General features: G+C 40.9%; 1 protein-coding gene across 4 annotated transcripts; it reads right to left on the reverse strand.

Moving 5' to 3' along the window:
• Positions 1-5940: 5940 nt before the first annotated feature.
• Positions 5941-233919, reverse strand: FAM107B (family with sequence similarity 107 member B). 4 transcript variants are annotated; one of them, XM_044226484.1, is made up of 5 exons: positions 233506-233919; positions 139064-139124; positions 17899-18082; positions 9700-9850; positions 5941-8715 (listed from the first exon to the last, which is right to left on the reverse strand). In XM_044226484.1, exons 1-5 carry the CDS (start codon positions 233917-233919, stop codon positions 8599-8601), a joined length of 927 nt encoding a protein of 308 aa, XP_044082419.1. In that variant the 3' UTR covers positions 5941-8598. The 4 variants fall into 4 exon arrangements, with proteins under 4 accessions (XP_044082419.1, XP_044082422.1, XP_044082421.1 ...); XM_044226487.1 differs by lacking the exons at positions 139064-139124; positions 233506-233919 and adding an exon at positions 80295-80341; XM_044226486.1 differs by lacking the exons at positions 139064-139124; positions 233506-233919 and adding an exon at positions 46304-46359.
• Between the last annotated feature and the right edge of the window lie 23821 nt (positions 233920-257740).

Genomic DNA, 257740 nt, shown 5'->3' on the forward strand with positions numbered 1-257740 from the left:
TCAATAAACTTCCAGTCCTATTTGTAAGCATTTATATAGCTATATGGCTATATATATGTACTTTTTTATTCTTCTCATGTCAATGACATTATGCTATGTATTGTTCTGTAAGCTTGCTTCTTATATAACAGGTAATATAATAGACTATAATAGCAAATAGGGATGTGTTCTACTTAACCTAGTAAGCTACTATTACGTAGTTGGGTTCTCCTGAGAAATGCTGCAACTGTATCTTTGACCTATGACCTTTGTGCACATGGATATTCCCAAAGGCCAATTTCCTAGACATGTAATGGTGTGTCGCAGGATATGTGTGTGTTAGAAAGCTTTACTGATGTATTACTCACAAACCATAGAAGTTTTAGGTAGGTAGGTATCAGTATATTTTTATTAATATGATTATTAGTATAAAGAAATATGCCACCATCACCATGATTTTAAATAATTTCCATCACCCCCCAAAGACACCTTATGCCCATTTGCAGTTGTTCCCCATTCCCATCCTAACCGCCCCCTGCCCTAGGCAGCCACTACAGTACTTCATCTGTCTGTTCTGGACATTGCATAAAAATGCAACCATACACCTTGTCGTCCTTGGTGTTTGCCTTTTTTCACTTAGCACAATGTTTTTGAGGTTTATCCATGTATCAGTACTGTGTTCCTTTTTCTTGCTCAATAGTATTCCACTGTAGGGATACACCAACCAGTTGCTTATCCACCAACTGACTGATGGACATTTAGATCATTTCCACATTTTGGCCACTGTAAATAATGCTGCTGTAAACATCTGTGTGCAAGACTTTGTTTTTGGGGTGTATATACTTAGAACTGCTGAGTCGGGATAGATCTATGTTTGACATTCTAGGAAATTCCTAGACTTTTCCAAAGTGGCTGCACCATGTTATATTCTCACCAGTATCCTAGTCAACACCTAGCTTTTTGATTATCTTCATTCCAGAGGGTGTGAAGTTACATGTGTCTTAAAGTTGGCTTACCAATTTACGCTCCCACCAAAGCTGTCTACTTAATGGTACCTATTTTCCACATCCTCACCAATAATAGCTATTATCATTCTATTTAAGTTGTGCTCTGTGACTATTTGTGCTAAAATCTCATTTTAATTGCCTTTTGCTGACACTAGTGACACTGAGCATCTCTCCATATGTTAATGAACCATTCATATTTCTTCTATCAACTGCCTGTTACATAGTTGTTCATTTTTTTATTGGATTGACATTTGCAGACATTCTGTATGTAGACATGTAATAGACACGTATGTAATGTGTTATTCATTTGCTGCTGTACATGTAGTATATCTTAGTTACTTGCCTTTTTTTTTTTTTTAAAGATTTTATTTATTTATTTGACAGAGAGAAATCACAAGTAGGCAGAGAGGCAGGCAGAGAGAGAGGGGGAAAGCAGGCTCCCTGCTGAGCAGAGAGCCCGATGCGGGACTCGATCCCAGGACTCTGAGATCATGACCTGAGCCGAAGGCAGCGGCTTAACCCACTGAGCCACCCAGGCGCCCGTTACTTGCCTTTTGATCCTTAAAATTTTTTTTTGTACAAAAATGTTTCATTTTTACTAGCTATATTTGCCAGTCTTGCTTAGATAATGTCTTAAATATCTTGCTTAGGAAAGCCCCTCCTATTCCCAGAATTATAGTTTTATTTTTATGTGAACACTTTAATAACTGGCAGTCAGTCTTAGAAAGACCTAGAAAGAAAGAAAAGACTTAGAAAAGTCTTTCTAAGACTTAGTCTTAGAAAGATATGGTGTTAGAAAGAGGAATACATATTTGTTCGGTTCTAATGGCCCCAAAACTTTTCACTGGATTATCTTTTCCTAACTGATTTGAAATAAGATTCTGCCTTAATCAAAAAGTAAATTTCAAAATGTAAAATTTCTATTCTGTTCTATTGATCTATTTGTCTACCGTGGACCAGTATCCACCCAGTTAAATTACTGCTGCTTAAAAGTGTGTTTTGATATATAGGCAGACAAGTCCTTCCCTTCCATAATTCTTTTTTTAGAAAAGATTTTTCTTTTTTTTTTTTTTAGGTTTATTTATTTAAGAGAGAGAGAGAGCGAGAGCACACGAGCAGGTGGGGGGAAGGGGCAAAGGGCAGATAGAGAAGCTGACTCCCTCTGCACAGAGGGAACATGGAGCCAGACTCGAGGCTCCATCTCAGGACCCTAGCATCATGACCTAAGCCCAAGGCAGATGCTTAACTGACTTAGCCACCCAGGTGCCCCTCAACCCCCTGCTTCATAATTCTTAAAGGAAAATATGTCTGTAAATCTAAGTGTAATGGAAAGGTTTCCGGTTCAGTAAGACTCACCTAAAGGGTTAAAATGGAAAATCCGGGGTGACTTCATGTCCCCTAGATCTATCACTAGTAAAAGTGCAGGAGCACTTTGTCCACTAACAACTCTCCTGTGCACCCCTCATGCCAAACAGTGGTCCCCATTTCCATTCTGCATCAAGAGGAACCAGGACTCCTTGAAAGGCAAGTATATGTCTTATGTCGGGAAAAAAAAATTAGGCTGATCTGAAACATCTTACTGTTGTAACAGAGTAAGGATACTTTGCTGTTAGAAGCAATATTTTATAAAACTCCAAAGATATAGGAATAACCTTCATAGCCAAGTTACAAAATTCTGAGCATCCAAAAAAAAGGGAGATAAAAATTCTAAGAAGCTAAATCTACAAAAGGCCAGATTCATGATACCCAAAAGAGAAAAATGAATTTTAATACAAACTAAGGATGGATATGCTTAAAGAATTGTTTCTATATGAGAGTATTTTTGTTCTAAGAATACATATTTTCATAAAGCATGGGCAAGTGCTTATTTCTAGCTACCCATGCAGGAAGGAATAAATGAAGGAAACTCAAAAAAGTAGTATAACTAGAAAGAAGACTGATCGTCATTAGTGGTCATATGTCACATACAATAACCAAGTAGAAAAGGGGTCACTGATGAGACACAGTAACAAATTTAAATGGACAGAACAGTATGCCCAAGATAATAGCCAGATATCTCAAAGAATTCGCCACGCAGACTTGATGATTCTTTATAGACAAAAATCTCAACATGATCCTACCAATTAACCTCAATATAATCCTACTGATCCTATAGGATATTGATAAGGTATTTCTAATTTTCAATAATGCTAATAGACAAGATCAATGTATCATAAAGTTAGGACGAGTAAGGCAATCCTGGCCACGTAAAATTAAATACTTCATTTCTGGGAAAGACACCAAGTTCCAAAAAATTCCAGATTTAAAAATCCTATGACAAAGCAAGTATGAATGAATTATAAAATGACTTGATCCAAGGCCTGTGGCTCATGGTTCAGTTGGCTTTACACTGTGTGGCCAGGCTCCTTGTCCTTAGCTGGTACTCTCAGTTAGTCTGGAGAATTCCTTTTCTTTAAGGCTTGGTATAAGATTATCATAAGCCCAGGAAATAGAGCGAGATATGACTGAATCCCTAGGACAGTATGAAAATATAGCCATAATAGTAGGAGAGTATTCTTAAAGTAAAAAATTTTAGGGCATTAAGCTCATAAGTTGATTTGTAAATAGGTTTATGTATGTTATTTTTAATACTGTGTTAACACTGTATTCAAGTATGATGGCTAATTTTGTGTCAACCTGCCTGGGCCACAGGGTACCCAGATTAAACATTATTTCTGGGTGTGTCCCTGAGAGTGTTTCCAGAGGAGACTGATGTTTGGATCAGTGGGCCCAGTAGGCAGCCTTCCCCCCAACCAACGCACGGAGGGCCTGTGAGAACAGAACAAAAGGGGATGCAAAGAGGTTTCACTCCCTCTCTCTCCTTTTGCCTGACTTCCCAGCTGCAACAGGGTCACCTGCTCTCAGACTCTGAGTTACACCTTCAGATTCAAGCTTAATTGATCACACCACTGGCTGGCTCTCCTGGTCTCCAGGATGCAGACAGCAGATGGTGGTATTCTCAGCCTCCATAATTGTGTGAGCCCATTCCTCATGAGTCTATCTACCTACCTACCTACCAATCATATCTTTCACTCTTTCTTATTCCTTCTTGGCTCTGTTTCTCTAGGGAACCCAGGTTGACACATCCAGCATGGTTCACATATTGTTCGAGTTTTGAAAGGTACAAAATAGGGACGCCTGGGTGGCGCAGTTGGTTGGACGACTGCCTCCGGCTCAGGGCGTGATCCTGGAGTCCCGGGATCGAGTCCCACATCAGGCTCCCAGCTCCATGGGGAGTCTGCTTCGCTCTCTGACCTTCTCCTCGCTCATTCTCTCTCTCACTGTCTCTCTCTCTCAAATAAATAAAATAAAATCTTTAAAAAAAAAAAAGAAAGGTACAAAATAGGCATACTAAATCTGCAGTTCAAGAGATTTGAGGTAATTTAGTTTAAATTCACAGTCAGTGCTTAAAATGTCCAAAAAAACCCTGTTTGCTTCTTTCCTTCCTTGATAATTCAGCCACAAAGCCTATAGGCAGGGCCGGAGTGGGGACAGGGCTGAGTGAAGGCAGGAGATAGATTAGGTATGGGGTGGGGTGGGGTGTGTGAAAATGAGTAAGTACATGGAGGAGGCGTTCACTGCTAGAGGAAGAAGTTACACATACGGAAAGAGGAAAGCTAGAAGGTAGTACTAGGTTAGATTTGAGAGTATTAATATAAACTCATGATTTTCAATAACTAGAAACATAAAAATAAATATCAGTGCAGATGTGTAACTATATATTCACACTGACACACACAAATAGATTCCCCAACCTCAAGGGGCCTGGGAACAACAACACCCAAGCAGCAATCAGCACACCCTCAATAAATAACCAAGTGTCCTTTGTACTGGACTCTGGTTGGCAATTACCATCTTGCAGGATATCTAGAAACAAGTGGAAAGATGTTGAAAACATCCCTAGTTGATAGTCAGACTGCATCTTCTTAAGAGGAAACAAAAAGGAAGAAATTGTAATTGTGAGGCTACCTCATAAAGATTTTATTTACCCTAGGATCTTAGAAAGAAAACACTCCATTTCTCATTCTACTAGTAAATGTAAGCCTGCCAGTTTTATTCTAATACTTTTTGGCTGCCCTTGGCATTTCAAACGTTATCAAACACTTTAACTGCCCTTTTTTCAAATCTATAACTCTTACTCTAAGAAACAAGCTAGCATAGAGTGGCTCTAGGAAACGGAGTAACAGCCTCAGAACTGCCCCTCTGGGAAACTGCCTGCTTGCATTCCAAGAATGAAGCTATGGCACAAACCACTTTGGAGCCCATCTACTGCACTGGTCTTTAGAGCTCACAGTATACCCTTAGAGGTTGGACAGCTACACTGCTCTGAGCAGATCTGATTTTCAAAATAGAGTCCAAAGACACTAGCAGTTAGGTCATCAAGGTGAGTAATGATTGGGGGCTGGAAAATAAAGGCACAAAGAGGCCAGAATCTCCCAACTATTTTAACTAATAGTACAAAGTCATCAAGTGTAGTGTTTCTCAAAGTAACTTTTTGAGGATAATGTAAATTTAGCTGAAAAAGAATAATTTCATGGTCACATGTCAGCTATGTCATATGTATGAGCTCACAGCATTAAGAAATAGCCCTTACCAACATATACCTCCACAGTCCCACCAAGCCACCTAAAATTCAGAATACTTTGATCCGAAGGGCTGACCGCAGCTACTAACATATGTTTTATACAAAAAGTAGCATGATCCCTTAGCGTGAATTTGTTTGACACAGTGAACTGTCAGCCTGACTGACAAAAGGCTCCAGAGGACATAAGTGATTTGGGGCAGGAGGGAGAGCACTCTCAAGAGGACAGTCACCAAAGAGAGACCTAAAACCCCCTTCTACCCCTTGAGCTGAACGCGGCACCCCCACCCTCAGTGGCAGACATCCATCTCCAACAGAAGAGACAAACACAGCTTCATGGTCCAAGCATGTGGTGATTTTTATTAAGAATAACTTTGGTTCTAAGAATTCCACCCTCAATTCTGTAATACTTTCCATTAAAAACAATTGTACAAGAGCAAATACAAAAAATATTAAATTATGAAAACAAATCCATTAAGGCTCCCTTTATATATATTATATACACTCAAACAAGTCAAGATTTTTCAGAGTAGAAGAATAAAGTCAACTGTTTGTTGTAGCTTAGAAAGCAACACTACTTTACTACCAGGAGACTAGAAAACACTGAACTAGTTTAAGAAAACCATAGAGTGGAAAAATGGAGCCATTTTGGTCAAAAAGTGGCTCAAAGCACAAAACTGCGTGTATGTTCATGAGTCCTAGGAATTTGGACTGTCCAGTATGAATGCGTGGAGGAGAGATGGGCGCGCTCTGAAACTCAGGCTTGTGAGCCTCGCTGATCGGACAACTTCAGAGAGCTTCTCACCTGTACATCCCACCGTTTGGTCATAAGACATCACTTCACACTATTTACAAGTCTTTTGGCCAGACTTTGTACTACTCACCACACGTCACTGTGCAGACTGGTGAGCGAGACTGGGAGGGTCATGTTTTTGCAATTCTTCTTCCCAGTGAGGAATGAATTCTGGGTAAGTTCTAGGAAGAGAATCGGTCCTGCTAACGGGGCCTCTCAGGGCCCTTGAGAATTTTATCAAGTGGCAGAACTGCTTCAAGGGCACAGGACTTAAGATCCAACATCCAGTTAGGTGCAAAGCTATGAGCCAGTCCTGAATCTTCATTTTGCAAATCTCATCATCAGCCCAAATACACAAAGAAAGCACTCCAATCAACGTGTGATCAGAAAGGTACTTTGAAGATGATCATTTAGCATACTTTCTTCTCTCAAAGCTTAGAGGGATGGGAAAAAAACAGTTACTACTCCATCCTCCGAAAGCAAACTATTAGAGAGCAACATTTTATCTTAAGCATCTCACGTTTTTCATTAATACTTGCTGACAAGAAATCACCCACTTCAGGTGTAACCGACATGTCCTCTGACTAGCAGTATATTGTCATCGTGGTTACCTTTATCTTGTTCACAAGAGGGTTGAATATGAACCTGTCAGCTATGAAAACTAAAGCATTCCCACAGAAAGCTAATTTCTACTATGCTTATTAGGATTAAAAGCTTGGGATCCAGTTTTAAAAGAAGTTTAAGATGACTCTTCACTATAGAAATGATTGGCTGGATCATCTCGATGGATGTTACTGAATCCATATAAATTCCTCCAGATCACCCCAAGTAGAATATACCCCTGCCCATACCAGAAGTAATAAAATGCATTTTGCGTCAGGATTTTGCTGCTCGCCTGGGACTTCACTTGGAGTAGCAACCTGGCTAGCATGCGGAAGCTGGGCAGCCTCTCCCCTTACCTCAGTGCTTCCTGAGAGGCAGGACAGTAGTAATCACCGCCAACAGGGCAGTGGAACAATCTTTCTTCACAAGAAAAAAAAAAAAAAAAGGCAAAGCAATATGTGATCTTTAATCTGAAGTTTTCAAAACTTGGATTTAATGATACTCAAAATGTACAAATGCTACCAACCTTCCACCTAGGCCTCCTGGAGACCAACCTACATTTGTTTCACACTAAAATACCCAAAGAACTCCTCCTCGCCCAGCTTCCCGTGGGAGCGCCCCTCACACTGCTCTCAAAGATTTGTACCCTCTACTTTTGACACTGAAGTTGGGCAATATGGACCAGTTTTTCTTCTCCAACGAACTGGGAGACTGTTTCATATACAAGGACTAGCTCAGCAAGAAATTCAAAAGTGAAACAAAACAAAACAAAAAAAAATTCTAACAGTATCAAAGCAATAGGTGGATTTATATGACGTTCCTTCTCCAAACTGGAATGTCATCATGGAACATTCTAGTATCAGAGAATGCAAAGGAATTAAAATAAGATCAAGATGAACATTTATGTGTTTTTCTGTATCTTTTATATGTATTTGTTTCCATATTTTTATGTTTTTTTTCCATATTTTTAACCTTCTCACCCTATTTCTGAATCTGAATGTCAACGAGGGTAAAAGCTGTGCTCAATATTAACACTCTCGGGTCTCAATATAACACAGGTCCAAGTGTAACGAGATGGGACAGCTCTGGAGTCTCAAAAGGGACTTTAGACATGTTGGGTGTAATAGGTCAAATACCGTCCTATCTGATCTAAATTATCTAACAGAAAACTAAAGGAAAAAACAAAACACATTTTCTTTAGGTTTTAGAAGAAAAAAGGCTCTATGCCCCCATTAAACTTGGATTAGAAGGAAAAACCAAGTAGTGCAACTTTCTAGAATTTATTCCAGTGTCCTCTTTCTTTTTTGCTGTTGTGGGGTTTTTGTTTTTGTTTAAGTCTTTGAACACAGGTTCACTTATCCCAACTTAAGTGCTGGTCAACATCCTTCGTTTGGCGAATAGGAATCGCAACGGTCACAGATCATTTATCCACCCAGATTGTAGGAAAACCAAAACCAAATCCTTCTTAAAATAACAGTTCTCTGCTGGCTGGGCTTCTTGCCAGGGGCTTCGGCCCTGAGTAAGTGTTGAGGAGGCGCGTGCTCACAGCTTCCCCGCGTGATGGCCCAGGCGCGCGCCGTCTCCGTCGCTGGGGCCTACGACTCCTGCACTTGGGCCACTTCTTGGCCTGTTCTCCTGAGATTGCCTTTAACCTTCACAAACTCTGGGGCATTTTCTTGTTCTTCTTGTAATTTCTGCTTCTCAAGTTCAAGCTAAATGAAATTCAGAAATAGGAAAATTATTTATATACTAAGAGCCTTTCCAAAACATTCTTTCACTTTCCAAAGTCCCTAACACCTTCTGTTTCCCAGTGGAAGACATTCTCTCCTGGTCTCCATCTTACGTGGATATACGCTCATCTGCACACGGGCCCTGGGCTCATCCTGTGTGGAGCAGCAACCCACTGGTTGGTACCACCAGCAATACCAGAGACGACGAGAACCCGAAATCAAAGCTAAGCAAACAAGCTCCTGAGACCAGGGCACAGTCGGCTCTGCGCACAGTTTCAGTGAAGTTGAATTTCACTCCATTGCTTGTGCTCCCGACACTCTGCTGTGAGTTCAGGGATATTCCCCAGTTTGGGCTTTGCCTCCTGAATCTCTTCTAAGTCCTCAGTAGAATCCTTGTCTTTACTTTGAAAGTATGTTAGCCCATTTGCTGACATTCTGTCTCATATTTTCCTTTTGTGCAATAAACATTTACATCTACTAGGTCTGGCAAATTCCGCTTGTTCCAACAGCCTTATTTCTCAGAACAGAAAAGATAACTTTGGAGGTGAGTCAAACAGAGAAAGACAAATACTGCATGATCTCTCTCATATGTGGAATCTAAAAAAAACCCAAAATTAAAAAAGCAGAGAGTAAAACGGTGGCTCCCCGGGGCGGGGAGGTGGGAGAGATACTGTTTAAGGGTATGTACTTGCAGCCAGTAGATGCGGAAGTCCTGGAGACCCAACACACAGAACAGTGATTACAGTCAACAAGACTACTATGGACATTCAACTTGCTGAGTAACTAGATCTTCACTGCTCCCAGCACCAGGAGAAATGCAGCTCTGTGATGTGACGGAAGTGCTAAACATACCCCCGTAAAAATGTACCAAGTCAACACGCTGTGTGTCTTAAAGTTACACAATACTAAATGTCAGAATTATCTCAATAAAGGAAAAAAACAACTTTTCAACCCCATCACTCTTACCTGCTCCAGCTTCTGTTGCCGTTTTAATAGCTCTATTTCCAAGTCAGATTTCTTCTTTTGTGCTTCTTCTTCTTTCTGCTTTATTACTTGATCTCGTTTTCTCTTTTCCATTACTTTCTGCAATTCTGGCTTGTTTTGAGGGGCAAGACCCCTGCAAAAAAAATAAATAAATAAGAACAAAATTAGAAAGTCTTTTTTTATAACATTTTTTAAAAAGATTTATTTATTTATTTGACAGAAATCACAAGGAGGCAGAGAGGCAGGCAGAGAGAGGGGAGGAAGCAGGCTCCCCACTGAGCAGAGAGCCCAATATGGGGCTCGATCCCAGGACCCTGGGATCATGACCCAAGCCGAAGGCAGAGGCTTTAACCCACTGAGCCACTCAGGTGCCCCAAGTCTTAATCTAAAAAAAAGAAAAGAGAAGAAAACAAAGTTTTAATCCAATGGACACATCCTTCATAAACAGAAATTTAGTTTAAGGTATCAGCCACAGAAAATGAGTCTACTGAATTAGCATTACTGTGATGCCTACTACCAGTTAGTCAACACTGGGGGTACCAGAAATTCATGAGCATGAAAGAAAGGGCAAGAACAACTTCCAAGAGTAAGCATAATCCACTCACTCAATAAAAATGTATTGAGCACCTACTGTGTGCCAGATACCAGCCTATGCAAAGGTTAGTGAGAATGGTTTGGGATGGGGAAGGCTGGAACGGCATGCTCATTCAGTGGGGATTATGATCACTCATGATGATGATGGAGATGGAGAAGATGGCAGAGATGGAGAGGCCAGAGATGGTGGAGATGGTGATGATGGAGATGCCCAGAATATGAAGTGCCTCCACATGAAGTTTTAGGGGAGACTTCCCAAGATGGAGCCCCCAATCCCATGTACTCAAGTAGCCAGAGACAGGCTAGCACAGAAATTTAAATAGCAAAATGGCCCTGGACTCCTCTTCCAAAATTCTCAGATTTGTCAGAGAGCTCTTGAATATATGCAGGTACATCTGAGATGTCGTCAGCTCCCAGGGGCGCACTGCCACGGGGATCTCTGCTCCCAAGACACCCAGTGCTCCTTGCAGTGGGACCACTTTGGATGTGTAGTTTACCACTGATCATGGACGGACATCAGGCTGCAGGGAAGGTCTACATTTCTGACAGAGAAATAAGGCTGCCATCTCTTCAGATGGGCAGAAACAAAACCAAAACTTAGACCATTCACTAGCAACCCTCCACCCAGAATCTCTGGGACAATTCAAGGGCATCTCCTTAGATGGAATGTCTATGTTTAACTGTTAGGCAGGACACTCCTTGTCTCTAGTTTTCTACCCCACTTCCTTAAGACTTCTCCATCCAGGCTTTCAAGGTGCTGGCTTCGCCAGCCTACCTTCTCCTATCTTTCCTTTCTCTGCAGCAAGTCTCCGCTAGCTCTAAGTCATCTCAACTTGATATTAACATTTACTAACAGCCTTTAAAATAAAAATGAAACCACAAAATAGGAAGAACACTGTCAGTTTCCGACAGCACAGGGCTTAAGTGACAGTGTGCGTAGTCACTCTCCTGCATACACGCACGTGCACACTTGACCCAACAGGGACTCAGGCTTTTCTGGGCAGCAAGAGGGGCCCTGATGAATCCACCGTACTGAGATGGGTCCAGGCACTCTCCCATGCACCTTCTGGTCCTGCTGATGGTGACTGCTAGTCTGTAAATCAGGAATGTCTACCTGAATGGTTGTTCTCTAAACTATGTCAATCAACCAATGTGTCTCAGCATCTAGGAGTCATCTGAGTAACCGTAAAATCCAACAATTTCCGAGGTGCATGCTCTCAGCAACACGCTCATCTCAGTGTTCTTTCAAGCTCACACTATCTTATCTGTGAATGAATTCTCAATTTCACACTTCATTTATCTAACTATAATTTTTAGAAATTTGGCATCTCTTCTATCTAAATCACCAGTTTTTCAGAGTTGTGGTTTACAGACTAAAGATCGGTATATTCCATCACTACAGATAAAGGATAGTCAAAATAACATACATGTCTCCACTTTCCCAATTTTCTACAAAAGCAGAACTTTTGATAAAAAAGGAGAAAAATACTAAAATTCATTCCAAAAAAGGAGGCAAAAGACATGTGTAACTTTTATAATTTATTTACAGTTTGCTTTGCAGTTACTAAGATCTTATGATGTCGACAGAAGTATGGACAGACGATTCTGGAAATTAAATATTACGTGCAATAAAAACTGCTTATGGTACTTTGCTCACAATAAATATAGGAAAATTTGTTTGTAAATAATCTGAGTGAAGACCTGCTTAGCTTCATGATTATTAAAATGCCTCAGTATGATACAACAGACAGAATTAAGGGATTTAAATTTGAGGATTAAGAATTTAGCTATCTGCATTCATTGAAATTTCAAACATTTTCCTTTCCCTTTATTTCACTGACAAAATTAACCTCAACGGTTATTAAATTCTCCCGGATTATGCAAAGGCTGCTGAACAAACTTTGATGTATGAACACTAAGCTGACGTTCTGTTGCAGCCTATGAATGGGTTTAAGTAATATTCAGTATTCATTTTCTAGTCAAAGATTTCACACAATGGTGGCAGTAAAATAAAATACTTAGTCACAGAAGGCTCAGGAAAATGGTGCTTATCTGATAAATGCTCTGCACTTACAGCAGTCAAAAAGTCATACAAATTTAGTTAATATTTTATCACAGCAGATCACTTCACTTTCTGTGCTGAATGGAAAAAGTCAAGCACTGCCCATATGATTCTGAGTGAAAAACTGGACCAGATTACAAAGACAGAAACAAGCCTCTCTAAATCTCCTAAAGACTACAGTGTCATTCTGTGCGTGGTTAATAGTTGATTTGCTTTAATTAATTGTGACATATAATTAACAAGTACTTGCAATTCCTTTATGACTGATAGGTACTCAAGTCCTGGTGGCTTTGAACTGCTCAACACCAATAGTTATTTCTGAGTCTGCTTCCTGTGGCTGTGATGTGACAGAAGGCCAAGACTATTTTTTAGAATATATGCCCTAGGGGCACCTGAGTGGTGCAGTAGGTCAAGCATCTGACTCTCAGTTTTGGCTCAGATTGTGATCTCAGGGTTGTGGGATCGAGTCCCATGTCAGGATCCCCACTCAGCATGGAGTCCATTTAAGTTTCTCTTTCCTTCTCCCTTGCCCCTCCCCCATCTCTAAAATAAGTTAATTTAAAAAAATTAATATGTGTTCTTTACAAAATAATGGGTTAGGTAACATACATATGTAAAATAAAAAGTAAAAGCACACCCAAACTCCTCCTGTTAAACAAATCTTGGGAGCACCACTTACCTTGTATTCTGTGTGGTCAGAATTGTACAAGGTAAAGACCCTGGCGCCACGATGCTTCCCATTCCCACACCCAGAGATAACTGAGAGTCTGGTCTGCGCTCTTCCATACTTTCTACAGCCTTGCAGATCACGTCCTCATTCTTCCCAACATCTGCCCAAGACCTCACAGTACAGAGGTCCCCAAATTTTCCCACTCCCCTGACAGACATTTAGGTTGTTTCCCATTGTTCCCTGTTAAAAACAGTGAGGCAATGAACTTCCGTATACATGTACACTTACACTCTTATGTAAATATTTCTGTTGGCCAGATTCACAGACATAGAACCACTGGCTAAGCTTCTACACATTTTATCTTTTGATGGGTATTGCCAAACTGCCCTCCAAAAAAGGCTGCAACAATTTATATTTCCACCATCAGTGATGAAATGTACAGACAACTTTTAAAGTTGTGTTCTATATTTCACATAAACCACTGAGTACATCCAGGGGCCGACTGGAATGGTCTACACTCACTCCACCTCTACCCCAGATGCATAAAGCCCCTAAAGGGGAAATTCCCTCCTCACCTGGAAGCATGTGGAGCCAGAGGCAAGGGCTGACTCAGACCCTAACAGATCAGCTCCCCTACGCACACAGCCAAACATCTCCTGGCCCAATTTTTTATTTAGGATGGAGGGGGAGGGTTGCTTTTGGATTTCAAGCCCTTCACCTTTAATCTTGGAATCCTCTGCTATGGCCTATCTTATCTACATTTTCGCCTTGAGCCATTTCTACCTGCAGGGATTCTAAATGCAAAGACTTCTAACTCAGTTTCCCGTGTTTTTTCCCCACCTGATACAGCAGCAAGTATCTACTTGAGGAACTCTATGTTTAGCAAAGCAGATAAGATGAAGATGGACTAAAAACACAGGGAAGTAGAAACCATTGACTGGAGGATACAAGCCAAAGAACCAATTTTAGGGATGTGTTTAAGTGACTGGGTCTTCTCCAGGTGTGGCCAAAAGTAGAGAAGACGAAATCCCTGTAAGTTATATAGGAATACCCCTATATTTTTAAGACTTCCTGAATGTTCATCTTGAAATAATGCCTCTTGAAATAATGTCACTGGGAACACCTACAGAACCGAAGAACCTGACCAAGGGTCCTCATAATCAGACCTAATGGCAGACTGCAACCAGCTCAAAATGTAAAGACTTTTAATCTAAAACTAACCAGTGACTCTGCTTTTATCTTATGATCTCTAAAATACCACAGGGAGGGAAAACTGAATGGGAAGAAATCAGAGAGGGAGACAAATCATGAGAGACTCTGGAGTCAGGAACCAAACTGAGGGTTACAGAAGGATGGGGCGGGGGGAGTAACGGGGTGGGGGCAGAGCACATGTGGTGATGAGCGCTGGGTGTTATAGGCAACTAACGAATCATTAAACACTACGTCAAAAACTAATGATGTATTATATGTTGGCTAATTGAACATAATTAAAAAAATAATAAAAATAAAATGTAACCTCAAAAGTTCTGTGAAACAACTGCTCTAGGACTTTGAGCCAAATTTGTGTCTGTGAAGAGCAAAGGTACAGGCTCCACAGGACACTCGCGTTGTGGACCTCACTGCTGCCTCCCTTGCTTTTCTCTGCTTTTTTTCTGACCAATATTATTACTCTACTTGACTTATCTGTATGAACTACCTTTAATTTTATGTTTATTCTCTGAGTTTTCTCTTATTTACCATGTCAAATAAGGGTGACCCCAAGATAACACACACTGGGTTACTGGAAAGATCACTGGATAAGATAAAACAGAGAAGGCCCTTTACAAATTGTAGAAAAGCAAGCAGACTTTTGTTACGATACAAACCAGTAATCAAGTACAATTATCCTTTAACCAAACATATTATCCATGTGAAACTTCCTGTCATTTGGCACAAAAATTTAGAAATAAAAACCCCACAGTCCCTAGCAAGTATATTTAATGGAAGACAAATAAAAGAAAAAAACTGTTGGAGAGGTTTCACTTCACAAACCAGGTGTATTTCTAACGACAGGACTGTACCAAATTAAGACCTTATCTTGAAAGACCCGAAAACGTAGGATGAGATATATTCATTTGATTTTTTGAAAACTTCCTTCTTCCTGCCTTTTCCTTCTTTTGCCCTTTAGGGAAAAAGAGGGAAAAGCAATGGGGATTTCCTGACAATGCTCCATGGAAAGTGGAACATGGGACTAATAAGCATTTATTATATACAGCAGTCATTTTAGTAGGTATTCATATATGTTATTATTTAAGTTTTAGAAGAAAGAGTAGTAGGGAATTTGGGTAAATTGGAAGGGGAGGTGAAGTAGTAGGGAATTTGGGTAAATTGGAAGGGGAGGTGAACCATGAGAGACTATGGACTTTGAAAAACAGTCTGAGGGGTTTGAAGTGGCGGGGGGGTGGGAGGTTGGGGTACCAGGTGGTGGGTATTATAGAGGGCACAGCTTGCATGGAGCACTGGGTGTGGTGAAAAAATAATGAATACTGTTTTTCTGAAAATAAATAAATTGGGGAAAAAAAAAGATAGATGAAATATATCTTTATCTTCCACTTTATAGATGAAGACACATATCTCAGGAAGGGGGAACTTGTTCCAGGTCAGAAAGATAGGTCAAGTTAAATGGCAAATGTCGATTTACATGATTTCCTCTAACCTCAAAGGACATCCTCTCTACACTATAATACTCAAGGGAACAGAGCACTCTCCAAAATACTTGAGCTGGGCTAACTAAGGATTCAACTGTGTAATAAATAAAGAAAAGAAATGATGGGCCAGAGAAAATCAGACAGAAGGGGGTCCATTTTCACAGAGAGTGCCTATTCTAGAAAATCTGGCAACAGATTTAATCATACAAACCTGTATGTTTTAGAGAGCTATAACCCGGGGTGCCAAATATATTTTTGTAGCCTGTAATTCAGAGAACAGTTGTTCTCCCAATTTTGGTTTTACCTTCGCTTCTATTCTGACTTGGAGCCTTTTCACAGATATAATAGGAAAACAAACAACAAAATCCAGTCTGAGCTAGAATGTCCTTCAGAGATGTCCCCTACTCCCATTTTACAGATAAGGGAACAGAGGTCCATGAATGAAAAGACAATCAGGAAACTAGTTAGTGGAGACTGCTACTCTTTTGGAGTGTATCAAACTTCTTCTTTTTCTTCTTCTTTTTCTTTTAAAGATCTTGTCTATTTGTCAGAGTGAGAGAGAATGAGCACACAAGCAGGGGGAGTGGCAGGCAGAGGGAGAAGCAGGCTCCCTGCTGAGGAAAGAGCCTGCTGTAGGACTCAATCCCAGGACCCTAGGATCACACCTGAGCCAAAGGCAGATACTTAACTGACTGAGCCACCCAGGCATCCCTATATCAAACTTTTGATCTTCCTACCAAAATGCAGGCATCATTTCCCAGCCAAGACTGCCTCCAAATTCTGTGGCCCTGTTTAGGAATGTACATGTTCCTGTTTTGCTTTGGTCACAATAATACCAAATCTATATATTTCTTTTATGTGACAAAGAGAGTTAGAAGCTAAGCATTTACCCCGAAGGGATCAAATTTGCATTCAATTTAAGCAGCATGAATCCCATGGTATACTAGTGCATGCTGGTAACAAAAAGGGAGGAAGGCACATTCCTAGCCTGGAGGAAGGGTGGAGTCACACTGAATTCCTCAACAGGAGTTATGAGTTCTGGCAGGGGTGCACTGGGGAAGAAGGGCTGCCTCCACATCACCTCTAAAATTAGGCCTTCCCTTGACAAACATGAACCTACTGTTTAACTTGGTCTACATACCCTTCAGTGTAATGAGGGCTAACAAGGTCTTGGTAAGGAGTTGGGTGATGACCAAACTGTGGTCCCACAATTCAGATCAACAGTTTCATTCTGTAGAACTGGGGATAGTTCTAAGGGAAGCTTACTAGGTCTTTAAATAATATAAATAACTTTGTGTCCTAATGACTCAAAGTAGCTTTGTATCCTCAGCTTTCCTGGTCATCTGGCCCTGCCCAAAATCACTTAAAAAGCAGACTACATCAACCCAACATCCAAAAATTTTTATGGTACATATGGAGCTAACAAATAGTTTACAAAGAAGATAAAAAGGTTGGGTGCCTGGGTGGCTTAGCCACTAAGCATCTGCCTTTGGCTTGGGTCATGATTCTAGAGTCCTGGGATTGAGCCCCGCATCAGGCTCCCTGCTCAGCAGGGAGCCTGTTTCTCCCTCTCCCACTCCTTCTGCTGTGTTTCTTCTCGTGCTGTGTCTCTGTCTCTCCCTGTCAAATAAATAAATCAAATCTTAAAAAAAAAAAAAGAAGATAAAAAAGATAAATGTTTTCTCCCCTCCGAAAAAATAATAAAAATGATCATAGTAATAATTTTAAATGTTACTTAAAAAAAAAAAGAGGGCTTTTGTTATTATTATTAAGTTGCAGTAGTGATAGAGACTTCTTCCTGCCACTCACAAATGCAGGCTGTATTTACCTTGGATTTCCACAATTCCCCAAACATAAGAGGAAAATTCAAATTTTTTATAAATTCAAGAAAGAATGTATTTCTTTTCAACTTAAGATACTCTCATTCATCCTTAATCGACGCCCTTCCAACCAAATTCCGTAATTCGTGTCCACGTGAGAAGGGGACAGGCTCTACTGCCCACGGCGTAAGAGCGGTAGTGGGCGCTGCGCCTGCGTGACCGGACTGCATGGAGGGATGCCTGGCTCATACCGGAAGGAATAAGGCAGCCTTAAATACCGTCAAGAAAAGAAAAAATCTCTTAAGTCAAAGTCCCCAAAGGAAAACTTTGCTCAAGAAACCACTGTACCTTTTTTGATTCATGAGAAGTTCTCTGTGAAGATCCTGATGGTTGCGGGACGTTTTGACAGGATTGACCAGTTTCTGAGGCCTAATTAGTTCAGGATTGTCATCTTCTATGTAGTCTGGCTCAGCCATGATGTTTCTTGGAATGAGATATGCGTCCTTAAATTCAGTATCCTCAGTTGGGCCGTCTGAAATGGAAAGGTGAGAACATCTATAGGCTTTTCTGTGGAGACGTCTCGCACAGTTAGGGCGCGCAACGACATGCAATCCTCCTGGGCCCACTTCACTACTTCACTGAAAAGCTTTGTGGGGAGAGTCCGAGAGAGAGAAGAATGGCCTTGTTGTTCTGGGCGGCCCATAACTAAAGCAAAGGGGTCCCATAACCGGACTCTGGTCACTACTCCTCACACCTTGAGCTTCAGGTCACACACGGTGCGGCCCACCAACATGTCTAAAGACCAACTTAAGCCCATTACAAGCATCTCAGGCACCAGACCGAGGTCCTTCACTGCTTCTTCCAGCTCCCTGCCCCCCACAAATGAATACGCACTGGCAGTGTGCGGCGCCCTGACCTCCCTCAGCATCGGGAGGCTTCTGGAGCACACAGCACTGTTCCTCACACAGCCTCTGGCTGGAGTCTCCCTCCCCTTACATGAGCACCCGGCTCACATCTCCCCAGCTCCCTCTCCAAACGTCCGCTCCTCAGAGAGGTCTGACCTCTCACCACCTTGCTTACACCTGCAATCCCACCCCCAGCCCTTCCCTGCTTTATCTTGACTGCTGATGTTGCTTATTTGCTACTGGCTCCGTAAAGCACATGCTCCTGAGGGCAAGACTTTCATCCTACCCTTCTCCAGCTGCCCTGGAACAATGTCAAGAAGGAAGGAAGTTCCAGCGAGGGAAGAAAGAGGGAGGAGGGTGGGGGGAATACCTTGTAACAAGAGCCTAACCGCGCAAGGATTTTAGCAGGGAGGACAGGCAGTCACTGGAGCACAGCAGGAGAAAACGATGCAGTGCCCGAGCAGAGTCCCATAGCCTTTCTGGGCCCAGACTCCAGATCAGTAAAGTGAAACAAACAGATGACAATCTCTATGGTCCCCTCCCCCATGTTCAATTCTAGCTGTTGATTATATAATTCAAGTGCAGGTGTCCTCCCCGCCAAAGATGCACCTGGACAGCAGCGCATCAACCCTGTAACTATCAAGGGGCAGTATGCAGCACAGTGGGCACATCGTGAATATATGTAATATTTAATCAGAAAGAAGAACACACTCAGTGAGGGCCAGAGCTGGGAGGAAGCAGGCAGACTAAGCATTGTGCTGGAAACGCCCGCAGCTCCATCTGGCTGGCACCCAACTGCTGTAGACCCCCTAGGCTCTTTTCTTGCAGATGACCTTCATCCTGTTCCCCTACCCCCAAAACCAATGTGACCAATATTTCAAGATAATTAACATGCCATTTTATGCTTCCCTATCCCTGTATGATGACTATATCCCAAAGCAAAATGAGATGCAGAGCCTGACTGTGGCAGAGTATCTGACACCGAGCTTTCCTCTCAAAGTCCAGAGAACACGCTTACTAATTCTCTGGCCAGTTTTATGTCCCTAAAAAGAACAGTGATCACAGAACAGGGCAAGGGAGGGAGGGAGACCCACGTGTGAGTGGGCTCACCCCCAGCACTGTCCACAAGGGCATCAAGATAATAATCACCACCGTGCCCTCCTAGCCCAGCAGTGGCGTACACGTATTCCTGACGCGAAACACATCCTAACACGGAGTAACCACAGCTTTCTGTCTATTCTCTCCAAGAGCTAGACCTACTACTTTACAGTTTCATATCCCCAAGTCCAGCAAAGTGACTGGCACATGGTAGAAGCTGAATAAATGTTGAACTCAATCAAATCTGGTCTAAACTGAAAATGTAGAGATGTCCTCCAGAAATAAGCTCAATGGAAGACAAGTTCCATCTTTATTTCTGCCCCTGACATCAACGCACTGAGCAAACATCTAAGTAAATGTGTGCATATTTACACATGGGGGCTGGACAGAGGGAGGAGAGAACACACAGTGTGTTTCCATTGACTCTGGGCATGGGGGTGCAGGGTGGACAGTGGAAAGAACAGAGATGTGTTTTCAACCAAAATTTTTAAAACAAACAAAAAATGGGTCCAGTGGCAGTCAGCTACAAGCAGGAGTTTTGCTTTCAAAGCTGTTAAAGATGTTTTCCTGAGCCATAAACGATCCCAAAACACTGGTGTACTCTTCTGTGTCCAACGGGAAATGACACTCGAAGTGGCAGTCAGCAACTATCCAGAGCCAGTACATGACTACATCTCATTCTAGCAACAACCTGATTGCAGAAGAACTAGGATTTTCACTTTGCAGATAATAAAATGGAGAAACAAACATTAAACAACTTCTCTGTTCTAATAATCACCAGTAAGGTAAACCTCAAACTAAAATGAATGTCCTGTTGTCTCAAAACCCATGTTCTGTCTACCAAATCTGTTATTTTTATAGCAAAGTCTTTCGAAGATTAATGTAAAAATAAAGACGTTAAAAACCCAAAGAATAAATAAATCAGCTAAAATAGAAAAACTATAGATGCATTCTTCCTCTATATATTTTAGGTTAAATGGCATAATTGAAGCTCAAAATTATAGAACTTTAAGACATGTATAACAAATGACACCAAATATTCCTTGAACACAACTTGCATTGATCTTTTAAATAAGAATGCCTGCAACCGTCACTGAATGGAGAATGACAAACCTTGCACATGGCGAATCAGTGATCCCATCACAGCCAGCCTGACCTTCACGTGCTGCCCCACACAAAAATGTGCTTCTTGGTGGAAATGTGAAATGCGCCACACACACCTCTGTGCAGTCCCAGTTTTCTTTAAAAGCCAACAGCAGTTTCATTCTCATTAATCAGTAGACAAGGAGGCCTATAGGATTCCATAAAAGGATCTATTTCTCTGCTCTAAACCATGGATAATCTCCATGACACCATATCAAAACAGATTACAGCCTCCTAAGGTCAATATTACAGAGAGGGGGGTAAGCCCTGCGGATACGTGGAAGAAGAGCACTCCAGATGGAGGGAAGAGTTCGTGCAAAGGCCACAAGGCAGGAGCGTGCCTGATGGCTATGAGAAGTAGCAAAGAAACCAGTGTGGCAAGGATCGGTGAAGACAGAGGGGGAACAGCTGAGCAAGCCCGGATACTGTGGCCACAGTGTAGGGGCCATTGTAAGGATATTGGCCTTGACTCTGGAGACAGTAGAAAAGCCATTCATGGTTTGAAGCAGAGAAGTGACAAGATCTGACTCCTATTTTTGGAAGACCACTCTTAGTTACTCAGTTTAGAATAGCAGCAGCAGGCGGGAAAGAACTGGGCAGGGAGCTACTGCTGTGATGCGGGTGACAGATGGTGTAGACCAGGATAGTTGCAGCGCAGGTGGGGGGACAGAAGGGTCAGGATAGATTTTGACTGGAAAGCCTCTGGGATTTCCTGAAGAACTGGGTATGAGTTGGGAAAGGCACGGGAGAACCAAGGCTGACTCCAAGGTTCCTGGCTCGAGCAATGAGAAGGTCAGCACTGTTGGCCAGGCACGGAGGCTATGAGGTGAGCTGCCTGGACAGGAGATGAGACCAGGAGTTCTGCTTGGGACACACAGAGTTTGAGGTACTCGCCAGACAGACATCTAAGTGGTGACAGTAAGAAGGCGAAGGCAGTTAGTGCTCAAAGCCTGGGTGACTCTTTCCTTTTTCTCATGGTCTCCACGGTCTCTCACTTCAGCCACTCCCCTCATCCTCTTCTTTCCTGATTTCTCTTCAGATTTAGTATCTGGGAAGTGCGTCTTCTGCCAGACGACCAGCGCGGTCAGGTGGTAGTGTGTCTCCTGCTGGACTGAGGCAGACACCGGAGCAGGAGGGTGGGGGCAGGAGGAGTTGTGCTGCAGAGGAAGGTGCAAACCCTTCCCTTCAATTCTTTCTCACTGGTTTGCCCTTCTTCACAACTGGGGCTGGGAGAAGGGGCATGGAAGGCCCTCAGCCTGAGTCAAGTGGAACTCTGACGCTTGCCTGTAAACCAGATGAAATGAGTCTATGTAGCTCCTCATGAAGTAGACCATGCTGGAGCCTGGGAAAAGATCACTTAGGATGAAGGGGGTGAACTGGCAAGGAGCAATCTCTGTGGATCTCCAGTACTTGTGGCAGTGGCTGCTGAAGGATCTGGAATCTGTATTCTGGCCATTTCTCAGTGACTTTCCACCCTGGAGCCATGACCAACATAAGGAACCTAAATGACCTTCTTATTCAACTTCCTTCCCTCTGCCAACCATCTTCCTCGTCATTACCAAGGCTGGAAAATGCCATCCTGATCCCAAGGGAACTTTTCCATTTCATAGATCCTATCCTTCAATTAAACTGAAATGAATACTCACTGCTTCCCCAGATTTTCACATTTCCCTGCCTTCCTCGCCAGCATGCCTTTGCCAACACCATTCCCTCTAGCCAAGATGCTTATCTTCTTCCTACCCTATCCCTGGATTGCTACAAAGCTAGATTTCACTCATCCTTTCAGATCCAGAGAAATGTCAAATCTTCCACGCCACCTTTCCTAATTTCCCAGTTGTGACTGAACTCTCTGACTTCTCAACAACAGAAGAATTTTCTGTTCCCTTTTCCTAGTACTCACCTAACCCCACCTTCTGTTCCAGCAATATGTATGTAAATCGTCATATCTTCACTGCAAAGAACTTATCTGTTCTATATTCTCATTCCTCAGACTCCCTGGACTGGGTCAATAATTAGTACTCAAATTAAGAAAAAGAGTCCTGGGTTAGCTACCAGTAGAGGGAGCCCTTGAGCTATCTGAAGTCCTAGCAACAAAGTGTGTGTACCAAGCTGAAAGTGGGAATTGGGAGGTCAGGGTTTCCTGTCTGGGCATCAGGTAATCCAGAAGCCTGACAGAACACCCGAGACAGACTGTCTGACAGGAAAAATTCTTAGCATGTGGGTATTATTATTACTACATGAAACATTCTTCCTGAAATAAACATGAAGACATTTGTGTCCTATTCATTCCCCCAATTAAATAAACTAGTAATTTTTTTTAAGTTTCACGTCGATAAAGGAGAAATAAAACTGGCTTGACATCTCGGATAAAGCTTAAGTTCCCTAACTCCCCATTCTCCCCTCTGTTAAACTGAATGTTAAAAAACTGGTTGAAATGTAGATTTCAGTACTCTCTACAATTTCTGGCATGTCTGTGGGAACTCAATAAATCAAAGCTATTATTAGATGAACTATGTGACCAACACCATTAAAGAGTTTATTTAGAGGTCTGAGAAACCTGACATACAAAAAGTTCGCCTCTCTAAGCCTTGATTTCTTCAAAAACATAGGAGTACAACTAAATGACCTACAGCCCTTCTCACTGATAACATCCAGTGGTTCTAAGACCCATTCAAGCTGCAATTATTAAGAACCTTTTGAAAAGTGTAAAAAGGTCTATCACACCTTTAAGGTGCTACATGGAGTTCTGAATGGCTTAGTCAGAGTGTAGGGGATAGCAAGAAACAGCCAGACAGCAAGGGGACTTTTTTGCTGCTCTGAGGAGGGAACGCATTGAAATAGTTTAAGAATTTGAATAATAACACAGAATTGCATCTTAGACAGATACTAAATACTAAATACATCTTAGTAAAAACTCAATCTTGGGCCAGGAGCAGACAGTGACACAATCTGGTACCAAAGGCATTAGATAAGAGCCCGAAGAACCTTTGAGGCCACAAGCCCAAACAGCATGCACTGAAAAAGATCACCTGATGAGAATTCTGCCTTTAATGTCTGCAAATCAACATAAGTCATCATTAAACTCCACTATCCCAGAGGACAAGAAATTCTAACATCATGGATTTGGAGTCCTTGCTTTTCATTGTTTTCCCTATCAAAGATAGATTCCAGACCTACTCCATGCCTATTCCAGGCAACCTGTGTTGATAGCTTTCCAGAGGTAAATAACTATTCCCACAGAAACATCTCAACAAGACTAATAAAACAAATATTTCTTGCATCATATTGCAGTTTCCTCATCATACTGTTTTGGGCACCAATATTTCATGTACATGTTTCTACATCAGAAAGATAAAATTTAAAACCTAATCCTATGAGATTTAAAAATCAAATTTAGAGATTATGCAGAGTTTAATGTTTGCCTAAAATCCAATTCCACCTAGAAGCACTAATAATTGAAGTTGTTTAAACAATACCTCAAATATGGCAATGTATACATGTGTCCTATAGGTTATGGGTGTACTATAACCAATCAAAGTGAAACAAACTTCTGAAGTGCTACAAATACTTCTGGCAAGTTAAAAGTAATTTCAAAGCACTCTTCTTTTTTATTTTTTTTTTAAAGATTTTATTTATTTATTTGACAGACAGAGATCACAAGTAGACAGAGAGGCAGGCAGAGAGAGAGGAGGAAGCAAGTTCCCTGCTGAGCAGAGAACTTGATGCGGGGCTCGATCCCAGGACCCGGGGATCATGACCCGAGCCGAACGCAGAGGCTTAACCCACTGAGCCACTCAGGTGCCCCTCCAAAGCATTCTTTAGGATCGGTTTTTCCCAGGCTGGCTCCAAGAGATTCTAGCTACCCTCTGACAATACTCTGCAAGAGCCCAATCACTTGAGATTGCCAGCAGCCCAACTCTAGACCTGGGTCAAGCCTGCGCTCGGCAGCCACCATTCCCAGATGGGCAGCAGCCGTGAGGAGAAAGCTGAAAGAGTAGAGTGTGAGTTAAGACAAGAATTGTTCCCCAACAGCCAAGGATTTCACTGACAAACCCCTGAACTGCCTAGCCCTGAGGTGAGCCTACAGATTCATTAGGGCCAGTGACGCCATCCAGTAACCAAAGGCATTAGAGGAGAGCCCAGAGGAGCTCTGTGGCCACAAAGTTAAACTAAGGCTTAGAAATGGCGGCCCCCAGAGCCATCTGCACAAGCACAGAAGCACTGCTTTTTCCGCTCTGCCCGCTCCACTACGGCCGCCGCTTCAGGCTCCCAATAAACTGGCTGCAAACGCGCTGCTGTACAAACGCCAAACGGTGACGCCCTTGGGAAAATACCAAACTCATTTTCTCATCGGTTTCTTCATTCCCTAAAAATGTATTTTTATATAAAAAAAGGCACATATTTTATATTTAGAACATGGGAAAGGAGGCAAGAAACGTCAGGAAGACAGCACAGACTGTTATCAAAGCTAAGCTGGCCTGGCTGAGGCGAGACCAACCAGAAGGTGGCGACAGCCCCACAAACAACTAGGTGCCCATGTTCACAACCACCACCAGAAGAGCAGGGTTGGCTCACCCTGGCCCTCAGCACTGTTAGCAGAAGTACACACTGAAAGCACAGATATGCCACGAAAGAAATCTGTTTTGGAGTCCCTATGTATCTGCCGTCAGATAAATCTCCCCATCATTTAAACCTCGATGAGGCCCTAGGAGGTGGGTGGTTATTTTTCCCTGTGGTCTACAAAGGAGGTTCAGACAGCTTCAAGAACAGGGATTTCAGATCACCTGGACTGGCTCTAAATTCTTTAAGTCTGTCTTTGAGCAAGTTAACACACTAGTTAAAAAAAAAAAAATGGCAGATTATCTCTTAGGTGGTTAGCAAGAGTATATGTGAAATGTATACCAAAGGCAGTGACTAGAAATCATGAACTTTTGGTAGATGTCATCTGTTATTTGCACTGTCACCGGCAATAAATAACAATTAGTAACAATAACACTGTTATTGCTGTATTGGGTCATATAGCTACTAAAGAACAGGACTAGAATTTGAACTTGGGTCTGATTCCAAAGGGATGCTCTTTGAGCACTCCATTCTTCTGGACTGGGATGGGGGGGGAGAGAACTGCATTTCACTTTAACAGGGTGATTTTCTCTGTCTTGAAAAGATTTTAGGAGCTTTCCAACATCAAAGCTTTAGAACACCAAACTAAAAACATCTTGGAGAAGATCACATTAAAGCGAGGATAGAAGGCAGGACAGACACATTTTCCTGAAAACACATAAAGGTTTTTATAAGCTTGTTCACAGCAGTGCTATTCTTAATAGCTCTGTGTTGGAAGTGACCCAAATGTCCATTATCAGAAGGCTGGATAAATACATTGCGGTACACTGACACCGGAATACTGTGCAGAAATGGGAATGAAAGGACAGCAAATGCAAGGCTGAATCTCACAAACACAGTATTGAGCAAAGGAAGCCAGACACAACAGAGTCCATACGGGATGATTCCACATAAACAATGTTCAGAAACAGGTGAAACCAATTTTTGTGTTAGAAGTCAGGATAAAGGGCATCTTGGGAGTGGGTTGGGAGTGGAAGGGGATAAAGGAGACTTTTCAGGTGCTGATAATGTTCTGTTTCCTGATATAGGTTCTGTTTATACAGACTTGTTCACTGAAAGTTCACCAATCAGTACAGTTTTTTGGCTTAATACCTTTCCTTGTATGTACGGTATACTGGGTTAAATATGGTACAGATTAAATAGCTATTAAAATTACTATCTAGAGATCATTTGGTTGCTGCTACATTATTAGACTTCTGTTATTTTATCCACTTTAAACTTTGTTCATTCAGTCCATGAGAAGTAATACAGTATAATGGAAAAGAAGACCAGACTTGAAGACCACCTGTCCTAGATTAGAATCCTGGTTATGTCATTCAGCGGTTATGTGATTTTGTATTAATTACTTAACCTGGGTCTTAATGTCCTCAATTGTGAATCAGAGTTCACATGTCTACATTTGCAGAGTGGTTGGAAGCATAAAAAAAAACTTAGGGAAAACATCCACCATACACTGTACCTGCCCCTGCAGCAGTCACTCAATAAATTAGACAGTTAAATAGTTCCAACAAATGAGTTCATCTATCTACCTCTCCATTAACTAACGTCCTCTCAAAGTGAAAATGGATGGCCATATGCTACAAGTACACTAGTTTAGACGAAGTTTAATGGATAAACCCAGTCATGGTCTCGACTCTGCCCGACTTTACAATTTGGACTTAGGTGACAGAGAGGGACATGGGAGGGGGGAGAAGATGGAGGGGAGCGATGAAAATCCCTGACAGACAAGGCCAAAGCACAGAATGGAGCTTGCAGCATGATAATTTCCCAATCTCTATGCCTCAGTCTTCTTATCTGTAGAATTGGGTCGTCATTTCTCCCTAATTTCTCAGTAATCTGTTGCAAATAACTATTCTGAGCACAGAGCAATTATATAAAAATAAGGGATTTATAAAAACATAACATCTCCTAATTGGCCAATATAAAGAGTTAAACTCTTCAAACATCAAGACAACCTTAGTGACGTTCCCAATTTGCTTAACCTCCAAAAGCCCTTCAGGTAAGACCTGAATTCTGCACATTCCCTCCCTGTACCTCCAGGGCAGATTCTAGAATTCCCTGGTGGCCTGCAGTACTACCCTACTTCAGTGAGCAGTGAATGTTTGGGGGTGGGGAGGGGAATGCTGCTCAGCCCTGGCCAAGAGCAGCATGCACCTGAAAGGAAAGGGACAACCAAATGACTGGCGTCACCACCAAGGGTAGTGACACATAGCACATACCACAGAGCAGGTCAGAGCCAGCTATGTTTCTGGGCTCTGCATGTCCCAGTAACTTAGTCCTACCTGAAGCACAAAAGCACAGAGTGCTTTCTCAACCAAGTAAGTACAAGAAAATGGTTGGGCTCACGTTCTAATCCAGAGATATTTCAACCTGAGAAATTTGCCTCCTTATCGGCTGCTATCCACTGGGCTGACTGTGCCACGGGGCCAATCCGATGTTCTTTCAGGTAAGAGGTCCTGTGCTCTGGCCCTGAGGTCTGTTCATGAGGACGGTGATGTTCATGAGGACGGTGATCTGTGGGGCAGCCAAGGACAAAAAGCCACCACTCACTAACAGATCACAGAAAACAAATTCTGTGCAGTAGACGGCTTCTACTCCTCGGCCTCTCCCTGGAATTCAAAGCCATTGCCCATCTTCTCCTCAGTGTGAGAGCCAGCCCCTTGGACAATACTCTCCTGCTTCTCCCTTACCTGTCTGCCCAGGCATCTTCTTCCCCACCCCCACTCCTTGTTCTCCAGAAACGGGTCCCTAGCCCTATCCTCTTGCCTTTGGTGACCCCCACATGCCCTTTGGCCTTTCTGCTATATGAGCCATTTCCAAGGTGTACATGAAGATTGTTCCTTTCTTCCCAAGCTCCAGGTCAAAAACTCCAAATGCCGACGGAAGAAGCAACGTGTTTGAAGTTGAGCTCAACCTCACTGGTTTGTTCACTGAGTGCCCCCTATGGGCCAGATAAGGATAGAACACTAAAAAGGAGAGAGCAGACCCTTTATATTCTAGTGGAAACCACCACAGGCAAATTTAAGTTGAAATCATTGTTTTTCAATACCAACAGAGGGGACACCACACACACCATTTTTCCACTGTAGAAATAATCCTGTAGCCTTCCCTTAACCTCCTTATTTGCCATCGGCCAGGCAGCTTTCAAACTAATACTATCTCTGCAATGTCCCCGGCCTCAGCCTTGATGCGTAATCGAACAGTCAGCCCTTCTTTCTCATGATAAATGTCCTTGAGACCATCACCCACTGCCACTGCTATAATCCTAGTCCATGCTTTCATTCTTCAGGCTCAGGACTGAGCAGCTGTCTCTTCACTGTCCTCTACTTCTCCCCCTCACTCTTCTCTCTAATCTAGCTGCACCCCAGCCAAATCCTATGCTCCGTCATTAAGCGTCTGCCTTCAGCTCGGGTCATGATCCCAGGGTCCTGGGTTCAAGCCCTGCATTGGGCTCCCTGCTTGGCAGGGAGCCTGCTTTTTCCTCTCTCATTCCCCTTGCTTGTGTTCCCTCTCTTGCTGTGCCCTTTCTCTGTCAAATAAATAAAATATTTAAAAACAAACAAGCAAACCCATATTTGAAGTTTTCTTATTCATCACATTAAGCTCACAAAGGAAAAGCCTGACTCTTACTTATTTCTCATCCCCAGAAACATCTCCATGTGCTTTCCACATGTTGTTTAACTAAAACTGGCCATGTGATACACAGGTCAAGTGAAGTATAGAGCTCAGATTTACAAAAGGGGGCAAACAGGGGAGGTGCAGGTGGGGAGGCCAACCTTTGCTTTGAACACATTCTCCACCTTCATTTGATTTTGAAGGAGCCCAGAATGAGTTCTAGGCAAGTATCTTCTCTTTTTTTTTTTATCTTGCAGGAATAACCACTTTATTTTTTATTTTTTATTTTTTTTTGCTTTTTCAGGTGGTATTTAATAATGCAGAATCCTATTCTAAGAAATAGGGTAAGCTTTTACACTTATATATATATCTCCATCACACTTCTAATAATTTCCTTGAAGTTTAATACATGTGCTTTTTTTTTTTCCCCCAATTTATTTATTTTCAGAAAAACAGTATTCATTATTTTTTCACCACACCCAGTGCTCCATGCAAGCTGTGCCCTCTATAATACCCACCACCTGGTACCCCAACCTTCCACCCCCCCGCCACTTCAAACCCCTCAGACTGTTTTTCAGAGTCCATAGTCTCTCATGGTTCACCTCCCCTTCCAATTTACCCAAATTCCCTACTACTCTAACGCCCCTTGTCCTCCATGCTATTGGTTATGCTCCACAAATGAGTATCTTCTCTTGATACAGATCAGTACAGGGAACCAAATGTCCATTTTTCTAAACCAGCAGATTATGCTCCTTCTTGAACAACATGACCCAATAAAACATTCACTTGACATCCCTAACATTAAACGTTATGTGTAAGCAATGAGTCTTTTGCCACAAAAAGATAACTCAAAATGCTGTCTGGTGAGAAATAAATATTAGTATGTTGGCTTACATTAAAATTCCCATAAGGTAATTAGCATTTCATTAATATGCAGCTCATTAATTTGCATAAACCTCTAAGCAACTGAAATGCTGTCAATTAACAGATTTCTTTAATAATTGATTACTTTAAAGTCAACGGCCTTAAAATTGCCTTAGACAGATAAATCACACTCATCAAATAACATTTGATACAGGACCATTTAAGTGACTCTGAGCTTCTTTATCGTACATAAAGTACCCTGATGAGATCTGAAGTTCAAGGACCCTTGCTTTTCCCAAAGAAGACTGTTCTGTGGTCTAACAGTGTCACCCAGTGGTAGTAGGCATGGCTTGTGTTCAGAGCAGCTGTTGTTTTTAAAAAGAAGCACTTGTCACACATGTTTACTAAAAGGGAAGGAAAAAAATGCTTTTCTGAATTGTACAAAGAAAACCAGTATGTGTCAATTCTGGACTACATGGGGCTGGTACTGGAAGAGAGCTACCCTATAGCCACGGTTACTTTGAAGCCCTTGGGGACCATACAAGAGTGTACAGATCTGAAGAGAGGCACAAGTGATGCTCCTGTGACTTAGGGGTAGCACAGGTTTGACTTTCAATCAGTTCAGTGTCCCATGACTGAGCCACAGGACCAAAGTCGCCCCTGTCATTGGCTTTATTGTCTATCATTTGGTGGCTTCAGTTCGCAAAAGCTTACATCTCCCAGAACAAGGAAAGAATAACCAGCCAATTCTGTTCCAGGGCTGACTATCTGATTTTAAAAACTTATGAGGTGAAGTTTAATTGAAAATAATAAATTATTTAACTTCCTTATCTGTAAAAAGAGAAGGCTGGACCAGATGACCCTTGAGATCCCTTACTAGCGCTAACATTCTGATAATACAGAAGAGTCCAGCTTATCTGCTGCTCCCAACCACAGGGGCTTAGAGCCAAGGGCTGCAGAGCTTGGCTCCATCATTAGAGCCAGATGGACCGGAGAAGGTGTTCCTTTGATATTCCCCACATATCCCCCACCTTGGCCTCCATTCCAACTCACCCCTGTTCCCAAGAACCATGGACTTCTCCAAATGAAATCTATAGTGAGTAGGTTTTCTGGTAGTGATACTGAATACCTCCAGATGCAGCCACCTTCACTCCAAGTCCCCCTAAAAGAATCTCAACTGCTTGGCCCACAGCTAGAGAGATGTACATAGGAATGGAGCATGGACCAGACTTTATTAAACCAAAACTCCAAATCCAGGGCGGGGGGGGGGCTCCTAGATATCATAGTGAAGAAACACACATTACCATATAGGGTAAATAAAAAACTATTTATTCCTCCTTGCATAAAGTTTCCTATATCAAGTATATATCGCACCATAATTGAATAAATTCATCTGAATCCTATAAACCTAAAAACGACCTTAGAATCATGGCACAGTTCACCCTCTTACTCCCCATCTAGTTTCTCTTTATACATCTTTGTCTTCTTTATAAATCCATAGATATTCTTCTAGCTTATTCCCACCAAATCTCAAATACCTAAGAGTTTTATGATGTTAATGACAGTTTTTTCTCCTCATTCCCTTTTATTTAGAAAATCAGTATCTACTCTCATGGGCCACTTGTCAGAAGATAAATTTTTGCTGCATTCTTTCTGAAGAATTTGCTAGCAGTCTGTGGCAAAACATAATAAATTCACTTCTAGGAATTTACTCCAGATGATAATCAGAGATGCAAACAAGAATATATTGTATAAGAACATTTATCTACAACCTATGATGGTGAAAAAAAATGGAAACCACTTAAATATCCAATACTGGGTAACAATGTGGCTTAAACATTATTTTTTAAATAATAAAAAGGGAAATACTCACTATGCACCAAATAGGAGAAAAATACCAGTATCCTATCAAAACAGTATGCCCCCTGTGTTCTAGTATGGGTGTCTGCACGTACAAAAGCTATTCAAAATGCTGTGCAAGGCCCAGCTCCATCAGTACCACCATGGAACTTGCTAAATGTAAATGCCCAGCCTGAGAGCTCCTGAATCAAAACGGCTGGGGGTCAGGCCCAGCAGCCTGTTCTCATGCTCACTGTATGCCACACAGCCTCTGAGATAAGATATTGAAATTCACCCCATTGGAGGGCCAGAGACACTGAGGCCCAGAGAAGGTGGGTAATTCACCTAGGGTCAAAAGGCTAATAAATGGGCAGCATCACCCAGGTAGCTCAAGTCCACACTCTTACCCACTTTGCTCTAGAGCCTTTCCAGATGAACTCATGTTTGGAAGTATGCTCTGTGCTCTTTCCCCTAAATGAACAGTGTGATGCATCCCACCTACTGGTTTGTCTTCTTCATTTGGTTTCAGCACTTCTGTTACAAAGCTACCAGTTGGGACGGGGTGTTTGGGAACTATCACTGGCACCACCATTGACAAACTTCTTGGTGAGCACCTGCCTGACATCTTTGAAGGCTATAGAAAGATCTTTCGATTTAAGTGCACATTAAACACCAGTCCACATTGGCAGAAACTTCAATGCCCACCAGGGACAGACACCATGACCATGACAACTAAACACAAAAGGTCTGTCTTCTGGCAGCTAAAATGCAGCTGTCACGTGGCAGGCCCAGACACACACTTTACAAAACATTGTACATTTACAATGGCTTACCGTTTTTGAAATGATACAACTCTTGATCAATTTCTTTTACTCTTCCAGTTTCTACATTACTTCAAAATCTTCACGTAACACATTTTTATATTACACCATTTCATATTCAACAAAATTCAAGTTCAAAAAAGGATGCTACCAGCTTTTATTCCCAAACTGCCCCTCCTCAAGCATCAGGATGCAAGATAAAATTAAATTTAAAAAAACTACTGGAAAAGTGAAACTCAGTCCTACTGGCAACTAGAGAAGTAAAGACCAACTTTCCTAGCCGTCCCCAATACTGCCACCAGAACATAAAGAATTCTCAGAATGGACACAGACGAGCCCACAATGCCACCAAGATAATGACAAGACATCTCTCTGATCGCACTAAAAGGTGTGACTGCTAACTTTTTACTAAATGACAGCTCTAATGTCATATTCATCTCTTGCCTCCTAGATAAATATTGTTAGTATACCCCATCACTGAACTGTGCCTGCTTCCTGACCACATCCAACCCAGGTCCCCACTCCTCCAATCCCACCTTTGGAACACCCAGCTCAAGCACCATCCTGACTCTGCTTTCCAACAGAAATCTCAACGTTCTTCTGAGCTATGTTTGCCTATGACAGCAAACCAAATGAACCACACTTGGGTCTGACTCCACCTGCTCCTGGTTGTTGCTGGCTGATGGGATTCAACACACTTTTGTCTTAATAAGTTACCAGTAACATCTTGTAGGGTAGCAAGAACCTCAAATAAAAAGCCCACAAACCAACATCACTTTTCTTGGTCTGCTTCCTTACTGATAAAATGACAGCCAGTAATCTTATCATTTTCCTTGCAAATCTGCTCAATTTCAGCCATATTGTGCGTCAAACAGATTTGTTTCTATGAAAGAACGTGCTCTGGCTTCCACTCACTCAACTTACCCTTTCACAGATCCAGTTTGTCCGGAAAATTTCATTTTTCACTCTCAGAAAAAAAAGGAAGGAGAACTTCATGCCAAAAACAATGGTTACAATTATGTGTATTTTCTAAATGGCTAAAATGCTTCATAATTATAAGAATATAAGTTGACTTTTATTTGATTTTTGCTTCCGTGATAAAAATGGCGCTATGTCTCCGTCTGGGTCTTCAGAGGACTGTCTGGCTCTAACTAAACCCCAGAGAGCAGCTATTTACACAGCCCAGGTACTTTTAATTAAAGTCTGTTTTCCCCACTCACTTTTCAGGTTACCTCATGGGCTTTCGGTGAACAATAGCATTAAGCGGGTCTTGTTTTGGAAGACACCAAAACCAAGACGGGAATATTAAGCCCACTGCAGCCAGCAAGACCACAGCCAGGCGTTTTTGCCCGTGGACTTCAACAGTGGCCATGTCCGTCCCTCAGCTTAGGCCCAAAATATCCAGAGAGCCCGGATGTCCGAGCTCACAGCCAGCGGGGGCACAAGTACACATGGTAAATACAATGTGGTATCACGTCTGGAGGGTGAGAAGCACAGGCAAGTCCCAGAGCTGGGTTCCTCTCAAGACTGCCTCCCTCCGACTCCAGGTTCTCCATGTCGACTCCACACATCAGTGAGGACGCTCTGGGACACATATGATGGCACCTGACTAGACGCAGCTGAAACGGCAGGCGCTCGTTTGTAACTCACACAAGAACCTGGCGTCAGATATTCCTGGGCTGCTTCAGAGCTCCGCGGTGTTACCAGGGCCCTTGGCTCTTGCTGTCGTGCCCTGCCTCAGCAGCCCCATACAGCAGCTCCCAGAGGAAAGGCAGCTGGACAGGTCGCCCCCGACTAAGTCGTCTCTCCCTCTGTCTGGGGGAAGTCACTCCCAGAAGCCCCAGGTGATGGGGGGGGCTGCTTGCATCTGATTGGCCAGAACCGTGTCATGTGATCGCCAGAGACACAAAGGAAGCTGGGAAAATGGGAACAGGCGCTCCAGCAACGAGGAGCTGAGAGTAGGGGCTGTCGAAGAGACACTCAATTCTGTCACTTTTGTCACACTCAGACTGTTATGGGCTGACTCTCCCCCCTCCCCATTCATAATGGTAAAGTCCTATCTCCCAGTGTAATGGCACCTTTGTGAGGTAATTACATGAGGTCATAAGGGTGAGACCTCATGGTGAGATTAGTGTCCTTGAAAGACCAAGAGACAACAGAGCTCTCCTTTCCCCCACCATGTAAGGGCAGTAAGAAGGCAGAAAGGCAGGAAGACAGTCCTCACCAGGAACCAAATCAGCCAGCATCCTGATGTTGGACTGCCAGCTACAGGAGAAAAATGTCTACTGTTTAATAGCCACACAATGCTCCCTCCCAACTATGGGGGCACCTGCATGGCTCAGTTGGTTGGGCATCAGATTCTTGATTTTGGCTCAAGTCATGATCTCAGGGTTGTGGGATTGAGCCCCATGCGGAGCTTGCTGGGGGCTCTCTCCCACCTCCCCTTCCTCTCTTTCTGTCCCTCCCCCTGCTCACTGTGCTCTGTCTCAAAAAGGCATCAACTATTCCATTATGTTTTTAGTATTTCATTATGGCAGCCGAGTTAAGACATCCTCAATGCAACTGTCTTCAAAGGCACTCCAAACTCCTGACAAGAGGCTCGCTGGACCCCTCTGGGTGAGGTCATTTAGCTACTTTCTGACCTTGGCTCCAAAGCTGAAAGGGAAACCCCAGCAACAATCATTTCTTGGAAGTGTGTAGCCCTCACAGCATAGGCAGAAGAGCTGCAACAACCAAAGATAGAAACGCTTTTATCCTTAGTTTTTCCATCTACACATAACCACACTTTTCGAACTGTGGGTGGGGGGTGAGGGGGCCAGTTTGGCAGTTCAAATGTAAACATATCTGTAGTGGGTGTGGACCCTGGAACAAGGGAGTCAACTACTCTGACTGGTACCTTTCTCTGCTTGAACTCCGTACATTAAAGCAGATCCCTCCAGATACCTGTCCTTCTAAGACACCAGACCTTGCTATTTCCACAACTGTGGTGTGCGGAGTCACAGGCAAACAAAACATGGTGTCCCCAGCTTCAGGAAGCATCTTACTTCCCACAAGACATTACTTCGGTCACCCATCTCATAGGCACACTCAGCCTCCCGCAGGGCTACACTGAAGCTTTGTCTGTCTCTATGTACAGTAACAGGCCGAGGGAAACTTTCAAAATGAGAATGGGAAAAAACAACAGCCACTCATTTGGCAAACCAGCAACACAGGAAAATGAAAACTTAAAAACAAGTAGCCCACATTTAAAGGAGCAGACCTCAGGTGCCACAATGCCTAAAAAGTGTAAATGCCTTCATTCTTACTGGAATAGGAAGAATACTCACTGTTTTAGAAAATATTCAAGATTTCAAAAATACATGTATTTCTGGAATAGAGGTCTTAGAGAGATATGCACTTAAATTTTAGTAGTGAGGAACAGATAGGCAATTCATAATCCAGATCCTATAGAAGCTGAGAGATTTCATTCCTTCTCATTCAAACAGGATGCTCTCAAGAGCAATTTGTAACTACTCCAATAGCCTCCTATTTACTTTGTAGCTTTCACCCTCAGATAAGTTCTCTCTCAAAGTGAATCACTCCTTCTTCCCTCTATGCAAGAATGCAAACCACCTACCACTTTGTCTATAACCCTCATGGCCTCAGCCACCAGTGGTGAGGACTTGTGCCCCAAATCCCAACATACCCTCCCTCAGGCTAGTCATTCTGGCATTTCAATCCAATCTATTACTATCCAATAATACTACAGTCAAATGATGGTTTCCCCAATCTTGCCACCATCGGGCCACTTAAATTCTATAGCAGCAAAAGTGATTAAGTAAAAGAACAGGGCAGGTCAGTAACAGTAAACACTGAGCCCAACACTAGTTCCATATAAAATGGGAGAACTCTGCTTCTCTCTCCCTGCAGTTACTCAAGTTTTGTTTTTGTTTTTTTTTTGTTTTGTTTTGTTTTAAAGATTTTATTTATTTATTTGACAGAGAGAGATCACAAGTAGGCAGAGAGGCAGGCAGAGAGAGAGAGGAGGAAGCAGGCTCCCTGCCGAGCAGAGAGCCCGATGCGGGACTCGATCCCAGGACTCTGAGATCATGACCTGAGCCGAAGGCAGCGGCTTAACCCACTGAGCCACCCAGGCACCCCTAGTTACTCAAGTTTAAAATGTTTTCATTTCTCTTGTTGCAAGAGGGTTCATTACTCAAGAACTCAACATCCAGAAACTTCCCATCAGCTTTGACTTCTCTCACAGCTCCTGTCAAAAAGTTCAGAACTTTAACAATACCTGTTTTAAAATCCACACAAATAGCAGCTACTGTAATTTAATTAAATGAAAAGGGCAAGGACAAATGACATGTCAACACATTCATAATGAAAAGTTGTCTTTTACTTACAGCTGGTTATAAAGGAAATATTAATTGCTTCCAGAAAAACAATCATAAAGTCATTCCCTAACAAGAAATTACAGATGTACCATGACAGCTAACTACTTCCTTTACGCCTTTAAAAAAAGCTAATCTGAAAAAGCTTAATAAAGGATAGGACAGTTTTACCCACTTAGATTAAGTATTCAAAGTTAAATGTGGCCAAAGGGCTTTGAAAAATGAAATAATTCTTAAAAAAATTTTTTTTCAAGGCAATTCAGGGCCCAAAGAAGAAAATCTAGAAATAAATACTCTTTAGTTTATAATCTTACAAATGTCAAATGGAACAAGATGCCAAGTATTTGAGAGTGAAATTTACCTCAGATTAAAAAATTCAGTTTATAGTACAAAATCTACACACACACAATGGTACATGTGACATAGTAATTAGGAAGGACACTAACAACTTTATTTTCCTAATTTCATCTGTGAATCTTCAGAATTAAAGTTCTAAACCTTCTTTCCACTTTATACAATATAATAGTTCTAGAAAAGATCTGTTACCATCCTTAAATTTCCTTATATCCAGTAATATACAAAAATCAATGTTAAAGATAATTATAAACACTTTCCTTCTATGCACCCTCAGACTTGCTCTAAAGTTGATAAACTTTCTAAAATACCTTGGATCAATGGCTTTCAAACTTCTGTCTGTAATCCTCTTTACACTCAGTGACCCAATAAACACCTGCACTAAAATTAGCTAAAGCAGAAGTTTCCAGAAGAAGCCATCTTTACTATATGCTGTACACTGTGATATTTGCTTTGTTTCTTTCTTTTTTTTTTTTTTTTGTAATGCTGGCTGTGACCCGCTGAATTGATTTCATGACCCACTAATGGATGCAGCCTGAGAAATCCTGCTCTGATTCATTTATTTAAACTTGCCACAATAACTTAGCAGTACTCTGAAGATGGGAAAGCACCTGAAAATTTGCAACAGAAATGTAAATTGGATGATCTGCTCTATACCAACTGTCATCATCCCTTCCAAATAGAAAACACTTAAAATCCATTACCTTTTAAAAAGTGTTATTTGGGCTAGTATTGCTGATACTAAAGTCATCACCTCTCTTCCACCTAATCTTTAAACTATCCTTACTCCAGTCACTGAAGAATAACCTCAAACCTTCTAACTGTGTGTGAATGAGTAAAGGAATACAAATTAAAGATTACCTAGAGAATTCTGTTGCTAGGTCTTTTTCCACACTTATGACAAAATGTGGGGAAAGAGGTGACCTAGGAAGTACTGTATTTTTCCCTTCTTAAAATATTTTTATAGACTTCATTATTTTTTAAAGATTTTATTTATTTGAAAGAGGGAGAACATGAATGGGTGGGGGGGGGCGGGGGGAGAGGGAAGCAGGCTCCCTTAAGCACACAGCCAGACCTGGGGGCTTGATCCCAGGACCCTGAGATCATGACCTAAGCCAAAGGAAGATGCTTAACCAACTGAGCCAACCAGGCACCCCTCCTCTTCTTAAAGTATTTTTTAAAAAGCAGTTTCTGTAATTTCTCTATCCATAAAATTATAGATACAAAACATCAATATTTAAAACCAACTTGAATGGCATTTGCCTATTTTTTTTAAAGAAATGGCAGTGTAACTCAGATAATGTTCTTAATACCAAAATAATCATTCTATTTGCATAATCTTTTAAGAAGCAGAACAAAAATTCCACACAGGGAGCTAAAGTCAACAATGAATAAGAGGAAGGGCTCTAGTCTCAGGTACCTGGAACCAGACAAAGGCCATTTAGCCCCAACACACAGAAAACTGGGCAGAAAAATATATGGGAGAAATTAAAATTGATCTATTTTTCTTCCTGGTCAACAGAGAAAGGGTAACATAAGGGCAGTATGGAACAGTAGTGGGGCTTAAGCTTTATCGTCTGAGAAACTGAAACCCAGCTCCACCACACATTAGCCATCTGACCTTAGTTCAACAATGTAACAGCACTTAAAATAATCATTCAATAAATATTAGCTGTGGGCAGGGCACAGTCCTAAATGTGCACACCCACCAACTCACTGAATTTTCACAACACTCTGAGGTAGGTTCTGAGGGCCAGAGAGAGACTAGGAAGCTTGTCCAATTTCATACAATTAGTCACAGGAAGGCCAGAATTCAAACTCTGCCCAAGGAATCCCAAAACCTTTGCAGGGGTTGCCTTCTGAGCCCTGGTTTCCTTGTCCTTCCCTATAAGGGCTGCTATGTGAATTAAAACCTCTGGCCTGTCAGATAGGGACTCATCACCTCCCAGATCCAGTGACACAGCTGCCACCCCCACAGGGCACACTGTCTCGGGTAAGCCAACTTCACCTGTTCAGAGTCACAAACTTTATCTTTTTTTCTTCTACCCTCTCTCTGCCCCACCCCTTAGACACTCCTCCCACACACATACCTTTCACTGACCCAAGGAAATATGTACTGAAGACGGGGAGAGTAATATAAGCCCTATCATGAGTATATTTACTGAAGGAAGAAAGGGAGGTAGCTCATGTTTGTAAGAGAGGGCGAAGTTGTCAGGCTTAATTAAAAGCCAAGACCATGATAGGCAGAGAGCCACAGAGGCTGGAACTCAGCGCAGCAGGAGCGTGCTGGAATGATCTTGGGGGTTACGCAAGGAAGATCTCTACCAGCAACAGAATGAAGGCAGGAGGGAGCCTCGGCGGGCAGTGCTGGAATGGGACGGACTGGGCCAGTTGTGGCTCCGGGATCTGGCAGAAATTAGAGGGCAGGGCCTCAAATATGCCAGGAATTCTGCTGAGGGCAATAAACCACCTCACAATGCAAAGCTGGATTGCATTAACATCAGTTTTGGAAACAGGAAGTACCAGTACCAAGTATAGCTAATAAGTGTTGACAGAATTTTTCAAAATAGGGTTACATTCTCCTTCTTTCCTGTTCACATTAGCTGGCAAATGCCATCCCCTCCACTTCCTCACACACAAAAAGTGGGTAAACAGAGGCACTGCCGGGCTATTTAATGGACCTAACCAAAACACAGCAATCAAGTTAACTGAACCAAGTTGTTGAAAGACATGCCAATAATACACCAGCACCCAATTACTGAATCAGGCCTTTTTTTTTTTTTTTTTAAACAACCAAGAGTAACAATGTGAGTATATGCTTCTATGGTAGAACAAGTTAGCGACCAGTGTCAGACACAACTGTTAGTTGTTGTAGCAACAGCAGACAACAAGACTTGCTCAGATTGGTGGTTAGCAATTTACCTCTTTGTTTCCCATTATACATCTATCACTACTTATTATAAAAACCACCTTCCAAGTATTAAGATATCATTAGCTTGCCAAACCAAGGAAGAATACAACCAGTTATTCTGACTTGGAAAAAAAAAAGCACTGAGAAGCATGAATACCATAAATTGAACTTATGAATGTTCAGAAAACAAGACATTGTTACTATAAGCTATTTCATAATCTTCAGAGATACAATGTTTATTTTTAGACTGGAAAAAAATTAACTATAGGACTAACTGCCAGATTAAATAATATTATCTAATAAAAGTAGTTTACAAATACATCTACTATTTTAATTAAATGAAGTACCGAATGACACTGTCAGCTTAGAATCATTAATGTCATTCCTACTGGTTATAATTTAATACCTGATTATAAAATAAACACACAAAGTATCCTAGACTTTGTCTTTAATCTAGTTTTTATTTTGCCTTTCATGCTTGTTTTAAAATAAATTTTATTTCCACCTCACTAGTAAAAAACAAATTTTGTTTTCTCTTAAAATGGTTCACTGCAGAGATAGAGAGATTCGACTGTGACTTGGGATTACTGGACATTATTTCCCCATTGCATCTGTTACTGACCCTTTCCTTTACAATTAACTAAACATGCTTTGTCAGAGGGCACAGGCCCAAGCCTTAGAAATGCCAGGTCCTATTCCCTGTCACCTCCCAGGCTCCGTGCATTCAGAAAATGACCATGCCTCTTGGGATGAGTTTCCTCACCTGTGAGCCCCAACCAGGAGATCAGAGGTTCTCACTAGTCAGGACAGTCTGAACTAAACCTGAGACTCCCTGGCATGCACATGCACACACGCGTGCGCACACACACACACACTCACACACACACACACTCTGCACTGGGTAACACAGTCAGACTCCACGACACAGGTCTTTCAAAGCCACACATACTCGCCCATCCCCCCAAAAATGGGAAACAAGAGAAATCGTTTCTTTACCCATCTGCAGCTATAATACAACTAGTAGGGTGACCCCTATTAGAGATATTTTAATATCTCTGACCCACAGGAATGGTTATTAAAGCTTAAGTATGAAATGCAGCCCTTCGTTGCCACCTTGGGGCTTTCAACAGTCAGAGGTGATTAGGCAGCAAGAGAAAGCAAACTGAGGTAACAGACCTTTGCGTGCCTTTCTCAATTCTCAGCGTAAACAAACAACAACAAAACACTATTTGATTAATAACAATGACTTTAAATGGCCTTCCTGAGAGTCCTTGTGTGTCATCAGAACTGACTGATTTGAAAGTGGCTAATTTGATAGAGATCTACAATCAAGGAGTCCCTGATTACTCCTCCCCAAGCACAGATCTCCCAAGTGCTGATCACAGAGTTTCTGCATTGTTCTTGGCTCAACCAGGACGCTGGGACTGAAGAAGGAAACAAACCAGTCAGCGCTCAGCATGCCAGATACCAGCCAGGTCACAACATTCTCCTCTGTCACAGCCCTGACTGGGAGAGCTCTGCTCTTGACACAACAAAGCCATACAGAACCCCCAGCTTAATTAGCAACCTACCGTGAGTCCTTCTCCAAAGGACTCTGTAGGCTGTGTCTGAGCCACAGCCACTGGCCTGGCTGGCCCTGCCACTTTGCAGAATACCCACATACTAACAGTTCCGTGGCTAAAAAAGGCAGTACCAGCATTTTCTTTATTAAGAAGACGAACATCAAAGCAGGACACCAGCACAAAGAATGAACTTCCTTCCCGGGAAATTATCTTAAAATGTAAATTAGGTCAGGTCCCTGGCACAATACCTTCTCTGAACGCCGGGCCAACTCCTCACACACCAGTCTCTCCCCTGCCCTTGCTCCCCACACTCCAGCCACACCAGCCATCCTGGGTGTCTCACCTGGCGGGGCTTCACACCCCAGAGCACTCCCTCCCAAGCCATCCCCAGCCTCTCCCTACAATGGCTCATCCTCGCCCTTTTCATCTCTACCCAGACATCACCATCCCAGAGCACCCCATTGAACCGGGGTCCCTCCACTCTCAGTCTCTGTCCTGAGCTTGTGTCCCACTCTCACAGTCTGGAACTCGTCATTTGTTGCTGGATACACGTTATTCGATGATAATCCCTTCTAGATACGGAGCTGAGGGCCTGGGGCCATTTCTCTTCTATACCACTCTAACTCCAGGGCTTAGAATATACTAAATGCTCAATTATCATTTGTTAAAGTGATTCAATATCTCAATAAATTTTGCATGGAGAAGAGATGTAGCCCATAAACATTTTTATTTGTCCTAAATTGGTCATGGTGCAAAAATAAAACAATTCACTGGGCTAAATTAATTTCTCCCTACTAAACACCCACCCTTGGTCAGGTCTGTGCTCTCCTGCAATCTTCTGATTTAAATGAAAATTAAAAAAGCATTTGAAATCTGTAATAGAAATGGTATTATCAGTGATGGTTGAATCTCAGGTAATCCATAGAAATACTCCTCCTCCTATGAGCTACTGAATAAATGTTCCAGGCACCAGTGAAACACTGTATTTCATCTCGTGTAACCTTCATGGCAGTTCCATGAGAGAGGTCTTCTCATGCCTCCTGACAGAGCAGGAGCTGATGCACAGTGAACTGGTAACTAGATCAAGGTCATATAACAAGAAAAGGTGGGTCAGCTGGGTGGAGTGCTGCCGGAACTTGGCCTCCTCCCTACTGCTCCATCTTCTATCCCTTCTAGAGCAGTCCACCCCCATGGGAAAGGGAGACAAGGTAGAGCTGTCTCTTCTCGTTTTGGAACCAGGCCATTATTTATTCAGTTTTTAAGGGAAAAAAGACAAGTCATCCTTTGACCCACCCGGCATCAGTCCAGCTAATTCTATCCTAATTCCTCCAGCTTGCCTTCCCCATTGCCAGCGCCTCCTACTTCCCTGAACCTCCGCTTTATGCATCTCCATGCTTTGGAATTCATCACACAGTCCATAACTCCTTTCTGCCCCAGCCTGTGCACGCATATGAGTGTTGAGCACACAATCACATGCAAACATGCAAATCCCTTTCCAAACTCCAGTTTGCTCTCTCTAGCTTTTTCAAGTCAGACGGTAAATAAGACACCTAAACTATTTCATCCTGAGGTGTAAGAAGAGGCAAATAACTCCCTTGACCTTCCTAGAGATACTCGAATGCATAGCATAAAAGGTTACTTGCTCACAAAGTACAGTCTGAATTATTACACAGCTTGAAAATGACCAAAATTAGGTGAAAATGTCGACAAGTGTCCAGGATGATAATGAAATCAAGCCGGCCAACCAGCAACCACTCACCTGATGGCAGTTTTCCTACCTATTGTCCTCCGTTTCTGAACTCAGAGTCCAAGCTGCTCACAGCTGTACTTCTGGGGCGAGCACAGGGAGAGCTGGAAAACTGGGCGACAGGAGGGGCACTGAGCAGGGAGATGCTAAATCCAGTGTTTGCAGCTGGAGGCCACCTACACGTTGGTGCTGAATTTTTAAAAACACTTCAACACCTTAATAATATGTTCTGCCAGGTATAACAAAAGTGTGCCCAAGGAGCTTGAATTCTTAAGCTGCTAGGAACTAAATGTGAAAGGAAGCCCAAAGCAGCAGAGGAAGATGAGCGGGGGGAGGGGGAGGAAATCCCTTCAACTACTGAGTTCTATGGCTCCAAGAAAAGAACAGCAAAAGAACACATCCCCCAACAGGCCACGCTGATGCTGGTTATTTACATGAGAACCACTTGGGCTGTGTGAACCTCCATCTTCCTTCAAACGCTCCACAGCTGTGGTTTATGCCCCTGGCTTGCACATCCGAACCACCTGTGGAACTTCAAAACACAACACCAGGGGCGCCTGGGTGGCTCGGTGGGTTTAAGCTTCTGCCTTCGGCTCAGGTCATGATCTCAGGGTCCTGGGACAGAGCCCCGAGTCGGGCTCTCTGCTTGGTGGGGAGCCTGCTTCCACCTCTCTGTATGCCTGCCTCTCTACCTACTTGTGATCTCTCTCTCTCTGTCAAATAAAATAAAAAATCTTAAAAAACAAAACAAAACACCAGCGTATAGCTCCAGTAGAGAACTGAAAGGGGAACCCACCATGGTCAGCGACACCTACAACAGGGTCTGGGCCACAACATAACCACGTAAAGAGGAAATGCTGGTCGGGAGTGCAAGAACCAGCGAGCCCACACGTCTCCTCTCCCTCCCATCTCCAAGAGCAACCACCTGGACCGATCATCCATTTAGCTCTTCTTCCCTGACCACCTCTGGTCCCAGCCCTGAGTGCCAGAGACATAGGGCAGACCACATGGCAGACTGGCCCTCAAGGAGCTTCCATTCTGGTAAAGTCACATGGAAGAGATTTAAGTTACCGTATTAAAAAAAAAGAGGGCGGCTAAAAAAGATTCCCCCAAGCAATTTCCATCAGTCTTCCTGACCTCAAGTCCTTTGAGCCCCCAGCTCCTTGTTCCGTCCTCGGATACATGTCCGTCGCGTCGTGCTGCGCTTCAACGGCAGGCCAGGCCCCACCCCCCACGTGGCTCTGTTCAAAGCCTGGATCCAGACACTCAAACCTGATTTCCTCTGCGCCCTGATGTGCCCCCACATCCTCAGACAGGGTGACCGGAATGGTCTAAGTCAAGCTTCTCCATCAACATCCTAGGTCTCATATTTTCTCTTTTTTTCATTGCCTATCCTACGCTTGGGGGATATAAAAGATCGACAGGAGTCCCCTTAAAAGTGTTTCATCTTTTTTTGTAAAAAATTAGCAAGATACAGAACATATTAATATCACACACTGATTCGGAGCTAAACTGTACAGAAGGAAGGGACGGAGATTAGTCAGTGTGAGCACCTCAGAAGCAAGCCCTGAGCAAAGGGTTTGGCCAGGCAGAGTCAGCAATGACCAAGCAGGATGTCTGAAGGAGCACCAAGGGCCCAGACAGGGGAGAAGTAATGAAGACACCGGCCTGACTGAAACCAGGAGGACTCATCAGGCAAGTGGCAGGAAAGAAGGCGGGAGGAACAGCTCAACACGGGGCTCTGCAACCAGGTGTGGTTTACCCAGGACACTGGAAGACAGGTGTGGCATGACTCTGAGAAGGAGTAAGGCACAGATGCAAACTCTTTCAGGCACACAGAGGAAACCACTGTCATTAACTCTGATTCAGCCTATCATGAATATCTGACACACAGTTATTTTCAACAAGAACCTCATCAAAGTGGTTCCTAATCCTCCCATTCCGACCATTAAAAAAATCAAGTCGGAAAAAAAAAAAAATCAAGTCAAAGTATGCCAGAGTGCAAATATTTACAAATTTGAAGATCAAAAATGCCTCCCACCAACCTCCTGGGCTTTCTCAAGCTCCATCTTCACCATCTGCCGAGCACACTGGTGTGCTGGGAGCCACAGGCAGACAGGAGCATAGACAAACAACTATCTGAACATCCATGTGTCCTTTTGTTCCATAACACGTGACTGTCAACTGTTTGTCAGGCATGGTGTTTGGCAGTTTGAATCAAGGTATAACACAGCAAGCCTTTTGTTCCCTGTCTTTCAAAGGAGCTATGACACCTGGAAAGCAAATACAATCTGTTCATAGCAGCCCCCCAAAGAGAAGCTGGTGAGTTCATTCCTCCGTTAATTCATCAAGTATTTATTTCACATATTAAGCGCCAGACACTATCCCAAACCGTGTGGAAGGAGCAGCAAAGGAAACAAAGCCCCTGCCCTGATGAAGCCTACACGGGGGGTGGAGGGGGCAGGCAATCAGTGGGCAAGCAAACAGGAAGGTATGGATTTATCAGACAGGAAGGAAGTACCATGGTAAACACACACAGGTAAGGAAACAGGCGGTGCCATTTTCGGTGTTTGGGGAAGACTGCAGACTGAGAGCAGACACCTGAGTGGTATTTGAGCAAAGAGCTGAATGAAGTGAGGGAGCCAGCCAGGCTGCTATGTGGGGAAGAGGTCCACTCCAGGTAAAGGCACAGGCAGGGGCAGAAGCTGAGACTAGACAGCCAGGAAGCCTGGGGAGCAACAGAGCTGGGGAGCGGGAGCAGGTGCCAGGTGAGATGGGAAAGCAGTCAGGAACAAGAGTATGGGACATACCACAGGTAGGTGGGGGTAAAGTGCCCCTGCAGGTTACAAAGCTGATGGTTTTGGTAATACAGTGATAATAACAGTCCTCCTTCCTTACTTGGAATCTGCAGATCCTTCCAAGTCTGGTCTATTACACAAAAGATGAGGTCAGATCTGAAAAATAAATTCAGTGGAAAGAGAGGTTTTGATATTAAGGTGAAGAAAACACCCTATATATTTGGAGAGCATTCCCTGCCCTCCAAAATGTTCAACTCCAAAAATCTGATGGAAATCAGAGTATTTCCAAACTTAATGATGGCTTTAACCATTAGGGATGCCCCCAAGTAGAATATTCTTAACCATTTTAGGCAGAGGATAGGATGGTCTTTTAATGTAAAACAGTATTAGAATATGCAATTAAGTAGTTTCCCATCACAGTTTACACTTCAAAGCGAGCTGTGCCTTAGTAAATAGTCTTGGGAGAGAGTGCAAACACTGCACGTCAGAAACATATTAACTAAAGCCACAGAACTGTACGCTCAGCTGGAAATATCAAAGGGATGTTCTCATATTTAAGATGATAAGTGGAGAATGCAAAACTGCTAATTTCCTGCTTTATGGATGTATTGTAGCTTCTGGAGACATCTTAATAATCACTTAATTATATCATAAGAAACATAAAACAAAAAATGCCAACAGGATGAGGTCCTCCATTTTCAGAAAAACAGACCGTCAGCAGATTTGGATTGCTGTCCACAGACTGAGGACAAAAAGCCTTAATGCAGCAATATTTTAGGACAATACAGTGTCAGGGACATAATAGTGAGCAAACATCCTTTCTAAATCCAGGGGCAAGCAGGGAACTAATCCCCAGAGGTGGGCTGCCCTCTATTTCTCTGAAGCCGCTTCAACTTCTAGCCATAAAACCATAAAGACAAAAATGCGACAAACACCAACACTGACAAACTACTCCAAGGCAGTAAATGAGAGGTTAATTACATGCTGATTTCCAGGATATTTCTAAACTGTGAGAGTAGCTCAATCACCTAGGACAAGATCCTTTTGCCATTCTACAAGATAAGAAATAGTGTTCGCCTGAAGTGTAACAGAAATGAGAAAAGGCAAATTATGTCTCTGCTATATAGTTCAACGACCAATACTTTTCTTGAGTAATTCCTGACTAAAGTTTCTCTAATAAACAATTAATTGCCACTGAAATAAAAAGGCAAAGTTCTGAGGCTTAAAACAGCCAAAGAAAGGTTATTTTAGTCTGTTAAATTAACAAAAATTTAAGGGGGAAGAAATGGATCTTGCTACCACTCCAACTGGAAATACTGGGGTTCTTCTTGTAAAAGTTGGCTTTGGGATAAGGGAAATAGTTTAACAGATATATTTATTCTCTCTTAAAAACAACAGCAATAAGAACTTATTTTTCCTTCCAACAACTTATTTTTAGAAGCAATGTGCAGATTGTAGAAAACTTGGAAAATATATAAATGTATAAAGAAAATGAAATATCGGGGCGCCTGGGTGGCTCAGTGGGCTAAAGCCTCTCTCTGCCTTCGGCTCAGGTCATGATCCCAGAGTCCTGGGATCTAACCCCGCATCAGGCTGGCTCTCTGCTCAGCAGGGAACCTGCTGTCTCCTCTCTCTCCCTGCCTGCTTCTCTGCCTACTTGTAATCTCTGTCAAATAAATAAATAAAAAACAGTTAAAAAAAAAAAAAAAAAGAAATGTCATCCATGACATCCATCACTAAACATACCTATATTTTTCTATATTTTCCTTTCAATAAATATACACACCTCTTCATTCTTTAGCAAAATTAGGATCATTAGACAATTTATTACAATGGTAAGCACTTCATCTGTGACAAAACACTGTTTAAATATGGTTGCATAATATTCCACTACACAGATGTGGTAACTGACTTAACCATTCCTCCTCTTCTGTCCTATTGAGAATGCAAGATACATTAATGAATTTTAAAGTAACAGACTCTGTTGAGACCCATGTTATGGCTGCAGAATCTACATTGTGCATAACCTCTAAAAAACTACCACTAGTCATGTTTTAATGTAGTATCAAAGAAGAATACCCACAATTATCCGAAAAGGTTATTTCAATGCTCCTCCCTTTCGCAATGGCACATCTGTGCAAGACTAGAGTTTCTGCACACTTCCACCCAACCTGTCAACACACTGCAGGGCGAAGCAGACAAGAGAACCCAGCTACTTTCTATTAAAGCTGGTTATGAAACAGATCGCAGACGATGGGAAACACTACCACTCTTCTCATTAAATGTTTCTGGGGAGGGGGAGGTGTTGGAAAATAGTTATTTTTCATTAAAAATAATCATTAAAGAGACTTACACAAATGTCAAACAATGTCATTCATGTCACTCCTTTTGTTTCAGAAGTTATTTTCATTACAAATGGTCTTTTTGTTTAATGTAATGGGTTTATTGTTCTTTGTCATTTTTAAGTACTTTTTCATTTTTTTAAGTTTTAAGTTCCAACACAGTAAATATCAAGATACATTACAACAGAAGAAGTTATTTGGGGGTCCTCAAATACTTTTTAACAGTAAAAGGGACCTGAGATTAAAAAAAAGTTGAAGAATTCTGAGCTATAGAATGAAGGATCTCTTTAACAAATAAGCCCATATATTATTGTTTGCTTGTGACGGCTTTCTGCCTTAAATGAGAGATTTCTGACTTAAATGAGAGATTTCTGCCTTAAATGAGAGGGTTCTGAGAGATTCATCGTGTCTGCATTAGGTGGAATCCTTCCTCTTCTGGCCCACACTGAGTCTTTAAATAACTAGGCTCTCAAATACCTAATGTATTTCAGCATTTTATTGCCAAACACTTTCTTAAAGCAGATAGTACAAAGAAAATAGGACCTCAGAAAGCAAAGATGTAGATCTCTAAAGACAATTACCTTCTACTTACTGGTTAAACACACGTAAAACAAAACAAAAAAATTATCAAAATACATCTGGGGTAAGAACAGAGTGATTCAGATGATGGTACCTGATAACACACTGTTATCATCTGTTTTTACTTCCTCTTACCAAAATTACAAAGGCAATTCTGTGACTCCTACAGACCAAACTATACACACATACACCCTTCCAACCAAAAGCGCCCAGAACGCCAGGGAAATAAGAAAACATCCACTTAGTTCCTGTTATATATAATGTTACTTTCTAATCAACAACAATCCAAAGCCCCAAAACTATTACAGCATTACAGACATTCCTAGTACCTTGAGGTACCCTTCTTGAGAACGGTAATACTCAATGCCATTGTCCGGGTCTTCATAGTTTCCACAAAGAAACAAAACAATCACACTTTAAAAAACTGGGTTGAGGTGAGCCTGGGTGGCTCAGTGGGTTAAGCCTCTGCCTTCGGCCCAGGTCATGATCCCAGGGTCCTGGGATAGAGCACCACATTGCGCTCTCTGCTCAGCAGGGAGCCTGCTTCCCCCCCCCCCTTCTGCCTACTGCTCTGCCTATTTGTGATTTCTGTCAAATAAATAAATAAAATCTTAAAAAAAAAAACTGGGTTGAATATAACAAAGTCTTTCATTACACTATATATTTATCGAGGCTGTAGAAGATGCCCATCACACTTCAACACCCAGGATAAACTGGACAAAACGAAGCACCTGTGGTCATGAGGTTACTATGCCAACTAATGAAGCAGCAGCAGTGCAGTCCATTGGGTTTTGAAAGAAGCAGGCCGGGAACCCCCGAGACCAGGTTGCAGACATCCATCGGGACGGTCTTTGGGATGAAACACGGGCCCAGCAACCAGCCCTTGGCGGACATGTGCCAATACAGATCTTGAGCAGAAGTTTTAGATTAATCAGAAAAAGAAAGAAGGGGCTCGAGAGCAGGGTTGTACTGAAATCAAAACTTACCTGGGCAGTGAGACATGAACTATATGGTGGACAGACAAACCTCATCTCCCACCTCTCATCCCTTCTAATAATATCCTGTCTCTGAGTGGGGACAGGACCTGAGACTCACCTCTAACCAACAGAATAGGGCAAAGGTGATGGGGTATCACCCCTATGATTACAACTTCCTGGAGTCTCTCTCTTGCCAGCTGTGAGGGGCTGTCATGAAGTCAGTGGAACCTAATGTAACATGCAAGGGCAAAAGACCTCGGAACAAAGGGCAACTTAAGTCCCACAACTGCAAGGAAATGAATTCTGCCAATAACCTCAGTGAGTTTAGAAGCAATCCCTCCCCACCTGAGCCTCTGATGAGACCACAGCCCTGTGCACACATGGACCACAGCCTGGGAGAGCCTGAAGCATAGAAGCCAGATAAGCTGTGCCTGGATTCCTGACCCACAGAAATGGTGAGATAAGAAATGCATGTCATTTTAAGCCACTAAAACTTATGATAATTTGTTAGGCAACAGTAGATAATTAGTACAAACCAGAAAGGTGAATATCCTCTCAAGAAGTTTCATCAAAGGGAAGGAGAGATAAAGAAGTCGTCAAAAGAGGAGGGCACCAGGGAAAGCATGGGTTTCATGGTGTTTGTTCTTTCTGGTTTTGTTTTGTTTTGAGATTCTAGTTATTTATTTGAGAGAAACAGACAGACAGCTCAAGCGAAGGTAGAGGCAGAGGGAGTGGGAGAAGCAGACTCCCCACGGATCAGGGACCATGACATGGGGGGTCCAACCCCAGGATTCCAGGATCATAACCTGAGGCGAAGGCAGGCACTTAACTGACTGAACCACTCAGGTGCCCCTCTGTTTTGCTTTTAAGATGGAAGAGACTTGAGTATTCACAAATCTTTTTGAGAAAGAGACACCAGAAGGGAGGTTGAAACAGAAGGTGGGAGAGAGTGGTGGTAGAGAAACTGATTTCCAGAAAGTCAGGGAGATATTTCATGCATTATGAACAGGAAAAAAAAAAAAAAAAAAAGGATACAGGACGGAGCAGCTGTGCAGAGGGGCAGAAGGAAGAAGAGAACATGGCCTTCACATGACTATTTTCTTAGAGGTGGGAAGATGATCTGCTGAGAGTGAAGGTCAAGTAGGAGAGATGTGGCTGACTTTAAAGCTGGAGATTTACATGTTGAGAAGGTTGGATATAGTCACTGTGGAGAGTGAGAGCTTAACTTCCTGCCAGTGCTGAGTCTCTGCTGAAGGTGGGGACCAGCATCTTACAGTGGCATCTGTGACCTGTTCTGAAGAATCTGGCAGTCCAGACCCAGTCCAGCAGGCTGCCTGATCCACCAGGGTTGGGATGTGCCAACACAACAGGCAGAAGGGAATCTGGCGTACTGAGAAGTGCACAGTAAAATGCTGGCCACGGAATCAAACAGCAGAGATGCTGCGACAGACTCTCAAGACATAAACGGGGACGAGGAGCTGGAAATAGGCCTGGAAGGTGAATCTCTGATGTTACCTGGGACAGTCTGTCAGATGAACTGGATAGGAAGTCCTGGCCAGGAAATGGAACCTGCGAGTTCCAGAGCAGAAGCAGCTCTCAGTATTATCAGTGACTCTTCGAGGGTGACCCACTTGTTCCAGTTTGAGCACTGAAAGTCCTGCATCTGGAGAAACCGGGATGGTTCTAAAACTGAGTGTCCACTGCAGGAGAACGGCACAGGCCCAAACAAAGCAGGCCTGCTGCTCCCCCACCTTGGCTGCCACTGGGATCACCTGGTGAGCTCTAAGAACTCCTGAAGACTAGAGCGAAGACTGCCACCCAGGTGCCAAAATTTTCCATGGATGAGGATCAGTAACTCGCAAATGATAGCACAGAGAGCAGGAGACCATGACTGTCAGGAGCCTAAAAGGACAAGGAGTCAAAGAGCAAGGATAGGCGGGGAGCCACGAGGAGCAGGGGCCCCATCCTGGGGTGTGCAAGAAGGTGCCATCTCCCAGGAGGCAGCAGCAAACTCAAAGGGCCCAGTTCACTAAGGACCAGGAGGTAAAGACTTCTGGAGGAGAAACTGGCTGATCACCAGGCAAAAGCACAGCATGTGGAAAGTGTAGAATTTGGGTCAGAAGGGGGAGCACAGAGCAGTCCTCCGAGGCAATTCGCTGGAGGCCCAGGGCTGCAGAAGCCCACAGAGCTAACTGCAGGGAGAAAGGGAATGGGGTGGGAGGTGACCCCATGTGGGCTGTGGGCTGGCTGGTGGCATAGTGAATGGCACCCCAAGGTCCCGGCGTCCCAAGCACAGGTATAGTGTAACACAAGGAGGCTGCTATGTTTTGCAAAGATACACATTTCTCCTGAAGAAAAGAGATCAGGAATTTTCGAAGCTTCAGAATGGGTTCCTTTGGTCAGAATGGGTTCCTTTGGTCCTTGTGTGAAAGTCCTTTCCTCTTGGGACTCAATTCTCTGATGTCTGTTTCACAAATAATCATCTTTGTTCGAAATTCAAACCTTCACCCAACCCTGAGAGTCTCCTCACATCTCTCACCCTTCACTAATAACTTCTGTGTTTTACCCGAATCCAGAAAATCGTCACGGATTTAACAGATATAGCTGCCAATAATTCCTACAGAAATAGAGTGAAGAATACATTTCTTGACAATCAAGTGCCAAAGTTATCACCATGGAATGAAGGAGAGGGTATGTGCTGCACTGTGTTGTGTTGTGTCATGGGGAGTTGTGTTTTTCAGTGAGTGTGTGTATGTGTGTGTATGTGCACAGCCATGCACACGTCTGTGTTAAGAGTATACCACCTGGAGATCTAAGTCCTACGGAAGTTTAGAAAGACTCAACAATAAAACACCATTTCAGCGAAAAGGTTTTAGCATTATTTATAAAAAATATATATGCAGGAAAATGTCCTCAACTCAGGAACAGCTCAAGTACTTCTATTCAGTCTAAGCTTGCTCTCAAGTTCTGGGCAAGACAGAGTTCATCCAGGCCTTGGGGGAGGTACTAATCAAACAAAAAAGTACAGTGAGCTCACAGGTGCCAGGAGATAGGATGGTTACTCAATAGGTAGGGCTGGGAAGGAAACCAAGGATCCTTTGCCTCCTCCCTCACACAGCCCACAAACAAGTTCGCTCTCTCTGTTGATTGAAGGCCAGGCTTCAGGAAGGAAAGCAGAACACTACTCTCTTGCCTCACGAGGGTACTTCTACAGTTTCCCAAGACAGCCTCAGCCCAAGCCAAAGCACAAGCCAGAGTTCATCAACAACCAAGGACAGACAATGGAGCAAACCCCCCCCACCAACCAGGTCCATTGCCTACAAATGCGATTACCAGTAAATAAATACTTCTAAATCATTTTGTTTAGCTACAGGATGAGGATTCTTTTATAAATTAAAGCTTTCAATAGTTAAGTCAGTATTGCTTAGGCTGGAATTTGTCTCTGCTTTCAAAATTTAACTTATATATAAATAAATATGAATGTGCCCAGGGCAGATGACAGTCCTATGTTAATTAGGGTAGCCCCTATGTTTTCTCAAATGAAAAGACACTGCAAATGCTCCTGCCCAAGAAAGACAAAAACAAATAGAAAAAACGTGTGTGTGTGTGTTTGAGAGACAGAGAGAGAGAGAGATCTATCTGTGGGTCTATACCAACCTTACATTATCACCAAATGTCTGTGCACACCTATCCCATACACGAGCGCGGCAAAGTAGCAGGTAGCAAGGCAAGTCAAAGCCACTGTGAAAATTACACCACAATGAAGGAGAGCATTTACATCCTTTTTCTTATAATACAGTTTCATAATGGACACCCAAGAAATCATCTTTCCTGATCCCAACCAGGGAATAAGAAGCAAATCAAATTCAGAGCATATCAGCATGTTTTGTTTTCACGCACTTGTGGTTTTTTATATCCACAACTACTAGGGAGAAGGTGAAGGCAATGAGCGAAACAATTTCAAATCAAGTGCTATTTTGCTCAAATGAAATACTTCAAAATGCTTATCAGTTCTGTAATTTTCAATGGATGATCACATTTTTACTAGAAGCGTGTATCTTCAAAGAAACTGCATGGTTTAATCATCGGGATCCCAAATGTAGAAGAGAGGATGGATAAATACATGAAGATAAAACTTACTGGATACAAAAAAGGTATTCTGAAAAGGTAAGCAAAGTACAACTCCACCAGAGTATGAGACAGATGGACATCTGAAGAAATCTTAGGGGGAAAAGTTTATGACTATAAGAGAGACAGCCTCTTACAGAGCTCTCCCCCTGGCAAAGACATGTCCAAAACTACAACAAGACGTCATTTTTTAATTTAACCTTGTATCATACAGGTCTGCTGTTCTGTTAAACCCGCAAGTTCAAGTTCATATAGTTGAAGGACTTAAGATTGTTGAATGGTCCATGGAGAGATCTCAAGGTTTTTTATTACCTCAGATATACATTTTCTTGTTTATGCTTTCCTCATGATCATTCAAAGCTTTGAAAAATCAACCTCTAGTAAGACAAAGTTTGCCCAGGAAATTGCCCCACACTTGTCACCTGATTCAAGGCATAAGCGACAAAAGATTATTGAGAATGAATGCTAACTCTGGATATTTGCAGGCTCTTCACTCAAGGCAACAAATAAAAAAAAAATCTCAGTAAGAAGGCACCTCCCTACAGCAGTAGTGCATTGGAGAGGGGAAGAAAAGCCTCCCAAACAAGACTTTACCACTACCACCCGCTCCCCTACCAAGAAGCTCTCTTTCTGGAACTCAAAAAAGACAAAGTTCAACTTCAAAGACAGATGCTATAGTAAATCCAGAAAGCAGGAAAGTTGGCATATCCATCTCTGTGTGCAAATGAATGACCTCATGAGGCATAGAAACAAGGGCAAACAATGCAAAACAAACTGTTCCAACTCTGGTACCAGTTACTGACCTTCCAGACCAATGGAACATGCTGTCTCTGGCAGCACAAGCAGAATGTGCATAAAACATCAGCTCCTCTGCTCGAAGGCAAATACCCTCTATTCCAGTTCACTGAAATCGAATAACAAAAGCAAACACTTCCACCTACAAATCAGTGTCCTGAGTGCTGTGACAATACACATATATAAACAAGTCCGTGCCTGTGCACCATCCCCAGCACTCACACACCTAAATCATGCTCAAGTCACCTTTCCAAAGGCTTATAAATACCCTCTCCAACTATAAGAGTTTGGGCTCTAATATCAGTAAGATGTCATCGTCATACTTACAGCATAGACGCTTTAGGACAACTAAAACTTGCACTCCTAAAGATCATAGTTCAGGACATTATGATCCACTTATAAAATATGCTGGGAACTTTCTATTTGGGAGGTGTGGGAGGAAGTGTTTCATATAATGGGAAAACCACAACCAGGGGAAGAAGGGTCTTGAGCTCTGGTCCCAATTCTGTCCAACTACCTGCAATAAACTCTGGTCTGGGAAGGGCTCACCTCTCTAAATCAAAGAAGTTTCCTTCTAGGTCTAGATTGTTACTAATTTGTTAGAAAATACCAAATCTAGACATAGCCTGTGCAACTACAATTGCAGAGGCACATGCAGGGCTTATGTAGTGAGCTAACATCAGCACTGGCCCACAGTGCACTTGCTCCCGCACCAAGCTCGACACACAACAGTCAAACAAAAAGAACCCGAGAGGCAGTCCTGAGACAGGCTCCATGGACAACCCTGAAAACTGTTTACAAACCATGCTGCTTGGCTCAGATCTGATTCACTAGAATTCCTTCCAAGTGTATCATTGTGGACCTCATGAGTCAGTTTGCTCTTCCTGCTCCTTCTCTCTATCTGCCCTGCCCATAACACGGGAAACACTGCACACACCTCTGCCCAAATGAAAAGTGCAGTAAGACCTGGTAGACACTTAAAAGTTCAGCTCCAGTCCACCTGTGAAAAACATGGAACTCCAACAAGGTGTAGTATAACACACACACACACACACACACACACTCACACACATTTCACAAAATTGTAAGGATACCTAATATGGCACACATTTTCTATTGTGTTTTATGTTATAAAAGTACTAACTGTCACCCACAGCATAAAACAGAGTTAGATCCATCAAAGGATGGATGTGTATGCAAAATGTGGCATAAACATACAGTGGAGTATTATTCAGCCTATAAAAGGAAGGAAACCCTGACACCTGCTACAACATGGCTGAACCTTGATGACGTCACGCTGAGTGCAATCAGCCAGACATAGAAAGATGAATGCTGTATCATTCCACTTACAGGACGTACCTACAGTACTTGAATTTAGAGAAACAGAGGATAGAATGGGGGCTGCCAGGGCTGGGGGGGTAGGAAAGAATGGGGAATTAAGTGTTTTATGAGGATAGCATTTCCATCCGGGAAGATGAGAAAGTTCTGGAGATGAACGGTGGTGACGGTGGCATGACATTGTGATGTGTTTGATGCCACTGACCTATGCTTAAAAAATGGTTAAAACTGTTGTGTGTCAACTATACTCGCAATGAAAAAAGAATTTTAAAAATGGCAAATTGTTATGTATATTTTACCACAAAAGAAAAAAAAAAACCCAAAACATAAAAAAACACTGGGTTAGGAAGCAGTCCAACTGAGAAACTCCCCTAAAGGATGAAAGCCTTCTCTGCTACGTGGTATTAATGAAAATGGCACAACTGGGAAATTCTACTTCCAGCAGTATTCAGGAGAATTTCGTGTGAGATAATAAAATACAGGTCTCTGCCTCTGGCTCCTGACCCAGCGTTCCTAAAAAGGAACCCTAGGAGCATCTCTCGTTCTCATAGTTGGTCTTTGACCCCATCCTGAACAGGGCTCCCGGAACCCTTGTAAATTCCTAAAGTGGTTAGAGCATTTGGCTTTCGTTCTAATGAGGCGACTATGGGGTGGGCTCCTGGATGAGGGATGGTCACCAGAAAGACCAAGCCATGATTAGAAGCCTAGCAATTTTCAGCCCCACCCCTCACTTCTTAAAAAGTTAATAATTGATCATGCCTCTGTGAGGAAACCTCCATAAAAATCCCCAGCACACAGGGTTCAGAGAGTTTCTGAGCTGGTGAACACATCAGTATATTGGGGTGGGGGGGAGGTGGTGCACCCCAATCCACGGACACAGAAGCTCCTGCACTCAGGACCCTCCCAGACCTTGCCCTATATATTTCTTCATCTGGGTTGTCATCCGCATTCTTCACCATATCCTTCAATCAACTGGCAAAAACTGTTTCCCCAAGTTCTGTGAGTCATTCTAACAAGTGATCAAATCCAAGGATGAGAGGAGGTCAAGGGTACCTCTAGGACAGAAGTTGGGGGCAGCTTGAGAACCTGCTGGTGTCAAAGCAGGGAGCTGGCAGCCCCATGAGACTACATCCATGTAGAGAGTATCAGAATTGAGTTAAATTACAGGGCACCCAGCTGGTGTCACAGAGAAATACTTGGTAGGGACAAACCCCATAGGCCTGGTATCAAAGGTATTGAGCACCAGTAGGGCATCAGAAGAAAGGAGAACCAAAGGAGGAGAGGCTGGGCTCTTTTTCTAAAACAGCTAGAATCCTAACACTTTATTCCACTTACACTATTAAGCCTGAGTTTCTCCTAACTATAAAAGAGGAATAAGGATGTTTACTACTAAATTAAAGAGTCAAGATGCTTAAAAAAAAAAAAATAAAAAGTTTGTTATGAAAAGTTGAGAACAGTAAGAACACTATGAAAATTTAGTTAAGAATAGAAATTATAATATCACTGAATAGAGAAAGGGTACTTTATTAGACTAAATCTTCCCAAAGTATTTTGAGATTAATAGTATGTCACTTCTATTAAAAAGCAGGAAAAAGAATAAACACCGATTTCAAGTTCAAAAGGAGTATAATCATTGCAAGGCTTTTTTTGATCAAAAGATTGTTTCTTTTTAAAAGCTCCTTTTATTTCAAAGACACACTGATTACCATCACAGTGTTTACCCTTGCTTTTTAAGTTGAGAGCTGAGGATTTTAGCTCTCAAAAATGGTAGGAGGCACCTTGTTCTCTTACCCTAATTTCACATCCAGTGTCCTCAAATGCCACACCCTTTATACTCAGATCTATACAACTACCTTTATAACACAACAACACATGTCCACAGAGGGGACTCTGGATAAGTAGCCCCCCTGCTTTTCCACAAATGTAAATAAACATACGTACTTATAATCCACAGTTTTCTATTCACATACGACTCCAAGATTAAAGCCTTTTTTTTCCCTCCAAATAAGCATTTTTGGGTGACTAATATTTGACAGATGCATTGGGCCATGAAATACAATGAGTTAAACAAGTTTTATTAAAGGTACTATCATTAATACTCAAGAATGGTGGCTCCTTTCCTGAGTTCTTCTCAAGTGAACTCGGTCCTGTTTTTACGTTTAAATAAGGCTTCATAGGGCTCTCCATCTTTAGGCCAAGGGCACATACATACAAAGCCCTCTTCTGATCAGGAAAGTTCAATAAGCAAAATGGTACCAAGTTCACTTCCAACAGAAGGAGCAACTACCTTGTATAACATATTTGTTTGTTAACCTTGAGTACAGGCCTTAACTAGATATAAACTCCCCACAGTTAAATATCCTGTGTACTTATCTGTGCCCAGGATACTGGGTCTTCCATTAGGAGTTTAATAAACGTAAGTTAAATTAACACACCTCACAAACAATCCATTTTTACTCATCTCTTCCTATTTTGCCAAATCTAAGTGATTTTTCTCAAGGTTAGAAATATACAGAAGAAAAAAATCTAGAATAAACAAGTTCCTTCACTAAGATGATTACACATTTCCTTTGGAGATTCTGAACAAATACCACCAGTTTATAAATATGACTGGTCTTTACTTGAAGGAAAAAGACTCCACCTCAAACATGACAAGAGAGGGGATCTTGCCAAAATGTTCACTTTTTGGTCCATGCTATAAATAATAGGGTTCTTCATTTCGAATCAATATCCCATTGTCAGGAAGCAAGGAAGGGCCATTGATACGGCAAGAAAACACAAATTGCACCTCAGTCACCAGAACCAAATACTGGAAATTCCCACCGAGCACAAGACAAACATGACCATCTGAGAAGAGGTTCGAATGGGGGAGGGGCAAATTGCCAAATCAGTGAGGATAACTCACATTGACAGAATCACACAATAACTCCAAGAATACAGGAATTTAATTCACCTGTGATTTATCACCATCCTAGGAGCCTCTCCCAGTCACACGCTCCACAAAGGTGAAGATATTTTTCCTCAGATGGTGTTAAAAAGGACCACCTCGTTCACAAATTTTAGGACTTTACCAAAATTATAACAAAGCAAACACAACCATACAAAAAACACATTCACTTTCTATTAATTTCTATTAGGCGTCTCAGAAAAACACTTGTACCAAACACCAGGCAAAAACTCACTCTTTATATTATGCATAAAGCTCAAGTCAGTAAACAAATTGATTTTCTAAGAGGGAAGATATTTCCTTAATTGCTTATGAAATAGTTACCAATTTGATACACCAATTTTGAAAACTAATTTAATAGGATGTACGCTTCTCAAAAGTGGGTTCTGCTATTAAGCATCACTTATAAACAGCCACCGCGACTAGTGTAAATCTTCGAACACACAAGACACAAAGTTACTGAATAACAGGATTCAAGTCCTTTGGAAACAGCAATGCTTAAGAAATCATATTTTAACATTCAGAAGCCAGTTACCTGTTTTCCCTATCACAGTGCATATTCCTTTTAAAGCCTTCCTAACTGCAAAGTAGCCAGGATCTTGCAACTGGAATAAACCAGATAAAACCAGGCAGAAATTCACCTCAAAACCCTACTCTGATTATTTACAAGTTCCTACCTCCCTACCTAGCTGGCCACGGCCCTAAAATTGCTTCCCTGAGCTTATCAGCCAAAGAAATGGAAACCACCTAAGCAAGCACAGAAATTTCGGTCAGCAGCATTGCCCGAGTGAAAATCAGACCCAAGTTGGCTACTCAGTACCTCTCATTAGGAGGTAAGACGTGGGTAAAATTGTTTTGGCATCCCCTAGTTCCTTCCAGAAACATGGGGGTACCTCAAAATAAATCCTCCATGCAACTAAATCCATGGAATTTAAAAGTTAAGGCCACACTACAGAAGAAACAGTAAAGTATGAACCTTGAACAGCAGTGTCAACAATACCCCTCATTCATTTACCCACAAAGAAAAAAAAGAAAGAAAGAAAGAAAAAAGCACATGAAACACATGGCTATTTTCTATTTAAAACAAAACAAAACAAAACAAAAAACACAAGCTGTTAAAGGCCAAAGGCATAGGATTATGCCTGGCCTTTAATTCACTGGCCTTTACTTCATTTTAATTTACCGAGAGGAAATGCTAACGTGATCCTCATACTTGGCCTCCCATGATTCTGACTTCATACCAAGATGAAACTTAAAGTAATGTATTCTGCAGAATTCTCCTCCCAAATATTTCCTTCCTTGCTGAGAAGACAAATGACTTAGTTATACTCAGTGATTAAAACCTGAGGACCTCTTATCCTGTATTGCTTGGACAGTATGAGACGGTCTCAAAGGCCTTGCATCCAGTGGAAGGACACCTGGGGTTACAGCAAACCAAGAACAAAGCAGAGTCTCTGTTGCTGGAAACACTCAAGGTTCACAGACTTTAAGTTCTACTGGTAGTGCAAGGGGAGGGGGAAGATAGGCAAGAAAAAACGAGCCTACAAGGTTATCTGCCAGGTCTGGTGATGTTAGAAAGACAAATAAAGCAGGGTAAGAGGGTGCAGAAGGTCAGGGAGCTGATTTTAAAAGGGGCGACAGAGAGGCCTGTGAATATTTGAGATGAACTTTCCAGAGAGTGGATCTGGAGAGCCCCACAGACCCTGGCCAAGCTTGTGTTTGGATTGTTGAGGAAAAACAGAAAAGAGGCCAGTGTGGCTGGAGCAAGGGAAAGACGAAAGTGGCTGGAAACTAGGTCAGGGAGGTGGCAGGGGCCAGACCAGCTTCGGATTGCACTTGAAGAAATGGCAGATTCAGGCATCAGGGTCCTACGCCACCGAATGCAGTGGAAATCAACTAGCCGAAGCTTAAAGCAATGCCCTGCCCCAGCCTTATAAGGACATAGGGAGAGTTCCAGAGACCATCTCACTGTGGCTTCACCTGTGGGTGTCCACACCAGCGGGAGCACAGTGTCCGGGAGCAGACACAGAGTAGGGCGCTCAGGATTAATGCTGGAGACAGTATAGGCTCCTGGCTTGGGTGGAGAGTTTCAGAGCGGGCATCCTCTCTACACGCTCTACGGGACAGCAGCCAAAACCCCCCCTTATGGGGCATTAGAATAAAACTCAGTCTTTGGTCATAAAGTACATCATCATCCACTTGCCTCCCAAAGAGCTGGGATTTTCTGGGATACTCCCAACCTCAAACACTCTTCCCCGTCACCCCCAGAAAGGCACGCCTTGTCTCAAGACCATCTACTCTGGTTGTGATGAGAGAACAGGCAGTGGCCCTACCTGGAGGACACCAGAATGTTGAGGTGTGCATTATTAACATATCCATGTCTTCTCACATTTGCCTGAGTGCTTACTACATGTAGGCACACAGCTCATGCACTGGTTTTACTTCTGTGCAAATCTGTCAAGTGTATAATATTATTATCCCTACTTTACGATAAAGCTAACAAACTAAAGACACAGAGGGTGGGCCCAAGCAGTCTGATCCCAGAGTGGGGGGGCAAATCTTACACTGCTTCTCTCGAAGAAACTATATCATGAAAAATTACTCATTGGGCGAAAGCTACTCAGGGAGAGAGGGGTGGACGTATCCTTTTCCATTCAGCTAAAAAAGACAGTCCCTATCTTATTTAAGATCCAGAGTTAGGACTCTTTAGGAAGATCTATGCAACCCACAGCTAAACAAACTACAGAGAAACAATCTACTGTTCACTAATGACAAGTAACATGAAATGCAGAACCACAGTACGGACCACAGGCCTCCGAGAGCAGGAAGCACGCTCACCTTCCTGGGCACGCGGCCTCCCACCCACAAGCTTGTTGTTAGCCCTCCGCTTAGTTCTTTTCACAAGGGGTCCCGGAAGTTGGGGCCTGACATATCACCCCACCCCGAATCACAAAGCTAGGGTAAGGGGGGGATGGATGAAGAAGGAAACGCTCGGCCCGGCCAACCAGCACGCTCAGTTACCAACACCAGCTGCCATGAAGGAGGGGGAAGATTCATAATGGAAGCAAGCAACTGAAGCAAAGGGAAGGCAAACACACAGATACCAATCATTCCCTCTTTCGGAGGGTCATCTACCCGTGTTTCCACGTGGTTGAGACCCTCCAGGGTATCCCAAGGCCACTTCTTGAGATCCGGGGCCTGGGGACACAGCCTAAAGAAGGGACAGTGCTTTCCTCTAAAAAGATCTGTGGAGGTATTGGTGTTGGTGGTGCTGTTGGGGTTGTTGGGGGTGTTAGGGGCGGGTTTTAAGGCAAGTCCCTAGAAGAGACGGTTTTAAGCTCTGGAAATAGGGGACTAAAATGATACTAAACTGAATGTAAACAGACGCCTTTGGAAAGGAACTCCTAGCCCTCATGCAGATCTCAGCTGACACACAGTGAGTCTGAAACAGGCTGAACAATGAGGCCGCTCGCTGTCTGTGGGCTTTATGAACGGCAGGACTGAAGCCGGCCCAGCCTCCACACAGTCTGAACCCTGTCCACTGGACAACCTGGAGTGGCAGCAGAACGCAGGAAGAACCGCTCTGGAGGCCAAGACCTCCATCCTCAGAGTTTCAGACAGAAAAATGTAACCCAAGATCAAGAGGCCACAGAGAACCCAAAGGAGGAGAAGCATTTCCCTGCGGGGGAGGACGTGCAGGTGAGTTCTGCTGTCTCATCCCAGGGTGCCCAAGGGCACGGAGCCTTTCACTCCACTTCATCATAAACACAGCTGTCTCCGGACAGGACAGTCGGTTGTGTGAGGCGGGCGTCCCCATCTCCTGGTGATCGTGGGACTTCAAAGAAGAACATCAGCTCTTCTTCTGGGGAATGAAGCTCACACCAGAAGGGAAGCTCCCCACGCCAAAGGGAACAGGACACACACACACACACACACACACACACACACACATACACACACACGGTGCATTACCAACAGCACCAAGATGGCCCGGGGTCCCACTTCTCCCACCCACCCCCAACGCTGCCTCACGCCCCAATTGCCAGGCATTCAAGGCTTCCCAAAGCCCATCTCATCAGGCTGACTAATAAAAGGAGGCCAAGTGTCCTCTTCCTCCTTTCCACCTCTCACTAGTCCTGCCATGGTCTTAGGTGGAGCTTACGCTCTGCAGAGAGCCCCAGGGAAAGCACTGCACCCTAAGGAGGTCCAGGCGAGGGGCCACAAATAGGGGATTGCCAGGTGTGACAGTATTAGAGGGTGCAGAACTAGGGGATCATGGCCAAAACCAAGAGTCTCTGAAAACATACACCCAGAGAGAAAAGAACACCGAAAACCACAATGCCGAATGTTCTTCAGAATCCAAACAATAAGCAGGCAAAGAGAAGGTAGCCAAGTTCCCCTCATTCAGGCAGGAAGCCTGGGGCTTCCCAGAGAACCTCATGTCAGTCAAATCTTTAATCAAGGATCTTTATTCAAACACCCAAGAAACAGGGATCTGCAACCAGGGGTATGTACCTAGGAAAGCTAAATTATTTGTCAGTGATACCAGGTCCCTGTGGAGTCTAGATGAAGGTCCTACTATTAATCACACATGACATAAAAGTCACAAACCAAGCTTATCCCGACTAAACAGAAGGTATATCATCCCCGTGAGTGAGGTCCTTGGTGGGCTGCTCTCTTGCCATTAACCATGGACCCTGGACGACTCAGTCCATCCCTGCATTTACAGGAGTCCATGACCCACAAATGAATCGGGTAAGAACCCTTACTTACTTGCCATCACTTCAACTCCTGGCTACTGGTGACCTACTGACCTGATTTTCTCCTCTGGCTGAGATTCCTGACTCACTCATCATATCCTCCTTACTTCTACTTCCAAACAGAACCACTGAAATCCAACCTTCTCTGTAGAACATGTCCCTGTTTCTAAGAACCTTGCCTATCCACATATTTTAAACCTCTGTTCACACTGGCCATTGATATGGGCTGCCTGTTTACATCTTCCCAGCATTCTTACCTTGAAGCCTTATTAATGCCCAGTGTGATGGGAAGTGGGGCCTTTGGGAGGTGATTAGGTCACAAGGGTAGAGCCCTCATGAATGGGATTAGTGCCCCTAGAAGAAGCGACATAAGAGAGGTGACATCTCTCTCCGCCATGTGAGGACACAGCAAGACCACCATCTACAAACCACAAAGATAGCCTCCACCAGACGCCAACTCTGTCAACACCTTGATCTTGGACTTCCAGCCTCTAGAACTGTGAGAAATAAATGTCCACTGTATATGCCACCCAGCCTACGGTATTTGTGGTAGCCCCTGGGTTAAGATGTCCATATCCATTCTGTGAGGTCCAGTGCCCTCTCTTCCACTCTCCCACTGGGCCTCAGAGCCCCAGCTTTGGCCCCTCACCCAGAGCTTCCTAACCCATGCCTCTCTTCTACCATTTGTAAAACTGGCTCAGCACTTCAGGTACAGATGGACAAGACACGTGAAGTGGTCACTCATCCCAAACTTTAGGCAGACTCTAACTGCGTCCAGTGAAGGTGAACAGTTTTATTTCACTGGGTGAGTGAAAACAATCATATACAATGTCACATCCAGACACCAAAGTGGGAGGGGGCATGCAAAGGAACAACACTAACACCTACACACCAGGCATGGTGTCCAGGGCTTTACCTGCATTACCTGCTTAATATTCACATCGCAGAGATGAGAAAACTGGAGCTCACAGAGGTAAAAGAACTTTCTACCCACCACGAGGGCTACCTAAAATAAGTGCACGTTCTTTCAAGTGTGCCAGCATTGGAATAGGTGACAGCCAATGCTTTAAAAAGCCTTGCGGGGAATGGTAATGTGGAGAGCATCCTTCCACAACCATGGAAAAAACTCACACACTTGTTCTTAGAGAATTATGTGCTCATATAATTGTTTACAAAAATACATTCTTGTGTATTTATTTATTTGGAAAGAAACCACATATGCATTCTTTGTAGGAAGCTGCTTGCACTAAAAGTCAAAGTGTGAACAGAAGACAGCAAAGATAGTTCTCACACATTTAAATGAACCCCTAGGCTTTCGTTGGTGTTTTAAGTCAACTACTTTTAAGGTTTTAAAGACTTTATATGAGTATGAACAAGAACCAAGAATGTACACATGCCAAAAAAAAAAAAAAAGGCAGTTTTTAGGATGACAGAATGGTGTGCATTGCTTTTTCTCTAACATTATTCTTTTTCTGCAGTGAAATTGTCACCCTCACCCCTGTAACTCGGAAGTTTTGATTTTGGGGTTTGTTTATATGTTGCTGTGGCAGCCACCGCTAGGACACAGGGAAGGCAGGGTGAGGGCCAAGGAACTCATACTGAATTAGGGATGGAGGGAAGAAAAGTCTAGACCTACACATGCAGGAAGGAGCTGGGAGACGCTGGTCTGGTTAGCACTCCAGAGCATCGGCTTCCCTGTGAGAGCTCCACCCTGGAGGCCTCACCCCCACCCGCCCACCCCCACCCCGTCACTGGTGTGACAGCACAGGCTCGGGACTACAGCGATACTCCCCCGAGAAACAGTGGATGTGTATTTAAAGGAGATTATCAAGTGACTCATCCGTGAGTAAAAACTCGTTTATTTCCATTTAAAGAGTCGTGTTCATTGACATGAGGTTTGTAGAGGGAACATCTAACGTTTTACACTTACTCTAAAGAGGCTATAAATAGGAGTGTATGAAGCTCATCAGCTATGTGCTGGGGCTCGCGGAGATGCACATGGATGCAGCATGTTCCAGACTCTCTTTATGAGCTGTTTTGTTTCTACCGCAAACGGAAAAAGGAAAAAAATAAAAATAAAAAACCGTTCTTGGTAGATCCAATCACTACAGATTTCAGCTATACAAATCAAACAGGAAGCTCATGAAAAATGCAATTTAGAAGCATTTAAATCAAACAAAACTAAACCAAAAAAAAGACCTAGTTTGGGCATCTATAAGGACAGCTGCAAAGCTGACTATGTTTTTGTTTTACCACAGATTGTTTAAAGTCCCCAACAGAGCAGAATACAAGAGACATCCAAGTGGACACTTCCTGGACATTCCCAGGGTCTCCACATTTCCCCTCCCTGTGTACTCCCTTGACCCAGACTGGCCTAATAAATGCCTCCATGGCACCCAAACCACACTCTGGGGACAGCATGGACAGAGAAAAAGGGAAGTCCTCCAGTCCTAAGAAGAAAGAGGCTAATGGTCAGAAAACCATATCTCCCACTTCCAGAGGGCTGACGACTCACCCACACTGCCCTCCTCCCGCCACCGCTTGCCCCCTGGCTCCCACAAGGCTGGCCCTTGATGACTTCTGTGCTGTAGGACTCCCAGGGTGTGACTGAAGGAGAAGAGAAACAGACAGGAGGAGCAGAAGAGGACGAGGAGCGCATCCCAGAAACTTCTGCTTCCCAGACCCCACCACCAGACAGTGCCTCGGGCATGTTTCCCAGTAATTAAAGGATGAGGGGCAATTTGTTTTAAGTAATGATCAAAGGAATTATGTCTTTCAAGCTTTGGCTGGGCACAACGTATTTAGCAAAAGAAAAAGACCATCTGTTCAAACTTACCTAGATGTCTCCCTTTTAAGAGTCCTGAACCATCTATCATCGAAGAGCTCAACATGCTAAGAAGCCAAGTAGAATTACTTGTTAAATAAGCAAATTAATTATTTAAATACTTCTTACAGTGTTTCATTTTCCATTTCCAAATTTATTGTAATTTACAATAAATAAATGTACAATAAATTTACAATAAATAAAATAACAGATTTTTAATATAGATTTTTAGAGTATATGGAAGGTCCTAGAATGGCCATGTTCATGGGCCATAAGGAACAGGGCATCCCTTTAGTAAAGAATAACAAAGTTTAAAAAATAATAAAATGGAAGAAAGGAGGAAAAGAAAGAAGGGGTGAAGAGAAAGGCAGCGCTCCAAGGTGGACAAGCACATGTTCTCTGTAGCAAACGTGAATTCTGTATGACCTTGGATTAGTTATTGGAGGTCTCTATAAACCAGTGTCCTCTTTGGTAAAATATAGTCATGTGATCATCTGAGGATCAAAAAAATAACACACATAACGCATTTACACATGCACAAGAAAAACAGTAAGTATTTGTGACCCGCATTCTGGACCAAGTTCAGTTCCAACTCCACCAGTGATTAGCATGTGGTCTGAGCCCAGCTAGCTGCCAGGTCTGAGTGTCCGATTATTCACTAAAAAATAAGGATTCTGGGTTAGCTGACCTCTGGATCTCTGTGGCTTCTCCAAGCTCAGACTCTCTCTGACAACATGATACGGTTTACAATTTCAAACACCTTAAGGCTTCTAGTACCTACACGTTTCTTCTAGGATTTATTGGTCAGAGCCATGATTTGATACCAAGTGTGTGCTCACAAACACAACTGCTCATCGTAAAACTGTGCTTAAGGGAATCCTAGAACCTGCTTTGTGATGACCCCTCTCACAAGTGGTTTCCAGGAACACACGGTGGCAAAAGAAAGGCCTGCCTGTGAGAAGAGAAATCCATATATTTCCATTGCAGTGGCTTTCAAAGGTTGAGGCTGTCCCTAAATCAGGATGCTGGTGTAGTATGTCCTCATGCGGTTTGGCAGGGAAGGAGCATATGGAAATTAAATTCATTTACTATAACCACCCTTCTTCATAAAAGGAGCTCTCAACTACTTCCTGCTGGAAACACTACAAGAATCTATCCTTTCTGAGCTACACAATCAAGTCAAAAAGCTGCTACTAAAGGTCGCTTGCTCCTAGATCCCGGCAGAACAGAAACTATTTCAGACTGATCATTCTCCTCCCATTGTTTTAAACTCATCAGTGACACCTTTTCTAAGGAAAGACGGAGCTTTAATGTCCTTACTTAGGTGTCAGATTTAAAATGATTATTGACAAAGATCATCTGTCATGGTGTGCCCCATCACACCGGACTCCAGCTCATAAACCCACATCATAATCTCCTAATTTAGGTGGTGGCCAGGCACCCAAGTTATGTAAACAACAGGAGAGAATTTAATGCTGCTGCTAAGCCAGACTTACAGTAAAATTAATCCGGTGCAGTATCAGTCATAAAAGATTGTGCAAATGGTAATTAGCTCTAATGATAGGAAGCATTGGCAACACCTGGAGAAAGCCAGACCAATCCTGACTTCTCTACTAACACTCTAGATGTCCCTAAGCTGCATCAGCGTCGCTGGTTTTCCCCGACCCCTGGCCAGTTTAAACTTCACCTCACTCTCACTAACCATGCTCATGAAGAAAGAAGAATCACCAATCTCTCATGAGACCTTCAGTCTGGGTAATAGTGCTCAGGGGACACCAACAGACATTAGGGGAAGGAGGGTGAGGAAATTCACAATTAAAGGCTCAAACGGTCGCACCGTGAACTTGGAGGAGAGTTGCCTCTATATTACCGCAAGGGAGACACCCAGACCTTTGCCTCAGATGATGCAAGGTGAAGTACACACCACCACCAGCAGAATGATCTCACCCAAACAGCTGGATGTGAAGCTAGTTAGCTTTAGGGCTAACTTCCAGTTTACAGACATTCAGAGACTAGTGGATCAGGTTTAAACTATCTGCCAAGTCCAGAAGGTGGGCCACTCTCCAAGACAACTGACCTGATTCTTCCACAAATTAACAGCTCTAGAAAAAGGATGGGGAAGAAGAGCTAATCCAGAGTTAAAAGGGTTCAGGAAGCGTAACAATAAGATGGTAAGTGTGGGCTCTGTTCCGATGCCAGTCTGAAGAAACTGCATGGGAGTGAAGTCAACGGTCGGAAGATGAGAGTTCTACAGATCCCTGCCCTCTGCCAGACCTTGCTGGCCGATATTCTGGAACCTCGCCTTCAGCCACCCCACAACGAAAGGGCAGGGCCCATCAGTAGAAACTGGGGTCCGGATGGCTGGGCCCCACCCAGCCCCACCCAGAAAGGGGAAACTCTCAGATAAGAAGATTCAGAAGATTCACAGCTGGTATAAGAAAGAAACAGATAGCTCCTGGGAGACCTAGAGAGGAAATCTACAGGTTCCTCTGTTAACAATTTTTGCCAACGGGTTTCCAGCAGCCCCCAGCTTCCTCTGAAACCCATTCATGCAAAAAGCATAAAAATCGCTGCTCCGAGCAGGAAAATCAGCATCCGAAGCAAGCAAGTTACATGTGCAACAGGGGAAAAGAGTCGAGCAACACCCAAGTGGCAACTTCGCTTTTGCCTTCTTGAGCAACGCTCCACCTCCTGCCTTTATTCCCTGGAGAATTTGGTTGTGTTTCCTTTTGTTTCCTGTCTTTCTTTTTTTAAAATATATCTAATGGAGGTAATAACGTACACAATGTAAAGGGCACACAACTCACACGTACAGCGTCCATCACTGTTCACTCCCTGCCATTTTAATTTGATTTGATTTGTCTTTCCAATCTGACAGCCCCACTCCTCAAGGCGAGTAGGGCCAGTCAGAAGCACACCTGGAATGGAAAAAGGAACAGGTTGGGGCATGTTTGCAATGTCCACGCTCCACACGCTGGTGGCCTCTGCAGCTGAAACATGCTGTCCAACCCACGTGCAAACAGTTAACGTGAATAGAGGGTGATGGCGATTGAAGATATGGCTCTTGTACTGCACCCTGTGGGTCTCTCACTCCGTCCCCCAAACGGACTTTCCCACAGCTTCTAGCTCAAGTCATGGGACTTTTCACCTGCTGCTCCACAAACTGTCGCAATGGCTGTGGAACAGTGTTTGCCCCCTTTCACCAGTTTCGAAGACCTGCCATTTCACTGGTTAATTTTTTAAAACACGGCAGACTCCCCTGCGGTTCTAACTGTATAGAGACTTTTTAAAGATCTGAAGGAGACCTTTTAAGATCATAACACAAAATTGTTAATTTTTTCACTCTTCAAACCAGGTATTCTAAAATAAAGAGTGGCTTTTTTTGTTTGGGATCTTGAAGTAGTAAACTGGGACCATAATTAAAAGTCCCTAAAAAATGAAAGATGTACCACACTTACAGAGTTACTTTAATGATGCCATAATTCCGTTTTAGAAAGACAGGAAGTTGCAATGCCAGTAAAGTGTCTCATGAGAAACCAAGGGCAGAATCTTGGTGTTCTGTTACTATCACTCATGATGGCTGAAATTACACAACCGGCTCTTACCAAGCTACTTGATAATCTTTAAAAAAAAAAAAAAAGGTAAACAGACACAAAGGAGGTGTTTAAAATGTTTTGAAAATTTTCAGAACATCGGGAGACACAAAGAATTCCTCTTCAATAGGGAATATGAAATTTTCCAATACGGATTTTATGTGAATAGGAATAAAGTACTGTTTGAATACAGAATTGTTACAAAGAGGGGAAAAAATGTATTACTGTATAATTATATAAACATCTTGAAAAATGCATCATGCCTAATTAAATTCCATCCATTAATAAGGCAGTAGCCTGGGGCTAGTTTGTACAAAAATGGCATTTCTGGTAAACACAGTATTTAAAACACTACTCAAATACACAAGCTTGGTCTCATGACATAATTACTTGTTTTTAATTTGGCGCTATCCTTATAGGATGCCAAAAAGAAAGCTACAAATGAACCATTTTAAGACACTATAATTTCCATACAGTGATGCCAAAAATAGAAACGCAGTACAAATATTTTCCGTAAAACTGTAATTTTGGATTTACCTGGCAATTGCATTACTCTCACCAGGATCCCAAACCCCTTCTGAAGTTAGGAAGTCAAACGCGTTATCAACACAGGGAACACAGACATGGTTCTGAGAGAGAAGGGCGAGTGTGATCCTGGCTTTCCTCATAACCTTGGGCAAGCTTTTTAATCTCTCTGTGCTTTAGTGTCTCATTTGTCAAACACTAATAATGCTACCTGCCTCAAAGAATCACTCAGAAGATGAAAGAAGACCACGAACACCACCATGTCTGGCGTCATAGTAAATGCTCAGTAAATGCCAGCTAATACTATCGACCCACCTCGGTGGAAACCATTGTCACCAGGACAGAGCACCTCTCTCTGACAAAAGGAAAAACACATTCCTCAAAAGCAGATGCATGGCATGAGAGGAGGTGAGCTGCAAACACGTTCTGTGAAAACAAACAAAGCCGGACACCAGAGGCCACATCTTGTAGGATTCTCAGTGGATGAAATTTCTAGAAAAAGCTACTTCTTCTAGAGACAGAAGAAAGGTGAGTGCTTGCCGAAGACTGGGAATGGGAACAGGAATCGGCCGCAAAATCCCCAACAGGACTGGGGTGACTGGTCGTTCAACTGCATGAACCTACTGAAGACTACAGAGCCGCATACTAAACGGGAGAGTTGTAGGGATGTAAATTATACCTCAATAAAGCCACCTTGACATAAACAAGAGATGTGTTTCCAAAGTGTTCACACAGGCATTTTCATAACACTCCATGATTATAGCGAATTCGGATATTTTATAGAGTACAGCAGAAATGGTAGAGGATGCGAGCAGGGTCAAGGATCAGACCCGGATCCCAATCCTGACCCAGCTTCCTTCATTTCAAGGCAAACTCTTCACTCCTCTCAGCGTCAGTTGCCCTATCTGTGAAAGGGGAATCATAACACTATTACTTTCAGAGGCTACTGTGAGAGTTATGTCATCCCCCCTTGGCCCCTCTGGGTCCCCCACATCGATAAATGGCGCCACCCCCTTCATGCAGTTGCTGGGGCCAAAAGTGTGGATGTCATCCATGGCTCCTCTACCTCTGGAATATTGGCTCCAATCGATTAGCGAGTCCTGATGGCTCCACCTTCAGACCGTATCAGGCACCCAACCACTTCTCACCAGTCCCATCTCAGTTCTTAATCCCGGGGGAATCACAAAAGCCTCCCCCTCTGGAGTCTCTGGACTTCCATTCTGGCCCCTCAGGAATTACCACTGCGCTCCAGGCCAAAGGGGTACGTAGAAAACACAAGGCCAGAGCCTTGTTCAGAGCCTGTTCAGAGTCCTCCCATGACTGTCTGGACCATGGCCTGCAGGCCCCACATGAGCCGGTGCCCCCCACATGAGCCGGTGCCCACCCAGACCTCACCTCATATCCTACAACCAGCTCCATCCACCTGGGGCCCTCCTGCCCTTCCCCAAGAGCAGAGTCCTCTTGCTTCTAGGCTATTATTTGCACCTGCCCCTGTACAGACAGGTGGGGGTGAGGCTCATCCCTTTCTTCCTTGAGATCTCAAATTCTCCCCCCAAGATGGGCCTCGCCTTTGAAAAAAACACCACTTCGGCCCCCCACCACACTCCAGCCCTTTCACCTGACTGGTTTCTTTATAGCTCTGACACTCCCTGGAATCACATACTGTCTGTCTTGCCACCAGAATGAAAACTCCACGCAGGCAGGGATTTCATCAGTCCTGCCCACTGTCCCTGCCACGTACCCCAGGGTCTGGCCCAGAGCCTTGCGCAGAGGAAAATTCCTTAAATACCTGCTGAATGAAGGAATCTCATGAATCACTTAGCATAATGCCTGCCACGTAAGAAGTCCTGGAGAACTGTACGTTGGTAATAATAAAAATAATATTATTACACTTACTGTTATTATATTTCACAGATAAGAATATGGAAGCCCTCCTAGGTCAACAGGCTAACCCAGGTGAAACTCTAAGTGTGACCCTTTAGTACTTCAAGAAGCCTCCTTGCCACGACCACATAGTAACATGTTCTCACTCCAGCAGGAGCCTAAAGGATCGTGCAGCTGATTTTCTCTGTCTGTTCTCTGCTTCCTCTGCCCTCAAAGATCCACCCCTGTCCTAAAAGTGTGGCCCGGGTGCCACAGAACCACAGGGAAGTCCCCTGGATGACAACTTCTAGTAAGGGGGCACTCCATCAGCTATGAAGTGTGCAGGCTTCACTTCACCCTCATGACAGCTCTAAGAGGCTGATTACCCCAGTTTACAGATGAGGAAGGAGAAAAACAGACATAAATGACCTGCTCAAAAATCATACTTATTAATGGGGAGCTTGCACTGAAGATTCTGAAAATCTTAAAAATCTAGATCTCTCTCCTACACACACCACACTACTCTCTGCATCCATTAAAAACAGCAAGAAAAATAAGAACCCTGACCACAGCTTTAGCTTTTAAATGACACTAAGTTATAAGGGAAAAGGATGTTATGAAGAAAGTCTTTCTACAAACACATATCCACAATGACATTCTTAACTTCCTCTGGGACATGGAAATTTGAATTCATCCACATTAGACACTCAGAGACAACTTCTGACTATTCGTACTGCAGGAGTTTATAAGGTGACTGTAGAGTTTCATAAACTCATTAGCATGCAACAGGCCCAGATGCCTGAAAAACCCAGATACAATGTGAGTTTCAACCTTAACTCTCATGGAGTGTGCTGACTTTTTAAATGTTAGTAATGACACAGAAAAGTTTACCTCAGAGTCACAGCCCTCTCTCCTATACACTTTATTATGACAAACCTTGATCCAAGAATATAACAGAACATGTCACTTCTGCTATCAAAGCCAGGTTATCTTTACAACACTCCTGAGATATGATGGCGTCCTGAGGAGCCAGGGGAAAAGAGAAGGGTGGAGGGGAGTCCCTCACCCTTCCCCACATGTCTCTTGTCAGCATCTTGGCACCACTGCCATTGAGTTACTAGAAATTGGAGCTATAAGACTGTGGGCAACAGCCTAATGCCCATGTCTCAGGAAACGTGTGTTTGGGGCTTCGCGACCTTGCATTTGCCCTTGCCGTGCTGGAAGGTACATCTTACTAAGTTCACCTCCCACATCTGCGACTTGCTGCAGGTCACAGAGCTGGGGCCTGGATTATGATTCACAGGGACCTGGCTTTCCCTGTACCATATTAAGAAACGCATCCCAGTTTCCAAACAGAAACACACTTGCATTGATGTGCCCGAGTGGCTCAGTGGGTTAAGCCTCTGCTTTTGGCTCAGGTCATGATCTCAGGGTACTGGGATCAAGCCCCGCATCGGGCTCTATGCTCAGCGGGGAGCCTGCTTCTCCCATCCCCTCCCCTACCTCCACCTACTTGTGATGTCAAATAAATAAATAAAATCTTAAAAAAAAAAAAAAAAGAAAAGAAAAGAAAGAAATGCATCCCATTTCCCAATCACACCCTCTAGTCCAGGACTGGTACTGAGCAGGGCAGTACCCCATAGACACGCCAGGACAACACAAGTCAGCATGGACAACAAGGATGATCAAGAACCCTCCAAACTACATCTACCTACAACCAGTCAGGAAGCAGATAGCTGGACCCTAACCCACATTTTCTCAATCCTGTTTTTGGAGGAGACTTTACAACACAGACTGAACCCAGAAGGTTGCGTAGGTTGGGCATTGCCCCCCCCGCCCCCATTTAAAACTTCTGGATCTAATGACTGAATTTATGATTCAGCAGCATAAGCCGGAAAAGCACTGTGGACACCCCAGAGGCCCTTGATGTTTCATGGCCTCTAAAGGGCGGGAAAGTTCTTTTTTTTTTTAATGGGCGTTTTCTTCACACGGCAGAACCCCGAGACTTTGCTGTGTGTGGGGAACATGACTGTCACCAAACCATGCCTCCCTCCCACTTCCCCATACACACAGCACCACAGAGCACAGACTGTGACTACTGCTTTTTAAAGCTTGGAGGCCACGGCTTCCCCTCCAGTGAAATCTTCGGCAGAAGGACTAAAGCATCCACCTTGTGTTAAAGCAACATTCCTCCCTTTTTTCTGAACCTCTCCCCTCTATTTTCCTTCCTACAGTTCACTGGAGTTTGAAAAACATCAAGTAAGTCTTTCTACAAGTTCCCCACAAAAACTGTCTTATCTTCTCATTTGTAACAGAACTTCCGGTGGGCACAGTTGAGGTCAGTTACCCGTCCTCACCACGTGACATCAGCCCTCAGCTCCTGGGAAGCCTTCAGGACAGCTCAGGACCCCATGTCCCCACCACAACTGACTTCCAAGGGCCCCTACCCTTGAGGTTCACCTCAGCATGAGAACAATACCATAGTTTCCCTGTGTCTCCCGGACTCCACACTATAGAAAGTGCCCCAACCCCTCAGTCACACTCTAGACAAAAATGAACAGTCCTGGGGCACCTGAGTGGCTCAGTGGGTTGGGCCTCTGCCTTTGGCTCAGGTCGTGATCTTGGTGTCCTGGGATCGAGCCCCACAACGGGCTCTCTGCTCGGCGGGGGGCCTGCTCTCCGCCCCCCCACCGCCTGCCTCTCTGCCTACTTGTGATCTCTGTCAAATAAATGGCTAAAATCTTAAAAATAAATAAATAAATAAACAGTCCTCTCCCTGTGTTCAGCCACACCCCTACCACCAGGCTCTCAAACTGATCAGCCCTGAGCAAGTACGCACATTTCCCTCCCAAGCCTCTTCACAGCCTTTAATTTCAGTCAGAAACCCAACCCCTCAGCTTTAGCTGTGATTTCCGTCATTCTTTCAGAGATACCTTAATTCATAGCTCTTATCGGGACTGTCCTTAAACAACTTTCTAAAAAATGTTTTTGAAAGATTTTATTTATTTATTTGAGAGAAAGAGAGAGAGAGAGAAGGCACAGGCAGGTTGGGGGGGGCGGTGCAGAGGGAGAGGGAGAAGCAGACTCCCCAGGGAATCTGAGGCGGGGCTCAATTCCAGGACCCTGAGATCATGACCTGAGCCAAAGGCAGATGCTTAAGCCACTGAGCTACCCAGGTGCCCCACTCATTTAAAACCTTTGTGTAATTTTGAGAAGTTCTTTTTTTTTTTTTTAAGATTTTATTTATTTATTTGTCAGAGAGACAGAGTGAGAGGGAGCACAGGCAGACAGAGTGACAGGCAGAGTCAAAGTGAGAAGCAGGCTCCCTGCGGAGCAAGGAGCTGGATGTGGGACTCGATCCCAGAACTCTGGGATCACGACTGGAGCCAAAGACAGCTGCTTAACCAACTGAGCCACCCAGGCGTCCCCAAGAAGTTCTTTAAATATCATCCTTGCCTGCCCTGCCCTAAGGACAGGGTCCCACCCCATCAGTCTTGTCAACTGCAATCCACCCCACGTTAGGCCACTGCTGGCACAGAAGGGGCTCTAAGTGAATGTCTGTTAAACGAAGAAGTCAATGAAAAGCCAAAGTTTCCCCTACCAGTCTTGGAAATAGCCCCTATTTACCATGGCTAAATGGCAACTTCTACCAGCTTACCAAATTATTTATTTTACTGATGCAAAATGAAATCAGTAATACCAGATGGGTAAAAGCCTCAGTTCCTTTTCAGCTGAGCTCCCTAAGTATTGAGCCTAAGGAAAAGTTCAAATGGATCAGGCCCAGCACTTTCTGTACTAGCAACAAAAGGGGGGAGAAAAATGACTTGCTTTCACAAAGGAAAAGCAAAAATAGGTCAAGACAAGGAAATTATACAAGAAAATGAAGCCTCATCAGGTCAACCCAGCACTACATGGCCTGGGCTGTGCACAGACTTCTGGTTGACATGGTTGACACCCGTGCTGTCCCCACACATATGCCCAAAGTAAGTTGCAAAATGGGCCAGCATCCACAGCTACTTTCTTGAGACTTAAAGAGTAACATATCTGTCGAAGTCCCCAACATTATCTGGGGGCTTCTACCAATGCCTGAAATCTAGGTCTTACTGAATCAATTTTCCTGACCCATTTTAAAACACATTCTGCACACAGAATCCTGCGAAGAAGGTACAGACAAGTGTTATCATGAATAACACTAAAGCCACATTACTAATATACTAGAATCCTTTTTTCCAGAGAAAAGTCTTCTACCCCTCAACCACTCCCAAAGAAAATCAGTATAAACCTTTTCCCCCTATCTTCTGACATTTTAAACAATTAAGAAAACAAAGAGGGCACCTGGGTGGCTCAGTGGGTTAAACCTCTGCCTTCGGCTCAGGTCATGATCTTAGGGTCCTGGGATCAAGCCCCACATCGGGCTCTCTGCCCCTCTCTCTATGCCTGCTTCTCTGCCTACTTGTGACCCCTCTCTCTCTCTCTGTCAAATAAAGAAATAAAATCTTAAAAAAAAAAAAAAAGAAAGAAAGAAAAAGAAAAAAATGAATTAATAAATGCACCCACCCTACCACAATTCGGAACAGGATTTCTCATAGCCCTTCTCTAAAACACAAACCAAGTCTCCTCTGAAATACCCCAAGAATGGATCCTGCAGTCCACGGGGGCAAGAGGCTGCCTGTCACAAACAGCTGTAGTAAGTCCACGACACAGGACCAACCCCAAAGTCTCCTCTCCTCCCCACGAAGCAACATTATAGAAAAAAGGCAAAGCTACTCAACTCTGACCTCTATTCCAGAGGGGCATACATTTTGCTTCCAGTGTTTCTGGTGTCCAAGGCCATACGAGGGTTGAAGGACAATATCCAAAAATTCTGATATTTCCTATCTGAGTTTCTTTTGACTTATGTGCCAGGGTCCTCTTATTTCTGAAGGAACTCTGATCATTACAGCGGACGAGACTCTTTGCACCATATACTTCACATACAGACTAACAAGTCACCACTGTATCGCAAAAGCTCCCTATAAGCCTGTATGCAGATTAAGGAGCCCCAAGTTAGGAACAGGAACAAAGATTGCACCTGATAGTACAAAGCCACAACTTCCTTCTTGTAAATTCTTCTGACTTCCAAAAGTATTGCATCATCCTCATGCTCCATCCACTTCTACACAGTTGTCTCCAACATCTTTTTATTTTGCATGGAGTAATGAAGATGTCCAAAACTTTTACAAGTGGAAATTGGAGAAATGAAACGTCCAAAAACTTTACAAGTGGAAAGTAAGTGTATGCAATAACAAAGCATTCAGGGCCAAATCTACGGTTGAACAATGTGTTGTTTTTCGGCTTTTTTTACAGAGCACACGCACTCCAAACCACTCACTACTCACGGGGAAATCCTTTTTTTCTACTTTCAGAAGTAAACATCTAGCTATAAAACCTCGGTCATTCCTTGTTCTACAAAAAGAGTGTCTTTGCATCACATAAGTCTCCTCAGTCGCAGAATTTTGCTTTTTAAATATTTTAAAAACTGAAGTATTTATTTTTTTTTAAATAGTCAATCCAAAACTACTCTTGAAATCTAAAGAACACAATCCCTAAAACTTTTCTGTCGCTTCATTCTTCCCAATTATGTGGAAGGTACCTTGTTTTTCCTATTTCTTCCCTTCCCCCTTTTGTGTAAGTAGTTATTTTAAGGCTATAAGAAGATACACTTCAGGGCGCCTGGGTGGCTCAGTGGGTTAAGCCGCTGCCTTTGGCTCAGGTCATGATCTCAGAGTCCTGGAATCGAGTCCCGCATCGGGCTCTCTGCTCAGCAGGGAGCCTGCTTCCCTCTCTCTCTCTCTGCCTGCCTCTCTGCCTACTGTGATTTCTCTCTGTCAAATAAATAAATAAAATCTTAAAAAAAAAAAAAAGAAGATACACTTCAGGCAACTTGTTGGTATTAATCCTATGAAGTGGCACCACTACTGTAGACTATGGTTATTCAATATATTTTAGTCTGATGTTACTGGTAAAGATCAAGAATCAGTAACTCCTTCCTTTATTCACACACACACATTCTCTCTCAAACAATCCCGCCATGGCTGCCAAGCCATAAACCAAGCTAAGATGCCTTCATCCTTAGGGTGTGTTTGGGTGGTAGGCGTTAAGTGTCCGACCTTCTTTTCTGTATTTTTTTCCATTTTATAATAAACATACATCATTCTATACTAAAAGTTTTCAACTTGAAACTACGAACCCTAAGAAATCTCCAGACAGACACCTCAGGTACTATTTCAACTTAAAGCAACTCCAAAGTAATGGCCAGGCAAACGTAGTCAGAGGCAAAAACTAACATACCTGTTAGCAAAAAACCCTCAAGTTAAAGAATGGAAAGCCTAACAAGCCTCATCTCGTTTTTTGTATTTCTCCTTAATACCATACACAATCTAATCAAATAAGTTAGCTCTACTATTGTTGACTTAAGTGTTTTTTGATGGTTTTTGTTTTTTGTGTATTTTTGAGGAAGGAAGGGTATGGTATCTTGATGCAGAGATTAAGATTTGCAATTTACCGTCTCAACAGGATTTCTCTCCACATTTCAGAAGGGTCTGTTACCATCCCCTATGCAGCACGTCAAAACTTGGCCATACAAAGCTGTGCCATCCCAAGGGACCCGAAGATGCTTGGAGAGAAATTATGGGAACCCAATTTTCAGAACTTCTCGGGTTGCAGACGCCACCCACCATGCTGGGTTTACTGGAAGAGTGGGTACGTAAAGGTATAAAAAATGGAAAAGTTACTTGCAGACTGTTTGGAAACACTGCGACGGTCACCTTTAAACCAGCGGGACAAGCCCCCCGCGGCCCCTCCTTTGTCTGCCCAGGCACAGGCTCGCTCCGGCCCCGGAGCCAGCTCCGAACACCCCGAGCGCGGCCGCGCAGCAAGGGGCGAACCGGGCGCCTAGGGCTCGGCAGCTGGCCGCGCGCGGCGCTCCCGGTGGGCAGCGCATCCAGCTCCAGACAGGGTCTCTCCATTTTCAGGGCCGAGGAAGCAACAATAAGCCGAGCGGAGCGGCCTCCTGGGCTCCCCTTCCTCGCGGCGGCATCCGCCTCCCCAGAGCCCCTCGGGCTGGGGGGCCACCGCGCCGGGCCCCACCACGCCCCGGCACCCCAGACCCTCCCCGGGCACGGCGCGGGGTGGCCGGGGCTCCCACACGCCCACCGCCCTGCGCGTCTTCCTCTAGCGCACGTAGGGACCCCCGCCCCACCGCCCGCGCCGCGCTGACGGCCGGCCGGGGGGAGGGAAAGCCGGCGGCCCTTTCCGCCCTGGGGTCCCTCGGGCCGGGGGTCGGGGCTGAGCGGACGGCCGCGCAGTCTCCCCGGCGGGTACCCGCCTACCCCGAGCTCCCAGTCTTTGTGTGCAAAGTAAGTGCGGGAGACGAACCTACCTCGGCGCGCTCACAAAGGCGCGCGGCTCCCTCCCCGGCGCTCGCTCCGGGCGGCCGCAGCGGCGCCCAGCGGCCCGGCTGCTCAGGGCGGACCCGAGGCGGCGCGGGCGGCGGCTCTGACGGCAGCGGCAGCGGGTCCAGCACAGGGCGGCTCTTTCACACCCCGCGGCCCCGCGCATCCGAATTAAGCGGCGGGGCAGGGCTGGGGGCGGGGTGCGACTGCGGAAGCCCCGCCCAAGCCCCGCCCCGCCGCGCTGGCTGCGGGCTCTGCGCTCGGGACCGCGGCTGCCCCGAAGGGAGTGCGCCAGGCCAGGCGGGAGCTCGGACAAAGTCTGAGGTTTTGGTTCCGGGAGGTTTTCCTTCTGTTGTTTGAGTTTGGTTGGCTTCAGAAACTTGGAAAGAAGAGAGGGAAGGTTGGAAGAAAAATACTAAGTGTCACCAGATGAGAGAGAGAAATGGGGAATCGAAGGTGGCAGGAGTAGGTTCACGAGGGCCACAATTAAAGATCTTTCTCTCCCTCCCTCTCCGCATCTGTCTCTGTCTCCCTCACGTACTCGCTGGTGGGCGTCTGGCCTCCAACTCCACTCCATGCTTGTGAGCCTTAGCGAGACTGTCCCCCTTGAAATCCTGCAAATACGTCACAGAAGAAAAATCAAAAGGAATCAGGGAAGAAAAGGAAACAGGTTTGTTGGAATTGTATAAATTTACTGTCAAACCAGGACTTGAAACCCAGTGACCTGGAAATTTACTCATATTCCTTCCCTGTCCCCATTCATCAAAGAGTAACTGGCGATTTAATTTGTGCGCAAGGAGGGAAGGTTTGTTTCACCTCCTTTTTTCCCCTTCTCTGATTTTCATTTTTTACAGCTGTCTTACAGCAAATTGCTTCTTGCCCAACCCTAAGACTCAGATTACCACGTACCTGAATCACGACATCGAACAAAAATGAGAAATATCTAATTCAGAGTAGCAAAGGAGGACAGCAGTTTGGCGGATTTTAGATCAAAAGCTTCTTAATTTTCTTGGCAAGAGATGAATAAGGGTTTATTTGCCAGGAAGTTTTTCTGACTAAAACAGCTTGGGTCTTGATCACACACAACAGTCATCAATTACGATTTTTGTTAACAAATGACTTACTCCAAAAGTGGTCTAAAGCCACAGCCGTTCAAGGGCCTGACCATCTCCAGGTCCCTGAAGCCCACTGAGGGGAGGAATCACTTGCCACAGGATTTAGAGAGAAAGAAGCTCCTTTTCGGCCCAAGAAACTGACCTGTGTGAACTTTATCCATAGTGTTTCCTACACATCTTTCTTCTCTCCCTGTCCTTGCACTGTGTTGTTTCTGTAATTAACTGAGGGTCTGCCAGTCCCCAGACCAGAACCTGGAATCCAGCCTAGATTTCACCTTCACTCCCCATATGGAGACAATCCAAAGTTCTAGAAATCCTACAGAAGACCCGGATACCTACCTCCCCATTCCACCAACATTGCCACAGTTGGCCTTTGGTGTCTGTCATCACGCTGTGGTCTCCCAACTGTCCCCAGCTTCTAATCACATACTGTTTTCCTCCAAACTTCTCAGGGAACTCCAAGTACAAATCTGCTCAAGTTAAACACCTTTAGCAAGTGCCCAATTCCTACTACATGATCAAGTCCAAGCTCCTTACTACAGTACACTTTTTGCTATCACCTTGACCTCTTCCCTGTATTCTTCCAATATCCCCAGACACCCAGAACTTCACTCAGCCGGAGTGCTGTATTTGCTGAATGGGCCTGCTCTGTGAATACAAAGCCTGGAGGAAAAAATCTGTCACTTGTTTGTTCTTCTACATGTCTCCCCTGGGCCTAGCATACCTTCACTCCACTCTACCCCCACAAGGGTTCCTCTCCTCTCTGAGATCCCTTCCTCTGAGAAGACTTCCCTGCCTTGCTCAGACTGGATGGACATTTTCTGCCCCTCTTATGCCTAGGGTAGCCTGGTAATTATTGCACTGTACTGTAAATATATGTCCTCCTTGAACAGAGTTTACACTTGATATGTTTATCTTTATGTAAAGATATACACTCTCATGCTTAACATAGTATCTGCCATATAAAAAGTGTTGGGAACTGAATTGCATCCTTCCCCCAAGTTCATATGTTGAACCCCTAAACCTCAATGTGACTGTATTTGGAGATAGGGCCTTTAGGGAAGTAATTAAGGTTAAATGAAGTCATAAAGGTGGGGACATAATCTGGTAAGACTGGTGACCTTATAAGAAGAGGAAGAGACACCAGAGACTTCTCTCTCTCTCGCTCGCTCTCTCTCTTTCTCTAAGACACTCAGAAAAGAGGTCATGTGAGGACATAGCCAAAAAGCAGCCATATGCAAGTCAGGAAGAGGCATCACCAGAAACCAACCCTACCAGCATCTTAAACTTGGACTTCCAGCCTCCAGAACTGTGAGAATATAAATGTCTGTTGCTTAAGCCACTGTTATGGCACCCTGAGCAAACTAATACGAGAAGTATGCATTAAATTCTAGATTCTAAACTTGAAAAACCACTAACACACCAGGGAGCCTGTAATGTCCCCTTAAAACAACCTGTGACAAACTTCTGTGATGCCAGGACAGTGGGCAGAGTGTCTGAATATGATAAGTAACCACACAGCATTTCCCCTGCCTTCTGAGAGGAATGGAAATATGTATCTCATCCCATAGCCTGGGGTATGTACACAGTTTCATTGTCATTACCCTGCCCTGGTATCAGGAAACATAATTTAAACATAACCAGTAAAAGGAGATCAAATCTTTTCTTTGAAGTTCTTGAGTCAAGCCTTCTTAAAAGAAAAGACACCCACACCCATTTACTGAGTCCACTATTTGAAGCTGAGTATTTCACATTCTGGGAAACTTAGGGGGAGTTTTGATTCAGGTAGGATCAAGTATCTCATTTGGTTTGGGGCTCCTGGAATTACTGTGGGTAGAGCCCAGAAGAACTTTAAGGTTATAGACAAGAGTAGTATTTATATTTGTACCCATACCATCTATCAACAGTGCCTGGAATATAGTATGTGCATGGGAGATGTTTGTAGAATGAACATGCTTAGATTTTCAGGGCACAAGTAGACTTCCCAGGGTTAGGTCCAGTAACAGCAAACTCTCTGCCCGAGTCTGCTGTCCTGTAGATTCCACATTCTGGATGTGAACAGGACTCCAGGAAAGGTCAGTGGCATAGATACCTCCTGTGCTCTGGTTGGGTTTCTGTTCCTGGGCCCACATGGATTATCCAGTGGCATCAGGGGCCTTTCCTCACTGGCTTTCTCCAAATACAATACAAAGAAAATACTCCTCTGAAAGGTTTTGAGTCACTTACTCTATTGGTGATAGAATCCCTAACCTGACATTCCTGGAAAACATGATTGATAATTGCCTGTTCTATCACACTCACCTACAACGTCACTGGTACGCTCAACTTTCATCTCATTGTTGCTCTGACCTCTTGAGGCCTTTTAAAGTTACTCCTAAGTAAAACTGAAGAAAGCAGAGAGGTACATCTGGGGACATAAAGTAGAGCAAAGCAAATCAATGTGGAATGAGATATGCTGTTATCTCCTTCGCCGGTCACTTTTCTCTATGCATAATCTTGAAATTGTTACGTTATCCTTCCTGAAGGACTCGAAAGAGATGAGAAAGGTTTCACGGCACCCTGGAGGTAGGAAATTCATTTTTTGGTGTATATTCTCTTGTATCCTAAATTTTGTGCTGTGTACATGGACATCAGAATAGATCATCCATTCAAAAAGAAATAAAATTTTAGGGGCGCCTGGGTGGCTCAGTCGGTGAAGCATCCGACTCTTTTGTTTCAGCTCAGGTCACGATCTCCCCATCGGGTGATAGAGTCCTCATCAGGCTCCCTGCTCAGTGGGGAGTCTGCTTCTCCCTCTGCCTCTCTCTCTCTCCCTCTCTCTCTCTGAAATAAACAGATCTTAAAAAAAAAAAGAAAGAAAGAAAATTTTAATTTTAAAATAGCATTTAAAAGTCCTGTTCTCTAATATCTGTATCAGTTAGCTATCACTATCTAATAAACTACCTCAAAATTAGTAGCTTAACCTAAGAACGAGTGATTTGCTCACAGTTCTATGGCTGGCAATGGGGGCCGCCTCAGCTGAGATGAGCTCCGTTTGACCTTAGCGAGGCTCTGCATGGGTTTACCCTCAGCTGGGAGGTCTGCCAGGGACCAGCTTGCTCTGGGTGACCTCAAAGTGCAGATACTGACCGGAGCTGTCTGCTTGGGTGCTTCAGATGTCCTCCACATAGCCCCTCAGCACGATCGCTAGGACTTCCTCACGGGGCAGCTGTGTCCAAAGGGGTGAAAGAGGAAGCTGTAAGGCCCCAGGAGGTCTACGTTCCAGGTCATTCTGTGACATTCTATCATTCAAAAATAGCACAGAGCCGGCCCTAATCCGAGGTTCAGGGAAACAGCCTCCACCCCTTGATGGTAAAAAGCAGTGGTCACATTACAAAGGGACCTGAGCCGGGATCCTAGGATAGGAGGAGTCCTGGCAGCCATCACTGAAATAATCTTCCTTTGAATTGGAGTTGAGAAACTACACAGTGAAGGGTAACTGTGACAGTTGAGAACAATAGTCTCAAGGGAAATCATTCTGATTTATAAACAAGCAAAAGTGACCTGCAGTGGAACATAAAGCTCATGACAAAAAATTCCCTAAATTGGTACTGGCCTCATGTCCTGAATTGATAGATCAAAGTAAACACGTAATTTCTGCTTATTCATTTGTGCTTTCAAATAAGAAGGACACTGGAGGGAAAAATGGCTTTAGTTCTCTAAAGAAGCTAAGCTTGACCAAATTCCAAAGCAGTGTATTTATTAATTGTCTATTGCCGCATAAGCAATTATTACAGACTTAACAACTTCAGGCAATACCCATATATCAGCTCATCTTTGCTTTACTCAGGCCTGGCCTGACTGTGTTCTGTGCTCAAGGTCCCCCACAGCCAAGATCAAGAGCTTGGCAGAGCCTATGGCTCAACTCATCTGGAGCACGAAGGTCACGTTGGCAGAACGTTTGCAGTTTCTTGTTGGTCCAGTTTGTCCAGTCTTTAAGATTAAGGTTAAGGTCCCCGTTTCCTTGTTGGCTGTCAAGTAGGAGCTTCTCTCAGATTCTAAAAGCTGCACGCATGCCTTCCCATGTGGCTCTTTCCATTATCAAGTCAGCAAAGGCACATCAAATCCTTCTCCTGCTTCCTATCTCTGCCTCCCTCCTCTTCTATCTCCCTCTATCTCTGCCTCTAGACTCATTTACAGTGCTAGTGTCATTAGGCCAGGCCTGGCCCAGATCACCTCACTATCTTAAGGTCAACTGATTTGATCTCTGCAAAACCTCTTCCTTACCTCTGCAAAATCTCTTCTCAGCAAGCCTAGATGTATGCACCTTTTAAAATTAGTAGTATTGGGATGCGTGGGTGGTTCGGTGGGCTAAGCATCTGCCTTCTGGCTCAAGTCATGCATGATCCCAGGGTGCTGGGATGGAACCCTCTTGGGATGCTGGCTCAAGTCATGCATGATCCCAGGGTGCTGGGATGGAACCCCCCCTCTTGGGCTCTTTGCTCAGTGGGGAGCCTGCTTCTCCCTCTGCCAGCCACACCCTCTGCTTGTGCTCTCTCTTTCTCTCTCTCAGACAAATAAATAAATATTTAAAAAATAAAAATAAAATAAAATTAGTAGTATCTAGAAAGGATGGGAAGATAAACCCAAATCAAAAAGAATGTGCTAAAAGCAACATCATGAGCTCTTATATTAAAATAGTCCCTTTGCATGAGCATTTGCGAGGAAAAGAGTGGAACCACTTCATTAAATATGCTAATAGCACAATAATAAAAAGGAGTTTTCTCCCATTTAGTACTTAATCTGCTACAAAGCTTTTTGCAAACTCTACAACAGAGCTATAATTCATAATGTTACTGAGATTTAATTGCAAAATTTCTAATAAACATGTTGCCTAAAATGCTTAATTTTGTTTTTATAAAACACTTGCTATTTGTTATTAATAATTTTAAAATCAAAGGGTCTCTATAAAATAGTGATTAAAATCTAGTTAAATACCACCTAAGAATCAAGAGAAACAGCTGTTAGCCACATAAACAACTCCTGAATGGTGTGAAGATCTGAGTTTTATGTCTTTTTTTTTTTTCCCGCATGAATCCAGCACCAGAAAAGAGGATTTCCTGCGAGTCTTCCTGTATACTAAAACAAAAATCTCTAAAAGGCAAAGAGAGGGAGAAAACCCCTCAAACTCTAATCCTGTCAAAAATATTAAGATATCGTAATAGCAGATATTACTGAGTAAACAAACCATCTCATATTTGAGCACAATTTTCCTATATATCTCCTAATTCAAATAACTAACATGTAAAACAAATGGACAATTCTCTGAGAACATTCTATATTTCACTTCAACTTTCTTTTCTTCTTTCTGATATGCATTCCAGATACAGATTTCTATTAGCAGAAAGTATGCCTTAAAACTCTTGCATTGGTAATAACCAGTTGAATGCCCTTTATATATTCTCATCTACCTTTTAAGTGATGCAGTAACCTAAGCTCATAGAGTAATAGAATAAAGACTAGGCTAGGACAGAAGAGATTTCAGTCATGGCTCTGCTACCAACTAGCTTTGTGACTTTGGACAAGATATTCAAATCACTGCAGGCTGTCTCCTCTGGATTTAAGGCTCAGTGATTTTATAGCAATCTATATCCATATCTATATCTATCTATATCTTCTGTAACTTGATGGTTACCAGAGGGGAGGTGGGCAGGGGGATGGGTTAGATAAGTGATGATGATTAAGGAGTACCCTTATTGTGATGAGCACCAGGTGTTAAATATAAGTGTTGAATCACTAAATTTGACACCTGAAAATAATATTACACTAAACATTAGCCAACTAGAATTTAAATAAAAACTTGGGAAAAAATTATGGCGCCTATACACACACACACACACACACACACACACACATATATATTTCTTCTAGATGGAAATTAAAGCATTAATGGTATTTCTGTTGCTGTCCAGGCTTGACTAAATAGGAGGGACTGCTCCATCCACTCTGAACTTACAGCTAAAGTCCAAACTGCAGCTAATGTTAAATCTTGCCAGAGAAAGTTAGCTTATTAACTCTGCTTAGAGAATTGTATCACCCACACGTTAGAAATGCTAAGGATTACTGGGCTTGAAAAAACACTCTTTGAGTGATAACATTCTTTTAGTCATCTCACCACAATTTAACATGAACTGAAATTCTAACTAATGTTAACTTTTGCTGGATAATGTTGATAAAGAGTTAAACTTTATAAGGAAAAAAGAAGAATGAATAACAGGACAGAGTCCTTCTCGGGCAACTGAAAGCAATTTCTGAAAGTATTTTGTAATTCTGCCTGTTCACTTCTCAGACAGCCACCCTCATTGCTCAGGACAACCTGCCCTGTCCTGGTTCCAGCTTTGCCCTAATGACCACCCTTTTGCAAGTCAACAGCTGAGACACATGGCAGGAAACAGTACTTTGACATGCACTTGCTCTCTCCAAATCATTTCTCTCTACAACAACTGCTCTGTGCCATCTGCTATCATCCACATCAGAGCATAAACATCTACTTAAGAGGAAGAAAGAAAGAAAGAAAGAAAGAATGAAAGAATTGCAAAAATGTAAGAAACTATCTTTCTCTTTAAAAGACCAATACTGGAGTTCCTGGGTGGCTCAGTGGGTTAAAACCTCTGCCTTCGGCTCAGGTCATGATCTCAGGGTCCTGGGATCAAGCCCCTCATCGGGCTCTCTGCTCAGCAGGGAGCCTGCTTCCTCCTCTCTCTTTGCCTGCTTCTCTGCCTACTTGTGATCTGTCTGTCAAATAAATAAATAAGATCTTTAAAAAAATATTTAAAAGACCAACACAATTGACACATATCTGTCCAAAATGATGAGAGACAGAGAAAGACACCCAGAAAACAAGTAAAAAATACATTAGGAATGAAAATGGACACATAACTATCAATAATCAAAGGATAAAAAGTGAATACAGAAACACTATGAGATGAAATGGAAACCTTCCTACAAAAATACAACCAACCAAAGATTAAATAGGAAACATGGAGAGTCCCATAAACTTGTAATGAATTGAATCAGCAATTAGAATTTTCTCACAGAATGGGAGGAATCTAGGACATGGTAATTAATTTTAAGAATTATTTACTAATAACTTGGGTGGCTTGGTGGCTTGGTTGGGCAACTGCCTTGGGTCATGGTCCTGGGGTCCTGGGATCCACTCCCATATTGGGCTCCTGGCTCCACAGGGAGACTGCTTCTCCCTCTGACCTTCTCCTCTCTCATGCTCTTTCTCATTCTCTTTCTCTCTCAGATGAATAAATAAAATCTTTTTTAAAAAGAGGAATTATTTGCTAATGGCAAATCTTAGCTTGGTTAGAGATCTTCTTAATTTCTTTGAGAGACAGTTTATCGGTGGAACTAATGAGAAGCAGAACTTCTCCTCTCACTCCTAACTTCCTAATTTACCATTTGCCTGCCCCCTTACCAAAAGGACCCTTGATGGTCTTGGACCCACAGACTTCAGGGTAATCTTCATTTCTTCTCTCAGGCCCCACATCCATTTAGGTCACAAAACAAAGCCATTGCTTTCTCTATCATTTCTCTCAAATCCCCATTTTCTTTTTCATTTCTATCAAATTTTGCCCAGGCCATAGATACTTAATACTTACTGAATGGACACCCCCTATACTGTTCTCCTTCCATTTTCCCCACACAGTAAACACTACTGTCCAAGCCATAGCTCCAGTCAGCCACATTCACCAGATGAATCCAGTGTAACAAATTATACAACACTTCCACCCTCTGATCCAGGCCATTGGCTTTTCTTTTATTAAAATTCAGTTATTTCTTTCTTTAAGATATGGTTTTCTTAAAAATATAACTACCATATGATCCAGCAATCCCTCTTCTGGGTATATCTGCAAAGGAAATGAAATGAGTACCTTGAAGAGATATATGTTTTCCACATTCACTGCAGCATTACTCATGATATTTCTTCTGTCGTGAAATTTTTCTGATCTGTTGTACCACTTTGGATGATAAATTTAATATAATTCCTGATTCTTCCTATCTTATCAGAATAGAACTAAATCACAAAACAAAACTTTTAGTTATTTATCATCATGCAGATTTGGAACTCGTATTTTCTTTTGTTGTCTTTACTTTTGAGCAAGCTGTAACTTCCAACAATGGGAAAAAATAAAATTTTTCATTGTGATAGAGAAGTCATCAAATAAGATAATACAAAACGCTTTGGCTAAGAGTACCAAGGTTTGTAGAAGATAAAGAGGCTTGCTTCACCTAAAGAGACAAATATTACAGCGATTAGGTCCATCACATCCAATAGATGTGATTATGTGTCTTATATCCCCTGCTCACCAGCTGAGTGACTGGCTAAATTACTAACTTTTCTAAAACCCATTTTCTCATTAGTAAAGTGAAGTTTATTAATTTATCCAATATTTCTCAAGCACATTCTTTGTGCCAGACACTGTTCTCCTCCCTGAGAATACGATAGCGAGCAAAACGGAAAAAATCCCTGCCATTATGGGATGTATATTCTAGAAGAAGAAATCAAACAGGAAAGGTAGGAAGGAAGGAAGGAAAAAGAAGAGTAGAAAATCATATAGCAAATCATTATTGCTATGTCATTATTGCTATGTTATAGAAACACATAATAAAGCTGAGAAGAGGGTAGAAATGGAGGCAGTAGTGGGAATGTGTAATGTTAAAAGGATAGCAAGTTTCTCTGAGATGCTGACATCTAAGCAAATATCTGAAGGACATGAGGCAGTTCCTTGTTCAGGCATCTGGAGAACCAGCTCTCTGGGTAACTAAATAGCGGGTACAGAGGTCTTGAGGCTGGAGCACACAGGGCAAATTCCAGGCACATCAGAAAGCCAGTGTGGCCGGAGAGCTGAGCAAGGAGGGATGATGGAGGATGAGGTCAGAGAGGTACGGAGAGGTGGGAGGGCGGGAGGGACACTTGACATAAGGCCCCATAGGCTAGCACAGGTAGAGCCTGGCCTTTTCTCTGAGTAAGCTGGAAAGCCACTTGGAGGTTTGGAGCAGAGGAGATACCTGACCTGATGCACATTTTAAAGGGATCACCAGACTGCTGGATTGAAAACAGAATGCAGAAGACCAAAGGTAGAAGAGTGCTTAGAAGGCTTGGGGAGCATCTAGGTGGTTCAGTCAGTTGGGCGTCCGGCTCTTGGTTTCGGCTCAGGTTGTGATCTCATGGGTCCTGGGATGGAGTCCTGCGTGCATTTGGCTCTGCCATCAGCAGGGAGACCACTTGGGGGGTTCTGTCTCTCTGCCCCTCCCACCATGTGAGCCACAGGCATGTGCTCGCTCGCTCTCTCTGTCAAATAAATAAATAATCTTTTTTTTTTTTTGAGAAGTCTTTTGTATTATTAATCCAGAAGAGAGACGGTGGTGCTTTGAACCAGTGATGAGAAACGGCCCTGTTATGAATATTTTGAAGGCAGAATCAACAGGATTTGCTAATTGACTAGATGTGGAAGTGGGGGTCGGGGGCACAGTCAAGGGTGATGCCCAAGGTTTTGGCCTGACGCTATGAAAGGATGGAATTCCTTTTCTCTGAGAAGAGAAGGCTATTGAGAGGAACCACTTTGGGAGAGAGTATCAGGAGTTCAGTTTGGGATACACCCTTAGTAATCCAAAGATACCAGTGAGTAGTTGGCTATGAGGTTACAGCTGAGAGGGAAAGGCCAGGCCAGAGTTATAAATTTAAAAGTCATCAGTGGGCATCTGATGCTGGATACGAGACTGCGTATATCGTCTAGGAAATGACTGAGGTGTGGGCTCTGGGCCGCCCTCACATTTCAGGCTCAGGGGGTTGCATGGACACTAGCACAAGAGACTGAGAAGGAATGGCCAATGAATGAATGAAAACCAGGACAGTATGGGTCCTGGTGGACCAGGGAGGCCAGTGGTTTGAGGAGGAGAGAGTGGTCACCTGTTCCAAATATGGTTGGCAGGTCCATGTCCAGAGGGGTGGAGGCTGGGACCTGACAGATGGATTTACCCACCCAGAGATCACTGGTGGAGCTGTGGGCATGGGAGCCTAAGTAGGGTGACTTCAAGAGAGACACAAGGAGAGGAATTAGAGGCAGCTAGTACAGGCAACTTTTTTTAGAGAAGGAAATATAGAGCCAAGAAAGATTCTGTTTGGTTTTGGTTTTAAAATGGAAGAAGTGAGTGGCATATTGAGGCCTGTGTGTAATTCTTGGTATGCTCTTCCTAAGCTGATGGGAGTGATCCTGTGTCGAGAGCACTAGTGATTATCTTTATTGGCCTTCTAAACATTAAACCCTGAGGGAACGCTCTGCTCCAGCCGTTTTCCTCACACCTGCTCCGCACACTTGCTCCCACCTCTGAATCTCATTCATGCTTTTTCCCTGGCAGGAATGGTCGGCCTCTCCCTTTGAACAGATCCAAACTCTACCCATATTGTAAGTTTCAGCGCAAGTCCTACTTCCATGAGACCTTCCCTAACTTTTGTAATCTGCATGAATTGCTTGCATTATTTCTTTTTTATAACACTTAGTTTTTCTAATGCACTAAGAATCTCTGTATGTAAAGGACTGAGCTAGATTTGAGAGGAGAATAAGTTAAATGAAAGGCAGGGTATCTACACTCAAGAAGATAATAAACTTGTTATTTGTTGTACATTACGATTTCTCGTGCATCTCTTTTCTCCCTAATTCCTTTGTAAATCATGAGGGCAGGGAGCATTTTCATTCCCTCGGGGCTTAGCTATTATGTATTTAGTATATATACATGTATACATATGTATACATGTATATGTATATAGTATATATACTATAAACTGTATATGAGGAGCTATAGATATTTGTTGAATTATATTAAAAATCACGATGATAAAGTTACTTAAAGTATTATTATATCACTTCCCAATTATATGATATAATCACAAAAAATACTAAGCTTAACAGCTTATTTCTTCAAATATTTCAATTTTCTTAATTTTTATTTTTTTAGAGAGAGAGAGAGCAAGGGGGATGGTGCAGAGAGGAGGGGCAGAGGGAGAGGGAGAAAATCTTAACCAGACTCTGGCTGAGTGTGGAGCCCAGCAGGGCATTCGATCTCACCACTCTGAGATCATGACCTTAGCCAAAATCAAGAGTCAGACACTTGACCGAATGAGCTATCTAGACGACCCCCCAGACATTTTTATAGTCATTGTTTTTAAATCTTTCTAAAAGACGTTAGGTATTTCCCTGCTGTGTTATGCAAAGGTCCTCAGAGACATTATTTTTAAATAATGATTTTAATCTGCTTATGGAATGCAGAACTGAGTGTCTTTATTGGGAATTCTTATAAAGCTGAACTTAGGGCACATTCCACATTTGCTGGAATAACCGTTCTTAAAACTTATTTTTATATATAGAAAAAGAATCTGATTAGCCATTCTATGAAACAACTGGAAACTTGTGCTTCAAAAAATATCAAGGCCAATGAAACGACAAGGGGCATGGTCTTAATTGAGATTTCCACAATTCTCAGTGCTCTCCTGATGACACAGAGTAAGCCCTGGGGACTACTAATGAGGTAGGAAATATGAATATGCATGAGCTGGAACCACACCAAGAACCAAATATAGGGTATTGTTCCTCGCCTACGTCTGCCTGGCATAAAAAAGTGGAAGGCCCCCGTGAGTATACTGTAGGCAAATTTGTGCAGGTTTTCGGCTAGGCTTATCAGAGAACACCAAACTTTATTAAATAAGAACAGCTTTAATGAAAAACATACTTGAGTCCCTCATCACAGTCTCACAGCAAAGAGAGCAGGGAAAATACAAAATATAAAGTAGATATGAGACGGTCAGGTGGGCAGAGGGGAACAGGGGGAGGAAGAGAAGTGAGGGGAGAGGGAAGGCTAGAGAAAAGGGAGCAAAAAGAGGGAAGAGCTGACCAGCACATGAGTGGGGTGGGAGGGAAGAAGAGGAAATGGAGAGGCGGGGAGGAAAAGGAAATTGGCAGTGAGAAAAACATGGGATATTTTAAGATTTTTTTTTTTGAAGGTCAATCCTTGGTTTTCACTGTGAATTAAAGCCTCAGGAAACAAACCTTCCTGTTGAGGCATATGTGTGATTCTTGTTATGTTCCTTTTTTTTTTTTTTTAATTTATTTGAGAGAGACAGCATGTGCGAGAAAGGGGTGAGAGAGAGGCAGAGGGAGAGTCCTAAGCAGACTCCCCACTTAGCATGGAGCCTGACCCGAGGCTCAATCTCACCGCCCCAAGATCATGACCTGAGCTGAAACCAAGAGTCGGATGTTTAGCCGACTTTGCCACCCAGGCGTCCCTTGTTATGTTCCTTTTAAGCAGTTGTTGTGTGTTGAGAAGTGTATCTGTAAAGAGAAGGGGGTTGCACCTGAAGGTAGGACCCCCTCTGGTTATGACCCCTGGAGAAGACACAGGACTCTTAACCTTGAAACACAAAGTGAGAGAGAGCCCCAGACTTGTTCAGAAAGGAGTCATGCTCTGCAGGAGACACAGCCTTAAAAAAAACATAGTATACATCAAATCTGATTTAACATAAAATTGTACATTATATCGTATGAAGCTTAACATATCATAATTTCACAATTGGTAGGAAACATGAAAGTCATTTATCCATATTTGAATGCAGACAAAAGCAGAACGATGAGCCCAGAGTAAGACAGATGAAAACTAGGAAAAGGTTGTCGCATTACGGAAGGCAGAGCACTGCCACATGCCAAGAAGTGCTGTCAGCAGAGGTAAGTAGGGAACATTCAGGAAAATGCCAAGGAAAGAGCCAGCGGTGCACACAGGAGCTCGGGCTGGGGGCCTCGCTGCTGCTCCCCATGACAGCTTTCTGACTCTGATTGTCTTAGGGGCTGCTCCCCGTAATGATCTGAGGGCCATTCCTCCAAAGGACAGACTCTGGCTCTCTGGAGATATCCTTTCTTGATTTCCAGCCATGGGAAGCAATACTGATGTTTGCTAATGTCAGTTAACCCTAATATGTGTAGCAATCTTTGTTAGAAACCTTAAATCCTCAAGTTAGAAAAGTTTGTATACAGATCACCTACAGTGAGATCTCAAAGAATCCTGGGTTCTGGGTTTTTTTTTTTTAAGTACTTTGGATTTTCCAATGCAGTACCCAAGACTCTTTGTGAAAGTCAGTTTTATCGAGGTGTAATTTACATACAGTAAAAATCACTTTTTTGACAAACGTATACTCTTATATAACCAACACCGCAATTATGATGGAGAATAGTTTTATCACCTGAAAAAGTCCCCTCTTGCAACTCTGGGATCAGGACGCTTTTCTCACATCTGTTTCCTCTGCATTTTGACCCACAGTTCTGCCTTTTCCAGACTGTTGGGTAAATGGTAGTTTCCAGTCTTTTCTGTGTAGCTTCTTTCACTTAACATCATGTTTTGAGATCCACCCATGCTCTTGGATGTATCAGGAGTTTGACCCTTTTATTGCCAAGTGGCATTCTATTATATGGTTGTACATTTACTCATTCACAGTTGACGAATGTTTGGGTTGTTTCCTATTTTGGATGACCATAAATACAGCTTCTATAACCCCCTCATACAGGTCCTTGTGAGGACACAGTTTTCATTTATCTTGGGTGAATACCGAAGGATGGAGGGGCACCTGGGTGGCATAGTTGGTTAAGAGGTTGACTCTTGATTTCAGCTCAGGTCATAGTCGCAGGGTCCTGGGATAGAGCCCCACATTGGGCTCCACGCTCAGTGGGGAGTTCGCTTCAGGATTCTCTCTCTCCCTCTTCCCCTTTCCCCTGCTTGCTTGTGCACACTTTCTAAAATAAATAAATAAATCTTTAAAAAAAAAAAAAACTAAGGATGGGATTGTCGAGTCGAATGGTATTATGAGTTGAATTATGTCTCCCACTCATATTGGATCTGGATATGACTAGTGTCCTTATAAGAGAAGAGGAGATGCAAAAACAGGCACACTGAGGATATAGGGCAATGGAAGCAGATACTGGAGTGATGCGTCTGTAGGCCAAAGAACTCCAAGGATCACCAGCAAGCACCCATTGCTAGAAGATGCAAGGAAGAGTGGTCTTCTCTATATTTCAGAGGGAGCTCGACTCTGTTGACCTCCTGATTTTACCCTTCCAGCTGCCAGAAGTGTGAGACAATAAGACAATTAATTTCCATTGTCTTAAACCACTCGGTCGGTGATACAGTATTACAGCAGTTCTAGGAAATCAGTACAGGTGGTGAGTGTATATTTCGCTTGCTAGGAATGCCAGCTGTTCCCCCAAAGTCCTGTGTTTACATTCCCACCAGCAACGCATGGGAATTTTGGTTGTGCTACACTGTGTCGGCACTTGGTCTTGGCACTTTTATTTTAACCATTCTAATAGGTGTGCAGTGATAGCTCACTGTGGTTTGAATTTTTATATCCCTGATGGCTTATGATGTCAAACCTCTTTTCGTGTGCTTGCTTGCCATCCACATATTTACTTTAGTGGAGCACCTGTTCAAATCTTCTGTCCAATTTTTATTGGTTGTGTGTTTCCTTAGTGATGAAGATGTAAGAATTTTTTTATCCTTTATTAAGTGTATGTCTTGTGAGTATTTTCTCCCCGTTTGTAACCTCTCTTTATTTTCTAAACAGGGTCTTCTGGAGAAGTAAATCTTTAAGTTGATGTCATATTCATTCTTTTCTTTTCTTCTGGAGTTTGTGTTTTTGTGTCCTAGCTAAAAAAGCCTCTGCCCAAGCCAAAGTGCTAAATACTTTCTCTTAAGTTTTCTTCTAAATGATTTTTTTTTTTTTTTTTTTTTTTTAGTTTTTGCTTCTACATTTAGGTCTATGATCTATTTTTGCATGTGGTGCTAGGTAAGGGTGAGCTTTTTGTTATTTTTGTTGTTGTTGTTGTTTTGGCTTTTGCAGGTTTTTTTGGCACAAGGATGTTCAATTGTTTCAGTTTCATTTGTTGAAAAGACAATTTTTTATACATTGAATTACCTGGGTAGCTTTGTGGAAAATCAATTGACTATGTAAGTGTGGTCTATTTCTGGACTTTCTATTATGTACCGTGTGTCTATATAGCAATCTTTTCATTAATACTATCATATTTTATTTATCTTGCCTTTATAGTAAGTCTTAAAATCACTCAGTGTGAGTCATCCAACTTTGTTCTTCCTCAAAATTATTTTGGTTATACTAAGTCCTTTGCTTTTTCATATGCATTTTAGAATCAACATGTTGATTTTTTTTTTAATTCAAGAGACTTGCTGACATTTTAACTGAGATTCTATTAAATCTACAAATCAATTTGGGGAGAACAGACATCATCACAATATTTAGTCTTATAAACCATAAACATGGTATATCTTTCCATTTATTTAGGTCTTTTCAGATTTCGCTCCTCAGTGTTTTATATTCTTTGGCACTTAAAACTTACACGTATTTTGTTAAAGTTATCCCTAAATATTTCACGGTTTTGATGCTATTGTAAATTTTATTTACAGTTTCAATTGTCTGCTATTTGTTGACAGTGCATAAAAACACAATTGATTTCCTTGTATCATATGAATGTGATAAACTTCCGTATAAGTTCCCATAGCTGTTTCTGAGAATGCTTTGGGATTTGTAATGTAGATAATCATGTCATTTGCAATAAAGAGAGTTTTATTTCTTAGGGTCTCTGTTTTTCCATTTGCAATTGTTTTCAGTGGACTCTAAGGGAAAGGACATGCCTGTGGCAAATGAGAAGAATGAAATCCATTCCACTTCGCTATGCTTGGAAAGTACACATTAAACTGTTGCTCATATCACATAGATTCATTTTATAATTTTTCTGTTAAACTGTGCCTGTGGCATTTGCGTTGTGACTGACTCCTGCAGACTCTTTGGTTCCAAGCTCTTAAGAGTTCAAATTGTAATGCTCACTTTGGATGAAATATTTCCTCTTGTGGGCCACTTTTCAAAATGTATACAAAAAGGAACACTTGTGGCTAGACATAAGCCCAACGCCACAGGGCCAGGGGAAATTAAAGCAAGACATTTGATTAAAGAGTCAGGACCAAGGAATTAAAGAATGTAAAGGACAAAAAGGAAGCTAATGCTTAGCTTAATTAAGCTACAAGTCTATTAAAGGAAACAGATACATGGGCTTGAGAACTCCCTTAGATTCCCAGACCAGAAGGTTGATTTGAAGTTGGGGAAGAGAGAAGGAAAATAAACAATATTTGAAATGGAAGGATTCAGATTCTTTGAGGTTTTCTCAGCTGATGTGAGGTGGCATCAGTCCTGTTTTACAACCTGCTTGTTAGCTGCTGCAAAGAATATAGCACATGGGAGAGCAAAACGAGGAAGAAAAATCCTGCAGGGTGAAAAATATATACAAAAATATCTTGCAGTTTGGAGAAGATGTGGTAAGACAATACACATTAACAATAAAATACATTCAAGTTACTCTGTGGTCCGCAGGTAGTTTCTTTTCATACTCATTATGTAACACATCTTAAATACTAGAGAATCAGTCCCCTTCTACCCACAGAATTTTTTCATAAAGTAATGCCTTGGTTTTTAATCTTGGTTATTTCATGAACAACTCTAATGAAGTCTACATTTCAACATCCACTCAATGGACATGTGTGCATCCACATGGAGGTCATGCAAATGAGAGTATTTTAATAATATTTAATAAAAATATGGAGAATATTATGAATGAGTTCATAGCCCACAGCAAACTCACAGTTCAGTGGAACAGATAGGCAATTAAGCAAACTAGTTATGAAGTAAGAAAATGCTGTGATGGACAAACAGTTGGGAGCTAGGACAAGGGATTTTTAATCCAGACTGGAAAGGAGAGTCAGAGGAAGCTTCTAGAAAGATACTGCACATAAGAAGTATGTGAAAAGATTTATATACTAGGAAGCCTCTTATAGGCTGTTGGTTCAGGTAGATGGTCAGTGAATCAGTGCAGGAAATCATATAAAAATAATCTTTACCTTACACACTTATTTTAATTATGTAAACACATATCGGGAATTTGCTTACTCGTTGACTTGATTGTAGGGTCAAGTTTTCCTCTAAACATAAGCTTTCCAGTTGGGGTTCCCTTGTCCCACCACCTCCCCACATACAAATTATGCCTACAATGCATTAACAACACAATTTCCAATTTGTTTCTTCAAATGGGAGCAAGAATGTGAAGAGAATTGCAAAGCAATCTGAATAAAGAAGGCTTCTTGATTTTTACTACGTTGTTTGTCTTATATGATTCTCTTGCCCACAATTAAGTTGACATCCATTTGTCTTAAGCCACTCATCTTCGTTCTTTTCCAAGCATTTGATTTGATTTTCATAATAATAACCCTCTATCTTTTGGCACTCATGTTTGACTTATTTCATGTTTAATTATATTACAGTATTATAATAAGTATGTCAGGCGTAAACAAGTTTGCAGCAAACACATCTTATTCTCAGTAAGCAAATAACTCAATTAGTAGAAGCAGAAGTGGGGGAAACAGCCTATCAGCTGCAAGAGTCTAGCATGGGACTGACCCTGTATATTTCACAGGAAGAATTTAGTGACAGTTCGTTCACAAGGTGCTAGGTAGAGATTCATTGAAAGGATATCTACTACAGAAAAGGCACAGACATCCTGAGGAGAGTGAGCAGCCCAGAGATCGGGAGAGGGACACAAAAGCAACACAAAGACATATGAAAGATGATGATGGGTTCAGACTTCAAACTAAATATTTCAGAACTGGGCTTTGCATTTTAGTGGCATACAAACAGTACATTGTCATTCGTACTTCTATTGTTTAACAAAAATGTCAAACTCACCTTTCTCAGTATTAACACTCAACAGTGACTGCTGAGGACACTGCGTTTTTAATGAACTTACCAACATCAGTTACAAAACATTCTTCTGAGTAATGGAGTATTGTAAAATGTCAGTTGCCTGTGTCATCAATTACTGTGGGCCTTAGTCCCAAATGGTTCCAAGCAAACATAAAACAATGTAGAGGCTGGTGAAGCCAGTACCCAATTCAGAAAACATATGGAGGATCATTAAAAAGCCAGTGAACAGGGGCACCTGGGTGGCTCGGTGGGTTAAAGCCTCTGCCTTCAGCTCAGGTCATGATCCCAGGGTCCTGGGATCGAGCCCCACATTGGGCTCTCTGTTCAGCAGGGAACCTGCTTCCCTTCCTCTCTCTCTGCCTGCCTTTCTGCCTACTTGTGATCTCTCTCTGTCAAATAAATAAAATAAAATGAAAAAAAAACAGTGGACATGCTGAAAGAGACCTACCAACAAGGCCAAAAAAATCTAGTGGTCATAAGAATAATAAATACAACCATGAAACCACCAGAAGATGTGAGAAGTATAGAAGAATTCCAACATGGTTTTTTGAAGACTGGAGAAGAAATGGTGGAGCCAGCTCCTGCTGGGCCAAGGACTTGTTTAGCCCACTTAATCTCAAAGTTAAAAAAATAAATAAATAAATAAAAAATAATATACATATATATAGTCAATTCCCAAGGACCCTCTCAATTCCCAAGGAACTCGAGGGTCCCTGAGTAGTTTTCCATAACTGGGACAAGCTGCACATATGACAAATGTAGTAAAGTAACTCAAGCAGCTGACGATGTGGGCAGAAGAGCACAGGGTGGTGGAACTATTAAATCAGTAACACACAGCTCTTATAGCCCAAAAGCAAACGCATAAAACATAAAAACGATTCTTAATCTTGATCAGTAAGTATTCAAGAGTAAGAAACATTCGTTCCTGGTGGCCCATTGCCCTTGACGCATGACAATAATTCTGTTGATCAGAATGTCACTTCCGTGTGTGTGTGTGTGTGTGTGTGTGTGTGAATCTCTTATAGCCTTGCCAATTTTCCAGCTTGGCACTAAATCTCTTCCCTGCCTCAGGGTCATCCTTCATTCCTTCTTTGACCCTCTGACAAAGCCTCCTGGAGAGCCATACACCTCCCCAGGACACTGAGCAAAACTTGGCCCCTGTTCTGGAAAAAAAAAAAAAAAGGACTTTGTAACCACTCCAGCCAGGGCCTGACAGTCATAAATATGACTGTTCTGGCAGCCCTGCAGGGAGCTCATCAGAACAGGCAAACAGGAGGGACCAGCCCTGCTTTGCAGCTGTGACATGTTGGGCCAAAATAGGCATTAATGTCGCATGGAAGAGAAGCAGGCATAAGGGACAGAAAGGATTTGTTTCATATGCGCACAGAGCTGTGGGTTACAATCCAGATCAAATTTCCTGGCCATTTTTATGGTGAAATTCTAGTTTCAGGATCCAGTACTATTACTTATAATAATAAGAAAAAAAAAAGTCGACACAGAGGAATAATTGAATTAAATAAATATTCAGGAATGCTTTAGCCCAGACCCACTCGGTTTGACGCTACAAGCAAAATCGTCCAACCCTGCATGCAGCTGCTCATGGATAAATGAACAGCTAATTTCAACAGGGCTGCTGAATAATCAAGGCTTAAAAGGAGAAGTCCTAATGGAATCTGATCTCTTGCCTACCTCATTAGAAAACCTACAGCTGTACATCAAAGCAAAGGACATCCTCCTCTCTCATTAGGGCCAAGGAGAGGCTGGGGACACAGGGTCCCCAAAAGTACACTTGGGACTCTTTTAAGACAGCAGTTGTTTTGAAGCTGACAAAGCAGAAAAAAAGAGAAAAGCAATCTCCTGTTATGGTGATGATTTTATTTAGTGTTCTGAGGGCTGGTCACTGCTGGCCACTGCTGGCCGCTGCCAGTCTCTGGGTGGCCTTGGATTTATACAAAACTCTTCTTGTAGCATGAATTAACCAAGATCCCCCTCCCCTCTCCTCTGTGTTCAATATACAATTCATTAGGGGAACAATAAAAACAATGCTATTTTAGATTTGAATGGCAATTTGGAGTTTTTAGTTGTATTGTATTATCCAAGAGCTGGTCATCTTGAAATTTTGATACAAAAGTGTATCTTCTCCTCCAACACTTCTGCTATTTGGTTTCTCATTTGGGGTCACAGCTATCATTGGACCTGACTTTCATGGAAACAGATGGTGGCATTTGGGATGGATCCTTCTATAGCTTTAGGTGTCTTGTCAGTCTTTGTGCATCTTGACAGAGCTCTCTGGGACATGCATAAAAAGCACCACGGAGCCCATGATCATTGGCCTCTGAATTCATTTTTGCTCTGCTCCCAGATCAAATTTTGACTTGTTTGTACCACACTCCAGTATCACATTTTAAAACCTCACTTAACGGATTTTCTTCTCTACCAATTGCCTATGTCCCTGTGCTCATCAGCATCTCTCTTCCACAAGACACTCCTAATGAGATAACAACCATGGCCCAAAGGTGAGCTTCAGCAAGGAAATTTACCAAGAAGTCTCCAATTATGACCCAGGCAATTTATATAAATTGGTACTGCTCAAACACTGTAGCCTAAATTGTGGTCATATGATTCAAAAGGAGAATTTCCTAAATGAATGATAATTAATATGTAAAGTATGGCAATATGATTCTACCAAAAATATTTTTATCACAGTCCAAATTTTCCTACCTCCCAATATATTTAATACTGTATTTAGAACATTATAATTAGAATGACTTTAGAAATTGATCACATAGCCAAACATACAGCAGATACATGCAGAATCTAAAGGATGTCATCCAAATATCTGCCTAACGTAGCAGCTCTGCCAGATAGAAAGAATGCACAAAGAATTCAAAGCATAAAACTACATTAAACAGATCAGTTGAATCCAAATAGGTTGTGAAGCAAAGAGGGGGAACAGAATTGGGGTTTGGATGAAATTTCACATGGTATCATTGGACTTCATCAGAGGACACAATTGAGAGTAATTAGAAAAGAATGAGCATGAATTCAGGGGACCTAGAGCATATGTAGGACATCAATTTGGAGTCTGTGGTGGCAGAAGCTAGCAACAAAAAAGTTTCAAATGTTATTAGTCATTTGAAATGCAAAACAAAACCACAATAAGATACCACATCTCACCTACTAGGATGGCTTATATATATATTTTAAATGGAAATTAGCAAGTGCTTATGAAAATATGGAGAAATCAGGACATTTGTATGTTACCAGTGGGGGTGAAACATGGTTCAGGTGCCATGGGAAACAGTCTGGTGGTTCTTCAAAAATCTAAACATAGAATCACCACATGACCCAGCAATTCCGCTCCTAGGTATATACCCCAAGGAACTGAAAACAGGTATCCACACAGATGCACATTCAGGCACATTCACAGCAGCATTACTTTCAACAGTCAAAAGGCAGAAACAACCCAAGTGGCTATCAGTGGAGGAATTAATACACAAATTGTGGTATATCCACCAATAGGATATTATTCAACCATTGAAAGAAAAAAAGACTGGCACATACTACAACATGGATGAGCTTTAAAAACATTATGTTTAGTGAAAAAAAACAGGCAAAAAATTCCCATATTGTATGATTTCCATTTATATGAAATATCCAGAAGAGGTAAATGCATAAAAATAAAGAGCAGATGGCGGTTACCTGGATAGCGAGTAATGGGGAGTAACTGTTTGTGAACACAGGGCTTTATATTTTGTGATGGAAATGTTAGAACTAAACAAAAGACATGGTTGTACAAGAGTGTAAGTGTAAAAGAATAAGTACATCAAGCAAAGTAAGTACAAGTGTGTAAATGTACTAAATGCTGCAGATTTTTTATTTTAAAATGATAAATTTTATGTGCCGTGAATTTCACCTCTTTTTTTTTAAGGTTCAATATAGAAAAATTATGCTGAATGTCTGTAATTTTTCACTTCACACCCAAGACAGTCTCTCTAGTTTATGTATGAACTCTGAGAAGTTCACCCCAATGCACCTGGAGTGGAAATTTCACTTCCTTGGAACAACATTCCCCAAAATACTTTGAAAAAAACACTTGGAAAGAAAAATGACCCCAATGTGGGATACTGTGATAGGTTCTTAGGTCGATACATTTATTTTAACCCCAGGACCACTTAGAATTAAGTCTAACGATAATTGTGTAAGTTTAGGGACGCCTGGGTGGCGCAGTTGGTTGGACGACTGCCTCCGGCTCAGGGCGTGATCCTGGAGTCCCAGGATCGAGTCCCACATCAGGCTCCCAGCTCCATGGGGAGTCTGCTTCGCTCTCTGACCTTCTCCTCGCTCATTCTCTCTCTCACTGTCTCTCTCTCTCAAATAAATAAAAAATAAAATAAAATCTTTAAAAAAAAATTGTGTAAGTTTAACTCATAGTATTTATAATTTTTTTGTTAAATTTTGTTTACCTTGTATTTGAGATGTTTGTATTGTTTAAAAGAATAATTAGCATGGATAATTGATTTAGACTTATGATTCTTAAGTTGACAAGCTAAAACCCTATTTGTGAACAGTATAAAAAATTCAGAAGAATTTAAAATTATTTGTGTCATTTATATACTATCATGTTATATGTATTAGATTTACATCAGTAAGTAAGTTTTGGGAAGATTTTGGTGTTACAGAGACAAGGGAAAGACTGAGAAATAAAGCTATGTATATAAAGAAATACATAAACAGTGTAATCTTAACTGTAATTTAAAATACTAAGTGTAATTTAAAAGGTTTAAATGAGACCAAAGATTAACTGGAGAGCCTTTAAAGTCATCTTTAGAAATGTATCGGCATGATATATTGCAAAATAAGATCTATAAACTCAAGGAATAATCATTACTTCTAAATTCACTCTTTTAAATAGAATATTAATATTAAAGAGCACATAAATTATAAAAGCACAAATGATCTTTTTACCCAAGATACATGAAAACACATAAGATACATTCTTTGAGGTTCCACTCTAAATGAACAATATGCATGATGGTGAAACTCTTTGATGGAGCTTTATCTCCTTCCGCAGGATGCTGCCTATAGATAGGGGTTTCCTTGGCTGCAGAATTTCCTGTTCTCCTACCTCAAGCTCAGGGCAATGATCAAGACTTAAAAAAACATGCAAAACGCACTACTCCTGCTCACATCAGCAGTTTGTATTAAATTTAACACTTTATACCCCAGATGCAAAGTTCAATACAACATCATTTCTCCCTCAGTGTTAAAAGACTCAGTGGGGGAAAAAAAAAACAAACTTGCAGAAAAATATCTGAATTGCAAGACTGACCATAGTAATCAGCAAAATATAAGATTGTCTACAAATGCCCATTGCCCCCAAAGAATCCCAATAAAGAAACAATAAAACAATGCACCCAAGCAGAGCTAAATTTTCCGTATGTATATTTTACTCAGTTCCCATTTTCAAAAGTGTGTTTTGAAATAACTCTCTTCAAGAGCGGTACTTTCTGTGGATAAATAAAACGAAAACGAAAAGAAGGAAAGAAAGAAAACAAGGAACTTCAGCAAATGGCCTTTGAATGTTCTGGTTTGAAATTGCCTGAAATTTAATGGAGTCTAGTCTGTCTGAAATGGTTTATCTGATGGATTTATTATTATTATTAAACATTTATTGAAAACCAACAAAACAACTGAGCAAAAGGACACTGGAAGATACGAATTTGCAATCTCAACTCTGCCTCTCATCTTATTTGTCATAGAGATCATTACAAAGACCTTTCTACTTAGATCTACACAGACAAAGAAATTTTTTTCTGGGACAGTTTGCAGTGATCTTATATGCATTCATTTGTTTCCTTTCCCCATATAAATCTCAACGTCTTTCCTTGTGTTCCGTCTGCCCCCCATCCCAACACCTCTTCAGCAGGTCCACATATGATCCCCTCCCCAGGTAACTCTCCCCGGATTTGCTTCCCGAAACACCACAACATCTCTTTATAGCCAGCATCCATAAAAAGTACCTTATTGCCACCTTGAATTTCTTCAGGACAACTCTTCACTCATGGGAAAAACTGGGATAAACTTGGGGTTCCTGGGATAAACTTGTGTGTCTTTTATATTAAGTTACCTCTTTAGATAAAGAGATGAGTCTGTGTGTGAATTCTATGGCAGGGCTTTTAGAATCAATCCATTTTTTAAAGGTAAAAATATTTTCTAGAATTTGGCAGGGATTACTCAAAAGTAGACCAGAATAGACTATGATCTTGTGAACAGTTCCCTGACTGATTTACAAGAGGGCTACCACCATGCCCTCCAACTCCATCCTAGAGAGTTAAGGTGATTCCCAGGGCAAAGAGCACACTACTGACAGAAGATCCCATTTTTCCTCCTTCCACAACGTCCTGCTTCCCTACCTACTGACATCCTAAATACCCCTATTGTCCCCTTTCCCTCCCCAGTGAATCACACAACTACTGACCCACTGAGCTCCTCCTCTAATGCAGGACTGGCTACATACATTGTGGAGGCTAGTGCAAAATGAAAATACATGGCCCCTTGTTAAAAAGAAAATGAAGAAGTATTTCAAGAGGACCACAGCACTGCATGAAGCCCAGTGCAGGGCCCTTCTAATTTCAGGTCCCTATCCTAGACAGCAGGGATCAACAAAGAATCTTCAGAGGGATGGAGAACCTAGCCAACAGAAGATAGAGACAAGGGAGTGCAGCACAGGAAGGGCCAGAGAGGGGAGGGGTTCAGAGAAGAGCTGGAAGTCCGTGTTTAGGAATAAACAACCAACGTAAAATCATATCACTAGTCAAAAGCACCTGAGTGAATGAAGGCTCTCTTCAAGAGATTATGGGTAATTTAGATAGATCTTTAATTGTGACACTGACCAACAGATGAAAGTGGCTTTACTTTATACTGTCAGAGAGTCTACATGCATACTACATGTGGACTCCTTGTTCTCAAACAATAATTCAGGAAGGTATAATGATGCTAAACCTAGCCCAAGCAAAACAGTCAGCTTGATATTTCAGAAGTCCCGATGTGATCTTGCAGTGCCTTGGAATAGGAATTCATTAGGAGCTCATTGATGAATTACATTTTTTTCACTGATGGATTTTTAAATTTTTGGATTAATTTATTGATAAATGAAAATGTGAACTGATCAGCTAATCCCTAATCCACTAATTTAGTAAATTTAGTAAAACTAATTTAGTAAATTAGTTTCCACTAAGCAAATGCAATTAAATAATATATAAAGGCTCTAGCAAATATTTGTTGAGCAAATGAATAAATGGGTAAATGTAAACAAATCCCCCATGAACCCCTAAATCTCAGAATTCTAATTTTCCAGTCTGAAACCTGACAATGTTTTTTTCACAAGGCGGCCAGAGAAAATACTGATTCAAAAGACAATTGATTTGCAGTATTAACCTAGTATTTCTTCTACTTCCAACACAGCAAGAAACTTTCTAGACCAATCATTGTGCCACTCTGTGGAACAAAAATAAAAGGTAAGAGGTGACATGAGTTCAAAGATTTGAAGCCTCAGCTCACATGCCTGGAAGTAAGGAAACATTTCTGTAATTGAATTACACTTTCAAGCATTGTTATTGATTTTTCAAACCATACAAGATAGCTATTAAGATTTCAAAATATATGCTCAGTGTCCAAAGTTTGGATGCGAGGCAGACAAGCCTGGACGATTCACATAGCAATAGAGGCTTTTCAAGAGGATGAGAGTGGATGGTGAGCGGGGATAAGCCTCTGCGTCTGGGAAAGGGGGAGTCACATCTCCCAGTGAAAACAATAAACTTCAAAGAAAATTCAAAAACAACAACTACCTCAAGGCTTGGTGAACCACCAAAAGGCAGGCAGAACCTCAGGGCACCTGGGTGGCTCAGTGGGTTAAGCCACTGCCTTCGGCTCAGGTCATAGTCTCAGGGTCCTGGGATCGAGTCCCACATCGGGCTCTCTGCTCAGCAGGGAGCCTGCTTCCTCCTCTCTCTCTCTCTGCATGCCTCTCTGCCTACTTGTGATCTCTCTCTGTCAAATAAATAAATAAATAATCTTAAAAAAAAAAAAAAAAAAGCAGGCAGAACCTGGAGAAGGGTCTCCGTTTGGGAAAGAAAAGGCATTAGCTGAGTTCCCTTTTCCAGCATTTAGCCTGAAGTCAGATGGTGCCTTTGGGGTGATGGGGAGAGGGAAGTCAGCTAAGCTTGAACAGATACCCGCAGTCTTTCTGGCCTAAAGAACCAGAGAACAGAGCCAGCGGGGGGAGCCAGGGCAGCTGGAAAATGAGGGGGAGAAATCTGAGAAAGGAAAGCAGGAGAGAGAATTTCTCCGCATAAATTCTGCCCCTTAACCTTTGAGCTGATATCTGAGATATGCCTGCACCATTAAACTTGAAGCAGCCCCACCAAAGCTAAAAGAACTAAACAGAGATTTAAAGCTGTTGCTTAATACTTTTGAACACAAAATATCAATATTCTCAGCTAGTGGTTCTCCAGGGAGTGGGCTGGGGTGTGGCTGGGATATTATCTCCTGCCCTGTAAGAGAAAGCCCCACAGGGAAAAGTGTTGTTTCTTTCTAAATGTCAGTTACCACTTCACACCCAAAGGTTGGCAATCATCAGAAACACTGACAATAACAAGTGTCGGTGAGGATGTGCAGAAACTGGAGCTCTTATGCCTTGCTGGAGGGAATGTGAAATGGTGCAGCTGCTGCAAAAAACAGTATAGTGGAAACAACCCAAGTGTCTATTTATGGATTAATAGATAAACAAAATGTGATCTATACAGACAATAGAATATTCTTCAGCCTTTTAAAGTCATGAAACTCTGGCACCTGCTACAACATGGATGAACCTTGATGATCTCATGCTGAGTGAAATCAACCAGACACAAAAGGACAAAAACTGTATGATTCCATTTACATAAGGCATCTACACTGGTCATATTTAGAGAGACAGGAAGTGGAATGGTAGGTTTGGGGAGATGGGAGGAGGTGGTAATGGGATGTTAGTGTTTAGTGGGTACAAGGTTTCAGCTCGGGAAAATGTCTGGAGATGGGTGATGTGATGATTGCACAGCAATATGAATGTACTTACTGTCACTGAACTGTACATGTAATAGTGGTTAAAATAGTAAATTTTATGTAATGTGTATTTTAACACACAACCATCAGTGGCGCCCCGCTAAGTGCTACTCTAAGATTCAGAGAAACTTCTGACCTCCCTACTTAGAACTTGGCATGTATTTTCCTAGTGAAACATTGTTATGAATGATAGTTAATTCTGATGTAGATGCAAGATGAGTTAGTCTTTAAACCAGGACTAGAAATAATACCATTATTGGGTGCCTGGGTGGCTCAGTGGGTTAAGCCGCTGCCTTCGGCTCAGGTCATGATCTCAGGGTCCTGGGATCGAGTCCCACATCGGGCTCTCTGCTTAGCAGGGAGCCTGCTTCCTCCTCTCTCTCTGCCTGCCTCTCTGCCTACTTGTGATCTCTCTCTGTCAAATAAATAAATAAAATCTTTAAAAAAAAAAAAAAGAAAGAATACCATTACTTATAATATCATTTCCATGTAAAAACTTTAAAAAAAATGTTCTATTTCACACAACTCGCTTTGACACATCTTGCAACAGAACTATGTATTAGATGGTGTTTCGGCTTAGCTAGCTACCTTCTCAGTTCACCTGGCCGTTCCCTCTGATTCCGAACACTCAAGAGCACCATCTCATGCCGGTCAGGATAGAGTAGCTATGCTGTCAGGATTTTGCCACACTGTTATTCTCTGAAAAAGAAAACAGCCCTAGTACATATTTCAGATGGAGAGATAGGGGAGAGAAATGTACTATTAGATGACCACAGAACTAAACTTATAATACATTCTGCCTTTCCTCTACATGTCTTCAGCCCTTGTGGAGGAAAAGTATGTGAACTATTTAATAACTCAAAGTAATCATGTCCTGTCTTAAAAATAAGAATCGTAGAAAAGCCAAGCATTGAATACTCTACAAAATCAAATTCTCAGCTTAACTCAATCACCTCTCTCCCAACTCTTCAGTTTCACTTTAAATAGTCAAGTGTTATTTAAATTTACCCTCATGTTTACCAATTTCCTTGTTCCTCTTATTCATTTTTTAAATATTTTATTTATTTGTTTGTTTATAGTGCTGGGGGGGGAGGGGCAGAGGGAGAGAGAGACTCTCCCACAGTGAGCACAGGCACAACTCCGGGGCTTGATCCCATGACCCTGCGATCATGACCTAAGCTGAAATCAAGAGTCAGGCGCTTAACTGAATGAGACACCCAGGCACCCCTGTTCCTTTTATTCTTACATCACCAATCTGCCTTCCAGTTTAATCTCCTTTTTCCTGGAACTCCTCCACTTCCTCTTTCTGTGATGGTTTATTAGCAGTAAACTGTCATTGTTTGCCTAAAAATGTCTATATTTTCTCTTCATTTTACCCTCACACTTGAATAAGAGTGTAGTGAGATTCAAATTCCAGATTGACATTGCTTTCTCTTTCTCTCTGAGCACTCTGTTCTGCATTTGTATTAGTATACGTCTAGGTGTGGGCTTACTTCTAGTTACCTCGCTTTAGGACTTCTTTTGACTCCTGCGTCTGAGGATCCATGTCTTTAAGCGATTCTAGAAGATTCTCCACCCTATCTAACTCCTCTGTGCTCCACTGCCAAGCACAGAATGCCTGTGAGACACATCTTCTACCTTCTCAGGCTCTGTTCACTTGCTCTTAACCCTTCTTTCATGTTTCACATCCCTGCACCCCTCAGTGCTCTAGGCTGTCTAGGTAATTTCTTCAGATTTATCTTACTATTCAGTAGTTCCTTAATAACAAAATCTGTTTTGTTAACTCATCCATTGCAACAATATGTTTCATTTCTAGAAATGCTATTTGGCTCCTCAATAAACTTGTCTATTCCTCTTTTCCCTCCTCTAATTCTTATGTTTTTATTCCTTTGTTTATGCTCTTAATCATTTTTAACATTCTTCTTTTTTAGCCTTTTCCATATTGTATTGCTTTTCTAGGGCTACCATAATAAAATGCCACAGACTGGGTGGTGTAAACAACAGAAATTCATTTTGTCATTGTTCTGGAGGCCAGAAGGCTGAGATCGAGGTGCTGACGGGGGCGGGGGGGTGGGGGGGCATGGTTCCTCTGAAGCCTCTCTCCTTGGCTCACAGATGGCTGTCTTCTCCCTGTGTCTTCACATGGTCTTTCCTTTCCATGTGTCTGTGTCTTAATTTTGTCTTCTTTTAAAGATGCATTCGGATTGGATTAGGACCCACTCTCGGGGCTTCATTCTGAACTAATCACCCCTATAATGGCCCTATGTCCAAATACAGTCACATTTCTGCGGTACTAGGGGTTAGAGCTTCAACATTGGGATTTGGGAGCTTGGGAACACTTAAGCCCACAATGTATATCATTCTCTATTTAGTTCTTGGAGGCCTAGCCCTGCCGCTTGAGACTGCTACCTCTAGCTCATAATGAATTAGCTTCTCGTGAGTTTTATGGTTTGAAATTGTGATCTTTATCTTCAGTGAAGCTTTACCTGTGGGTATCCTTCAAAGAGGATTTGCATTTGTTTTTGCCAGGTATCCTGGGTATTTATTGATCCAGGACATTTTGTATGTTCATTTTTCAACTTGGAGAGTCACAGGACGCCACAGTAAGCTTGCATCTCAAACCCATGCATCCTGTTGCCTGCAATCACGAATTCCCCAGCGGGGAGATTTTCCCCCCATCACAGTCTGGGTCAGAACAGACAAATTTCCTTGACATCTCCCTTTAACCAAAGTCCTGGTTTAATGAGGGGTCTCATTTCCAACAGCATGCCTCTCACAGGGTCAGGTCTAGCACTGTGGCAGTCCATTCTTGAGGGAGTCCCCCATGATCTGTGCCTCTGAGGGTTCACACCCTTGTGTGCTGTCTTTCGCCTTGAGTATGGCAGGACCTCTGCCTGCTGCTGGCCAGCAGAATACAGCAAGGTGATGGTGAGAGACTTGGTTAGATGTGAGTTGTAGGCAAAGGCAGTGATAAGTAGCTGACACATTAGAAGCCTGGAGATGAGATATCCTGCCCTTGTGGGTTCCAAAACCCTGAGGCTAACAGACCAAGAGCCACAGTTGCAGAACATGTGCTCTCCTCTTCCCCTTTTGCCCCAAGGTAACTCCTAGACTCACTATAAAGCCTTTGCATTGTGGTTTTGGTCCCTCCCACAATGGGGGAAGGCCACCATGACGGTTCTGGTACAAACCTTGCAGGGTCAAAAAGTCCCCCTTCTAACCCAGGGGAGGAATCCCCCAAATGATTGGAAACAGCCGCCATTAAAGACCACCCCATTGTAAATCGGAGGGGGAGAGGAAGCATGAGAGACTGTAGACTCTGAGAAACAAACTGAGGGTTTTGGAGGGAAGTGGGGTAGGGGATTATATGAGCCTGGTGGTGGGTATTAAGGAGGGCACGTATTGCATGGAACACTGGGTATGGTGCATAAACAATGAATCTTGGAACACTGATAAAATAAAATCAAATTAAGATGTTAAAAAATATAAAAGCTAAAAGTGACTTCAGGTCATAGTACTCAATAAATATCTGGTATTGAATTAAAAAAAAAAAAAGACGACCTTATCCATGACCCAAGACCAGGTAGCCTCGGGGCAGTTTTCACCTCTGGGCCTGCCTACTCTCCCATCTTGAGAGCTACTGTCCTTGATAAACTGCTTTGTGCTGGCTGTTGTATGCAACTGATGAAGCCCTAAATTCTACCTTTGAAACTAATAATAGTATATGGTAATAAAAAAATAAAAATTAAAAATACATAAAATAAATAAACTGCTTGTGCTTGCTGCTTCCCTTCTGGCTGTCTTTATCCAAGTTCAGATCCTCACATCAACCTTACGCAAGGAATCCCAGAAACGAGACCTCCATTCACACACAGCAGAATCTCCCACTGGTAACAATGGTATACATACAAGATTAAATGTATGTGATCAGACATACATGATTACACGTGCAGGAGTCTAGCACCCATCCTGCTGGAGTCTCACACTCTTTTCCTTAGAGTAAGTAAGCTGTCTCTATTAGGAAGGCCACATGGCAGATGAAGGCAGCCTCTGGCTGACAATCAGGAAAAACCTGAAGCTTAGCTGTCATACAACCGCAAGAATTTAATTCTGTCAAGTGTGGCTTGACTGTGAAGACCCCTGGGGAGACCTCAGCCCAGCTGACACCTGATGTGCAGCCACTGAAGACCCCGTGCAGAGGACCAGCTCAGACTCTTAAAAAAAAAAAAAAAAAATTATTTATTTATTTATTTGAGAGAGAGCAAGGAGGGGAAGAGGGATAGAGAGAGAAAAATCTCCAGCAGACTCCGCACTGAGCATGGAGCCTGATACAGGGCTTGAGCTCGCAACCCTGAGATCATGATCTGAGCTGAAACCAAGAGTCAGTTGCTTAACTCACTGAGCCACCCAGGCGACCTGACCAGCTTAGGATCTTGACCCACAGACGCTGTGGGGTAACGAATGTGTGTTGTTTTTAGCCACATCTGTTTAATTTGTTACCGAGCAAGCGACAGGCAGCAAACCCTCTGCCCCCAGGGCAGCCACACCAGTTTACAAGATGATGATTTTCAGTTGCCTCTTTGCTCTGGGCTCCTAGGACTCTCTAACAATTAGCTGTCCATTCACAAAATAAAATCTTTGTTATCTTTGATGCAGCATATTTGGGTTGTTTTTAAAATTGTGTTTGTTTTCAAGCAAGAAGGCTCGAGGTTATAGTCCTCCTTGGTTTAGAAGTGGAAGGACTCATTCAAGGTTTCCAGTCAAACTGGAAGCATCAGGTTCTTTTCTCTTTATACTCTTTCCACAGAAAATGCATCGACTTCCAAAGTTCAAATATGACCCCTCTGGGAAAGATACTCAAACTTTTATCTCAAATGCTAACCTTTTCCTCAGAATCCCAATCTATATTTTCCTCTGCCTTTTAGAAATAGTTTTCCCTTGAGTATCTTATCTTGACATTAAGGAAATTTACTTCCCTTTTTTCCCACCAGTCTTTCAGATGGATTATTTCTTAATCAGCTTCCAATATGCCCTTTCACTCACCCCTTTACCCAGCTGGTGGCCAAGAGCTCTTTATTTATCCTTACAACACTTTCCACATCCGCTTCTTCCTTTCATGGCTATCGCCAGCCCCTTACTGGAGGCTCCCATGATCGCATGTCTAGACGACGGCAGTATTTTCTTTGCTTTCTCATTTCCTCACCTTGGCTCATGTTGTTACCAGTCTGCCCAGCCTGTCAGTATCTTATTTCTTTAAATAACCAGTCCAAAGAGAGCTTCCTCCAGGAAGCCATCTGGGACTAACCTGAGCCCAAGATCTCCTCCTCCTTCGCACTCAAATAGTATCTGAAACCCTAGGGTTGGGAACTGCCATACTTTATCTCTGTGGGTCTTCGCCTGGCAAAGTGCCTTCCAGAGAGTAAGTGTTCAATACACTTTAAAAGACTGTGACTCATATTTGAAAGCCTACCTGATCCCTGGCTCAGAAGAAGTAGGAAGGGAGTCAGGAAATCCAGCAGTAGAAAGACACATGGAGCCGGCATTCACAAAAGATGCAAAAAGCAACAAGATTTCCTATGGCCACCAGCCTAACTCAAAGATCCACCAGACTCTGGATCCAAGCCCAACCCCATTCCTGACTTACTTCTCTTTCCGATTCCAGCCTTACTCCCAGAATGGCTCCAAACAAGAAGACTCACTGAATATAGCTTAAAAGGGTGCCACATAGTACCCCCTATAATAGAGTCCTCCATAAGGTCACCAATGCTTACCTCTTCACCTCGCAGGAACTTTCTCCTTTCTCCTAAACTCCAGCCATTCCCTTTCTCCTAAACTCATAGCCATTCGAATATGAGGAGGATTTGTGCCTTCCTGCTTTCACTGACACTTCTTTGACTGCCTGGAATGACCTGTCTCCTTTGTTTAAGAAAGGCGTATCTCTCTGCGGTGTCTGGGTGGCTCAGCGGGTTAAGCCTCTGCCTTCTGCTCAGGTCATGATCTAGGGGTCCTGGGATCGAGCCCCGCATTGGGCTCTCTGCTCAGCAGGGAGCCTGTTTCCTCCTCTCTCTGCCTGCCTCTCTGCCCTCTTGTGATCTCTGTCTGTCAAATAAATAAATAAAATCTTTAAAGAAGAAAGAAAGAAAGAAAGGCAGGCTTATCTCAACATTGAGACTCAGCTGGAGTGACCTCCTCCATGAAATCTGCCCTGACTGCCACCCCCTTCCTCCCTCACCTCTCTGTTATTACTCTCGTCCATCTGCTCTGTGCTCCCCTTCGTATCTAGCATAAATCTTGGCCATGATAACATACAGCACTGACTGAAGGATTTCTATATGTCAGACACTATTATGAAGTTTACCTGTGTTAACTCATTTATCTCTGACATCGAGTTCCTGAGATGTTGACTGCTGATGAAGAAACAGAGAAATTAGTAGTTTGCTGGAGGCCATGGGGCACAGAATTGGTGGAACTGGGGTTTGATCCCAGGGCATCTCACTCCAGAGCCTGAACCATTAACCATATACTATACTGCCCCTCAGTGAGTGTTGGCTAAACCAATGTGTGCACAAGTGAATGGTTTCTCTAGGATGACAGGAGGTAATCAACTGTCCTTTCTTGTTTGCCTTCATTGCTCATGTTAATACATTCTACGTGAATTCTTCCTGGATCTACATCTCTCGGGGCAGGTTCTCATTTGTTTTAGTTCCAACTAAAGCAGAAGACTGACCAACTTCGGGCTATAAGAGCTCTCGGATGAGCCCTCTATGACCTGGCTGGGTGGCAGACATGGGATCATAAAGAAGTGCATTCCTTCAAGTGAAATAAAACTCAAGAGTTTGCTTTTTGCTTGCTGGATTTCTTAGAATCGCGCCTTGCACAATTCCTAGCTAGCATTATGGAATTTGAGAGGTGGAAGGGCCTTAAAGATCATGCATTCCAATCCCTCAACTTAATGACAAGGATATCAAGGCTTAGATCCGCACAGTCCTCAAACTTCCCGTGGTCACACAGCTAGTTAGTGATTCCCAGGCCAAAGGCCAGAGGAGACAAAATACTCCAAAATCTACTGGTGTATGCTTTTTCCTCCAAGGAAAATGCCCACTTCTGACATTATTTCTCCAACCTTTTTTGTTTGTTTGTTTGTTTAAATAGAAAACTCTCTTTAAAGGAGTTGTAATCTAATTGCAACTAGGTAAGTCTAATTTACCTAGCATAATTTGCTCTCACGGCCAAGTGGGCTTGGATCCAAAAGATTTATGGTGGTCCTATAATATCCTATTAGATGAATGTCCTTTTGGTGCACAAATGAAGAGACTACTACGCTTTTCTTACAGCAGCTCTAACAGAAGGGCAAATGTGCTTTAAACAAATGTGCTTCCTTAAATAATATAATTGATCATCAATCAAATTCTACCACACTCTGTAGTTTCTTCTTAGGTAGAATTAACAACTAAGTTGTTAGAAAGTGTCAACTTGGTTATTTACCTATGTAAGAAGAAATACATATGAGATACATACATATATAGTATATTACTGCATATGTACTAATTACATATTATTCAATATAATCATTATATTATTCTATATAATCATATTATTATATATAATGATTGTGTATTATATATAATAACTACCATTAATATAATATATTAATTTTGATAAGTAAACCAATAAAACACATTTTTGGAATTTGTGGTCTTCTACTGCACGAGATTCCTGGGTAGTCGATGCCAACAATGTCAGCTGCTGCTCTGAGCAGTACACGTGGGTTAGACAAATAGATGCAAAGCCAAGTTAGGCCAGTTTCAGATGACTGACCCTCGGGTACAGGACATCAGCACACATCGCAGGCAGCCAAGAAACCATTTCAGAGGGCAATTAAAAGTCACTTTGGGCAAAGACATTAGAAAACAGCAGTCCAATGTAAGATTTTTTGATGCTGTTGTCATATTCCTTATTTGGAAATGACCCATAACAAGGAGAGATTAAGAGAGATGCTGCCAATAACAAGGAGAGATCAAGTATAAGGAGGAAGAATATTTCCTCCTCTACTTTGTCTCCTTATTCTCTCTCCCTCTGTCTACCTAATCCTGTTACTGCAATAAGGCAGAGCCGTGAAGGCAGAGGCCAACATAGATTGGAAATCTATGATGATACAATAGTAATAATGACAGCTAACATTTATTATGTGCTTACTATATTCTCATTTAATTATCTATTAAATCCTTCACTGTATACCTGGCATTGTGCATTTCATGTATTACTTTGTGTTATCCTCATACATAGCCAATGAGATAGTCCTGGTTCTCCTATTTTACATCTTGGGAAGTTTTCTGAAGTCAAACCACAAACCAGAGGTTGAGCCATATCCAGCTTGTCTGATCTGGGAGCTCTTGACCTGTTCTACTTACTCTGCCTGCCACTGCGAAGGCCCATCAGCACCATATACATTAACAGACATAAATACAGCAAATATGGCTGATGTTTTCCTCTATGATAGAAGCCAGAAAATGTGAGGGTCTCATCTTGGTTTTGTTTTAAGTTTGCCAAGCCACCTTAAGCAAGTCATTTACTTTCTCCGTGACTGAGTTTTTTAACCTGCACAGTGACTATTCTATCTGTCCCACTCTGTCAAGGTATTTTAATGACAGATACAATAAAATAATTGTGAAAGCATTATGAAGAATGTTGTACATATGTAGGCATTATGTTTACTACAGAATACGAAAACAATACAAAAACTATCTCTCTCTTTGACAATCAGGAGAGGTCTTTCTTATGTACTTCTTCTCTCCCTTCATTTTTGTGACCAGCTATACAAAGCTGGCAATAAACTCTCCCTTACTTATAAGAAGGAATAAATGTAGAGCATCTGGTCTGGAAGGAGCTCAATAATTACTAATATTCTTACTTTGAATGAACATAGGAGGCAAAGTTTGTGCAATTATTAATTATGTGTCAACTTGACTGGACCACAGGGTGTCCAGATATTTGGTCAAACGTTATTCTGGGTGTTTCTGTGAGAGCAGGTTTTTCTTTTTTTTCCCCCAGTATTTTGTTTTACTTAAAATTCCATTTTAGCTAACCTACAGTGTTATATTAGTTTCAGGTGAATGGTATTCAACAATTCTGTGAGGGTTTTTTTAGATGAGATCAACATTTAAATCAGTAGACAGAACAAAGCAGGTTGCCCTATGGAATGTGGGTGGGCCTCATCTAATCAGTTGAAGGCATGACTAGTGCCCCCCCCCCAAATCTGACCCTTCCCTGAATAAGAGAGAATTTTTTTTTCCTACCTCTGGACTCAAACAGAAACGTCAACTCTTCCTTGGTCTCCTGCCTGCTGGCCTTTGGACTGGCTCTTCTGGCCTCTGGTTTGCTGTCTTATCCTATAGATCTTCCAATCTTGGGTCTTACTCACCTCCAAAATTGCATGAGCCAACTCCTTATACTAAATCTGTCTCCTCCCTTTCTCTCTGTCTCTCAATATAGGCATAGGCATAGACACAGACACAGACGTGTATATAGCCTATCAGTTCTGTTTCTCAGAGGACTGTAACTATGGAGCCTGATCCACACTAAGCGCTATGGGAAAAATCTCTTTGCAGCATCCTAAAACTAATAATCAGCCACGATCTTCCTGTAAGCAGTTAGGTTCAAAATGGAAAATCCTGAGTGTGGTGCAGAGGGAGAGCTATGCCCTAGGAGTCACTTAGCTACATCAGACCTCTAACTTCATGATTCAGGACACGTCCTTGGGGAACCCACTTCTTGTCACAGCTGGCACCTCACTGTCCTTCCTATTCTAGGGTGCAAATCACTTATTTGGCTACAAAAGTCTCTTTTATTGCCTGTCTCACATTCCACACTCCATAAATCTTCAATAGGTGTCAATGCCTCAGAAGGCAGTGGCTTGATTCAGTAAGTTTAAAATGGTCCCCAAAGGCTTGTCACCTGGATATATTAGGAATGGCTTTTAGATTTCCACCCTCCTTTAGTCTAAGGCAGTCTGAGAAAGAACACACCACCGCTGTCTGACTTGGGGGCTTTCTTCCCCTCCCCCACATCTCTAGCGATTTAAAACTCATTTTTTCTGGTTAACCGTGACCATGGCCATGACCATGCTTACTATCTTGGATGGACTCCTCAGCTTGTCGGGGGGATATGGCTATTAATAAGAGAGCCTGGCTCCCAGAGGGTTTGGCTACCAAGATGCATTTTTCTTCCTTTCTCAATTACTAGTGGAAAATAATGCCTGGGAGGAAAAGAAGATAAACAGTGGCAATTCCAATTTCCCCTAAGCTAGGGTTTATTTTTTATTTTTCCCAGATCTCAGATAAATTCTCTTCCTGGTTTCTGTTTTATGTCACTTTGGCTGACATATGTCAAGCTCTTAACATTTATTAAAAATGGACCATTTGGATGGAAACAGACTATCACAACATGAGGGGATTTTGCTGTTTCATTTTGTTGTTTTAATAAGCATAAGGGTAATAAAAGACCTAAATGAATAGACTTGGAGACCAAGTCCTCTGTTTATCTACTGAACAGATGTACCTTCTCATCTCCCCTTCCTTACACTCTACTTGATTACTCAGAAAGGTGGTTTCACCCTACCTCCACCTCTGACCTCTCCTAGAAAGAGCCGATTCAAGATAATGTCTAGAATTGCACGGATTATCTGTGTTTAGGCTACCGTCGTGCTTGATTGTTGCGTGGGTACATATCTTAACTTCCTCTGTTAGACTGAGACCTCCCTAAGCTTACAGACAGCATCCTTCATGGCCCTCTGACAAGACACAGCATAGTCTCTTGACACACATAGGAGACACTTGGTTACAAATATTTGTTGATTAGACAAATGAGGGAATGAAAATATTTCAGTAGGTGCAGATGACAAGCCTTCCAGGAGCTGTTAGGCTCAATTATAATTGGGCGTATGTGGTCCTGCATCATCAGCAGTCTTGGCTGGATATTCAATGGTGCTAAGCGATACCAGCCAATTGGTAGGTAAGGCTGTATAGCCGCCTCTTACAAGATCACTGCTCGCATCCAGATTGCTGTTTGAAGATGAAACAAGGCTTCCCCCACTGTAATTCTGACTCCACACTAGCGCTATGTGGTATGGACTGTGTGGATTTGCTTTCTCAAATACGGCCCTGGGGCTGGAAAGAAGAACCAGGATTAGTGCCCCCAGTAAGGATATCTGTTTCTAGAACCTAGTATTTTGCTAGACTGAGGCAATGTCGTAAGAAGATACTTTATTATTGCCCCGATTATCTCGCATACTGAACTAAAACACTGAGACACTGACAAATGTAAGGAATGAAGAATTTGTTTGGCTTCTGTGGAAAAAACAAAGAAAGGGGCGAGAATATGCTCTTTAGCAAGAAAAAGTCCGCTAAACTTTTCTTAAGAGATTTAGCACATTTGAAAAATAATACAAAAAAACCCTCAGTTACCATTTTCTTCAGAAACCTCGATATTTTCCATTTCTGGTCAAGATCTGAACAGCAAAAAAGGAAGTATGATCTGAAGTAAGTATGGTCTGACCAGGAGCAAAAGAGGCCCCAGACCTCACCAGGAAGCTTGACCAAAAGAGGAACAGAGCCCTTGACTTTAGAAAACCGGACTGCTGGAGTTTAACTGACTGGCCCTAATTCAGAGCAGGTGCAATCACTCTAGCCTTTTGCTGACAGGCAACATGGAGGAGAGAAAACAAAAAGCAGGGAGAAGCACTGAGTGCTCGGAGGCTTTCAGAGGCTCCCGTTGCTAGGGAACCACTTCCTCTGTGCTCATACACAGCTAACTCAAGCTATTCAGATATCACCGAATGATCTTTCTTAGCCTTAGGAAGAAAGGAAGCTGCTCTCAGAGCTCAGACGTCATGGTAACACCAGGCAAGGCCTGGCTTTTCCAGAGACACTGAAGAGCCAAGGATGCCGGAAGAGGACAAGAATTGAATGGGCATCTTGTTTTTATTCAGACAGTCAGGGGGCTGACCCCCACTTCTCTCCTCTGTCTCTACCCAGGTGTGTCAGTGGCAAACAGTGACAACACACACACATAGGTTCACACACAGCAACTTTATTATCCGTTCCTTAAGGGCAGAGACAAGGTTTTATTCATTTTCAGATGCCGACATCACACAACACAGTGCCTGACACCCGGTCCTCCGTGTGTGTTAAATTCGACTCCTCTTTTCACAAAGATTTAATGAGGACGTGGTTCTGTATGCGCTGTGTGGAGTGCCCTGAGGCAGACAAAAATGAACACATATATTCCTCCCCTCAAGAAGCTTCCTGGTCTTGTAAGAGAAACACGAGCGAGGATGAGGGTTGGCTACAAATGACAGCAACACAATTAACAGCAGTGTAAATAAGGTAGAAAGTTTTATTTTTTTGTTCTTACATGTAAAAGAAGCCTGCAGGGAGGCAGTCCAGAGTTGGTATGGAGCCCCATGGTCACCAGAGACCAAAGTTTTTGTGTTTTGCCCCCACTATCCTTAGATAATGGTTTCATCTTCAAAGTCACCCTGTGATCCAAGATGGACACCATGGTCTCCTCCCAATGTTCCAGAGGAAGGAGGGGAAAAGTGTGCTCTCTTGAGGAAGCTTTCCAGAAGCCCCATAGTAGTAGATACAGCATTTGATGTCTTTCTATGAAAAATGTAAAGCCCCCCTCCTCAGGTTATTGTTTGAGGGGTGTGAAATCAGTCTTATTTTTATCTAGTTACATTTTTTTCATTATGAAAATTATGGCATCTTATTACAGCAATTTTGGGAAAATGAATTAATTTGTCCCTAATACCAATATTTATTGAAGAACAACAAATATTTATTGCATGCTATTGCACTAGAAGCTAGGGCTGTGAGAGTGAATAACTACTAGAAGCATTCAGGATTTTTTTTTCTCCATTTTGTAAAACTATGCATCAATTCTTATGTTCTGTAGTTGTCAGCACAGTAAATAATTGGATATCCTACTTCTTTCACTTAATGTTAAATCATTAGCTTTTTTCCACTTTGTTACATGACTAAATTTTTAATAAGTATGCTCATAGTAAAAATTAAATGTTATTTAAAAAAAAAACCCAGCCATAAAATGAGATACCACTATACACCTAAGGGTAACCAAAATTCAGAACACAGACACCACATGCTAGTGAGGTTGTGGACTGACAAAAACTCTCATTCATTATTGGTGAGAATGCAAAGTGGTTCAACCACTATGGAAGTGTGTCCACCACTGCACTCATTGGTATTTACCCAAAGGAGCTGACACCTTATCCACCAACTTTATTCACATCACACAGATGTTTATTGCAGTTTGCTCATAACTGTTAATTTGGAAATAATTAAGATATCCTTCAGAATAAACCACGATCCATACAATGAAATATTATTCAGTTCTAAAAAGAAATGAGCTATCAAGCCATGGAAAGACAGGGAGGAATCTTAAATGCATATTACTAAGGTAAAGAAGCCAGTCTGAAAAGGCTACCTACTGTATGATTCCAACTATATAATATTCTGGAAAAGTCAAAACTGTGGAGTGAAAATACTCTATATGATGGGTTCACGTCATTATATATTTGTCCAAACCATAGAATGTCCAACACCAAGGATGAGCCCTGATGTAAACCATGGAGTTTAGGTGACGATGATAGGTCTGTGTGAGGCCATCAGTTGTGACAGATGTTCCCCTCTGGTGGGGAATGTTGATAATGAGGAAGGCTATGCATGTGTGGGGTGGGAGCAAATCTCTACTTTTTGCTTAATTTTGTCATGAATCTGAAACTATTCTAAAAAAAAAAAAAAAGTCTATTAAAAATAAAACCCAGCCACATGCCCTTGCTCTTACCATCTTACACATTGTCCCAACTTGAAACTGCCAGCTCCTGAGGTACATTCCATGGTTCCCTGATAAGATGAAATTCCAGCCACCAAAAGTGATTATTTTCTTAATAATCAACCTTTGACTGCCTGCCTGCCTTATGCTATTTCACTTGCCCTCCCCACTACATGTGCTTCCTGAGATCTCCTCCAAACAAGTGGTGCTAGAATACTTGTCCCAGGATCTGCCTCTGAGGAAACCAAATTAAGCGATCCCCTGACAACTTAGCTTATATACCATTGGCCAGCCCTATCTGTAAGGGATGCTGAGAAATGTTGTTTTATAGCAGGGCCTAAACTGTACCCAACAAAATCAGGATCCTGTGGCTAAAGAAGAGAAATATTGGATACACAATTGGCAGAGATAAGACATGTCCACACATAACTGTAAATTATGGGCCATAAGAAAGTATTAGAGAGATTACTTCTCCATATGTACTCTACAAGTTTATCAAGAATACAGAATTTGACTTGGACCTTCAAGCCTACATATGATTTTAACAGACAAATAGGTACTCTAATGGGGGTGTGTAAGATAGATAAGAGCAGGTAAGGTCTAGATGCAGAAAGACCAGTTAGGAAACTATTAAATTAGTTTGGGCAGGGGGAGAATAATGACCTAAGCTGGAGTGTGACAGTAGAACTGGAAAAACTGGCATAGATACAAGAAATACTGCAGAGAAACCGAATATAGAGGTTAAGTGGGAAGTTGAACTCCAACATGACCTTGAAGCTGAAGGCCAGGATGAAGGGTGACACCATAAACAGAAATCATACAGTTGGAAAAAAGAGACAAGTTTGGAAGGCATTTGTTATTGTCTTTGATTCTACCAGATTTCAATACAATATCCTAATAGAGTAAAGCAGATTAAAAACTAAAGATACTAAATCTCACCAAATCTTGGGGGGGCGGGGTAAAGACTCATTTCTTTATTTCATCTCAATCGTCTCAATGAGTTTATATGCCCAGGACAAATTCCAGGAACTTGCCACATCCCCACGTGCCCTCCTTACAGGAAACCAGGATGGTTAGCCTTTCTAAAGGGCACCAATCTTAGATCCCTGCTGATACATGTGCAAAAAATCAGAGGCAAATATATTCTACCTTCTCCATATGGGACTGCTCAGAAATTCTCAGCTCTGTCTGGAAGACATACTGATATTTGCAGCGTTGCTGGAATGGTTGAGTATAGGGCATTGGACTCAACTGGGCCTATGTTTGGATGAATTAACTCTTTAAGGTTGAGTTTCTTTATTTGCTAAGTGGGGATGATACAGACCCCACAGGGCTGTTAAGAGGATTAACTAAGAAATTCACAGAAAACACTTAGTGTAGCGCCTAATGCACTGCAAGGACTTACTAAATGTTAGCTAGCGTAATCCAGCAAGTATGCTCACCAAACTTTTTGTGTTCAGTTGTTAGAAAAGAACAATATAGGTAACGTGATCCTAAACATGCTCAAATCAAAAATGGCAGCTGGACCAGATGAACTCAGGATCCAGTCAGTGGGTGGTAAGTGGTAAGGAGAAGAGAAAGTTGTCACCCGACGAAAGTAAAACAATGATCCATTTTTGCTAAGACTTTTCAAATGGCTGGAGAGAACTATATACAGCAAACCCACTTAAAGCAGGACAGGCATGAAAAGAATGCGGGCACAGAAAAAATGCCTGAGCCTGAACTTCTGGAAACATGGTTGAGGGCATAAAACCAACAAGGCGAGACTTGCGGCCCTATCTCAGCGCCCAGAAGAGATGGCAGACTCCATACATGCTTGTTGAAAACAGGACAAGTTAACCAGGTAGCCAGATGAACTGATCTGATGCCACAGTGTATTCACCATGATGGCCGGACTGGCATGGGGTTTCTGCCAAATGCGCCCTGACTTTCCGAGTCCTTGATCTGCTTCTGCTTCTACAGCTTGGAAAAAGCCAAGGGCAGTTTGTCCCTTTCGTCAGTTTCTCCTTGGATAGAAAAGCTGAAATTTTCCATGATTACTATACACACTGGAGTCATGCTTGATCAAAATCCATCTAAAAGGTGCCAGGCACACAGCCAGAAGGGCAAATGCTCACTAAGGAAATTTTACAACAGTCTTGCTGAGTGAGAGCAGAGACAGAAGTCCATCCCTGCGGCCCTCTCAGTGAGAACACAGGGACCCCTTAGTTCCTGCGAAAGGGAAAGGCCTAGAGAAGCAGTTGTGGTCCCATTGCTGTTCCTAGTCCTCCAACGTCCTGTGTCATTAAGGTGTGAGCTGGAGTGACACTTCTCGCTGTTCAGTCACACCCACCCATTAAGTGGTTCCTGTTCCTGGTGGTACCCCTCCGAGTTGTAAAATGTGTGTAGTCCTCCATTACTGAAATCATGAGAAGCCTCCGAAGAGTGCAGCATTAGCCTCTGACACACAAGAAAATGTAACTGCGGGGAGCTTCAGAGAATGGGGTAAAGATCACTGACTGAGGGCAGGGCTCACCAGCTTGATGAGAGCTAGTGTTTCCTCCCGTTTCCACAGCAACGCCCCCCCCCGCAACCCCCCCCCCCCGCCCCACCTCACCATGTCCTCAGACACAGGCAGGATGGGGAGGTAACCTCTCAGGGATGTGACACCAACTGACTTTTATTTATTTATTTATTTTTTATTACTTAGGAACGTAGCCCTGGTTTGCCAGTTTTTACAATTCCTCAAGAGAAATCGGAACCTAGATTTTTTACAGGAAGTTCTCCAGATTTTAAGCATGGGCAACCAATTTTGTAAAAATTTTTTTTATTAAATTAATTTATTTATTTTCAGAAAAACAGTATTCATTATTTTTTCACCACACCCAGTGCTCCATGCAATCCATGCCCTCTATAATACCCACCACCTGGTACCCCAACCTCCCACCACCCCACCACTTCAAACCCCTCAGATTGTTTTTGTAAAATTTTGAAGATGGCAGGTCAAACCAAATGCATCAGAGTTTGCCCTGTTGGTAAGTAATATCACTGTGAAAATGTTAAAAATCGCTTTTCAAGTTTTCAGAATTAGCCATTGTTTTTGAATATCTGTGTGGAACACAGACCACGTATCAATCCTCAGCCATAATACGTTAGAGAAAATTCATTAAGATTTACTATCGTATTCTTTTGGTCTCTTTTTCTCATCATCTCTCTGTGATGAAGGATAAGGAGTCCAGAGGCGTTCTTTTCTAAGCTGTTTTTAAAAACAGGCTTGAAATAGAGTAAATGACTATTCAAGTTCACCCAGATCCAATCAGTAACTAAGCTGAACATTAGGGCTCATGTTTGGGGCTCAAACATAAGTGACTGTGTGACTCAAATTCACCCTCGATTCATATGAAGCAAGTTCAAAATGAGTCACAGTATAGCGGTCTCTGAGCAAATAAGCTTTGTGATAGTCTGTCAAGATGGAAAAGTCTCGTTCCTTCATAGTTGTTATTTAACATCCTCCAATTAACAGGTAGGGAGAGAATGCTGTCCAGAATTAAGAAGCTTAGGAAAGGCACCATTTTGACCAGTTAATAAGGTAGTGATCAGAGTAGCTGTTTTGCATTTACGTTTTTTAAAATTTTTTTTCAAAGGGTTTTTTGTTTTGTGTTTTGTGAGGGTTTTTTTGTTTGTTTGTTTGTTTTTTTAGATCCCAATCAGGCTCATTGATTCTTTTGAATAAATTACGGCATGTTGAATGCAGTGATGGTGCCAGGGGATCCTCTCTGATTATGGGTTCCTCCAGATGCAGTTATGTAGGAGGTGAGGGGAAGAGCAGGGGGGCAGTGGGGTGATAAGCCAGGAGGGAGAGCAGCCAGCTACTTCTGTGGCTTAAACCTCGGAGGCAACTCTGGGCACCAGCACAGAACACATGCCCCACAGCTGACCCCCGCCTAAGGGGCCAAAGAGCAGAGGTATTTATTCACCAGGTCCCTGCAGTACTAGCTTGAGGGCGACTCCTGAGAGGGTTCAGAGCAGGTTCTGGAAGAGAAAGCTCGAGGCAGACACCCGCAGGCATAGGAAGTGGGGCCAGGTCCACAGAAGTGGAAGCTGGTGGGTATGGCGACTGCCACACCCACCAGCCTCATCGGTCCTACCTCCCATAATCTGGACAGTGACATTTTCTCAATGAAGTCCTGTCTGAAAACAACTTGAGGACAAGTCCAGGACTGTCTTTTCAACCTAGCTTCAGCTAGGATCTTCCTTTCTACAAATTCTAGAACAGGGGCTGACCCTCTGGGAAGCACTTAAGTGGGTAGAGTAGGCTATGACTGCCATGAAGCCAAGTTGAACTGAGGTGTGGGAATGAGGGGAATAAAGATGCTGACTTCAGGGGAATCCTAGGACCAAAAATCTACTTCATTTAAATGTTTTCAGGGAAACACGGGTACATAGCAACAAGAGCAACACCACCCCCTATCTCTGAGATTCAGAAACTTCCCATTTTCCCTCCCACCTAAGGGCCTTTGGGACCATGACCAGCTGGAACCTCTACATGACGATTTCCACTGTCCGTGTCCTGAGAACGGGAGGAAGGGCGCCCTCCAGGGAGAAAGAGGCCCAGGCGTCCAAATACACAGCATGCAGCACAACCTCCAGCCTTCTACCCATGTATGGTGACAGGAAGTAAGAAGTGGAAGTGGGTAGAGAGATTCCTCCAGGATAGAGACACTCGAAGAACATCAGTTTAGGGTTTCACTTATTTAACCTAAGTGTTGCTTCATCATTGTTTCTTTTGTGTATTAGTGTTGCCTTCTCTTCTAAGGGATTCTTACAAAGGCTGGAGAATAAATTTTAAACAAACGAGGAAATGACGGAAGAAAATAAAATAACAGAAACATCACACACACACACACACACACACACACTATACAATTCTGCTCCAATTATTGCCACACTGAAAATTTCTTTCCTAGTAACTGATTCATTTTATGACCTGGATAAACTTCTGGGAAGCCCTGTGCCTCCAAGGGTTTAAGGGGACTTAGGATTGGATAAAGAGTAGTACTGGATAGGTTACCAAGGTGGCATGTGGCACATGGGCACAATATCTAAATCAAACATTTGCTGTGCAGGTGCATTCCCGCCCCCTTCAAGAAACAGGTGCCTGGTCAGTCAATAGCACATCAGGTGTACCTTGAACACAGAGGACTAAATCAAACTCTCATTTTTATTTATTTGTGTTTTCTCATTTACGAACAATAAGCGATCTATTGAATTTCCTGAATAAAAAAATTCTGGAAGTGATTAGCTCTTTGCCCCTGGAGAGAGGAGAAAAAACAGAAACTGCTTTCTGGGTGACCCTGAGAAAGATGGAGGCTGTGGTTTCAGAGCTGTGGGTGGTAATATTACTTAATAGATGTTGCCGAGGACAGCACTGAGAACTTGGCAACCAGATTTCATTAGTCTGACACCTTTTCAATGCAAAATAATATTGAGCTAAGAGCAGATTTGCACATCTTCAGCAGGCAGGCCAGGAAGTCTCCCTTCCTGAATGAGAGAACACCCTTGTTGCTCGTCCTGCCAAAGATCATTACTCCCTCTCCCATCCTAAGCATCTGCTTGGATTTGAGGGCAAGGCCAACTGATTTAACAGTGAAGAAAATCTAGTTGTGCTCTCCCCCAGCCCATGACTTTCTCCTACTTACACTCATAATGCAGGATCTATGAATAAGTTCTAGAAACATCTTCCTCTTTATGAATACCTGTTAGAGCCCATGCATAGCCTCCCATCCAGTTGTGTTTTTGTCCTTGGGATGGGGAATATATCATTTTCACAGATGTATTCCTCTGGTAGACCTTCACTTCTTGGGATAAATTTACATGATAGTGAATATCCAGTCAACTATTCTTTGAAGTGGAGACAAAATGGCGGGACTCCTTAGACTACAATAAAATCATGGTTGCTAAGTCCCATATAGGACTGTGGGGATCAAGACTTTGATGGAAGTCATCTGCCACCTCAGCAGCATTTTCTCTAATAAAAGCCCCCCTCCAAGAACCCACAGACTATCCTATAGTCAAGGGAATGAGAAGGAGGTAAACTCAGGTAAAGGATGTACATTTAGCTCCTTGAAGGCATGCCCCTTGTCTCCCTCATCTTTGACTTTCCTGGGAATTAGCGTGGTTCTCTTCATGTCTGTTAAAGTCCCAACTGAACAACAGTTTTTATTTCACAAGTTGTACCGTAGACCAGACTCAGTCATTCACACACGTGTTTATATTTTAGTCAACCAACCATTTATTTTGAGCTCTCCTGTCTTCCACTCATTGGGCTGGGATCTGGGGAAAAACCCAAATAGAAATTTAAGAATCAGGGGTGCCTGGGTGGCTCAGTGGGTTAAGCTGCTGCCTTCGGCTCAGGTCATGATCTCAGGGTCCTGGGATAGAGTCCCGCATCGGGCTCTCTGCTCAGCAGGGAGCCTGCTTCCCTCTCTCTCTGCCTGCCTCTCCATCTACTTGTGATTTCTCTCTGTCAAATAAATACATAAAATCTTAAAAAAAAAAAAAGAAATTTAAGAATCAGGTCCTTGCTGACATCTACAGCCCCCAGCAGCATTTTCTGTAAAAAGAGGCCTCCAAGGACTTCAGATGGTCTGTTAAGGGGTTGGAAAGAGAGGAAACTCAGGATAAAGGAAATCCACTATCTTCTGCTTTCCAACTTCCTTACCTGAACAGTTTTCTATTCATTCTTTGGCCAGGATCTTGGAAAAATTGGTAAGGAAGAGAAATCACTTTTTTTGCACAAAGTGGGGTATGACCAAAATGCAGTTGGCTGGGGTAGACATCTCATTTTGACTGTTCTACTATGACATGAAAGTAAAAGCAAACACTCTACTTGTCTGAATTACCAGAGAATAGGTCATTTTCTCACCCCTCAAGGCTCCTGGCCAGAAGTTGCCTTCCCGCAGGGGGCCAGCCTCGCAAACCACACACACACACACAGCGACATCATGTTGCTTAAGAAGCGGCTCAATGGAACCCTGGTCTCACTTCCTCACAAAGGTTACAAAAATACATATATTTTGTCCTGATTGCTTTCATTTTTAGTTGGAGAATTTTAACCGTTTGAGGTTTACTTCACACATAAGAAACTCACAAACCACAGGAAATGAAAATTTGACTGAATGCAGATGACACAGACAGCCAACTCTGAAAGCATGCTGGGCCCCACTCAGCCTTAGGTGACCTTTAGCAAAAAGAGAGTGTTCCAGTGAAACATTGTGACTGTCATAAAACAGCGTCGACTTATAAGATTCTCCCATTACGATCAGAGTGTGACAATCATGGGGCCCCAACAGCACAGGCTAAGCACAAGCAAAAAGATAAAAATGATTCTGTAAAGTCTTCCTGAATTTTAAATGCATTTGAAAGTTGTTTCAGCATTCAAAAATACTTGGCGTGTGTCTAAAGCAATGCATGGGCAAGAAAAATGGCATGATCGAGCCAACATTTTAAAAACACATTTTACTTTCCTTTTGAAACATAGCCACCAGAAAGGGTGCAATTCATTAAAAAAAATAGCCTCTCAATAAAGTATAGCTGGCTCATCCATTCATCTGTCTCCCTGTTCACAAAGAAATGAATGAATGAAGACATGATGTGCTAAGTTCCTTCTCTCTCTCTCACCCAAAACTGGTACTCCATAATTTCTATTCATTTAGCTAGAGATAAGATTAGTTTGGGCAACTTATAAACCTAAGTCTCTGTACTAAAAAGGTACTGCTCAGTTTTAACCTTGTTCAATATTGATGCATTTTACAAGCTGTTGTGAGTGCGTGTAGTGCTTGGCTTATTCCAAGAGCCCTTTAGTGGAGAATGAGTGAGATTAAATGAAGTCTCAGCACAAAACAAGTCAGGGCAACCACAAAAGGCTAGAGCAAAGGAACACATTCCATGGCAATGCAGAAAGGAAAGAAAACTCACGGAAAGAAAGATATGGGAGCAGGTAGCCCCATGAGCCATACAGACCAACATGTCTACCAACTTTGCTATAGCAGTTGCTGAGAAATGAGGCATAAACCCAGGTGAGAACATATACACTCTTACTTTGTCCTCAGCTACTTCCAATAACTGGCTTGTCTTCAGAGGGTCATATTGTCGGGCTTTTAATTAAGCCTTCCTGCTGACCTATAGATCCTTCTGTTTGTAACTATGGCCTCCTTGTTACTATTAATAAAGTATCATTGTTTTTTCTTTGTTTCTCAGACAACATCATGGTCACCTCAAAACTCTTATGTCTGGAAATCTTTCCTTCACAATACCTCCACTCTTATTACCATATTTCATGGGTCTATTATCTCATTCTTCACTTACTAAAAAAAAAAGCAAAAAAAACCAAAACAAAAAAAAAACCCTCAAATGTACAGACACTCAGTTATTAGGTAGCAAAGGACAGGCAATGATGGTGGCAAAGTTTAAACACACTTCCAAGTAACCTGTCATAGCTCCTGGGTGGATCCTCCAAGTAGAAATTACAGGCCTCAGGATGAAGAAAGAGGTGCTTAAAGATTCAATCATCAGCCAGAAAGGGCCAGATACCAAATAGGTATCACTTCAGATTCAATTTATAGTATTTGGTTTTCACTTTATAAATATCCTGACTAATGTGTCTTTTTTTCACATGAAATGATGAAAAGGATTTCCTTTCTATCCTTCAAGACCCAGCTCATAGGCCACAAACCCTTGGATAACTTCCTGGACCCCTCAAATTGAGTTTCTCTTGCCTCTTTGGTTCCTCTCCTCCCACTCCTGCTTGTGTTTCAGCATGTACATATCCTACTTGTTGTCTTAGTTCTCTGTGTCTATGTTTTAGAGATACTATTTAACTATAAGCTCTAAAGGCAACACTTCCACAGAGCCATGCTTCCTCTATAACTTATATTTTACTTATATAAGTAAAGGCTATACTTTCTCTATAATTTACATTTTCCTTTTATTTGTTTAATGGCTGCATTTCTCATTTCCCCCAAAGCTCGATGATACATGGAGTCACATCTGTCCTACTTACACTCTAAATATAGCATAATTCCTAGCACAATGGCTAGAACATGGTAGGTTTTCAATAAACATTTCTTAGTTAATGTATTATATGTTCATACTTTTCAAATAACCTGGCAGACACAACAAAATACATAATTGGATTTCAAAGAATGGTTATTAAACACAATAGATGTGAATTAAATGGACCAAAGCAAGACACACAAGTACAATAATGCCACAGTATAGAGACATGTTTGGAGTAAATCCTGAATACAGAAGAGGGAATTTGCAGTAAGTCCCAAAGTTAGTACACCAAACACCTTTTAGAAATAGTGAAAAAAAATTTGCGTTTTCTGTTTAAAATTTATAGAGAGTGGGGTTATTAGGTGTTTTCAAATAAAAATAGCTAAATAAGTCATTTATTCATAATCCAAAATCTAAAGCCATATAATTAAATCACAAAGAAATTGGGCAGGGAGGAGCAAGATGGCAGAAGAGTAGGAGACCGCCGTTCCCATTCCGGTCTTTGACAAAACAGGAAAAAATATACAGTGGAAAAAAGACAGTGTCTTCAATAAATGGTGCTGGGAAAACTGGACAGCTATATGTAGAAGAATGAAACTCGACCACTCTCTTACACCGTACACAAAGATCAACTCAAAATGGATAAAAGACCTCAATGTGAGACAGGAATCCATCAGAATCCTAGAGGAGAACATAGGCAGTAATCTCTTTGATATCAGCCACAGCAACTTCTTTCAAGATACGTCTCCAAAGGCAAAGGAAACAAAAGCGAAAATAGACTTCTGGGACTTCATCAAAATCAAAAGCTTCTGCACAGCAAAGGAAACAGTCAAAAAAACAAAGAGGCAACCCACGGAATGGGAGAAGATATTTGCAAATGACAGTACAGACAAAAGGTTGATATCCAGGATCTATAATGAACTCCTCAAACTCAACCCACACGAAACAGACAAACACATCAAAAAATGGGCAGAAGATATGAACAGACACTTCTCCAATCAAGACATACAAATGGCTATCAGACACATGACAAAATGCTCATCATCATTAGCCCTCAGGGAGATTCAAATTAAAACCACATTGAGATATCACCTTATACCAGTTAGAATGGCCAAAATTAACAAAACAGGAAACAACATGTGTTGGAGAGGATGTGGAGAAAGGGGAACCCTCTTCCACTGTTGGTGGGAATGCAAGTTGGTGCAGCCTCTTTGGAGAACAGTGTGGAGATTCCTCAAGAAATTAAAAATAGAGCTTCCCTATGACCCTGCAATTGCACTCCTGGGTATTTACCCCAAAGACACAGATGTCATGAAAAGAAGGGCCATCTGTACCCCAATGTTTATAGCAGCAATGGCCACGGTCGCCAAACTATGGAAAGAACCAAGATGCCCTTCAACGGATGAATGGCAAAGGAAGATGTGGTCCATATACACTATGGAGTATTATGCCTCCATCAGAAAGGATGAATACCCAACTTTTGTAGCAACATGGACGGGACTGGAAGAGATTATGCTGAGTGAAATAAGTCAAGCAGAGAGAGTCAATTATCATATGGTTTCACTTATTTGTGGAGCATAACAAATAGCATGGAGGACAAGGGGCGTTAGAGAGGAGTAGGGAATTTGGGTAAATTGGAAGGGGAGATGAACCATGAGAGACTATGGACTCTGATAAACAGTCTGAGGGGTTTGAAGTGGCGGGGGGGTGGGAGGTTGGGGTACCAGGTGGTGGGTATTATAGAGGGCACGGCTTGCATGGAGCACTGGGTGTGGTGAAAAAATAATGAATACTGTTTTTCTGAAAATAAATAAATTGGAAAAAACAAAAAAGAAGAGTAGGAGACCAAAATATCATCAGGTCTCAGGAGTTCAGCTAGACAGTTATCAAACCATTCTGAACACCTAAAAACTCAACAGGAGATAGAAGAGAAGAAGAGCAGCAATTCTAGGAACAGAAAATCGACCACTTTCCAGAAGGTAGGACATGGGGAGATGTGACTCCAAAGCAATGGGAAGATAGACTGCAGTGGGGAGGGGCCGGCTCCCAGCAAGTGAGAGAGCAGCAGAGCACAAAATCAGAGCTTTTAGAAGTCTGCTCTACTGAGGGACCTTGCTCCAGGGGCTACATGGGGGTGGAGCCCTCACGGGGACAGTGTGGTCTCGGGACCTGCGGGGACACAAAAAGACCAGGGATGCCTGAGTGCAGCAGAGCTCCCAGATATCAGAGTGGGAAAGCCTCCTACAGAGGCAGAACTGAGGAGTGAGCTCTCAGCTCAGGATTACCTTAAACCATGATCTGAGGCACAGCTGGGCCACTGCTCTTCAAGCAGGGATCCCACAGCGGCAGATCCGGAGAGACCCCCTCCTTCCTCCTCTGGGAGGAGTAATGCAGGAGCACGCTGTGGGAATCTGCTGGGTTTGGAGACTCCAAACAGAACCGTGCAGCAGAGAGAGAAACACTGGGTCACAGGCCGGGTGAGCCCGGAGTGTGGCCAGAGACCAGGGAGACAGAAGAGATTGACTGCTTTTCTCTGATGGTACACTGAAGAGTAGGGCCCTGAGCTCTCGGCTCCTCCAGGCCGGAGATTGGGAGGCCATCTTCACTGCCATCCTCCAGAGCTCTACGGAAAGCGTTCAGGGAACAAAAACTCCCGAGAGCAAACCCGAGCAGATTGTTTAGCCTGGCCCCTGGCAAAGGCAGTGCAATTCCGCCTGGGGCAAAGACATTTGAGAATCATGGCAACGGGCCCCTCCCCCAGAAGATCAGCAAGAACATCCTGTCAAGTCCAAGTTCACGGATCAATGAGAACTGTGGAACTCCAGAGCTAGGGGAAAGCAACACATAGAACACATGGCTTTTTCCCCCATGATCCTTTAGTCTTTCAAAGTTAAATTTTTTAAATTTCATTTTTTTCTTGTTCTATTTTTTAATTATTCCTCTTTCCTATTTTGAACATTTTTAAACTATTTTATCTTAACAATACCTTTTTAAAAATCTTTTTAAATTTTCATTGTTATACTCATATTTTATTCCTTCATTGTATTTAATCTTATTTTTTTGTATAATACAGTTTTTTTTCCTTTAAAATTTTGGGATACAATTTCTTCTAATAAATCAAAATATGTCGTAAATCTAGCCAAAGGCTTTGTTCTAGTCTCCAACCTGATGACATTCTTTTCTCCTTTTTTTCTTTTTTCAATGAACTTCTTACCTTATCAATTCCTTTTTTAGAATCTTTTAAAATTTTTATCTTTATAGTCATATTCCATTCCTTCATCATGTTTACCCTTATTTTTGTATATATATAAGTTTTTCTTTCTTTAAAACTTTGGGAGGTAGTTTTTCCTAACAGACCAAAATACACCCAAAATCAAATATGTGGCTCTGTTCTATTCACCAGTTATATATATATATATATATATTTTTTTTTTTTCCCCCCCTCCTCCTCCCTTCTCCCCCTGGTTTTGAGTCTCTTCTGATTTGGAGTATATATTTCTGGGATTGTTGTTACCCTTTTGGTATTTTGCTCTCCTGTTAATCTATTCTTTTTTTTTAAAAGATTTTATTTATTTATTTATTTGACAGAGAGAGATCACAAGTAGGCAGACAGGCAGGCAGAGAGAGAGGAGGAAGCAGGCTCCCTGCTGAGCAGAGAGCCCGATGTGGGACTTGATCCCAGGACGCTGAGATCATGACCTGAGCCGAAGGCAGCAGCTTAACCCACTGAGCCAACCAGGCACCCCTGTTAATCTATTCTTATCTGCATAAAATGACAAGGTAGAAAAACTCACCACAAAAAAAAAAAAGAACAAGAGGCAGTACTGATGGCTAGAGACCTAATCAATATGGACATGAATAATATATCAGAAGTAGAGTTCAGAATGACGATTATCAAGGTCATATCTGGGCTTAAAAAAGCCATGGAAGATATTAGAAAATCCCTTTCTGGAGAAATAAAATCCTTTTCTGGAGAAATAAAAGAACTAAAATCTAACCACGTTGAAATTTAAAAAAGCTATTAATGAGGTGTAATAAAATGAAAGTTCTTACGGCTAGGATAAATGAGGCAGAAGAGAGAATTAGTGATATAGAAGACCAAATGATAAAGAATAAAGAAGCTGAGCTAAAGCGAGACAAACAACTACTGAACCATGAAGGGAGAATTAAAGAGATAAGTGATACCATAGCACAAAACAATATTAGAATAATTGGGATCCCAGAAGAAGAAGAAAGGGAGAGAGGGGAAGAAGGCATATTGGAGCAAATTATAGTTGAGAATTTCCCTAATATGGCAAAGGGAACAAGCATCAAAATCCAGGAGGCACAGAGACCCTCCCTCAAAGTCAATAAAAAAGGTCCATACCTCATCATCTAATAGTAAAACTTAAAAATCTTAGTGACAAAGAGAAAATCTTGAAAGCAACTCAGAACAAGAGGTCTATAACATACAATAGTAGAAATATTAGATTGGCAGCAGACCTATCCACAGAGTCCTGGCAGCCCAGAAAGGACAGTCATGATATATCTAGAGCACTAAATGAGAAAAATATGCAGCCAAGAATACTATATCCAGTTAGGCTGTCATTGAAAATAGAAGGAGAGATAAAAAGCTTCCAGGACAAAAAAAAATTAAAAGAATTTTTAAACTAGCCTGATGGGAAATATTGAAAGGGGTCCTCTAAGCAAAGAGAGAACCTAAAAGTAACAGGCTGGAAAGGAAAAGAGACAATATACAGTAACAGTCACCTTACAGGCAATACAATGGCACTAAATTCATATCTTTCAATAGTTACCCTGAATGTAAATGGACTAAATGTCCCAATCAAAAGACACAGGATATCAGAATGGGTAAAAAAAAAATAAGATCCATTGATATGCTGTCTACAAGAAACTCATTTTAGACCCAAAGACAGATTTAAAGTGATGGGGTGGAAAACAATTTACCATGCTAATGGATGTCAAAAGAAAGCTCAGGTGGCAATCCTTATATCAGATAAATTAGATTTTAAGCTAAAGACTCCAATAAGAGAGGAGGAAGGACACTATATCATACTTAAAGGGTCTGTCCAAGAAGAAGATCTAACAATTTTAAAAATCTATGGCCTAACATGGGAGCAGCCAATTATATAAACCAATTAATAACAAAATCAAAGAAACACATCAACAATAATACAATAATAGTAGGGGGCTTAAACCCCCCCTTACTGAAATGGACAGATCATCTAAGCAATAGATCAACAAGAAAATAAAGCCTTTAAACGACACAGGACCAGATGGACATCACAGATATATTTAGAACATTCCATCCCAAAGCAACAGGATACATATTCTTCTCTAGTGTACATGGAACATTCTCCAGAATAGATCACATCCTGGATCACAAATCAGGTCTCAACCAGTGCCAAAAGACTGGGATCATTCCCTGCATATTTTCAGACTATAATGCTCTGAAACTAGAATTCAATCACAAGAGGGAAGTTGGAAAGAACTCAAATACATGGAGGCTAAAGAGCATCCTACTAAAGAATGAATGGGTCAACCAGGAAATGAAAGAAGAATTTAAAAAATTCATAGAAACAAATGAAAATGAAAACACAACTGTTTAAAATCTTTGGGACACAGCAAAGGCAGCCCTGAGAGGAAAGTATATAGAAACACAAAGAAATTAAGATTATAGATTTCTAACTAAATGGTGCCCCACTTTCTGTGGAATTATTTTCATTTGGATCTCTGACTCCAAATGTATTGTGGAGGTAATTTTTTACCACTACACTACATTTCTAGTCACACACTTCTAAGGCTTAAAGATCTAGGATGCTAGAAGACTGAGAATTGGATCCTTGTTTTCTCACTCAGAGATGTCACAATAGGACCTGTTGGAGCCAACTCGTGTCTTAGAAAAGCCTTGGTGAGTAGCAGTATCTTCACAACATGTGGGATAATCAAGGCTTTTGGATGGCTTCAAAATCTAGTGTACACTCTGCCAAGAGAGCAAATGATACTACTTATAACAGCAACTGGGAAACTCAAAATCGCTTGGCCATATTTGCATTGACCCAGCAATAGCCATTAGTCTAGACTTCTCTAGCTGAGAAACTGAAAATTAAGAGTAAGTGTGCAAAAGTGACACTCAGAACAATTTTAAGGGGTATAATAAGCAAGCTCCAACTCTGCCTTCCTATGCCCCTACTCTCAAACTCCAAAACTCCTAGAGCACCTGGGTGGCTCAGTTGGTTGAGCACCTGACTCTTGGTTTTGGCTCAGGTCATGATCTCAGGGTTGTGTCCTGCATCAGGTTCCATGCTCAGTCTGGTAGTCCCTCTTCCTCTGCTCTCTCTCTCTCCCACCAACCCCATCTCAAATAAGTAAAATCTTAAAACAAAATAAAACCAAAAAACTCCAAATCTCCTTATGAGCAACATCAACTCAAGGAAACTTCTTAGATTCTACTTCCTCATTGCTCCTAGGGGTATTTGGGTTATGTCAATCTTTTCATGTATTCCAAACACATCTACACCTTAGACATTTATTTTCTTGAAGGCAAGGATCCTGTCTTATTCTCTTTTTAGGCCAGAAATCTAAAATAGTCATAGAGTTGGCCACATCAAACCCACCCTACCTGCATCACTATTATACAGAGAAAGAAAATGCCTTGCATATAGTGGACACAAAGGACTCAGTAAAAATTTACTGAATGACTACTAGGTGCCAGCCACTGTCCAAGGTGTTAAGATACCATTAAACAAGATAGGCAAGCTTTCTGCTCTCTGGGGGACAAATAACTAACCAAACCAATCCATGGAAGGATGGTTTTAGATCATAATAATTGTTATGAAACAAATAAAATGAGCAATGAGATGAAGAATGATTTTTAAAAAATGACAAATCAGTCTCTGAGACTGGACATTACAGCTGATATCTGATTGATGAGAAGGAGCCAAGCCACACTAGGATCTACAAAGGGAGAGTGTCCTAGGGAGAGACACCAAAGTAAAGTAATGTGTGTTATTGTTGGTGGTACACACTTGGGAGGGTTATAGAGGGAGACAGTGGAGCTGTTTAATTGCTAATTCTTTCTCCATCCATATCAAAGTGGGGTGCCACCTTTCCCCCCACTTGGCATCTTTTTTCATTACTATCTCCATTTTCTCAATTCTCCTCCCTGATTTCCATTAAATTACAAGAATACAAGCCTCTACCAGCAGCAAACACATCTGGAGCCCTCTTCTAACTCCTTAACATCTAAAACCAAGCTAAAAGCCATTTGAATATAGAAGCAGAGAGTATTAAGATCTCGCTTTCATTATTATTAGGTCCATTCAACTAATGTTTATTTTTATGGCCATTACATGTCATTATCATTACTGAGCATAGCCAGAAACTAAGTTATAGATTCACTCATCACTGTTTCTTTCCATGTTTTCTCATAGGAAGTCCTATTAAATAACATTTTCCAAGGTAATCATAAATATTTCAGTAAACAACTACACTTCTTATTTTAGTATTCCCGAATTTGAAATTTCTTCATCATTATCATCATTTACTTCATTGAAAGCATTTGTTCATCAAGAACTGTAATCAATAAAAGAAAGAAGAGAAGCAGCTAGTTTCTGCATCATAGCCAGATTGCCTAGATGTCGTGCCTGGAATCCATTACCAGTGACATTTCTTGTCGTGTTTCCAATCATTTGGAACACATAGACTTTCTTGTGCAATATGCAAAGCTTTTGGATGCTGTAAGCCCTTCTGTCAGCAACAGCAGCCCAGAAAAGCATGCATTACACTGAATGTACTCTACCTGGTGCCATCTTCTGTCCCAACTCAAGGCATTTCGGTTCTTCCTGGGATTCCTCTTCTTCCTGGGTTCCAGTTCCACAAACCAGAAAAATAGGGAGAAAGGTAAAATATGCATTAATTTACAGCAACACTTTCTGAACACCTATTGAATTAATATGAACTTCATATTAATCTGAAAATACTAGACCAAGCCCTTATGAACTGAGGCTTTGGGCAAGCAACAAATTCAACAGAAGAGGTTGAGTAGAGTAACTATAGTAGGGCTGGGTTACAGACTCCAGGGTGTCATTCACAGGAAGTGTCTACGGGTGTTGTCCCTGAACCAGTACAATCCAGAGGTCCTCTGTAACTGAATGTTTCGGAACATCAATTACTTAGACATAGTGGTGGTGGGTTCCTCCATATGACAGAAATTCTGCCAGCATTGTATAACAGAGATAATTACTTTTCATGATTCAAAGAACTGATTCACTGTATTTTTGAAAATTCTATCACAATTCACAGTTATTTTGATCTCCGGAAAGTTGAATGAACACATTCTTCTCTGAGCTCTGGTATGATATTCTTTAACCACAATTGCGACTCCTGTAGTGTTCATAAAGTAGATGCAGCTAGAAGTGAGGGAAGTAAATTCAGAGGAATGTCTACACAGTGCCTTTCTAAATTTGTCTTCAAGATGACTTTATGCTGATTCTTTCATTTATGTCTTTCCTTCGCTGAACAAGTATTTGTTGAGTGCCTCATAGGGGCTATTTCTGTGGGACCTTAATTTTTATGCAAGATCCCTTCAATTACACTGCAAGCAGATGCTTACTCAGCTTCCTTCTCAGGCTGGCACACTTTCTGCACATACTTTGTTCCTCAAAAGAATTTAGCCCAATGGAAGATGTTTTGGACCATAATAAAGCATGTGTGTACGGAGTACCCTAATTGGTAAGCGAGGCTACTCTCTAAACAAAGTGGAACAAATGAACTAAAAAATTGATATTATCCATTGTAAAAGCACTCCCCAATTTGTTTTAAGTTTGCACCCTCTTAAGTATTATCTCATCCAGATGAGAACGCACCAGACTCTTCAAGTTTGGATAGTAAGATAAAGTGTTCTTTTTAATTTAAAAAGAATAGTTTCTTTTTTTTTTAAGATTTTATTTATTTATTTGACAGAGACAGATCATAAGTAGGCAGAGAGGCAGGCAGAGAGAGAGAGGAGGAAGCAGGCTCCCTGCTGAGCAGAGAGCCCGATGAGGGACTCAATCCCAGGACCCTGAGATCATGACCTGAGCCGAAGGCAGCGGCTTAACCCACTGAGCCACCCAGGCGCCCAGAATAGTTTCTTTTAAATTGCCATCAGTATCAACTTATAAGGGAGTTGCTTTCACCTGTGTTGAGAACAAATGTTTTTCCAGAGATCAAAAATCCTCTTCAAATGTTCATCAGGGACCAGTTCCAAAAATTTGTCCTACGTCTAAAACCCATTACAGTATTGGCATGGGCAAGTTGGGTAAACAAGCCTTCAGTTCAGTTATCTCAAATTTATACATTGTAAGAAATTTTTAATGAAAATGGCTTCCAAAATTACATTTCTAAAAAGGATGTGAATTAATATGATACCAAAGGACATATAAATGATAGAAAGCCCCATTATACAGAAAAGAAATGCAGCAAATAATTTCTTGTTCCACAAGCCCCAACAGGACAGTACATAATAAAAACATAAGGAGTTATTTTATAATACAGCCACAGGGGAAGTCTCTTGAGATGCCCAAATAACCAAATAAAGTTGTTTCATAGATGAAAGCATTCTCCTTTGAGCCAATAAGACTGTTTACTTTTTATTGCTCTGAATTCCAGAATTGTGAAATAATGTAGCTCTTTAGCTTTCCTCCAGACATATTTATTATTTTATTTTAAATTGCCCCTCCCCCAGTTTTCTCATTTAAATAGTAAAAATTGCAAAGCCCCGGAATGATCTGCAGATGGAAGGATATTTGGAATCCTCTTGGCTGGAGAGCTCTCAGCACAGAATAAACAAGCATCTGTCTTTGATAGCGTAAACTATGTTCTATTTAGAGAATAAAGACCGAACTCCTTAGATGATTCTCTTTAGTGCAAGTCTGTGATTTGCTGAGCTTGTTCTTACTGGCTTTTTCCCAGCAAAGCTAGAATAAAATGACAACAGTCCAACTGTAGTAGACATCTGTTGATTTCGCTGCCTGGCACTCACTCACTCTGTCTAGTAAATGTGTCCTGATTTCCTCTTTAAAGTCATCCCTTCCGACTCTTAACCAATTGTAGTTCCTATGATACCAGCCCAGTGCTCCAGGCCATCTCACTCCCCACTGCCACGGGTGGTCATATGACCCAGGGCTAGGCCCACCCTCCACTACATTTCCCTGTGATTGGTTCAGAGTAGTCACGTGACCCAATCAGGGCTAATGAGAGATTTTCTCCGGACGTCTGGGAACTTGACTCCTATGCTTACCCACTGAAACCTGAAACAGCTCTGAGAGTTGGAGCTGCCGCTGTCACTTGCAGCTGAGACAGCCATCCACACAAAGGAAAAGAGAGCCAAGAGATGGACTGATGATACTGAGTCCTAGTGATATCAATGGAGCCCCAAATCGAGGCATGCTTGAAGCAAGCTTAACCTTGGCTTTTTCAGCCCATCAGCTATTATAGCCATACATTTAAAAAATATATATATATTGATTTTAAAAATAACCCATTTGGGTTATTGTCTGGGTGGCTTAGTTGATTAAGTGGTGGTCTCCTGGTCTCCTGGTTTTGGCTCAGGTCATGATCTCAGGGTAATGAGATAGAGCCCTGCAGTAGGCTCTGTACTCAGTGTGGAGGTGCTTAGGAGACTCTTTCTCCCTCTCTCTCTGCCCCTCCCTCTAGTGCCCTCTCTCTCTCTAAACTAAATAAATCTTAAAAAAAAAAAACCCCAACATTTCTATTATGTTTTCTGTCACTTCTAATACAATCAGCTGATGCTGATTCTCAGCTCTGGGAAGACAGAGTGGGGTGCCTTGATCATTCACTTCATTTCTTGAGCAATCATAGTTGAAAAACAAAACAAAACAAGCAATAAAAAATTAATTGGCAATATAATTGATATATATTATATTAACAATATAACCTTACTGACATACTTCAAGGCATTTTAACTTGGCCTCATAGTTTTGCAACATTAGCAGCGAGCATTTCACTCTAGGAAAGCGTGTTTAGAAACACAATGATAGTTTGGGAGAAAAATAGAATTCTTGACCAAAAATTAAGGAGATCCAGTCCCATTTGTCTCCACCTGTTGCACCAATTACGTGACTGACTCTTGGCTTCAACTTCCTTCACTTGGGAAATGGATCCCAAATATAACTGTTCTTTCCCAAGGAAGTTAAATTCTAATTTTAAATAACTGTTTCTGTGTCACCAAACATTTGAGGAATCTTCAAGTTTTCTCTATTATAGGCTGTACTATAAAGATCATCTTTCCAGGCAAGGATTTTAATTATTTCAAATTATTTTGGATTAAAGTTTCAAGGGTAGGATTCTAGATCAAAGGTCATGAAAGTTTTTGAGGCTCTTGGTACAGATTATAAAAATCCCCCCAAAAATATTTTGACAAATTAATGTGTCAATGGCTATGATCTCAGGTTTAATGACCATTTTGTTACAACCTCTCTTAGCAATATCTATGTCCACATTTTGATGAATATGAAGAGTAGTCTATAGGAGGTAATTTTAGAAACTGACATCCGACACTCACCATATTCTAGTGCCAAGAGTCTTCTTACTGCATTACATTGCTACTAATAAGCATATGTTTATTTTCCCATGGAAACCAGTATCTAAGCCTTGTCTATCCCACTACATTATAGGATCTTTCAGGACAAAAACCATGCTTCTTACAATTTCATTCAGACTCTACCCTCTTTGTCAACAGGTGCTTGTAAAACAATTGTTGAATGGATTCAATTGTTCACCTACTTTACATGTTTTTTAATGTCTAACCTAGTAATACATCTCACAATAAAAAGTCAAGTGTTGTCCCTCCTGATAACAAAGGTCAGGGGGCAGTTTCTCCAAGAGGGCCTTCCTGAAGCAGCCTCCCGTTTCATCCCTAAATCCACCTCATTCAAACTTTAAGATGTACAGTCCATGACCATTTCTTGAGTGCTTGCAATGTGTCAAACTGTGTTGTATGTGTAGACCTCATTAGTCCCCAACAACTGGAGATAGATGACATTATTGTCATCAGTCCTGGTTTATGGATGGAGAAACAGAAACTCAGTGAAGCTCATTCACCCTGTAGTGGATACTGTGATGTGCTACTTGGAGCCCCTTCAGGATTGAAAGATTTATTGTCACAGCTACAGGAAATGTTAATATTTAGCACTCAGCTATCAGCATGCTGGGAGAGAGCTGCCAGCACTGGTGGCACTTGGACTTGTTGATTTGAGGGCAGAGAGGCCCAACCCATTCACCCCATCTCCAGACAACTCTGAAGGGCCCTCCTTGCTCCAGAGCCACATGAAGTTGGTGAGCCTTTCATCAAGAAACTTCACTGTAGTCCCTTATCCCCCTCTGCCTAATCCTGCTTTCTTCTTTTCTCTTTCGCAAGAGTTGACCCCCAAAACACTCCCTAATAAATCTCTGCATTTCAAAATCAGCTTCCCAGGAACCCACAAACACAACCAAAGTATCATTTCCTTGAAATGTCAAAAGGGGATTCAGACTCAGGTCTACGTGGGTCCAAACCCTATGATATAAACCACTATACAAAGCTCCCTCCTTAATACTAATTCCTCTCCTTTGTTAAAACTACGCATGTTCCAGGGATGCCTGGGTGGCTCAGTTGGTTAAGCAGCTGCCTTCGGCTCGGGTCATGATCCCAGCGTCCTGGGATCGAGTCCCACATCGGGCTCCTTGCTCAGCAGGGAGTCTGCTTCTCCCTCTGCCTCTGCCTGCCATTCTGTCTGCCTGTGCTCGCTCTCTCTCCCTCTCTCTCTCTCTCTGATAAATAAATAAAATCTTAAAAAAAAAAAAAACTATGCATGTTCCAGTCTAGATGCTGATTTGCTAAGTATGAGGTTTGGGATGACCAGCCATCCTGATTTGCTTGGGACTGAGGGTTCTACAGGATGCAGGATTTCTGGTGCTAAAACTAAGAAAGTCTTGGCACACTGAGATGAGTTGGTCACCCTAACTGGAGTGTGGCCCTGCTATCTGCATTTAAATAACATCTGGTTTCACTTATTTGTGGAGCATAACAAATAGCATGGAGGACAAGGGGCGTTAGAGAGGAGTAGGGAATTTGGGTAAATTGGAAGGGGAAGTGAACCATGAGAGACTGTGGACTCTGAAAAACAATCTGAGGGGTTTGAAGTGGCGGGGGTGGGTGGGAGGTTGGGGTACCAGGTGGTGGGTATTATAGAGGGCACGGCTTGCATGGAGCACTGGGTGTGGTGAAAAAATAATGAATAATGTTTTTCTGAAAATAAATAAATTGAAAAAAAATAAATAACATCTGGATATTCCTGATGCATTGAAAATGCTTTAGAAATATGGTATAATGATAAAAGGAAATCTTAAGTATGGGTGAGTGTTTTTAAAGATTTTATTTATGTATTTGAGAGAGAGAGAGTGAGCAAAAGAGCACAAGCTGGGGGAGAGGCAGAGGAAGAAGGAGAGGCAGGCTCCGCACCGAGCAGGGATCCTGATGCAGGGCTCAATCCCCAGGACCCTGGCTGGGATCACAACCTGAGCCACCCAGATTCTTATATGGGTGAGTGTTTTTAAGCCAACATTTTGAGCTCTCTATGTTGGGCACTGTCTCTAAGAGCTTTACAGTCTGTTTAACAAATATTATTGTCCTCATTTTACAGATGAGGAAACTTCAAGAGGTCAGAGAAATCAAGGAATTTTCTCGATTATAGAGCTAACAACCGAGCCTGAAGACAAACCCAAATGAGGGGTGCCTAGGTGGCTCAGTTAGTTAAGGGTCTGCTTTTGGTTCAGGTCATGAGGCCCTTTAACCTCTGGCTTGTCCTCTCCCTCTTTCTCTCTCTCTCTCTCTCAAATAAATAAATAAAATCTTTTTAAAAAACCCAGTTGAACCTTGAGTCTATGCTCATAACCACCTCTCCATACTGCACCCCAAATGACTTGTTCTCTCTAAAGTTCTTCATCTGGAGATGGAGATAATAATATCTATGTCCATGGGTTGTTATGAGAATAAAATTAAATACGTAAAGCATTTATTCAATGCCTGCTGCAGAGGGATGATATGTTGTGCACCTTTTCCTTTTCCCTCAGTGTAAACAAATAATTGGTTTGTATGTCCTTTCTTTTTGCCCACTGGAACACTAAGAAGAGGATCAGAGGATACTCACCAAAAACTCTTTACTGACTCTATATAGAACCTTGCAAAATTCACCTTAAATCAACATACATTTATTGAAGAACTTCCATGTTCATGGCATTCTGCTAGAAAATGTGCGGAATACGACAGTGAATAGGACATAATCTTGGACCTCCAGGAACTCATAACCACAGGAGAGGCAGATGACATTGATTTTAATTTTCTTAGGTAAAAAATAATCTTAAATAAACAACCTTCTCTCCCCTTCTCTCCTCTTCAGGTGGTATAGTGTTTAGATCATGTAGTTCTAAATTTTGTTGTCTTTAAATATTTGTTTACCTAATCTACACAATTTGAGGTAAACTTCAGAAAAGTTGCCCAAGAAAAGAAAGGGAGAAGTATTAGATCTCATGCTTGTAAAACTGTAGTTCTCAGACTCAGGTGTATACCCAAATTACTTGGAGATCATGGCAAAAATACAGAGGAGGATCTAGCTCTTATCCACTTAGATAAGACTGGGCCTCCGGATTCTTTTTTTTTTTTTTTTTTTAGTGCTTTATTTACAGTGTTTTCTCACAGTAGAAAACCACATACATCAGAGTCAGATGAATGAGATACAAATTCCAGCTCTCCTACTTACAGTCAGGGATATTAGTAAGTTCCTAAAGTCGCCTGTGCCTGCATTTACTTGTGGGAGGGGTGAGCTCACGTTAGCTTACACGGACGCTTCCCTCAGAGGACTGTAGTGTGGTGAATTTGCTAGCCAGTGACAAGTGGAGAAGGGCCCAGAGTGTGTTTGCTGCTGATGGCTTCTTTTTCTAGGGAAGTGACTTCTTGCAAAGGGGCCAACTGCATAAGGACAGTTTTGTGTCAGCTCTTCTATCCATTCATTGTCTCCATCAATAGGACCATAGTCAACTGCTTAGTTGTGTTTAGACAAATACTGACAATGCTTTTACTTTATTTATTTATTTATTTAAGTAGCTCCATGGAGCCCAAAACAGGGCTTAAACTCACACTAAACTCACAACCTTGAGATCAAGAGTCAGAATGCTTAACCCACTGAGCCACCCAGGGGCCCCTGACAAATGCTTTTAAAAATCTGGTGTTTTGTCTCCTTTTGCGGTCCTTAAAGAGATCCCTGAAAGATGACAGCACAGATGGAAAGATGTCAGGAGTCATCTGAACATGCCCAAGTGAATCTATTTCCTTGCGTATTTGCCAGTTTCTAAAATGTCATATGCAAAGGACTTTCATTAATTTACTTTAGGTACATGGTTATAGCTGGGTTCATTTCACTGGAAAGTTCGTTAACAATCAGACTAAAATTTCTCATGTTAATGACTCATTATTTTGTTCTTTTTAACACATCCTAAATTTTTTATTGTTTTAAATTATAATTCCATTGTAGTAAACATACAGTGTTATATTAGTTTCAAGTGTACCATATAGTGATTTAACATTTCTATGCTTTATTCAGTGCTCATCATGGCCAGTGCGCTTTTTTTTTTAAAAGATTATTTATTTATTTATTTGACAGACAGATCACAAGAAGGCAGAGAGAGAGAGGAGGAAGCAGGCTCCCTGTTGAGTAGAGAGCCCAATGCGGGGCTCGATCCCAGGACTCTGGGATCATGACCTGAGCTGAAGGCAGAGACTTTAACCCACTGAACCACCCTGGCGCCCCGACAAATGCGCTCTTACTTAATTCCCTTCACCTATTTCCCAGCCTCCTCCCCTCTGCCTCCTCTCCTCTGGCAAGCATCTGGTCTCTACAGTTAAAAGTCTGTCTCTTTCTCTCTTTTTTTTTCCTTTGCTCATTTGTTTTGTTTCTTAAATTTCACATATGAGTGAAATCATATGGTAAGTATCTCTCTCTGACTTATTTTGCTTAGCATTATACTCTCTCCCCAATGTCCATGTTCTCGCAAATGGCAAGATTTCATTCTTTTTATAGCTAAGTAATATTCCATTCCTACATATATTCCATATGTAACACACACATATATCACATCTTCTTTACTCATTCATCTCTCAGTAGGCACTTGGGCTGCTTCCATAATTTGGCTATTATAAATAATGCTGCAATAAATGTAGGGGTGCATGTATCCCTTTGAATTCATGTTTTTATATTTTTTAGGTAAAACCCAGTCATGTGATTCCCGGATTACAGGGTAGATCTACTTTTAACTTTTTGAGGAACCTCCATACTTTTTTCTAGACTAGTTTGCATTCCCACCAACAGTGTAAGAGGTTTCCCCTTTCTCCACATCCTCACCACCCCCTGTTGTTAATTTTAGCTGTTCTGACACGTGTGAAGTGGTATCTCACTGTAGTTTTGATTTGCATTTCCCTGATGATGAGTGATGTTGAGTATCTTTTCATGTGCTATTGTTCATCTGGATGTCTTCTTTGGAGGAATGTCTATGCATGTCTTCTGCCATTTTTTAATTGGGTCATTTGTATTTTGGGTGTTGAGTTATAGCAGGTCTTCATACATTCTGGATACTAACCCTCTATCAGATATGTGATTTGCAACTATCTTCTCCCATTCCATAAATTGTCTTTTTTAACATTTCATTTTTCATCATAATAAGTGGATTTATTAGCTTTCCTGGTGATGTTGATATGTACCCAAATGTGAATCCCCGTTGTAAAGGATGGAGCTGTGGCCTGGTGCTCAGATACTATCACAGTAGTGCTCTCTTTTAATGTCTCTCCACTTGTCCGTTTCTGTCCATGTGTCACTTCTCAGGCTACTTCATTGCACAGCCAAGACCACCAGAAGCCCTGGGGCCACATCCTTTCAGCTCCTTTTCAAAGGGGGGCAAGGAGTTTCTTAGTCACCACATTCACATTCAGAATTCTAGGGGAAGACCCTAATTGGTCCATCTTGGTTCACACACTGTGGAAGACTATGGGGACTATGATTTTCCAGACCCATATTATTGCCCATCCCAAAAGCTGCTGGAAGGTGGGTTACTGTGATTGGAAACCTCACCAAAACCTCAGAAAACAGAAAGACACAGCTCCCTAAAGGAAGGCAGGCGGTATCTTGAAGTAGGGGAGGAATGGATACTGCCCACAATGCTGTTGAAAATATATACTCCCAGGCTGAATTCTCCAAAGCCACAGGACTAAAAATACCTACTGCTTTCTTAGTGCCTAGCATGCGCCAGGAGCTTCATGTATATTACGGGTAATATGAGACAATATTCAAAATATTGAACCGCATGGATTAGTTACAAGCTAATCAGAATGGCGAGGGTCCTGGAGGTCCCTAGAGAACAGGCCTTAACCCTTTAGTTCCTGGACTCTGCAGAGTTCAGGGGTTGAGGAAAGAGGTGGATGTGGGACATGGAGGCCACTTAGGGGCTGGAGAGCAGTTATATGCCAGTCTATACAAAGATGTTTTAATATATGAATAGCCAACATATTCTTACTGATATATAACTGCTGAATATTTCAGCCCTCAATATCATCTTATATCACACTTCTAAACTACTTCCTGGAAGTATGCTGTAACATGTTAGAGGTATGCAAGCCTCTTTTCACCATCATTTTACTCAAACATTTGGGAGGGAGAAAACATTATTTATATATTAAACCAAATCTGACTACCTCGCAGAAAGGTGTGTAGAACAGACATAAATATTTAGTGTGACTATGGAATTTCAAAAGAGTTTGGACATGGGGCGCCTCATATGGGGGGGTACTCCTGGAGGCAAAACTGGAAGGCATTGTCAGGGATACTACAATGTTGATATTTGTGTTCCCATTATACAGAAGAGGCTGGAAGGTTGAAGACTTTTTCTAAGGATGCATGGGGTTTGTTTTTGTTTTTTAAAGGATGCATGTTTCAAATGGGGGCAAGAATTCACACTGCCTGCGTCAGAGCCCCTGAAATCTCAGCAATACCACATGTTTGCTTCTTGATGCTGTTATTATTAGAAATTTTAACCTTAAATAGAAAGGACAGCTAGTTATTGAATAGCTATGCTTGGTGGAAGGACTAACTGAAGAGAACTTTGGCTAAGGAAGAACTTAAGGGAGAATATTGCAGAGCAATGAGCAGTTGTTCCCCCACGGTTAAGGAAGGCCCTTTCGAAGCTGCACCATGGCATGTTTCAAGGTTTAGAGAGCTCCAGGCCAAGAAAACCACAGAACAAAACAACATTTGTCACATGATGGAAACTTCAGAACTGGGAGCGTAAGAAAATTTGACACAATCTTTATGGCCATAATTCAGTACACTTGTCCAAAATTTAAAGTTGCATAATGACTGTAAAAAGAGCTGAAATGAAATAAACTGTCCGACTCCTGAGGGAATGGAAGGCATAGAACTGGTGGTCTGCACATGTTGGTATAGGACTGAATGTCTGTGCTCCCTTCAAATCCATATGTTGAAATCCTCACCCCCGAGATTATGCTATTTGGAGGTGAGGCCTTTGGGGATGATAAGGTCATGAAGGTGGAACCTTTATAAGAGACTAGTGTCCTTATGAAAGGGAGCCCCAGAAGCCCCCTCACTTTTCCCACCTGTGAGGACATAGTGAGAAGAAGGCTGTCTATGCCCCCAGGAGGCAGGCTGTCTCTAGACCCCAAATCTGCTGGTGACTTGATCTTGGACTTACAGTCTCCAACATGAAAAATACGTGGTTATTGTTTAAGCCATGCAGTCCATGGTAGTTTGCGAGAGCTACTTGAACAGAATGAGACTCTGATTAGCTGAGGATTACTCTACCTCCTACATAGAGATTTGTATTACACAGCTTGAATGAGTGACACGAGAACCCTAACTCTTTAGCTACTCACAACATCTAATTCTACTCCATAGGTACACTATATAAACACTTGTTGAACAAATGAGTAAATAAATGAATAATTTTTTTAAGAAAAAGTTTTTCCAAAATATCTTGTTTTTTCTTCCCCTCTGTAATAATCATGCTCCAGGAAGCTATGTGTAGATAGCATGTGGTTTCAAGCCCTGGAAGGCACACTGCTAAATAAAAGAGGATACAAGTTTGAGAGAGAATGTACCAAAAGGATTTCATACATATACTGTGAATGACAGAAGGAGAGTTTCTTTTTGGAAATTGGGGTACCAGTTTTTATTTGGTCTCCATATTGGTTCACAAAATTAGTAATATCTCATATCACCTGGTACCTCTCAATTTATAGAGCTGTCCAGTACATAGTTTATTTGACTCCTTCAGTAACTTCATGTGTGGGAAGAGCATTATCATCCTGTCTAGGGAAAATGCACTTTTTCCTCTGATCACAGTTACAACACTTATGACCCATTACTGAGTGTGGGAGGGACACAGATGTGTGGGTTCTCTTCCACACTCAGTAGTTCTCTGACACCAGCTCAGTGTTCACAAATCACTTCCAACCCTAACCAGGGTTAGCACAGACCCCACAGGCTAAGGACTCAGACCTCCAAGACTGGCCCCACTAGTAGGTCTCCACGTTACCCACAACTTCCACCCAATTTGGTGACAAATTGGAGGTTGCCACCATGCCCTCCTTGGAATTGATTATTTGCTGGAGATCCCAGAACACATGAAAACAGTGTACCTACTAGTGGAAATTTATTACAAAGGATATCTTAAAAGATACACATGAATAATCAGATGAAGACGTACATAGGGCAAGGTCTGGAAGGGTCCTGAGTATAAGAACTTCTGTCTCAATGGAGCTGGGGTGTACCATCCTCCTGAAAGGTAGATGTGTTCACCAACCCAGAAGCTTTCCAAAATCTCTACGTGGGAGATTTTTATGAGGGTTTCATTATAAAGGCATCAATTTCCAGCCCCTCTCCTCTTTCTGGAGAATTGGTGGTGGTTGTGAGGAGCTGAAATTTCCGAGCTTCTAATCATGGTTTTGGTCTTTCTGAAGACCAGTCACCATCTAGGACCTCAGTTAGTGTTGCCTCATTAGAACAAAAAGTGCTCCTATCAGCCAGGAAATTCCGAGGGATTTAGGAGCTCTGTGCCAGATGTTCCGACCACTTAGGAAAGTAGAAGAACATAAGAATTCTGTGTCAAGAACTCTGGTCAAAGACCAAATACTAGAATGAAAATTCTTCTAGCACCCCTATCTACAAGGGTTTTAGGAGCTCTATGTCAGGAAACTGACGAGGGGGCAGAGACCAATATTATCTATATCTTTCTTACTATTTCAACACCCCCATTTTCCACAGGGGAATTTGGTCCCCACAGTCACACAACTATAAAGAAAGGGAAGTTCAGACACTTTGCTCACTTGTCACTAAAGGAACACTTTCCAGCACTCCTGTCTATCCCTCAGAGTTTAGGAAGAGAGATCAGAATATAGGAGATCTCCCGGTAGGAATAAAAAGGCAGAGAAGAAGAAACAATGCTGCCAGAGAACCATGCTGCCCTGGCATGAACACGTTCTTAGTTAGAGTTGTCCTGAGAATTCTGGAGTGACTTCTGGGCCCTGAGTCCATGTCCTCATCAGCCTCACTTTCAGAGCTTATTCTAAGCTGAGACATTTGTAGAAGCTGGAATTATGTCTGTGAGCAGAGGTGACACCCTAGGCAGTGACACCCAGCAACTCATTCAATTTCCCGTAGAACCTTCCAGAATAAGTAGAAATGTGATGGCAGACTTTTTTTTTTTTTTTTTTTTTTTTGGCAAACCTAAATTTTTCTAGTCTTAGCTGAAGCTGAAGCTGTGGTAAGGAAATTTAGACTCAACATCCGGCACCCAACCTCTTTTCCCAAAGTCTGAATTGACATAGAATATGATCTATAAATTGCACAAATGAACTTAAAATATCATCCAGATTCATCCCGGGTGGGGGGAAATGCTAAATTGGCGTTGCCTGATGCCAACAAAAGAGTGGAAGAGAGAGAGGGAGGGACAAAGTCAGTGACCTGCCGTCCTGCTATCTCTTGGCAGGGTCCTGACGAAGCATACCTCTTAAAACAACTTTTAAAGCAACATCATTTTAAAAATATAGTTGTGCCAGATCTTTTTTAAAAATTTTTATAAAAAAGCTTCTATTTATCTGAGAGAGAGAGAGAGAGAACGTGCTCATGTGTGTACTTGTATGCATGGGTGGGGAGGTGGCGAGGGGCAGAGGGAGAGGTTCTCAAGCAGACTCTGTGCCGAGCTTAAAAACCAGTTGAGGCTGTATGCATGGCTAGACATGAGGCTTGACAGGGGGCTCGACCTGGCCCTTGATCCCAGCACCCTGAGATCAGGACCTGAGCCAAAATTAAGAGTTGGATGCTCAACCGATGGAACCACCCAGGTGCCCCACACCAGCTCTTTTCATTATAGTGGTGTCAGTGGAACTCATGGCTTTTCATTTTCCCTCACAGAAGCTTTATGCTCAAGAAGACAGACACTGGGGAGGGTACATACTGTAATGAGCCCTGGGTATTATATAAAACAGGTGAATCACAGACCTGTATCCCTGAAACAAGCAATCCATTATATGTCAATTAACTGAATTAAATTTTTAATACATTTGAACATAAAAGACCTTGCAGAGCCAGAGAGGATTGAGGATTTCCCTGGGTCAATATATACCTCTCATCTTTCCAGCTATGGTTCCCAATAAGAGAATTTTGGCCAAAAAAAATTGTATTCTTCCACTAGTCCTCATGAACATCATTTTAGAAAGACAATGACATCTGATGGGAAATGAAAGTCAGAAGAGCCACCTGGCAGTCCCACATAATTGTGTGAAGCTGACCAAGTTCACGCCATCCTGGGCTTCATTTCCTCCTTAACAAAATGGGCAGAAATGCAGCCTTTCGCCAGGTCATGGCAATGCTTCCAGATCAAATAAGAGAGACAGCAGGAAAAGCCCCCCGAGCTCTCTCAAATAACAGAAGGCTCAACATTCTTGTTATTTGGAAAGAGAGAATTAAAAAGGTCAGTAGTTTTTTGCTTCATTAAAACACAGGCATTTCTGAGCAAATACAAAATCAACACAAATGGACAGGATTCTGTCACTTTGCACACAATGCTTACTCAGCAATTATTCATGGTTTGTGGGCTGACCTCACCATACAGACAACTGCATGTCGCTTGGAATGCACAGAAAATGCAGCAAGAGAAGGAACAAGTAGTGGGGAGGGCAGGTTATAATAAAAAATGCTGCCCACAGTTCTGTTCTTCCATTTTCATACCCCTTTGCCTGTAAATGCTTCTCTGCCCAATTCTTACTCGTAGATACAGCCTGATAGACCCACTCCTAGACCATAAAGTTCAAGGTTATTATACACTCATACATATGCACAAACACACACAGAGACAAACACACAAATACACATATAGATGAACACACATATACAAACATATACACTCCAGTGCACACATAAGCACACAACTCAAACACACACATATACACATGCATACAAACACACATACATAAATTTAAATACACATACAAATACACACATACACTAACATATACACAAATACACATACAAACACAGAAATATAAAAACACACATCTACAAAACCACACAAATGCACACATACACACAAACATATATATACATAAACATATACACAAACACATACATGTACTCCTCAAACACACATGTACACAAACACACAAGTGTGAACACAAACATACATACATACACTTAAATACATATATAAAAACACATAAACACAAATGCACACATACACACACACACATACACAAAACACATATATACACATACTACTCAAACACACATACCACAAACATAAACATATACATACATGTGCACGAGCACACATATAAACATGCATATAACCTACACAGAGAGAACAGCATAACAAGGAATAAGGCTGGTAATGAGATGCTTCAGTAGCTCAGCCTCCTCACACCTCCTGTCCCTGCCTTTGGCCTTCGTGTTAAAATCTATGCTGTCTGGTAGACCTCTATTGTCAGAGCTTCGAGAAAGAGAAGACGAGTTACTGGGAATTTGAGTGTTAACTTAAGTTCCTCTGCAAGGAATTAATAGCCAGAGTTCCCTTCTTCCAGATGTTGCTCCGTAGTCCGAGTGCCCCTCCACCCACCTTCCTGCTGGCGGATGCTTCCCACAGCTGCTGCAGACGTGCTCCAGATGTATAGTTTCCCTCTGATCAGTTTCTGTGGATCTTCACTTGCCTACTCCTCTACAGGAGAAGAGACATGCTTACTGGGGAAGGGTCAATACTGGGCTTTACTCTAGAAAACCGAGGGAAGAATTATTGTCTTGAAAGGTAAGCGTTCTTGCAATGCCTTTCTTTCATTCATTCATGGGAAATTCAGTCATTCACCAAACAGTGACTGAGCACCCATTGTGTGCTTGTTGTTGGGCTCGGTGTAGAAGAGACAAGGAGGACCAACACGTAGCCTTGGCCCTCAAGGACGCCCTAGAGGAGGAAACCAATCATTAGAACAGGAGAAGAGCTGGGGAAGGTAAAAAGGGACGGACTCAGGAGTCAGCAGGTGACAAGAGTGAATGAGCAGGAAGACTTCTCAGGGAAGACAGCACTATACCCCAGAAGAGGAGATGGTAGTTTTCCTAATAGGGAACTGCTTCAAGATACAAAACCCTCTGATGATGTTTTTTATTTTCAATCTCTTCTTAAAAATGTTTGAATACATGTATACCTTATCTTATCTTATATGAGATACATATATATATGTATCTCAGAGATAGCCCATTTGCCCCATCATCCTCTGTACACCTGCTGATAAATCAAGGGTTCCCTTGCCCTCTGGCCTCCCACAGGCCTCAGTCCGTGGGAACGAGGTGCAGGAGGTCTGAGGGAGGCAGGAGAGTCAGGTCAAGGCTCTTATTCCACTCTCCCATCAAGGCAGTCTTCTCTAGGAAATGCTCTTTATTTTAGGTTCCTGTTGTGGCTTCCTCTCTGCCCTCAACCCTTTGGGTTTACGAGTAGTAGCAGCTCCTGCACTGATACTAGTATCCCTTGTGGTTCCTCTACCTCCCACCCACACTTCACAAAAGTTGTTTTCTTAAGCTGTCCTTGAATTATTCTAATTGGAGGGCCATCTGTTTCCTGTTGGGATCTTGACGGATAGAGCAAATAGCAAATATATCAGGGACAGCAGGATGTAAAAATTATCTAAACATGTGTGCACGTGTGTATGTGGGTGCACATGTGCTTGTGTGTGTGTGTGTGTACATATATGCCAGTGATAATAGTGATGGAGTCTGATTTCTTCATTTATTCCACAGACATTTATTGATGGCCAATTATGTGAAAAAGACAATGGGTAAGGAAATCACACTTTCTGTATTTTATGAGACAGTGTCAGTTACAACATTTTTTGTTATGGTCAGATGATGTATTTTAATTTGGAGCTCATAAAATAGGATCTCAATAGCTATGGGCAAGGGAAAGATGAGTACAATGCAATCTGTGCTCTTTAAGTTTATACCCTAGTCTAGCTTAGTTCTCCAAAGTCCAAGTCAATAAAAGAAAAGCGAGTAGAGAAAGTCTAAGGTATAATCACGTACTGGATCTACATTTTACATGTTACGCTGTGGGTAACACTTCCTCCCTGCTGAGAGGGGAGTCTGCTACTTTGGGGCCAAAGGCCTCGATGGTGAGAATGAAGGTTCACCACGGGCCGGACAGCGGAAGCTTTGGGTACAATAGTGAGTCTATTCTTCACAGAAACCCTTATAAAACAGGCATTTTTGTTCTCATTTTGCAGAAAGCTGGGGCTTAAAACACTAAGCCGTTAGCAGTACCAGCTTGCATCTGGATTCAAACCCTAGTCTATACCCAAGGCCCATTCCTCTTTATTACTCTGCTGCATTGTCTCTTCCAGGAATAGACCACTCACAGCCAAGACCAGAGGGTGAATAAAATACAATTACAGGTTTGAAAGCAAAGGGCTATCCTGCAATTTTGGCTTCTTCTCTGTTATTATAACTGCACAGTGAGAAATGGGCTGGGGAACCAAGGTTAGAGGAATCTCCTTTTGGATCTGCATGGTAGAATCAGACCTCAGCTAACAATTTGCTCTGGGATTAGAAAGAAGGTCAAGGGGCAAACTAAACAGGCTGTACCCAGCGGCACACCAAGATTTGCTTCTGTGGAGATGATGGCCTCCTTTGAACTATCTAATAATTACTAGTTTGTGGAGGTAGTAGAGATTTAGCATGTCAGTGGGAGGGGTGGTAAGGGACACATTTGAAATTTAAGGCTGGATTCTACCTGTGATTAACCACACTGGGGCTAGGGGTGAGCAGCTTTGACCTATGCTTCCTTTGGGAATGGGGGCTGCCAACCTAACCACACAAGAGGGTTTTTATGCATGGCGAGCCATACAAACACTTGTAAATTTAAAGTAACCCGTAAGTTTTGAAGAATTCAAATTTAAGACCTGTTGATGCCCTTATAAAAACCTATCTTACCTGCCCCTTTTCCTTAAGTAACTATATACTATGATTTATGCCTGTTGTCCCAGAATGATTATTAATAGTGTCTCCTTTCACTCTCAAAAGTGTTGTTTTAGGGACGCCTGGGTGGCTCAGTTGGTTGGACGACTGCCTTCGGCTCAGGGCGTGATCCTGGAGTCCCGGGATCGAGTCCCGCATCAGGCTCCCAGCTCCATGGGGAGTCTGCTTCGCTCTCTGACCTTCTCCTCGCTCGTGCTCTCTCTCACTGTCTCTCTCTCTCAAATAAATAAATAAAATCTTTAAAAAAAAAAAAGTGTTGTTTTAGATGATAAATTATCACTCTACCTTTGTTGTATTTAACTGATCAATAAAAGAAAGTGAGGCAGTGGGACCCTGAGCTTCAAATACCCCACATCTGGTTTCAGAATGAGTGTTAGCTTGTTGCATGGGCCTAAATTACTCAATTAACCTCTCTGATCCTTTCTGTGCCAAGTGAGAATAAAACATGTGGCCAGTGACTTTTATGACCAATAACAAGTCAAAATAGTTCATAAAGTTATAGATCTTGGAGCCAGAAACAATCTGGAGAGATCAATTAGCACACAGGGCCTATGAAGAGCCATAAAAAAGTCACAATGAAGCAGTTAATTTTCTCCATGGATCCTCTGTTGTTTTGGAGAAATCTAGCAACTCAACCCAGCAGAGACGGGGCGGAAGGAGAGAATCTCTGTCTCCAAGGCAGAGCTGATGATGGCTTGGAGATTAAAGCCTTTTATCAAGTAGAATTCTAACTACTGATCAGTCAGTATCTGCTTGCCTGCATTTACCATAACAAGATACCCAGTGATCCCAGTGCCCTGTTAACAAACCTCAGAAAGCTGTCCATCCTGGATTCAGCAGTTAGTTCTGAAAGGGGATTGCAACTCATCAATAGACTTCACAGAAAAGGGTGGGATGGGGCGGGGGGGCAACACCAAAGGCCTGTCGGCTGTAACCAGGGACACCATGACTGGATCCAGGGATTTGTTTCTTTAGTGTCTGTGACAGTCTGCTCCTCTGTCTTGTTTACCCTTACCTCAAGTCAACTCTGTCTCTGAATTCTACTCCTCAACCCAGCCCAACAATTTTATTCAGATAATGTCTGACAATTATCACTCTAGAGGGAGAAAGGCATGGCGACGTACAGAAAGAAAAAATAAGTTGCCAGAATCATATTATTGGCCCAAAGCGTAGAAAGTGAGCTAATTCTGTTCTTGGGCCTCTACTAGACTGTAGATAGAAAGGATATAATACCTCAGCCACTTAATGGACAAATTGGAAAAACCTGCCTCCATCCCTCTATTCCTTCATCTGCTTGTGACCTCTCCCTTCCTCCTCTTTCTCCCATATTAGACCACCCAACCCTGCCTCCTCCAAGCCAAACTGAGTCCCAGAAATCAGGGTGGGAAGTTCCATCAGATTTGCGGTGGCTGGAATCTGGAATCATTTCCAGGGCAAGAACCATAGGGTTGTTATTATTATTTTTTTTAATAATGTAGGGTTCTGTGCTCATGGAATTGGAAAGTCTGCTATGCCTTCCCAATAATTATTCATAGGCCAAATTCAAATTTGGGGGCCAAAAAATTTCTATAAAGTTCTGTGCTCCAGAATCTGTTTTTCTCCCTCTTACAATAGCTTTTAGAGGAACTGAGGAGAAACAAACAAAAATAGCCACTTTCCAATGTGTTCACTTCTAGGGGAAATGTAAGGGTGTCCTTGAAAGCTGTTGCATCCCTCTGCAAAAAGAACTGCCCGTAGGCTTCAGTGCGAGCAACCACTGTTTGTACATAGAGTTTGTGACATTCATCTCAATGTACTTTCACCTAGACTGTTTCTACAGTTTTGCACCTTTAATGCTATGCGGCCATTTGCCACCCATTGGCCCGGACCCAGTTCAAATTTTGCTCTTGAAACACAAATACCAAGATTAAAAATAATGTCCATAGTGATTTTAAAAATCCATGAAAACAAGTCATTCCTGTGGTAGTACTCTTAAACCAAGTTAAATTGTGGTGGATTTGCTAGGAGAGAGGCAGAAACCTATTGTGGGCTGTTCCTTGTGTCTTTTTAATTTAGCAATCGAAGGCCCAATCCAAAGTTATTTGAGTTAATTTGAAAGGAGAACGAAGTGATAATGTTAGGTGTAGGTGATGCTAATGCAATCCCTGGAGGGTTATTAGAATACCTGCCTTGCAGAATTTTGGAAACAATCTGCCAACTTCCAAATTTAATTCATTAAATAGTTATTGTTTACACTTACATGTGTATCACACTTTACAATTATAAAAGATAGTTCACACACATTACCATCTCACATGGCCTATGTTAACAGCCCTTCAAGAAAAATACTATCATACCCATTTTATACTTGGGCATGCTGGGGCTCAAAACATTATTATGGGACATGACCAAGATTATAGAGTTAATACTCAACTCCAGATTTGTCTGTTTTTCAGTGTGGGTTTATTTCATCTCTCCCTGCTGACTTGGTTCTGCATACTGTTAACACAAACTTGTAGCCAGCTTTCAGGGGATTACAGATTAGAAAGCACTGCTCTGTCCTATTTGAGGCTAAAACATAAATGCAAATAACTGTAATACAAAGCAGATGTGATCACTGTTAGAGTGACATGAGTACATGTTGTGAAGGTTTTGAAAAGGATATAACCATACCTTTTGGGGGAGATCAGGAAAATCTTGATGACAGAAATAGGTTTGCACTGGAACATGGAAACTGGGCACATGGTGAGCAGGGACAATGTATTCATTTAATACATTGCAAACAAACATGGAAACTGGGCACATGGTGAGCAGGTGCAATGTATTCATTAATACATTGCAAACCAAAGGGATACCATGAGGAAAAGTGGGGGAAACTATGGCGTGTGATGAAAATAATCAGACACAGGTTCTGGTCATAGAGCATCTGTAGGGGAGACTGAACCATATGGTAGGGTGTTTGAGTACTTCCTAAGGCTTTTTATTTAATTCTCAAGGCTGTGGGAGGCCCACATTGGAGCAAAAACATTGCCCATCCAGAAGATTAGTCTGGAAACACTATGCAGACTGGATTGGCACAGGGAGAGTCTGTAAGTGGGGAGGAGCAGTGAAGAGTCCACTAAAAAACAAAGACAGTAATGGCAACTGTGATGCAGGGAGTAGTGCAGACTAAAAGAGGTCAAGCAAAATCTAGAAGAAAATCAACCAAGAGTCAAGAAATAAGCCCCAGTGGAAAAGGCTATTTTTTGAAGGCGAGCCATTTCTTTGAGCAATTTATGAAGCTGGAGGGAAGCACCACCACAATGAATGGCCATTAAGCCTGGCGTCCCCTAGGGCACCTTGGAAGATAAAGGAGCTGCCTGGCTCCCTGACTTGCAACTTTCAGAACTCCAGAAAAATGGAGTGGATGGCTTTCTTCCATATGGAAGCCTAGGGGGCGTTTCAGTATCTGCAGAGAATTTAATGTAGGGAGAGTAATTAGTGCTGACACCAGACGAGATCCAGTGAAAAGATGAATGTCCCGATTCAGAAACGACAATAAAAATGAAAGTAAGGAAGGGGGGTGGAAGTTAAAACAAACAAAACAACCAACCAGCCTGAGTTTACCTCTGTATCCTGAGCTGGATCCATCAGGCACAATCTGCAGCAGTTTCCAGGGCATCCATTTCCTGCCATAAACAGCAATGACATTCTCCTTCCCAGATGCTGAAAATGGCTAAATAACCTCCACTTTCCACTGGCAACTCTGACAGCCTAAGTTATCTGAAATAGCACCAGCGCTGGAAGAACTACAGGCCCAGCCGGTCACCTGGATGCCGCCAGCAGGAGGGAAACAAACAGCACTGGGAGCGGGCACAGAAATTCAGTGGCGCTAATAACCTTGATCTGGATTACAGGAACGCGCCGGGGCTGAGACTGACACGTGGGACGGGCGCAGCCACGCCTGCACGCAGGCGCATGCATGCACTCAGGCACGCAGACGCACGCACGCACGCACGCACACACGCACGTACTCCCATCCGTACCCCACCTCGCTCCTGACGTGCTCTAAACCAGCAAGCGCTTCCTCTCGACGCCAGGCGAGAACGGGGATTGGAACCCAGTTGTATTTTCCATGGAAAGCTGCCCGCCGCTGTTCATTTCTTCTGGAAGTAAGCACCGAGTTCCTCTCATTTGAAGCCGCTGCTATTAAAATAGTCTTTAATGTCTTAATCCTACCTCCCACTTCCTGACAGTGCGCTAATCCGGTAAAACTAACAAATTAGCTTCCAGAGAGCTTTGTGCCAACCCCTCCATTTTAAGTGGTAACAACTGCCCTGTGGTATTTTCGGTCTCACACAGAATCATCGAATGTGCGAACAGAGAAGAAGGCAGAGGCCTTCCAGTCCGCCAGCTTGGGTTACCTGTCAGGAAAGGACGACCAGGACCAGGCAGCGTGGCTGAACCCAGGCAAGGAAATTTTTATTATTATTATTTCTAACAAAATGTGTGAGGGAAGAGGGAGTTGTGTGGTGCCATGGTGGTGACCTTCGGCAGCATTAGCCTATTACAGATTTGTCCCTCTGGTGGCCTTCCGAGACGCACAACGCAGCGGGTCCTTAAGGAGGGAAGGTTAAAGGACTGTAGGGAGTAGGTAAATACATTCAAATGTACTTCTTAGCAAAGGAAACAATTAAAACAATTGTTACACCATCAGTAGCGCTTTAAAGCAGGCTTTCAGAGGGGCGGGGTTCTTGCTGCTTGCAAGAGCAGGCCACGGGAAAAATAATGTGACAGAAATAAAAACTCTTCTATAGCTTCTTTTCAAATGAAGAATAGAGGATACACGAATAAGTAAGTGGAAGAATTATGACAGTTGGTCCTACAGAAAGTGCATCTAATAAAATATTCTTTTTTTAAATGATTTTTTAATAGATTATTTATTTGATAGAGAGAGATCACAAGTAGGCAGAGAGGCAGGCAGAGAGAAGGGGGAAGCAGGCTCCCTGCTGAGCAGAGAGCCCGACATGGGGCTCGATCACAGGACCCTGAGATCATGACCTGAGCTGAAGGCAGAGGCTTAAACCACTGAGCCACCCAAGCACCCCTCTAATAAAATATTCTTAAGGAACAAAGAAATATGTGGTTTATGTATGTATATAATACTATATGTACGTTTAAAGTATGTAAGTATGTATATATCTAAAGACCCTCTCTTATGCTCAGCATGTGATCAAACTTCTATTGTAGATCCTCAAAGAATGTTAAATGATTGAATGAAGTCCATATCCCTAGATCAGGACTTAAGACATATTAAGGCTTAGAAGGAGAAATCTGATCACTTTCTTTCCTCCAAATTTGTAAACATTATAAGAAACTAATAGTAAAGGTTTCAGTAAATTGCTGTGCAAAATAAGTACAATAAATGAACCAAATTCAAACAAAATAACAGGTTTGAACTGACAGCTAAGGAGGTGTTGGAAGTTAGGGGAGAATCTGCTAACAAGTGGTTCTCTACTATTTGTTCAAAAAATGTTGAGACATTATAGCCCATCCTCAAACTCTAGGTCTACGTAGAGTCAGTTCCCTGACAAAATCAGGAAAAAATACAGGGGACACCTGGCCCAGTTGGGTGGTTAAAAATTAAACTGGACATATATGAAGTGAAATCAAAACAGTACAATCCATTAAATGGGAGAAAATATTTTCAAATCATGTATCTCATCAGACCTTAATATCCAGAACACATAAAGAACTTCTACAACTCAATGACAACAGCAAAACCAGAAACTAACAACCCAATTCAAAAATGGACAAAGCCCTTCAATGGAAATTTCCCCCCAAAGATATACAAGTGTTCAATAATAAACACATGGAAAGATGCTCAATATCATAAATGGTTAGAGAAATGCAAATCAAACTATAATGAGGTACTACTTCACACTCATTAGTCTGGCCATAATAAAAAAAAAAGTGTTGGTGTTGATATAAAGAAATTGAACATTTGTACATTACTGGTGCGACTGTAAAATGGTGTAGTCACTGTAAAAAAACAATGCAGTGAGTCCCCAAAAGCCAAATGTACAATGACTGTATTCCCCAGCAATTCCACTCCTAGGTGCAAGCAGAGACTCAAATGGATATTTGTACACCCGTGTTCATAGCAACATTATCACAGTAGCCAAATGTCCATCAATGGATAAGTGAATAAACAAAAGGTTGTATATACATACAATGGAATATTATTCAACGTTAAAAAGGAATGAGATTCTGACATATGCTACAGCATGAATGAACTTTGAAGACATTATGCTCAGTGAAATAAGCCAGACACAGAAGGACAAATACCTAGAATAGTTAAAATTAGAGAGCAGAATGGCAGTTGCTATGGACAGAGGAGGAAGGGGAAATAGGGAGTTAATGTTTAATGGGTAATGCATTTGAGTTTAAGGTGATGAAGTTCTGGAGGTTGATGATGGTTATGGTTGCAAGACAATGTGATTGCACTTAATGGCACGGAACTATACACATAAGAGTAGTTTAAATGGTCGATTTTAAGTTGGCTTTATTTTACTACGAAAAAAAGAGTTTAAGAAAATAATTTTAAACCATCTTGCTCTGATCCTGCCACAGCTACCTCTTAAGTGAGTTCATAAGCTGTCATAGCTACCATTCATCTGTGTCCCTTAATTGTTCCCACAGTGAGTTCCTCCTGAAGGATACAGAAAGACTGGACCTCTGGGTTAGATGCTCGTCACATGGAGCAGCTCAGAGAGTTTGTATTTCCAGGTTACTTACAGGAGATCTCTACCTGGAATCAGGATAAAAAGAACAGTGATCACCAGCAGAGTGTCCCTGAGATTGAAGAGAAGTGAACCCATTACTTCAGAGGAAAAGGCTCTGCTCTCAGGGCTGTGATCTGCATGGGTTCCTGTTGCAACTTGGGGAACTCTAGTCTCCCAGGACAAATACCCCCCTCCTTTCTTTGGGCTGTGGCAGCTGGGATAGATTAAGGAGCTACATTACTGCTGTAAGTAGGAGGCCCACATATTTGTTTTACCTCTCTTTTTTCATTTTGCATTCAGTTAAAATCACTTTACTTTTTCCATCCTTAAGCATGGCTCCCTACGGTTACTTTACCGTAATAATGAGATATTAATACATTTTGGATTTTTTAAAAAATTTCACAAGTCTCTCAGTGAATCCCATCTTGTGGAGGAGACAGCAAGCTTATGAGAAAAACAAAAACAAAAACAAATTCAGACCAGGCTGTGGAAAGCAAAGCACATGTTAATGGCTATGAATGGCAGGACCTTTAGCTCCTGGCATTGCTGACAAACATTCCAGCTGAGGCCCACTCTGTCCCACTCTCCTTTCCATTTCCCATCTTGCTGTCACTTTTTATGGCTGCCTAGTCTCTTCACATTAGGGAGTTTGAACTCCGGTCAGGGTGACCATTTCCCTTTCTCATGACTTCATGGGCATTTTTTCAGACAGACATCTGCAGTAAGGATATAGTTAGGGTGATTCCCACCTATCTCATGATCCGTGGAGCTGAATTTCCCAGGGAAACAGCCTTTCAGATCAGAGATAAAGCCAAGAGGCAGCGAGGCCATATTTATTCTTTTCTTTGGGCACTGGATCTCAGCCTGGCTGTATATTTGAAAAAAAAAAAATTGGGTAAATTGGACTTTATTGGAATTTAAAATGTCTGCAAAAGATATGATTAAGAGAATGAAAAGACAAGCAATAGTCTGAGAGAAAATATTTGCAAAACACATATCTGCTAAAGCATACTGGTACCCAGAATACACAAACTATTCTTAAAGTTCAACAATAAGAAAACAATACAATTTAAAAATAGGCAAAACATCTTAAGATCCGAATGGAAACCTTTCCAAAAAAAATACCCAGATGGCAAAAAGCACATAAAAAGATATTTTAGCGTATTTTATCAGGGAATTGCAAATTAAAACAGTAGTTCAATACCAGTACAGACCTATTAGAATGGCCAAAATCCAAAATACTGACAAAACCAAATGCTGGTAGGGATATGGAGCAACGGAAACTCTCATTCATTACTTGAGGGAATGTAAAATGTTACAGCCATTTTGGAAGACAATTTGGCAGTTTCTTACAAAACTAAACAAACTCTTACCCCATGATCCAGCAATTGTACTCCTTAACTTTTATACAAATAAGCTGGAAACTTATTTGAACATAGAAACCTGCACATGAATGTTTATAGTTGTTTTAATCATAATTGCTAAAACTTAGAAGCAACCAAGAGGTCTTTCAGTAGGTGAATGGATAAACAAGTTGTGGCACATCCAGACAACAGAATGTTACTGAAGTATAAAAAGAAATGAACTACCAAGCCATGACATGGAGGAATCTTAAATGCATATTTCTAAGTGAAAGAAGCTAATCTGAAAAGATTATATATTGTATGTTTCACTACATGACATTTTGGAAAAGGCAAAAACTCTGAAGATAGTAAAAAGACCACTGGTTGCCAGAGTTTTGAAAGAAGGAGGGAGAAATAGGTGAAGTACAAGGAATTTTTAGGAAAAAGTTTCTGTATATTACAATAGTGGATATGTATCATGATAGATTTGTCAAAACTCCTGAAATGTACAACACAGAGAGTGAATCTTAATGTAAAACTGTGGACTTCAGTTAACATAATGTATCCATACTGGCTCATCAGTTTTTTAAAAAGCACCATATTTATGCAAGATGTTAGTAAGAGGGCCTGGGGATTGGGCAGTGAGGGAAGTTATGGGAGTGCTCTACTTTCCCCTCAGTTTTTCTATAAACCTAAAACTAATCCAAAAAACGTTTATTGAATTAAAATATATATATTGGGGAATGTTTAAAAATGCTGATTACTATGCTCCAATCCAGAGATTCTGACTTGACACATGGGTTTCCCCAACGTAATCTTAGGCTTAAATCCAGTTTCCTGCCAAAGAACAAGAAATTCCCCCAAGTTACCAAGTCAGGAAGACATGATTTTCCAGACTAGCCCATCAGCATCACCTAAGAAAAGTCCACATACTTACTGATACTTTAGGAAGTCACAGAAGTATGGGAGACTGACTGGAAGTCAAAACCATTGGTACAGTGAGTGTGAGGCTTAATCATTTCCAAATCATTGCTGGAAAAGGTTTTAAGGAACAAAATGGTCAGAGAGCTTTAGAAGATAAGTGGCTTTTATACTAAATTTCTTTTCCTCAGAAGTTCCTAGGAAGGGCTTTGTTTTAGAACATGAGTCCAAAATTCATATTTGCTTTGGGCTACAGTTTCTAGAGATTTCCTTATTGGTGACTGAAACTAGGGCTTCTTGTCTCCTTGGACTTCTCTTCCTAAACTCCAGGATTCTGGGGCATCCCTGTTCTTGGCTACTGAGCCTCAGGGTCCCTGCCCCCCAACTCAACCTTCCCCCAGAAGTGGACACCCTGCTGCTACTTGCTCTACAGACAGGTTTGGAATATCACTCAAATCCTTGGTCTCTTCTGGCTAATCAGATTAAGTTAACTGCATTGTCATAATGGGGTATAATGGACTATTATGTTACTCCCTCTCCATAATTGACAGTATGTATCAAAAACTTCTATATTGCTCCTGTCTCTTGGCCTTGCAATTCTATAAATGTCAGCAAAGCTTTATCTATAAGCATGTTCTCTTTACAGCATGAATACTGTTACACAGAAAACATTTTTGAGAATATTTTGTAGGGGACTACTGTGCAAGAAGTTTTCCTGTAACCATTCATCTTCATGGTCCTGAGGAGAGGAGAGAGGGAATGCCAACTAGAGATGGAGGAATTTGTGACACAGGGAAAGTCTTTGAGCAGGAAGTATATAATAATGCAAATCATTTGCCATTTCTGGAGGAGAGGAAAAGAGAGTAGGGAACTCTGGAGGGAAGGGGGGCGGGGATAGGCAGATGTGGGTGTTCTGTTTTCCCTATTCTGCACCAGAGTTCTGATGCAGGGCTTGTTAAATTGGTTGAACAAAAAGAACAGAACATCAGGGTTCATGGCTGGCTTAGGGGCTCCTGAGAGCATCTGGGAGAAGGTTCTTATTTAGCCACATCCCACACAGGGCTGGAGTGTTGCCAGCTCAGCATTGGTGGTAGGAGGAGGCTGTTGGGATGCCCCAAAGACATGTTGCTGGACTCCCTTAGTCTCTGCTAGCCCAGGAATTTATAACTGTCTATGTGCCTTAATGTGAGCACAGAGGATTGGTGGGCTTGTGGCTTTGGTGCAGGACACAAAGTTGATAGTGTCCTGGGACTTCAAGATAAGATGCAAATGGCTGGTACCAGGAAATCCAGTTGTAGCCCATAAAGGCCCAAAGGCCATAAGAGACTGTCACAGCTCAACAGATATCAGGGCCAGGACAAATCAAACCCTTCAATTTTCATTAGAGGGCAATGAGGGTGTATATAGTAACACATGCATCCAAAGGTTTAAACCAACCACTTCACCCTTCCTGCCAGAAGTTCAGACTCAGGTCCAGGGAGGAAACCTGGAAACTGAACATTTATTCAAAGAAACTGACCTGAATAGGACTACTTAATCCAGAAAAAAACTGAGAGAATTTTCATTTTCTTCCTACAATAGTTTTGGAGGCCAGATTAGATCAATGATGGAAAATAAATGACATTTCTTGGCTCATCTGTGTAGTGCTGTGTTAAATTTTCAAACCACTGCATTTACCATATAGCCAAGTTACTCTCCAGGCAGGAAGTTGGAGGACCCTTCTTCAGAGACCTAAGCCAGAGAAAAACATTGATGCTGGGGTATTTAAAATCAATGCTGGTGGTCCACTCATTGTCCTGTAGTGAAATCACTAATTGGCAAACTCCAGATCTCACAGAAAGAGTTTCTGATCTCCCTTTTACTGCTCTGTCTTGAATATGAATGGACAAGCAAGGCTCAGCAGACATTTGAGAAGAACTTACAAAATGAGAGAGACCCGAGAAAAAAGAGGAAAGGGTACTCAGAAGAATCAGAGATAAAACAAAGAATACAGGAGAAATAAATCATTAACCTCTTCAGAGAGAAGGGGAAAGATCTTTAAAACAACAGATGATATGCAGAAAGGGAACAATCAGAGCTCAAGAAAGAACCTTTCAAAATTACAAATATGACAGCTGAGATTAAAAGAAACCAGAAGATAAAATCAAGGATATCTCACAGGAAATAAAACAGAAGGAGAAAGTTCAGTAGGCTAGAAAAGCATAAGAAAAAGATCAATTTAGGGAGGCTGTTTTATCTATGGCTATGTAACAAATTACCCCCAAATGTGGTGGCTTAAAACAATAATAAACATTTTTTATCTCACATAGTGTTTGTAGGTCACCTAGAAATTAGCTGAGTGGTTCTGGCTTGGGGTCTGTCTTGAGGTTGTAGTCAAGATGTTGGCTAGGACTGGGGTCACCTAAGGGCTTGACTGGGCTGCAGGGCCACGCTCAAGATGGCTCCCTCACAGGGGCAGTTTTTTGCCGGGTCTTGGAGTCCAGTCCCTTGTCATGTGGACATCTCATAGAGCTACTTTGTCCTCATGACATGGCAGCTGGCTTCCCTTAGAGCAGATAATCCAAAGGAGAGAGCAAGTAGAAGTTGCAGTGTCTTTTAGAAATAATACACTGATCATTCCAACACATTCTGCTTGCTAGAAATAAGTCACTAATTCTGACCCAGGAAGAGAAAGCTAGAAAGGCTCAATGGTAATGAGAGGATTCAGTTTTGCTAGGCAGTGGTGTGGTGAGGTGGAAAGAACGTAAGTTCCATTGTCAGATGGTCCTAGTCTTGAATCTTGGCTCCCCCTCAAGCAAATTAATCTCTTAGTTCCCTCCTCTCTAAAAAGGGTATGATATTGCCATTCTACCTAGTTTTAATGAGTTAAGACTAAAACACTTAAAGTGATTTGCACATAGTAGATGCCCAATTATTAATATTGTGATGCCTTTGACAAAAATAGAAAGGATATGGTTTATTCTGAAGTCGTGACTAAACCCAAACCAGAACTCAGAAAAACAGCAAAATCCACTCTGGACAACCTCACTAATTGAAAGCTAAATAATTAGAATGCCCTGATCTATCATTTCTGAATAATGATGAGAATTCTGCCTAGAGCCCATAAGAAGAATCTTCTGGTATATGGGTGTATGGATTTGGATGAAAATTTTCAGCTAGTGAAGGTCATGTTTTGGTTGGTTAGTTATTGGGGGTCTTTTGCCCAAAAATGTTTGAATCTTCAACCTCAAAACAGTTAATAACAGCATGATTTAATGAGTGGCAAGAAGTCATCAATCATCTTTAAGTCAAAACTTCTCCAGTCAGACTAGCATCCATTGACAAATATAGGCCTGATTGGTTCTCCATCCACCCTTCAGTAAATGAAGTGCATCTCTCTTTATAACCTACCTACCTTTTATGAAATCAGTGATGTGGGATACAGTAAAACAGTACAGCTTTTTGTGATGATGTTGGTTTGGGTTATTGGGGTGAATGCATTAGTCATAATGCCAACTTTGGTTTGTATATGTCTCCCCTACTTGATGCAACTGTTACTGTTTTTGAACAGCAACCTTCAAATGGGAAGAATTGAAGCTAACTTTCCAAGTTCTACAGATGAGGAAACTGAAACCCACCCAAAATAAAGTAACATTCCTGAAATCACAATTGTTTGTGCAGAATTAAGACCAGAGTTCAGTTCTTCTCAGGGTCCAGTGTAGCACTCATCATCTCCCATCCCATGGCACTTAGTAATAGGTGGGGACAAGCCTTCACAATCAGCTGATGGCATCAGAACAGGGTCCCTGGCCCTTTGATTTGATGTTCACTGGACAAAGCCTGACCCAATGACACACGCTCAGGCATGGGCCTTAGGTTTCAGTTTAGCTAGGGACACATTTCTCTCTTGGCCATAGTGTCTGGCCTCTAAAGTAAGAAGCCTCACCTATTTTGTTAGACTATCTTCAAGGAAGAGGTAAGTATTTTTTAATTAAATTAGAAATGTGTTTATAAATGTCCTAATATGACATAATAATACTTTGCCTTCAATGAAGCATTTATTCCTCTTGAGAACCTAAAAGAAATTAATATTATTTCCATTAACATAAATATTTTGTAGAGGATGAAAGATGCAAAAATACTAGTAATTTCTTTTGGAGAACCACACAAGTCATTGCCCACTTTCAGATTCACTCTCTGCTCCTGCCCTACCTGCATTTTTTGGGTTCTCTTGCTCCCTAGGTGGAGTGAGATAATGGACATGGTTTGCCTTCCACCTTGAAAGCACAGGTCAGTGCATAGTCTGGGCACCCTAACCATCCTGCCATCTCAGCGAGCCCTGGGGCATTAGCTCACACCATCCCTAATTGTCCCACCAAGATGGCCACAGGGACATCTATATACACTGGGACACCCCTAGTTAGCCCTTACTACAGCCCAAGCTTTTGCACCAAGGTGACACAGGCACAAAACACCCAAGAATACTCCAGACCATTATCACTGGCTTCAGACAGCTTGCTAGGGTTCTCTCAGTGCAAAGAACCCCACAACAACTTAACTGGCATCTCCTTCAGATCCAGCCACCCTGCTAGGTTTCCCTCTGTGAGGAGTGCTCCAGGAACCCCATAGGCTTCAGCCACCCCACCAGAGCACCCCCTGCAGAGAGTGCCCCAGAATACTCCTTCCCATGTTGGTCTCATCTTTAACAACCTGGCTACCTGTTATGCTGAACCCATTGGGATACTCCAGCCTACACCCAAGTCAGCTTCATCTGTTCTGCCAGGTAACCTTCAGTGTGAAGAACCCTGGGACATCCTGGTGTGCACCTAATTCAGCTTCAGCTGTCCTATCAGGGTACATTTTTCACAGAGAGCCCAGGAACCACATTGGCCCATGACCATTTAAGCTTTAGTTGTTCTGCCAGGACATTCCTGCACAGATTGTCCTAGGACATCCTGGCTTGAACCCCGCCACAGCTTCAGCAGTCCCTTCAGGGCACCTCAGTGTGGAGAGTTTAGGAACACCCTTATTTATATCCACTTCTGCTTTGACTGTCCTGCCAGGTGCCCTCTATATGTACAGCCCTGGATCTCACTGGCTTGCATCCACTTTAGTTCCACCTATTCTGCTAGCACACTCTCTGTGCAGAGAGCTCAGGAACTTTCTGGCCCAAATACCACATATGCTCCAGCCACCCCATCAAGTGAGTCCCTGCACAGAGCACCCTGGAACATCCTGGCTGGCTCCGATTTCAGCTTCAGCTGCCCTGCTAGGGTGCCCTCAGTGCATAGAACCCCAGGATACCCTGGCTTGCACACAGTTCAGTTTTAGCTGTCCTGACAGGACATGCACTATGTGGAAAGCCCAGAATCCCCAGCCCATCACAGTTACAGCTTCAGCCAGCCAGCAGAAGTCACCAAGTACACACAGTTTACATAGGGCCCAACCAAACACAAGATCATTCTTTCAAGTTTAGGAGAAACAGCTGTTCTGCTTAATCAATAGAACCAAGCATAGAAGGTCAAGCAAAATAGGGAGACTGAGGAACATGCTCCAAAGGAAAGAACAAGAAAAAAACTTAAGAAAAAGAACTAACTGAAATAGAGGAAAGCAATATGTCTGATAAAGAATTTAAAGTAATGATCTTAAAGATACTCACCAGGTTGGAAGGAAGTGTGGAACAAATCAGTGATACCTTCAATCAGGGATAGAAAAGGTAAAAAAGAACCAATCAACATTGAAGAATACAAAACTGAAATAAAAAACACCTTGATGGAATCAACAGCAGAAGAACATATCAGTGACCTAGAAGATAGGGTAATGGGAAGCACCCAAGCTGAACAGCAAAAAGAGAAAAGAATTTTTTAAAATGAGGATAGGTTTAGGCATCTCTTGGGCAATATCAGGAAAAAAAAATTTCACATTATAGGAGACCCAGAAGAAGAATAAAGAGAGAAATGGGTAGAAAACTTACTGAAAATGTAATAGCAAAAACCTCCCTAACCTCGGGAAGGAAATACACATCCAAGTCCAAGAAGCACTGAGTTCCAGATCAAATCAACCAAGGAAGTCCACACCATGATACATAATAATTAAAATTTCAAAGAGTAAAGACAGAATCTTAAAAGCAGAAAGAAAGAAAGAAACAAGAATGAGACAACATATAAAATGTGGAGGAAGGAGTAAAGAGGAAAAGAAGAGGAAAAAGGAAAAGAAAAAAATTCTTGAAGAAAAGAAAAAAAATTAACATCAAATTAATACAGACTTTGTTTATTTAAGATGGCTATTCATGGTAACCACAAACCCAAAATGTATGACAGATACACAAAAAAAATAAAAGAGAGCCAAACACAAGACTATAGAAACTCATCAGTCACAAAGAAAGAGGGCAAGAGAAGAAAGGAACAAAGAAGAACACAAAAACAACCATAAAACAAGTAACAAAAGGGCATTATATAATGATAAAGGGATCAGTCCAACAAGAGAATATAACAATTGTAAATATCTGTGACCCAACACTACAGCATCTAAATGCATAAAAAAATTTTAATCAACAGAAAAAGAGAAATTGATGGTAACACAATAATAGTAGGGGCCTCTAACATCTCACTTATATTAATGGATAGACAATAAGTACACACCTACCAATAATTTCTTTCTTTCTTTCTTTCTTTATTTTTTTAAAGATTTTTTTAAAAATTTATTTATTTGACAGAGAGATCACAAGTAGGCAGAGAGGCAGGCAGAGAGAGAGAGAGGAGGAAGCAGGCTCCCTGCTGAGCAGAGAGCCTGATGCGGGACTCGATCCCAGGACCCTGAGATCATGACCTGAGCCGAAGGCAGCGGCTTAACCCACTGAGCCACCCAGGCGCCCCCAATAATTTCTTTAAATGTAAGTGGTCTAAATGCTTCAATCAAAAGACACAGGGTAGCAATGGATAAAAAGCAAGACCTGTCTATCTGCTGTCTATAAGAGACTCACCTCAGACCTAACAACACACACAGACAAAGTGAAGGGATGAAAAAACATTTATCATACAAATGGAGGCAGAAAAAAGCCAGGGTATCAATACTTATATCAGACAAAAAAGACTTCCTTTTTTTAAAGATTTTACTTTATGAGAGAAAGAGTGAGAGAGTGCACAAGTGGCAGGGAGGGGCAGAGTAGGAGGAGAAAGAATCTGAGGCTAACTCTGCACAGAGCCCAGTGTGGGCCTCAGTCCCACAACCACAAGATCCTGACCTGAGCTGAAACCAAGAGTCAGACACTTAATCAACTGAGCCACCCAGGTCCCCTGACAAATAGACTTAAAACAAAGACTGTAATAAGAGACAAAGAAGGTCATTATATAATGATAAAGGGATCAGTCCAACAAGAGAATATAACAATTGTAAATATCTATGACCCAACACTACAGCATCTAAATGCATAAAAAAATTTTAATGGACAGAAAAAGAGAAATTGATGGTAACACAATAACAGTAGGGGCCTCTAACATCTCACTTATATTAATGGATAGATTATGCAGGTACAAAATAAACAAGGAAACAATGTTTTTGAATGAGACACTGGACCAGGTGTACATAACAGATATATGCAAAACATTCCAAACAAAACCAACAGAATATATGTCCTTTTCAAATGTACATGGAATATTCTCCAGATTACATACAGGCCACAAAACAAGCCTCAGTGCATTTAAAAAAAAAATTGGAATCCTATCGTGTATCTTTTCTGATCACAAGGGTATAAAACTGGAAATAAATCACAAGGAAAAAACCTGGAAAAAAGCACATACATGGGGATTAAACAACATGATACTAAGCCAGTGGGTTAAGAAAACACTCAAATTTTAAAAAAAAATACTTGTAAACAAATAGAAATGAAAACACAATAGTCCAAAATCTTAGGGACATAGCAAAAGCAATTCTAAGAGGGAAATATATAGCAATATAGGTCTAACTCAAGAAAAAGGAAAAGTTCAAATAAACAATCTAACCTTACACCTAAAGGAACTAGGAAAAGAAGAACGAGGCTCAAGGTGAGTAGAAGAAAAGAAATCATAAAGAGCAGGGCAGACTTAAATAACATAGAGACAAAGAAAGAGAGAGGGAGAGAAAGAAATGAAAAGGAAAGAAAAGAAAAAAGAAATCAGTGAAACTAAGAGCCGGTTCTTTGAAAAGATAAAATTGATAACCATACTCATCAAGAAAAAAGAGAAAGGACCTAAGTAAATAAAATCAGAAAAAAGAGAGGAGAAATAACTAACACCACAGAAATGCAGAAAATTTTGAGTACTATGAGAAATTATATGTCAACAAATTGGACAACCTAGAAGGAATGGATACACTCCTAGAAACATACAATTCTTCCAAAACTGAACAAGGAAAAAATAGAAAATCTGAATAGACTGATTATAAGTAACCAAATTAAATTAGTAATTAAAAAACTACCAAAAAATAAATGTCCGGGACCAGGTGGATTGACTGGTGAATTCTACCAAACATTTAAAGAAGAGGTAATACTTATTCTTCTCAAAGTAGTCCAAAAAATGAAGAGGAAGCAAAGCTTCGAAATACATTGATGAAGCCAGTATTACCATGATACAGAAACTAAGAAAGAGGGGCGCCTGGGTGGCTCAGTGGGTTAAGCCTCTGCCTTCGGCTCAGGTCATGATCCCAGAGTCCTGGGATCGAGCCCCGCATTGGGCTCTCTGCTCAGCAGGGAGCCTTCTTTCCCCTCTCTCTCTGCCTGCCTCTCTGCCTACTTGTGATCTCTGTCTGTCAAATAAATAAAAAATCTTAAAAAAAAAAACTAAGAAAGACACCACAAATAAAGAAAGTGACAGGTCAATACCCCTAATGAACAGAGACGCAAAATTTCTCAACAAAATATTAGCAATCCAAATTCAACAATACATTAAAAAGACCAATTACCATGATCAAGTGGGATTTTCTGGGATAAAGGATGGGTCAATATTTGCAAATCAATCAATGTGATACACCACATCAACAAAACAAGGATAAAAAACTAATGATCATATCAATAGATGCAGAAAAAGCATTTGACAAAATTCAACAACCATTCATGGTAAAACCTTTAACAAAGTGGGATCGGAGGGAACATACTTCAACACAATAAAGTCCATATATGAAAAACCCACAGCTAACATCATATTCAATGGGGGAAAACTGAAATCTTTTCCTCTAAGATGAGGAATAAGACAAAGATGTCCACTCTTACTGCTTTTATTCAACATAATACTGGAAATTCTAGCCACAGCAAACAGACAAAAAAAAGAAAGAGGTATTTATATTACTAAAGAAGAAATGAAAATGTCACACTATTTGCAGATGACATGCTACTGTATGTAGAAAATCCTAAAGCCACAAAGGGAAAAAAAAAAGCTTCTAGAAGTAATAAGTGAATTCAGTAAAGTTGCAGAATAAAAAATTAATACCCATAAATTGGTAGTATTTCTATACACCAATAATATCAAAGGAGCAGAAAGAGAAATTAAGACAACAACACCATTTATAATTGCACCAAAAAGAATGAAATACCTGGAAATTAATTTAACTGAAGAGTGGAAGTTCTGTACTTCAAAAACTATAAAACAATGATGAAAGAAATTGAAGATAACACAAATGGAAAGATAGTCCATGCTCATGAATTAGAATAATTAATATTGTTAAAACACACATATTACCCAAAACAATCTACAAGTTCAGTGCAATTCCTATAAAAATACTAACAGCATTTTTCACAAAACTGGAAAAAAAAATCCTAAAATTTATATGGAACCATGAAAGACCCTGAATAAACCAAAGGAAACAAGACACAAAAAGATGGAAGACCATTCCATGCTCTTGGATCGGAAGAATAAACATTGTTAAAAATGTCTATACTGCCTAGAGCAATCTATACTTTTAATGCTATTCCAATCAAAATTCCACTGGTATTCTTTAAAGAGCTGGAGCAAATAATCCAAAAACTTGTATGGAATCAGAAGAGACCCCGAATCGCTAAGGAAATGTTGAAAAACAAAAATAAAACGGGGGGCATCATGTTACCTGATTTTAAGCTTTACTACAAAGCTGTGATCACCAAGACAGCATGGTACTGGCATAAAAACAGACACACAGACCAGTGGAACAGAATAGAGAGCCCAGATATGGACCCTCAACTCTATGGTCAAATAATCTTTGACAAAACAGGAAAAAATATACAGTGGAAAAAAGACAGTCTCTTCAATAAATGGTGCTGGGAAAACTGGGCAGCTATATGTAGAAGAATGAAACTCAACCATTCTCTTACACCGTACACAAAGATAAACTCAAAATGGATAAAAGACCTCAATGTGAGACAGCAACCCATCAGAATCCTAGAGGAGAACATAGGCAGTAATCCTTCGATATCAGCCACAGCAACTTCTTTCAAAATATGTCTCCAAAGGCAAAGGAAACAAAAGCGAAGATGAACTTTTGGGACTTCATCAAAATCAAAAGCTTCTGCACAGCAAAGGAAACAGTCAAGAAAACAAAGAGGTAACCCACGGAATGGGAAAAGATATTTGCAAATGACAGTACAGACAAAAGGTTGATATCCAGGATCTATAATGAACTCCTCAGACTCAACACACACAAAACAGACAATCATATCAAAAAATGGGCAGAAGATATGAACAGACACTTCTCCAATAAAGACACACAAATGGCTATCAGACACATGAAAAAATGTTCATCATCACTAGCCCCCAGGGAGATTCAAATTAAAACTACATTGAGATATCACCTTACACCAGTTAGAATGGCCAAAATTAACAAAACAGGAAACAACATGTGTTGGAGAGGATGTGGAGAAAGGGGAACCCTCTTACTGTTGGTGGGAATGCAAGTTGGTGCAGCCTCTTTGGAGAACAGTGTGGAGATTCCTCAAGAAATTAAAAATAGAACTTCCCTATGACCCTGCCATTGCACTCCTGGGTATTTACCCCAAAGACACAGATGTAGTGAAAAGAAGGGCCATCTATACCCCAATGTTTATAGCAGCAATGGCCATGGTCGCCAAACTGTGGAAAGAACCAAGATGCCCTTCAAGCGGATGAATGGACAAGGAGGATGTGGTCTGTATACACTATGGAGTATTATGCCTCCATCAGAAAGGACGAATACCCAACTTTTGTAGCAACATGGATGGGACTGGAAGAGATTATGCTGAGTGAAGTGGGTCAGGCAGAGAGGGTCAGTTATCGTATGGTTTCACTTATTTGTGGAGCATAACAAAAAAGCATGGAGGACATGGGGAGTTAGAGAGAAGGGTGTTGGGGGAAATTGGAGGGGGAGGTGAATCATGAGAGACTGTGGACTCTGAAAAACAATCTGAGGGGTTTGAAGTGGCGGGGGGGTGGGAGGTTGGGGTACCAGGTGGTGGGTATTATAGAGGGCACGGATTGCATGGAGCACTGGGTGTGGCGAAAAAATAATGATATTGTTATGCTGAAAATAAATAAATGAAAAAAAAAAGACATGCAGGTGGTCAACTGACACATTTAGAGATGTTCAACTTCACTAATTACCAGGGAAATGCAAATCTCAACCACAATGAGGTATTACCATACACCTGGCAGAATGACTAGAATCAAAAAGACAAGAAACAACCAGTGTTGGAGATGTGGAGTAAAAGGAATCCTTGTACACTGTCAGTGGGAATGCAAATTGGTGCAGGCACTGTGGAAGTTTAGAGGCTCCTCAAAAAATTAAAAATAGAATTACCATATGATCAAATAATTCCACTATTGGGTATTTACCCAAAGAAAATGAAAACACTAATTTGAAAAGCTACATGAACCCCTATTTTTATTATAGCATTATTTATAATAGCCAAAATATGAAAACAACCTAAGTGTCCACAAATAGATGAGTGAATAAAGAATGTGGTATGTATATATATACATACATATACATACAGTGGAATATTATATAGCCATAAAAAGGATGAGATTGTGCCATTTGAGACAACATGGATGGACCTAGAAGGTATGCTAAATGAAATAAATCACACTGAGAAAGACAAACACCATATGATTTCACTCATAAGTGGAATCTAGAAAAAAACAGTAACAACAACAAATGTATAAACAAACAAAAAGCAGAATCAGAGCTATAAATACAGAGAAAAAAACTGATGGTTTTAAGAGGAGTGGGGGAGGAAGTTGAGTAAAACGGGTGAAAGGGAAAGGAAAATACAGGCTCTCAGTTAAGTCACGAGAATAAAAGGCACAGCATAAGGAATATAGTCAATAATATTGTAATAGTGATGTATCAGGACAGATGGTAGGTATACTTGTGATGAACATAGCACGTATAAATATACATGTAAGTGTATAAATCTGTTGAACCACTAGGTTATACACTTGAAACTAAAGTGACACTGTGTGTCAGCTATACTCAAAAAAAAAAAAAAAATGGGAGTGTGAGCCCTCCAGCTGTCTTCTTTTTTATAAAAAGATTATAGCCACTGTGGAAAACAGTATAAAACTTCCTCAAAAATTAAAAATATAATTATGCAGTGACCCAGCAATTATACTAAGAGGTATTTACCCAAAAATACTTAATTCAAAGAGGCACATGCACCCTGATGTTATAGCAGCATTATTAACAATACTCAAATAGTCAAATTATTGAGAGCCCAAATGTTCATTGACTGATGAATAGATAAAAAAGATGAGGTGTGTGTATGATATAACATATATATATATATATATTACTCAGCCATCAAGAAGAAAGAAATCTTGCCATTTACAATGGCATGGATGAAACTAGAATATATCATGGTAAGGAAATAACTCATTCAGGAAAAGACAAATACCATATGATTTCACTCATATGTGGAATTTAAGAAACAAATCAAATGAGGGTTCCCTGGGTGGCTCAGTCAGGTAAGCCTTTGCCTTTGGCTCAGGTCGTGATCTTGGGCCCCCAGGATTGACCCCCACTTTGGGCTACCTGCTCAGTGGGGAGCCTGCTTCTCCCTCTCTCTGCCCTCCCCCATTCTCTCACTCTCTCTCAAATAAATACATGAAATCTTTTTTAAAAAAGAAACAAAACAGATGAACATAGGGGAAAAACAGAGAGGGAGGCAAACCATTAAACTCTTAATGATAGAGAACAAACTTAGGATTGATGGAGGGGAAGTGTGTTTTAAGGAAGGCACTTGTGTTGAGAACTGGGTGTTGTGTGTAAGTGATGAATCACTAAAATTCTACTCCAGAAACAAATATTACACATATACATATGTTAACTAGAATTTAAATGAAAATTTGAAACAAAACAAAACAAAAACAAAATTATATTGAAGGCCATTTTGAGCACAAAGAATAAATCAAAGTTATAAGGAATGGGGGAAAAAAAGATTGTTTCTGGTTATTGTAGGTCCCTTGCATTATTATATAAATTTTAAGACCAGTTGGTCAATTTCTGCAAAAAATGTGGCTGGAATTTTGAATTGTGTTGGTTCCATAAACCTCTGTGGGAAGTATGTCCATCTTAATAAGTCTCCCAATCCATGAATATGGATGTCTTTTCATTTATTTAGGTGTTCTTTAATTTTTTTCAATGATACTTTGTAGTTTCCAGTGTACACATGTTGTGCCTCTCTTGTTTAATTTATTACTAAGTATTTTTTTTCCAATTTATTTATTTTCAGAAAAACATTATTAATTATTTTTTCACCACACCCAGTGCTCTATGCAAGCATTTTTTTAATGCACTTATAAATGGAATCATTTTCTTAGTTTCATTTTTGGAGTGTTGATTGCTAGCGTATAGAAACAGTTTATTTTTATATATTTATCTTGTAACCTGTAATCTTGTCAAGCTTGTTCATTAAGTTCAATAGTTGTTTAGTGGATTAATTATATTTTTCTATATGCAATATCATGTCACATGCAAATAGAGATCATTTTAGTATATGTGCTGCCGAAGCAAGCACACAAATAGAGTTCATTTTACTACTTCTTTCCAGTATGGATGCTTTTTAATTTCTTTTTCTGGCCTAATTGCCCCAAGTAGAACAACCAGTATTATTATTATTATTATTTTTTGGTTTAAGCATAGTGGCTGACATTTATTTATTTATTTTCAGAAAAACATTATTCATTATTTTTTCACCACACCCAGTGCTCCATGCAAGCCGTGCCCTCTATAATACCCACCACCTGGTACCCCAACCTCCCACCCCCCTGCCACTTCAAACCCCTCAGATTGTTTTTCAGAATCCATAGTCTCTCATGGTTCACCTCCCCTTCCAATTTACCCAAATTCCCTTCTCCAGTATTATTTTTAATAGAAGTAGAAAGAGTAGACATCTTGGTCTTTTTCCTGATAGTGGAACAAAAGCTTTCAGTCATTCCCCATTAAGTATAGTGTTAACTGTGAATTTTTCACATTTTTTATCAAGTTGATAAAGTTCCCTCTTATTCATAAATTTTTTTAAATGTTTGTTAAAGGAATACACTTTTGTGCCCTGCCCTAACCCATAGATCTTTTAGCTTCTACTATTCTAAATGAATTTATTTTAGTTCCATGACTATTATAGCAAATAACTACCACATTTGATCTCTGCCCACTAACTAGCTTATTCCCTCAGATTGAACAAAGCAGTTAAGTTACTTAGAAAAAAGTGTTTTAAGAAGTTCCATAATGTATAAATCATACATGGTACTAAGCTTTAAAATGTAAGCAAAGAAAAAAATACTGGAGTAAAACAAAATCTGTATTTATTATTAATGCCATAGTCTATTGTTGTCTGAGTCTTTTCTTCCTGTTACCCCACAGCAATTGACATTAATTTGGCTTCCTCAATCATTTGTGGGAAGTGGGTAGGGATTGAAGTCAGGCTTTCTTAGCTGTGTAAACTGGAGCAAATTATTTAATCTCTCTGTGCCTTAATTTCCCCATCTGTAAAATGATCCTGAATAACTAAGTTATGAAGAGACATATATCTATGTGAGGTACTTAATTTAGTGCCTGACACTTGGCAGATACACAGTAAAAGTTAGCTCCTATCATCATCATCATCATTGTTATTATTATCAAACTTACCAAACTTAGCCATATATGAGCTCCGTGTCTGTATTTCACATTCCACAGGTTATTTAACATTTGTTTATGAAGAATAAGTCATTGAGGAAGTGGAAAGGAAGTCTTGATAATATAATAACCATCACAACAGCCACCACTTCCAGTTACCACATATTATTGAATATTCAGCTAGATCAGAGTTTATGGGTTTGGAGATCATGGACACAAAAGAATCATTGAAAGTCATTTTGAAAATTCAGGCCTAGTGCATTTTTACTTTATTCTTAGCATTCTCGTTTACTTAAAAATAAAAACAATTTCTAGAAACAAAAAGAAAATAATGTGTTATAGATATTGCTTCTCAATATTATTAAATAGCAGAAACATTAAGCATGAGCCACTTTGCATGTCCCAGAGGGAACAGTTCTGTCCACAAACATATGCTCCTCATCACCTCAAAGATGGACCCCTGTGCTTCCTATTGCCGCAGCGTGTGCAAGTCTAGGAGTGCTGGGAAGGGGAGAGTGGGGATTGTCCCTGGGGACAATCCATTTCCAAGCTCTTGTCTCTTAGATTTTCTTAACTCTGAAAGTGGGTACTTACCTTATTATCCTTTTTGGGAATTTGGGCTGAACTCTTCTTGGCTTTTCTTGCAGAGACAGATAGCTGTCCCTCAAAACACATGCTCCCTGTCCCAAGGTAGACTTATCACTGGAAAGTAGCTACTCACCCAGGTACCGCATTTTGTGCAGCCGGTGCCCCCATGCAACTGAGTTCGCTAATGGTGTGTCCACAGAAGTGATGCCACTTCATGGGCTGCTCATAAAACTCTGTAGGGTTCGCTGCTGCCTTCAGCTCGGGTCGTGATCTCAGGGTCCTGGGATCGAGTCCCACATCTGGCTCTCTGCTCATCGGGGAGCCTGCTTCCCTCTCTCTCTCTGCCTGCCTTTCCGTCTACTTGTGATTTCTCTCTGTCAAATAAATAAATAAAATCTTTAAAAAAAAAAAAAACTCTGTAGGGTTCTCCATACTCTTATTTCTTTTTGGCTGGAATATAGATCACCTCTAGAGAGTTAAAGATGCAAAGCCTCCATCACCCTTGATGCCTGTGGGCAGCTGTGGGCAGGAAACGGTTCTGCTGACCTCTTCTATTGGTACTGTTATGAGTGACAAGTAAAACTCTACTGTGTTAAACTTCTGAAAGTTCAGTGTTTTTTTCAGAGGCTAGCATTATCCTAATTTACTTTTATAAACACTGAATATTTATATAATCAGGGCTGTTTTACAGTGAGCATTTGTCTTGGTTCATTTGGACTGCTGTAACAAAATACCACAAACTGAGCAGCTTATAAACAACAGAAATTTACTTCTGGAGGCTGGAAGTCTAACAGCAGGGTGCCAGGTTGGGTGAGGGCCCTCTTCTTAGTCAAAGATTCCTTGCTTTGTCCTTATATGGTAGACGGTTCTAGCTACTTCCCTGGGGTGTCTTTTATAAGGGCACTAATCCTATTCAGTAGGGTTCTACCTGCATGACCTAATCTCTTCCCAAAGCCCTTGGGCATTAAGTTGTCAATATATGAATTTGGTAAGGCATAAGTATTCAGAACTTAGTAGCATTTATACGGGGAGAAAGTCTTTTTTCCTAAATGGATGGATGGATGGATAGAAAGAAGGAAGGAAGGGAGGAAGGAAGGAAAAGGGAAGGAAGGAAGGAGAGAAAAGAGAAGAGAAGAGAAAAAAGGAAAAAAAGGAGGAGACAGGAAGAGAAGGAGGGGGTAAAGAGGGAAGGAGGGAGGGAAGGAGGGAAGGAAACTTGATTTATTTTAAAACCGGGGCTTATTGGAACATGTTGCAAGATCAACATGCATAAGCACATGCATGAATATGGATTTATAGTCATATATGTTTATATGGATTTCTCTTACTTTCTGGGTAGCCATCAGTTCATTCTTTAAACATCAAATGCCTACAATGTGCCAGGCAGTATCCGGACATGGTAGAACATAAAGGTTAGTAAGATGTGGTGCTTAGCCTCCAGGGGTTCAGAGACCTAGTTTCAGTTTCTAGAGATCTAGAGCCTAGTTTTGCAGGCATCCCATATAGTCAGATAGTTCATCTTCTAGGGTGACACAGAATGCAAGCTCCGCTGGATATTTTGGATCAACTCTAGAAATTGCTTGGAGCATGGGCTCACATTTCATTTTTGGTAGGAGAGTATTTTCTAGAATGGGAAGCTTAGACCAGAACCTCCCAGAAGGAAAAATCAGCCCTCAATATGGTCTTTACATAAATTCTCAGGAGCCCAGCATTGGTGAAGATAGGGAAAAGACTAAAGGAGGAGACAAGATGACAGAAACTCATCCATATCGGAAGAGCAGAGAATTCCTTGAACCTCAAACACATAGACTCCAGTCTCTTCCATTTCAGGTTCATCTTGCTTGGAAAAAATGAAGCATGGACATTTTTAAACGTAGTTTGTAAAAGAAATCACAAAAATAAATGTTTGTGGAATCCATGAATGGAGCTCTGATAACTTCAAAGGGTTGTAAGGAAACAACATCACTATGAATCTGGTATAAGTGAAACAAACATATGATTTAGATTTCCATGAAAAATAAACCCAGCTCCACAGAGGGAATAGAAATAGCACTTAAAGTCCATATGCCTTTGTGTGGGCCTTTGTGTTTGTAAACCCATAAGCCTTGCAGAAACGGTTGAGATTCTCAGGCCCTGAGCAGCATCCTAGGTCCTGCAGAGCCAGGCTCACTGGTCTGGGTAATGAAGCTTGGTTAGGTTTTCTAGAGGCTAGATTCTTCACTTGAAATTAGAGATACTTAGGGGGTCTCTTAAAGAAGATAGGTGGGAGAGGTGGAGAAGGAGAGATTGAGATTTATTTCTTTAAAAAGCAAGGTTTATGAACCACAGAATATCTTTTACTCTGGATTTTATATTCAGTCATGCTCTTATCTTAATCAGTTTGGGCTACCATAACAAATATCCCACAGATGAGCTGGCTTAAACAACAAATCTTTTTTTCTCACAGTTCTGGAGACTGGGAAGTCAAAGATCAAGGTGCTCATAGATCCACTATCTGGTGAAGACCTGCTTCCTGGTTTGTGGATGGCCATTTCCTCATTGTATTCTCACATGGCTGGGGTCTGGGTGGGAATCTCCTGTCTGTTTTTATAAAAGCACTAATCCCATTATGAGGGCTCTACTCTTATAAGGCTAATCACCTCCAAAACTAACCTCCTAATACTATCATATTGGAAGATAAGATTTCAACAAATGAATTTTGAGAGGACATAAACTTTCTGCCCGTAACTGCTCCCAGTCAAATCTGAAGGGAAGGCGAACACACAAAAATGTTCAGTGGGAGGCATCTCCTGTTACAAACCAGGTACAATGGTTTTGTTTGCGTACTGCCTCAGAGTAGGAAAATGTAGCAGGATTGGATTGGGTATCTGTACCATGCTTAAAGGAAGAAAGGAATGAAACCACAGCATAGGATAACATAGAACCAAACTGAAAAGACAGTTGTTTGTTAGAACTTTAGGAACATATTTTTGAGGTAATAGTCCACAATTAATGACAATAGTGTCATGCTTCCCCCTAGAAACCCTGTCTACCTGCAAGGCAGCTAGAAATCTATACAGCTTTTTGCAAATGACTTGACCTTACATAGGAGGTACTGCCCAAAAGGACCAGTGCAACTCAAATGACTGTTCCAGGCATCCCAAATTATTAGCTGCAGTCTTGTGCCTTCCTACATAAAAGAGTCCTTTAAACTCTGATCACTCTCTGATCTTCAAAAACAGGTATTATTTTAGAGACATGCTTTGCGGCTTTGGTCACAGTGCCAAAGCCAGGTCTCTTGAATCTTAACTATGATAGTTTGTTCCAGGCTGGACTTCCAGCTGTCAGTAGGTACCTCTCTGTGCTGTGGGTCTTTTTCTTGAGTTAAAGAACACTGTAGCCTGAGACTCAGCATACCATAGGTATCAGGCAGTTAACAACACTCATTAGCGGCTCTAAACTGATGACTCTTGGGAGTTCATATTGAATAAATATCCCAGTTCCATCAGTCCTCAGTGGGATCATGCTAAGGCACATGTTTTACACACTTCCCAGACGCTTCATGGTATTAAACTCCAGTCGTCCACAGTGGTGGCTAATTTAGTGTTAGGCTTCCTTTCCATGCTCCCCCACTCTCCTCCTGAGGCTTCTGGAGAAAACCTACACTAAAATAGACACTAAAATGCTAAGCTAAATTTCCATGCTTTAGCAGCCCACCTCACTTCCTAATTTTAAGCAAGAAGGCTTAGAAAGTGCTTATAGCAAGTTTTGGGTACATCTAAAAGCTCCAAGCAGGCATAAGAAGATGAAATACCCTCTAGCAAACTCTTATTAAATTTCAAAGTAAAGAGGGCTGGGCTAAGCATGGGCAACCTCTATCATCATTTCCTCTCTATGTCTGTGTCTTCTCCCCCTGCTTGCTTCTTCACTCACCCTCCTATAGTTATGGAGCAAGGAAGCCTTACTGAATAACCCGAAAAGTAAAAGGAAATGTCCAGCCAACACAGCACTTACAAGCTGCTGGGTGGTCTGAGATTTGAGCCCAAAGCTGTGGCCTGGGTTATTATTTAAATCTTTAAGATCAATTGCATTTGCACTGTTTTCTTTAGCAAAGCTTTTCCATTGATCAAAACTCACTTCAGTGTACCAACTTTCTTTTTTTTTTTTTAATTTTTTTTCCAATTTATTTATTTTCAGAAAAACATTATTCATTATTTTTTCACCACACCCAGTGCTCCATGCAAGCCGTGCCCTCTATAATACCCACCACCTGGTACCCCAACCTCCCACCCCGCCGCCACTTCAAACCCTTCAGATTGTTTTTCAGAGTCCATAGTCTCTCATGGTTCACCTCCCCTTCCAATTTACCCAAATTCCCTTCTCCTCTCTAATGCCCCTTCAACTTTCTTAAAGAATAATCAACAATTATCTTTCTCCCTTTTTGTTTTTTTATTCTTTGATGGTGTAGTTTTTAGTGTGGGGAGGGGGCGTGGTGGTTGTGCGCATATGCGCATGTGAGATTCCTTTTTAACTGCCAGTGGTAGAAGTCATAACCTGAGAGTAACCAATGAGAGATATACCCGACAGAGATGAAGAAGAAAGGAGAAGAGAACCAGCCTCAGGGTATCAATTCCAAGTGTGGAAGCCCAGCTGGGCCAGCAGGGGTAATTTATGTGGGCTATCTATCATTGAGGGCCTTAAGAAATATATTTCTTTGTCAGCAACTTCACATCCTGATGTATCCTCATGGACTAGGATACTAGTATGTATCCATACTATAGTCTATATATATATATATATATATAGACTAGGTTGGGAGTCATATTTTCCTTTCATTGCATGGTTATTTATTTGCAAAATTCTGAATCACAGACAAGCTTCCAAAGCCATCAGCTGAGGAGGATACAGATGCTTTTTAAAGTATCCAGTCATCATATAACACTACTTATATTCACCTGCAGTTGTTGTGGTGGTTTTTTTGTTTTTGTTTTTTTTAACATGCTCACTTTCAAGTACCCAAGAGAAAATCCAAACTGAGGATAATGGTACCCAAATACCAGTTAATTCATTTATTTATTGAGCACCTATAGATGGCACTAAAAAAACAAGGCAAGGATGCCTGTGCTTATGGAGCTCTCAGTTCAGTGGGACAGAGGAATTAAATTAACAATTTTACAAAAAAATTATTTCTCAACTCATATACTCCTCTGTTTTCACCACATTGCTCCCCTGTAATGCTGTTATACCTAAGATGACCAAACATCTGGCTTCCCTGGAACATTACCAATTTACTCCTGCTGTCCCAATGTAATTATTAATAATGACACCTTTCACTCTCAAAAGTGCCCCAGTTTCTATGGTAAATTATGTGAAGACCTAAGAATAACTACCCTGTCTCTGCCACCTCAATCCCACTATTGATTTTCTGTGTTCATTTTCTTACAACAGCTAGCTCTCCACACAGATCTCATCGTTCAGCAGGTATTGACTACATTCTGAACACCCCATGAGCAAGAGCAAGGAAATGAGGCAAATATATTTCTTCACTCTATAAACCAGTTTCTCCCAGAGATGGACAATTAATCAACTTGTCAGGCAGGCAGTACTGTGTAGTGGGAAAATATTGATTGGACCAAGAGTCCAAGTGCTGTTTTCAGTGATGGCTGTGCCATTTACAAGATGTCATTAAACTTGCTAGAGCCTTAATAAGTGGTCTTATCTTCAAAATGGGGATAATAATACCTGCCTGGACTATTCTAGAGGGTTGGTTTGAGAAGCAAATATACGTGAAAATATCTCTAAACTGTAAAGTGCTATACACATGTAAAGTATTATAAATATGAAAGTAGAATACACTTGATATTTTATATTATAATCGATATGGTTAATCCAAATTATGGTTCTTGCTGATAGAAACATACACTGTCTCTATGTAAACATACACATATTTTGTTGGCATGTATAATAATAATATTAAAACAGTTAATATTATTTTATATAACATTTAATAATATTAGGAGCAAATGTGATATTTATTTATTTTGTTTTAGAGAGGGGGAGAGAGAGAAAGTGAGCATGCAGGGGGCAAGGGACAGGCAGAGGGAGAGGGAGAGAGAGAACCTTAAGCACGCTCCATGCCCAGTGTGGGGCCCCACAGGGGCTCAGTCTCATAACCCTGAGACCATGACCTGACCCGAAATCAAGAGTCCGATGTTTAACTGAATGAGTCACCCAAGTGCCCCAGTAAACCTGATATTTAATATATTTTGTATAATATATAATGTTAGGTACCCAGAAGTAGAATAAATTTCTAACAACACAGCCATTATGCCAGCTTCTTTCACATTAAGGAATATAAGCTATAGTTCATGTAGTCAGGCTCACCCAACTTTCTGAATTAAAATAGCCCCAGAGGCCATCTAATATATCTATTTTGGTTTTGTCAGTGGACATCACATTTTCTTTCAACTTTGTCACCCCCATGCAGAGATCTCTGAGGTATTTTGTTAACAAAATGCCATCAAGTTTCATACAAACCTGACTAAAGTTAAGCAAAAATATATGTTAAGCAAAAGTGATATTTATCAAGATAGTATTGTTTTATACATGTTGACAAACTAGTTCCTAAATAAAGGGTATAGTGACAACAGTCTGCCTCTCATGACCAGGAAATTATGCTAGCAAATGATCTATCATGGGGCTCTGGAAATTTTACAGTGTGTACACATAACAGTGGAGAAAGTTCGTTCATATGAATGGTATATTCAGCTTCTACTAGCTCACTTATCTTACAACCTTGAGAGGTGAGTTTTATAATTCCCATTTAACCATGAGAAAACTGCCACTTAGAGAGGCAGTGCAGTTTACCCAACATCAAATAGCAGGGAGCCAAGGCAAGATTCAACTCCATGTCTTTCTGACTCCAGGGTCATGGTCTGTCCAGAAAACCACAGTGCTTGTCAATAATTTCTTCTTCAGTAGATACCTAATTTAATTATATTAACTGCATAAACCATTTGGAATTAATTTTAGTCGATGTCCCTATATTAGGATTTTCTAGAGAAACAAAATCAGTAGGCTATAAAAGGAAATTTATTTTGAAGAATTAATTCACACAATAATGTAGGCTGAGAAGTGCCACAGTCTGTCATCTGCAAGCTGGAGACCAAGGAAAGCCAGTGGTGTAATCTGGTATGAATCTGAAGGCCTGAGAACCAAGGTTGATTTAAATACTCACCCAACAGCAGGGGATGAGATGAGATGTCCCAGATAATGCAGTGAGGCAGAAAGAGGGGAAAATTTCTCCTTCCTCTGACTTTTTGTTCTGTTCAGGTCTTCAACAGATTGGATGATTCTCACCCATCTTGGGGAGGGCAATAATCTACTTTAATAAATCCACTGAGTCAAATGGTAATCTCATCTACAAACACCCTCAAAGACATACTCAAAAATAATGTTTAACCAGATATTGGGACAATCTTCTGATTCAGTCAAGTTGACACATAAAATTATCACAGTCCCTGAGAAGTTTCTGGTCACCTGGTGTTTACAGAGGACTTGCGCATCAATGTTGTCATCCCTTGAGTCATTGACTCAAATAAATGGACTTGCTAGCCACACCCACATAAATTTGGGACTACATTTATTCAGGCACACACACTTAAACTTATTTCAACAGAGTCCTCTTCACTGGAAACAACACTATTTAATTTGTAATGAGATTAAAATATTGAGATAGCAAGAAGAATAAATGTCCTGCCATACATAGTCAAAGATCCATTGTTTTATTGCTTATTAAACAGTGGGGAAATGTGAGTTGAAAGGCAAGATGAAGAGTTTCCAGAGCATTCACAGACACCAATGTTGTCAGATGCAAGTTATAGCCCAGTTACTTTTCTTACATTGGTCCTTCTGGACCAATAGGGAATTAGAAGCATCTACTAAATGATTGTAAATACGATTATTAAGAATTAGCAGGGCTTGTTCTCCAAAGCTAAGGACACATCTTCCATCTTCATTGCTCAAGCTGAGTAACAATTTGAGTCTGAGATTTACCACTGCTCTTGGCAGTTCCTTACAGCTCTATGCTTTTAAATAGTTCATTTTCCTGTACCTTAGTAGTGAAATGCAGTGGGTACGGTTTTACAAATCCCTCAAAGAAAACAAATTAATATACATCATCTCCCCCTGTGGCACATGGAAGCCCATCTGTCCCAGCTTAACCTGCCAAGTCAGCTCTGTCCTGAGCCAGCCAGTATTGGCAGTCGTGCAGGCTAGTGTCCAGCAAGATGTCACCCACCTGCTGTCTTGAGGCTTGTATTGCAGAATTGGGTTATATTTCAGTGTTTGGTCATTCTAAAGTCCTGTGTGTGCTTGTGGGAATAATAATCGGAATTCATCCCCCCAAATCCAGTGGCCTTCCATGTTGGGCTTGATACACATCTGTTGGAGCTATTTAGGGATGGCTTTGACTAAAAGCAGGTGATGACTGGTTAAATGGCTCCTCAGGATGTCTGTCTGCCCAGTAAAGGGAAAAGAACTTGAATTCTAGCTCCATATAGGAGAAATAAAGCATTTAAAAATTAGTAAGAAATTTTGGGGCAAGAGACAGTGTGCTTTAGAATGATAGGAGTGGGGCGCATGCGTGGCTCAGTTGTTAAGCGTCTGCCTTTGGCTCAGGTCATGATCCCAGGGTCCTGGGATCAAGCGCCACATTGGACTCCTGCTTGTCAGGAAGCCGCTATTCCCTCTCCCACTCACCCTGCTTGTGTTCCCTCTCTTGCTGTGTCTCTCTTTATCAAATAAACAAATAAAATCTCAAAAAAAAGAATGATGATAGGAGGAATTCCCCGGTTTCGAGGGTGTAAAACACTGTAGTGTATTATTCAGGGAGAGGAGATTGGGAAGACTCCTTTACAAAGGCTTTAAAGCAAAAGGGTGTCTAATGACCTGCCAACCTTCTCTGAATCAGGGCATAGACTGAAACGCCATTCATATTCAACTTCCACAGATCTGTGAATACCTAGCTTAATAGTATTCTAGAATCCCTTCCTCAGAAATGTAGTAATGTTAACATCTAATATTTGCATTTTACTCTATAATTTCCCAAAGTACTATCATATATATTATCGTATTTTATTGTTACAGGAAAACTGGGAGGAAGGTACATATTTATTTCATTTTTATTTATTTAGATTATAGTTTAAATGTAATAAAATACTACAAGAGGTTTTAGTTATACCCAGAGGGGGAGCAGTATGGAGAGGGACCAAAGAGCAAAGATGGCACTCCTCAAAAAAAATTCCTCTCTTGGCAAAGCATGTATGTGCATCTAGAATATATTATGATAGCCAGCCTTAAAATGGACAAGCTGAAAGAGACCTGAGAGATCATCAAGTTTATTCTATCACTTTCAAGTAAAGAAATGGGTCTATAAAAGGAAAGTGATCATACCAAGTTCACATGTCAAGAGAGAGGCATAACTGAACAAAAACGAAGGTTTCATAACCCCCAACCCTCTGCTCTTTCCACTTGTCCACAGCCTCCCTTATAATTCTCATGTCTTTCAGTTTCATACCAGATTCTTACCAGAAACCTGAATATAAAACTGATCGTAAGTGGTCAAGAAATCATTTTAACCTATTGCCTATATGAAAAATGCTGTACATGTAATTTTTAAAAAAGAGTTTATTTATTTATTTGACAGAGATCACAAGTAGGCAGAGAGGCAGGCAGAGAGAGGAGGAAGCAGGCTCCCTGCTGAGCAGAGAGCCCGATGCGGGGCTTAATCCCAGGACCCTGAGATGATGACCTGAGCCGAAGGTCACTGAGCCACCCAGGCGCCCCTGTACATATAATTTTAAGTGTTAGTTTTAAAGGACAAGTAAGTAGGAAAAAATAGTTATTGATAGTGATAGTAAGATTACTAGTAAAAAAATTTTTTTTTAAGATTTTATTTATTTATTTGACAGACAGAGATCACAAGTAGGCAGAGAGGCAGGTGGAGAGAGAGGAGAAAGGAGGAAGCGGAAGCAGGCTCCTCACTGAACAGAGAGCCCGATGCGGGGCTTGATCCCAGGACCCTGGGATCATGACCTGAGCTGAAGGCAGAGGCTTTAATCCACTGAGCCACCCAGGCGCCCCACTAGTAAAATTTTTAAAAAGCCAATAAAAATTTAAAATTAGAAGGCAAGTCATACATCTACATTCACTGTTTTTATTCAGTAATAAATGTATTCAGCTAGTCATTAAATATTTCTGAGTGCAAACCATTTGCTAGCAACCATGTTAAGTGTGAGGGATGGAAAAAGATGAGGATGAACAGGATAGGTTCCACCAGAGAAAGTACATGTGCAAAACCACAGAAGCATAAAGGAGCAAAATACTCTTGGGTGTGGTTTAGTGTTACTATATTAGAATGTTTCTGTGAGTGTAACAGTAGATAGATCTGCAGGTATAAGTGTGACTAGATCATGGAAAACCTTACATTGCCATACAAAGGAATTGATGTTGACTTTTAAGGATGTCAAATTTATATTTCACAGGTGTCAGATTTATATTTCACAAGGGATAATACAGTGTTGTGGGAAGAATGCACTAAACGACTGGAGACCTTTTAGAAGGCTAAGGAAATTGTCCTTTAGATTCTTCAGCCATTCCTTTTCAGTGACTTTTGCAGTTTTCTCCACCTGACCTTTAACATGTTGGGGAATTGCTCTGTCCTTGTCACTGCCCACTTCCTAGGTAATCTCATCCAACTCTTTGATTTGTAATATTATAATATTACTTTTAATATTTTTTATTACTTTTAATATTTAATGACATTTCTGTGCTCACAATCCTCAAATCTTTATTTCCTATGAAAATACACTCAATACCATTGGGCACTGAGAAAGTACAAATTAAAAAAAGAAGTTTAAATTAACACCACAATAAGATACCAGCTCACACCCACTAGGAAAGATGGCTATAATTAAAAATATGTACATTAACAAGTATTGGCAAGGGTGTGGAGAAGTTGGATTGCTAATACATTGCTAATATGAAAAAAAATGGTGCAACAACTGAAAAATGATTTGACAGTTTCCTAAAATGTTAAAAGTAAGTTTATATGATCCAAAAATTCTCATAGGTATCAGCCCAAAAGAAATGAAAACATACCTTCATACAAAGACTTGCATGTGAATGTTCATAGCAGCATTATTCATAAAAGCCAAAAAGCAGAAACAAATGTCTATCAACTGGTGAATGGATAAACAGAATGTGGCATTACAATGCAATAGAATATTATCCAGCCATAAAAAAGAATGAAGTATTGATTTTTTTTTTTTAGATTTTATTTATTCATTTGGCAGACAGAGATCACAAATAGGCAAAGAGAGAGGAGGAAGCAGGCTCCCTGCTGAGCAGAGAGCCCAATGCAGGGATCGATCCCAGGGCCCTGGGATCATGACCGGAGCCGAAGGCAGAGGCTTTAACTCACGGAGCCACCCAGGCGCCCCTGAAGTATTGATATTATTGTTATATGTTACAACATAAGTAAACTTCAAAAACATCATGCTAAGTGAAAGTTGCCAGACACAGAAAACCACTTATTTTATGGAAGTGTCCAGAAAAGACAAATCTATGAATAGAAAGATTGGTGGTTGCCTGAGGCTAACAGTGGGAACATAGCTTAATGTAAATTCACATGAGGGATCTTACTTTCATCATATGGTGATGAAAGTGTTCTGAAACTGGATTTTGGTATGAAACTTGAGTAAACTTATTAAAAATCAGTAAATTATACACTTAAATGGTGACTCTTACCATATATAAATTATACCCCAGTAAGTTCACTTGAAAAAAAAATCTTTATATCCAATACTGACACCTTACTAAAATAGAATAATACATCTAGCCAATTGCTTGACATCTTTGGATGTCTAATAAGTATCTTAAACTTAACATGGACCCAAAAAAGTGTGTTTTAAAATGAGGTGAAATTTATATAGTTAATACAAATCAAGTGTGTAACTTAATGAATTATACCCTTACCACCACCTAGATTCAGATATTTCCATCAGACCAGAATATTCCTTCATGCTTCTCCTCAATCAGTACTTCTGCCCCTCCAGAAGTAACCACTTTTCTGATTTCTATCACTATTGATTAGTTTTTCTGTTCTTGAACTTCTTACAAATTGGGTCTGTCTTCTTTCACTTAACATAATGTCTATGAAAGTCTTTCAGGTTGTTGTATTATCAGTTGTGTAATCTTTTTCATTGCTGCGTGTATTATGTATTCAGTGTAGGAATATATCACAATGTGTTCATCCATATTCCTGTTGATGGGCATTTAAATTAACTACAGTTTAGAGTATTATGAATAAAGCTGCTATGAACATTCTCATATATGTCTCTTGGTGACTATAAGCTCATTTCTATTGAATATTTTCTTACAAATGGAATTGTTATGCCATGGGAGATCCTTGATAATTTCCCCTTAAACCTTATCTTTCTTGAATTTCCCCACATCATAAAAGCCACTGTTACCTACCTAATTGTAGGTAGATGTAACTCTTTTCTTACCTTCAACCCCATTACTTCTGTCCTTAATTCCATCTCTGCATAGCAGCCAAGGTTTTAGAAAAGTAAGTCAGGTCATATGATTCACTTGCTTAAAACCTTTTTTTTTTTTTCCCCCAAATTTCGGTAAAGTCTAAACTCCTTTCCTGACTTACACAATCCTGTTTTTTTTTTTAAAACCTGGCCACCACCTACCTCTGAATCTTTATCTCTTGTGCATGGTGTTCCAGCTGCTTCTGGACTTCCTTTTTGAGTACACCAAGCTCATTCCCAGGGCATTGGTACCATTTCTGTTCTTCAGCTGAGAATGCTAGTCCCCTGATCTTTGCATGACTAGCTCCTTCTGTTCATTTGGATCTCAACCAAAAAGTCACTACATCTGACAGGCCTTCTCTGAACACTGAATTTAGGATAGCCATTTGGTCACTAGCTTTTACAACAATTGTAAATTGTTGTAAATTAAAATCCTCTGCAGGAAATAATGGTTATCGTATTTTTATTTATTCCTTTCTTTAATGTTTATCTCTGCACTAGAATTTGTGCTCCACAAGAACAGGGAATTCATCTGCCTTATTCATTGCGTGTTGGTGCTTAAACCATGCTTGGCCTTATAGAATGAACGTATGACTTCAGTGACAGCTATAATCCAGTTGTCACTTCTTTCAGCAGATCTCAGAAACTCACATGTAGAGCTAGAGAAAGTGGATCATTGGTTGTTATAATCCAAGTTGTGGGTCTGCCAGGGAATGCAGACTTTGTTCAGGAAATGGGGATGTTGAGGGTGTTGGCAGGAGAATGCCAGAAGTTATATACCTCAGAATCCAGGTTAGATAGTAAAGGGAAGAAGCTATGTGGAGAGAAGATAGGATTTGGAGGAGACTAGCCGGGGTGGGGGCAGATTTGACACAGCCAAAGAATATTTATATCTTTGTCTTTCTGACAACTGAGAAAGTGAGGCCAAAATAGCTGAAGAAGTATTGGGGCTTACTTGCTCTGTCAGTGTTGATAGCATGATTGAATCTTCCTATATAACTTATTTTATGTGGTCAGTACTTGGCACTAGTCAATAAATATTCGTTGAATGGCTTGATAAATTAATGGAAGGATAAATAAAATAGCAAAGAGATAGTAATATCTAAATGAATGAATGATAGCATGCAGAACTCATGTTCTACTGTTTCTTCTGGATGTTAAAAGAAGTAATATCTTGCCATAAATTTGTCAACATATTTCCAGGTCTCTGATGATATGAATAGTTCCCACTCCCCACTTCCAGTCACTCTACAGGACAAGCCAAACTGTTTGGGATAGCTTTCTTATAGACTCATGATTAAGATTATCCATTTGTATATTCTTCCTATTCCACCTAATTGAATAATATTTTATATAAGTACGGTAAGTCTGCTATAAAATAAAAAACCCAAACCCCATTATCACTCAATTCTCCTCCACTGGCTCTATAAATCAGTGCTATTTTGTAAGTCCAGGATACACTAGAGTCCAAGTACAAACACCATAAATCATTAACTGTTCATTTCCAAAAGTTTATTTTAACTCCAGCCAGGCAGGGGTAACTATTACTGGGGTTTATTTTCACTTGCAAGCATGCAATATTATTTCAGGGTAGTTAATGCTGTAATGTTGAAAGTATCAACTAAAAATAGATTTTAAGTGAATGCAATAGGAAATGTTGGCAGTAGAATACAGAGTGAATGTTGTGGCTTAAATCTGCAGAGGAATCCACTGGAGCCTTGATAATGTCATTCCCCAGCCCTCAAATAGGAAGGCAGCACCAGAAAGCTCTGTTGACAGCTGAGGAAAAACCTCACTGCCTGAGAAAGAGTGAGGAGCTTGAAGTTCTGTGAACTCACAGAAGGACAAAAGAATAGGGAAGAAGAAATAAAGGAGGGAATAAAGTAAATGAGCCCGGAGGAATTCCCAGAGCACTATGGAGTGAGAGATTTTGTCAGAGCTCTGAGAAAAAGCAAAGAGACTCCATTCATCTCTGCTTTACAGTAGGCCCTTTTGTTTTGCTCATATGGTTTCTTTTTTATTCAATATCACAGAGTTGGAGTCAGGATGATCTGAGGAAAACAGGGAAATAGGAGAAAAAGAGGAGAGAGAATAAGAATAAAGAGAAGCACTTCCTTTCATCAGAAAAAGCATTTTATTTCCACAGGGAAATGTTCTAAGATGAGTGTATCTTCCCCAACCAAGAGATTTCTCTGAAAATGCCCCCCAGGCCAATATGTCAGTCCATCCCTGTGGAGTGCTGCTCTCTCTGACTAGCTCATTGCCTTTACTTAGACTAGGTACCAGTTCAGTGCCTCAGTGTATCTTTTTTCTCCATCTGAAAGTGTAACTTACACCACTGACTGATGGCGATGTAAAACTTGCTGAACGTTTTGGAATATAACTTGTTCATGGACAAAAGCTCTATCTCTGGGAACGTAATTCTCCTAACATTCAGCAACAGAGAGTGCTACCACCATGGAACACTTACTACGTGCCAGTATCATGAGACAATTTACACACAAAACCTCACTGAAATTTAAGAATATTTTTACATACAAATGTATAACAACCAAGAAAGGTATTTTCCCCATTCTGCAGCTAAAGGAGCTTAAACACAAGAATTATAATTAACTTATTACAAAAGGTAATAAATGGCTGAAAATGGACCTGAATTTACATCTAACTCCAGAGCCCAGGTTTGTCTTAAGACAGTCTTAAATTAGATGAGATAAAGTGGTGAGAATAGTGAGTTTGTTGGGGGGGAGAGTTTGGGAAAAGACAAAGTATATTTCAAAGCAAAGTTGGAATTATCCACACTACCACCAAACGCATGCATTTGTACAGAGAATTGATTGTTGACTAGAAAGTGTTATAAGTGATGATTTTCATGGATTTCAGGCCAGGTTATTTCTCCTGACCTCAGCCACGCCCCTTAACCTCCTTAGTCTGCTCAGATCTTATCTGTAAAATGAGATGGTCTCTTAGGGCCCTTTCAGCCCCAAAACATTCCCTTAGGATTCCCAGTGGTAGCCTATTTCTGGGTAGCCTGAAGCACGTCACACACCATCTGAGAAAGGAGGTTAGATGCAAAAATACAAAATTAGGTCAACAGCACCTACAGGACTCACTGTAGGACTAGTGACTGCAGGATGTCCAAACATTAAAACTACAAATGATTGGGGCTGAATGGGTTGTTGTGCTAAGTTTCAGTTCATTGTGTTGTTATATTAGTTGCTGTTTGTTCTGGATATTTTTGCTGTGTAACAAGCAATCCCAAAACTAGTGGCTTAAAGCAACTATTTATTTTGCTCACAATTGTGGGGTCAGAAATTTGGAAAGGATTTAGAATAGGCAGTTTAACTCTGACCCACATGCATCAGCTGGGGTGGTTAGGGCTAGAGGATATCCTTCAAAGATGGCCTTCTTACCCACATGTCTGAAGTTTCTTTCCACCTAGGCCCCTTTCTGTGGCTTAGACTTCTTCCAGCATGGTGGTGTTGAGTTATTCATACTTCTACCATGGCAGGTAGTTTCCAAAAGACCAAGACAAACCTGCTAGTACTCTTAGAGGCCATGAGTTAAAGTAGAATAATGATACTATTATATCCTATTAATCAAAGTAATCATAGAGTAGCCCAGATTCACAGGGAGGGAAAACAGCTTCCACCTTTCAGTGGCAAAAGCATCAACCTGCCATAGTGTCCTACTTCAAGATTTGGCCAGAAAGGAGCCATGTAACTACTGGATCAGGAGAAACTGGAATGATCTAGGACAAAGAACTACAACCACCCTCTGGATGTGGCATGCTTAGCAGTTTTGCCTGCCTAGCATTCATGATCCAATCACCTTTCTTCTGGCAGTAGTGCCTTGGAGAACCTGACCTCCTCAACATTCAGTTCATGTGGTTTGGATAGAGTATCGATTTTTGCCCCTGAATGTGTGACATGGGTCTTTCAAACATCATAAGCGCCTGCAACAGTGTCTGGCACATATGAATGAAAAGAAGAGAAAAAAAAAACAAAAAAACGATTGCTTTCCTAAGACCACAAGGATTATTTCAGAGATACATGATTCATTTTCTAGGACTTTTTCTAGAATGATTAGGAAAGAGGTATCTTCTTTATGCTGGAATTTTAGGCATATAATGCAAAGTTATTGAGACACCAAAAAATAAATCCCTGGAAGAGAATGGAATTGACCCAGTGGAAAGGAAAGCTGAGAGATGAAAAGAGAAAGATAGAATCTTGATGACACTGTTTGACATCCAGCTGTGCCTAAAGTTAGTCTATCCTCTAGACTATTCAACTAACCAGCTAAAATCCAAAACACCAACACCACAAAGTGCTGACAAGAGTGTGGAGCAACAAGAACTCATTCATTGCTGAGAATGCAAAATGGTACAGCTAGCTATCTCTCTTTTTGTCAAATAAATAAAATCTTTAAAAATAAAATAAAGTTCTGAGGGGCACTTGGGTGACTCAGTCAATTAAGTTTCTAACTCTTGATTTTGGCTCAGGTCGTGATCTCATGGTTGTGAGATGGAGTGCCATGTTTGGCTCTGGGTCAGGCTCTGTACTGAGTGTGGATCCTGCTTAAGATTCCCTCCCTTTTCTCCTCCCTGCCCATGCTCTCTCTCTCTCTCTCTCTCTAATAAAGAAAGAAAGAAAGAAAGAAAGAAAGAAAGAAAGAAAGAAAGAAAGAGGAAAAGAAAAAAGAAGTTCTAGCAGGTCTTGAGATGAAGGCCAGTTTAGTGGCCTGGAAATGACATGAGAAGACTATGACAAGACTCGATTGAGCCCCAACAGCAGTCAACATGGGATGTGAGGATTTCCTAACAACCAGGCAGCACTATAGTGGGGCTCCCCATGGCTTTGGTATTAGAGAAGTAGCAGATAATATGCCAGCCAGAATCAGGGTGCCCAATCAAGGATAAGACTCTGGACTAGAGAATGAAGAATGGAAAGATCAAGGTAGGAGCCAAGGTATTAAAGAGACTGTCAAGACAATCAGGCCCAAAGCAAAGCCGGGTATCAAGAAATGGGAGAGGCTTAGAGTGTCAGAGTAGTGATGCCTCCAGCCAGGTCCTGTTCTGGGGATGGAAGGAGATTGAGATTGTAAGAGGGGATTTTCTGCCCCACCTCAGGGGGCAGGAGGGAACAAAGGAGGAGAGGAGCTCTGTGTTTTAGGCCAGACAGCATCCAGTTTGATCACCACACTAGCCTACAAAAAAAGTCTGTTCGGGAAAGCAAACTGAGCGGAGAAAGATGTGAATCTCTGTATCTCCAGGAAAACCAGAGGGTACCCTCTCTCTGCCTCACCAAACAGACTCCATGAGAAGAGTTCCCTGTAAATATAATTCCTGAAAAACCACTAATTAGTTCCTTTATTATTTATTTATTTGACAGATAGACATCACAAGTAGGCAGAGAGGCAGGCAGAGAGAGAGGAGGAAGCAGGCTCCCTGCTAGAGCAGAGAGCCTGATGTGGGGCTTGATCCCAGGACTCTGGGATCATGAGGTGAGCCAAAGGCAGAGGCTTTAACCCAATGAGCCACCCAGGCGCCCCTAATTAGTTCCTTTAAAACTGGACCCCAGTACTGTTACTGTTAGTTCTTTTTTGATGTCACATGTGACAAGTTGATATTATCTTCCCTTCCTCTTTCCAGACATAACTCCCCAACTTTCTGAATAAATTTTGTATGGCTTAACAAGTGCTTATAGAATCATCTGTGAGCAATGTTTTAACTCTTTCTCCAAAGAAGCTCAGACAATGAAAAGAACCTGGATCTCAGTTCCAGATTCAAAGTGTGTGGTTTTTTTTTTTTAAAGATTTTATTTGTTTATTTGATAGACTGAGATCACAAGTAGACAGAGAGGCAGGCAGAGAGAGAGGGAAGCAGGCGGGATCCCTGCTGAGCAGAGAGCCCGACGCGGGACTCGATCCCAGGACCCTGAGATCATGACCTGAGCCGAAGGCAGCGGCTTAACCCACTGAGCCACCCAGGCGCCCCCAAAGTGTGTTTTGACAACAGGTGATGCTAATTCAGTGCATTATTGATCTTGTTGTAATTAAGAACTCTCTCTGTAGGCAACCAAACTGATCTTTTTTGTTAATGACTTTGACTTAATAAAATGATGGTCATGTTTAGAGAGAGGTCAAAGAGCCCAACAACCACTCTTCCTTTCCTCCTCAAAAAGAACAGAGTCCATGAAATATAAAGACACATGTACCATACAGGATTCAGTAATTGTGGGCAGGATGTCTCCACGTGAAGACGTAGCTTAACCAACAAGGGGAGGCTTGACCTGAGGAGAAGCTCTTCAAATTTTGAGACCTAGCATTGTGACACAGTTCCCCAGAGAGGCTGAGAGGGCAAGAAAGGGAGCTTTGAATCTCAAGAGTGGCTCTGTTTTTATCTGTTTTATGTATTGGGTTTCAAATAAAATTTCCTTTGAAAAAGACATTTCACTAATTTTCCTTTAAAAAAATTAAAAGACATGAAAATCACTGCCAAAGACAAACTATATGAATATAGACACATTGCTGTTGAGATTTAGGAACAGAAGGAGCACCTTTGTCAGTGGTGGTCTTCTTTGAGTCAGTAGAAGCATTGGCACTGTGATCTTTCATCCATTCTTTGATTTCTGCTCCCTGTTCAGTAACAGTTAAGAAATTTCCCTGGACTTGATTCATCTTCAGGATTTTGCTCAAATGTCATTTCTCAGTGAAGCCTACACTCACCAGACCATATAACATGTCAAACACATGTCACCCTTACCTGACTTTTTCTTTTATTCCCTAGCATTTTATCACTAATGTACTGTATAATTTTGCTTACTTAAAGCACTCCCAGGGGGACTGCCTTGGCTTAATGAAAATAAAAATTACTATCTGTTTTGTTCATTGCTAAACCTAAAACAGTGCCTGGAATATGGTAGGTGTTCACTAAATATTTTTAAAATGGTGGATGAGTTGTTTCTCTTTTCACCCTTGGCTGAATCATGGGAGAAAAAGTAAGGAGGAACAATATATTGCATGCATTCAGAGATCAGTATCTGGCCAGGTAATAAAATGCTGGATTGGAAGTATGGCCAAATTTTAGCAGTTCCTCCCTGGATCCTGTATCACTACTTAGCTCCTGTGCTCTTTCTCTCTGTCTCTGTCTCTCTCTCTCCCCTTCTTTCATAATTGAACTTGCTGAAAAATAGTCTACATTTCTCATCTCCAGTTTAACCTTCCTTTTCTCCTAGATTCATTGTAGTCCTCATAGCTGCCACTCTATTGAAACAGCTCTCTTAGAAGTCACTAAAGAGTTCTTTCTATCAAAACCAAATGAACAGTTTTTAGACCTGCTTCTTGAGCTTTCTAATCCCTCCCTCTTAAAAGTATCTCTTCTTTGGCTCTCACACTCTGGGTTTTCTTTCTTCCTCTGTTAGTTTGACTCCTCTCATTTTCACAGCATCTTTTTACTCTGTTCTTGAAGTGCTGGTGGTCCATGCCTGTGTGGTATCCATGTATCCCCTTTATCCATCTGCTCAGATTCTCCCTAACCGATCCAGCCATTCCATAACTTCAGCAATGACCAAGACAATAATGGTTTCCAAACTCTATCTCTGGCTTAGCCAACCGTCCTGAAGTTCATATCTACATGTTCCTCTGCCTCCCAGCCATGTCCACACTAGTGCCTCATTGGCACTTCAAACTCAGTGTGTCCAAACTCAAACACATCCTCTCCCTCCCAAATCTATAACATCAGTTTCCCCATAATTGCCCAACTCATTAAGCAACAAATCATAACTTCTCCTTCTCTTATAAATGCCACATTTGATCCTTTATCAAGTACTGTCAATTCTATCTCCAAAGCATCTCCTTAATTACATTATTCTTGAATATATCATTATCTATTCCCTAGGTTTCTATAGGAACTTCCCAAGCAGCCTCCTTACTTGAACAATTAATTTACCATGATGAAGGAATATTTTTCTATAATTCCCCAGTAATTCTCTGTGATCTTCAGTATAAAATCCAAACTCCTCAGTAAGGCATGCAGAGCTCTTATGATTTGTTCTGTCACTCCACCCCTATTCCCCACCAGGTTCCTCCATGCAGCCATATACAGCCATAGTGTCTCTTTCTGAAACACCCTTACCCACCTTTGCTCTGGCAATTTTACTTATTTTTCAAAATTTCATGTATGTGTCAGATCCTCTGATTAGGTATCCCAGCGCTTACTTATGTCAAACACCTACTGTTCTTTTCTTATTTTCTGTTTTGTCTACTTCCCAACTAAATTGGGGGCTACTTGAGAAGACCATCATTTTCTTTTACCTATATATTCCTTCCTAAAAGTAGTCACAGTACCTGCCTCTTAACAAGTGCTTGATAAATGTGTGTTGAATGAATGAATATCTTCAAGCCTGGGAATAAATACATTGCAGTCAAGGCAAGATCTGATAAAGGATAGTGGATATCTGTTATTCTTTTTTGGCTGCTCAATATCTGAACCTTCCTTCCATGTCTGGAAAATTTCTCTGACTCTCAGTGGGAGGCAGACCTACCTCACACTATTGATGCTGAAGGTATCAGTAGCTCTCTCTCTCTCCATCTCTTGTAGCTGTGCCAAGGCTCTAGTCTGACTTCCTACAATCAAATGGACCTTCTCCTCCAAGACTTTGAATGGAAAACTAGCAGCTTCAGATAGATGGAACTGGAAGGAGTGGCCATTAGGCAAAATTTGCATTCCAGGGCCACAGTAGCAGTGGAGCAAGTTAGAGCATCTAGAGTCTAGAGCTGGCAGAATCAGGAGCAGCATCTATTTTAGTCACATTAGAGTGGCAGTAGAGCTGTCTTCCCAAGACCAGTAGAGCTGTCTTCCCAAGACCAGTTTTGCAGCACTGTTTGCAATGTTGTTCCAGGCTGTGTAACTATACCATGGTCAGTTTTGTTCAAATCAACCAGAGATGTTTTCTGTTGCTTACAAGTACAAACACTGACTGGTACTCAGAGGTTTCAAAGGTACAGCATTTAACCAAGATGCAGTGCAAAAGAAAACCAGGTAAAATTCCAGGGGCATCAAAGTTTTAGCAGTACCAAATGGGACTACATAACCTGCTTGTTCAAGTGCCAACTGGCCTGGATTTTATCCCCGTCCTTCCTCAAAGCAAGGTTAAGAATAGATTTGATTATACCTTTGGGATCTAGAGCAACTTTTCTTTTAAGAAAGAAAAAAAATCTGAATACTTGTTGTAGAGTCAAAGCCTGCGTGTTCCATGGCATGCCTGGAGCAGGACAAGATGAGACCTGTTAAAGGGCTACAAGAGAGTTGGTGTTTGGTTCCAGCCGGCCTTTCTGGGAATGATGAATCTCTGAGGTAGAATGGCTGTGTCTGTAAGCCAAGGAACAATGCCATTAAGAAGAAACAAAAGCCCAGACAGACCATGTGACCTGCCAGCCTCTTGGAAGTCAGCTCATCTGAGGACTTGGAACATGAGTGGCACTCTGAGGTGGCTGCTGAGTGAAGTCTTTCCTTGCTTACATGATCTAATGCACTGTTTGCTCAGCACACTTCAATGAGATCCTTGCATTTTGACATTCCTCTGACAACCGCCCCATTCCCCTCTCAATCAGTCTGGCTTCATTCCTTCTTCCTGGTTAAAATTTGTAGATCAAAACTAGACTGAGAGTTAATCTGCTAAGTAAAAAAGATACTACATCATATAATAATTTTCCCTAGTGCCAGCATCCTTACTCCCTGGCCAAATGAATAATGTAGTGGCCTTATTAGAACTGAGAGATGACCAAAGCTCTCATCCCAGTTTTAGTGAGGTCTTTACAGAGATATGAAATGAGTCAGGAGGACAGTAGTTGCAATATATTAGTATTTTTCTGGATAATTTTTCATCATGGGCCTCTTTCATCCCAGGTAGCAGAGGTACCAGGAGACCACCCTCTCGAATAATATGCTCTCTACTAGTAAACACTGCAATGCCTAAAATCAGCAGCAGTAAAGTCTTTGAGATAACCCATAGTTCCAAAATTGCTTATAACAATGCAAATGTGTTATGTGAGGAGTCATTAACAGCCACTGACACATTCACAGTAGTAGACCTTGAGAGAATAATATCCAGGACAGTGAAGAGGACAACCTTAAAAAAAAAGAAAAGAAAGGTCTAATCCCATCATGGAAGCCATTCATGGTCCCAACATGGAAGCACCTCAGTGATCATACTCAAGAGCCATGGTACTTGGGAACTCAGAAAGATGAAAATCAACAGCTCAAATAAGGAGAACTATCTAGGACAAACCACATGGGGCCAGGAGAACAATTTGGAGGCAAGGCTAGTATGAAAATACATTGGTAGCATCTCCAAGGCCTTTTTTATGGAAGTGAATGGGTCTCATTCACAAATGTCTTCTAAATGCATCCTTCTCTGAAAACCACTGATTGTGGCCTGAACTTTATCTTGGGATATAGGATATCTGAGATGTTGCAGGAGATCATCAAGAGAACATGACCACCAGTTGACCCAAGGACTGGACCTGGGCAATCAGGCTACTCACTCCTTCCCTCTCTTCGGAGTGTGCATTTTGCCCACTGTTGCTACACTAGGAGTCACTTTAAGGATGCAGCCTTGAGAGAGTAATGTGTTATTGAAACTATTTGGACTGTATATGTGACTTGATCCCATTAAGGCCTTTATATAAACTCTGAAGATGCTGGCTTATGGGTGGGAAAATCTATTCTTGCAGCCATCAAGACAACCCACATACGTACATTCCCTTGCTTATTAAAATGATCAACTACCAATCTAGAGTGGTCTGCCTCTTTCTTCAGTCTCTCCTTGCTCTCCATGTATGGATTTCACTTGGAGAGTTTTGGATTTCACTTGGGGAGCGCCAAAGGATGTGAACCAACAGTGGAAATTAAGTGAACTATGTCATAATGGAAAGATAAAATTTTTTTTAAATTAGAAAATGGAATTACCTGGAAAAGCACTTTTATAGCTCTGTAAAGCTATCAAAGATGATAACCTCAAGTTTACGGAAAGTACAAACACAGCATATGACCTTTGATGATATTGTCCCAGACTTATCATGAAACTGAATGTGTCATGGGAGGAATCACTGAATTCAGAGGACCCTGAATCTGGCCCTTGGACCCAGGCATCCAGGATCTCTGCCTGCAGCACTTTGCTTTAAAGAATTCTACTCAAGGAGTCCTGGGCCAGGAGATGTGCCTACTCAGCACCTCTCCCCTTCTAGATCATGGTGCAGTTCTTGGAACCCAAGAATTCTCTGACTAGACCATCCTAGGTGGAACTATTTTCCTTAAGTCTGTAGTACTGAAGGACCACATGGCAGTATATGCATCTCTAGTCGGGAGGAGGGTTCAGAGGGTGACTCTTTGGGGAAGAAGGATGGGACAGCATTAGGACCTGCAGGCTGAGGAGTACAAACACTTGTGCTAGTGGTCCTTCAAGGTACAAGGCAGAATCAGGGGTGGCACAAAGAGGGAGCTTGGCCTCAGACTCTTTTTTAGTCTTGCTCTGGTCCTACAAATATTAGGAACAATAATGCCTAATGCATTATTTCTATGTCAGCACATCTGCTAAGGGACGGGCCCCATGCCATTGGACATCTGCTAGGTAATGAGAAAGAGGAAAATGACTGGCCTCAGCTGGGCAGATGGGATGTGCACATCTGCTCCCTTCCTTCCTCATTATGATCTCTGGGCACAGGTTGAATCTAAACTCAAAGACTTCCCCAACCCCAAGTTTTCCCAAGGGGATGTTCCAAAGCAAACCCATAAATGAGGATTTTTAAAGAAACTCTCTTTACAATTAAAACTAGAGGACATTTTGGGAAATAATTTTTTTTATATAATTTCTGATACATGGCACTTGTCCTGTAAGGGGCTGAGCATGCTATGATAGACAACTTGTCTTCTGCATCTCTTTCAGTGCTTACTAGACAAGGTTGGAAAACTACCAGTGAAAAAGAAAGTCTGGACAAGTCTGGGATATTAAGCATTGAGCAGTTCTTAAGGGACCCAAGTCAAGTGGAGTGACTTGATATGCTAACCCTTTGAAAAACTGTGGAAAGTCCTAGAACATTAGTAGTTCTCTAGACCATCCCAGATAACCCCAAAGTTGTCCCTAGGTGTTTCTACGTCCTGGTCTGTGGCTCTGAGAGCTATAGAGACAAGAGGGCAATGAAGTGCCAGGTTCTTCAGAGAAGGTTATAACATACCTAGACTGAAGTGTACCTGCCCTATGTTCTTACCTCCACCTCCAAAGAAGGTAAAGACTTGTTAATAAGACCAGAAAACTTTTCCCCAGTGACTGGGAAAATAAGAGGTTTCAAAAACAGTGAAAGGAATTAGAAGAGAGATTTATTCACAGCATCTCTTGCTCGGGGTTCCAAATGTTTTTTTAAATACCTGCAAGTCTCCCTATTTTAATATTTACAGGGCCACGATGGATTTTTCCATTTCAGGCTGATGTCATTCCCAGGCTGCAGGTTTCCCGATATCCCATCTGCTAATGCAGTTGACTCCTGCAGACACAGACCCATTCACTCTGGTCTGAGAGGGCATCCTTCCTTCCTGTTTTTGCTGCAGCCTGGAAAGTGGTGCCTGGAAAAAGGGACTGAACTTACCACCCATCCAGTCTCCATGACGTCACAGTTTTTTTCCTTTTACTCCTCACTCATCTCTTCAAAGGTGGCCCTCTATACAATCCTGGCCCTGTACCCCTGGAAGGAACAGAGTGCCTGGAATAGACCCAGATTTGTACTCCAAGTTTTCCCTCTCCCATTCCATTTACAGAAATTTCAGACAAGAGTATTACTTCTTCTCCAGGGGTAAGTTCAGATACAAAGACATATAGTTTCTAGTAAACCTTGGTTTGTTAATAATAAGAGCTTAGTATAGGAGACAAACATCCAACTCCAGTGGAACTGGATTTGTGCCATGTTATATAACCTCATCATGTGTTGGGGGACCTCCTTGTGTGTGACAGTACCTGCTGACGATTCTACGATGGGATGGATAAGGCTCATGCGAACTTAGCTGTTCAAACAAGATTACATAAAAGAAAATTTTAAGAACAGGCCGTTTTTTCTAAGTCTAATAAAGTGTCAGTGCTCCCAAAGTTCAGAGCTGGCTGTAGTTCAGAAGCTACTTGTGATATTATCAAAAGGGTAGCAATGAAAAGAATGGCAGTAGATGTCAGTGCATGCATGCACACACACAAACACATGTGCACACTGACACACACATGGGAAGTTTTTATGATTATCCTTTTCCTAACAAATCAGGCTCTACTATTTGCTCCTAATGAGGATGGTGTCAGAAACCAGAAGCTGGGGATGGGATTTTAAAACCCCATTATGGTGAAAACATGGGATCCCACTATGAAGTAAATTCTCCCTCCCGATGGCCACACCTTAATTGTGGGTAGGTCTTCCTCAGACTTGACGCTTGGGCAAGATTCGTAGCATATAGAAGGAACTTTTGCATTTACCATAGAGAGACACTGTAATTATTCAGTACTTACTAATGGTAAAATAGAATCCTTTTTCAGTTTTCCTCACCTCCATGTTATATTTATTGTGTGGATGGATGAAAGGAAAATGAGAGGAAAGGAATGGAATGAGGGGATAAGGATAAATATTTATAGTTTATTCTAATTTTTTACCTCACATATACTCTTAAATGATAAAGAGAAATTTTACTGCTTCTCAAAGAAGAAAAATGTACATTCAGCTTTTCCATTTTGGTAACCAAGACTTGTTTTCTGGTGAAAAAGAAATACTGTTCCTTCCCCCTGTCTCTCTGTCTCCTCTAGCTAAATGAGGATGCGAAAGCCCAAAACCCTGGCAGCCATGTGGTGATTGGAGGAGCCAGCCTTTAAAACAAAATGACTCTGTGAAAAGCAGAGAGGTGACATGCAAAGAGCTGGTCTTTGGTGCACCTTTGAGCTACTATATCAAGCCATTGCAAAGCTTGCCCTGACTCCAGGCTTAAAAGCTGTACTTCCTTTAATCATTTGTGTTGGGGACTCTTCCACTAAGATCCAAGTGCACTATGCCAGATACAGCACATCTATGTGTCTGCAACCATGTGGGATATTTTATTTTCTTATATAAATCCATTATATACTGATCTATTATATATATATATATATATATATATATATATATATACACACACACACACACATATATATATTTTTTTTAAGCAAGTAGTTTGCCCTTTGTATATTAAGGGCTTATATATATATTTTTTTTTAAATATTTTATTTATTTATTTGACAGAGAGAGATGACAAGCAGGCAGAGAGGCAGGTGGAGAGAGAGGAGGAAGCAGGCTCCCTACTGAGCAGAGAGCCCAACGTGGGGCTCGATTCCAGGACCCCGAGATCATGACCTTTGCCGAAGGCAGCGACTTAACCCACTGAGCCACCCAGGTGCCCCCTGCTCCATTATATATTGATAAAATCCATTATATACTGAAAATGTATACTGAATATATATATATATTACTGAATATACTGAATATATTATGTTTACATAAATATTAAATATTATATATTTATATAATATTTATATAAATATATAAAGAACATAAAACTAATATATATTATATATTAAAATATATACTGAATATATTATGCATATTACTCAGCCAAAGATGAAATGCAGATCTGAAAAAAAATGAAGATTATTTCTTAACATCAAAAGTTGGATTAATTCCTAATGGCACGATGTAGTGAGTAAACAGGCCTGAGGTCACCTCTGCTGTTTTATGACAGTTTAATTTATCTGCCAACGTTTTCACTGTCAGGAGAAAGCATATTTTAAAGGAATAGAAACAGGGAAACTGACCATTTGAACAAAGTAAGCAAATATATAGCTCTGGTGACTTGACATTTCTAAGGAGCACTTAACACCAACCTTGGTCTAAATTAAGTTTAAAATGATTTAGTCGTCTGGGGCGCCTGGGTTGCTCAGTGGGTTAAAGCCTCTGCCTTTGGCTTGGGTCATGGTCCCAGGGTCCTGGGATTGAGCCCCGCAACGGGCTCTCTGCTCGGCGGGGAGCCTGCTTCCTCCTCTGTGCCTGCTTCTCTGCCTACTTGTGATCTCTGTCTGTCAAATAAGTAAATAAAATCTTTAAAAAAATGATTTAGTGGTCCTAGAGAAATCTCTTTTGAGCAAGAACAGGTGACACTAGGTAAAAGGCCATTGTTGAGATTACCTCTGGTAGGGTGAGCAGGCCTCATCCAATCATTTAAAGGCCTTAAGAGCAAAGACCAAGATTTCTTGAAGAAAAAGGCATTCTGCCTCAAGCCTGTGGCAAGTCTTACCTGAGTTTCTACGCTACTGGCCTGTCCTGTGGATTTCAGACTTGTACATTCCCACAACTTTGTGAGTTGATTCCTTAAAATTTCTCTCTATATACATAGATGTTCAATGGTTATATGAGAGAGATGCATAAATAAATAACATACATAGGTACATGGATGAATAGATAGATATTGAGGTAGACATAAATACATAAATACAAAACACATGCACACGTGCATGTGCACACACACACACCCCTGTCAGTTCTCTTTGGAGAACCCTGATTTAAACGCTATAGAATAAGCCAGATAGTGCAAAACCAAAACTGCCCCGATGAAGATCAAAAAATTGAGAATCCTTGGGATGTAAGAAACTACTGTTCAGTGACCTCTGCAGAGAGACAACGGTGTGTAAATAAGACCTCCAAAATTCTGTGTCATGGAGTGAAAACCACAAGGGAAAATCTCCACAACCATAAAAAAGATTTTACCATTGAAGATTTCTTAAAGCAAGGTTTTTTTCCTGGTAACATCTATGGATAAAGGAAAAACAGCAAGCTTTCTAGTTGAAATAATTTGGTTGGAATGAGTTCCACAGAAGAAAGGACAAAGCTCACCCACTCTTCTTTTCCTTATTTTGTTCACAAAACCATTTGGTTCCTTCTTTTTTGTTGTTGTTGCTATAATTCTATTATTAATCACATAGAGCATGAATTTATGGCAGCCTCCCTTAAGAGGGAAAAAGACTGCACAGAGAGTTTTAAATTACTTATAGTCCCATAAAATGAAATGATTAATGTGTCAGCAAGGTCCAAACTCGGTCATGTGTCAATCACTTTTTCTTGTCTATATTAAGCATTTGTTGTATACCCCATGCTGTGCCAGGCCACAGGAGCTACGGACTTACCTTCAAAGAGCTTATTTTCTAGTCAGGGACAAAGATGAACCTTAGAAAGCAATAATGAATAACATGACTCAGTGTAGAACTGAATGCTATCAGGTATAGTGCAGATGCTACCTACCATTGGGTTTTAATAAAGGAGATAATTATCAGGGACCTGTATTCTCAGAGAAGATTTCATAAAGAAGACATGTACAAACCACTAGTAAGTAAGTTAAGATTCCTTTGCATTAAAACAAAATTCTCTGTGATTTTAGCAGAGTATTTAACCCAGTTCAGCCACAGTATTATACCTGTAAAATGGAAACAATTTTGTCTTTCTGGATCAGATATGATGCTTTTAGCTGAAAATTATTCTAACTCAGCTAACTGGCTTAAACAAAATGGAATATATCAGCTCCAAAGGCACAATTGTCACAGGATGATTCAGTAATATCTGGGGCCCTAGATTCCTTCTGCTTTTCTGCTCTGTCATCTCTGGCTCCTTCTTTCTTAGGCAAGCTGTGGAACTTGTAGGTCAGTGTTGAAAGATTTCCAGTTAGTTGTCCAATATATAACTGTTCTGTTGAGCCTAATATTTAAAGGATGCCATTGATTCTATTTGCAGGGTAAGAGTGAAAAATAAGTCTACTTAAAGGGCAAAAAGGGCAATTTTTAAGTTTCAAAGATGATTTGACAAGGCACGACTTACTGAGTGTGTAACATTTTAAAAGACTTAACACATCACAGAAACTTCCTTCCCCTCTTCTTGCTTTGTTCTCTTCTGCCATTCACTTTACAGAGAAATTACCAAGAATCCTTCAAACCTTGCATTGTCTACTTAAGGATCTTAGAACATGTTGAAAGTATAAGAATATAAAGCTGTTGCATGTTGATTGGTTTTTTTTTTCATTGCTTATTTCACAGAAATGCTATCAGCCAGTTCTTAGATTCTGGCTTTCACAAATTCTTCAGTCTCCATGAGGTAGAACAGTTGTTTTCAAACTCAGTTGCATGTTAGAATTGTCAATGAGGGCTTTTTAAATACTGATGCAATAGTCCCAACTCTGATCAACTAAATTCAAATTTCTCAGAGTATCAGTATTAGTATTAATAACTTTAAAATTCCCCAAATGATTCTAGATGCAAGCAGGGTTGATAACATCTAGGACAGAAAAATGGATCAAACTATTCATCAATTAATCAAGAGCATGAACTGTAAGCAACAACCATAAAATGGGTATTGCTATAAACTGAATGTTTGTGTGCCCCCACCCCCAAAATGTGTATGACAGTGTTTGGAGGTGGGGCATTTGGGAGGTGGATTAAGCCATGAGGGTGGAGCCCTTATGAATAGGATTAACGCCCTTATTAAGGAGACTCCTGAGAGCTCCCTTGCCCCTCCTACCGTATGAAGACAAAGCAAGAAGCCTATGGGTGGGAAGGAGCCCTCACCAGGTCATACTGGTACCCTGAACTTCTAGCTTCCAGAACCGTGAGAAATACATTTTTGTTTTATAAGCTACCTAGTCTCTGGTCATTTTTTTATAGCAGCCTGAAAGGATTAAGAGAGCCATCAACCCAAAGTGAGAGAGAGAGAATTTCTGACCACACTCTTCAAAATTTCTGCACCCACTTATTCCAACACTTTATATCGTTTTCTTCACTTTTTAATTAATCTTATTTATTATCTACCTTCCTCTGTAGACTAGAAACTCTACAAAGACTGTCTTCTTCACAACTGAATGGATATCCAGTTACTAGAATAGTGCTGATCACATTTTATGTGCTTAAATATTTGTTGGGAAAGGAGTGAATGGATAGGAATTATGTCTGTTTGGGGACCCGTCTATATAAAACAATTTAAAAACAGTGGTAACGGTGCTAATACTGTGCTCCAGAGAGCAGGTCAACCTTAATTTGGGAGTTGTCAGTCATCTGTGTTCTGAAAGTGAGCCACACATTGGAAGATCTCTCAGAAGCAAACATGGATTTTAAAACTAATCTTTTGTTTCAAAGAATATTTTGTTTCAAAGGCCTGAAGTTGAGCAGACATTTAGGAGATAGGCTAGTGATGGTGCCTCTCTAAGAGAGTCTGCGAGGAGTAGGAGTGGAATGACACACAGCTGGCCCTAGATGCTGGACTTGGGGTCTCCCTCTGTAGGACATGCTAGCAGGCAGGTCCCTGAGGAATTGAACAATACAAACACTTTCATCTATTTATTTATTTATTTCATCATTTATTTATTTATTTCATCTAAAGTTAAAAGTCTGGGCTTGGATGCTGGAGCTGTTGACATGCATTCTCAGGTTAGCTGAAGAAAAACAAAAAATAGTCCCAGCAAATGGATTTAAAAAAAAAAAATCTATGCTCTCTAAACACTCATTTCAATACTCTCTGTATTTGTCTCATTTCCCTTAACTTCTTTTTAACTTTTAAAAAATTTTTTTTTATTTTTTATTTAAATTCAATTTAGTTAACATATAGTGTATTATTAGTTTCGGGGTAGAATTTAATACTCATCAGTTGCGTACAACACCCAACGCTCATTACAAGTGCCCTCCTTAATACCCATCACCAGGTACCCAATACCCCACCCACCTCCCCTCCAGCAACCTGCAATTTGTTTCTTATAATTAGGAGTCTCATATGGTTTGCCTGCCTCCCTGTTTTTATCTTATTTTTCTTTCCCTTCCCCTATGTTCATCTGTTTTGTTTCTAAAATTCCAGATATGAGTGAAATCATATGGTATTTGTCTTTCTCTGACTGATTTATTTCACTTAGCATAATACCCTCTAGTTCCATCCATGTTGTTGCAAATGGGAAGATTTCACTCTTTTTGAGATTTATTTATTTATTTATTTATTTTTAAAGATTTTATTTATTTATTTGACAGAGAGACATCACAGTAGGCAGAGAGGCAGGCAGAGAGAGGGGAAGGGAAGCAGGCCCCCGCCGAGCAAAGAGCCCGATGCGGGACTCGATCCCAGGACCCCGAGATCATGACCCGAGCCGAAGGCAGCGGCTTAACCCACTGAGCCACCCAGGCGCCCCTCTTTTTGAGATTTATATAGCATATCTTTACCCCTTTGTCTGCTGATGGACATCTGGGCTCTTTCTGCATTTTGCTGCTGTGGACATTCAGGTGCATGTGCCCCTTCAAATCACTATTTTTGTATCCTTTAGGTAAATATCTGATAGTGCAATTGCTGGGTCGTAGGGTAATTCTGTTTTTAATTTTGAGGAAACTCCATGCTGTTTTCCAGAGTGACTGCACCAATTTGCTTTCCCACCAACAGCAAGAAGTTTCCTGTTTCTCCACATCCTCGCCAATATCTGTTTCCTGAGTTGTTAATTTCATAATTCTGACTGCTGTGAGATCTTTGTGGTTTTGATTTATATTTCTCTGATGCTGAATGATGTTGAGCATTTTTTCATATGTCTATTAGCCATTTATATGTCTTCTGTGGAGAAATGTCTTCTGCCCATTTCTTGACTGGATTTTTTGTTTTTTGGGTGTTTAGTTTGATAAGTTCTTTATAGATTGTGGATACTAGCCCTTTATCTTATATGTCATTTGCAAATATCTCCTCCCATTCCATAGGTTGCTTTTTAGTTTTGTTAATTGTTTCCTTTGCTGTGTAAATGCTTTTTATATTGATGAAATCCCAATAGCTCATTTTTGCTTTTGTTTCCCTTGCCTCTGGAGGCATGTCTAGCAAGAAGTTGCTGTGGCTGAGGTCCAAGAGGTTGCGCGTCTATGTTCTCCTTTAGGATTTTGATGGATTCCTGTATCCTTTAACTTGTTAATAAAAGTTTCATTGAAAAAAAAGTTATCCGTCTATTTTGAGATAGGGTAATATGCCCAAGGTGCTAAATGGGCTGTGACAGTGAAAGAGGGTCTGCTTAAGAGCTTGCATGTGCCACCAGAGTACACTCTTTTCACAGCTCTGTCCCTTCACTTCTTTCAGCAACTATGAAGGCAGCTACCTCTGGACTTCTAGTTCTGTGAGTTAAGACATATCCTTCTGTCTGAGCCAAACAGAATCAGGTTCTTGATCACCTGCTGCTGAAAATGCCTCTGCCTTTTTACCTGGTGAACACTTTCTCAGCTTTGAGACCCTGCTTTTGTGTAGCATTGAGTTATTGCCTATCTTCCTAGTGCTCCAGATTTCTATAATAGCACCTCTGCTTTTAGGGGTTAATTCTATCTCTGCCAGCCAGATGGCAACCCCTTAAGAGAAGAAAGTAAGGGGCGTCTGGGTGGCTCAAATGGTTAAGCATTTGCCTTTGGCTCAGGTCATGATCTCCAGGTCATGATCAAGCCCCACACCAGAGAGTCTGCTTCTCCCTCTCCCTCTGACTCTCCTCCTGCTCATGCTCTCTCTTTGTATCTCTCTATCTCAAATTAATAAATAAAATCTTAAAAGAGAGAGAGAGAGAAAGGAGGATAAGTCTTACTCATTTTTTCCCCAGAATTGAAGGAGCCCTTGGCAAAACAAAGGTGAATGAATGAATGAATGAATGAATGGGTGACTTTAGAGACAGAGATTCTCTGTCAGAAATGCTGAAACATAATTAGTAGTTAGGAAAGGGAATGATAAAGGACAGTACGGAAGAGGGAGTGAGGAGAGAGCAAAATGGGAAAAATATGAGCCTGTGATTATGAGAAACTGATACATGATCAAATTAAGGTTTATGGAAATTTCATTGGATGAGAAAGAAAAAAATGTGTATAAATGTTTTCAATAATAAACCACAGAAATAACTAACAACGCCATTTTGGCATTTACCACTTCATTCCGCAGCTGTAGATTTGCTTGACTCCTGTCTTAATGGCAAGCAGCTCAAAGGCAGGCTTAGGCCTTGGATCTTCATGGCATGCCCAGCACCAAACACAGTGTGTGTCAGACCCTCATTAAGGTCTGTTGAACTGAAAACTGAATGAAGACTTCAAAGCTTCAGATTTAGATTTCACACTGATTACTGAAAGCACAGAAGAAATAACCTGCTGAACATGTTATTTGAGATTATTTGTTCCTCATTAAATTGAATTACTTTTTTTCCCTTAACACTCCCTAACTCAACAATAACATGTAAATCATGAGCTTTTATTTCAGATTCAGAAATTAACCCATTAAGCACAAAATAATGTGCTTGATACTTAAACCAGATTAACTAAAAAAGTCTTTAGATATTAGATTCTCCTTAAAAAAAAAAAGATATTAGATTCTCTGCAAATCCGCAAAAAAAATATTTTTTTTTCTTTTTAGCCAAAAGCATTGTAAAGCCACACCTAGGGCAAAAAAAATTTAGGCCATTCTTAGCAATGTCTTTATTACAGTTTGGTGTCTGATTAATGTGAACAGTATTATCTATATACTTCTCCACATGCTATTAAAGTCACACAGAGTAGTGAGGTGAATGTATCCCTTTGTTCTCCTCTGCTACCATTTTAATGGTGTCATTTTTTGTGTTGTTACTATCCTATATTTTCTCCTGTGATGCTTAAAGTTCTGTATAAACACGCTTTCTTTTCAATCTACTACTAGAATCATAAAAGCTCTCATTATCCTCATTGTGCAAGCAGGAAAACAGAAGCATAAAGTGGCTCATTCTTTGCCATGTGGGAAATTCACAAAAGGTCCAAAAAATGGACTACAAGGACAGTTGAAAGGAAACTTCCTCTGGCCATATTTACCTCAAAATAAATTTGTCTGGATCTTTTGTCTCAAACCTGAGTAATAAAGGGCTCATTCTTCAAGGGGAAACATTATCATGGACCCTACTCCCTGATATAGTCTTAAATTATTTCTACTAGTTTCTAAAATGAAAATTGGATCACAAATATATTGGCAATACTAAACAAAGTTCTCATGATGAAGGCATATGATGAACTCATGTAACATAAACCTCTCTCCTAGTTTTGATTTTATTTATTCATCTTTTATGTAATAAGTGCTGTTCTAGGTGCTACCCATAATAGATAAAAAGAAAAGAAGATACAGCCCCTGCCCTCATGTCTTCACAGTCTAGTGGAGAATCAGACACGTAAACATGGTGCAGTTTAAGAAGTGCTTTAATTGAGGTAAACACTGAGTGCCAGGCTAGCCCCAGACAGGGCGCCAACCTGCAACAGGGTGTTGGGGATGGTGTCAGAGAAGAGGGACAGAGAAGGGGACAGAGCAGTAAATGAATGAGCAGGAAATGTCCAAAGTGTGTGGAGGGTAATGGTGGGAGGGAGAAACCACATGACCTAGCTGCTACTGGTAGTCATTTTATAACCACAAAAGAAATCACTTGTAGGGTGAAACCAATATTACGGATGGCTGAGCAGAGAGATGGAAGAATCTGGATGCTTGATGGCTTCATTGAATTGCTGAAGTCACACTACCTTGTGGCTTGTTTTTAAGTAGGGTTTTCATCTCTTGCAGGTATAAGCGTCCTAAGCAATATGTAGAGGAGGTTTAGGGGGAAAGATAGTTCATTTTTGCACAGACTGAATTTGAGAAGGCTGCCAGTCCACCTGGAGATTTCCTGGGGATAGATAGGTCTGATCACCTTTGTTGAAACAGTTTGCTATTATTTTAAAATAACCCCAGCATAAACACTTTGAGTACACCCTCACCGTAGTACCTATAGTTAGCTGCACTTGGAGTAACTCCATGGCATCCTCAAGAAGCCAGATGCTTTCTTGCCTTCCTGCTCTGCCATCTCTAGATTATTTGCTTTTATTTATAGGTTTGTCCTCCCCTGCTCCCAAGATGGTTACAGCACCAAGCATCACATCCACATCCAGCAATGTCCAAAGGCCAAATCTGAGAATATTTTTCCTTGTTCTTTCTTGAAAGCAAATCAAGTTTTGGAGTTGATGCTTCGAGGTGGTTAGTATTTGAAGGACTCCAATTAGGAGTCTGTATTCAGAGGCAGCTACACCAAATTTACTTCAAATGAGATTAGCTAAATCTGAATAAGAGGACCCTCTAAGTAGGATAAGAGATTTTGGAAATCATTTTTCACTTGAGAAATGAATGGTATTCAAGGTATGTAACTGTTCTGCATTTTTGCCTTTGCAAAATGAAATATAAGAATGTGGCAAAATCCAACTCCTTTATAATAGCATCCTGGGTCTTGAACTCCATTTAGTCCTAGACTCTCATTAGCAGAGTGCTCCTTCATCCCATCTGAATAGAAGGTTTTTTGGTTTCGCCATTAGAATATTGTTGCATTCCTATACATTATTTTATTCATGCAAGGGGCTACTATGTCAAAAGACAGAAGCTGAGGAACTTCTTTCAGCATATAGGATCAGCGAATAAGTCCTCTTTTGGCCTGCTTGCTAACAAATATTTGTACCTGTGGCAGAATTCATGTGAGGCTTTCTTTGTTGCAACATATCACTGGGGAGCAAGTTGTGAGTGGGTACACATATAGCCCCCACCTGCCTCTTAAAGTTGGAGGATACCAATGTTTACTGGACAAATTTTTTAACATTTTTAAAAAGATTTTATTTATTTATTTGACACACAGAGATCCAAGCAGGCAGAGAGGCAGGCGGGGTGGGGGGGAAGCAGGCTCCCTGCTGAGCAGAGAGCCTGATGTGGGGCTCAATCCTAGGACTCTGGGATCATGACCTGAGCAGAGGCAGAGGCTTTAAACCACTGAGCCACCCAGGCGCCCCTTTACTGGACAATTTTGAGTGGTAAAAATAGCTCAGGATAATTTGCAACACCACTATACCAAGTTACTTCTTCCTAGAGACCCAAGTATTATGCATCCAGATCAGACGAGTCCTGGCAGAAAGTCAAACGAAAAATCTTTTCCTGCAGACAGACCTCCTGATCCTAAGAAAGGACCTTGAGAATGAGAGGCTTCTGGAAGAACCACTGCCTCACTATGTACCAGAGTCTAATCAAGTGGTCTTTTTCCTCTATCACTGTTTCCTGTGTGTGTCTCCTGAAACACCCAGCTCAGTCAGATTCTCAGATAAGGATGGAAAGGAAAACAATTCTCAGATAAGAAGAGGACTTCTTATTGGTCCAGGGTATATGCGTGGATTCCCCCCTTCAAGAGCTTCCTTAAATAGCATCCCACACGCCTTTTATCCAGCTTCTACTGGCATGGTTTTCTCACACCCTCTATTTACAATCAGCACCTCCTGATGGCCAGCAACTGCCCAGATCTAACACCTCCTTCCTTTCCCCTTGAATTATTATACCAGAAAGCAGATCAGTGAGAGTGATGCTTTCCAGCTATACTGAAGAATGATTGACAAATAAAAATTGTGCATCTTTCAGGTATAAAATGTGCTGTTTTGTTATATATATATATATTGTGAAATGATTACCTAATTAACATATCCTATATCTCACATCATTACCTCTTTTTTTGTGGTAAGAATACTTAAGATCTAGTCTCTTAGCAAAGTTCAGGTATATAATATGTTGTTATTAACTGTAGTCACCATACTATTCATTAGATCTCCAGAATTATTCATTTTATAACTGAAAGTTTGCACCCTCTGACCAATATCTACCTTTTCCCGCCATCCCCAGCCTTTGACAACAACCACTCTGTTACTATGAGGGCAACTTTTTTAGCTTTCACATGTAGTGAGATCATACAGTATTTGGTTTTCAGTATCTGGCTTATTTCACCTAACGTATGTCCTCCAGGTTTATGCATATTATCACAAATGACAGGATTCCATTGTGTTATGTTCCAGTGTGTGTATGTGTGTGTGCAATCACATTTTATTTATCCATTTATCCACTTAAAGACACTTAAGATTGTTTCCATGTCTTGTCTACTGTGAATAAGGCCACAATGAACACTGGAGTGCAAATATCTCTTCAAGAAAGTAATTTTACTTCCTTTGGATATGTACCTAGAAGTAAGATTATATGGATTATATAATAGTTCTCTTTTAATTTTCTGAGAAACCACTATACTGCTTTCCCTAATGTGTACCAATCGACATTCCCATCAGCAGTGTGTAAATTGTGTTACCTTTTCTCCACATCCCTTCCAACACTTATCTTCCAGCTTTTTGATAATAGCCATCCTAACAGATGTGAAGTGATATGTCATTGTAGTTTTGATTTGTATTTCCTTGATGATTAGTAATATTGAACATCTTTTCATATAACCATTGGCCGTTTTTATATCTTCTTTGGAAAAATGTATTTACAGGGTATTTGCCCATCTTTTAATTGGGTCATTTAGTTTTTGCTATTGATTTGTCTGAGTTCCTTATGTATTTTGGATATTAGCCCCTTATCAGACCTATGGTTTGCAAATATTTTCTCCCAGTCTGTAGGTTGCCTCTTAACCTTCTTGAGTGTTTCCTTTGCTATGCAGAAGCTTTTTAGTTTTATGTACAGGCATACTTTGTCAGTTCCAGACTACTGCAATAGAGCAAATATCACAATAAAATGAATCAAGTGAATGTTTTCATTTCCCAGTGCATATAAAAGTTATGTTTACACTACACTATAGTCTATTTGAAGTGCCCAATGGCATTATGTCTAACAAAACCAACGTGTATACTTTCATTAAAAAATAACATATTACTAAAAAAAAGTTAACCATCATCTGAGCTTTCATCATGTCATAATCTTTTTGCTTTTGGATGATCTTGCCTCGGTGCTGATGGCAGCTAATCGGAGTGGGGTGCATGTAGCAATTTCTTAAAAGAAGATAACAATGAAATCTATCGCACTGATTGACATTGATTGAAATCATTTCATGAATGATTTCTCTGTATCATATGGTGCTGTTTGAGAGCATTTTACCCATTGTGTATTTCTTGCTGCCTTTGGTGAAGATTACTTGAACATATATGGGTGATTTTTTTTTTAGAAATGAGATAACTTTGAATTATCTCTAGTTACAATGTATGTATATCATATCTGAATTTTTATAAGACTATGCATTGTTTTATGGAAAAAAAATAAAATTTTTAAAGTCAGCTTACACTTTGCAAATTGCAGTACATTAATTACCATTAGTAATAAATAGTGTATGGCATATCATTTTGAGATTCGGTGTTTTGAGTTACAGAAACTGATTCTCCTCATGCAGGTGGCCTATTTGAGGGGAAGTTTCTCTTTTACTGTGGACAACCAAATTATGCCGATGTATTTACGTTCTAACAGTTGCCTGAGTTGTCATTTTCTGTTTAACTGAGCACCAGATACCCACAAACCAGCTTCCCACAACAAAATCATAGATAACTTCCCATAGCAGTCCTGTGCCCTTTATGGAGACTCTGCCTTCCTCTAATTTCCCAAATTTCCAAACTCTCACCTCTCCTGGTACAGATTTACAAAACCAAGTGTGTCAGCCTTATATCAGAAAAAGCTCTGGGGTGCCAGGGGGCTCAGTTGTTAAGCGTTTGTCTTCAGCTTGAGTCATGATCCCAGGGTCCTGGGTTCAAGGCCTGCATCGAGCTCCCTCCTCAGTAGGAAGCCTGCTTCTCCCTCTCCCACTACCCTGCTTGTGTTCCCTCTCTTGCTGTCTCTCTCTCGTCAAATAAATAAATAAAATCTTTTTTTAGGGTATCTTAATAAAAAAATAAAATAAAGAAAAAGCATTAATGAGCTCTATTTTCTTTGGAAAGGAAGAACTGTGAGTGTTAAACTAAAGACAATTCAAATCAGGTTAACACTTGCCCTTGGCTGGGGGGGAAAAAACCCTCTAACTTACCATGATTAATATAGCATATTCATTCAACCAGCCCCTGTGGGTCCTAGAACATAAGAAATTTGTTTCCAGCATATCCAGTGAATAGAATAGTGGAATTTTAAAAAATATTTTATGTATTTATTTGACAGAGAGAGAGATCACAAGGCAGGCAGAGAGAGAGGAGGAAGCAAGCTCCCTGCTGAGCAGAGAGCCCGATGCGGGGCTCCATCCCAGGACCCCAAGATCATGACCTGAGCCGAAGGCAGAGGCTTTAACCCACTGAGCCACCCAGGCGCCCCTAGAATAGTGGAATTTTTAAACTGAAGTACAACTGTTTGTTATATAGTGAACGGAATGGAAATTCCAACTCTACAGATGCAGGAATTTGGGGAAAATGGGTCTGCTCAGTGGATTATTATCTTCTTGGTGCTCTTTGGTTAGACACTTCAGGTCACTGACTATGAACAAAGTAAACCCTGCTCTTTTATTAACCACCTGTGAAAATGAGGGCAAAGGATCAACTAGGTCATGGGCAGATTGCCAGATTTTCTCTGATGAGCTAGAAATAGATGCATTCAAAAATGGGCTGACCTCTTCCTTTTATACTTCTCTCTTTCCAACATATCAACACCTACTTAGATAATATTTATTATTCTTATCTGAATTGTGAATGCCAGAGTAACCTCTCTTGAAAAATTATGCTTTAAAATTTCATGAAATTATACACTCAACTTTTATTTCTTAGCTTGGAATATATATGCCAATTTTCTGAAAACTTTGCATTTTTCCTCCTCTGTAGTCTTTTATGGATAGTCTCCAATAGTCAAAGCTGTACAATGTAAATTTGCATGGCTTTATGAGGATAATTTATTTTATTTCATTCTCAGAGAAGCCAGGAAGCTATCTCTTTTCCAGTTGGGATGCAACTGAATATCTGGACTGGAAAATTCCTAAGTACACTGGGTATATCATTCACTCTCATGCCACTATGTTTAACATCTTTTGAAAGTAGAAGCCTAGCATAAGAAATTGTCAAGGCTTAAAAGTAATGGGATGGGATTTCCACCAGCTCATATCCCCCTTTTGGGGGGGGTAGGGAGCATGAAGGGACTTTAGAAAACTAATATATCCATGGATTTATAAGTTGTTTTCTATTAAAAACATTTTTATATCAAATCATCTGTCTAGAAGAAATCTTCCTTGATAGGATTTTTTTTTAATAAGTAGCCTAAAATCCTGTTCTCTTGTGTTTAGGCCCATAAGAAAAGGAAGGAAATATTTAATTCTAAAGAAGTGCAGGAAAACTGGTTTGTAACAGAAAGTGGAAATTCAGCCTAGCAGAGCTGCTCTCTATAATGCTTATATAAGGGGGATGCAGAGTTCAGAGTGAGATGAAGGGTGATGTTTAGACACAAGTTTACAATATGCTTCTAAGTAGTACAGATGGTACTCTCAAGGCTCAGCTTCAAGACAACTTTAAGACATTGAAAATAAAAATAAATTTGTTGAATGAGATCAGTTGCCTATAGGGGCACATACCTCCAAGTGCTTTTCTATTAATAGGTATTCAGGAGTCTCTCCAACACCAAATTCCAATTAATATGGCTTTGATGTAGCTCCAACAGAACATGACTGGAATATGATTCCAACCAAGGAAGCTGAAACCTGGTTAATATAACCATTCCATGGCTTGACAAAGACTGTGCCAAAAAAAAGAGGAAGGATGGGCATGGAGCCTAGACAAGGAGAGCAGAATAAGCAGGTATTTAGTTATTCGTAGCTGAGTTCTGCACTGCCCAAGGAAATCATGTTTTGATTGGTTGAACTGAGCTTCCTAGTCTGCTGAAAGGGTTACCTTTAGAGTGGAAATTATTCAGATGCTTCCCTCCACTGAGTCCCAGTTTCCCCATCAGTGTGAACCATAGGAGATAATTTCTGAGAGGTATACTTTGTATAGGGACATGCAGGCCCCTGTCAAGACCTGACTTTATAATTAGAGAACTGAGGAGCCATTGCAATGATTGAGATTATCAGGAACTAACAATGTAAAAAAATATAAGGATCAAATTAGCTAATCCACATAAGGCACTCAGCATCATGCCTAGTCCATTGATAGTGCTTAATAATAGGTAATTATGATTATAAATACCATACTTCATTGAAGCTATCAAAGTAGCTCTTCTTCACCAAGAGTAAATTATGAAGAAATAGAATATCTGAATAGACCAATAACTGTGCTCACTTCGGCAGCACGTATACTGAATAGACCAATAACTAGTAAGAAGATTAAATCAGTAACCAAAAATATCCCAACAAAGAAAAGGCTTGGACGAGATAGTTTCACTGGTGAATTCTATCAAACATGTAAAGAATTAATGCCAATCCTTCTCAAACTCTTCCAAAACTAATTGAAGAGGAGGGGTTACTTCCTAAATTATTCTGTGTGGTCAGCATTACCCTGATACCAAGTTACATAAAGACATAACAAGAAAAGAAAACTAAAGACCAGGGATGCCTGAGTGGCTCAGTCAGTTAAGCTCTGCCTTTAGCTCAGGTCATGATCCCAGGGTCCTGGGAATGAGCCCTGCATCGGGCTTCCTGCTCAGCAGAGAGCCTGCTTTTTCCTCTCCCTCTGCCTGCCACCTGTGCTCCTTCTCTCTCTGCAAATAAATAAAAATCTTTAAAAAAAAGGAAAAGAAAAAGAAAACTAGAGACCAACATCCCTGATGACTATTGATGCAAAACCCCTCAACAAAATCCTAGTGAGCAGAATTCTACTACATGTTAAGAAGATTACATGATGACCAAGAGGGATTTATTCCTGGAGTGCAAGGATAGTTCAATGTACAAAATATCAATCACTATCAGACAAAATTAACGGAATAAAGGCAAAACGGTCATATCAATTCATGCAGAAAAAGCACTGGCTAAATTTAACTTTCTTTCATGATAAAAATACACAACAGTGTAGGAATAAAAAGAAAGTATTTCGGCACAATAAAGGCCATATATAAAAAGCCCACACTGTATTCAATGGTAGCATCATACCCAATTCTGAAAGACTCAAAGTTTATCCTCTAATATCAGGAACAAGACAAGGATGTTAATTTTTGTCCCTCTAGCCAACTAAGTATTGTTGAATAACATTGGAAGTTCCAGCCAAAGCAATTAGAGAAAAAACAGAAATAAAAGGCATCCAAATTGGAAACAAATAATTAAAATTATCCCTTTTCACAGATGATATACTCTTTTTTTTTGAAGTTGGATATTTTTTTCCAATTTATTTATTTTCAGAAAAACAGTATTCATTATTTACTCTTATATGTAGAAACCATAAAGATTACACACACACAGGGGCACACACACACTATTATAAGTAATAAATGAATTCAGCAAAATTATAGGACACAAAACACAATTGCATTTCTATACACCTATAATGAGTAATCTGAAAAGGAAATTAAGAAACTTTATAATGGTATCAAAATCGGAGATAAATTTAGCAATAGAAGAGGACTTTTATACTGAAAATTACAAAACATTGCTGAAAGTAATTAAAGAAGACAAAAATAAGTGGAAAGATAAACTGTATTCATGGATTAGAAGACCCAATATTGTCGAGAGTACTACCCAAAGCAATCTAAAGATTCACTGAAATACCTATTAAAATCCAAATGATGGGTTGTGGGTTTTTTTTTTTTTTTTGCAAAAATAGGAAAAAAATCTATTCCGAAATTCATATGGAATCTCAAGGAATCCCAAGTTGCCAAAACAGTCTTGAAAAAGAAGTACAAAATTGGAGGTTTCAGGCTTACTGGTTTCAAAACTTACTACAAAGCTACAGTAATCAAAACAGTGTGTTACATAAAAACAAACAAATAAACCAATGAAATGTCCAGAGAGAGTCCAGAAATAAACTCTCACGTATATGGTGAAATGATTTTTCACAAGGGTGCCAATACCATTTAAAGGGGAAAGGACAGTCTTTTCAACAAATGGTGTTGGGAAAATTAAATATCCATATGAAAAAGAATGCTTTTGGAGCCTCACTTTGCACCATATACAAAAATTAACTCAGAAGTGATCAAAGACCTAAACATATAATCTTAGAGGAATACCTAGAGAAAAACTTAATAGTATTAGATTTGGCATGATTTTTTGAACAGCATTATTCTCAGTTGCCAAAAGGTGGTGGAAATGATGTAAAGATCCATTGACAGATAAATGTGTAAACAGAATATAGCATATACATATGATGGAATATTATTCAGCTTTAACAAGGAAGGATGTGTTGACACATGTTTCCACATGGATGAACCTTGAGAACATGCTAAGTGAAATAAGCTGGACACAAAAGTCTGATTCCAATTATACAAGGTACTGAGAATAATTCAACTTATAGAGACAGATAGTAGAATGGTGGTTGCCAGGAGATGAGGAGAAGGGTGAATGGTGAATGGGGAGTCAGTGTTTTATGAATATAGAGTCTGAGTTGCAGAAGATAAAAAGAGTTCTGGAGATGGATGGTAGTGATGGTTGCACATGGCTGTGGATAATACTTAATGCCACTTAATTTTAATACTTAATTTTAAAATAATTAAATAATTTTAAAATAATTAAATTTAATACTTAATTTTAAAATAATTAAATAATTTTAAAATAATTAAAATTGTAAATTTTATGTTACATATATTTTACTATAATAAAAATATGTAACCCCTCCTCCTCTAAATCTGTACTCTCCAACAGATTTCTGGTTATCATTTCTTTTTATGGATAATTTTCCTGTGTAGAAACATACATGGCTTTGGGGCACCTGGGTGGCTCAGTGGTTTAAGCCTCTGCCTTCGGCTCGGGTCATGATCTCAGGGTCCTGGGATCGAGCCCCACATCGGGCTCTCTGCTCAAGGAGGAGCTTGCTTCCCCCTCTCTCTCTGCCTGCCTCTCTGCCTCCTTGTGATCTCTCTCTATCAAATAAATAAATAAATAAATCTTTAAAAAAAAAAAAAAAAAGAAAATACATGGCTTAGTAAGCCCTACCCTGACAGTCCTCAAGGCTGACAACCAGCAGTCATTCTGATTTATACGTCAGGCTCTTCGAAGTGTAGGTATCAAGGAACTACATCTTACAGAAGGATAACTGGCAAAACTTCATTTCTAGATGATAAATTACTGTAACTCAGACCCTAAAAAGCAATGACTGCCTAAGCTTGGGCTCTAGGGAAGTTTTGGTTACCTCTTCTCTATTAGCAAAACCGGGCCTATTATAAAATGCAGTGCAATTGTCAACTCCAAGATAGGCCCTGTTTCCCCTTCCTTATTACAAAACTAACTTTAAGTTAAAAATACCCAAGACTGGGGCACCTGGGTGGCTCAGTCACTTGTATGACTGACTCTTGGTTTCAACTCAGGTCATGACCTCAGTGTCCCTGAGATTAAGCCCTGTGTCAGGCTTCACCCTCAGCGGGAGTCTGCTCGAGATTCTCTCCCTTCTCCCCTGTCCCTCCCCAACTCGTACATTTGCTCACGCAGTCTCTCCCACTCTTTCTCTTGCTTTCTCTCAAATAAATAAATCTTAAACAAACAAACAAACAAAAAATACCAAGGAACGATTTCCTAAACCACAGTTACTTTCTCTTCCTGTGTTAGACAGTCTACCTTGTTGGAGTAAGAACTGGATAAAGACTTACTACTGCTGTAGAAAATCTCTGAAACTACTAATGTATTCTAAAGTCTTCAGCTGCTTCATGTGGGAACATATGTGGAATGTGTCTTTTTTTTTTTTTAAGATTTTCTTTATTTATTAGAAAGAGAGAGCACAAGCAGGGAGAGAGGCAGGCTGAGGGAGAGAGGGAAGCAGATTCCCAGCTGAGCAGGGAGCTGGATGTGGGACTCAGTTCCAGGACCTTGGAATCATGACCTGAGCCGAAGGCAGATGCTTAACTGACTGAGCCACCCAGGCACCCCCACTGTGTCTTTCTTACACTGCCAACATTGTGAAGGGTGAGAGAGTGAGGAGAAAAATAGCACCGTTCAACTAGGAAGGCAGTTTTAAAAGAATAGGGTAAAAACCCTTCTCCTCCTTATATTCCAGCCTCCCCTGTCTTCCCAAGGCTAAGATGGGAGCCTCTTCCATGTGCTATTATGGGTGACCATTGTTGGGACCATAAGCCTTCTCATATTGCACTGACACCACCTGTTTACTCTATCTCCCATTGGAATGGAAGCTATTTCACAAACTGTGTCTTCAGTCTGTTACCTCAGGGCTAGGGCTGTCCTGGCACACAATAAGAACACAAAAACTCCTGACCAGAAAAATAAACAGCATACTGCTGTGTTTCATTAACTCCACAATCCCAATAATTATTAGACATTTCATTTACAAGACCACTAAAAAAAAATACAATCAGAAGATACCAGAAGTTGTAAGATGTTCCAGTGTTAGGGTTAATTCACCTCGATTTCAGGCCTGGAAGAGGGAAGAGATGGCCACAAAAAGGTTGAAGACTAATTGGTATCACTTCATAAATTCAGATATGTGCATATACATTTATACAAACAAACACCTTTTTTAATTAGTTCACTTGGCCTATCTTGAGCTTTTCCTCTCAGACCAGATGTTGTTACAGATTTTAAAGAATCACCCTCTTGTCTGAACACCAGGTAACTAAAAATAGAGGGACCTGTCCCCATTTCTTAGCTATGGTTATATTCTGAAGCTCTGAAAAAGAGTATTATTTGTTGTCTCTACCATGGCAGTTTAAATGATGAGAATCAGTGAATTAAAGGGGAAATACTTTTGCCTCCAGGCAAGATTATAATAAAAGAAGCCCATTCATCATCTGCTGAGGGAAACATGTCACTACAAAAATTACTAGGTAATGAAAAATCTGGGCAGTTCCATTGCACTTTTATCAAAAGATCTCAAAACAGTCCCACCATGTCATCAACAAAGTCTTGTCATCAACAGGATACAAAATAGGAAGTGGCCCTTTCCATAGTATTGTACATCATGAATTTAAGATTTTTAAAAGGTTAAGCCAATTAATAAAAAGCAAATAATAATGGTAATCATTATATATACAGATACACTTACAAATAAATGCATACACATACACACACAGAACTTTACTTTGGTGACATATCAAGTGAGGTCATGTGTGCATATTTGATTGTAAATCCCTAAACACCACCCAAGCAATAATAAGGAGCTGAGTTTCAATCCTGGCTCTACCACTTCCTCCTGCTGTGACCTTAAGCAAGTGTATTACCTTCTTTTTTTTAAAATTTATTTCTTATTTATTTTCAGCATAACAGTATTCATTATTTTTGCACCACACCCAGTGCTCCATGCAATCCGTGCCCTCTATAATACCCACCACCTGGTACCCCCAACCTCCCAACCCCCACCCCTTCAAAACCCTCAGATTGTTTTTCAGAGTCCATAGTCTCTCATGGTTCACCTCCCCTTCCAATTTCCCCCAACTCCCTTCTCCTCTCTAACTCCCTATGTCCCCTGTGCTATTTGTTATGCTCCACCAGTAAGTGAAACCATATGATAATTGACTCTCTCTGATTGACTTATTTCACTCAGCATAATCTCTTCCAGTCCCGTCCATGTTGCTACAAAAGTTGGGTATTCATCTTTTCTGATGGAGGCATAATACTCCATAGTGTATATGGACCACATCTTCCTTATCTATTTGTCCGTTGAAGGGCATCTTGGTTCTTTCCACAGTTTGGCGACCATGGCCATTGCTGCTATAAACATTGGGGTACAGATGGCCCTTCTTTTCACTACATCTGTATCTTTGGGGTAAATACCCGGGAGTGCAATGGCAGGGTCATAGGGAAGTTCTATTTTTAATTTCTTGAGGAATCTCCACACAGTTCTCCAAAGAGGCTGCACCAACTTGCATTCCCACCAACAGAAAGGGTTCCCCTTTCTCCACATCCCCTCCAACACATGTTGTTTCCTGTCTTGCTAATTTTGGCCATTCTAACTATGAAAGACCCACAGCAAATATAATCCTCAGTGGGAAAAAGCTTGCAGCCTTCCCGTTGAGATCAGGAACACGACAAGGATGCCCACTCTCACCACTCTTGTTCAACATAGTATTAGAAGTCCTAGTAACAGCAATCAGACAACAAAGAGAAATAAAATGTATCCAAATTGACAATGAAGAAGTCAAACTCTCTCTCTTCACAGATGACATGATTCTTTATATGGAAAACCCAAAAGACTCCACCCCCAAACTACTAGAACTCATACAGCAATTCAGCAACATGGCAGGATACAAAGTCAATGTGCAGAAATCAGTGGCTTTCTTATACACTAACAATGAAAATAGAGAAAGGGAAATTAGAGAATCGATTCCATTAACTATAGCACCAAGAACCATAAGATATCTGGGAATCAACCTAACCAAAGAGGTAAAGAATCTGTATTCGAGGAACTACAGAACACTCATGAAAGAAATTGAAGAAGACACAAAAAGATGGAAGACCATTCCATGCTCTTGGATCGGAAGAATAAACATTGTTAAAATGTCTATACTGCCTAGAGCAATCTATACTTTTAATGCCATTCCGATCAAAATTTCACCAGTATTCATCAAAGAGCTGGAGCAAATAATCCAAAAATTTGTATGGAATCAGAAGAGACCCCGAATCACTAAGGAAATGTTGAAAAACAAAAATAAAACTGGGGGCATCACGCTACCTGATTTCAAGCTTTACTACAAAGCTGTGATCACCAAGACAGCATGGTACTGGAATAAAAACAGACACATAGACCAGTGGAATAGAGTAGAGAGCCCAGATATGGACCCTCAACTCTATGGGCAAATAATCTTCGACAAAACAGGAAAAAATATACAGTGGAAAAAAGACAGTCTCTTCAATAAATGGTGCTGTGAAAACTGGACAGCTATATGTAGAAGAATGAAACTCAACCATTCTCTTACACCGTACACAAAGATAAACTCAAAATTGATAAAAGACCTCAACGTGAGACAGGAATCCATCAGAATCCTAGAGGAGAACATAGGCAGTAATCTCTTCGATATCTGCCACAGCAACTTCTTTCAAAATATGTCTCCAAAGGCAAAGGAAACAAAAGCGAAAATAAACTTTTGGGACTTCATCAAAATCAAAAGCTTCTGCACAGCAAAGGAAACAGTCAAGAAAACAAAGAAGCAACTCACGGAATGGGAGAAGAGATTTGCAAATGACAGTACAGACAAAAGGTTGATATCCAGGATCTATAAAGAACTCCTTGGGGCACCTGGGTGGCTCAGTGGGTTAAGCTGCTGCCTTCGGCTCAGGTCATGATCTCAGGGTCCTTGGATCGACTCCCACATCGGGCTCTCTGCTCAGCAGGGAGCCTGCTTCCCTCTCTCTCTGCCTGCCTCTCTGTCTACTTGTGATTTCTCTCTGTCAAATAAATAAATAAAATCTTAAAAAAAAAAAAGAACTCCTCAAACTCAACACACACAAAACAGACAATCATATCAAAAAATGGGCAGAAGATATGAACAGACACTTCTCCAATGAAGACATACAGATGCTATCAGACACATGAAAAAATGTTCATCATCACTAGCCCTCAGGGAGATTCAAATTAAAACTACATTGAGATATCACCTTACACCAGTTAGAATGGCCAAAATTAGCAAGTGTGTTACCTTCTTTAAGTGTCAGAGAATTGTAACAATATGCACCTCACTACAACCATGGTCCCTATAAAGCACTTTGAAGAATGGCTGGCATATGGCAATTGCTCTGTAAATATTAGCTCCCTGCATTTGAACTACAATAGACGCCCATTTACCACTCCCACAAGGCCCACTTCTCCCATGCAGCCTGGCCTTAGTTTCACAATGTTTTCATTTCATCATTCCCAGTTTGGTCTCACTTCCCTCGCCACCCAGTCTGGGACCCATACAACTGCTGCATTTGGTACTCCTTGGGGTTCGTTCTCCTTGGCCCTTCCACCTCAACTTTCTACCATTCCTTTTATGATATCCCCAGGCCGGGGTCTTTACAATGACCCCAGCTCTGTCTTCTCAACTCTAATCCATCCTACAAAGCTTTACCTGTTTTATGAAATCCCTAAGCATGGCCTTTCTCTGCTCAAAATTCTCAAAGCTTCCCCACTTCCCAACTAAGTTCACTTCTGACCACAGCATTCAAGACATCTCATTTTTGGCTTCCATCAACCTTTCCAGGTATTTCTTCATCTTAGCCAATCTGATGTACTTACCCTTCTGCCACATTCCCTCATATCCATGGTTTTGTTCATACAATTTTCTTTTATTGCAATGTCCTCCCCTTCATCTCTGCCTTTAAAAATCCTAACCCTCCTTCAAATTCCACCTCCACTGCAATGTACCTTTCCAACCTCCTTTGAACTGTCTTCTGTGTGTCTTCTTTGGGATCCTTATATTTAATCTTGCATTGGGGTTGATTCCATCATAAGGCCTGCTTCACATCTGTAGTCTATCTGTGACTTTGCTTATACAAGTGGACAATAAATATGGATGTTACCCACTGTGTTTAACTGGTTATGTATGAATATGCATATTTACTTTGAGCCTCTGTATCAAATATGCAACTAAAACAGGAAGATAAAATCAAATAAACTCTTGGTGTTTGTTGCCATATTTAGCAATATATGGTGGGGGTGCTGGGTTGTTGGAATCTCTACCCAACAGAATCTTCCAGTTCATCAAACCAATAAATCATTGGTTCCTTTAACATGCAACAGATAAAAGCTTGGCCATGATGTTCACTCAGTTAACTATAGTACTGCTAAAAATATCTTTTTTTAAAAAAAATATTTTATCTATTTATTTGACAGAGAATAGAGAGCACAAGTAGGCAGAGCAGCAGGCAGAGGTAGAGGGAGAAGCAGGCTGTCCACTGAGCAGGAAGCCTGATGTGGGACTCGATCTCAGGACCCTGGGATCATGACCCAAGCCAAAGGCAGCTGCTCAACCAAGTGAGCCACCCAGGTGCCCCTGCTAAAAATATCTTAATCTGGATATGGATTTAAACTGAAAATTGAACAATACATGGTTTTGCTTTTGTTTGTTTGTTTTAGGTTTTGATTTAGCGATGTTAGGGGGAGAAAACAAAACCATTATAGTTCTTGCTATAACAGAGGGCTTAGTGAAATCTTCTATCCAATCTCAGAACAGAAAGTTGTAGACAAATAGAGCTAAGATTCAGTAATTTAAGATAAGCCTGTAGAATATCAAATGAAACTATTTTTTAAAAAACGTATGTTAACTCTATATCCACTGTTTTATAGTTTCCAATGCCAATGAGGCCTCATGCTGAGCAAGCCAGACAAAATATGGTTTGTTAAAGTATATGGAAAACAGTGATTTTTGAAAATCAGAGTATCTTGGTAATGGATCCCCAAAGACTTCTCAGATTTTTTCAGTCTGGTCCTAAGCTACTTGGCTGGGAAGATGACCAAAAAAATGCTCTAAGGGTATCTCTGGAAAACACAATTCAAGAAACCTTGCCTCTTGAGATTACCAAGAACTTTGACATGGCTGTGTAGCCCAATCTAATCAGAATAGTCAACAATTAAAATTCAGTAATGCCTCCAACAAGAAGACAGATTAAATAAATAACAGATTAAATAAATAAATAACTCAAGATGATGCCTTTGGAGAGCAGCAACACTTTTTTTTTTTAAGTAACTTCCTTCTCCTGCCTCTAAGTTGGGAAACTACCACAGGAACAGCCATATTATTAATAGTTTTACAGGTCAGTTCCTTTCTTTAGTGCTATGCATAAAATGATCATCATTTCCAAGTTTTCCCAAACTACTATTATTCCACATGATTCATTTTAAGTAGGGACAGTCTCTTAATTCTATAATCTAATCTTTCATATTGTGGATTTTCATATAAATAAATTCATGTACCAGTTAAAAAAAAAAAAAACCTCCCCAGACAATCTTACCCCTAATCTTTTATTCAGACACGTTTACTCTGAAAACCATGGACAGTTAATGAAAGGCCAGTTTGGGCCATTGCTAAGGCCCCAGTGCTTATTCTCATTGCCTCCTTTTCTATCCTTTGAGAACCTTATGAGAATGTAAAAGGCTTTACACACTGCCTCTCACTAGTTCGAGTTCCCCTCAAAGTCTTATTCTCTAAAAATATTGGGGCACCTGGGTGGCTCAGTGGGCTAAAGCCTGAGCCTTCAGCTCAGGTCATGATCCCAGGGTCCTGGGATCGAGCCCTGCACCGGTCTCTTTGCTCAGCAGGGAGTCTGCTTCCCTTCCTCTCTCTCTCTGCCTGCCTCTCTGCCTACTTGTGATCTTTGTCTGTCAAATAAATAAATAAAATATTTAAAAAAAATAATCTTTAAAAAAAATATTAAACAAGTTTGTTTCCTGAAGGCATCCAGTGAATGATCAAAGCTGTCCTCTGACCCCATTCCTTCTATAACAGCGTTAGGAAAACTCACCGTTGGCATTTCAATAATTGATGGTCTGGGGATAGAAGTCTGGAAAGTAACTGCTTCACAGTCCGATTTACCTTCTAGTGACCCAGGTGAATCCTCAGCGGTCTCAGAAGGCTGATTGGAAGTGTGGTTGCTTGAATTCAGATTTGCACTGCCATTTTTCTCTGAGCAGATGCCGGAATCTTCCCTTTTCTCTGGAGTTCCTTCTTCCCCTTTCGAGTGACATGAGTGCCTCTCTGCTTTGGCCATGGGCTGAACATAGACGGTGGAATGAGTATCAGCTGCGCTGGGCTGATCAAAGGGTGCATTCTCCCTTGTATTCCCAAAACAAGCAAGCAGAGCTGAGCATGGAAAAGGATGCATCCTTCTAGATGGAGACTTCAGTCTTTTGGTGAGCCTTGCTTTCCATGTGGACATGACCTGCAGTGAAACATTGCCAAGTTCAAAGTGGGGGAAACTTTTCCAGGGGTTCGATCACCTCCAGTATCCTTATAGTAACTATTTCCTTCCCTGAAGAGAAGGACTTTCTAGTGGTTACCCTTAAATAGAAGATTAGGAGATGGCAATGCCACCCTCCCTTAGAGAAACTTAGCACCCAGTTCCCCTCCGGGAAGCGTCTGTCCCAGGGCGATTTCACGCTCTTCGTTCCTCTATGCTGTCAGTGGCTAAAGAAAGCTGTCTGTGAGGCATGTGTTGGCTTGGGTTACAGTCCCCAGGCAGGGCAGACGCTTCAGTGTAAGGCAGTGCCAAGTCAAAAGACAGTTGCTTCAGGTTACCTTGAAGGCATAAAGATAATGTAGTCTGATAGCGTCCGCCATAATAGCGTCAGCCTGTGTATCAATAACATCATAACAGCAGCATAACCTTCTTTGGTTACCCCCTTCAAATATTTATTCTCCCAAACAAAACAAACACCACCCAGTTACCCATCATGATCGAGGACCTCTAGAGGGTCTTTGACCCTGGCAGCTGTTTCATTATTAAAATAGGAGGTAGATTTGAATCTTTTGTCTGGAGAGATCCATGTTTGGGTTTGATGTCACAGGGACTTTTCTGGATCTTTCTTGAATCTTCCTCAAAGAAGTTTCCTGGCTTCAGGATCCATATTCCTCCTTTTGGTAATTATAATTGAGTCTTTGTTAGTTTGCCTTTTCACTACTCATGTTAAGTCCATGATTAATTTTCAACAACACCAAAACAAAAAAAATTAGCTAAAATGAGCAATTAATGCAAGTATGTATGTGTGAATATATGATCTATTCCTTTACTGTGTGTATTACTTAATTTTGAAAAATAAACCCCCTTTGAACATAAATCTCCTACTTTCAACACATCAATATGTGAATGGTGAAAAATAATAATTATAAGAATATGCTCAAAACTGAGATTTTTCCTTAGCCAAGCAACTGCTAGATATGTTAAAGAAAGATAATACTTTCTTTCTAATGGTAATGGTTTTACCATTAATAGTGACTTTCAGGTCAAGGCTTCAGGGTATATTCCCCATTCCCATTTATGCATTTTCCCCTCTCTTTTAATTTAATGTCAAGATGTGCTCTTAAGACCAAACAGGTGGTAGATATCATAGCACTAATCCCCTATTTTACAGAGACAGAAAATGATTCTTTGAAATTTCAAGAGACTAACACAAGATTATGCTGTTGAGAAGGGCTAGTGGAAAGTCCAAGATAACTGGTATTTTATCTGACCTCTGAGTCTCACTCAAACTGACAATCATCTTATTGATATGACAGCTGTACTGGGAACATTCCTTTGGGCAGTCATGGCCATCATATGCTAAGTCAGATACAGCTTGAGGAAGGTGGCTATAGCATCAAATGCAGATTTTAAATTTGGAAATAAAATATAAAAGTTGTGATTACTGAGAGGTTACCATGTAACGAGCCCTGTGCTAACCCAGGTATACCAAACTTCCCAGTCTTGAGGGATCATTCTCCTTTAATACCTTAGTATAAGCAGTATAAATCCCCCTCCTCACAATAGCAGGAAGTCCAGGCTTTTAGCAGGCTCCCCAACCAGCCTAACAGACTTCCTGAGGAGCCCTAGGAACCGTGTTTTTTCTCTTTTCTACCGTGGTCACTATGATCCCCTCGGGCAGGGTGATTCCAAGATGCTTCCCTCACATGGCTCCTTCTTGGTCCTCTCACCACCGAGCATGTTTACAATAAAGCAAAAATGGCTTGCAGATGGCAGGATGGAATTAAACAGAAGTAAAAATAATTCTTAAACTTGGTTTCATTCACTCATTCATTTATTCAGTCAACTATATACCAAGCACTATCTAGAACTAGAGAGACAGCAGTTAACGATGCACCTTTCAGGTGGCTACAGTTGGTAGACTCCTGGGCAAAAAAACCTCTGAGCCCTCCCCAGACCTGTTGTATCTCTCTTTTTGGTCCTGAGCTTACAGCCCTTCCATGGGGACCACCTCACCTCCCTCAGGGGCACATCCAGGAATTCTGGCCAGAGTGTCCTCTCCAGCCCATGCAGAATTGTGGCTTCTTTTTAGTTAATGGTAGCTAAGTCTTAGCTAAAATAACAACAGTAACAGATAATGGTTATTGAGTGCTTATTATCAGTCATGAGTCTCAACAAATTAACTCATTTAATCCTTACAACCTTAAGAGAAAGGTGATATTATTAATTCTTATTTTTACCCATTAGAAAAACAAGACACAGAAACTTAAGTAACTTGCCCAAGGTCACAGCATTGCTAAGGAAGAGAGCCAGGATTATGAGTCCAGCAGCCTGGCCCCAGAGTTCATGCATTTAATCAACTATACAATATCACTTTCCAAAAATACACACATGCTCCAAAGAGGAACTTTCCAACAACCTTCAATTCAACACACTACCTCTAGAAATTTATTCTACAGATATACATATGCATAGAGATATGTCCAGAAATATTCATTGCAGAAGTGTTTGGAATCACAAAATTAATTGTTAATCAGTAGAAGATAAATTAATATATATTTTAAAAATTCAGACAATTGAACACTATGCAGCTTTAAAAAGAAGGATGTAGAGACTTCAGGTTTAATATGGTATGCTAACTAAGCACATGTATTTATATCCTTCCCTTTCTAAGACATAATTAAGATAATAGTAATGGAATTTTTTTAAGGCTTAAATTCACAGTACTGAAGAGAACAGAAAGAAGGCTGTTAACATACAAGAAAACTCAGTACATTCCTGTAAAACAAAAATCAGATGAAATACTAATTAATGAAAAAATACCAAAAACCAGAAAGCCAGCATGTTGAATACAACTGCATGGGCAACAGGTACAATAGAATTTAAGAAAAGTCCTGAAAATGTGGAATTAATTGAAGGTCTGACTATGGAAGTCAAGTTTCCTATAAAGTACACAGGATACAAAGTGAGTGGGTGAATAAATAAAATGAATTAATTAATTAATTAGGTAAACATGAATAAGTAAAATAAAAGTTAAAGTGTGGGGTCAGGGTCTTATTTAAATGTATCTTTAAAAACTATCTAATCTTGGGGCACCTGGGTGGTTCAGTGGGTTAAGCATCTGCCTTCAGCTCAGGTCATGATCTCAGGGTCCTGGGATTGAGCCTCACAATGGGATCCTTGCTCAACAGGGAGTCTGTTTCTCTCTCTGCCCCTCTGCTCCTCTCCTGCTCATGCTCACACACACTCTCTCTCTCAAACACATTTTTTTAAAACTGTCTAATCAGTTCTTACCTAAACTGTTTGATGAACTGTCTAAAGAACTAACAAGGGTAACTAGTGTGGATGTCAATATCCAAGAGTAAAGGCCATCTGCTTCCTTATTTCAGCCCCGACATAATAGCTAAGAGTTCTCTGCCTGTCCATTTAAAGTGAACCCATAATTTAATGAGTCCCAGCAACATTTACAGAGCTCCAAATCTTCAAATTCTTCCCTCATGTGAAAATACAAATAGATTGTAAGACATCACTAGACATTTGAGAACTGCCAAAATCAATGACAATAAGCAAAGGAAAAGGAAAGATCCTAGCAAGGAAGAATGGAAGAATGAGGGAATAACAATGGGGTAGGCAGCAATATCTGCCATTCAAAATATGGTAGAGTATGTAGTAAACTACAGCACAGATGGATTCTGAGTGATGGGAGGAGAGTAAGGGGGGAGAATCTTTGCAACTTGATACCAATAACGTTCTCTTTGGGTGCCACACAAGTCATGACAAGGGTCCTAGATAATTTGAAAATGTTAATTTGCTTTACTATAAAGATTGTTTACATATCTATAATAATCTAAACACTATTCCCATTTTTTCAGTTTTCAGAATTAATATATAGAACAAGAGTTGCATACTGGTGACTCTGAAGCAAAATTAGGCCTAAAGATGTTTTGTTTGGCTAATGACATTCTAAAAAATTTAATGCATCACTGTTAGATCACAGAAACCACCACTCTCTGTATCTTTCACTGAATCAGTTCATAAGTGTATGTAAAGAGAACACTACAGACATTAGAGTTTGTGGTTTAGGGTGGGTATTTGTGATTGTTGATGCCCAGCATCCTTTCCTCCTTCCTTTCAGTAACAGCTCCCTGATTTCCTTTTGGAGCACTCCTTCTGTCTTTTGGGTAGAACTTTTGGTCTGCTCCAAAGGTGGGTTATTAGGTAATCAACATCCCCAGAACCCTTGATCACAGTGATGGGTTCAAGGATGTACCTGAGAACACATTGTTCCAATCAGAATAAATCCCAAATTTAGCTTGGAAGAAATTTTCTCTTCTTTCCACTGGAGAAACTCAATTCCAACTTGAGAAAGTATAAGGCTAGAGCAGCTGCCAATAAGTTGTATCCTTGAGAGGAGAGCTTTCCCAGTATGGAACTAGCACAAGGCAGGATTTAAGAAGTGGAGAGAAAGAAACCAGGTCTTGAAAATACTAAGCTTTGCATAAAAATTGTGTTTTCCCCTGGATATCCTTTCCTGTTTCATTTATGTGAATTGAGTTTTTGTGTCACTTGCTACTAAAAGAGTTCCAATCAATACGTGACTCACAGGTACCAGGAAATCACAGATGACTTCATTATGGTTATAGAATAGGATGAAAACATTATCAATTTGACAATGGCAAAGTGAAGGGAGAGCTGAGAGATTCTGAAAAACGAACAAGTTGTGAGGCGGTGATATACATGAAGAGAAGCATAGGTTTGCTAATATTCTTACATTTCAAAGTTAGAAGGACTCCTTATGGCAGATGCAAAGAGAAATGGTTATATGTGGTGTCTGAGGCTATAGAGGTGACCAGATGGGGAATTGAAATAGAGATGGAGCCATATTGGGAAGATACAGGACAGAGTAAGTAGCTAAATGCTCACCTGTCTTATTAGAAAATTCACGGTAATGTCTAGAATTGATACAGACAAAATGATGTTACTAGGATAGATGGTTATCAATCATAGCTGAATGTCAATAGATAATTATTCAAGTCAATAAATTAAGAAACAGAAGCATAAACATGTTATTTATAATAATACGGTGCTACCAGCATATCAAAAAATGGGCAGAAGATATGAACAGACACTTCTCCAATCAAGACATACAAATGGCTATCAGACACATGAAAAAATGCTCATCATCATTAGCCCTCAGGGAGATTCAAATTAAAACCACATTGAGATATCACCTTACACCAGTTAGAAAGGCCAAAATTAACAAAACAGGAAACAACATGTGTTGGAGGGGATGTGGAGAAAGGGGAACCCTCTTACACTATTGGTGGGAATGCAAGTTGGTGCAGCCTCTTTGGAGAACTGTGTGGAGATTCCTCAAGAAATTAAAAATAGAGCTTTCCTATGACCCTGCCATTGCACTCCTGGGTATTTACCCCAAAGATACAGATGTCATGAAAAGAAGGGCCATCTGTACCCCAATGTTTATAGCAGCAATGGCCACGGTCGCCAAACTATGGAAAGAACCAAGATGCCCTTCAACGGATGAATGGCAAAGGAAGATGTGGTCCATATACACTATGGAGTATTATGCCTCCATCAGAAAGGATGAATACCCAACTTTTGTAGCAACATGGACGGGACTGGAAGAGATTATGCTGAGTGAAATAAGCCAAGCAGAGAGAGTCAATTATCATATGGTTTCACTTATTTGTGGAGCATAACAAATAGCATGGAGGACAAGGGGTGTTAGAGAGGAGAAGGGAGTTGGGGGAAATTGGAAGGGGAGGTGAACCACGAGAGACTATGGACTCTGAAAAACAATCTGAGGGGTTTGAAGTGGCGGGGGGGGGAGGGAGGTTGGGGTACCAGGTGGTGGGTATTATAGAGGGCATGGATTGCATGGAGCACTGGGGGTGTGGTGAAAAAAATAATGAATACTGTCTTTCTGAAAATAAATAAATAGGAAAAAAAAATAATACGGTGCTACCTATCAGAATACTGAAGACTGAAACAGGTAAAAGAGGTTGCCTTTAAGGGAAGAGGGATCGAGGTGAGGATGTGAGGCAGACGATTCTCTTCCACTAAAAATCTTTATATACGGTTTAAACTTAAATCATATGTGAATATTATTCTAATACGATTTTTAAAAGAAAGGAATGTGGTTAATTTAACATGGCAAATAATTTAACATGGAAAATCTCCAAGATATGACAAAAGCAAATTGAAAACAAGTTATATGGTTTGCTTTAAATTGTATTAAATATGTGTACACATCTATAAATATGCCTACATAAATATATACATGTATGTGTTTATCCTTATATAGAAAATTTATGAAAATATGCCTAAGCAGTATCTGCCTCTGGAGAGGGGCACTAAACATCTGGACTGGGACACTTTTCATGGTGCATCCTGTTGTGTGACTTTTTTTTAACCATAAATAAATATTAATTTTTCAATTTAAAAAAGCTACCATAGAAACATTCCAAAGTAACATGGCACCAACATAACTATTTCTAAGCAGGGTCACAAATAAAAGTCAAAATTTTGGCTCAAATGATCTCTCCAAAGACTAACAAGGCCAATCTAAGACCTAAGAGGGAATGTAGTTGGGGCGCCTGGGTGGCTCAGTGGGTTAAAGCCTCTGCCTTTGACTCAAGTCATGATCTCAGGGTCTTGGGATCAAGCCCCACATCGGACTCCCAGCTCAGCAGGGAGCCTGCTTCCCGCCCCCTCTCTCTGCTTGCCTCTCTGCCTACTTGTGATCTCTGTCAAATAAATAAATAAGATCTTTTAAAGAAAAAAAAACTTAAAAAAAAGAATATTAGTCATTTTCCATATAAAATTCATAGATGAAACACTAACAGTGGAACTCATTTTTTCAGATTATATTTATTGAGAACTATGACATAGCAGATTCTGAGTTAGGGGCTATATGGGGATATGAGCAAACAAGACATGATTCTTGCTTTTTTAGAGCTCAGAGGCCAGTGGGGTGTATGAGCAAGTATGCTAAATATGATAAGGGCAACCTACTGGCCTCCAGAAATGAAATAATAATGTGTGGGGGAAGGATGGCTGCGGTCACAGCCCATGTCCTCATCTGCTGACAATTACTTTCTCCTTAGGGATTCCACTCATCACCGTCCTGCCACAACAGCCTTGGAAGGCACTGCCCTCCGCTTTACACATCCAGCCCAAGAGAAGCCACACCTGTCCCTTCTCCACAGTTCAGCTGATACTATTATGTGGTTGTGATGGTTGACTTTATGTATCAAGTTGACTGGGTGAAGGGAGGCCCAGGTAGCTAGAATGTAGTATTTTTGGATGTGGCTGTGAGGATGTCTCTAAACAGATTAGCATTTGAAGTGGAGGATTGAGTAAAGACCTTTCCCCAAATGGGTGCTATCAGCCAATCCACTAAGAGCCAAAATAGTATAAACTGGCAGAGGAAGGATAAATTTGCTCTCTCGGCTTGAGGTGAGACATCCATCTTCACCTACCCTAGTGCTTCCGCCTCTTGATTTTGAGATTTAGGTAGGGATTTACACATCAACTCCCAGATTCTCAAACTGTGGGACTAAGACTGAATTATATGATACCAGCTTTCCCAGTTCCCTACCTTGCAGATAACAGATTATTAGCCTCCTTAACTGTGCGAGCCAATTCCTACAGTAAGTCTCCCCTTATGTCTATCTATCTGTCTAGTAATGACCATTTAACCCCCTCATGCTCATCTAGACACCTTAGAGACCAGGCTCAAAAGGCAAGATCCTGAAAGAAAGAAGGGAGCTCTCTCTCCTTCCTGAGAGCTGTCAGTCTAGACACTTCTGTCCCTGCCCTGAGGGAAGACTTCCCTTGCCCCTAGGCGGTAACCCACAACCCAGCAACACAAACAATCACAGCAGAATTCAGGGGTCCAATATCAGTCCTTGAAAGTAGCAGGAGGGGCCAGCCTCCTTATAAGTGTTGAGAAAGAAAGGTGAGCTAACCAAGAGGAAAAGAGGAATGGCAAGAAGATGCAGGTATGAAGACCCACTCACACAGCCGTGGTTCTGGATCAGGCTAATAACAGTGTAATTGTTTGATTTCACATCCTCCCCATTTCCTCATATTTTTTTAAAACTCAAAATGAATTAAAATGGGGTTATACTTCCTTGATGTTCTTGTAGTTATTGTTAAAAATTTTCTCAAACACTTCTTCGACTGTTGAAAATCAGCTCTAAATGTCGCGAAACTAGATTCGACTGTCAGAGGATGTGCCTCAAACTGATTGTCCTATCCTCACATTTCCAAAATTCCCTTTGCCCCTCTTTCTAACCCTCACACAGAACTCCTACCTAATTACCAAATTAAATGTGGTCTTCCTTAGCATAAGCAAAAAACATTTCTGCTTCCCACTCAAAAGCACAGAAGGAAAAGTGAATTGGGGGAAGTCGGAGGGGGAGATGAAGCGTGAGAGACTGTGGACTCTGAGAAACAAACTGAGGGGGTCGGTGAGCCTGGTGGTGGGTATTAAGGAGGGCACGTATTGCATGGAGCACTGGGTGTGGTGCATAAACAATGAATCTTGGAACACTGAAAAAATAAAACAAAACAAAATAAAATAAAGCACAGCTGATGGGGTGCCTGAGTGGCTTAGCCCATGAAGCGTCAACCTTCCTTTGGCTCTGGTCATGATCTCAGGGTCCTGGGATTGAGCCTGGCATCGGGCTCTCTGCTCAGCCGAGAGCCTGCTTCTCCCTCTCCCAGCTGCTCACGTTCTATCTCTCACTATTTCTCTCTCTTTCTCTCTCTCTAATAAATAAATATTTTTTTTTAAAGCGCAGCTGAAATTCAAAGGGCTGTGTGTCAGGTAGACAAAAAAGCAGACGATCTTTGTTCACTGCCTGGCAAATCTCTAAGCTTTAGGATTCTCTTTATACCTTGATAGCCTCCACCAGTACTTCCGAGGTAATACTTACTAATCAGGTTCTTAATTAGCTTTCTTCAATGGGCCCCTAATCTTTGGTTGGGTTCAGAGATTCCCCACGTGGGCCCATTTCCCAGCCCAGTTCATTCTTCCTGCTCTGCAGCCTGCCACTCAGGGGTGTTTCCTCCCGCCACCTCTGGGGGTTACCATAAGAACAGGCAGTGGGTATTGAGGACAGTGCTGGTGACTGAATAAAGGCAGATAGAATTATATTCTTATGACAGTGTCTAGTCATTAGAACGTCTTACCCATAGATAGCATCTAGATATCTATAAGGTTTTGCTCCAGAAGTTTCAGAGTAAAAAGGCATCTTACCTAAACCACATGTGTTGCGTCCTTTTGCAATAGCTGCACCTTGAGAATGGTCTCATTATTGTTGATTTTGCCATTACCTCTATGAGATAAGGGATGTGCTTCTTCCAACTCTACTTTAGCCCAATTCTTTCAGCCTTTTTAATTTTCTCATAAGAGAATATAAAGACACAAATTTCCTTCTGACTCCTTGTGCTGTGCAATACAGTAGCCAGTTGCCACAAGTAACTATTTAACTTAATTTGAAGTTAATTAAAATTAAGTTTAGGGACACCTGGGTGGCTCAGTCAGTTAAGCATTCAACTCATGATTTCAGGTCAGGTCATGATCCCTGGGCCCTGGGATTGAGCCCCATGTGGGGCTCTTGGCTCAGCAGGGAGCCTGCTGCTCCCCCTGATTGTGCGCTCTTTCTTTGTCAAATAAATAAATACATGAAATCTTTAAAAAGAAAAAAAATTCTGTCTCTCCCTCTGCCAGGCCCCCTCCATTCATTTGCATGCTTTCTCCCATTCTAAAAAAAAAAAAAAAAAAAATTAAATTTAGTTTAAAATTTCAGTTTCTTTGTCACAATAACTGCATTTCAAATACTAGAGAGTGACATGGGGTATGTGGCTCCCATATTGAACAAAGTACATATAGAGCATTTCCATCATCACAAAAATTCTATCAGAGAGCACTATTCTAACTATTGTTTTATATGTGGCCCTAACACTTTTTGACTTACGGTATTGCCATTGTTTTTTTTCAGTCCTAAGTATTTCATAATTTCCCAGACATGGAATGCTTGTCTTAAATATCTTTTTGTTATTAATTTCCAACCATTTTTCATAATAATCAGAGCACAAGGTTTATATGGTACTGGTTCTTCAGAATCTATTGAGGTTTCTTTTTAGTCCTGGTTTGTGTTCAATTTTGTATATACTTTGTGTGCTTTGTATTCTCTGCTTGGTGTCAAGTTTTAATTCTGTGTGTATGTTAGTTTGAATAACAGCACACAAAGATTCTATCCCTGGAAGCTGTGAATATTTCCTTATATGACAAGAGGGACTTTGCAGGTGTAATTAAGGACCTTGTTGAGATGGGGAGGTTCTCCTTGATTGTTTTGGTGGGCCCTACATCCAATCACAAATGTCTTCCTGAGAGGGACGCCAGGGAGATTTGAGTACAGATAAGGGTGGGGGTATGTGATAATGGAAGCAGGGGCTGGAGGACACAAAGGAACAATTCTCCCTCTCAAGAATCTAGAAGGAAGAGGACTAAAGACATCTTGCCTTCAACTTCCTAAACTCATTTTCAACTTGAACTTAGGGCCTCTAGAACTGTAAGAGAATGAGTCTGTGTTGTTTTATAACGCAAGGTTTGTAGTAATTTTAGCACTACTTAATAGCTTAAGTTTCTTAATTGCATTATTCTCATCTATATCTTTCCTTACTTTTAGACTGCTTGTTTTATTAGTTTCTAAGATAATTATATTAAAACCTTCAATTACATGTGTTGACTTATATAAATTTCTCCCTTCTGTACTGTCAGTTGTTTTTTATACTTTTAGGGTATTTTTTTAGGTGCATATATGTTCATGACAATTATATCTTCTTGCTCTACTTATTCCTTTTCTCAGGATATAACATCCACCCTTTGTTCCTTAATATATTTCTTGCTTGTAGTACTTTCTTACTGGATATTAAAATTGCTTCCCATGTTAAACGTATGATGTCTTTGTCTACCTTCACTAGAATAAATTTGAAGATAATATCTAATTCCTTACTCCACTTCCTTCCAATTCAAACTCATAGTTTTCCATATATGTATTGAATATACACACAAATAGAAAAATAAATTTATATGTGTGTTTATATTAACCCTATGTATATATAGTATACATGAGTATGAATACACACATTTCTTAGCTCTTCCATAGAGAGGACCTAGAAGTAGTGACACCTGGTGGCAATGAACACACCTAGATCCAACATCCTCGTTTCTAAACACTAAATAATAATAACACTAAATAAATACTAAATACTGGTTTCTAAATACTAAATAAATAAATTGTCCAATTAAAGGAAACTGGGCTCTTAGAGTGATTAGGACTAACAAAATATCTGATGTAACCCATAAGGAAAGGCAAAAAGTATCCCAAGCCATGGATCTGGAAGGTCAAGCAGAAGGTACCATAGACCCACAGTGGAAGCCCTGGAAGCAAGGCTGCCTAACAGTATTTATAGTTCTGGGAAAATTAACCCACTGCCAAAACTGCAGTGATACAAGCAGGAGGTGGGAAAAACTAACACCCAGCCTCTCCCTCTTCTGCCCTCTGATCTCCTCCAGTGCTTCCCACTGACCAAACCCAAAAGAAGCCAAAATTCAGGCAGCATACAGAGCTCAGCCTCCTGTATCCCATAATAGAGCAAGAAGCACAGGGAATTATTCTTGGAGGACAAGCAGAAAGTATGTTTACAGAGATCAGGGAAAAAATCATGAATTTTAATTTCCTTAATATGTTTTATAGGTTGAATTATGTCCCCAAAAAAGACATGTTGAAGTCCTAACCCCCAGTACTTCAGAATGCAACCTGATTTGGAAATGAAGCTGCTGCAGACGTAATTAGTCATGATGAGGTCATACTGGAGCACGGTTGTCTCTTAATCCAATATGACTGGTGTCTCTAAAAAGGAAAGAGTGGGGCACCTGAGTAGCTCAGTCATTAAGTGTCTGCCTTCAGCTCAGGTCATGATCCCAAGGTCCTAGGCTTGAGCCCCACATCAGGCTCCCTGCTCTGCAGGAAGCTTGCTTTTCCCTCTCTCACTCCCCCTGCTTGTGTTCCTTCTCTCGCTGTGTCTCTCTCTGTCAAATAAATAAATAAATAAAATCCTTCAAAGGGAAAAAGAGAAGAGACACGGAAACAGACAGGGAAACTCATGTGACCACAGAGATTGAGTGATGTTGTCTTCAAACCAAGGTACATCGAGGATTGTCAGCAAATACCAGAAGCTAGGAGAGGCAAGGAAGGATTCTCTGCACAAGGTTTCAGAGGGAACATGGCCCTACCAACACCTTGATTTTGGACTTCAGCCTCCAGAAGTGAGACAACACATTTCTGTTTGTATTTATTTATTTATTTATTTATTTTTAAGATTTTATTTATTTATTTGAGAGAGAGAGACAGTGAGAGAGAGCATGAGCGAGGAGAAAGTCAGAGAGCGAAGCAGACTCCCCCATGGAGCTGGGAGCCTGATGTGGGACTCGATCCCGGGACTCCAGGATCACGCCCTGAGCCGAAGGCAGTCGTCCAACCAACTGAGCCACCCAGGCGTCCCTTCTGTTTGTATTTAAACTACCAGCTTGTATTACTTTGCGATATCAGCCCTAGGAAATAAATATAATATATTTACATGAATTGGAAGGAAAATCATGAATTTTAATTTCTGTCATATAGGAAAGTTTCAATCTAGTGAAACTCACAACTTTCCTGACAGTCTTTGTATTTTACTTTTGGATCGCAACACTGAAAAAAATAAATGATTTCAATAATTTCTTTTTAAGCCATATTATCCTTAAGTCTTGCACGTACCTCCTCAGTGCTATATGACAAGAATTGATATTGACACAGACTGTTAAAAAATCCTTTGCTTCAAAAAGGAAGCCATCGTTCATGTTCTTCATTTATAGAAAATGGACTGACAACATTAAAAATGTCAACAACTAAGATCATAATAGAATGACTTTTTACATTTACTCACAACCAGTAAATTAAAAAATTTAAAACAATTTTGCAAGCAGAAGTTCATAATTTTTATTATATCACAACTATCCTCACCCTTTACTTGAGGAGATGTGACTTTACTATTCCACACATCATAATGATATCTGAGAGCATAACGGAAAGACAGTAATCTGTTGAGGGAGCACTGAGACAACAGGCTGTGTCTGCTACCTATCAGGAAGAACTGAGGAACAGCAAACTGCAAATCAAGAGTGAGACCAAGTTTTTAAGATTTCTCAACAGATTGTCATCTGCCTGTTGGAAGATTATATCTGTGTATGAACATGTTTTCTCTTACTATTCCAGTGAAGGATAAAACAGGTGTGATTGGACACATGTCAGACGGTGGTGGGCTATAAATCAGAGGTCTCGTGTTCTAATCCCAACTCTGTTGCTACGCAACTATGCGACCATGAACAAATCATAGTGTCTCTCTTCCGGTGGAAGATTAAGATTTAGAGTTAGTTACTTCTACTATGGGACCATTCTGGAAGGATTTCTCTGTCAGAGATCAATGAGGCAAGGTAATTTTAATTAGTAAGTGATATGTAAATCTCTGATCTGTAAACACACCACCCCTCATTTGTTGTAACACATGAGGAGTTCAAGGAATTATGGTGTGTGTGGATTCAGATACTTAAGAAATGATTTAGAAGGAAGGACCAACAGATCTGCTCTGGATGTAGGGTCACTGAAAGTATCTTGTCCGGGCAGTTGTGTGTTTGTCCAGGAGCTCTTTCTTTGTGAAGCTTTACCTTGGAGGTTCCCAGTTCTTGCCCCCACCCCCGGCCAGTTCCTTTAGGAACTGGCTGTCACCTGATAAATCTGCTTTTCTAAGATCATATCACGTTTACTAGTTGAACTCAGAACACAATAATAAAAGCCCTTTTGCTTTGTCTGAGTCTTGCTATCCTTGGCTTTTTTTTTTCTTTCACCTGAATTAACTGTCCTAACCAGAGGCATATTCAGGAGGCTTCAAGCCTCTTAGGCTAGCCTGAGGCTAGCTAACAGAGACTGTAAGTGGATGCAACCAGCATCTATTAAATTTCCTCCCTGTTCACATTACTGTATTTCAAAGTTCCTTCTCCACTGTCTCTGTAAATGTGTTTCCTCTGCATATTGAAAATTCATGGTATCAGTTCTTATAACCATAGTCTGGTAGCAAGAGAAAGACAACTCAAGATAAAATGGTTTTAGCAAATGAAGACTTTGTTGTCTCGCTTTAAGGGAGTGTAGAACTGGCTTTGGGCAAGGCTATACCTAGAGGTAAAATAGAATTTTCAGATCTTGAGAGCACAAAGAATGTCACAGAAGCATCTAATAAAACCCTGAAAGGTCAAGCTTCCTGGAGCAAGTGACATCTATACTAAATCCTAAAGAATGAATAGGGTGAATTATACAGGAAAAGAGGGAAATTGGGGGAAGGAAAAAAGGACATTCCAGGTAGAAGTAGAAGCACAAGGTGAGATCTGGAAGCAAGAGAAAGCAAAGTTCCCTTAGGGTATGGCCAGCCCTACAAATGGCTGAAAGGTGAGAGAGATGAGAAATAGTTTTGAAATAATAAATGGTGTACAGATGAAGTTGGTCTTTTGTCACACTGAAAATATAAGCCTTATCCTGAAGGCTCTAGGGAAGCACTGAATAAATAAGGACAGCTTCAAACATAGTGTCATGAAAACTGAGCCCAGAGAAATGTGAAATGAAGAACAGGCAGCCCTATCATCTAGTCTAATGGTTGTGATGGATTAAGGTTAAAGTGGACATGTAAGTGCCTAGTCCTGAGAACTGTTTTCTCCAGTCACTTTCCAGTTAACTACTTCTATAAGGGTCACCAAATCCTAGACTACTACTAGAATATTTTTAAACTGCTGTAATAAGATAATTGACTCTCTGCTTGACTTATTTCACTCAGCATAATCTCTTCCAGTCCTGATTAACAGTGTAAGAGGGTTCCCCTTTCTCCACATCTTCTCCAACACTTGTTTACTGCCCTATTAATTTTGGCCATTCTAACTGGTGTAAGGTGGTATCTCAATGTGGTTTTGATTTGAATCTCCCTGATGTCTAATGAAGATGAATATTTTTTCATGTGTCTGTTAGCCATGTGTATGTCTTCTTTGGAGAAGTGTCTGTTTCTGTCTTCTGCCCATTTTTTGACATGACTATCTGTTTTGTGTGTGTTGAGTTTGAGGAGTTCTTTATAGATCTTGTATATCAGCCATTTGTCTATACTGTCATTTTCAAATATCTTCTCCCATTCTGTGCGTTGCCTCTTTGTTTTGTTGACTGTTTCCTTTGCTGTGCAGAAGATTTGATCTGGATGAAGTCCCAGAAGTTCATTTTCGCTTTTGTTTCCTTTGCCTTTGGAGACATATCTTGTGTGGCTGATGTCGAAGACATTACTGCCTCTAGGATTTTGATAGATTCCTGCCTCACAATGAGGTCTTTTATCCATTTCGAGTAAACCACGAGAGACTGTGGACTCTGGGAGACAAACTGAGGGTTTTGGAGGAGAGGGGGTTGAGGGGTTGGGAGAGACTGGTGGTGTGTATTGCATGGAGCACTGGGTGTGGTGCATAAACAATTAATTATGGAATGTTGAAAAAAATAAAATAAAAATTTAAAAAATTGCTGTAATAGGAGTAATAGTAATAAACAGAAGACTTTGATCTGTGCCAAACAAGGATCCCCATGTGACAAGTAGGAATCAACCATCCGATTTCATTTTCACACACACACACACACATTATTCAATGTATCATCCAAACAGTGACAGCTTTTTAAAAATCAGATTTCTTGAGTTACAAATTATATACCATAAAATTTGCTAACTTCAAGTATTCATTTTGTTGAGTGATGATAAATGGCACCATAGTCAAGACATAAACTTTTACCAGTGTCCCTAAAACTTCCCTATGCCCCTTTTCAGTGAATGTCCTCATCCTGTCCTTCAAGTCTGACAACCCTAGATCTTCTCTCTATCACAATAATCTGGACTTTTCTAGAATTTCATATAAACAGAATCATCTAAATATAGTCTTTTGTGTTTGGCCTCTTTTGCTTAGCTTTTAAGATTCATCAATATTGTTAATTTCTGTAGTTTCTTTTTTTTTTTTCAAAGATTTTATTTATTTAAGAGGGAGAGAATGAGAGAGAGAGAGCGTGCACACAAGAGGGGTAAGGTCAGAGGGAGAAGCAGACTCCCCGCCAAGCAGGGAGCCTGATGCGGGACTCGATCCCGGGACTCCGGGATCATGACCTGAGCTGAAGGCAGTCTGTTAACCAACTGAGCCACCCAGGCGCCCTGTAGTTTCTTTTAATTGGTGAGTAATATTTCATTGTTTGGAAATACCACCAGTTAATGTTTATTTTTTCCACATGGATAACTAATTGTGCTATCATGGTTTTTCATAAAGACTGCTTTTTCTCCGTTGAATTATTTCAGTCCTTTTGTGGAAAATCTGTTAATTAGGCATGGTTGGGTCTATTTCTGGACCCAGTTCTGTTCCATGGATCTATATGTCTAAATTTATGCCAATACCACACTCTTCTGTTTACAACTTTATAGTAAGTCTTAGAATAAGGTGATTCTAAGTGAATCAGTGACTTGTCCAACTTTGTTCTTTATTTTCAAAATTGTTTTGTCTATTTTAGCTCCTTCACAATTACATATAAATTTATAATCAGCTTGTCCATTTCTACCAAAAAATTCTATTGATTGGAATTGCACTGAATCCCATAGATAGATTTGGGAAATACAGTAGCCTAAATAATGGCAATGGGCAATGACCCAAAAATGTTATGTCCTGATCGCTGGAACCTGTGAATGTTGGCTTTCATGGCAAAGACTGCATGTGATTAAGGATCTTGAGATGGAGAGATTATCCTGCATTAGCTTAGTGGGCCCTAAAAGTGATCAGGTGTATCTTTATAAGAGGGACACAAGGGGAGACTGTAGACAGAAGAAAAGAAAGGCTATGTGACCAGAGAGGCAGAGATTAGAGTGATGGAACCACAAACCCAGAGATAACAGCAGCAACCAGAACCTATAAGGAGCAAAGAATGATCTTCCTAGAGCTTCTGGAAGAAGTGTGACCCTGACAACACCTTGCTTTCATCCCCAGGAAATGGATTTCAGGCTTATGGCCTCCAGAACTGTGAGAGAATAAACTTCTCTTGTTTTATGCCACCAAGTTGTTATAGCAGCTATAGAAAACTAATACACGGAAAATTAACATCTTTTTTTAAAGATTTTCTTTATTTATTTGACAGAGAGAGAGATCACAAATAGACAGAGAGGCAGGCAGAGAGAGAGGGGGAAGAAGGCTCCCCGCTGAGCAGAGGGCCCAATGCGGGCCTCGATTCCAGGACCCCGAGATCATGACCTAAGCTGAAGGCAGAGGCTTAACCCACTGAGCCACTCAGGGACCCTGGGGGAAAATAACGTCTTAATAAAATTGAGCTTTCCGATCCATGAGGGTGAAATATTTAAGTCTTCTTTCATTTATTTAAGTCTTCTTTCATTTCTTTCAATTTAAATTTTTAAAAAAAAATTAGTTTTACATGCACCAATCTTGCACATATTCTGTTAAATGTATTCCAATATCTTCCATGTTTTTTTAGGCTACTGTAAATATTTTAAAAATATCAACTTGCAATTGCTTATTTCCAGCCCATAGCAATATCATTTTTGCCTATTAATCTTGTACCTTGTGACCTTGATAAACATATGTATTAGTTCTGGTAGATTTTTTTTTTTTTTTGCTGATTCCTTAGAGTTTTATACTTAAATAAGCATGTCATCTGTGAATAAAAAAATTTTATTTCTTTGTATCCAATTGCTATCCCTCTTCCTGCCCCTCACTCCTTATTGATTTGGCCAGGAACTGTAGTATAATATAGTATAACATTAAATGGAAGTGTCAAAATGGATATTCTTGTCCTGTTACTGATCTCAGGGGAGTGTGCATCCAGACCTGTACTATATTATATCATGTTAGCTGCAAGCTTTCTATTGATGCTTCTATCAGGATGAGAAAGTTCCCTTCTATTCATAGTTTTCTCAGAGTTTTTGTTGTCTGTGTTGAATTTTGTCAAATCTTTTTTTTCCTGCATGTATTGAAATGATCTAATCATCCTTTTCTACTCTATTAATATGGTGGATAACATTGATTTTTGAATGGAAAGTTAACCCTGCATTCCTGGAATAAATCCCAAGTGGTTAAGATGTATTATCCATTTTATAATCTGTTAAATCTGACACGCTAAAATTTTGCCAGGTTTTTTTGTCTCTGTTTATGAAGGCGATGGGCCTATGATCTCTTTTTCTTGTAACGTTTATCAGGCTTTACAAAAAGACTTAAGATTTTTATAAAGATTTTATAAAGACTTAAGATTTTTGTTTCTTGGCCAATACTCGAATTAAATATTTTTAATAAGAATTAAGTATTTTTAAATTAAATATTTTTTATTTAATTAAATGTTTTTAAAATTTTTATGGAGAATCATATACATACAGAAAATGTATATATATCTTAAATGTACAGTTTAATCTATTTTTTAAAATTGGACACATCCTTGTAACTAGCATCCAGATCAAAAAAATATTACTGGGGGCACCTGGGTGGCTCAGTGGGTGAAAGCCTCTGCCTTCAGCTCCAGTAATGATCCCAGGGTCCTGGAATTGAGCCCCGAATTAGGCTTTCTGCTCAGCAGGGAGCCTGTTTCCTCCTCTCTCTCTGCCTGCTTCTCTGCCTGCTTGTGATCTCTGTCTGTCAAATAAATAAATAAAATCTTTAGGAAAACAAAACAAAAAAAAATTACTAATGTCCCAGAAGATCTCTTTGTGTCCCTTCTTTTTAATACCTCCTCAAAGATAAACACTGTTTGACTTCCAACAGCATAAGAGTGCTATTTTTTTTAACTTAATGTTAAGTGTAAGTGAATAGTCTGGTTTATTTCACTCAACATTATGCTGTTGGATTCATCCATCTTGTTGTGTGTAACTATAGGTTGATCATTTTCATTAACGTGTAATGAGTACCCCATGGTGTCAATACGATAAAATATCTGTTCTACTGGGAATCTGGGTAGCTCCCAGTTTGGGTTTTTACAAATAGTTATGCTATGAACATTCTAATTCATGTAGTCATTTCTGTTGGGCATAGCCAAACATTGCATTATGTTATAAATTGTCAGTAATGTAAAAAAAAAAATGAGCATGAATGTTAAAGTTAAAAATTTAAAACAACTAAAAAATGAAACAGAAATTAACCAACTTCCTTTAAATACTAAGTAAATCAAAATGCTACCCATTGTTTCTTTACTACCTCTTTCATAATATAATGATGCCTCCCACCAAACGCTTCTACCTGTGCTGCTCTGTCTCCTCAAACTTATCACTCCATCCATGTTCCCTTCACCCTTCCACTGTCCTCTCCTCTCACCCTCCACTGGCCATTTCCTACCACCATTTAAAAGCTCTCAAGTTGGGACTCTTGGGTGCCTCAGTCAATGAAGAATCTGACTCTTTGTATCATCTCAGGTCCTAATCTCAGGGTTGTGAGTTCAGGCCCTGCACTGGGCTCCATGCTTGGCATGAAGCCTGCTTAAAGAGAAGAGAAGAGAAGAGAAAGAAGAGAAGAGAAGAAAAGAAAAGAAAAGTTCTCAAGATATTCCCAAAGTGAATGAACTCAAAATCTTAGCCTAAAAGGGCCTAAATATCTAGTGGGAACCCAGGATTTAAATATATAATTTTTGTGTCTAAAACTCACTCATAGAGTGTTCCATTAGTTTAGTCTTTTTAGATCTTGGTCATCATCTTACATCTTACATCTAGGTTAGAGTAATGTGCTCACACATTAACAGACCTAATTTTGGATGTTACCTATTGTGACCAAGAGAAGAGAAAGAATAATCAAGTCAAAGGAAGGCTGGCAACTCCCAGTTTAATTTTCATCCATGATAAGAAACTGTACTAAAAACACAAAAAAACTTAAACTCTTTAGAGGTTAATGTGAAGAAGCAGCACTGTGTTCTCTGATCCTGAAACACTAAACTTTTTTTTTATATTTTATTTGTTTATTTATTTATTTGAGAGAGAGACAAAGAGTGAGTGCTTGAGCAGGCAAGAGAGAGCATGAGAAAAGGGAGGGCTGAGGGAGAAGCAGACTCCCAGCTCAGTGGGAAGAATTAGTTATTTCTAATAAATTTTTAAGTTACATGTATTTAATGTTATACAGTCTCGGAAAATAGATATTGAAAGCTTTTAGATCTGACCACCCTAAGACTAATATAATGTCTAGTCTTTTTATTTGAATATGTTTTCCTATATCGTAGACTCTATATCATTTAATAATCCTATTTTCTTCACTTATTTATAGCATATGTATTTCATACTGCCAAGAAGTCTTCATGTCTTATTTCCAGTAGCTATCTCTTCTATATTGAATGACTACTTTGTGTTTTTCACTAAAATAAACATACTAGGAGAATTTTCATGAATACATCCTTTTCTCTATATTTTAGATTTTCCTACTAAAAGAAGAGCACGAATAATATAAATATTTTCATGGTTCTTGAAATTGGTAAATCTTCTCCTGAAAGATGAATTTTATTTCTTCTTAATAGTAGTCACATTACTCCCTAGCTAAGACAGAAGTAAGCAGAAGGTTGCATGCATACATATAAAAAGAATATTAACAGACCTAAAGGGAGAAATAAACAGCACTACAATAATAGTAGGAGACTTTAATATCCCTTTTACATCAATTGATAGATCATCCAGACAGAAAATAATAAGGAAATATTGGCCTTACATGACACATTAGATCAGATGGACTTAACAGGAATATACAAAACATTCCATCCAAAAGCAACAGAATACACATACTTCTCAAATGAACATGGAATATTTTCCAGGATAGGTCATGTGTTAGGCTAAGTCTTTATACATTTAAAAGGATTGAAATCATATTAAGCATTTTTTCCAGCATAAAGTTATGAAAGTAGGAACTAATTATTTGAAGCAAACTGGAAAGTTAACAAATATGTGGAGATTAAACAATGGGTTGCTGACCAACCAATGGACTAAAGAAGAAATCAAAAAGAGAAAATTTAAAAATACCTTGAGAAAAACGTAAATACATATGTAACATACCACAATTTGTGGGATGCAGCAAAAGTAGTTCTAGGATGGAAGTTCATAGGGATAAATGCTACCTCAGAAAACAAGAAAAGTCTCAAATAAACAACCTAATGTTAAAGGGATAGAAAATGAAGAGACAGCAAAGTCCAAAGTTAGTAGAAGGAAGGAAATAAAATCAGAGTAGAAATAAATGAAATAAGAGACTAAAAGGATGATACAGAAGATCAATGAAACTAAGAGCTGGTTCATTGGAAAAATAAATGAAATTGGTAAGCCTTTAGTTAGACTCACTAAGAAAAAATAAGACTCATAGAAATAAAATCAGAAATAAAAAATGCAATGTGAACTGATACCATAGAAATACAAAGTATCATAAGAGACAAATAGAAATAATTATATGCCAATAAAAGAGACAATGTAGAAGAAATAGATAAATTCCTAGAGACATACAACTTACATAGAATGAATTACGATGAAATAGAAAACCTGAACATACCAATACTAGTAAAGAGATTGAATCTATAATCAAAAACTTCCAGGGGTGCCTGGGTGGCTCAGTGGGTTAAGCCTCTGCCTTCAGCTCAGGTCATGATCTCAGGGTCCTGAGATCAAGCTCCACATCAGACTCTCTGCTCAGCGGGGAGCCTGCTTCCCCCTCTCTCTCTGCCTGCCTCTCTGCCTACTTGTGATCTCTGTCAAATAAATAAATAGAATCTTAAAAAAAAAAAAAAAAAAAAAAAAAAAACCTCCCAACAAACAAAAGTCCAAGACCAGACAGCTTCACTGGTGAATTTTACCAAACATTCAAAGAAAAATTAATACCAATCCTTCTCAATCACTTCCAAAAGAAGAAGAAGGAGAAGGTGAAGGAAGAAGCAAGAAGAAGGAAGAAGAAGAAGAAGATGGAACTCTTCCAAAATTATTTTATGAGATTAGCATTACCCTGATACCAAAACCAGACAAGAATGCCAGAAGAAAAAAATTATAGGCCAATATCCTTGATGAACATAAATGCAAAAATCATTGACAAAATGTTAAGAAACTGAATTCAACAATATATTAAAAGGATCACACACTATGATCAAGTAGGATTTATCCCAGGGATGCAAGGATGGTTCAAAGATCTGCAAATCACCCAGTGTGATCTATCATACTAACCAAATGAAGGATAAAAATCATATGTACATCTCAATAGATGCAGGAAAAGCATTTGACAAAATTCAACATCCACTTATAATAAAAACTAGACAGGGACGCCTGGGTGGCGCAGTTGGTTGGACGACTGCCTTCAGCTCAGGGCGTGATCCTGGAGTCCCGGGATCGAGTCCCACATCAGGCTCCCAGCTCCATAGGGGAGTCTGCTTCGCTCTCTGACCTTCTCCTCGCTCGTGCTCTCTCTCACTGTCTCTCTCTCTCAAATAAATAAAATAAAATCTTTAAAAAAAAAAACAAAAAACAAAAAACTAGACAATTTGAGTGTAGAGGGAATATACCTCATCATAATAAAGGCCATATATGACAAGCCCAGAGCCAAAATCATACTCAATGGTGGAAGCCGGAAGTGTTTCCTTTAAAGACAGGAATTAGACAAGGATACCTACTCTTACCACCTTTTTTCAACATAGTAATAAAAATAATTAAAGAAGACACAAATAAATAAGAAGACATTCTATGCTCATATATTGGAAAAACAATATTGTTAAAATGTCCATACTATCCAAATCAACCTACAGGGTCAGTGCAATCCCTATCTAAATTCCAGTGGCATTTTTCAAAGAAATAGAGCAAATAATTCTAAAATTTGTATGGATACACACACAGACACACACACATACACACAATCCAAACACCGAAGTAATTTTGAGAAAGAACAAAGCTGGAGACGTAATACTCCCTGATTTCAAACTATATTACAAAGCTATAGTAATTAAAACACTATAACATTGGCATTAAAATACATATAGATCAGTAGAAAGAATAGAGAGACTAGAAATAAACCCACACATCTATGGTCAATTAACATACAACAAAGGAGCCAGGAATATGTAGTGGGGAAAGGCTAGTCTCTTCAATAAATAGTGTTGAAAAACAATCTGAGGGGTTTGAAGTGGCGGGGGGGTGGGGAGGTCGGGGTACCAGGTGGTGGGTATTGTAGAGGGCACGGCTTGCATGGAGCACTGGGTGTGGTGAAAAAATAATGAATAATGTTTTTCTGAAAATAAATAAATAAATAATAATAAAAAAAAATAAATAGTGTTGAGAAAACTGAACAGCCACATGCAAAAGAATGAAACTTGATTTATGTTTTATACCATACACAAAAATTAATTAAAAATAGATTAAATACTTGAAAGTAAGACCTGAAACTCCTAAGAGAACACATAGGCAGTAAGCTCTTTGGCGTAGGTCTTGGCAATTATTTTTTTATTCTGACATTTTTTTATTCTGACACCAAAAGGAAAAGCAACAAAAGCAAAAACAAATAAATGAACTACATCATACTAAAAAGCTTCTTCACAGCAGAGGAAACTACCAACAAAATGAAAAGGCAGTCTACTGAGTTAGAGAATATTTTGCAAACCATGTATCTGATAACATACTTATACCC

This window comes from Neovison vison, chromosome 12 (genome assembly GCF_020171115.1).
Source record: "Neovison vison isolate M4711 chromosome 12, ASM_NN_V1, whole genome shotgun sequence".
Classification (NCBI taxonomy): Eukaryota; Metazoa; Chordata; class Mammalia; order Carnivora; family Mustelidae; genus Neogale; species Neogale vison.

Coding starts and splice junctions, on each gene's coding strand:
- FAM107B (XM_044226484.1), bottom strand. CDS start 233,919: ATGTCCACATGGAAAGCAAGGCTCACCAAAAGACTGAAGTCTCCATCT. Junction 9,851..17,898: donor CTTCTCATGAATCAAAAAAG/GTACAGTGGTTT, acceptor TTTTTTTTGCAG/GGGTCTTGCCCCTCAAAACA. Junction 8,716..9,699: donor GGCAACAGAAGCTGGAGCAG/GTAAGAGTGATG, acceptor AATTTCATTTAG/CTTGAACTTGAGAAGCAGAA.